Genomic DNA, 288,358 nt, shown 5'->3' with positions numbered 1-288,358 from the left:
ATTAAATGTTATAATACCTCATTATTATGCGAGGTTTTATGTTGTTATTTTTCTTTGCTCACGCGTATAAACTGTGTACTTCAGACGCAACGGTCACACCACAGCCCTCATTAACATATTTATATTCATGTGCCGCATGTAAACATTGGACCTGAACAATAGTGAATAATTCTTTTTACTTTAAAGGAACATATTGGGTGCGAAAAATAATCTACATTGCGGTTTTGACAGAGACAAGGAAATCCCAGTCGCGGGATTATATTATATGTCTCCCCATTCGGGCAAGCCTCGTGGGGAGACAAATAATATAAACCCTTGACTGGGATTTCCTTGTCTCGGTCCAAATCCCAACACAGATTCTATATATCAATTCTGAAGTGTCAAAGGAAACACGTGCTGTATCAGATTAAGTAGATAGTTTTATAAATGTCTCACTATTGAATGCTAACAGACTTACGTTGTTGCTGGTAACATAAATATCTCACTATGGAATGCAAACAGACTCATGTTGTAGTTAGTAATATGAACTATGTAATTAAGTACTAAGTGTCACTTTAACTTTTTATTGACTTTCCAATATGGAGTGTCTATATTTCCTTCCTTGAATAATGAATTCATAGCCATTCCCCCTCTCTAATGATTTTTATGTACATTTTCGGATTGAAAATAGCCGTCATATTTTAAAACAATACTTGATTGTTTTTATTATAACTCATGTAGTAAAATATACTGTTTTAGAGTCTATCATACATTTTGCAGTACACAAGAGTGAATTCTCTTCTTTGCAATGAACATGTTTTTAGAAATGTGCCATCCAGTGCAAAAGTATATTCTCCCCACACTTACCAAACGTACGTGTATGTATATATTTATCTATGACATGTGTGTGATGTGCATGTATGAATGTATATATTTATCTATGACATGTGTGTGTGTGATTTAGATTTTTAACGTAACTTTAACGCTTTTGAGTCATATAGCTACTATGTCTGCAGTGTGGCAGCTTAAAGTGATCGGTGTTGTTGTTGTTGTTATATAGTTTAAGGCCAGGATAGCTATAGATGGCGGTCAGTATAAATGGTGGAGGAAGAAGCAGGGAAAAAGCCGGGAAAACCCTGGAAAGAACCACCGACCCACGAGAAACTACAGGCAAGCTTTCTCACGTACCAACAGTGGCCGAGCCTGAGACTCGAACCCACGCAGACAGAGGTGAGACGGCAGTGATTCGTATCGGTGAGCGCTTTAGACCACTCGGCCACTCGGGGCCCTCAATTTAAAGTGATATCTAGCACTGGGACATCATGCCTCGGACTCGTAGCATGATGTCCCACACGGTCACATTATCCTGACACCAGGCCGACCAGTCCGAACACTAACTTGTTCATGTTGAGCGGCAAGCGAGGCAGCTGTTAATACCATTTTTATAAGTCTTTGGTATGACTAGGCATCACTATAAAGTGCCACACTGCAGACATCGTAGCGATATGACTGAAAAATTGTTAAAGCTTCGTTAAAACTCCTAATCACACACATACGTACGTACGTACGTACGCATTCATGCATGCATGTATGTATGTATGTATGTATGCATGCATGCATGTATGTATGTATGTATGTATGTATGTATGTATGCATGCATGTATAGACAGATGAATCAGTGCCAAGAGACATTCTAGGGTGAATGGGCAGGACATTCTCCTAAATAAATCACATCATACATTGTAATGCAGAAAAAGTTACTTTTATGAAGATGAGAATGTGTTTACCAATCGACATTTTTTCTAAAATTACAGTGCCGTAATTCGAAACGTTTCTGATGTTACGTGCCTTGGTGTTAAATAAAGTTGAATAGCATGCCCAAATCTACATAGTCAGTTCCTAGATTTTGGCATCCTGACCATGAAGGTACATAGCCAAGCCCTACTTTGTCATCCTGACCATGAAGGTACATAGCCAAGCCCTACTTTGTCATCCTGACCATGAAGGTACATAGCCCAAGCCCTTCTTTGTCATCCTGACCATGAAAGTAAATAGTCACTTAGGCTTGTAACTTGTGGCTTAGAGCTGACTATTATATTTCCGAAAATTGGTACCGATAATAGTTTACATGTTTATATTTGTACATCACATATGTTTGACAAGTTATTTAGGATAAAATGTCAGCTGATAACATAGCGTATGGGTCGAATAACATGAACTATTTATTTTACTTTAAACGCATATGCAGTATTAGTTCTTGAAAATAAATTGATACCACTTGCATTCAAACAGAAAACGGTACAATTATAAAATTAGGCTTTCCTCGAAGGTCGCTGAAAAGGGAAACTTTGGAAGTATTTCCTTCTCCAATGCATTTATCTCTACAGTATGAAAGATTTCCAGCATCATCGATTCGTGTCTTAAACATCTGTCGTTTGGCAACCAAATACTCTGATTTCTATCTTTTTATTTTGTAACAATTATAGGTTTTCTCTTTGCTGAGAGCGTTTTCAAAACATCTAGCTTTTAGCTGCAAACATTTGTCTTTTTTCCTGTTCTTGACACTGTTCGTTGTTTTCGGGGGGTGGGGTGGTCTTACTGATTGTATTCCTCATTTGATTTTATGTTTTCTTTTGTAAATATATTGATTCACTTAGTTTTGATTATATTATCACTTATTTCCCCAGTCACCATGTTTTCAATACTGGTTAACCTACTGTTGAAATATGTCACTTTCTCATCTTATTTTAAACTTAGTCGTAAACGATTGTTTCCTTGAAAGCTTCAGCTAAACAAATAAAACAGCAATGTTGCCCAGAGTCGGCTGGGTGCCAGACGGATGATACAAGTTGTAGATATTACTGCGACTCCTAAACTAGCAGCTGCAACTTTCAATCCACCTACAACAGTAACTGTACTAATCTCTATGAGTTCACATTATACACCCCCATCAACCTAAAACTGTAGCCCGGCTTACCTGTATGAGTTCAAAATTCTACACACTCTACCCACCTAAAACTGTAGTCAGGCTCACATCTGTGAGTTCAAACTTCTACACACTCTACCCTTCTTAAACTGAAGTCATGCTAGCCTCTCTCTGAGTTCAAAATTCTACACACTCTACCCACCTAAAACTGTAGTCAAGCTAACCTCATTGAGTTAAAAAATTCTACACACTCTATCCACCTAAATATGCAGTTAGGCTAACATCTATGAATTCAAAATTCTACACACTCCACCCTATGAGTTAATATTCTACACTCTCTACCTACCTAAAACTGTAGTCATTTCACATCTCTGAGTTCACAATTATACACACTCTACCCACATAAAACTGTAGTCAGGCTAACCTCTGAGTTCAAAATTCTACACACTCAACCCACCTAAAACTGTAGCCCGGCTAACCTCTATGAGTTCGAAATTCTACACACTTTATCTACCTAAAACTGTAGTCATTTCACATCTCTGAGCTCACAATTCTACACACTCTGCCCACATAAAACTGTAGTCAGGCTAACCTCTATGAGTTCAAAATTCTACACACTCCACCCACCTCAAATTGTAGTCAGGCTAGCCTCTATGAGTTCGAAATTCTACACACTCTACCCACCTAAAACGATAGCCAGGCTAACCTCTATGAATTCAAACTTCGACACACTCTATCTACCTAAAACTGTTGTCAGGCTAACCTCTATCAGTTCAAAATTCTACATACCTATCCCACCAAAAACGGTAATCAGTTTAACCTCTACTCAATTCAACATTGTATACACCAAGCCCAGCTAAAACGCTAGTCATGTTAAACTCTATCCAATTCAAAATTATGCATGTTACATAACACTTCTGTAATATATGATATCCTTAATCAGGTCATTCTTAACTTTCTTAATCTTATACAACCTGAAATATTAATGCTGTTTTCTCACAATGAAGGATGCCAAGGTGGTTAAAATGGTACTTGCTTTTATCTAAAAGATAAAAAGGCGGCACTGTTCGTACTTTCCTTCCCATTTATACGCATGAAATATGTCACGGAATTGTATAAATTCCTTTGTTATTTATTAAATAAATTTACTCGGGTTTAGGATTTTGTGTTCAACGATACCCGATGGTGATTTAATATATTGTACAATATTTCGAAATTTCGAAACAGTGAGTTCGGTTCATCCTATGCCGCACGTGCGAAGTGCTTTCGATGGGAAAAAGCTACATTTTGTCAAGGGAACAGACGATAAAGGGCTACGTCGTCTGTGTATAAATACCTCAGCGATGGACGAAATCTTTACATTATGGAACGTCTTGTCTACTTAAGGACTTGTAAATCTTCAGCTGTAGAGGTAGGTGACTTATTTATTAATTTCTTGTGTATATTATAGGTTATAACTATTGTACTACCATGTTACTTTTTTATATTTTCTAATTAGCTTTGGCTTTTGTAGTATAATGCAAATAGTTTCTATTCTTGTTTGTGACTTAACAGGAGATCTATATTAGCAATAAAGTTGCTTTTTATTAAGAAACGTTTAGTACCATATGATTCTTATCGGATACAGGTAGGTTCACTTCTGAACCTGTTTATTGCTTTGTAATGTTGTGCCAATAATGTAATTTGTAAAGTTTACCGTATATAACGTCATTACGTGATCTCATATATGCCCGTATCATTCTTAGTGCACGGTGTTATAATTATTTTAGTTGATCAGAGCTGACCATGGTGATCAGAGCTGACCGTGGCAGCAGTGGAGCTGACCATGGTGATCAGGGTTGACGGGTTACAAGCTATAGAGCTGACCACAAAAGTTGACCATGACGGTTGTGGTGCTGGCCATAGCGGCTGTGGAGCTAATGATGGAGCTGGCGAAGGAACTGGTTGAACGGCGGCCGTGCAGCTGATTGAATAGTGTGTTGCTGGTTGAGTAGCACGTGATCGGGCGTTGCTGACCGAATGGTGGGCGCCGATAGCTTGAATGACCAAGGAAATGTATGGTGTTAGGTGACACCCTGTAATACTGACTGCTTGGTTGACCAGTGTGAAATTACTGTGAATCATTAACCTTTGTCCGTGTACTGTGTAGGGTCATCTACTTGTATTCGCATCTATGCCACAATATTAGGTTCGTGCGGATTGTGTTAATTTGTCCAATATTTGGAACTTATACACGCACATATTAACCATAATTCTTTTTTTGGTTTGAGTCATTCATCAATAAATATTGTAATTGTATCGCCATAAAAAGTGTTCGGTTATAAATCCAAAATCCAACCCGGTTATAGTGTTATAAAATATACAGCTGCGATTTCGGATTCTACACCTTATTTGACAGACAATATTGGTTATCTGTGGCTTTGATTAAGCTTTTCAGATTGCTTCAGTTAGCTTTCCAGCGTTGAAAGGTAATAATCCATTGGTCCACATCTACCCATTCTGTACCTTCTTTACGTTCATTTCCTAATTACGTTATAACCTAGGATCAAGCTCTAGTAGCCAATCGTAAACAGACCAAATCATAAGGTTTGTTAATGTCCTTATTAAATTCCAGTGTTCTTTGGTGGAAATCTTGACAGATAAATATAGTTAATTGTAGAAAGCACCAAGTAACCGACTGTAAGAAATGAGTCAAATGTTTCAAAGTAAAAGTGTTAACTATGCTGTTTGTCTTGAAATTTATTACTGTAAGCTTACATTACCACACTTGAGTATTAATTAAAATGAAATAGTAAAATGTTGGATACAAGGATATATATTAATGGCACTTGTGGATGTTGCAAATCCAATATGAAAGTAAACATAAAGCAACTGGAAAACAAATAAGGACTACTTCAAGATCTAGAGAGACAAAAATAATAAAAGGAATGCAAAGAATGCGTCAAAAGGCTCATTCAAGAATGTTACCGCAACGAAGAATCTTTCTGAGATAACTAAAACGATAGCATGAAGAAAAAACTTATTCCAAACTTGATATTTGTTCTCAGCATTACATAGCGGTGGCACATGTTTGTACCAGTGTCATGAAGACCTCAGATTAGCAATTCTGAATGTTGACATCAAATTCGTTCGCTATGAACTCGGCTAAAGCTGTGAATGTATTTTTCATTCCAAGCAATTCAAGGAATAGTAATCCTTATTTATATCAAGCAGTGACTGTTTGTGAAACCGGAATTATTATTTCAGAGATAAAGTGTTTTCTGTTCTTAAAAGTTGTATAATTGTTCAAGTTACCATCAACAACAATAGACTTCCATCCGATTCAAAATTGAAGATGATCTTCTAAAAAAGAATAAAATGTTGCATATGCTTTCATAACTTTGTTTATATTCTAGTTACGTCTTCCATGTGATTACCATAATGCATGCATGTCACCGAAAGCTAGGTCCCTAACAATCCATTCACCCATCCATCCATCCGATTATCGATTTAAGTTGTTGTTGTTGTTGACTTTAACGCCATGTTTCAGCACACGGTTGGCTATGTATGGCGGCCAGTATATATGGTGAAGAACCCAGGAAAACCACGGGAAGAACCACCGACCAACGAGAAGCTACTGGCAAGCTTTCTCACATACCCACATTCGCCGAATCCTAGACTCGAACCCACGCAGACAGATGTGAGATGGCAGTGACCCCATAACGAATTTAAGTACGTAGCAAGCTATTTTTTATACACATGTATACATTCATACATATATATTGTAAAACAAGAAAATAATGTATGCTTCTGATTCCCTTGTATATTTCACAGGTCAATCGAACGTTTAACTGAACAGCAGTCACCGAATGGTCAGCACCTGGAGTAGAGAACGAACCAATAAAGATGACCGTTTACAGAAGGGTTTTAAGGACATGTTTCAGTAAATACAAGTATTTACTTGCGATTTTACTTTTGCTTTGCATTTGTTCAGGAACTATATTGAAAATGTTTCAGTTTCACAATTATGTTTGGACAAGACAGAACGTTTCCTGTGCAACCTGTGGTCAATATAAGCAAAGCCAGAATCAGACGCCGTTCGAAGACTTGGAATTATATCTTCGTATGGGTAACAGATTCATGAAGCAGTATAACGAGTATCTGCTCCCAAGTTTGCGATACTTTTGGCCTCGAAATGTGTCGATTGTAGTCATTCTTGATGAAGAAAGTGCACAGGATAAGGAACTAGCGAAATCATTATCAGAAACATATCCTTACCCAAGAATTGAATATCAAAGTCCAATCGATCCGGGTATTTATCACGGAGTCGGGCATGAAAGGATGCAGAGAGATTACTTCTACCCCGAGAACAACACCAAAAAATCATACGTGGGCTATTTGGATACGGATTCTGTATTCGTGACCAGAGTGATACCGGATCTCTTATTTGAAGAAGGAAAACCTATAGTCATCGGAAACTATGGAAAAAGGGATACCGACTGGTGGAGTCAGGCAGCGATGACCACTGAGGCCATATTTAAATCCAAAGAAGTTATGAAATGCATGGCTTACTTTCCCGTTATAATGAAGGTCTCTCATATCATTGAACTCCGAGGGTATCTAGAAAGACTCCATAATAAGCCTTTTGATGAGATTTACAGACAGTTTTCGGCGAGGCCTATATCCCAGTTCAATCTTATGTGCCAATACATATGGATATTCCATAAAGACGAATACAAGTTTTATTTTCATTTGTGGTCCTATAACAATGGTATCTGGCAGGGAGAGGATAATTCCCCCGGAAGGCAGCCTTATGAATTCTACCTAACCAATGTAACCGAGGAACAGAAGGTGCCAAAGCCAAGGGCGGCCATACACTATCGTTACCATTATAGTGTCAACTGGGAAAAATCCGCAACGTATATAGATGTACTCAAAACAGGAATTTGTTTTTCTGGTGGTTTTGATCTCTGTCCTGATCAATGTAAACACCTGAATCAGACTGCACTACACAAACAACTTTACTTTTTTGAATACAATGACTGGTCATGGGACAAGCGGTGTCTCGATGCACAAAGGAAGCATTATGCAAAGGTGGCCGAGAAACGGAACGCTGAAGTAGATAGTGACCTGAAAATATCTTGTGTTGAAGTTGACAAGCTGTTGTTTACACCTTGAGATAAGTTTCAGGCAGAAATGCTTGTACTTTCATGTTTGAAAATTCCATCATGGGTAGTTGCAGCCCGCATTTTGCTCTTAGAACCTTTATGTGAATGAAACAAAATTTGTTTTATATTCAGTAAATATTTTACATTTGTATGGTGACGTCCTCTTGTCTATAATCAGCAAACCGAACTAAATTGTGATACTCTATGCTCATTATAGATGTAAATGAAAGAATTTAAATGAAATCAAGAAGTTAATTATTTCTCTACAATGCAAAGTGAAACTTCGAAAGACACTGACAATAATATGAATTAAATCATAAAGTTGTCCTAAATGTCATATCACATGTAAGAAATATAGAATGTTTGCATATGAGTTCGAATAGTCTTGAATGCCCACGTGTACCACAATAATGCAATCCAGAATGCCTTTGAATGTGTTCACAATAATTCCAAAATAGTATATTAATCCAACGTCTATGAGAACTTAGCAATTCCAATTAATATATTTAAATAAATAAGATGCTGCAACAAAAACTACGTGGACAATAACTATAATACCGTAGATACTAAATTATCCACGCTGAGAGCCGAGTATGACGTTCACGTAAATTTGTTCTTATATAACAAAAACTTAATAAAATCGCAGATTTCTTTGGCACCCAGTTAACTGTTGACTTGAAACTCTCTGATATTAACAAAAACCTCGATGGTATTAAGACAGCTATGTCAGATATTGAAACGATCAATAAAACTAGATGTCATAAGTGAGATTCTTGATGTCTTTATATAAAAATTCTGATTAAAATTCCCCACAAGCAGATTACCAACAACGCATACACAGTGTCATCAGGATTCTCAACATGGTCACAGCATAATAACACTATCAAACATACCGCAGAAATCAATGGTGTGTATAGTCTGACTGTGTTCAGCCATGCAAAATTTAGTATACACACTACATATCCCTGGCGTCATTCAACCGATTTGCTTTTAGAACCGTGTCTATTGTGTTAAATAGCGGAGACGAAGAAACACTTATACTGGAATCATCAGATGGTGTCTGGAATTTGTCGCTCAAAAACCTCAACTAATTGCTAAATAAAGTATAATAAGCACTTCAATCGACGTACACAAATTTAGGAACGAACAACTGCGTGAATAACAGGCTAAAGTAAAAGATATCGTTGACGACTATACAATTAAAGTAACAAATACAGTAGACGCTCAGTTGTTATTGACAATGTTGTTTATTCAGCGTCTGTTTTATAGCCAGAACTGGCGTAACCTTATCAGCGCTAACGCCATTGTTGGCAGTTGTGACAATTTGTGTTTCAAACACAACAACGATTACTGGTCTTTTTAATATCATCGTGAAAATATATACGTGCACTAATGCAAAATTACGCAATTATGCAGTAAAATTGCATACAGCAACGCTAGTATACTCTAAATTATCCTCGTTGACATCATCAAGCTTTAACGACGGCGCAATGTCAGATCTTGAGTTTGACGCGATGGTTAAAATCTACAAGGAAGTGGATTTAGATAATCGGGAATTAAATAGCAATGAGAGAACTTCCTCAACAGATCTCCACGAATACAACACCGTTGATAACCACGATTGTAACAAGATAACCGGGTGGGATATTTCGGATTAACAACAGAACACGTTTTGACGACACATATATGGTTTAATGTAGCGATTTATGTGAGTAGTGGATTATGAAGATGTGTGCGTATTTATAATCCAAATATTGGATCTGTTTAAAAAAAAAAAAACTCAGTTTCAAAGATGGAAAAAAATATACAAATAAATTTAGGTCAGTAACCCTAAAACACAGGATAAATGATTTCACAAATGATTCAATAATGGAAAGATGAATATAGTTCACTCAAATAGTAAACAATGTAAGTCTTTACATATAGTAAAAAATGTATTCGCTCAGGTAGCGAAATTATGTCACTAAACAAGAACGGATATACAATCTATCCTTCCAGTCCTGAATAATACACTGGGTCTTACTAACCCAAAATTAGCATACAGCTAAAAATACATGTGTGGAGATGCACTCCGTCACCCGTGCACCATATCCGCTCCACAGCTCCTCCGAATCAATTTCACAACCAATATAGACTCCGGACTATGATCACTTGAAATATTAGACCCTCCGGACACTTGAAATATTAGACCCTCCGGACCCCCTGGTCCTTTGACGGCTCTACAGCTGGGTCACCTTAGTCCCTCTGGTCCCTCCGGACGCTAGACATTAGACGCTCCGGCACCTTAAACGCTCCGGACACACGGACGTTTCTACACTCTGACAACACCGGACACCCCGGATATTCCTACCATCAAAACCTCACACTCACTCAGCTGAAAATATACCCGATACAGTGTACTACACTTGATACAGACATAACGTAAGGACGTTATACATGGTAAGTTAAAAAGATTATATTATAATGGCAATTACAAAACAGAGGTTCAATAGTAAACCTAACCCTGCTTGATAAGACAATAGTAAACAATTCTTTTAAAAAATGTAGCTTTACATTACCAATATAAGTTCTGCACTACGTCGCAACAAGAATAAAAAATGCACGCATTATGGTATGTAAAGAAAACTATAACAAACATGCAAAGGCAAATATGGTAATACACTAGTTATCACTTAAAACCCAAAACATTACCTACCCCTACAGCTGGAGTTGTGCGAATCCTTTTAGCAGGCCGCTTGCTGACAAAACCATTAGTATTGTAAAGGTCCTTTACATGTAGTAACGTATTTATACCTTTAGAATTTTCGTTATTCTTTATCAAAGGCACCTTGCACGTGTGGCATAGGACGAATCGTACTCACGATTTCGAAATACATAGACCATATTATAATCACCCTCGGGTATCGTTGTACAGAGAAAAGAAACGAAACCCGAGTACATGTATTTAATTAACAACATTTACACCATTCCGTGACAACGATGATATCAGTAAACTCAACCAACCCTGAATTTAGCGTCAATTTTCCAACCGCAATTCCAGTGAAACAAATAGCTCTTACACAATTGCGAATATAATACAGCTGGCCTAATATTCGACCAAACTCATTTGGCGATTACCAGCAAATAATTATCTTCTGTTTGCTAATAGAAATCTCGAAGATGGAATACCGACAGGCTATTATCCAATGGAACAAATCAATGATGATTTTCAGCGGAGAATATAATATATAACAAAAACTCTGTGTGTGTGTGTGTCTGTGTGTGTGTCTGTGTGTATCTGTGTGTGTGTCTGTGTCTGTGTGTGTTTGTGTGTGTGTTGTGTGTGTGTTTGTGATTTGGATTTTTAACGTAGCTTTAACAATTTTTCATTCGTATCGCTACGATGTATGCAGTGTAACAGTTTCTAGTGATGTCTAGCACTGGGGCATCATGCCGCAGACATGTAGCATGATGTCCCACCCAGTCACATTATCCTGACACCAGGCCGACCACTCCTAACACTAACCTCTTTATGCTGAGTGCCAAGCGATGCAACCGTTAGTATAATTTTTATAAGCCTTTGGTAAGACTCGACCGGGGATCGAACCCACGACCTCCCGCATCCGAGGAGGACGCTCTAACCACTAGACCACAGGAGATGTCTGTAACAACAAGAGAATCAAAAATAGCTATAACGGTTTATGAACCAGCTTTGTCGGCCGCGATAGAGATAAATTCGACGTATTACGCCACTGATATGTATTCGTCGTAAATCAGGTCAGTGTAGGGTTAGCCTGAAGTAGCACCGCCGGCGGCTACACAGATACCTCAGTCTGTGCGATCTGATTTTACTTCGGATAAAAGCTGGTACTGGGGAATGACTACAGAATATGAAATCAATCCGTTGTGGAAAGATATAAAAGCTAACCCAGACGGAGGTGTTTTTCAACCCTTTTATATAACTGAACCATGGTGGATATATGGAATACCAAAAAGGCCATATATCGCCAATGATATCAAGATTACTTCCAGCGATATTAATCATGAACATGAACAACATCGAGAAAACATGCGCCAATTACTTACAGAGTATCTTTTTGATGTGACATCTACAAGCGAGTAATTCATTAAGCAAATATAAAGATTAAATCAAATTGTATTTGATCTTGAATCTGTTTATCGAAGTATTATGCAGACGGTAATTAATACAACAGTCCGAAATAAACAACATTTTTCAAAAATTATTCAATAACAGAAGCAGATCTACTGACATTTAATTTTCCTGGATATAACACAGCCGAACTAAAGAAATCAGTCAGTGATATCATCATGAATGTTTTCCTAAAATACTTGAAGAGAGAAAATAAAAATCCACCAGCAGGTATTCTCCGGTATAACAATAATCAGCACGACAAAGATCGGCATATTTTATCCGGAATCTTGTAATAAATATTAATTATTTATTGTCAATTTCATATAATATCCATATATTAAATGTGATCGTATCTCATTACTATGCGATGTTTTATTTTGGTAATTTTTCTTTGCTCACACGAATAAACTGTATTGCATACATCGGATGCAATGGTCACACCACAGCCTTCATTAACATATTTGTATTAATGAGCAAGTCATGTGGAGAGATAAATAACGTAACCTTGCGACTTGGATTTCCTTGTCTCGGTATAAACCCCAACATAGATTCTATATATCTAACATTCGTATATTAATTTATGAGAGTAATACGTTTCTTCCCAACAGTAAATAACCAATATTATTATCAGTACCAACTTTTTTTTAGTCGACTGCGTCTGATAACACCAACACGAGATGCTTCATAATTATTGATGATAGGATGTCTCACAAACTCTTTATGCTCCATTTATATATAATATTATTTATCTAAACTATTATTTTCAAAATCTGGCTAGATAGTTTTTCACATTTCTTATAACTCTATTATTGTCGGTGATTTTAAAAAATCATCATATCGTTTTAGCACTCTGTATTTTTTACCACAACATTGAACACACAACTGCGTTTCTCCTCTAACTCTAACACCACACCGTAATCACGGTTTTGGTCCTAGACTTCCTCTTCGTACACTTTGTAGGTGAAGTCCACATAATTCGTTTGCACAGGCTTTGTTACAGGAAGTTGTAAAGCCTATAATTAGCAACCTAAATTTGTACTTTGTTTGAATTATTATATATCATCTTTTAATTTAAATACTTGTCTCAATTATATGGAGATATTATCAGCAATTAAGTTCAAACCCTCTGAATACAGATTCGATCTTGACAGAAGAACCTTTGACTTACCGATGCGAGCTCTGGTTGATCCGATAAAAGCTCTGATTAATAGTATTCGAAATATTAAAAGAGTGCATCTCAAGTGTAGACAACATTTAAAATCATACGCAATGACGAAGTCATAGCCGATGGTGTCTACGATGCTACAATAAACGATGATCGAGTGAAAACGATTATTAACTATCTTAACGATCAAAGATATTTTTCAGAATAAAGTTTATTGTAGTAGCAAAAACAGACAATAACACTTGAATTATCTGCGACAAACGTAACCCTGTCTTCTTAATAAAACAATCGAACTATTAAGTAAAAATTACAAGGCACAAATGCTGACTGGTATTAACAAACCGTATTATGAAAGAGCATATCCTGTGACAGCGGTTATTTATGGAATTTATCCGCTAAATGACAATCCAAACATTAATGATCTTGCGCCGATGAAATTATCAAAAAATAAATTTCGTTGCCGAACAAGTAGAGGAACATTTTACTAACGCGATACGTGGAAACGGTTTAACGGACCAGCGACGTGAAGTATCTGTATCAAAGAAAAATTAAGTTTGATCAGTTTGTAAGATCTGTGTCAGGTCCGAACAATTGCTGATTAATTGCTTTACCGTTCCGTCAGTCGCGACTCATTTTACTCAGAAAAAAAGTCCTGGAAACCAACTCGGTTTGATTTTCTTCAAAAAATACAACGTAGTTGTACAGAATATGGACACGGTGAATTGTGGAATAATTGATACGATTATAGAGATATTATCTAGGTTGATATGGTCACATGTTATCCGGGACGTTTGCTTGGTATGGGAGAATGTTCTGTATATTTTAGCAGATTTAGACATCCCACACACGAGATGACCAGAGTATCAATAAATGGACCATTACCTGATTTTGACCTGAGTTTGCTAAAGGTCTTCATCCGATTTATTATATCTGGTTTGGTAAACACTTTTCAGAAAAGATGTGGTCACCAATAGTTTTATTAAGATATATGCTCGATTTTAAAATACTGATATCGCTGATTTTAAGTGAAGCAATTATATCGTATCGTTCTCAGAAACAAGTTTGGTTACCGTCACAAAAGGAGTATTTTGAAGATCCTTATATAACTGATTATGAAAATAAAATAGCAATGGACCTTGGCTGAAAAATATTCACCTATGGAGGATCATATCGTCATAAACGACATTGTACAAGACTAATTATATATGAAGCTGAGTTAGATTTTATAATTGCTGATACAACGAATAAAAATACGTTTATAAGTCGAGAAACAGTTTTCATGCCAAATGGAACTGAATTAGGTACAATTGTGAGTTATATGGATGATGAGTCACAGTTTACTCATTTAAGATCTTCAATGCTCGCGTCCGTTTCGATAAATTTTCTGAGTTTGCTGTCAGAGTCGCTGCGGATTCATTTTATATCTATAAGAATACAAAATTGATAGAACAACTACATATCGGCACTTATGCATTATGGGGTGAATGGAAAATAAACCGAGAGAATATACTTGATTATTCTGAATCCGCTAATGTTTCGATTAAAGATATTTATTACCATAAAATTCAAATATCAAATTTGTCATCAGCACCATCGGTGTATGATCTTGTAGTAGACATAAACAGTTTATCTCAATGGACCGGGAGTTGTGGTAAAACAAATCTTTTGGTCGAATTATTTTGGAATTTTGATATAATTGTATTAACACCTACATACAGACTCGCAAGAGAAATGAGAGAGAGAGAAAAATTCAATCATGCACTTATCATAATTTTTTTTGATGGAAGGGAGATAAATGGACTCATGAACGAACGGTCGAAAAATATATTACATGGATTATTGTTTGGGATGAATTATGTACAGTGTCGCTGTAAACGCTAGCATATTTCTTGATTGGCTTTTATTGAAGAATACTCCTATAATAATGTGTGACCATCATGGTCAACCACCATCTTTTGTTGGATTCTCTCCACATTAATGGTTAAAGAATTGTGTATCTTATTATGAAGAAATAACTGATGATCATAGAGCGCTTGATCCAAATTTTAAGGGAGTTTAATAAATTAATCAGACTACAAACAAAATAAATAATGTGACCTAATGAAATAATTTCAAAAGCTTCTATAAACGATTTTCTACAAGTGTGGAGACCAAATGATTTGATAGTTGCAAGTAGAAAGATAGTTCGTGACACACTTCAACAGCGGTTATTTCAGTTACATAAAGAACAAAAATTCAAATTTACCCGTACCATTGTGTTATATACCGGTTCACGACTGCAGAATATCGAAGTTGATATACCGGGTTATAACGATGGACAACATTATTTGGACACTAGGATAGGCAATGACAATACAGTCATTCAAGGGTTAACTATTTATGATACACGAGTTTGGATCGTCGATGATCGCATCGAATGGTCAAACTTAGTTTACCTCGCAGTGTCTCTAGTCAGAAAAATATCTCATCTGCGGAGAATTGTCATAGACTTCACAGAAACTGCTGGCGTTGTTATTGACAATGATATAGTAAGAAAAAAAATTAATTAGTGATAAACAATGTGACAAAAAAATTTGATATCAATGCTGAATTTATCATGACGTTAAAACAACGACACAATAATCATTGTGCTGATATTGTGTTGTACAGCAACATTCTTAATAATCCAAGACAATTTACCGCAGATAGAAATAATTGTAGTCTTGGTCATACACGAGAAAATACAATGCTGACCTGTATTGGGTGTAGGGGTGCTAGTTTACAAAAGTGATCGCGGTGGCAATTGTGTATCTTCAGGAATTACTTGTAATTGTTCACGTACAAATCCACGTTGACGAGCAGTTTAATCTAGTCGGTAGATTGCAGGTCAGCTCGTGGATCTTACCACGCTAGAAATTGTATGTGTTGTAAAACTCCAAATAGTCGCTCTTTTTTTACCACCTTCAAGTTCACCGGGTTCATATAAGAATCTTACAGTCACATTACCTAATATTGGTTGTTTTGAAAATTCGTGTCATTGTATTGGTATGTTTTTTTTAAATCTCATTAACGGGTTTATGGCGGTTGTTCGAATAATTTCATTATTTAACGCAGCTATCACACTTGGTAATGTTGCAACCCATTCACGAGGTGTCATATCTTTCTGAATTATTTCCTTCGTGTATTGATATCCAAGTAACTGCTCAGCAAGCGTTCGATTAAATCGTTCAACAATTGCCTGATCATGATGAATTACAGTATGCCCTCGTCTAATTATGACCTTGAAATTTCTTGCCAGGATCAACCTGTAATAGTTGTGGCGATTCCAGGGGTCCTCGCCGATAAATTCGTTCAAACGCAGAACTTCAGTTGCTGTTTTGTTAATAACTGTTCTGCTTTCTTACATCTACTTACAATGTCAAAGACAGTCAACGCGTATTTGTATGTTAATTGTATCTTATAGGCCTTGATACAATCAATGGATGAGACTGATTTAATTACAACAGCAGAGGGGGAGCGACCTCAATGAAGCGTCACGGTGGGTAAACACGCGCGCATACTTTTTAAAAAAAAAACACTAACGTCAACAATAAAATAACAAAAAATCTAACCTAATTAGAGAAACTCTCGGTTAGTTAGAAGGTTTGGTTTGGCGTTATTGACCTTGTAATTTCATTTTCGTAGGAAGCTTTTTTCAAAAATGGACCTTACAGCAAGAGGTCTGTTCACCTCCTCCACTATTGTAGCCAAGGAATGGCTATATCGTTTACAATGGTTCTTGAACGAAACGTATCTATCTAATCGTATTTGTGAACATCAGTGTGCATCGTTTGCAGATTAGTCACCTTGGATATTTAAGTATATTTGGTAATCCTGAAGCAAGCGATAAAGTAGTTGGGACTCAATTGAGAGAATTAAACGCAAGAGGATATATGGAAGGAAATGTGGGAATCAAATACAATGAAAAATAGATCAAACAAACGCAGATACTGAAATGTCAAGCATTCAAAAAGGATCTGTATGGTCAAATGAAAGAAAATGGGTGAAGCATGTGTGCATTGTTGGAAAATAGAAATGATTAACAAAAGTCATTTAAGCTATAGCAAATCAAAATAAGTGAAATCTTATAAAAGGGTCTAGAAAGTTTATGAAAGGTCTAGAAAGTTTATAAAAGCTCTAGAAAGTTTATAAAGGAAAAAATCTGCCTTATTGTAAGTCATACAAGGAATTATGCAATACGTCAGATGCATATGTAGCCTATCACTGCATCTTTCTCAGTGTCCCTGTAGAGTTGTAAGCCCATTGTTATTACCGCCAATGTCCATATAGGTTTCGATAATTTGTATTATATGATTCAATGGCAACATACAGCGCGACTTACTGGCGTTTTGCACTGATTCTAATATGTTCGAATAAATGACTCAAGAAAACGAACGCACACACGCACGCATTATTTCGCACACAAAAACGCGCCCAACACTGATTTACAAAGGTGGAACAGACAAATCTTGCGACAATGCGCTCTGTAGCAGCAGAGAGGGTGAAATTGCTTAAAAGTCCATTTTAAAAAAACTTCATACGAAAATAAATGAAAAATATAAGCGTTATAACGTCAAACCGAAGCTTCTAACCAGAACCGAGAGTTTCTCTAATTGGGTTAGTTTAGTTTGTTATTATATCTTTGTCGCTCGTGTTTTTCAAAACTTTGTATATGCTCTGTTTACCCATCGTGACACATATATGTGGTCGCAACCTCTATGCTGCTGTATTGTGTGAATATTAAATCATTATTATATCAACAATGGAATCTCGCACATCTAGATTTGCTCGACAGCGACTAGAGTCAATTAAAAAATATTTCCTTGTTCGTGATGCTGTCAAGCAGCAACTACAAGCTCGTCAAGAGTCTCAAGTGGAATTTGCAGAAGGTGCTGAACAATTATTTAAACCGGTTGCGAAGGCTACCGAAGGAGTTACAGAGGCTACCAAAAGCCTTCTTCCCACATGAGAGCAAACCGTTAAAGCAACTGGAAAAATAGCAGAAAGAACTAAAACAGCAAAAAAAGATTTTAAGAGAGCTTTCAGATGAAATAGCTGCTGCTCAATCCCTTAACAAAGTCAAGGAAGAAATGCTTGAAGGTATTGAACAAGCTCGTGCTGAAATAGGTGATATCGAAGAATTTATACCAGAAACAAAACAAGCAAGAATCAAAATTAAATCAAACATTAACTTTTCCGAGATGAATATTTCCTACATAAAAATACTGAAACTGTAAGGATACCTGCACCTGCCGTGCACAGTTATGGTAATAGAAGAACAATTTTGAAACCTGAGTACGCTTATGATTATGGAAGTCGAGAAACCTGGTACAAATAGATTTATAAAGTACACCGTGGAATCGTTGATGCGGTCAAAAAGATGAACCAAAATATATTGAATTTACTTATGGGATAAATAAACATCGTGAAAGTGTACAGCGACCACAAAAATGACAACAACAAAAAAAATAGTCAAAGCAACCAGTGCAAATGACAAGTGTGGAAGAACGAGAACCTACAGCAGAAGAAATAATTGATGAAGCTCAGGATAAATATTTTGGTCCAAAAACTGGAAGTGGTCTTATTACTTCATGTCCTAATAATATCCTCGCTGATGTTGAACGATTAGAAATTCTGACTGGCGGAAGACGAGCCGGTAATAAGTCTCCAGAAATCATTAATGAAGCAGCTGATATTTGTCAACGATTATTTACAGGCAGTATCATGGACGTTAATGTTTATCGGTCTCTCATTGATGAAATCACCGATGATCATCACAGTGATTGGGGGTATACAATTAGATCAGTGTCAAGAAAATAAGATTATTATACATAATGCTCAACGTAGACCTATAATGGTCAGGGTGATAAATTCGTGATTACCAACATACAAAGCGATCTACGGTGATGGACTCGGCGATGTTGTTCAGGGTCTCTTTAAAAAGATAGCTCCAAAAGCAATACCGATAGCAAAGTAACTGGGAGTGAAAGCTTTTCACGTTGTTTGTGATAAAGGTATTGGTGTTGTTGGGGATGTTGTTAGTAAAGTGTTCTCGGCAATCTGGGATAGAATGGCAAGATTAATACTACAAAAAACAGCCAGTAAAATTACCCAGCACTGAAGTTAAGACTGAAAATGTCAGTAAAAGAATAAATCAAACTGCAATCAAAAATTAGCAGAGTTAGCTGGTGTACCCATGTCAGAAAAAAAGGAAAGAAGAATAGCTGCTAGTATGATAGCAGGAAGTAGTCTTCGTGTTAGACGTTAACAGTTATAATAAAATGTTCAAACGTGTATCTGTTCCAGCATTTGACATAGATGCGAAAGTTCTCAAAGATGAATTGTTGTTGTTGTTGAGTTTAATTATAGTAGCGTTCGCACAATTGTGCATGTGCCACTTTTTCTGACTGCACCGCAGCCTGCAAGTTGTTCCTGGGGAAGGGGATGGTGCCACCTCCCCCCAGGCTTTTATGGATTCAAGGAACCCTGATAGTTTGGCCTCCATCTGTGGGTCCATAAAGGTCCCTACAGTTGAATGGTTGGCTGTCATTAGTGGGAAGGAGAGCTCGGGAACGGTCCTGCTTGCTTTACATCGCTGGTTTCTTGTCGCATTTGCCTGTTGTTTTTTGTGTGTTTTTTTTTTTCCTTCTTCAAAATGTTCTAAAAGGAGGGGGGAATGTTCTATGCTGTTTATAGAGGTTCTTAGTATATATCATGTATGAAGAGAGATTTTCAAGGTTATTATGGGATTACTAGTCGAGGTGTTTAGGGTATGTTTCCTACGTTATGTTATTTATAAGTTTTTAGATATTACCTCTTTAAGTTATTTAGTAATTGATGTTTTTAGAGACTGAATGTTGTTTATACTTTATTTAGCAAGAGACCGGAGTCCTAGCCGATTACACGGTTCGTTAAGGACATCTAGGAGAGGAATCCTAGCTGATTACTCGGTTCGTTAAGGACATCTAGGACATCCGATTTTGCGGTTTCCTTAGTTTTTTATAGGTGCTTCGTAAGTGAATTATTTATTAATATTTTTATAAAATTGAATGATATGTCATGGTTTTTTATGTGGTGGTTTCTAAATTTATTTAGCTAGTTACTGGGTCTTTTGGTTTTGTGTGGATAGTAATTATATTTTGTTCCTAAGTCCTGCTGAGTCTATGTATTGATTTATATTTTTATATGCTGATTGTTTATTTTTATTAGAGTCCATAAGTAACTCTGGGTATGTGTGTTGTGATCCAATCTCTTTTTGGTTTTTGATAAATATTTTCCGAGCGGGTTGATATTTTGGGCATATATTGAATACGTGCTGTAGATCTTCGGTGGTGTGGCAGTTAAAGCAGTTAATGGTTGCTGGTTTGGGTCCTATAAATCTTCCAAAACTGCTTGCTAGTTTAGTTTTTCCAGTTATTATCCTGTTTATGGTTTTCTGTTCTAAATAGGTACCCTTAGGTAGCTGTATGTTCCTATCTACGTTTTTTGGAGTTTCATGGTGCTTTTTACCTTTTGTGGAGGAGTTCCAAAAATCTTGCCATGTTTGGTCTATACATGTTTGTGCGAAGCTTATTGCTTCTGTAGAGCTATAGTTAAGCTTGATAGAGTTTTGATCTCCTAGTTTGGTTTTTGCAACTTTGTCTGCTGTTTCGTTGCCAGATTCCAATGCGCGACGGTATCCACATGAGCTCGACTAATTGATGTGCTGTGGTGATATCGTCGATTAATTGGCATGCTCCGTCGAGGAATTGTTCCCTAGAGTGTGTAATGCGATTTTGGTTCGATTTGATAACGCTTAGGGAATCGCTTATAATGACTGCTTTAGGTATTTGATTGTCTTTGATCCATTGTAGTGATTCAAGTATAGCCCAGAATTCAGTGGTGTAAATGGAGCAATAGTCAGGTAATGTGGATCCCGTTTGTATATTGACTTCGGGGATGACTATTGCTGCTGCTGTTCTTGGTGGGTTGTTTGTTTTTGATCCATCGGTATATATTTTAACATAGTCCGTGTATTTTTGGTTGATTTCGTTTACCAGTACAGGTTTTAGTAAGTTTTCTTGTCCTTCTTTATTGCCTAATTTGGTAGCTTCAATGTTAATCCTTGGTGGTTTTTGTAACCATGGTGATTTGTTCTGGTCTGTATTGTTTGTTACCTGTTTTTTTAGTAGAGGTATCTTTTCTCTTAGTTCAAGGATTACTTTGCCACTTGGTGTGATAGGTATGATTTTGGGTTTGAAGACAACTTTACACTTATTTATAGCTATTTTGGTGGGATGATTGTCTGGGTGGGTATCTAATCGAATGGAGTATCGGAGGAGCAGTTCTTGCCTACGTAATTTTAAGGATAGTTCTCCTGTTAGTATTTGTAGTTCTTCTAATGATGTTGAGGGGAGTGTTCCTGTGCATAATAGCAAGGCTTTTCTCTGGATAGTGTCAAGTTTTTGTAGCACAGGCTGAATCTGTGCGCGGTTATCAATACTATTCTTATGACGCACGAGAACCAAATCAGCGTAGACGAATCGAAATTCAAGTTCAGGATACAAGCAGAAATTTCTTACCCACTGAATCGTTTTTTGAAGCAGACGGCAGACATTTACAAGCAAATGATAGACGAATAGGAATTGGTGTTCGGCCTGGTTTTGTTAACAATGTATTATGGCATTTTGTAAAAGTACCGTATATACGAGTGATGGAACACCCATTGAATTATGGCTGGAAAACATCGATATTGCCACGAAGATACATGGCCTTGAAAATACAGCGATGATTACTCAAGATCAGCTGGTACGACAATGATGTTTGCTAAGGATACATCTGATAATCCAGAAGAAAGAAACGTAACACTAACTGCAGCCGAAGCTGCATCGATAAATGATGATTTCAACTTAGGATTTGCAACACGTAGATCAATGTTAAATGATGAAGAAGAATTTTCATGTGAGATTCCATTATCACACTTATTTGGATTTTGTAGACAAGTCAGAAAGGTTATTTTCGGAACCAAGCATACATTTGTACATGTTAGAAAAGACAACGACACTGATGCATTCTGACGACCCGGCGCAGTTGGTAATGTATAGAAAGACTAATAAAACATTCGTTGTGGATGCCAATAATGACTCAGTCGATCGACGAAAAACAACCGTTACCCTCTTTTATGAGTCAAGGTGGTAAATCAACATTGTCATGGTTGACAGTTTTTCAAGTGATGTTGCTAGTGTATTTACATGACATATAGCATCACACAGCAGGATGTTTCTGCAGCACGAAATATATTTATTGCATTTCTGGAAAATGCACGAGAAAAAACACAAACACGAAATCCAATGGTATTTGACACGTTTGGAGTTAATGAAGTTTCTTTAAAGATAAATGGACATATGGAACCATCTGAAGAAGTATTACTGAGTTTTGATTACAATCATGTAGCACGTGCTTATCATCGGTTGATGACATTCATGGGGCGTGATCAGAATGTTGATTCTGGTTTACAGATATCTCAGCGTGATTTCACAATACAGTGTCCAATTTATTTTCGTTGGAACATTTAAACTTATTCAGACAATCTGTCGTTGATTTACACTTCCGAGCACGTGTAGCACGATCACCACCTAGAATAACTGGTCCACGAGCTATTCCTGGTGGTTATAGAGCAGTCGCTGTTATACTCTCAGATAAAGCAATGTTGCTTGAAGGTGTTGGTGGACGAATGAAAATTATTGATGCCCCAGTAGAAAACATGTAATTAAATGGCTCATGGTATTATTATGGCATATAATCATGATAGTGTCAGTCTGACTCCTGGTCAGATTACAAAACTACAATCAAAATCAGCAAATAACTATGAATAAGATATCGCTAAAAAAGATCAGATCACAGGCGGTTAAAATAAACTATCATTGTCAGAACGTCAACTCGAACATTTCAATGATGCCGAACAATCAAAAACAGGCGTTAAGCTTCATCTTTCTGCGAGCAACATTACAGATTCAATTAAAACATGTGGTATATTTCCACTTCTTACAGCTATACGATCTTTAATACCCGTTGCAGCTCCAGCTGTTGCAAAAGCAGCTGCACATGGTGCTGTTGGAACTGCTCCTGGAATGGCATTAAAGAAAGCAACAGGATAATCAATCAAGACTTCTATAAAAAGAAAGAGGTCTAAGATTGCCAGAAACCCCTAATTGGTACGGAAAATATGCGCCTTCCAGAGACTCTTCACTGATTCTTCCTATGTCACATTTTGATTTACTTAATGCTGCAAAAAAATTAAATAAAAGAAAATTTCAGAGGTATTTTGATTCATGATCAATAACTGAAACAGCCAAACAATATTGAAACAGACATAATTGGTGTCGATGGATGTTCTAGTTCACAAACTGATTTGGTTGCATACGCGATTGATTCACGTGGAATTGTTTATTTTGATTCATATGGACTGGTTCCACCAAAAGAATTGTTAGAATATATAAGCACGATAAACACTCCAGTTTGCTGCTCAACGTTACCAGCACTAACAATAACCGTTCCGCCAATATGCGTCCGTAAAGTATTTTCTGTACTCGACGATGTGTCATCACAATACCACCTCAAAAAAGCTTGCACGAGTATACAAGCTGATGGTCCGTTTGTTTCAACAGACCTTAAAGTATATTGGTTGATATTTATGGAAGATCTTCTAAACAAAAGCAAAACACTGATGGTAGAACCCATGAAAACGTGATTAAACAGATTAATGATCAAATATCTGAATTATTAAATCTTGCAAATGTAGATCCAAACGAAGTGGTTGTATTTCAAGATAAGCAAGGAAAATTAAAACCAAGCAATCTTTCATTGTAAGGTATTATTGTTAAAATTAATGAAGTAACTGAAAATAGCGTGTGTTCGATGGTAATGGGAAATTAAGCCTGGTGTTATTATGTCAACGATAACAGAAAATATTCTTGGTCGAGTACAAAACCCTGGTGATACAATGACAGGTTCTCTCAATATGTCTAATAATAAAATTAATGATCTTGGAGAACCAGAATTAGTCAATAACAACGTAACGAACAAATACATTCACAATAGGAACCTTCCAATGATGAACTCGTTAGTTTCAGTTAATAATGAAAGGACCTTATTTAGAACTGAGTATTCTAATAATGTACCATTGTATATGAGTTTTAGTAGAAGCATAATTAAAAAAATTAATTTAAATTTTTGGACGTCAACCAGCCATCGATATCAAACTCTCCGACATAATAACAATTTACTGACAGAGTAGTATACAGTAGCACCTGGACAAGCATTATGGTGACCACTCAATAAAGCCATTAAACATCGCGCTGAGGTTACCGGTATATACAGGCTGTCAGTACTTCGCGTTACAACATTTACGACATCTACCACAATATCACGGCGTTCTTCGCTGACTCCGTCAAGTGGATCTCCTGGATATATGTTTGAAATGTTGGAGCGAGGAAACATTTCTAGTGGAAACCGAAGAAGAAAAACTCGGCTTGATTTATTATTAGTGTCTTGAAGCAGTCGCTAAATTCCAACATAATTAAAATAAAATAAGCATTCCTATCAATGTTCAACGTTTTAGCTAAAATCAAGTACGCGAGTGTCAAACAGAACTAAAAATTATCGTTGACAATATATACAGTAAAATTAAAAACATATCGCAGACGTATAGTTGTTGTTGACATAATTGTTTATTCAGCGTCTGATTGCTGGAACCGGTGTATTATTATCAACAATAACAATGACATCGCTAGTTATTATAACAATTTGTGTTTCAGCTGCAACAACAATTGCTGGTATTCTTAACACATTAACCCCTGGAGGTTTTTGTTGTTTTCTGAAATTCTAGTAAGAAACACATTTTGAAATCTATTGCTGAATACATCTCAATACATCAAATTCCAGGTGATTTTCCAATAAAATACTGCCTAGTTGTGTTAGAAACATTGTTTTTCATTGGCTATTTCCCTCGCGCATGAGCAGAAGGGCAAAAGTTGGAGTACTTTATTCTTTGCTTAACAAAGCCATAATTTTCGTATCGAGACCACTCTTTATTCCAAATGCCCATCTTATCCACTTTTGCAAAGAATCATCTGTCTATTTGCAGTTCATACCGGTCTGCCTTAGATTTGAGACCAAAAGGTCTAAAATCCGGACACAAAATCGGATTCCGACCACGCGCGAATTTTGGGTGGAAAAAATCGGGTCCAAAAAATGTGGTTTTTCCCTCCGTATTTTGTAGTGCATCTAGAATTTCCAAATTATTTGGTATCTTTGTAGAGCTACATCTGTCTACCTTTATATAATACCAGCAACTTTAGTGTATCTTACTTGACCATGACGCTACAGCGCTCGGTAGTAGGTTACTACCTCCTGCCAAATAACTTCGTCGCCAGGGGTTAATTTGTTAATCTCATCGCAAAAAGTATGTACGTGCATAAATAGAAAATTGCATTAGTATATAATAAAATTACACGCATAGACGCTAACATATTCTATGTTATCTTCGTTAATAACATCGAGTCATGGCGATGGAGTCTTAACAGATGCTGAGTTCACAGAAATGATCAAAATTGGCAAAGGCGTAAGGACTGCGATAGAATCAACGTCTGATTTAAATAATAATAATAATAATAATAGTAATAATAATAATAATAATAATAATAATAACAATAGTAGTAGTAGTAGTAATAATAATAATAATAATAATAATAATAATAATAATAATAATAATAATAATGTCAACGCCGAAGGAATTATTACAATATATTGTCGTTAATCGATCTAAAAAAACTGCAATGATATTCCAGCGAAAGAAATAGCGCTAGCACAATTCCGAGTATATTACAGCTGGACAAACATTAGATCAAATGCATTTGGTGGATTAACAGCGAATAATTCACTGAAATTTGCAAATAAAATAAACAAGATGCATCTCCAGATTGGCAAGTTGTCGGAATTCCCACGGACAATTATTAAATCGTACAAATCAATGATAAAATTCAGCGCAGAATTAAATCTATTAAAATTGCTATCACTGTTCACGAACCAACATTATCAGATGCGATGGAAATATATTCGCAAGATTTCGTTGTAGATATTTATCAATCATCAGTCAGAAGTGTGTTAGGATGGCCAGAAATTCCGCCTGTTCATCAAGGACCACCAGAACCAAAGCTTGCTGATTTTCATACAGATGAGAAAATTTTAATAAACATTCCAAAATATCGAAATATTTATATGTCAAATGGAACTGATTATATACATATATATATATATATATATATATAATATTTACGCTTTTAGTGACGACTTACAATACATAGACGTTAATAAAATGTATTCTGATCCGATTAAAACAATCGTCAAAATACGAAATATGTTTTCGTCGCTATCACAATATTATAATGATAATATAAGATAGCATATCACTGAGTCAATGCAACATCAAAATCAAATAGAATCAGATTACAATTATAAATAAAACTTTCATTGATAGGCTTATGTACGAACAAATATCCAGGAGTTACTTGAGGTGTAAATGTATATAAAATATATCCTTGTTGAGCTTGACTAGATTTTTCAAGATCTTTTTGATAACTGCCGTCAATTGCATCACATACAAGAATAACTGCTATCGTTGACAAAATATGTACAATGCCTTGTGAAATATGACGGCCGCCACCATAAGGATCATTATTATGTTTGAAAATATTTGCTGATGGGGCTATTTTTCTCCATGGCTAGACGATTTTATGAATGTTTTCATTAATAATATTTTGCTTCCTCTTTAGTAAATATTGGTACAACGAATGAAAATTTACCTGGTCCGTTATACTCTTCTTCTGTTATTTTATAATGCTTGAGAAATGATGTTTTCTAGGAGAAGAAATAGCATGGTTTTTGTATGCGTTAGCTAATTCTGATCTAAAGTGAAACGAATTGTTCAACTTCTGTATCTTTGACCGTAGCCAAGGACTGGAACATAGCTTGTTGAATGAGCCAAATGAACCTATAATCTGATGTAGTGTGTATCTATTTAAAATAAAATATATTATATATATATATCATATATTATTACATTTACATCATATTATACACATTCTTAGTTTTAAGGACGGCAACAATTCCCATGTGAATCCCTAGATTACCAAACGATATCCTGGCAAGTTCAGAAGATGCTTATACAATCTTAGTGCTAATTACGGCACAACATACAACCTTATCTGGGGGCCCCGAGTGGCCGAGTGGTCTAAAGCGCTTTTCGTTACGGATCACTGCCATCTCACCTCTGCCTGCGTGGGTTCGAGTCTGGGATTCGGCCAATGTGGGTATGTGAGAAAGCTTGCCAGTAGCTTCTCGTGGGTCGGTGGTTCTTTCCGGGGTTTTCCCGGGTTCTTCCTCCATCATTAATACTGGCCGCCATGTATAGCCTATTGTGTGCTGAAAAATGGCGTTAAACCCTACAACAACAACAACAACAACAACCTTATCTAACTTAATTCTAAGGACGGTACAACCTTAACTTAATTAAAATAATTCTAAGGACGGCACAACCTTAACCTTATTACCTTAATTCTAAGGACGGTACAATATTACCTTAATTCTAAGGACGGTACAATATTATCTTAATTCTAAGGACGATACAATATTACCTTAATTCTAAGGACGGTACAACCTTAACTTAATTAAAATAATTCTAAGGACGGCACAACCTTAACTTAATTACCTTAATTCTAAAGCTCGCACAATCCTTATCTACGTTCAACAGATTTCTGCACACCCTCCCCCATATTCGACCCTGGGATGGTTCAGAATATCACTCACCACGTAGTGAAATATTGGGAAGTTGTATTTGTTCTCTTGAAGTTCCATTTATATAATAATATTATTTGTCTAAATAATTATTTTGAAAATCTGGATAGATAATCTTCATCATTTATTATGACTTTGTCATTATTGTCAGTGTTATCTTATTTTAATCACAATGTCGCTTTAGCTCTCTGTACCTTTCACCACCACATTGCACACACAACTACCTTTCTCCTCTAACCCCAACACCACACCTCATACACGGTTTGTGTCCATAACTCACTCTTCGTACATTTTGTAAGTGAAGTCAGCAGAATTCGTTTCCGCAAGCTTTGTTACAGGGAGTTACATAACTTATTTATTCTTTGTTTGAGTCATTATTATTATAATTATATTTCAATCTAACTTTATTTGCCTTCATTATATTATGGAGTTTGAAAGATTATCTGCAAATGAACCTTCTAAATCTAGATTCAGTCTAGACAAAAGAACCCCTGACCCACGAAGACGAGCTTTAGCTAATCCAGCATATAATAATTTAATTAAAATTATTCGTGATGCCAAGAAAGAATTTAGCAAAGATGGCGCAAATCATGTGTGCTCAACATTTAGAATCATGCGCAATAATAAAGTCATCGATGCTAAAGTGAACGACCAACGAGTAGCGATGATTATTAATTATCTCGACAATCAAAGATTTTTTTCAGAGTAAAATTTATTAAGGAAGTAGAAGATATTTGGATTATCAGTGACAAACGTGACCCTGTTCGATTTCACCACAGCATTTTAGATACTGTAAAATTAAATACAAAAATTAAATACAAATTCCAAACCAGGAATGTTGACTGGTATTGACAAACCGTATTATGAAAGAGCGTATACTGTGACCGCAGTTATTTATGCATGATATCCGTTGAATGATAAACCCAGCGTTAGTGATCTCAAACCAATGAAATTTTTGAAGAAACAAATGTGTAGCCGAATGAGTAATGGAACATTTACAAACGCATTACGTGGAAATAGTTTAACGGATCTAAGATGCAAAATGAAGCAAATGGGCTGAATCAGTCAAGGATAAAGGAGCAAAATAAATGTTGTTTTTGAATTAGGAAAGAAATATTAAAATTCCCGATAACATTAAAAACAATAGCAGTAGAGTTTTGTACAAATCGAAATATAAATCCAAATGAGCTCCGATAAATATTATTTATCATAATGAGCATGAGCGGACTAATGCTATAACAATATTTCCACGAGATCGAACTTTTGAGTTTCATAACAGTGATATATTTAATTTATTGATGAAATAAGTAACATTGATCATGTATCTATATGGTTATTTCAGAGTTCTGAAGAAACTTACAACGAATTAATAAAAACCAAGGAAAGTATCTGCATCGAAGAAAATTAGTTTGATCAGTTTGTAAGACCTAATGGTGATATTTATCGAACGGAGTCTCTTCATGCAAGAAATGAAAGATCTTGCGTCAAAATACACCAACGATCAAGAAAGGTTGCTCAGTAATTGTTTAACGATTCCATCAGTCGCGGATCATTTTTCGAGAGAGAAAAATTGTGGAATCCTACGAGGTTTCATTTCCTCGATGATATAAAATCGAGTTGCGTCCAATATGGACACGGTGGATTATGATATACGAGATGCGATCATAAAGATGTTATCTCACTTTATATGTTTGGATTTATCCCGGACATTTTCTTGGAATGGGAGAGTGTTCTAAATATTTTGAGCGTTTTTGACACATGAGATGACCAGAGTATCAATAAATAGACCCTTATCAGATTTTGACCAGACTGGATTCGCCCGTATCGAGTCATTTAAGTGTGCCGAAGATCTTTTCTAAAGGTCTTTGTTATGCTGGTTTGGCAAACACTTTTCAGAAAAAATGTGGGCACCAACGGTATTATTACGATATATGCTTGATGTAACAATAATATTATAGTTGACAGTAAGGGAAGCAATTATATCATATGAAGCAATTATATCATATCGTCCGCAGAAACAAGTCTGGTTACCACAACAAAAGAAATATTCCGATGACGAAAATCCTGATATAACTGATTTTGAGAGAAAAATAATTGGTAAATTTACCCAAGGAGGATCATATGATCATAAACGACATTGTACAAGATTGATTAGAGATGATGCTGAACTAGATTTTATCATTGCTGATACAACAAAAAGAAATATGTTTATAAGTCGAGAAACAGTTTTCTTGCCAAATGGAACTAAATTAGGTACAATAGTGAGTTATACTGATGGTGATTCACCGCAATTTACTCATTTAAGATCTTCGATGTTAGCGTATGTTTCGTTAAATTTATTATTGATGATAAACAGACTTTCTAAATTTGCATTTAGTGTAGCTACAGATTCATTTTATATTAATAACATACATGAAGGATTGTTAGAACAGTTACATAGGCGCATATGCATCCTGGGGCGAATGGAGAATAAAACAAGAAAAGATGCTTAGTTATTATGAGTCAAAAATATTTATTACAAAAATAATAAAATATCAAAATTATAATCAACACCATCGGTATATGATCATGTAGCCAGACAAAAGACTGTTTATCTTAATGGACCGGGAGTTCTGGTAAAACAACACGTGTAATTGAGTTATTTAGTAAGAGTTCTTCAAACTATGTTGATATGGTTGTTTTAACACCTACACGAAGACTTTCCAGAGAAATGAACGAACGAGGAGTAAAATCTCATACGTATCATAGTTTCCTTCGTTGGAAGGGAGATACATTGACTCCTGATTGAATGGGAGTGAAATACATTCCAAAGATTATTGTCTGGGATGAAATATGTACAGTATCGCTAGAAACATTAAAAATACTTCTTGATTGGCTGCTGACAAAAATATACTTCTGTGCGGCGATCATGGCCAACCGTCACCTTTTGTTGGATTGTCTCCACATAAATGATTGAGGAATTATATTGATTAATATGAAGAAATAAATGATGATCATAGAGCACTTGATCCAGAATTAAGAGAGTTTAAGAAATTGTGAAATAATGCGTGAAATAATTTAAGAAATTCCTATTAACAATTTTTGGAATTTCTGGAGACCAAATGATTTGATAGCTGCAAGTAGAAAGACAGTAAAAAAAACAATTATTTGTGTTACGTAAAGAAAATTTTAAAAATCTATCTGTACCATTATGTTATCGACCAGCAGATACACGACGATACACTACTGAAGTTGATATACCAGGATCGTCAGAGAAAAACATATTGTGTTAAATGATATTGTTTTAGTTCCTGTCAGTGTTGAGAGCGCGTTAACGCCTGACGTAGTCGTGGAAAAAACTCTGTGGGCTCTAGGAAATGCTATAACGATTCATTCATCTCAAGGATTATATATTTCTGATATTAATATTTGGATTGTTGATGATCGTACTGAATGGTCAAATTTAGTGTATCTCGCAGTGTCTCGAGTCAGAAGAATATCTCAGTTGCGGAGGGTTATTATAGACTTTACAGAAACTGTTAGTAATACGACAATGTTATCGATAATGATGTAGACGCATCCTTGTTTCACACCATTCGTAACTGGAATAGTTACCCTGGTCCTGGACTGTCTCATCATTTCAATTAAGACTTATGGACATCAAAATCTGGCCATGATCTTCCAGAGGCCTTCCCGGCTGACAGTGTCGAATGCCTTAGTCAGGTCCATGAAGGTGTTGTATAGCTGGACATTTTGTTCAAGACATTTTTCTTGCAACTGCCTGGCAGCAAAGATCATGTCGATGGTGCCTCTTTCCTTTCGGAAGCCACATTGGCTTTCTGGCAGTAGGCCATGATCAAGGTGTTGTGTGAGTCTGTTCAGCAGTAGCCTGGCGAAGACCTTGCCAGCGATGCAGAGTAGAGAGATTCATCTATGGTTGTTGAGGGATTGGCGATTGCCTTTGCTTTTGTAAAGGTGGATGATGGATGCATCCTTGAATTCCTGGGATATACGTTTCATCTTCCACATCCCACAGAACATCTCTGTTAGTCTTCCCACTAACTTTGACCCACCAGACTTGTAGATCTCAGCTGGGATGGAGTCTACTCATGGAACTTTCCCTCAATTGCCTTATGAGTTTCCAGATGTATTGGAGGGTCAGCCAACCTATCGTTGATCTCCACATGGGCAAGACAGTTGATCGCTTTGTCGTTGATGGAATAGGGTCTGTTGAGGATACCGTCAAAGTGTTCCGCCCAGCGATCCAGTATATTCTCCTTCTCGGTTATGAGAGTGCTGTCATCGGAGCTCAAGGGTGGGGCTGTGCCTGATGTTACTGGGCCATAAACATCACGAAGAGCACTATAGAAATTCTTTATGTCGTGTCTGTCGGTAAAGGACTGGATATCATCAGCCTTTAGGCTCAGACATCTGTCCTGCATCTCGCGTAGTTTCTTCTGCACAGCTTGGCGGACTCTGCTGACGGTATCTTTCTTTGCAGCGGACTTGGGGTCAATGTTGTATGCACGATGGAGACGTAGATGCAGTAGAGCACACTAGATGTTTGAAAGCCATCCAGCATTTCTCTACATCGTTGGTATTAGAATCTGTGGTTTCTAGCTGGCTAGTCAGAGCTTCAGACAGCTTGCCCATTGTTGCAGACTTTCAGCCTGGAGATGTTGAGTCGTTTTGGGACTTTAATTCCCTGTGGGCGTCTGGGAGGTTGAATACTAAGATTCATCTTGGAAATCAGCAGCCTGTGGTCTGTCCTGCAGTCAGCACCACACATGGCCTTGGTCACACGGACATCCTGCATGCCATTCCTACGAACTAAGATGTAGTCGATCTGATGCGAATGCTTAGACCGTGGGTGCATCCAAGTTCTTTTATTACGGTTAGGCAGACGGAAGATGGTGTTTGTGATCAGGAGATCATATGTTGCGCACATTCCCAAGAGCAGATGTCCATTACTGTTGCATTTGAAATTCCATGTCTTTCTTTGTGTTCGGCCGCAAGAATGGGATTCCCTCCAGACGCTTTAAGCTGGTCGGGGTAGATGAAGCAAGCTTATTTAGGGCACCTTTTCTATGCCCCTTCCGCAGGCTATGTAGGTAAGCAGCGCTATCCTGAAGGGGTCTGCTTAGTCGCTCAGACGGCTGCCGACATCCATTTCTGCTTCAGATCAATGGAAGACGACCATATAGCCTGAGCCTCATGCGTGCAGGTCCACCACTACGACTGCCAGTATATCTCGCCCATCGCCGCAGGACTTGGGCACAGGTGATGACATAACTGACTTGCTCGTGAATTGGATTAAAGTGAGGAAGAGTTGCGCTGCGTCAGCCTCACTCTCTCGTCCAGGATCCACTTTGTCCAGTTGCAAGACGTAGTCAAGACGGCTGGAATGGAGACTGGATGCAGTGGATGACCAAGGCATCCTACGTGTCCTGCCGTGCTCTTAGTGTTCCACATCGCTTTGCTGGGTCCGCCTTCCTGCCCGTTGACCAGCTAGTGGTTCCTCAGCGCAGTCCGCCGGGTCCAGTCTTCACGTGCAATGGGAGACAATCCTGACTCACCTTGGGTTTGAGACCCGTCGGTTACTCTCAACCTGGTTTGGCCGGCCAGTCAAAGCTGTTGCCCGTGGTGTGGCCGCTGTGCATGGAGCCACAGGTGAGAGCTGAGCGCCAAATGGAGACCAAAGGTGGACTAGATACCCTCAATTGAGTACGACTGCTACCCCCACCAGAGGTACTACCCCTCCATGAGCACCCCTTAAACAGAGCATATACAAAAAAAATTTATAACACGAACGACAAAGAATAACAAAATAAATTAACTCAATTAGAGACACTCTCGGTTTTTGTTAGAGGCTTTGGCTTGACGTTATTACGCTTATAATTTTCATTTTTTTCGTATGAAGTATTTTTTTTTTCGTTAATGGACTTTAAAGCAAGTGGTCTGTTCAATCGTTTGTTTTTATTGATATATATCAATTTTACTTCAAAACAACTTATAACACGTACTCTAGAACGGTACGGCTATTGGAGATCCTTTAATCCAAGGTGTAAGCGACTGGAGAATCAAAATCCCCTGACCAGTGATGGGAGAAAAGGAAACTTACATTGAACTACTCTGAATACAAGACCGGTGTAAATCTACTCAAGTTTGGATTCTTCCTTAAGAAAAGTCCTTAATCTCAACTCGTCTTCGACACCTCTCTCTCTCTCTCTCTCTCTCTCTCTCTGCTGGTACAGCATACTAGCACTCACCCTGACTGTCATGACATACAGTTAATGGCATTATATATGATTGGTAACAAAATGTGAGGTGGCTACAATCAAAGTCTGAGAACGTGTACAACGTGGATAAATCAGATTTTCCTTCGGACTTATACTATAGGTTGACTAAACGCTATTGACTCATAGGCCGTATGATTTTTTTTCTGACAGGTTAATAATGGAGTTTAAATGGGTCAAGTTTAATTTAAAGAATTGTTTTATGTGCTCGGAAGACGTAAGATCGTTACTGTATAGGCATCTTGGCATGAACAAGAAATGTTGAATAGGAACGCGTGTGTATGGTTCATGCTCCATGAGGGCGACAGCCTGTTTCATTGTCTCAATAACCAGCATCCGTTTTACATATCGTCCTACAATCGAGTTTCCGTATTTTGATTCACGATACCGACTCAAACAGGAAAAGAAAATGAAGCCCTCAAGATTTGGGTCGATGTGACAAGCTGTTTCTCCGTTTAGAGCATGTGGTCATAGACAGCAAGTGTCTCCACAAAAGTTGTTTCTGAATAAGCGTTACATCGGCTAAATGAATTTGAGTTACTCAAAAACATGCAATTGATGGGCTTGTATATTGTTAAGATTACGAGATAATACAGTGCAACAAAGTTCGATTATATTACGATACAATGACACAGTCAAACAAAAAGAGAAGAAAACATTCATAAATAAATCAAACAGTGAAAGTGCAAACTATCATGGTGCATTGCTAATTTAAGTTCGACTCAGTATTTGCTTCTTTGCATTTTTTCTATCGTTGATATGAAATTCCCAGCAGCATAACTGTATCTGTTTCTCCATCTACAAGTTAACCTAGCAATCAATATTTCATCAATATATTTAGATGATGGGCCATAGATTAATATGTTACGTGCTTGCATTATCTGAGTGTGCTAAGTCACTTACAAGTAGTGACTCGGCAAAATATGTCAAAATCGTGCTTAATCTAGCAATTTATCCAAGATTTGATTCAATTGCAAATTCACAGTAAATTTTGTTGAAATTGTTAAACATATAATTGTTTAAATATTCATAATTCGTTGATATATTTTGGGTCGATGATGGGCAACGTCTTTGATTTAAATGATGAAAATTAGCGGATAATTGCAATAATCTGATATCTTATAAATGAACCTTCATAACGTTTTATTATTATAATTAAAAACGGCGCTGCCGGAGTATTTTATTGGTAAGCCCGTTATACGTCGATCATGACCCATTACTTAAAACAGTATGTGAATATCGGAGTTATTTTCAACCGTTTTAAGAAATAATTTAACAGATAATTTGATTAAATTTAAAACAAAAAAGATTAAATCCTAAAACATTTGTAAGTTGTTATGTTGTTAGAAATTCGAGCCGCAAATCTCGAGGAAAAAAAATTAAAATATGCTAATGACCGAATCTACAATTGGCAAAGATGAAATTTGAACTAATATTATGTCAAGCAATAATACAATGACTGATAACACTCAGTTCGAAGGTATATTATTAGACAAATATAGGGCATAACTCGCACAACGTGGTCACAACTTATTGATCATCGAATTCACCTAAATCGTTGATTCACTAAAGCTTCGCATCCATTTGCGTAAAATATAACAATAAAATGTGAACAAGTAGCAAGTATTAACAAGGCATTTGGTTGTTGATTTGCTGTTGATGAATAGCACTTACTGAAGAAAATGAAAATCTAGTGTGCTCTCGATTTATTTCCTTGCGCAGTTACAACATAGAATTTTTAATAAGTAAAACCCAGCAGTATTTGGTTGGACGCTTTTGCGGTTTCAGTTTTTTCATGGACGGACGTATGGACGAATGGGCTTAACAAAGGGCAGAGTAATTTGCTTTAGAAGGGACGAACGGTGTAAAAATTGAAAACAAATCAAACAAATGAAATGCGCTATTATGATGTTCCTTGTCAAAAATAATGGATACAACAGGATAATTCTATAGTAGATAACTCAGGTCGAACATTTTCCTTGTCAAAAATAATGGATACAACAGGATAATTATATAGTAGATAACTCAGGTCGAACATTTTTCTTGTCAAAAATAATGGATACAACAGGATAATTCTATAATAGATAACTTCAGGTAGAACATCGTCCTTGTCAAAAATAATGGATACACCAGGATAGTTCTAAAGTAGATAACTTCAGGTTGATCATTGTCCTTGTCAAAAATAATGGATACACCAGGATAGTTCTAAAGTAGATAACTTCATGTCGATCATTTTCCTTGTCAAAAATAATAGATACAACAGGATAATTCTATAATAGATAACTTCAGGTCGATCATTTTCCTTGTCAAAAATAATGGATACAACAGGATAATTCTATAGTAGATAACTCAGGTCAAACATTTTCCTTGTTAAAAATAATGGATACAACAGGATAGTTCTATAGTAGATAACTCAGATCAAACATTTTCCTTGTCAAAAATAATGGATACAACAGGATAGTTCTAAAGTAGATAACTTCATGTCGATCATTTTCCTTGTCAAAAATAATGGATACAACAGGATAGTTCTATAGTACATAACTTCAGGTCGATCATTTTCCTTGTCAAAAATAATAGATACAACAGGATAATTCTATAATAGATAACTTCAGGTCGATCATTTTCCTTGTCAAAAATAATGGATACAACAGGATAATTCTATAGTAGATAACTCAGGTCAAACATTTTCCTTGTTAAAAATAATGGATACAACAGGATAGTTCTATAGCAGATAACTCAGATCAAACATTTTCCTTGTCAAAAATAATGGATACAGCAGGATAGTTCTAAAGTACATAACTTCAGGTCGATCATTTTCCTTGTCAAAAATAATGGATACAACAGGATAATTATATAGTAGATAACTTCAGGTCGATCATTTTCCTTGTCAAAAATGATGGATACAACAGGATAATTCTATAATAGATAACTTCAGGTCGATCATTTTCCTTGTCAAAAATAATGGATACAACAGGATAATTCTATAATAGATAACTTCAGGTCGATCATTTTCCTTGTCAAAAATAATGGATACAACAGGATAATTCTATAATAGATAACTTCAGGTCGATCATTTTCCTTGTCAAAAATAATAGATACAACAGGATAATTATATAGTAGATAACTTCAGGTCAAACATTTTCCTTGTCAAAAATAATGGATACAACAGGATAATTCTATAATAGATAACTTCAGGTCGATCATTTTCCTTGTCAAAAATAATGGATACAACAGGATAATTCTATAATAGATAACTTCAGGTCGATCATTTTCCTTGTCAAAAATAATGGATACAACAGGATAATTCTATAATAGATAACTTCAGGTCGATCATTTTCCTTGTCAAAAATAATAGATACAACAGGATAATTATATAGTAGATAACTTCAGGTCAAACATTTTCCTTGTCAAAAATAATGGATACAACAGGATAATTCTATAATAGATAACTTCAGGTCGATCATTTTCCTTGTCAAAAATAATGGATACAACAGGATAATTCTATAATAGATAACTTCAGGTCGATCATTTTCCTTGTCAAAAATAATGGATACAACAGGATAATTCTATAATAGATAACTTCAGGTCGATCATTTTCCTTGTCAAAAATAATAGATACAACAGGATAATTATATAGTAGATAACTTCAGGTCAAACATTTTCCTTGTCAAAAATAATGGATACAACAGGATAATTCTATAATAGATAACTTCAGGTCGATCATTTTCCTTGTCAAAAATAATGGATACAACAGGATAATTCTATAATAGATAACTTCAGGTCGATCATTTTCCTTGTCAAAAATAATGGATACAACAGGATAATTCTATAATAGATAACTTCAGGTCGATCATTTTCCTTGTCAAAAATAATAGATACAACAGGATAATTATATAGTAGATAACTTCAGGTCAAACATTTTCCTTGTCAAAAATAATGGATACAACAGGATAATTATATAGTAGATAACTTCAGGTCGATCATTTTCCTTGTCAAAAATGATGGATACAACAGGATAATTCTATAATAGATAACTTCAGGTCGATCATTTTCCTTGTCAAAAATAATGGATACAACAGGATAATTCTATAGTAGATAACTCAGGTCAAACATTTTCCTTGTTAAAAATAATGGATACAACAGGATAGTTCTATAGCAGATAACTCAGATCAAACATTTTCCTTGTCAAAAATAATGGATACAGCAGGATAGTTCTAAAGTACATAACTTCAGGTCGATCATTTTCCTTGTCAAAAATAATGGATACAACAGGATAATTATATAGTAGATAACTTCAGGTCGATCATTTTCCTTGTCAAAAATGATGGATACAACAGGATAATTCTATAATAGATAACTTCAGGTCGATCATTTTCCTTGTCAAAAATAATGGATACAACAGGATAATTCTATAATAGATAACTTCAGGTCGATCATTTTCCTTGTCAAAAATAATGGATACAACAGGATAATTCTATAATAGATAACTTCAGGTCGATCATTTTCCTTGTCAAAAATAATAGATACAACAGGATAATTATATAGTAGATAACTTCAGGTCAAACATTTTCCTTGTCAAAAATAATGGATACAACAGGATAATTCTATAATAGATAACTTCAGGTCGATCATTTTCCTTGTCAAAAATAATGGATACAACAGGATAATTCTATAATAGATAACTTCAGGTCGATCATTTTCCTTGTCAAAAATAATGGATACAACAGGATAATTCTATAATAGATAACTTCAGGTCGATCATTTTCCTTGTCAAAAATAATAGATACAACAGGATAATTATATAGTAGATAACTTCAGGTCAAACATTTTCCTTGTCAAAAATAATGGATACAACAGGATAATTCTATAATAGATAACTTCAGGTCGATCATTTTCCTTGTCAAAAATAATGGATACAACAGGATAATTCTATAATAGATAACTTCAGGTCGATCATTTTCCTTGTCAAAAATAATAGATACAACAGGATAATTATATAGTAGATAACTTCAGGTCAAACATTTTCCTTGTCAAAAATAATGGATACAACAGGATAATTCTATAATAGATAACTTCAGGTCGATCATTTTCCTTGTCAAAAATAATGGATACAACAGGATAATTCTATAATAGATAACTTCAGGTCGATCATTTTCCTTGTCAAAAATAATGGATACAACAGGATAATTCTATAATAGATAACTTCAGGTCGATCATTTTCCTTGTCAAAAATAATAGATACAACAGGATAATTATATAGTAGATAACTTCAGGTCAAACATTTTCCTTGTCAAAAATAATGGATACAACAGGATAATTATATAGTAGATAACTTCAGGTCGATCATTTTCCTTGTCAAAAATGATGGATACAACAGGATAATTCTATAATAGATAACTTCAGGTCGATCATTTTCCTTGTCAAAAATAATGGATACAACAGGATAATTCTATAATAGATAACTTCAGGTCGATCATTTTCCTTGTCAAAAATAATGGATACAACAGGATAATTCTATAATAGATAACTTCAGGTCGATCATTTTCCTTGTCAAAAATAATAGATACAACAGGATAATTATATAGTAGATAACTTCAGGTCAAACATTTTCCTTGTCAAAAATAATGGATACAACAGGATAATTATATAATAGATAACTTCAGGTCGATCATTTTCCTTGTCAAAAATAATGGATACAACAGGATAATTCTATAATAGATAACTTCAGGTCGATCATTTTCCTTGTCAAAAATAATAGATACAACAGGATAATTCTATAATAGATAACTTCAGGTCGATCATTTTCCTTGTCAAAAATAATAGATACAACATGATAGTTCTATAGTAGATAACTTCAGGTCGATCATTGTCCTTGTCAAAAATATTGCATAAAGTATTTAAATGACTTTCATATACTCATTGTTTAAAAACAAATCTTTATTTTTATTCCGTAAAGTTTAATATTCTTTATCGTTCAGGAATTGCGTATCCTTTAAATTATTGAAGTTTATCCGTCTTATATTTTTCATTTTTATACGTCAGCGAGTACTGACAAATACTGTAATCAATTAGAGACTGGCTAAGGTACTGAAACCTATTGTAAATTTAAGGTGTATATAAGGGTATGTGAAATCTGTGTTTGGCTACCTACAGCTGAGGTTGAATCAAACGGTGTGCAGATTAAGGTGTTAACCAATTATAAACATCAGAGTCAACCACTTCCATTGTAGAATATTACATGTACTGGGTATGTAGCCACGACCAAAGTCAGAGAAGTAAATACAGCTGGGCAAATAGGACATAAACAGTGCTGTGTGAATTCATCTGGCACTTCGATAATGGTAACAAACTTCATAAAGATGGAGATTACACACGTGTGGAACACAAACAGGCAGCAGACTTCAGCACGTAATGTCTCGCTTAGGTGACCCACTTTTTCACAAATACGATAAACGAAACATGGTCAGTAGATACATTAAAGAGTACATTCTTGCACCACTCTAAATGAAAGCAACACTCTTCTTCAATAAATATGTCTTAAAATTAGTTTGCTGTTTGAAACATACAGTTGAGAATACGACTTAACTCGCCTCATATATCTAAATATATGAGACAAAATACATTTTGATATTGTAAATTTTAACCTTCATCTGTACAATCATATACACATCGTTCAATCAGTATATCTGTACAGACATATACACATTATACAACAGCATATATGTAAGGCTTACACATTATATAACAGTATAACTGTACAGGCTTACACATAATATAACAGTATAACTGTACAGGCTTACACATAATATAACAGTATATATGTACAGGCTTATGCACGTTACACAAGCAGTATATATGTACAGGCGTATGCACCTTATAGAAGCAGTATATCTGTACAAGAGTATATACGTTTTCCAAGCAGTTTATCTGTACAGGCTTATACACATGATCCAAGCAGAATATATGTACAGGCGTATACATATTATACATGCATTATATCAGTACAGGTTTATACACATGATACAGACAGCATATCTGTACAGGCGTATATACATTTTACAAGCAGTACATCTGTAAAGGGATTATACACATTATACAAGAAATATATATCTACAGGTATGTATGCATGTAGTATATCTGTACAGGCTTATTCACATTATACAACACTGTATCTGTACAGACTTATGCACATGACACATACAGTATATCTGTACAGGCTTATATACATCATACAAGCAGTATATCTGTAACGGCTTTTACACATCGTACAATAGTACATATGTACAGGCTTATACACATTATACAAGCTGTACATATGTACATAATTATACACATTATAGAAGCAGTATACTTGTACAGACGTATGCACATTAAAAGCCAGTTTATCTGTACAGGTTTATACACGCGATACAGCAGTATATATGCACAGGATTCTACACATTATACAACAGTATATCTGCACAGGATTATAAACATTATAAAACAGTATATCTGTACAGAATTATACACATTATACAAGCAGTATATCTGTACAGGCTTATTCGCATCATACGTGCAGTATATCCGTACAGGTGTATATACATTATACAAGCAGTGTATCTGTTAGGCTTATTCAAATCATACATGCAATATATATGTACAGGCCTATACATATCATACGTGCAGTATATCCGTACAGGTGTATACACATTATACAAGCAGTTTATTTGTACAGGCTTATACACATAATACAAGCAATATATATGTACAGGCTTATACACGTTATATAACAGTATATCTGTACAGGTGTATACACATTATACAAGCAGTGTATCTGTTCAGTCTTATTCAAATCATACATGCAGTTTATCTAGGCTTATACACATGATACAGACTGTATATCTGTACAGGCTTATATACATTATACAGTCTGTACAGGCTTCTACACAGCATACAAGCAGTATATCTGAAAACGCTTATACACAGTATATGAACAGCATATCTATACAGTACTATGCACATCATATAGACATAATCTATTTTATTTTGAACAACATTAGTTGTTAGTTATGGTGATCGTAATTTGTAACGAAATTCCCTATGTTTGCAAACTTGTTTAATTGTTCAAAATTAATGTTCACACGAGAAAGACGAATGATCAAAAGAGTAATGATAAATGACATACTTAAGGAAGGAAACAAGTGTGAAAATGGCGCACCAGCAGCAGACATAAGTGTGTGCTGTAATAACTAAGCAAACAATTACTATAGTCACTTCAACCCGGTCTAATAGGTACACCTTTCCGGTTTGTTATTTTTTTCCCTGTCTTTTTTTTTTCTCTCCTTTTGTGTCAATGAATGCACCTAAGATAGGTGACAAAATAATCAAAATCTGGATTGCATACACGAATTAACGGATTAATAATTATAGGTTAACGCATTTGTATGGGAAAATAGGAACAAGTTCTTTACAAGGATACTGCTAAACCTGTGGGAGCAAAGTATCTATCCGAGAAAACGAATTCATATTTTCCCATACAAATGCAATAACCTTTTTATTATATACTCATTTTATTATTCTACCTAAGGCTTACCTATGAAACAATACACTACAAGAAACAAAGTAATTTAATTTATGCTCTATTCCAAAATAGATACGCAACTGTGGATTCATCAAAATCCCAATAACAATATTAATGCGCACATAACACCGCCCGGAGACATTTGAAATAAGTCGCGCACTCGAAATCAGTTTTAAAACCAGTTGTCGATTTGGTCTACTTAAAATTTTAAATTTAGAGTCACATTGTAATGAATGCGCATTGCAACAGCTTTAACAGTTGGTCTGGGATAATTGATTTTTTTGTGGGTGGGTAGGGAGGTTTTCGATTCTTCTCAATTTCATTGATTATGGATTTGGTATGTTAGCTGTGCCAAATCCATACAAAATGCATGTGTCAGTCATTTGAGCAGGGAGGGATTAGTCTTATCTAAGCTGCATGTGTGTTTCTGTTCTGTCAATGAATATTAGGAATAATGATGTGGGGAAAATATGAATTCTTCCAATCGTAAGTATTCAAAGACGCTGTGGAAAATCAGGTTAATTTCATTTTGCGTGCAGTAAGGATAGTGTTATTACAGTTGGAAATGTCGAAATAACAGTACAATTTTTAAATGTGTAATCAAGCTTTAGATACCATTACCTAAGTATGTAATTCGGATTTGCAGAACAAAGAAAGTACCTTTACAGGAACTTCAAGGTGCAAAAACGTAAGTATATTTTTCCCCTACTCTTATTACCATCTAAAGAAGACACGTTTATGCTCGGTCACATGCATGCTCTTTGTAGGGACGCGATATATGTTATGACCTCTATGGTGTCATGCGCTAGCCTAAATCCGACATATTGTAAAAACAAAGTTAAAGCGGAAAATTGCAAATCAGCTGGTGTGTGACAGTAAATTCAGCCAGCGGAAATAAGAATTCTTCGTCGTCTTGGATTATTAGCTCTGTGGCCCTTACTTTTCTACGTGTTCAGTACTTTCGCTTACAATAGTAAGTCTCTGATAGTATGCTTTTCTATACTTTTTTTATATAGCCTAGAGAACACTGGTCATAGTCTGAACCATTCCATTAAGGAAAAAATACGAACATTTCTCCTATAAACTAACCGTTAAAATGATCAGAATGCTATACTGCATCTCTCACTTTTATTGTGGCCATTGCGAATATCACGTTCATTCATTTGCTTGTTGGAAACTTTCATTTGTGACTCCGCAAATTCATCCACATTATTCACTTCATGATCTATGCTTTCAAATAAACTAAACAGCTGTTTTAGTTCTTCCACAAACAAATCCAATAATATAAAATCAAAAGCGTCTAGTTACTACATGAGTGCATATGGTTTGTCAACAAAGTAGTTCCTAATACGCGCCATTAGTGAAGGGGGATACTATACGGACAATGAGAAAATGAATTACAGAACCACCTGTGACACTATACGGGCAAAATTGATACGGCCAAAAGGTTGGGACAACATACGGCAAAAAGGTTGGGACTATATACGAACAAAAGGTTGGGGTTAGGTACGGACCATAGGAATGGAAATGGTAAGGTGATGTCACGGTACTGCAGATTGGTAACGATGTTGCAAGGGAATGGCCTCAATTGGGCCAAAGATCGGTGAAAAAACCTAGAACACTTGGCTGGAACGGGACTGGTGGGACATAGACATATATAACACATACAAAATACAACATACAGACATAAATGGATGAACATTAATCCATTACACACAAAAACTATACAACCGACTAAAAAACAATTAGGCAAGAAAGCAAATATTTTCGAGGCATATGAGCGGCCCTGAAAAGGACCTTTTGGGTTTTTTCTTCTATTTTCTCCAGTTCTTCAACCATCTCCTCACTTTGTAAATGATTCCTTTCTTCTTCTTCTTTTCAGCGTCTGGCATCCAGTCTGGATGTCCCATCAATCTTAATTTGTCCTGCAATTTCATCCAGTTTTGCTTCATTTTTTTCAAAGTCCTCTTTTTTCTTTCTGTTTTTTCTTTGTCCAATCTCTCTTTAGCCGAGTTATCTTTAATCTATTTCACCTCTTCTTCCAGCACTTTTTTCTCATCATTTCTTCTCCTGTTTGTTAATTGATCTAAAAAACCACTCTGTGAAATTCAATGTCTTGTAAAAAGCACTTCACTATCATCGCATTATCAAGGGCCTGCTTCAATGTTCCCACTCTCACATACTGAGGATGAACGAAGCCTCTTAATTTCTCTCCTTCCTCCTCTATCATTCCTTTCACTAGATCCCTGGCTACTTTTAGGCTGGTCACTTGTCTTGTCAGAAAGTATTTGGGAACTGTATACTTCATTAATGTTCAAGCCTTTCCACTACATAGGCGGCATCCACCATCCAGTACCAACTGTCTTTCAAGTTATTAAACAAATTCATTTTCCAAACGTGTTGACTAGTCAACGCTGGTAAGCCATGCACGGACGTGAAGGAAAACATCTCTTACACTCATTTCACATATTATCTACTATCAACACAGGGGAAGAGGAAGAAACAAGCCACAATATATAATAGCCACACAAACGTACGCGAAGGTATATAAACCCAAAAATATACTATCGAAAACCCCAATATCGACTATCCACAAAAACGTATGCGAACGCATACAAACCAAAAGTATACTATCAAAAACCACAATATCTACAATCCACACAAAGTAAGCGCACTCATTCAACCCTAAAATATACTATGCACACACGGGGATGAGCGAAAAACAAACCCAATATCTACTATCAAAAACCCCAATGTCTACTATCCACACACAGGAAGAGGAAAAAACAAACCATAAATCAGCTATCCACACACGGGTAGAAGAAAAAAACAATAATATTCTAACCACACACAGGAAAGAAGAAAACCATTATATAATATCACCACAAAAGGGAACGAAAACAAACCCAAATATCTACTATCCACACAAACGTACGCGAACTCATACAGACACAAAACCATACTATCAAAATTCCTAATATCTACCATCTACTCAAACGTACGTGAACGCATACAAACCCAATATCTACTATCAAAACCCCAATATATACTATCCACACACTGGAAAAGGAAAAAACAAACCCCAAATCTACTACCCACACAAGGGAAGGAGAAAAAACAAAAACATAATATACTAACCACACAGAGGGAAGAAGAAAACCATTATATACTATCAACAAAGAAGGGAGGAAAAACAAACACCAATATCTACTATCCACACAAACGTATGCGAACGCATACAAACCCAAAAATATACTATGCACACACGGGAAGGAAAAAAAAACAAATATACTCTCCACACACGGGAATAAGCAAAAAACAAACCCAATATATACTATCAAAAACACTAATATATACTACCCTGATTTTTACATCATATATTTATCTTTATTAATTCATTCATAAATTTCCATCTTTCTCACACTGTGTTTGTCTTATACTATAGTAAGACTCGTTTTCTACAAAGTTCATCGCGCACTCATATTTCGTGGATGAAATTCTACATCGACTTCAACACGACACAACGAGCCAGAGCCACCACGGCATTCGACAAAGACTTCTTCAAACTCATATACAAGAACGTGTTCGGAAAAACTATGGATAACATTAGAAATCAAAGAAAATCTACGCTGGTGCAGCAGTTTTCGATCTCTCCAAAATGCTCATGCTCGAGTTTCATCAAACACAAATACCGACACAAGGCAATGTTGCTCATGACCGGTACAGACTCGCTCATGTGCGAAATTCGACGACGCTTACACAGTTCTATATCAACACCGAGAACTGTTCGATCTCAGCGTGTATCCACAAGACAACGCCTTCCACTGCGACAATAATAAAAAGGTGTTAAGAACGTTTAAGATGAAACTCACTGCGTATCCATCACTCAATTCATAGGACTTCGATCCTAAACGTATTGCATCACTCTTGACTATGGTACCATACTGATAAAAGCCCAAGGTGTCAAATAACCCGTCATCACCCACATCTCTACCAACCATCATTACACACAAGCACTACACGGACATCTCCAATAATACTCCGTGAGAACTTTCCAATCACAACAGCACAAAACAGCTACAACGCGCATTAACACAAATGGACTATGCCCATTTGATGATAAAAATACTCCACCGATGCCATTCACACACTTGCACACGGATACAACTGAACCACTATATAATGTTCAAGCACCAATGCAACCAATAGTTGTACAGAACCAGCGCTGACGTGACTACCCACTGGCCCAGAACCCCCATTTAGTACCCTTGAGTGCGCCAAAAACACCCATTTTTCTACTTTGGAGTGACTACCACTGGTCCAGAACCCCCATTTATGTATCCAGAACACCCATTTTTTCTGTACGTAAGCCATCTCCATGAACTTGAAACAAAGTGATCCAGAAATCCCTTTTCCTATACTACTGACGGGTTTTCAGAAGATGACAAATCTGTAGTGTACTGGCTACTGAGAGATAGTTCATTGATTGTACTTCGAAACACATTATCTTTGTTATGATTACACTCATTTATTGTATCAGTGCATTACTTCCAGACTTTGCCCCACGTTATCTTTATTATCGGCCGCACAAGTAATGACTTATAGCGGACGTATGCACCAATTGCAATGGAATTACCAAGTGATCTGGTGCGCTATCAACCTGGTATATTACAGGGGTCTGTTTTACGAGAATTTGCAAGTGGTTCGAGACTTACGTACAAACTATGTTGTCGATATGTCCTATACCACAGTGTGTGTTGGGTAAATAAGCGCTGAGAATTGTCACATTAGTGGCTGGATAAGATATCCAACTAACCATCAACGCGTAGGACAAGTGTTCTTTACACTGCAGTTGGGTATTTAAACTATCTGGCATTTCTTCATATCGTCAGTCATATTCAAAGGTTAAGTTGTCTGCTTTATCTTCATATCGTCAGTCATATTAACAAGGTATTTAAATCGTCTGGGTTTGTTTTTTTTTCTTTACATCGTCAATGTAGCAAAGGTAGGTTATTTGCTTTCACATTACATCGTCAGTCATATTAACAAGGGTAAATACGTATTGATAAGATTAGCAAGCAGTACTATCCCGAGGATCCACCACTATTTAACTAATCACGTTATGTTGTGTCTTATTGATGAGGAAGGGTTTCTTTCAAAATGGCGATGTAATCATATTATTTCTTAAGAATAGCGTTGGAATCATATTATAAAAAAATCTGTTTTTCATTGTTCAACCTCAGCATGTAACTTGCTGAAAAATTGCAAAATTCACTAAATGTACCAACTTTAATCCATTTATTCTACACATTCATGCCTCTGCGAGATAATCTGTAAGTATTTTTATTTCATAGATTAACACTTAACCCACCTAGAACGGAGGTCATGACAACTTCTACTAGTTCAAACTTTTACACAACCAACCCAGCTAAAACGCTAGTCATGCTAAACTCTAATTCTTCGTTGCTTATTGTGTATGCTGTTTTCTCTCACTGAAGTATACGAAGTGGTATAATTAGTCTCTCTCTCGCTCAAGGATACGAAGTTGTCCAGTTGGTACATTCTCTCACTGAAGGATACAAAGATTGTACAATTGGTACTTTCACTGAAGGATATGAAGGTGGTAAAATTTGTGTTTTCTCTCACTAAAGGATTCGAAAGTGATACAGTTGGTACTTTCTCTGAAGGATACGAAGGCAGCAAAACTGGCGCCTTTTCTGATTGAAGAATACGAAGGTAGTGCAATTGCTACGTTCTCTCAATGAAGGGTATCAAAGTGGGCAATTGATAACATTTACTCACGTGTATAGGTAAGAAATATAAAGCTTTAGTTTTGGATTCTGAAACCGATTCGGCAGACCAGGATGGTTATGAGCGGAGGGGCGGGATATTAATTTTTGCATATTTCTTCTATTTTCTTTCTATTATTGCAAGTTAATTTTTCATAGTATTACGAATATATGGTCTTAACCTAGTAATAAAAGGATTAAAAACCAGCAAGGTTTGTAAAATTCCAAAAAATAATTTAGTACACTTGGATACAAAGTGAAAATGTAAAAATAACTTATTGTATTGCTAATTAAATTCCAAAAAATCCAAGAATTTATAACATAAGTAAAAATGATTAAAGTTCTGAATAAACTTTAGTGGTATTCCAAAATAAATCCAACGCTGAAAGTGTTGATGTACCTATGGTGGCATGTGTCGTAGTGAAGTGCCGACAGTCTTTTTTTGGATCATAAAAATACAATCCAAGAATATTTAAATTGAACTATAAATCCAGGTCTCTATTTCCAAGGATTTTATTTTTGGCACGCTAGAACAAGAATTAAGTAATTTGAATAAATAAATTCCAGCCCAAATGAAAGTGTGGACGCACAATAATACAATCCATTCTGCTCAGATCTTTCATCAGGAACGAATAATTTCTAGATAAGTAAGATTATATAGTCCTCCTACTGTACCTCAGGTCACAATTAGCATTTTCTATTTAACAAAACCCATCTATTACCTAATGGTACATTTTGTTTTGAAGGGTTACAATACACATTCTTAGTTATTATTAGAAAATCTGTTACTAAAATTATAATATAAAATGTGATAAACAACAGGTACACCGACATTTCATGGGGAATTTCCAATGTTCTAGACTCAGATTAAGATAAACATTTTGTTTAAAAAACCAAAGTCAATCATTCGAGTTAGGTAAACAATGAATTTGATTATGGACAAAGTCAAGTCCAGATATAATTATCCATCATATATAATGAATAAAAAAAGTTAGCAAAGAATGAAAATTTAATATGCAGAACAACTGGTCCACGTGTACTCATTCTGTGTTTTGTCTAATTTAATTACCTAATTACTTTATCACTTAGGATTTCGTGTGCTATCAAAACGCAGTAGTCAATCATTAGCAGGCTAAATTATAATGTTATAATGTCTTCATCAAATTAAATAGCTCCAACTGGACATTTTAACAATGCACGAAAAAACCAACTGTAAGAAATGAGTTAAATGTTTCAAGGTAAACAGTGTTAAGTATGCTGATTGTCTTGAAATTTATTACTGTAAGCTTACAGTAGCACACTTGAGTATTAATTGAAATGAAATAGTAAAATGTTGGGTACAAAGATATATATTAATGTCACTTGTGGATGTTGCAAATCCAATATGAAAAAGAAAAACATGAAAAAACTGGAAAACAAAATAAGGACTACTTCAAAATCTAGGGAGAGAAAAATAATTAAAAGAATGCAAAGAATGCGTCAAAAGGTTCATTCAAGAATGTTACCACAACGAAGAATCTTTCTGAGATAACTAAAACGACAGCAGAAGAAAACAAACGTATTCCAAACTTTATATTTGTTCTCAGCATTTCATAATGGTGGCACATGTTTGTACCAGTGTCATGAAGACCTCAGATTAGCCCTTCTGTATGATTACATCAAATTCGTTCGCTATGAACTCGGCTAAAGCTGTGAATCTATTTTTCATCCCAAGCAATTTAAGGAATATTAATCCTTATTTAAATCAAGCAGCGACTGTTTGTGAAACTAGAATTACTATTTCAGAGATAAAGTGTTTTCTGTTCATAAAAGTTGTATAATTGTTCAAGTTACCTCCAACAACAATAGACTGCCATCCGATTCAAAATTGCAGATCATCTTCTAAAAAAGAACAAAATGTTGCATATGCTTTGATAACTTTGTTTATCTTCCAGTTACGTCTTCTATGTGATAAACATAATGCATGCATGTCAACGAAAGCTATGGTCCCTATCCATCCATTCACCCATCCATCCATCCGATTATCGATTTAAGCATGTATCAAGCTATGTGTTATACACATTTATGCATTCATACAGATATATTGTAAAACAAGAAAACGATGTATGTTTCTGATTCCATTATTTATTTTACAGGTCGATCGAACGCTTAACAGAACAGCAGTCACTGAATGATCAATAAATGGAGTAGAAAACGAACGAAGAGAGATGGCCGTTTACAGAAGGGTTTTAAGGACATGTTTCAGTAAATACAAATATTTACTTGCGATTTTGCTTTTGCTATGCATTTATTCAGGAACTATACTGAAAATGTTTCAGTTTTTCGACTATGTTTGGACAAGACAGAACGTTTCCTGTGCAACCTGCGGTCTATATAAGCACAGACAGAAACAGACGCCATTCGAAGACTTGGAATTATACCTTCGTATGAGCAGCAAATTCATAAAGCAGTATAACGATTATCTGCTACCAAGTTTGCGATTCTTTTGGCCTCGAAATGTGTCGATTGTAGTCATTCTCGATGAAGAAAGTGCTCAGGATAAGGAACTAGCGAAATCTTTGTCAGAGAGATATCCTTACCCAAGAATTGAGTATCAAAGTCCAATTGATCCGGGTATTTATCACGGAGTCGGGCATGAAAGGATGCAGAGAGATTACTTCTACCCCGAGAACAACACCAAGAAATCATACGTGGGGTATTTGGATACGGATTCTGTATTCGTGACCAGAGTGATACCGGATCTCTTATTTGAAGAAGGAAAACCTATAGTCATCGGAAACTATGGGAAAAGGGATACCGACTGGTGGAGAAAAGCAGCGATGACCACTGAGGCCATATTCAAATCCAAAGAAGTCATGAAATGCATGGCTTACTTTCCCGTCATAATGAAGGTCTCTCATATCGTTGAACTCCGAGGGTATCTAGAAAGACTCCATAATAAGCCTTTTGATGAGATTTACAGACAGTTCTCGGAGGGACCTATATCCCAGTTCAATATTATGTGTCAATACATATGGACGTTCCATAAAGACGAATACAAGTTTTATTTTCATTTGTGGTCCTATAACAATGGTATCTGGCAGGGAGAGGATAATTCCCCCGGAAGGCAGCCTTATGAATTCTACCTAACCAACGTAACCGAGGAACAGAAGGTGCCAAAGCCAAGGGCGGCCATACATTATCGTTACCATTATAGTGTCAACTGGGAAAAATCCGCAACGTATATAGATGTACTCAAAACAGGAATTTGTTTTTCTGGTGGTTTTGATCTCTGCCCTGATCAATGTAAACACCTGAATCAGACTGCACTACACAAACAACTTTACTTTTTTGAATACAATGACTGGTCATGGGACAAGCGGTGTCTCGACGAACAAAGTGAACATTATTCAAAGGTGGCCGAGAAACGGAACGCTGAAGTAGATAGTGACCTGAAGATATCATGTGTTGAAGTTGACAAACTGTTGTTTACACCTTGACGTAAGTTTCAGGCAGAAATGCTTGTACTTTCATGTTTGAAAATTGTATCATGAGTAGTTGCAGGCCGCAGTTTGCTCTTATAATCTTTATGTGAATGAAACCAAATTTGTTTATATTCAGTAAATATTTTACATTTTTATGATGACATCGTCTTGTCTATAATCAGCAAACCGAACTAAATTGTGACACTCTATGCTCAATATAGATGTAACTGAAAGAAGTGATAGAAACAATTTAAATGAAGTCAAGAAGTTATTTATTTCTCTACAATGCAAAGTGAAACTTCGAGAGACGCTGACAATGCTATGAATTAAATCATAAAGTAATCCTAAATGTCATATCACAAGTAAGAAATATAGAAAGTTTTTATACGAGTTAAAATAGTCTTGAATACCCTCGTGTACCACAATGAAGCAATACATAATGCATTTGGGTTATTTTTGCTTCTTCCCTCTGTAATTGTAAGGTTGAGCGAAAAACAATATATGTTATTTACATAGGTCCTAACCGCTCCGGTGGCCTAGTGGTTAGAGCGTCCGCCTCGGATGCGTGAGGTCGTGGGTTCGATCTCCGGCCGAGACATACCAAAGACTTACAAAAATGGTACAACATCTGCCTAGCTTGGCGCTCAGCATTAAGAGGTTAATGTTAGGACTGCTCAGCCTGTTGTCAGGAAAATGGGACTGGATGGGACATCATGCTACATGTCTGCGGCATGATGCACCAGTGCAAGACATCACTATAAACTGCCACACTGCAGATATCGTAGCGATATGACTGAAAAATTGTTAAAAACTACGTTTAAAATCTAAATCACACACACTGTGTGGATAGTGTATCATGCTTTTTCTTCTAACATCGGTGTGGATAGTATTTTTTTTTATTGGGGGGGTCCTCTTCCCCTGTGTCGATAGTAGATATGGGGTTTGTTTTTTCTCGTTCCCTCCGTATGGTGTGTGTATATGTGTTTGTGTGTGTGTGTGTGTGTGTGTGTGAGAGAGAGAGAGAGAGAGAGAGAGAGAGAGTTCGCGTACGTTTGTGTGGATAGTAGAGTGTGTGTTTGTAATACTTTGCCTGCGTTCGCGTACGTTTGTGAGGATAGTATAGTTGGGTTTGTTTTTTCCTCTTACCGTGTGTCGATAGTAGATATTGGGGATTTTGATAGTACATAGTGATTTTTTTTTTGCTCCTTCCCGTGTGTGTATAGCATATTTGGGGTTTGTTTTTTCCTCTTTCCGTGTGTGGATAGTACATACTGGGTTTTTGTATAGTAGATATTCCTTTTGATTTATGCTCCTTCCCGTATGTGGATAGTATATTTGAGGTTTGTTTTTTCTTCTTCCTGTGTGTGGATAGTATATTTATGGTTTGATTTTGCTCCTTTCCGTGTGTGGATAGTAGATATGGTTTTTTTTTTCCCTTCACGTGTGTGGATAGTATATTTTGAGGTTTGTACGAGTTTTCGTACGTTGTGTGGATAGTAGGTATTAGGGTTTTTGATAGTATATTTTGGGGTTTGTATGTGTTCGCGTACGTTTGTGTGGGTGGTAGATATTGGGGTTTTTTTATAGCATATTTTTGGGTTTGTATGCGTTCGCGTACGTTTGTGTGGATAGTAGATATTTTATTGGGGGGGGGGGGGGTCTCTTTCCCTGTGTGGATAATAGATAATATGTTAAGTGAGTGTAATGAATGTTTTCCTTCACGTCCGATCTTAGCTACCCAGCGTTGACTAGGCCACACGTTTGGAAAATGAATTTGTTTAATAACTTAAAAAACAGTTGGTAATGTAGTGGAAAGGCTTGAAACTGAACGGAGGTACCCAGGTACCAAATACTTTGTGACAAGACAAGTGACTAGCCTGAAAGTAGCCAGGGATCTAGTGATTTGAATGATATAGGAGGAAGTGGAGAAATTAAGAGGCTTCGTTCATCCTCAGTATGTGAGAGTGGGAACAATGAAGCAGGCCCTTGATAATGTGATGATAGTGAGGTGCTTTTTACAAGACATGTTAAATTTCACAGAGTGGTCTTTTGTCAAGTGCAGGTTAGATCAATTAAAAAAGGAGTCGAAATATTGAGAAATGTGCTGGAAGAAGAGGTGAGAAAGATTAAAGATAACTGGGCTAAAGAGAGATTGGAAAAAGAAAACAGAAAGAAAAAGAGGACTTTTGACAAATGAACCAAAACTGGATGAAGGTGAAGGAAAAACTTAGATTGATGGGACATCCTGAGTGGACACCAGACGATGAAAAGAAGAATCATTGAAAAAATTAGGAGATGGTTGAAGAATTGAAAAAAAAAATAGAAGAAGAATCCCAAAGATCCTTTTCAGGGCCACTCATATGCCTCGAAAAGATTTGCTTTCTTGCCCAAAAAAAGTTTTTAGTCGTTTGTATAGTCGTTTGTGTGATAGATTAATGTTCATCCATCTATGTCTGTATGTGTTATGTGTTATATATGTCTATGCACCGCCAGTCCCGTTCCCGCCAAGTGTTCTCAGTTTCTTTCCCGCTCTTTGGCCCGATTGAGGTTAGTCCCTTGCAACATTGTTACCAGTCTTTTCAGTACCGTAACGTTACCTTACCTATTCCATTCATATTGTCCGTATATAACCCCAACCGTTTGTCCGTATATAGTCCCAACCATTTGTCCGTATATAGTCCGGACCTTTTTGCCGTATTTAGTCCCAACCTTTAGGCCGTATCAATTTTGTCCGTATAGTGTCCCAGGGGGTTTTGTAATGCATTTACCTATTGTCCGTATAGTATCCCCTTCACTACTCGCACCGCTCTGGTGGCATGGTGGTAAGAGCGTATGCCTAGGATGAGGGGAGGTCGCGGATTCGAACCCCGGTCGAGGCATACCAAATACTAATAAAAAAGGTAATAATAACAGTTGACTCGCTTGGCCCTGAACGATAAGAGGTTAGTGTTAGCTCGGCCTGGTGTCAGGATAATGTGACTGGGTGCGACATGATGCCACATGTCTGCGGCATCAGGCCCCAGTGCTCGAGATCGCTATAAACTGTCCCACTGCAAACATCGTAGCGATATGACTGAAATTTTTTAAAAGCTGGATTAAAAATCCAAATCACACACACACACACACACACACACACATACACACAGAGTTCCTATACACTATACTATTTTTAGACACACTAAAGGTGTTCAGTATCATAAAATACTGCACGATTCTGACAATGTAAAGTTAACGGAGAAAGAAAGGGTATATAATAATAATGTGAGACAAAAAATGTGTACTGAGACATTAGTATGAGCACGAAGTGAGTACGGGTAATTTTATACAGCAGCCCAGAAGCTAATAGCACGTTGCATGAAATGTATTAAAAATACATATGAAAATAATTAGCTTTTGAAATTCATAAATTTTCAAAAGCGTTGTTCATCAGACAATATCATATCAAGAATTGCATAAACGTTTGAAAATTGCAATTAAGTCTTAAAAATTATATGATAAGACGTCATAGTCCCGTGCTCGTGACGTCACACTTGGCTATTAAAATAGCCATTTTGTTCTAAAATTGAAGCTATTGTTAAAACAAATTAAGATGCAGGAACCAAATTCATAGGTTTACAGGATATAAAGGTATGTGTGAATAACCTTTTACTAGAATATCGTTTTATTTCTTGCATGTGGACCATGTGAAGAGCGACAAAATTTAAGTACGTCTGCGTTCAATAGTAACTGGCATCTCTACAACGGTCAAGGATCAATTACATCTAAGCTGGCGTTATATACGTATGGCATGGTGAAACATTGAACTAAACATTCAAGTTCGTTTGTATATTCGTCAAACCCCGCAAAAATCGCCATATTTCTGCATATTCAAAAATACCTCACAAACAACCAGCGCAATTTAGAACATGGTTTAAGTTTTGAAAGAATACACTTTTTTAAACCATCTACACATTTGCAAATTCCAAACATATCCTCGTTTGTGCTCTTCCTTGACGAAAAGACAAATAAAACAACCCGCTTTTTTAAATCACATGTTATGTCCCTCGTCATATGGGCCAAACAATTGTTGTACAAAGTATCACAAAATGCCTTTTTTCTCCACACTTTAAAAATATTAAATTATATTCAAATGTCACCATTGGTTTGTAATATGTTCATCCTTTTTACTGTTCGTGTTTTGTGATATGCTGAATACGTGCGCGCGCGTGTGTGTGTGCCTGCGTGCGTGCGTGCGTGCGTGCGTGCGTGTGTGTGTGTGTGTGTGCATATATATATAATAATGATAATAATGATGATGATAATAATAATAATAATAATAATAATAATAATAATAACAATATCACACAAACTTTATGGCAAAATCAATAAGTTCTTGCGAGATTGGTGTGCACTCCAGTGCACGCAAGACTTCAATGACAAGATGACCGTATAAGGGGCCATCCAACAGTTATTCTTCTTGCATAGTCGAATGAAACAACGGCAAGCGACTCTGTCGTCCACATCCACCAAAATCACGGGATGAATAATTAACCATTTCGATGGCAGTGCAAGTCTAGACGAGTCAAAATACAAACTCTGTCGCGGACTCAATGGATGTGTTTATGAATCAAGATTGACAATTCCCGTTTCGCGTATGCGTAGCACCTTCGCTGCAAGTTCGTCTCAAGAAAATGTTTAATCGATTATGCCATCGCGAAAAAATCAAGATTGGTCAATGGGCACTTAGCTTCCATCAACGGTGTGATCTTCTGCGACTGGGCAATCGAAGACGTCTGCCTGGAAGTATTCAACGATTCATACCTGGCAAACGAAGGCCTCTTCCTTATTTGGCGACTGCCAACCGCCTTTTTCAAAGCCATTCCTGATACAGTTCTGACAGCCTCTAACGCTGTGCTAGCTGCGTTTGAAGCTGCCACACTGGGAAATTTCCAGTTCATTTTGCTGCAGACAATATCAACATGACCCCACAATTGTTTTTTATTACCTGATTGATTTTTTCCAGCTGACTCTGAGCAAGGGTGACCTTCACTTCGTGACTGGACATTATTATTCAAATACGAAACATGTTCAATTATGAATTCTTGGAATTTTCCACAGGTGTATCGATCACTTTCATTCGGCCACCATCAAAGCATAGCACTGGTAAATAGCACCACCAGTATCACCGACACGTGAATAAAAATGCATGTCGACAGCGGACTACATGAACAATTCCAGATCCTCCAGTGAGAAGTAATAAATCGGGTAGAACGTAAGAAAGTCTTGCTGAGACACTTGCAGGCTCGTGTTGACATTTTGATGCGGTCCATGTACGACCACATAGTGTGATATGCACTAGCAGTATGATTGGCTTCTGTGCAGTCAAGGGGAATTTTTTCCAAATGGTGCTGATGACCGTTTAACCGCAAAGAGACCTCAGTCCGTTCTATGTCGTTAAATGCCATTCTATTTTTTCCCTGGTCATTATCTCGTGCTGCAAGTTGTAACGCCAGGAACACATGGTTTGGTGCAGTAAGGCCGTGCTGGGTTCTTATTTGCCAGGTACACTGCCCCTCAGTACCAGTGGGTGGATGTGCGTCTGTGGATGTGCGAGAAACAACAGCATTGATGTGGTTACCGACTTCATAAACAAACGTGATTATGTGCTCAGTGAAGGGATAACACAGGAATTAACAAAGTCAGTGCATCTAATACAACTGTACAGGCAGGAGCACCTGCATCACGCCATATGACATAATTGCAGTTGTTTTACGAAACAAGGGTCAGCGTCTGCGAAACCCTTAGAATGAGGCTCCACGAGCGGCGTTCGGAAAATCCGTGATTTAAATTTGGACTGGAAAGCGCTATTTGCGGCTACGTTGCCGGCATTATTTTGAGGCCGCCTGATTATATTTGGTCCTTGATCTGCGTGATCAGCTACATCTTTGAAAAACGGCATGGTTGGAGCAGCGGTTTTCGTGTAATCGTCGCTGTATCGATCGAGTCCGAGAATAGTTGTAGCCACATCAACGTTGTCCAGAATGGATTCAATTTCCTTTCCATCGATGGCGTAACGTGCACTATTGAACAAAGCAATGATACCATTGTTAACAAATCCCATTGGACAATGGCACCGTCATTGCCATTGTATCGCGCACCAGTTTTTCCTCTATTTTCACAAGGTAGGAAAAACCTATGGATTTTAATTTTCGTTTCGCTATTCAATATTCCTTTTCGTTTAAGTTTATGTCCTGATTTTAAATAGTTGGCGGGTTTTGTAGTGCCATCTAATGTCTTCGTTTTGAGTTAGTTCATGCCGTCTTAGTATATATACGGACCAACTGTAGCCGCTACGGTGGTGTGTTAGGAAGCGGTATAGTGTTAAGACGTCCCCTGCAGTGTAGCAGTATAACCACACCATCAGAACAAGCACGTTTGGTTGTATTCCGTTGGACAGGAGAGAGCCACGCCAAGGAATCGGAGAAGAGTAGGGACAAAGTCTTTCGTCAACCAAAAGCTCAGCTCCAATGCTCGTCCAAGAAAACTCAGAGGTCCTGCGGTAATACTCGTTTTTGACAGAGGATAACTCTTCTGTTATCATCTTGCACTGTCGTCTCTCTCTCTCTCTCTCTCTCTCTCTCTCTCTCTCTCTCTCTCTCTCTCTCTCTCTCTCTCTCGATCTCGATCTCAATTGGAGAATGACGCAATTCTGCGACACAGCGACAGCCCTGCGACCAATTCGGCGATCAGGAGAAGACCCAATCAGCGACTCTGCCACAGCTCTGAGACCAAGTCGGCGACCCTGCGACCCAGTCGGCGACAAGTCTGCAACCAGTCGGCGACTGCGACCAAGTCAGCGACCCAGCCGACGACTGCTACCAAGTCTGCGTTACAGTCGGCGACAAGAAGCCAGGAATAAGACGATATCCCGCTGAGGTAGAAATATGTCATGCTCTGAAGTGCCAGTCCTTGGACAGATTCAGCGGGGTATCACTCCAAATACAAGACCTCTCCTATAGAACCCGAGATAGCGAGACTCGGGAAAGTGTAGCTGAGAAAGTATGCCTCTACAACTTGGTGTGAACGGTGGGATAGTTCGAGGAACAGAAGACAAAATCAAGATGGCTTACGAAGGGTCACAATTAGGCGACTGGATGCTTACGAAGGTAAAGACAGTAATTCCTTTCGAATATGAGTTTCGGCGCTTAACGAAGGAATGCGAAGATTTGGAGAAAAGACTAACTGCGAGGAAGGGGACTATAGATGCAAGTGCGGAGACGAACATAAAGGCAGGGAAGTCGTCGAGAGAATCGCCTCCAGACGACAGATTCACTTTAGTGGACAGGCGATGTCGTCACCCTCTGTGTCGCCGAAGATCAAGAAGATAGTCGATACCACAGCGACAAGGGATGCTGTACAGGTAGCTTTCACAGACAGATCGAGGTCTGAGAGCAATCGAGCCGTTTCAGAAGGAAGCAGTGCGGAGACTGATCTGTCGCTGAGAACCTTGAAGAGGCCGGTCTTTACTCCAATGTCGTTCGACGGGACGACACACTTGATGGATTTTATCATTCACTTGGAGAGGTGCTCAACCCTAAATTCTTGGACTGAGGAAGACTATCAACTATATTTATGTGTCGCACTGAGAGGTCAAGCACAGCAATTGTTTTCAGTGCCTGAGAAGAAGTCGTACGCTGAATCAGTTGAGGCTATGAAACAGAGATTCGCACCCCCGAACCAGAACGAGCTATACATAGTCCAGCTAAGGAGTAGGATTCGCAAGAATGGAGAATCCTTACTAGAGTTTACGCAGGCTATACAGCGGCTTGCGAATTTAGCTTACCCAGTGGCGAGTTTTCTTTTGGTCAATACACTCGCTAAAGAACAATTCATTGATGCCGTGGACGATTCTGACATGCGCTTAAAGGTACAACAGGCGAGACCCGCTACAATTAACCATGCGGTACAGATAGCTGTCGAGTTAGAGGCGTTCGCTAGAGCTGCGTTACAACGACAGGGCGGTAAAAGGCGTATCCGTGGTGTATCGGCGCAGGAAGAAGACAAGGGTCAGCGATTAGAGAAATTTTAGAGCAAAGGATCGAGCTGACAAGAAGGTCAGCTTCTTAGGACTATGCTCATATTATCTCAGATTCATAAGGGGATTTACCGATATTGCCGCTATACAAACTGACATAAAAAGGAAGACCTTTTTTCTGGACTGAGAGTGGAAGAGTCGATTTACGACAAGCCCTGTATTAGCGTTCCCAAACCATGTAAAGCCCTTTATTCTTTACACAGACGCTAGAGCCAGTGGACTTTGAGTTGTCCTGTCGCAAGTTCACAACGGATGCGAGAGGGTTGTAGCATATGCTGGTCGATTGAAAGCCGAGAAAAGATATTGCGTAACGAGAAAGGAGGTACTGACGGTCGTATTTTTGTGAAATATTTCAAGCATTACCTTTATGAAAGACGTTTCTTGATTATGATAGACCACAGCTCCCTGACGTGGCTGCTGCATTTCAAGAATCCGGAATTGCAACTTGCAGGATGGATCAAAGTCCTGTCGTGATATCAGTTCGAGATTCAACATCGTCCAGGCAGACTGCATCGTAACGCTGACGCCCTATCCAGAGGCCCATGTAGTCAATGCGATTTTCAAGTAGAGACACAAACCTAAAAAGAAAGAAACGAATGTAAGCAACGATGATCCAGCAACAGACGAGGAATGGGGTGTTACGGCTGATATTTCGGTAGCTGTGATAGAGAAGTATTGTGGTAGCGACCAATTCACTGAGACTCAGAAAGACGACCAGTATGTCGCAGTTGTAATGTGTTGGGTTGAAAGCAAGCACCGACCACCGTGGAAAGAAGTTGCCAGAGATGGCGTAATGGTGAAAATCCTCTGGAGTTAGTGGGACTAGCTAGAGACAAAGAACGCCATACACTGTCGCAGATGGGGGTCCCACGATGGTGGGGAAATTAACAGTCAATCTACTGTTCTACGAGAAAAGAGAAATGATGTTCTACGTATGGTGCACGTTTCGCGAAGCGGAGGACACCTTGCCGTCAGAAAGACTGTAGAGAAGATCAGAAAAGAGTATTAATGAGTCGCACTTTAGAAAGATGCGCGACTGTGGTGCCAGAGATGTTAGGCCTGTACGAAGCGAAATTCAACAGGACAGAAAAGCGAGCTCCAATGCAGCTGATTGCGTCAGAGGTTCAGATGGAACGTATAGGTGTTGACATCTAAGGGCCACCTCAAAAGACCGATAATGGCAACGTTTATATTCTCGTGATGGTCGACTACTTTTCAAAATGAAGTGTGATATTCTCAATGCCTTGTCAAGAAGCTACAGTTGTCGCAAGACTGATAGTAGGGGAAGTCGTCACACGTTTTGATGTGCAACGACAGATTCACACGGATCAAGGCCGACAGTTCGAGAGTGAGCTCTTTTGTGAAATGTGTCGACTCCTTGGAATTGAGAAAACTAGGACCAGTCCGTACCATGCGCAGGTTGACGGCATAGTGAAAAGGATGAACCGAACGCTAGAGAGCATGACATCTGCTTTCGTCGAAGAACGACAAAGAGACTGGAACGAGCACCTCCCATACCTAGCGATGGCATGATTCACGTTGACCGAGTTAGACAGCACAACAGTAATGGAATTCAACACTGCGAAACAAAGCGCACAAAGCGTGCAAATCGAGGTGCCAAGATTTGTGCCAGTCATAGCAGTAATCCCTGCTTCAGCGCTAATAGCCATTAAGGCTCTTGGTAAAAAACAAGCCTCTAACTGGAGCCTGAGAGCTGGGATCAAAGAACGACTTCTTATCTGGGATTCAAACATTGAGGGAGAGGACCTAATCGTTGGAGAGGGTGACTATTGTTTAGCGAGAAGGAAAAGTAGAAACAGGAAACGTAACCAGAGGAGGAAACCCGCCCTTAACTAAGCGGCTAGCCTCTCTGATACCCCGGATACTAGCTCAAGCGGAAAACAAGGACATCAACACCAGAAACATGAGCTCCTAATGATTAGATTTTATACAGCTACCCAAACCTAGCAGTCAGCAGCAAAGAAAACTGAAGGACGCAGAAACGCAGATGGAAAATGCCACCAAGGATGCTACTACTATTACTGAGAATCCGTCAAAAAATGGAAAAAGAGCACCCAGATGAGATAGCAGCGGAAGAAGAAAACACTGGTGAGGATAACAAAGAGGAGACTACGATTGAGCAGCGATCAGAAGAACTAGGCCTGCAGGACACTCTAAGTGAATCCAAAAAGGCCAAGAACTTTATCAGATCCCTAAAGTACATGGCCTGGAGGAAAGAGAAAAAACCTACCCCGCAGCAGTGGTTGTTCGCTCAACGTATACTATTGCCGTATTATCCAAAGTCCTATGAGGAATCCCCGCTCACTTACCTAGTGAACATGGCCCAAGCATTAGGAGAAACGTATGGGTATGAGACAATACCCACAGAGACGTATGAGGAGCAACATATAGCGGCTAAAACCTGGGATTATGACAACCGCTGAAATACCTTCAGACTGCTCAAATAACCGAAATTGCCTCTTAGGGGAGAAATCCAGAAATAGGGCTTTCATTCTGACCCCCGAAAGCCTTTTTAGGCAAAAACTCTGGCCCTGAAAAGATCCTAATTGGCAAGCTGCTGAAAAACTTATGAATCGCGACCCTAATGGAGATCACAAAAATGTCATGGCTACTATGAGCCAAACCGATTGGATTGGGTTTATTTTTGTGTGGAAAATACAAGTCCGCATAGTACATGAAAATTATATTACTGAACAATAGGCAAATTCACAACTCATGAATATTTGACTCGGATGTGACTTTCACATGTTTGGCATTAAATTAAGGACCGCCCGGCAAATTAGAAAACTTGGCATATATTTGAAATAATATGTATTGTAAAGAATACATGGTGGCAGCCTTGGAAGCAGTAGGGGAGCCTTTTGGAACCCTGCCCTCTGTTGCTTGCTTGAGGGGTATTGTACCCATAGCGGTGAATCGCAAAAATCAAATAGTACATACATGTGTACAAAACAACCAGTCGCACATACCGAATGGTGCAAGCGACTTTAATCCAAAATAGTAGTAGTAGCGATGGCATACCGCTCTGCAGTGCATGAAACCTCAGGTTTTACTCCCAATTTCATGATGATGGGAAGGGATGCAGACTTACCGTTAGATGTTGTGTTTGGTAAACCAACTGATCAACTCTACAGCAGTGCGAATGAATGAATTCAATCATTGGAAAAAAGATTAAAATTTCACACCGTTTCGCAGAGACAAAACTTGCAGTGCAACATGCTGAGAGTGAAACGCTGTTATGATAGCAGGACCAGATGGGAGACATTTCAGGCAGGAGATCTTGTCTGGTTGTTTTAGCCGAACAGAAAAAGGGGAATTTCGTAGAAATTACAGACATGGAGCCCTAAGAAGTCTTTGACAGGTTGAGTGACGCCCCTCGTAGTGCACGTGGATTGCTTGAAGAGGTATCACGGACGTAATGAAGTCGCTAAAGGAGCGAGGAAATTGGACTCTGAGGCTTGGAAGGTATTGATAAGAATCAATGGAACGATGACCACGACGATACCAGTCTTGTTGCACCTTACCCCATCGACACCATGACAGAAGTTCTCCCAGTGAACAACAGCGACAATGATAGTCCAAAACAGCTGGTGATGAACGACTAAGTGACAGAGGAAACTGCCCAAGAAATTGGAAGAAATCTATGTGAACGTTGCTGATCTGGAACAGTGAAGCAATGCGTTCAGAACATTCCTATGTGTAATTCCAAAGCCTAGGGTGCTAGATAACAATTGTTTAACGCAACATCCAATCGGATGCAGAGTTACAATTTTGTGCCAGTCGGTACCATGAATTGAAATTGCAGACACTATAAAGTGGCTCATAGATCTATTTATTTTATTTTCTTTCTCAGTTTCTGTATGACAAGGACCAAGAATTACTCCCAGTAAAATGAAGAATTGTCCGTTTTGTGAGGAAAGGCACGATGGTGATGTTGCTCTTTTAGAGCACATTAGGCGAAGACACTCAGTGAAGAAAGTTCCCACAGTACAGACCATCCAAATGTTATATATATAGAAAATCAAGAGATTGCATGATCAAGATAGGTGACCATCAGGGAGAGCGACAGGCAATACAGTAATCAATTGTTGTCAGCTTCGAGTTATGTTGCATATGAGTCGTCAGCGACTAAACCGACGACACTCGAGGAGTCGCCGATTCATACATTTGTGCTGCTAACGCCTATTTTGCCTATTAGAACACCTAAGCGGAGATTAACCATCGCTGGTGAAGCGGAGAGACGTCAAGTAACATCAGCCAGTCGAACGGTAGGCGAGCCACAGATCAAAGCAGTCGGCGACTCGGCGACAGCCCTAAGAATAAGTCGGCGTCCAGAAGAAAACCTAGTTGGCGACGCTGCGACAGCCCTGCGACCAATTTGGAGACCAGAGGTAGCCCAAATCGGCCAGAGGTAGCCCAAATCGGCGACCCTGCGACAAGTCTGCGACCCAGTCTGCAACCAAGACTGAGACACGTCTGCGACCCGTCGGCGACTCTGGGACTCAGTCGGCAACCGCGTCCAAGACTGCAACAAGCCGGCGACCAGTCGGCGACTCTACGACCCAGTTGGCGACTACGTAAATGTCTGCGACCCAGCCGGCGACTGCGACCAATCTGGTGTGCCAGTCCTCAGATACATTCAGCGGGGTGTCACTCCAAATACAAGACCTATCCTAAACAACCCGTGATAGCAAGACTCGAGGCAGTGTAGCCGAGGAAATATTCCGCTACAGTACCAAATCCATTCCCTATGGTCAGAGTTGAAATCTCAGAATCTAACAATCGCTGTATAGTGGCTTCGTAATGAGTTTACTCAATGCAGGTGGCATTGATTCAGTCAATGTCAATATAACTGGAGCCGTATTTGGTTCTCGTGTTACTGATTGCCATATTCAATTTATGAGCTGCCTGCGAGCCCATTTGTGTTAATCGATCCAGAGCGGCACTTTTAACACTATCCACGACATGCGTGGCTACATACTATGCGATAGTTTCAACTATAGCGATAGCTGCAGGTCAGAGCTTTGAGGGCTATTGGTGTGCTCGCAAAAAATCCACGAACGACATCACCGAGCCCAGTTAAGTAATAGGTTATGTACATGGGTTTTCGCTCGTTTACTACACCTCAAACACTGCTATCATTGTTGTTATATATCATGCCCATCTCTAATATACAGCTGTATCGTCAATATTTCACCACGTGCCCGTCTTCATCCACCAGGGAAAAACGAATGTGGGTCAGTCGATTATTATGGCATGGAAGATACACAGGAGATCAAGTCACCTGGTTTCACGGTGGGTGAAAACATAAAAGGTACCCCTGTACAACCAAGCCTGTCGTATCGGACCTGCTTTTGTAACTACCACTGACGGCCAAAGGTTATATTAACTTGCGTCGCAGAAATAATTTTCACAATGTGAGGCCGTACATGATATCGCAAACGCAAAATTCGTATATACTCTGAAATTTGGCCTGGCCAGCCTAACACTGGCATAAGGGATGATCGTGCAATACCCACCGCATACGTTTGAGATTCGATGGCAATGGCAAACTGAATGTGGACAACTTGACTTGGCCACATGCGCGTAGGGTATAGTAAAATAAAGGCCGTGTTTTTGTGCCGGCCTCATAGAAATATGTGTGCGGAATTAACTTGATTCTTTAACATCACATCATGGTACACCACCAAATTGTTTTTGTTAGCATCCAATCGTCAATGGCAGGGGCGTTATCAATGGCGGAAAAGAAATCGATGGAAGTATTGTTGCTGTTTCTTAAAGATCGTTTGGTACTCTACTCTTTTAGACCATCGTTGAGAACATTATAACATGGTTGATCATCAGCCGTCGGTGCAATTACGTACAGCCGATCCCAGATGTATTTTGCCAGTTTCAGCAGGGCCAATGATGAGTGCCCGAACTTAATTTTGGAAACACGGTTCCATCGCCATATTTGGATGGTTTAGAGATTGCTTGTGCAGAAAAATCGATGATATTGAGAGTGGAGCTTTTCAAATATTTTACTTTTTTAAAAGCATCTGCGAATTTTCTTTTGCGTTATGCCATTGAATAATTGACTGTTTTATAACACAATCATGTCTTCATATTGCGTGATATCGTGTCAAAACACGTACCAGAAATCCAACTCGAGTTAAGACAATTAATAGACGAGCAGTGGTTAAGGGGACTTGTGCAAAGAAATTAATGATGTCTCACTTCCAGTTTCATCGCACGAGCAGGGTCCAGTAAATGATGAATGGCGGCGGTGATATCGCGTCTCCATTAACAATGTTACCAGTGACACCGTTGAGTAAATATGCGGGCGAAAAACACCTTCCTGGCTACAATTACTATGGACCTGGTACGCGCCTGGATCTGTTACTCGATTCTCACAATCCAGCGAAGCACCTATCAATCGCATTGATGCGGAATGTTACATGACCTTGCTTTTAAAGCATCCAATGATATCCGTGGACGTCAGCGCGCCGACGTGAATTTCATCCATGACTTAAATGCATCTAGGATAACACTGAGAGAACAAATCGTACGATGGGTTGTCAAAAGAGGCATGAAACACAAGATTGCATTTGGGAAGCGGTGTACAAAAAGTCTACTCATTAAAAGTAAAAAAATTGCCAGTATCAACAATGGACATAAAAAGCCACACTTTATGCAAAAGATACTACAGTCTGCGTAGGTACTGGAGAGGTGGATCCGCTGTGGAACAGTTAGATAGTGCAGCTAAGGTCGCTCATGGGATTCGCCGAGCATGGTTAGCCTAACAAATCCTGTGGAAAATTTATTTGTGCGTACCAAGAAAGATTTCGTTTTGATGTTAAAACATCGAATGATATCCATCTAGCTGATTTGTCGTTTCTTCAACACGACTGTGTCATTGATTAAAAAGGTAAATTACTCACCAACAAATACGCGCTAGATGTGGCTAGCCGATGCAAAGAAGCGTGGTCGGTGACGTTAAAAGATTATGCCTGTGTCGCAGAGGTACTCCCATACAATTATGCACGCATCCCAGTCACCTTGTTACGTTTGTTAAAAGCGGATTCTGGCAAAGGATTTTTCGAATATTTGGTTCGGTTGTTAACCAAACAGCGTGTGAGAATACGTGTCGGGCATGTCAGCGTGCATTATGACTAAGCTATTGTGGAATGATTCGTTTGCGCAGATTTTCCTTGGTTTTCACAACACGGCATTGTTCCTGAGTTTGAAAAAGTCCTCCTCAAGGTCAGTGGTGGCCTTGGCGTGTAGGTCCGTGTTTATCTGAATGTAGGGGGCAATCCAAGTTTGCTGCCGAAATTTGAGCACGCGCTCAGACAAATGAGACGCAGCACGAGCCCGTCTTGCGAAAAAGTAAAAGTCCTGGTTCCAAAGTTCGTGATCGCTTACACGTCACTGGGCACACAGGTTCCGCTGAGGATTTATCCCAACAAATCCAAAATCTATGTGGTGCTTCATAATCTGCGTGGGTACGGTGTCCAATTGATCATGCAAACAATAGCCACGGCATCCTAGTCGCTGATAAACGTGATCGCCAAGAACATGGAATACATGACGTTTCGGCTGCGAAAATTGCAGTTCATCGATGTTTCTCTGTTTTTGTCACAATGCTCAAAGAAGCTAGAGGAGATCTTAACTATACCAATATTTATGTCATTTATCTTAAATTTACCGAAGTGTCTTCATTTGTCTTAAATATACCGAATTCACTGCCATTTGTTTAGTATTGAGGCCTGCCGCTGAATACACGTCATTATTTCGATATTTCTTAAACTTGCAACACATATGTTGCAGGCATATTGTAAGAATCTATAAACTTTAGATTTTTATATTTCAAGCTGGCAAACAATGCCTTTATAGAGTCTCATTGTAAATATCATTAACAGTGCATGGTACAAATATTACGTGGAAGAAGAAAAACATTTTATCATACACTACTCTATTATACTCAAATCATAACCATCAGACAAAGACTCTGGTACATACAAATCATAATATCAGGCAAGGACTCTAATGCTCACAGATCGTAACCATCAGTCATGTGCTCCAGTACATACGAATCGTAACCATCAGGCAAGGACTCAGGTACATACAAATCATAAACATAAGATAAGGACTCTAGTACACAATGATGACCATCAGGCAAGAACTCTAGTGCTGTAGCGGTAACTCCCTCGGCTACACAACCCCTAGTCTCGCTATCTCGAGTTCTTTAGGATAGGTCTTTGTATTTCGAGTGATATCCCGCTAAATCTGTCTAAAGAATGGCGCTCCAGAGTGAGACAGATTTCTACCCCTGCAGTATACCGTCTTATTCCTGGCTTCTGGTCTCCGATTGAGTCGTCTAGTCGCTGGATTGTCGACTGGGTGTTCTGTGGTCGTCGACTGAGTCGCTGGCTCATCGACTTGATCATCGTCTGGGTCGCCGAGTCACCGACTGTGTCGCTGATGCACCGACTGGGTCGCTCAGTCTTTGACTGTGGTCGCATCGTCACCGACTGGGTTGCCGACTGTATTGCAGAGTTGCCGACTGTATTGCAGAGTTGCCGACTGTGTCGCTGACATGGTCACAGAGTCGCTGACTGGATCTTCCTCTAGTCGCCGACTTTGTGAGTCGTGGTTGCGCATCGATACTCGCTGAAGATCGACAGAGAGAGACCAACAGTGCGAAATGTATATTGTCGCAAAATCTCTGTGTTCCTCTGACGAGCCTTGTAGTGCCTGTCTTAGTGTACGAAAGACCTTGTCCCTATACTTTTCAGATTCTCCAGCCTGGCCCTTTTCTGTTCCTCGAAATACGACCAAATATACTTGCTCTGGTGGTGTGGTTATACTGCTTCACTTGCAAAGAGACGTCTTCACACAATACCGCTTCATAACACACCACCGTAGTAAGCACATTTGGCACGTATAGATACCCAGACTAACCAAAGCTAAGAAGCTATATGGCACTACAAAGTCCGCTGACATTTAAAATCAGAACATAAACTTTAACGAAACCAAAATTACATTAACGAAACGAACAGTACTGTCTATGTGTTTTTCTCGTTACAATACACACAAATCATAACCGTCAGGCAAGGACAAATAATAACCATGCGAGTAATGTTTGATGTTACGGAATTAATTTACCGATCTTTTTTTTAATTACACTGCAGTAATTCGAAACGTTTTGAATTCTACTTAACATTTTGTTAACTAAAGTTCAATAACATGCTCGACTTTGGCATTGTTTACCACGAAAGTATATGTTCAATGCGGCTTATAATTTGTGTCTCAGATTTATTATTATCTTCAGAAAATTGATACAGTCAATAGTTGACATGTGTATCATCGCAATTAGTGAGGCGAACAGTTTTGGCAAAGTTATTAGGGTTAAAATATCGATAGATAGCATAGCGTATGGATCGTACAATGCATGACACGAACTATTTGTTTCACTTTACTAGTAATTTTATGCAAATTATTGTTGCTATTTATGTTGTTTCTAGGATGCTTGATTGGGTTGTATTTATTGATGATCACTCTGTGATCGAACGAGCGAGAAATACGGATGTCGTTCTGGCCTCCCGTTGCGGTGGTGTCACTCTGGCGATGTTACATAGTTCGGTTGCGGAGACTTGCTAGGTTATTAACTGTAATAGGGGGTCAGAAGCCTTGAAACCGCAATGCCGCAGTACTTTGTTACCAAGATTAAACAATAATCAAAACAGACAATTAAAGATAAATGCATTAGAATTTTACGTAAACTTATTGTACTTATCCGAAGCTTAGCAACTTAAATGATTCTAAAATCTTTGTCCTTTTGATCCTGACGTAAATAATTACATATAAGATAAAACATACACAGACAGACAAACTATACTTAAAATATAGGAAGATTTTAATATTCCTTACTAATACTTAAATCATTTTGTCGTACGGACAAATGTTGGATAGCAAATGCCGAAATATCATGTTTTGGGAAGTTCAGAGATATTTCATTTCTAAACCAGTTGCTATTAAGCTTGAAGGTGGCACTAAGCCATTGAGCAATAAAGACTACAAATACAATATAGTATTCATATTATAAATTCATAGTAAATTCAAATAATCCATAGGTATAAAACATTAGTATTATAAAATAAAAGAATTTTAAAAAATACAGGAGAATACAGAATGTTAAAAGAGAAAATGAAATTACTTTCCATCACGTCTTTCACATATAATTAAATTAAATGAGGAACTAATAAAGGTTGTTTTAGACCATAATAACATCGATTGTTCTTATCCCCAAATATCCAAGTCTTGAAGCATCAATGACGCAAGACTTAATGAAGCTCTATGTTTTGTGCATTTATCGATTTTTGGAGCGGACATCCGTGTTTCATTAAGGGCACATTTTGTTACATACGCTTCACGTTCCTATAACTGGTTAGCCAGTTACATAAATATCACGCCACCAGACTCCTAACCTTATGACCCCACCTCTCTCTCTCTCTCTCTCTCTCTCTCTCTCGTTTGTATACATTTTCAGCGTATGTATGATCAGAATGCATGTTCAATTATCTCATAATAATATATGTTATTAGCCATGTATAATGTACATATATCTGCTGATTTTGATTCTGACTAAACATGTTCTTGACATAGCTGGAATCCATAATATGTTTATACAATATAGTATTTATGGAGAATGAAAATCAGACTAAATTTATTGAGAATAAAAATTTAAGTTATAGCAATATAAATTTAATTTTTTTAATAATAATAATCCCTTGAAAAATTCAATCGTAACAATACCATTTTGGTTATTTGAGCCAAGTCATCGAGGCTAGACAAAATAAAATACATTTCTATTGATAAGAAAACATTAGACAATTAGGAAATTAAATTACAAGAACTATCTAATCTATACGATAAGCATTAAAATTATTAGTCAGTATAATAATGTGTTAGATGATTGTAACAGACTATTATTGTTTTACATTTCTTCTTTTCCTTTTTCAGCTGTCTCGTTATTTTACTATTGTTTAATCTTTCATTTTTATAATATCAGTGTGACACATTAACGGGTTGCTACCGTTGCTGTTTCGATGCAACGCATTCTGGTAAAATAATTCTCATTCCTATGGATAGTACTAGTAAGCCGATGTTGACTGAGTGTCTCTTCCTACTGCATACATAATATCAATAAACATACATACTTGCGCACATTGAGGTAATAATATTTGCAATGAGAGTGGCGTCAGAATTAATATTCACCAAGAGTAAGAAAAGAAAATATTTTAGTTTTGTATTAGTGCTACTCTAATAACCAAGAAGTCAGTTCACTTACAATCAAAATTTGACATGCGAGTGTTTGAGAGAAAACGCATTTAAACTAACCGAGAGCAATCAAGTGTAAATATCATTATATTCGTAAAACCCGTTCGGTGTGGTTGAGTGCAACCTTGAAATAGAAGTTTATTACTGAAGCTACCTTTGACGCGTGGAAGAGAAAGAATGGCCTTGATCGTTTGAAACAAAATTTGACTCAGAAGTCGGCCGTATGTTGGCCGATAGCTTCTCGTGCCTTATGAAAACTATAACAAGATTCACACAGCTCCGTGTCGTCTGATCATTCCGAAACTGATTTTTTTTATTTTATTTAAGCATACATATTTGACGAACAAGACGAAAACATCAAATAAAGTTGCTAAAGCAGAAAAGGAAGCACCTCTTCTGCCTGGTTTAAAGGCATAACAGCCTTTCTATGGCGTTAACGCCGGATCACGAAACCATAATATATACATGAAAAGAAAACCTCGTTGACATTTTGGAACCCATTGGTCCGATAAAACTAAACAACATTATCTTCAGTGTGTTTGCAACGGCCAGGCCGAAATTACTCTTCTGTCTAACATGGGTAAATAAGGTAACACTGTTATGTGTGTTAGCAGCGAAACATATATAATGTTGCTTAATGTTTAAGCACGAACTGTTTTCGAGTAAAGCGTAGTCTATGGAATTCAAAGTAAGGTCAGTAGGTTCATGTTTTTATCTGATTGTTTTGGTATACAGAGTTTGGTTATTAATTGTAGAAACCGTGACAAGAGTGTCAAACGTTATTGCAATTATCATGTTACCGAATGAACTATTGTTACGAGAATGAAATGCAGTAGAAATGGGATCAGTTATTTTGAAATATGTTGAAATAGACGTACTAACAAATCACGCGAAGGAATAATGACAGAATTTTAAATGGTTGTAATTTATATTTGATGAAACCGAATATGATACAGCAAAACACGTCTCTAGAAGATAATTATCACAGTCAAAACGTACTCTCCCTACGAAAGAAATTGTATATTAAATGAATGGCAAACAATACAAGAATCGTCTGTAATACTGAATGAGTTCAAAGAGTAAAAGTTCAAGTCACTATCATTGGAAAGGAAACTACATGCTGTTACTGTTGACTTGGAGTCTGTCGCTGTCGAACCCATGGAAATCTCAGGACATGGATAGACGTGGGCCGATAAATAAGCCCCACGCCCGTGTTGATACTGATTTTCGGGTTAGGGGCTGATATTACCTATTCATTAAAAGCTGCAATTGTCTGCTGCCACATTTTGCTGCACACATCGGTGTACATTTTATACACTTACCGGTATTTATCGTAGCTGTGGAGCTATCGTTCGCTGAAGGGTTCTTTTGGTGATATGTACATTATATTTCCGAAGCAAATCCTATGTTTGTTGACTTGTAAATCCACGTGGAATAACACAACCATCTGTCCTGTGGCCATTTTGAATTTCGAGCCAGATATGGCTGATACCTATTGTCGGTCTGTGTCTAAAGTGTACGCGAGTTTATTGTGGAATGATCTGCATAGAGCAAAATTGCATAATTTAATGAACAGGTGATATCAGACCCATATATTGCCCATCAGTATCAACACAGAGTTGTGGGTTTGATTTATTGGACTAGGATAGAAGAATCTCAGCATGTGTTGTAGAGGGCTAGAATTCGGGGCTGGGCTAGCCTTTGGTAATTTATACATTCGTAATGTCTACTATTTTATGTGCTAGCGTAGGAAGAATTGTCAATGGCGATGTGTATCCCGAAGATGGACAGGCCAACAAAAGTGATGTGGTTGGAATCAAGGATTTGTCCTGTGAATAAAGTATCGCTGTAACTGGTCGAGGAACGGACTTTGATGCTGATGTTACCGTGGCTTGACTGTGCGAAGTGAAATCTGCTGCTCGCAAAAAGGTTTGGTGCGAGTCTGGTTCTTATGTAGTAATGTGGAATAACACACGGCTTCGTTGTATGTTTTACACCGTACAGTTGATTGATTCAGTTGGTTTGCTTACATGATCGCGTATTACCCAACTCACCATGTCGTCGATATTGGTTAACGTACTGGTGTTATCTTATTCTAAAACTTAGGCGTAAGCTATTGTTTCTTTTGAAAGCTCTGCCAAAATAAACCGAGTCCGCAAAGTGCCAGACGGATGATACAATTTGTAGATATTACTGCAACTCCTAAACCAGCAGATGCCATACTCAACCAACCACAAACGGCAGTCATACTAAACTCTACCCAGTTCAACATTCTACACAGAGGAAGAAAAGAAAAGGTTCACTGCAAACAAAGCCTCAAAAATGTCGTACAAGAATGCTACCACAACGACGAATCTTTTGGGATAACTAAAAGTACAGCAGTTAGATTGTTGCAGGAAATAAAACGTATACCAAACTCGCCACTTGTTCCCAGCATTACATAAACATAATGTTGGCCCAGACATGTTACTCGTGTCATGAAAACCTCACATTAGCGCTTCTGAAAGTTGCATTCAATTCGAACAATGTGAATTTTAAAGAATTTAAATCATTATATAAATCAAGCAACGACAGTTTGTACTCCAGAATTACTGTTTCAGCGATGCTTTCTGTCCTTTAAAATAGTTTTATAATTGTTGACGTTTTCTCCAACGAAACCGACTGCGAGTCGATTGAAAACGGACAGATGATCTTCTGACAGGACTTAACTTTTGAATGTGCTTTGATCACTTTGTTTATTTTCCAGTTACTGCAGGAAAATCTCTTCCACATGCAATTGCTGAGAGTTCTGTTAAACCGCTCTACGACGGACGCTTTGATTTGATTGTATTTGATGTACAAGGTAATATTATTCTTTTGAAGCCAGTCTGAGGCGTTTTTAAATTCTTTTTTATATATAATAAAACTCGCTACCATGATCTGCCCATAATTTATTGGGCTCTCGTGCACCTACAATGGTATCAAACACTTCAACGATATAATTTCCTGTTTAGTTTTTCAGAGGAACTACCAATGCGTATTTGCTGAACACATCGATGATCTTTACGAGACATTTGAAATTATCGTTATACGCATTGTAATCTCTCATGTCGACGAGATCTGCCGACCATATATCATCTGTCGCGACCCCTTTGACTCTGCGTCGTGGAAAATGCTTGAGCGCTGGTTTATGCAGTTCTTCTGCGAGAATTTTCAGTTACGAAAGATCATCTGTTGACTAGATCATTTTACCATGCACGCCTATGCCTAACTTGTGTTTGGTTTCTATGATGCTTCCTAGAAAAGCTTGGTCTACAATCTCTCTGATATCTTTAGGTCTGGATGTTTTTAAGTCCCTCAGCATGACTCGATTGCATCCCGCTTTGTCTTCGGGATGATCTCTGTAACAGGGGTCGCGTTGCATCCAGATGGCATTGACCCCGTTGTAGGACTCTGGACCGGTCAGCGGCTGATCCTTTTCATCCAGTTGCTCTAAGGGATTCCATGGTCCTATATATTTATGTCCTGGCAACATCCATCCAACACGGGATTTTGAAAGTTTTCTGATCAGCGAATGGACGTCCATGGCACCAAAGAGAATGTTTCTCTCGCCGCAGTATTTACAGTCTACCACGCACTGGTCGATGTCACAATGCCTGTTATTATTTTGTATTTGCATATTTTCTGATTTCTCCAACATGAAATTAAATAAAGGTAAATAAAGACTTCATAAATCGTGGACAGGATCGATTTTACCCGGGAGACCAAGCTATAATATAATGTCCAGTACTTAAACAGTGCAAATCGTGCTTTGCGTCTCTTAAATCCTTGTTTATTCCCGAACATAACAGACGCAGATTTTGCTTTATTCATTGTTTTGACCAAATCACATTTTTCCAGATAATATTTCAGGTAGCCATTAATAGCCGTTTCGTTTATGTTGATTCTTGCGCTCATGAGTTACTCTTTTTCAACGATATAAGCAATCCCACAAACTGAGGTAATCTTTATGAAAAGGTAAACACGTTTAATCGTGCAAGGCACGTTACCTACATAACTATTACTGTTCATGAAAGAATGGTAATAATAAAACCTAAAATGCCGAATATCGATCGACCAAGATCATCAATCTATTTTACTTTTGTGTTTTGGCTGAACATAATCATACTTTTATACACAGTGGAAAGCTGGATGTTTCCAGGTCTCCTTTGTTTATAATTTGTCTTTTGTTTCCCCGACAGCAATACAAGCCAATTAATCATTAAAAGCCTTAAACTGGCTAAAGTGGGAATTGTTACTGGCAACTATACCAGTACTTTGATGTGTATTTGGCTTTCACTTCAAAATATTAGCACAATTATCATAGTTGTGTACAATGGGGTGTAAGTCATTTACATCAAAGCAAATGACCATTCAGTTTTTATGGTAATATCATAATTTTCACAGCATTATGTCTGAAACTTCATTACTGTTTCTCATCATCCGATCAAGTTACACACAAATCTGAATTAGGCAGAAACAATAAGAAAGAAAATTCAATAATTTTCTCGACTTTTCAAACAAGTTTATGAACGTATACCATTTCTATGTAATAATCATACATGCCAACCCCTGAGAGATAGGTATAAACAATTTTGGCTAATACAAGTTTGCTTAAATAAATACATTTATAACTTAACACGTACATCTTATGATGTCATTTCAGACTTCTAGGTTAGCTTATACGTGGGTCATGCAGTTTTTAGAGTTAATACCACTTTGGGGAGATGTCAGCTTATATGTGAAAAAGCTTATATGGAAAGTATAACCTGTAAGTGAAGTGAGAAGAACACACAAGACTAGAAGATAATTTATTTATTTACCTGCTAAGTTGAAACATTATGCATTGAATGTATGACAGATATTAGTAGCAATACTGTAGGTTCATTATGTCCTCTTGTTAATGTCATTATAAATAAATTTTGTACATGGTCCACATTCAAAAGACTGACATGTGGTATAATGTGATGTATATGATGCTTATTACGTACAAAATAAAGGTGAGAAATAACTGGTCCCTCACTATAAGGCAGCCCAGTATAACACAGTCCCTTCTATAAGGCAACCCAGTATAACATGGTCTCTTCCATAAGGCAACCAATTCTTCTATAAGGCAACCCAGTAAAATACAGCCACTTCTATAAGGCAACCCAGTATAACATGGTCTCTTCAGGCAACCCAGTATAACAGTCCAGTCTATGAGGCAACCCAGTATAACATGGTCCCTTCTATAAGGCAACCCAGTACATCAGGGTCCCTTCTATCAGGCAGTTTTGGTCATAAATGCCAAGATACAATGTAGTACTAATACCCCATGACCCTCCCCTACAATAAACATTATAGTGAGGGTTATCCTCATCTATAACATAATATACATTTATGACCCTTATAATGAGGGATCAAAGCAAGCATATCTCATTCTCACAACATACAAAAGTAACTTTTGATTATATCATTTATCTGTATTTACTTTAGTGTCTACATCAAAAAAGGATAGTACCTCTTGCAAAAACCAAATTCTTCATCATAAAATAAAGTGACCTGTTCTTCGTTTAAATAGTAGATGGTTTTGTATAGCATATATTTCAAACATATACCTGATACATGGCTTTCAGAAACTGCGACGACAGATTTTATGTTACAATAAATCATTGAACTCCCTGTGATGTCTGTATTATCTAAGTGAATTGTATTGCATGTTTTAGAAATATGATGGTAACTGATGAAACAAGTCTGTATACTAAACATTAATTTTAATGAAAAATTATGAATTTATCAAAATAAAATACCAGTAACATTTATCATGAAACATAAGCAACATGTAGCATCAAAAAGTTACAATCAATACTGGACTAGATAAAGCTATACATCAGAATCACTCTTCACACACCTGAAAGCATAATACAAAATGATAAAAAAACAATCTTCAAAAAATTGACAAAAATGACTGTGTTTAGGTCAAACTGATCCCAATCCATATGACATATTACACATGGGGCTTGTTATTGATGTGTAAAACATTAAATATTTTGGCCTGTCCAGCACGACAATCTTCAACTCTAAATATAAATTCTGATCCCCACTGACCAACACAGACCGAGATCTTTCATATATGGAAAGTCTCATGAAATATCCCAATTTAAAAAAAGATGCTAACAAAAACTACACAATAAAAATATTTTTAATTATCACTGAGTACAGACTAACAACAGAAGTTAGTGCAATATTTATGATTTTTTTACCTAGAGTTGTGAGCAAAAATATATAATTACTCCTTATATCAATTTTCAGAATTAAAATAAAAATGTACCCTATTTCCATAGTGGGTCTCTCAAAACAAAAAAACACGGACAGACGATGCACATGTTGACGCAGATTCCTGACTTGCGTAAAATACATTAAATCCTCCCTGTTAAGACAAGTGATCAGACATGGACTGAGCTTACAGGTGGTATACTGTACAGTACTTATTTGCAGTTTTATTACGATATGTTTGGAATCAATGATTAGTCTTATTTCAAGGTATGACAGGTTGGATTATAATGACGATATGGATTATATTTATATCAAAGTTAAATGAATACAAGAATGTAAGCAATCATTATAAGTATATATGAAAATTTAAAAAGAAAATGAGTACAAAGAAGTAATATAAATTCTTGTGCGTTGGGGGTGGGGTGGAGTATAGTTAATTTAAATTTTTAAAAAACATCAGTGCATCAAAGCATGGAGCAAATTTGTTCATTTCAAAATAGAAAAGGTGGAAAATACTTCAGATAGCAATTAAATCAATGCTTTGGTAACAGTGTTTTAGACATAGATATATGAAGTTCCTGTAGAAAGTCCAAGAATGTCATTTGATATTGCATCATCTGTAATTTTTAACTTTAATCGTGCATTAACAGAGAGGATTTCATTAATAGTGTAATTTCAAATCAGCAGTCTTCATTAGTCACACATAAATGTACAAGAAACTGTGCAAATGAAATAATTTGCCATAATTTGCCAGTTTAAGATATATTAAGTACTGACATACTTGTTAAGTGAATTTTCTTTTAACATACTTAAAACTAAGACACTTAAAATCAAAGTGAGATTCAAACTGAAACCTTTAATTCATGTCAGATTCAAGTGGTTTCTTCAAACCAAGTCATATTCAAAGAGAGTCTTTAAATCTAAGCTAGAACAGATCCTTATTAACAGTGAAAAATGTGACAATAAGGCAACAGAACAAATATAAATAGCAATAGTAGACTATTTCCACAAGAATAGCAATAGTAGACTATTTCCACAAGAATAGCAATAGTAGACTATTTCTTCAAGAACAGCAATAGTAGACTATTTCCACAAGAATAGCAATAGTAGACTATTTCTTCAAGAACAGCAATAGTAGACTATTTCCACAAGAATAGCAATAGTAGACTATTTCTTCAAGAATAGCAATAGTAGACTATTTCCACAAGAAACTAAGTTTAATAAGGATGAGCAAAATAAGCTGAATTGATTTTTCTTTTTATTCTTGGTCAGGCTTTCTTAAAAAAAATTATACTTAATGGAAAGGAGTAAAACTAATTTATGCTCTAAAGTTTCACCTACTGAGAAAAAATAGTCTTTACTAATTATTTTTGTGAAGAAAAAAAAAATACAAGAAAAAGATACTTCAAATGGACAAAAGACACTAATAAGCAAGTGTGTAATATTCTAAAACAAACATTACAGAATAAGTAATAGGTTCTGTTTTACGATTCTAAAATTGACAATTTACAAATTTTATCAGGAATTATTTCTCTTTCAACATTGGAGGCCAAAATGTACCATTGCCTTGATGTTGTATGTAAATTAAATTAAACTCAATTTCACAGATTCATCTGACATAGCATGGTCTGAAGACCATTTACAGTATATCATCAAAGACACAATACTACCGATGCAAATGACAAAATTATTTTTTGATAAATTTGAAGACAAAATCCTAAAAAATCTAAGCCAAATAGCAAATTCTTTTTAGCTGTCTATGAAGTCTTTCTTATTTGCAAAGATAGGTAACTCTTGAAAAAGAAAATTCTCCTAAAGTATATTTCCTGGGAATTCAAGGTAGCAAAAGTGCTCTACAGAATAACATTCTGCATCTGTGTCTTGCCACAAGTTTCCAACTCAGTTAAAAATCTGATGAATAAAACAAACAAAATAGCTTAAAAATGTAGGGCTATCTTAGTTGGAAATTACTCCTTGCTAAAATGGAAATTATGGTCTGGTAAAAATGTAGTCTTGTTTTCATGGTAATTTTTATTTACAGCACCAATGTTTAAATCTGGTTGGCATTCAGCTCTCTGCATTCATCTTTCTGGTTTGGAACAGCTCCTAGAAGTACAAAATAAAAACTAAAAATAAGCAATACTGTTAGCAAATACCCAACATAAAAAAGTCCTCATCAAATGAAAGATTTCACTATAAGTGTTATAACATTAAAATATAAATGTGAATAGTTCAGATTTATAAAACTGCCCTCCCTCTATTGCAATAGAGAAATCAAATTATATAATCTTCTAGGTTTTTAATTTTATGCAATTTTCACTGATCTGATGTCTTTGTATTTTATTGGGTTTTGTCACACAACTAGTTCTGATAATGATATATGCTGTGAGTTGGATTTTTAACATAGCTTGAGAAAAAAATTCATTCATATTGCTATGATGTCTGCAGTGTGGCTGTTTATAGTGATGTCTATCACTAGGGCATCATGCCACAGACATGTAGCATCATGTCTCATCCAGTCACATTATCTTGACACCATTCCGACCAGTCCTAACACTAACCTCTTAATGCTGAGTGCCTAGCGAGGCAGCTCTTAGTGCCATTTTTATAAGTCTTTGGTGTGACTCGGCCAGGGTTCGAACCCATGACCTACCACATCCGAGTTGGATGCTCTGACCACTAGAGTGGTCTGATATATGCTGATTATTTTAATTAGTGTGTACTAAGATAGTAATAAATTTTGATAAAAAAAGCCATGGTCATCATCATACAGACATCAACAGAATTATCTCAACGTCTATGGCAAGACTGTCTCGTATTGCACCATCAGTCTCAATACATGGTTCAGTTTAATATGTGTCAGGACCATCACGGTTCCAAGCCATTCCCATTGCTCAGGCAAATATTGGAATTTGGCAATACATGTACTTCTGTTATTATTTTTTTTTTTTTAAAAAAAACAATTTTGTAATAATATTTTATCTACACTTTTTTTCGAATAAAATGTGGGTGTTGTAGGGTGGTAGTTTACAACCAATGCTAATAATATAATTAGCTGTTGCTATGGTATAGCTGGTACTTTCCAGGTAGAAAATACACTGACCATATGAATGAGAATTCATCCTTCCATTAGGTATACCAGAATTTTCACAACACAGGATTGCCTTTGGGACACCCGATAAGCAGGTTGACCATGCATACTGCCCTTCATTGTTTTTCCCAGGAACAGCCTAACTTAGTAGGAACAAGGTAGTGGCAACAATTAAGTATTACACCATTAACATTTTATTCCCTCTCCCCATGATAACATTTTAAGATCAGTAATACAATACCTGTTGCTATCGCACAGCAAAATCTGCCAGTTTAATGGGAGGCTGATGGTCCCACACTTGAAAATACCCCCTCCCCACAAATTATATTCACCAACATTGAAGAGTGGGAGACAACTGTGGGATTGAATCTGCATGGGCCACTTTCGGAGTGACAATGATTGGGCCCAAGGAGAAAATGCCCTTGCTGTGGTGGGCTAATGAGCAAAGGTAAAAGGAGAAACTCTGAGCATGAAAAACTGCAGCTTTCATCACATACTCTAAAGATATGTGAGTTGGATAGGCCCATGAGGCAGCAACGTTTCAAATCGTATATGGGCTTTAATTTTCATGAAAGACAGGTCCCTTGGTCAATGGAGCACAAAGAGGCAATCAAAATGATCTAAAATGAGTGGGTGACATAGCACCTGTGTGATCATCTTGAAAGGTTGGAAGTTATAAGCAAACAGATGACCCCACTACAGACTGAACAGGTCCACTGCCCAGGCTCTCTTGTCAAGGGCCAGGGAAATACACAACTGGATCTTGTTGTTTAGCTTGGTGGAAAACAGGGGGTTGGCTACTGACTGGTGTGATGCAGCCATTCGATAAGGACTACATACCCTTTCCTTCACAGACTGTCCACCAAAATTTCTTTCTGCCTGGAATGATGTAAACTCGGATTCTTTCCAGCATCATGAACCCTGATAAATCAGTTCTTCCAGCTATAGATGAGTGAAAACCCTGAATTTGACATGCCTGCAAACACACAGGAGTGAGAATTCTGGAGGTGCATGGGACTCCATCAAGAAACCAGTCTAGATCTGTCCAACAAATAAGATGATGAAGGAATCTCTGACCTAGAGAAATCGGAGCAGTGAAACGGTTCCTATGCGGACTCCACACCAACGAAAGGAGAAGCTGGAAAGGATGCTTACAAGAGCCAGATCCACTGTGGAGTTCAAGGTCACCAGCAAGGAGACAAAAAAAATAGCTGACAACTCGGTCTTACTCTTTGTGTCTCCAACAGGGACAGGATCTCATCTATTCTGTCTCAAGGGATAACAGATTAATCCTGTTTGTGAGGAAATTCATCCCCATTAGACAAACTCTCAAGACAGAGTCAGCTCTGATTTTTCAAGGTTTGACAGCATGTCCAGCTTGGTCACTATGGAACTACAGTAAGTCTGAGGGACTCTCGATGTCCAATAAGGATCAACCAGTCTGAGGGACTCTAGATGTCCAATATGGATCAACCAGTCTGAGGGACTCTAGATATCCAATAAGGATCAACCAGTCTGAGAGACTAGATGTCCAATATGGATCAACCAGTCTGAGGGACTCTAGATATCCAATGTGGATCATCAAAATATTGGATTGTTGGGATACCTAATGACCTTAGATGGACTGCAACTACTCCCATGACCATAATGACTAAGGCTGTGGTCTTCATCTTGAATAGACCACTCCGGTGGCTTAGTGGTTCGAGCGTCTGCCTTGGATGCAGGAGGTTGTGGGTTCAATCCCTGGCCAAGTCATACCAAAGACTTAAAAATATGGTACTAACAGCTGCCTTGCTTGGCGCTCAGCATTAAGAGGTTAGTGTTAGGACCGGTTGGCCTGGTGTCAGGATAATGTGTCTGGGTGGGACATCATGCTACATGTCTCTGGCATGATGTCCCAGTGCTAGATGTCACTATAAACTGTCACACTGCAGACATCGTAGCAATATGACTGAAACATTGTTAAAGCTATGTTAAAAATCTAGATCACACATACACGCTCATCTTCAATGGTTCCCCCAGCTGAAATCTGTTAAGGGTAGAAAGATTGATAATTAGTCGTGACTTTGTCCCTGGAAATTGGAAAATCTGTGTGGAGGATGGAAAGTCATTAAATACATTAAAATTCTACTGTACCAATCTGAAGAAGGGAGTAAACATCTTCCTTTAAGTGCCACAGATTTAACAGATGGAAGAAAATGAATACCTTTATAAGAGGGAGATCCTGAAACCAAAGCTGATAGCCACGTATACAATAGAAAGGACCCAGCCATTAACAACAGAGCAAATCTCTGAAAAGGACTTAGTTTAATATCAAAAGGAACCAACAGAGGTGAAATGTTCCATAAAAAATGGATCGAGTCCCTAGGTCTGTCTACCCTTGTCCTTGAGAAATGGACAAGGGCCTGCAAGAATCCTCCCTGGACATTTATGGCACACTTTTAGGGCCCGACTGGTGAGGAGGAGCTCTGAAATGGAGTTCTTGCTTTGACTTTGGCTGCATAGCTTTATCGAATTTAGCAGATGAATCCTAAGGACAGTAAGGATGATTTCACTTCTTGGCTGGTTTTGAAGAGTCAGGCACAGACACAAGGGACCAGTGTTGCTGGTCAATTCAAATCTTGAATAGCCAGAGGAGACAAGCCCTCTGAAGAGAGTGTCTGCCTCTTGGAGACAGCCCTCAGTAGGTTCCTGCTGTGCTGTGATAAGTCCTTGGAAGTGTCCAGTGCAACATCCTTGCTTAGGTGGAGAAGATCTGCTTACAAGGCAATGTACAAGGAAGAGCATGCCTAGAAGTTAATAGCACTGCTTCCAACAAACAATGAAAAGCTATTGGCAACAGATTATTCTTTCAGCAAGCTAAATGAGGCTGCTGAAAATAGGTCATCATGTGAGGCTAGGGGTACTAGCTATCTAGCCTTTTGCTCTAAGGATGCAGGTGTTTCATTAGCAGGAAGTCCATGTTCCCATAGAAATGACCCTTGAACTGCTTCAGCATCCAAATGGATGGTTTAGTGGAGAAAAAACAACATTGGTATGGTTTATATGCACATTTGTTGTTGTTGTTGTAGGGTTTAATGCCATTTTTCAGCACACGATAGGCTATACATGGCGGCCAGTATTAATGGTGGAGGAAGAACCCGGGTTAAAACCCTGGAAAGAACCACCGACCCACGAGAAGCTACTGGCAAGCTTTCCACATACCCACATAGGCCAAATCCAAGAATTGAACCCACACAGACAGTGGTGAGATGGCAGTGATCCATAATGAAAAGCGCTTTAGGCCAGTCAGGGCCCCAAGCACATTTGTAATATGTGAGCTATATAATGACTGAAATAATGACAACTTTTGGTTATATATATTGCAGTTTAGATGAAGGTAAGGTTTTATGGGACTGCCTCCAAATACTTATGACAGAAAGAATGTCTGACAGCAATATGCACATTTTGCAAACCTCCGAGACCCTAACAAGATCTTCTCAATCAAGGAGACTTTATTCTCACAGGTTAGACCAATCTTACTATAGTCAAGATGGAAAACATGCATTTGATTTCATCAGTGACAGCCACTAAACTAAATTGTTGCCATTCCTGTTTTTTTTTTCTCTCTCCAAGAATCTGAATATTGTTTTTTATTCTTCTAAAACAACTTTTAGAGGCTAACTGTTCCATTGATCTTGAACATGCATCTCTTGTCGGATGTCATATTAGAAAACTCTATAGGCAACAGCTGGATCAAGCAGATGTTTGCATGAATAAATATGTGCAATTTAAAGTGTCTGATGTGCTCTTGTAAATTTAGTCTGGTTTCCCAACTAATTCCAATTAAGTTAATATTTTACCCAGATACAAATCAAACATGGACAAGCCAGCATCCAGATTTTACTGCAACAATATTAGTTAAAAATTTTTGCTTTTATTCCATAATTATGTATTTCAAGGGTCATTTCCTTAAAACGTATAATCAAATCATAAGGGCTGTCGGGTCTGAGATGTGTGGATACAGAAATGACGATAAAATTAATCAATGTGTCCATTTGCCAACAAGGTAATCTAAACCCTGACGAGGAAACAGACAACAATCATACATCAAATGCAATTCCCAAGAAGCTGTAACGCTGGAAGATGAGGCTGCCTGAAGGAATGTGGAGGCATTCCTCCAATCTGCTGGAATGGTCTAGTTACTCCTGGTCCCTGACCAGTATCATTATCCTTGCAAAACATCAGAAGGACAGGTTCTAGTAGATGCATTGGCGCAACTGATTACAATCTTGTCGTTATAAAGTTTACATATCTCCAGGCAGCTGCCTTTTGAGCCATGTGACATCCATATGATTTTGTAGCAGACAATACAGTAGAACCTGCCCTGAAAGACCCTATCTTCTGGCAAAATAACGATCCTTCAAGACAGGTCATCTCTCACAACACTATACAATTAATAAAGCCATGCACTGAGAATCTGGTCTCTCACAACAGATCTCTCACAAAGGTGGTCTTTCAAGACAGATTCTACTGTAGTATCAGAAAACAGTTTTGCAGCTGGCAGACTTGCCAACCCTAATGAGTCTGTCACAGTAAGGCAGCTGATTTGTTTCCATAAGACTGACCAGTTTTCAGGAAGGTGTAACAAAATATCAATAACTGCTACTGTAAAGTTGGAAAACGTAATGTTCAACTGAAAAGTTTGTAAAGTACGCGTAGATTTTATTTACCACTAGTACAGTTGCACAAACTCTAGTTCCAAACCCTATGCAGCTCACTGGCTTGTTGCTATCTCTCAACTTGACATAATTCTTTTAAATTCTTTTCCATTTCACATGACGACAGCAATCATATCTCCCGCCACCAGACATACTCAAATTGGCATGCGATATCCAATAAATCTAATTGTGTCCTTTCCAGCTTTCATTCACATGAATCTGAATCCTCCTTTTTATTCTTCTGTGTCAATTACCACTTTTCTAGAAGCTTATTTTCCCTTCTGTGTTAAACATGCATCGCTTTCTGGATGCCATTTTTTAAAATTCTACATTCAACTGTTTGATCATGCAGGCACTTTTCATGAACAAATAGGTGCAGTTTAAAGCGTCTGGGGTGCTGCTGTAAAGTTAGTCTGGTTCCCTGACTAATTTCATTAATTCTAAGATGAAACCCAGATCCAAATAACACATGGATGAACTAATTATCCAGATATTTCGGCATCAATCATTTTTCCATAGTTTTTGCTAGTATGCTCTAAGTCTGTATTTTATGGGTAATTTTCGTAAGACTTATGGCAAAATTGTAAGAGTTGGCAGGTCTGAGCTGGCCTCATGAAATTATCATTTAAAGCCCCAATGCTGCCATTACATGCAGAAAGTTGTATATGCCAAATCATCTGAATAATATTGAATTTTGAAAGATATTGGTCTAAAACATCTCTGGGTGCCACTAAAACTAGATAATATTGAGATTTCTTCACATTAAGAGATATTTAATTTCTCTCTCAAACTGAGAAACCTGGCAATTTTTTTTATGGATACGAATAAATCCGATCTTGATCGGAGACATCTGTGGATCAAACTATTTCAGTTGAAAGCAAACAGAAGATCTGATGATGTCACCGTTGTAAACATGAGAAGCCAACACCACACTATGTTGGATATGCCAGGTGATCTTTATGTCATTTTGCATTTGATATGATGCAGTACTTGGCCTAGCATTTACAAGCATTTTTTCTTTAAGGGCATAACTAATGTACATTGTTTGTTACGGGTCTGAGTCATATGCTTACCAATTAATATGAATTAACAGCTGTTTGTCCTTAGTCCAAGTTTGCCCTTCAAAGTATTCTAGAGCCCCAGCTGATCACCAATATTCACCTGAATCTTAATTTTATCTAATGCATACTTTTTCTTCTCTGATCTGTTTTTAAAAAAAAGAACGGAACTGCCACTCTTTATTCCCTCTTGAATCAATCTGTCCACCATGTGCAAATGATGTTATTAGAATAGTCACTAATGGAATTTGTCCAATGTATTACATCACTACTTTTGGAGTACTCCCAAAAAAGAATGAAATTACAAGCCACTTCAGTGACTGAATTCAGTGGTGGCACATCTTAATTATAAACTGAATATTTTAATGTCATTTAAACCTAACATCTTAATTATTTCAAAGAATGGTTCATGTAAGATACTTTTTTAAAACATATCATCTCCTTCCTTCCAAAATTTAGTAAATCTGGAAGAACAGTGAAATTACTGAAAAAGGTGGCATTGGGGCTTTAATGCAGGCCATGATTTGACCATCTTTAGTGATAACTAAAACCAAAAATAAGTTTACTTTTGAAGCGGGAGTTGGGCAAGAATTGAAGGAAGAGATGCTAAATGACTTAGTATTTTGTTAGAAAAAGCATTTACTATCAAACTAGTCACAAACTTAATCATCTGTCTAGTCTAAGGTCCCAGAACACAGGTTTGCATTCCTCTATCCAAGGTAAGTAACTCTTTCCTCTTATTTCACAATATCTATTTTGCATACCAGGGCCCAGCAACGTGGAATGAATTGCCCATTGAACTTAGACACAAAGACACAGTGATCACATTCAAGAGGGCTCTCAAAACTCACTTATTTCGACTGCAAGAACAAACTTAAAGACCTAATAATGTTTCCCACCTGAAATATTCTCAGCATGTTTTTTATTTTTGAATGTTTTTCTAATTTTGTGTTGATTGTTTTCGTAATAATATGATCATGTTTCTTATCTTATAGGTGTTGTCTGATGTTGTAAAGCGCTTAGAGCTTCTAAAGATTAGGCGCAATACAAAGTCCTCATTATTATTATTATTATTATTAAGCTGTATGATGGAATGCTGTAGAAGTTGTGATGTTTACACTTTTTACAAGGCTGAACACATTTCTGGTGATAAGGATCAAGAACCTAGTACAGGGAGTCCTCTGTAATTTAATAGCCCACCATTGTGAAAGTCACTGGAACATGGGGAAAGTCTGTTGTAGGCTGCATGATGTAGGGAATTTGACATTTTCCATTAAAGTCATTAAAATACAGCATTCCTGTGAGGATACATCTGTGATTACATGGGATATTTTTTAAAATCAAAGTTTGGCAAATAGATGATTTTCATTACTGACTGTTATTTTAAAAAGCCCCTGGAACTTAAAAATTAATTTCCTGAAATTCCATTTCTTAAGTCTTAAATGTATGGCACTGACAAAATAAATGCCAAGAGAGTAATTACTTGACAGATTCTTTTTAGTGTCAATACAAAATACAAAACAATTATAAAATTGGAATCAAAAAAGTTTCACAGATAAACACTATCAATATATTAACAGGTCTTTATTAAAAACAGTTTTGGTATTGAAAAGTGAACCAAGCTAATCCCAGGTGCTGTAAAAATCATTTTTAAAAAAGTTATTTGATTTAAAATGGATTCAATAAATCACAGCTGTGGTGAGGACTTTACAGACGACTGCTTGCTGTAAATGGAAATTCATGTTGCTGACGAAGCCATTGGTATGGCTGATAGTTCAGACTTGTTTCCTATTGATTTATTAATGCAAAAAATTATTGTATAATTATCCATGAAGCAGATGTATGTGCTGTGTCAGCCACATCAAAGGTATAAAGATAATTTGTAATAACTAGTCCTTACATATTGCGAACACCTTTCCTAAAGTTTGGATCATGCTTGTTTCTCTTTTTATCTTGTAAATTTTATAAGGAACTGCACAAACTGACAGAAAAGTGTGTAAGGTATTTTAATGGAAAAGAACAAAGAAAAGATCAAACAAGATATCGAAAACATTTTTAAGAAAATGCAAAATAAAAATAATTACTTTCAATAAAACAAATTCATGTCTGACCCAATTGAATTTTGGTGTACACACCTGAACATCACCTACACATTGTGAGATCTAACTCCACCATTCTGCTGCTGTACTTTTTGAGCATCCATCTCTGCCTGCATCTTTGTCAGCATCTCTTGCATGCGTCGCAACTGTGGAGATAAACAATGAAATAACTGAATAACTAAGTGACATGAAAAACTGTGCTAGCACTAGAAAAGCTTAATTATAAAAGGTCTATTTAGTAGCTATAACATATCAGCGTGTCATGTGAACAGTTTTAAACTTTAACCGGTGTGGCAATTACAAGTCCAACATCACGATCATGGTCTATTTTTTGCAGATCAAACGAAAATGTTGCTGACCTTTGGCATACTCTTAATTTTGATTTGTGCAACAAGCTACTAATGTCAATAATTTCAAACTAAATCATGCATTATTTTTACTGATGCAAAGATAATCACTATATCTGGTGTTAATCCAATAATCCCCAGTAAACCTTTACTTGTTTACACCAGTGTTAAAGTAAAATCAGGGACCATAACTCCATCCATTGACAACATAGAATGCTTGCAATATTTTATTGAAACAAAGATAAGCACTATGCTTGAATGTAATGTGATAAACCCTCTAGACCTGTGTCGAGTAAACCTGTCCTGAACTAAACCAGGAACCGTAACTCAAACAAATAATGATAGAATGCTGGGGATCCGACTCTGGCGAGTATTGATCAATCTGAAGCTAAACACCAAAGTTGAAGTATAATAATGCCAGGAAATGTCATGCTACAAAAAGCAAAGTGCAATGATGGACAGACAAACAAGGTTCCCTCCAGCATTTTCATCCAATTAGCTAAATGCTACATCAGAAGGAATTTTACAAAAACCATATATGTACATTAGCCACAGATGCCCCACCAGTCTCTGAAAACTGACCAATATGGAAAACTTAACCCATGTCTGATGGACAGATAGATATGAACGGACAGACAGACGGACCAAAAAGAGTAACCGTGTATGCACTACTATCATCCAAATGGGGCTTAATACTGTATGTACTATTACTGTCCAAGAGGGGCTTAACACTGTATGTACTATTACTGTCCAAGAGGGGCTTAACACTGTATATACTATTACTGTCCAAGAGGGGCTTAACACTGTATGTACTATTACTGTCAAAGAGGGGCTTAACACTGTATGTACTATTACTGTCCAAGAGGGGCTTAACACTGTATGTACTATTACTGTCCAAGAGAGGCTTAACACTGTATGTACTATTACTGTCCATGAGGGGCTTAACACTGAATGTATTATTACTGTCCAAGAGGGGCTTAACACTGTATGTACTATTACTGTCCAAGAGGGGCTTAACACTGTATATACTATTACTGTCCAAGAGGGGCTTAACACTGAATGTATTATTATTGTCCAAGAGGGGCTTAACACTGTATGTACTATTACTGTCAAAGAGGGGCTTAACACTGTATGTACTATTACTGTCCAAGAGGGGCTTAACACTGTATATACTATTACTGTCCAAGAGGGGCTTAACACTGTATGTACTATTACTGTCCATGAGGGGCTTAACACTGTATGTACTATTACTGTCAAAGAGGGGCTTAACACTGTATGTACTATTACTGTCCAAGAGGGGCTTAACACTGTATATACTATTATTGTCCAAGAGGGGCTTAACACTGTATGTACTATTACTGTCCATGAGGGGCTTAACACTGTATGTACTATTACTGTCCATGAGGGGCTTAACACTGTATGTACTATTACTGTCCAAGAGGGGCTTAACACTATGTACTATTACTGTCCAAGAGGGGCTTAACACTGTATGTACTATTACTGTCCAAGAGGGGCTTAACACTGAATGCACTATTACTGTCCAAGCTGGGCTTAACACTATGTACTACTACTGTCCAAGAGGGGCCTAACACTGTATGTACTATTACTGTCCAAGCTGGGCTTAACACTGTATGCACTATTACTGTCCAAGCTGGGCTTAACACTGTATGCACTATTACTGTCCAAGCTGGGCTTAACAATGTATGCACCATAACTGTCCAAGCTGGGCTTAACACTGTATGTACTATTACTGTCCAAGCTGGGCTTAACACTGTATGCACTATTACTGTCCAAGCTGGGCTTAACACTGTATGTACTATTACTGTCCAAGCTGGGCTTAACACTGTATGCACCATAACTGTCCAAGCTGGGCTTAACACTGTATGTACTATTACTGTCCAAGTGGGGCTTAATACTGTATGAACTATTACTGTTCAAGTGTGGGGCTTAACACTATGCACTATTTATGTCCAACTTGGGCTCAATAAAGATTCTAACCTCTGCTTCCTTCTGTTGCAACTGTTGTTCACGATCATCAGAATCAAGTCTGCGTTGACGACTGAAAACAAAGACAAGCTGTTTTAAGTATATTTGATAATAATTACTTAACATAACTAATGAAAGAAAACTGAAAGAGAACATTTAGTTAATAAAGCATAGAAATAAAGAACAGTGACAGCTGTTTAAGCACATTTATTTATTAAAGCAATTAAAAAGCAAGATAACATAAATTTAAAATTTAAAGCAACCTTAGAGAATAAAAGCAAAAAAGCCTCTTTACTTTGTTTTTGTCCTTTTACAAAAGTAAAACCAGAGTTTATGTACAGATACAATAAATTACTTTAGTTTTGAAATTATAACCAAAAATAAACATTTTCAGTTTAATTTTCAGTGAGGTTGCTTAGCTTGGAGACATTATTATTTCCTTGTATAATGTTAGCATATATACAACAAACTCCCGTAACCATAGATTACAACAAACTCCCGTAACCATAGATTACAACAAACTCCCGTTAATATATATTAGATCCATCACCACTTAATCAAGCTTTAAATGCATTATCTTGCACACAATTTTCTCAAGTATGAATGGCTTCCCATAGTAAACAGTTTGGTTTTGTGTAATATGGATCATAAATACACAAAGGTTATTTAGTATCCATGCAAACAAAAGGCATATTAAGGTAGCCAACTCAAGCTGGTGTAGGTAGGATTTGAAATCCCATTCTTTCAGTTGCAAAGAGTACACCCAGGCCATGTATTCTCAAAACACAGCAAAGAGTGTACACGGCCATGTTGTAATGTATTCTCGAAACAAGACAATGTGTCTGCACCCAGGGCATGTATTCTCTAAACACAGCAAAGAGTGTACACCCAGGCCATATATTTTCTAAACATAGCAAAGAGTGTACACCCAGGCCATGTATTCTCTAAACAAGACAATGTGTCTGCACCCAGGGCATGTATTCTCTAAACACAGCAAAGAGTGTACACCCAGGCCATATATTTTCTTAACACAGCAAAGAGTGTACACCCAGGCCATGTATTCTCTAAACACAGCAAAGAGTGTACACCCATGCCATGTATTCTCTAAACAAGACAATGTGTCTGCACCCAGGCCATGTATTCTCTAAACACAGCAAAGCGTGTACACCCAGGCCATGTATTTTCTTAACACAGCAAAGAGTGTACACCCAGGCCATGTATTCCCTGGACACAGCAAACAGTGTACACCCATGCCATGTATTCTCTAAACATAGCAAGGAGTGTACACCCTGGCCATGTATTCTCTAAGCACAGCAAAAAGTGTACATCCAGGTCATGTATTCTATAAACAGCAAAGAGTGTACGTCCAGGCCAAGTATTCTCTAAACACAGCAAAGACAGTACATCCAGGCCATGTATTTTCTAAAATGTCTGAGCACAAAAGTCGTGACCAAACTGAATGCTAACAGAGAAACCAAGGTTAAGATGATTCTAACAGTTCTGATTCAAACATAATTCTAACTCAAGTTACAAAACTAATTAGCTTTAAACTTTCATTTTATGCTTGAAAAGCTTTGATAATGCATGGCAGATTTCATAATGTACCAACAAATCTGTGTCCACACATCGATACCAGTCAAGACACATGTCCATAATGTTTCTCACTGAACCTTGGCAGATTGAATCAATCAAAAACAGTGCCTCTGCCCCACTAACTGATTGGATGCAACTGAAAGAAACCGATCCAATCAGATTTCTTCTAACATATATTACAAAGAGAGTATAAAATAATCACAGCAATCTTCATACACAAGATGTGTCGCATTAACTTTCTCCGTTTGCCCCTTTTATACTCAATTTTTTTTCTACCAAGAAAAAGCCATGTAGACACCATGAAAGACTGAATACCCATGAGGCCTTTGGAGTTTTCTCAATGTTAAACTGATTTCACTTGCTATGGGCAGTAACTGTTTCATCCAAAGGAGGACACTTCAAAGTAGTATTATGACTGCTACATATACCAAAATCAATGTTTAAAAAAAGTCTTGTCAATGACTCTTGGTAGGCAAAGCACCAACTAGACATCCAAAGAAGCATTTTAGTTAAAACCCCATGCTGATATGACCATCCAGTCATAAGGAGTAATGGTACCAAAAACTTTAAGACAGCCACTGTGACTGCCATACTGGGTGTCTGAGCAGCACCATTTTCACATAGGACCAACTAAACCTTGTTTAGGAGTAACAGTAAGAAACTAATGGCCAGAAGAATGAGAGACTATGTAGAGCTAACAAATTTGGATTTCAATTTATATACATATAGCATTTCTAATAAAAATAATTCCTTATAATGGTGAAGAAAAGAACAGGCAAAGTCCAATTCACTGAATTAATAATAGCTTACTCCACACTATTGGTAATATATGGCATGAATTTGAACAATAGAAGAGTGTATTAAGTTAGCCTCATTTTTTAAAGCCGACTAAATAAATAAAGCAGTGTACAAGTTTCAAGCCATTAAAATTTCACTCATGAAGCTAAAGCAAATCACTAAGAAAATTTTATATTTAGTATCAGAGTCCATGCTAGGGAGTCATTTGGATGAAATAGTTGCCCCTGAGTCTGCCATACTGCCTAAATATATCCACCTAGCATTACTTTGATTTCATGCCATTCTCTTCAATCCATTTTGGTACAATACACTGCATCAATAATCAATGTATAGCTTTTATTTGTGTTACTGTTCCCTTCAAGAAGGAATGTGCAAAGTAATAATAAAAAAAGAGGTATGCTGTGAAATCAATTTTGGTGTTAATATGATAAAGTCTTAAATGCCTGAAATTACATTACTATTTAATTTCTGCTGAACATCGATATGTGGTCCACACAAAACACAAGGAAAAATTTTGAAATTTATGAAGTCAAATCTGACACAAGTTATGACTCAATGGATGTATCCAGGTCCAGCACTAGTCAAAATGAATCGTTTTATACAAAAGTTAAACCTAAAAATTTACGAAAAGATGACTTCTACCATGGAAACAGTTGCCAATTTTCTACTGTTGCCACTGTATATAATAACTATGTTATTCAACTGTTGTAAAGCTCATTACTTATGTTATGCAACAGCCGTAAACCTCAAAATCTATGTTATGCAACAGTGGTAGAGAGATGTTTCAAGCTTTAACAGATTTTAAGATGTGTAATAGTACTGCATTATTATTTTAATCCTTTGACATCAAACTGTGCCAAAACAGAAGCCTACCATGAAACTGACATCACTGCCTTCTTCAACTGATTCTGGCTAGAGGGCAAAGTAATTTCGCCCAAATACTGGAGTCCAGCATGGACCATGAGTATGCAGTATTAGTACTTTCTAAGTATTGGAAAGTGATTGGATTAGTTTTCAAAGCAGTTGTCAATAAAAATTAATCAAATATTGAACTTTTAACCATAAAGAAAAAGAGGCTGCATTGATATTAAGAGATGAGTAGAGACAGCATCAAGCGTTATAAAATTTGGTAATGCAAGAAGAAGAAATATTACTTTTGTTTTTTAGAACAAATAACAGTAAATATTTTATCATATTCAGTATTTTTAAATTAACATATTAAGATATAGACCTACATGTGTAATTTTATTATTTCTTGCATGAACTCTATATATGTTTCCATAAAAGTTTTTAAGAAATTTGTTAGATAAATATTGTTTATACTTTTTGTACTTATTAAGTATAATTTAGTTAATAAAATTTGGATATATTTAATAATGTACTTTGATTAGATTAGAAAACTGTATAATAAAATTGTGAATTACTGTATTAAACACATTTATTATATAATTTTTTAAGTTTTGTAAAATTACTTTAACCAGGAATTTTTTGTTGGTATTTTTGTTTTCAAAACCTTCTTTGCATAAAGGACAGAATATAGCTTTGGTCTTAAATGACTTCTTTTGTCAGAAAATGCATTTTATTTCTTATGGACACTTTGCAATCTGGATAAATAAGAAAAGCAATGATTAAAGCAGAAAACAGCAGTTTCCAGTCTGGTCGGTATCATGGCTATACTCTGGACCAGAAGTCATATACTTTTATGTACACATTTTATTGGACAGGAAGTCATATACTTTTATATACAAACTTGACTGACAGAAAGTCATATACTTTTCTGTGCAAAATTGACTACAGTGCAACCTGTCAAAAAGAACACTCACTGGACTACAGCATGGTTTCATCTTTGCATAGGTGTTCTTTACATACAGATGTTGTTGGTGTTGTGCAGTTTAATGCCATTTTTCAGCACATGATAGGCTATACATAGCGACCAGTATTAATGATGGAGGAAAAACCCAGGAAAACCCCAGAAAGAACCACTGACCTACGAGAATTTACATACAGGTGAAACTGAGATAAAATTAGAAGAATAAATGTCAAACATCTATATGCCTTTATTAAGGAGATGTCACTTGCACAGCTCTCACTGTATGATATGATCCCAAAATTATTACCCTGTATCAATAATCTAATCTGGGGAAAGATATCAATGTTATGAGAAACTAGAAATGTCTTTAGGGAACACAGATGTCATGCCACTTACCAAAGCAAGACAGTCAGACAGAAAATTATGTCACTGTTATGGTGGGCCATACAAAGACATTTATTTTGCTTTTTTAAACATGCACTTAAAATGGATAACTGATAGTGAATTTAAAATATGGAGGGGGGGAGCTTAAAAATGTTCATGAAGTTTGGACTTCCATTTTCCCATTTCCACTACCATAATGCATATGTTAGCCATTTTGTAGGGAGGTGTATAATATATTACAAAGAAAAAGAGTATGTAGTATTCATCAGAATATAAATATATTATAAAGAAAAAGATGGAGTATGTAAAATTTACATAAATGATGTAAGCAATCTCTTGTGAAACAGAAGATACAAGGGAACAAACAAATTAGTAAAATCTCAAAAGAAAATTACCATAGTGTTTGTAATTTTTTGCACTATTTGTATTAATGCATTTTTTTGTAAAATAATCCCAGATTTTAACAAACTAATTATAATTTTATTTTAAGCAGATTTCTAAGTAAATACAATCTGTGAAATCTTAACAATACAAAGTTACCTTTTGAAAAATAAAAGGACCAAAAATGACTTATGGATAGACAAGTGTATTAAAAAAATGTACAGTTGTTGTTGTAAGGTTTAACGCCATTTTTCAGCACAAAATTGGCTATAAATGGCAGCCAGTATAACTGGAGGAGGAAAAATCCTGGAAAACCCTTGAAGGAACCACCGACCCATGAGAAGCTACTGGCAAACTTTCTCACGTACCTACACTAACCGAGCCTGAGACTCGAACCCACACAGAGGTGAGACAAGTGATCCGGAACGGTGAGCGCTTTAGACCACTTGGCCACCCGAAAATGTACAGAAAAGGCGGCAATATATGCAGGTGCAATAACAGACAATGCGGTAAATTACAGACAATGTGGTAATATCTGCAGGTGTAATTACAGACAATGCAGTAAGTTACAGACAATGTGGTAATATCTGCAGATGTAATTACAGACAGTGTGGTAAATTACATCTGCAGATGTAATTACAATGTGGTAAATTACAGTCAATGTGGTAATATCTGCAGATGTAATTACAGACAATGCAGTAATATCTGCAGGTGCAGTTAACTCAAGATACAGATTTAGATTAATCTTCCCATTGAAATCTTCTGTCTCATTATAGAGATATTCTGAAATCTAGTAAATGTTGTCTAGACTGATGTACAACTTAAGTCTGCACATTACACAATGCACAGCAAACTGTACAAGACTTCCAGTGTTTGAAAATAAAATGTGAACTCTGACTAGCTACACTCAAACTGTAACCCATGCTGTGATGTAAAGTTAAATTTTTTTCAAATTCCCATCAAATTCAATGAAACGTTTAAATTGTTACACCAAAATTAGAATGGTTGGCATCTCAAATTATCTTACCACACCTTCACAAGCCCATAATGTGTACTGAGCTAAGAAAGTTATGTGTAGTTACATTAAGTCATTTCTGTGTTTCATTGGGTCAAAGTCATGACTTTAATGGTAAAATGATCAAATCAAGAATGATAGCTAATATTGATCTATTAAAATAGTGTACATGTTCGGAGTTTTCTTGCAGTTATTGTAATTAAAATAAAAACATTCTTACAGCTGATTGTCATAAATTTCAATTGTAAAACAAACAAACAGTTATGAAAATGACCATTCCTAGTGAAACATCCACCAACACATAGTGGAAATATAAGCTGCTTACAGTTGAGTGTAGATTTGTACCCAAGTGAAGGAAAAAACGAAAAAAAGACAATACACAACAGATTGATGACTACATGTAATACATAATAAATGCTTACCAGTTTACAGACATCAGCGACAAACACAAGGAATGAGAAGAAAAAAAGAAAAAAGAATTGTTAAAGTCTAAAATTCTTGCTCAACTTGAGGTAATTATTTTACAATTAACTTGTGCATGATTCTGAGACCAAAAATTTACTAGACACAAAATTTACTGTATCACAGACCACATTTAGTCATGTATAAGATGACTCAACTGCGGACAGTAATGATAGAGATGGGGATTTGGGGTCATTTAACAGCATGGCAACATGTTCAAGGTTATACTTTGCCAAAGTGGAGTAACATCCCTTGCTGAAGGACATAGCATGGCAGCCATTTTGATGGTGTGAACTGAACTCAAGGTCATGAGATGAATGCCCTAACCACCCACATAGACCCAAACCTGTCATTATATAATGTGCTGGTAGCTCATGACCTGATTTCACAAACGAAAGTCTTAAAATTAATCATTTGAGGCTGGAATTTAGTGGTTCATCTGCACATAAAATACTGCATAGTTCCATGTCCTGAGACACACATCAACAGCCAACCTGAGCTGGTTCAGGTGGGGATTTGAATTTGTGACCTTCAGGTTTCGAGTCCAGCAATCTAACATCACATCAATTGTCCAAAGTAAAGTAAGGGTTAATATTTAGGACAAAATCTATGCTAAAGACAAATCAAACCATAAATCTCTCATGAGACATGGATTTAAAAAAGAACCTAAAGTCTCAAGTCTTGAGATTTAATTGACTGAAGTCCAACTTAAAACTAACCAATCAAATGTATTATACAGTGCAGACTTCTGTTCATGAAATCCTGGTCAAGTTTGGTGTTGTTTGATCCAAATTATACATAAACGAAACATCACAGACCAGAGACAATACTGTTTGCAGCTGAGTGCATTTCATACACATAAAAGTATGGTAAAAAAATATATACTACCCAACTACTGACTTGTGTCATTCATTTTCATTGGTACTGACTTGTGTCATTCATTTTCATTGGTCATGATGAGTTACATGAAGACCTGGTATAGGTCATACCAGTCAGTATATTAAACAAGTGTGCCATGAGGTCACACATGATGTCATTTTTTAACTCAACATGTTTTGGTCAGGAACAAATGTGCAGAGATCATTAGCTTCATCAGTGTGTAAATTTATTGTATGGTGTGTTAGAGACCCAGTATGGAATGATACTGAATCAACAGCAAACTTTTCAGGGCAAGTGCCTACTCAGCATGGAATGATACTGAATCAACAGAAAACTTTCCAGGGCAAGTGCCTACTCAGCATGGAATGATACCAAATCAACAGCAAACTTTCCAGGGCAAGTGCCCACTCAGCATGGAATGATACTGAATCAACAGCAAACTTTCCAGGGCAAGTGCTTTCTCAGCATGGAATGATACTGAGTCAACAGAGAACTTTCCAGGCAAGTGCTTACTCAGCATGGAATGATACCGAATCAACAGAAAACTTTCCAGAGCAAGTACTTACTCAGCATGGAATGATACCGAATCAACAGAAAACTTTCCAGGGCAAGTGCCTACTCAGCATGGAATGATACCGAATCAACAGAAAACTTTCCAGGCAAGTGCCTACTCAGCATGGAATGATACCAAATCAACAGAAAACTTTCCAGGGCAAGTGCTTACTCAGCATGGAATGATACCAAATCAACAGAAAACTTTTCCAGGGCAAGTACTTACTCAGCATGGAATGATACCAAATCAACAGAAATCTTTCCAGGGCAAGTGCTTACTCAGCATGGAATGATACCAAATCAACAGAAATCTTTCCAGGGCAAGTACTTACTCAGCATGGAATGATACCAAATCGACAGAAAACTTTCCAGGGCAAGTACTTACTCAGCATGGAATGATACCAAATCAACAGAAATCTTTCCAGGGCAAGTGCTTACTCTGCATGGAATGATACCAACTCAACAGAAAACGTTCCAAAGCAAGTGCCTAATCAGCATGGAATGATACTGAATCAACAGAAAACTTTCCAGGCAAGTGCCTACTCAGCATGGAATGATACTGAATCAACAGAAAACGTTCCAGAGCAAGTGCCTAATCAGCATGGAATGATACTGAATCAACAGAAAACTTTCCAGGCAAGTGCCTACTCAGCATGGAATGATACCGAATCAACAGAAAACTTTCCAGGCAAGTGCCTACTCGGCATGGAATGATACTGAATCAACAGAAAATGTTCCAGAGCAAGCACTTATCCAATAAGCTTCCTACACACTTATCATGCTATACTGGGTCACTAAACTATGGCAAACAATTATGTTTCAACTTAGAAGTCATTGTTCTTAATAATAGCTTTATTTCTTTTACATGAAACTTATTTTGAAAATATTTATAAAAATATAAAAATAGGGATACAAATAGGATAGTGGTTATGCATGATCAACCTGTTTTAGAGAGGTAAGTACTCCATGCAAAACTATTTTAATTTCTATTCTTGTTTATATCTCTAAATAAATATGGTCTTGTAGGTTATGATTATTTTTTCTAAATGCAGACATTATTTAAAAACGATTTCTACTTTACCTGCATCAGTACATTATTTAAAAAACTATTTCTGCTTTACCTGCATGAATACATTATTTAAAAAACTATTTTTGCTTTCTCTGCATGAAAACATTATTTACACAAAAAAGCCCCTAGAATGGACTGACACTCTACTGGGCAAAAAGAACTTTTTGAAATTCAAGATAAGACTTTGTCTTCATTTAAATGCTGAGTGTTGAAATTTATAACTGAACATTAACCATATCTGACTGCAAATCAACAGCATTTTCATTTAGGACCAAGCATAAAAAGTCTTTCAGTAAAAACCTCAGGTCAATATGACATGTTTAGTAGTTGAAAGATTGTCTAGATGCTTGCAGTGGAGGACATAAATGATTTCAGATAGGCACTTTTTCCATTCAATACCAACCATATATCACAAGTCTTTAGTGAAAGTTTCATGTTGAAACAACAATCCATTCAGGAGGAGTAACAAGATTTGAAGATAGTATCTGTGTGGTGGCCATATTGCATGTCAGCTCGACACCATGTTTGTTTTTTTATAGGACCAACTGGAACATCCATAAGAAGTATTTTGTGGACAATTCCATGTTAATATAACTTTTTGTTCAGAAGGAGTTGTGATAAGATTTTCCAGATGGTCCCTGTGACAGCCATACTGTATGTGTGAGCGGCATCATTTTCATAGGACCAACTAGACCATGCAATAAATGTGTGTGCTAAGTTTCATGGCAATCCTGCAAGTAGTTTAGGCAAGGTAGCAACAAGAAGTTTGTACTAAAGGATGGATAGATGTTGGGCAATGGATGACAAACAACGGACAACAGACCATCCCATAAGCTTTTCTGGTCTATGACCAGTATAACTACACCTGCTTTACCTGTGTATATACCTTATTTATTTAAAAAAAATACTTCTGCTTCTCCTGCATAAATAAATTTTCCTTTTAAAACTATTGCTTTTGCCTGTATGAATACATTTAAAAACAATTTCAATTAATCTCCATGATTACATTTAAAAAATCTTCTGCTTTTGTTGGCATGAATACATTTAAAAACTATTTCAATTTATCTCCAGATTACATGATTTAAAAAGCTATTTTGCTTTTGTCTGTACAAATACATTAAAAAACTATTTCAATTTATCTCCATGATAACATTTAAAAAACTATTCTGCTTTTGTCTGCATGAATACATTTTAAAAAAACTATTTCCAATTTACCCGCATGTATATTTTATTTTCATTTTTTTTAAAACTAATCTGCTTTGTCTGCTTGAATAAATTATTTAAAATACCATTTCCGATTTACCTGCATGAATACATTATCCAAAAAAAGAATATTTCTGATTTACCTGCATTAATACATCATTTTAAAAAAAAACTATTTCTGATTTACCTGCATGAATACATTATCCAAAAAAAGAATATTTCTGATTTACCTGCATTAATACATCATTTAAAAAAAAAACAATTTCTGATTTACCTGCATGAATACATCATTTTAAAACAATACTATTCTGATTTACCTGCACGACTATGTTGCTACTTCAAAATATGCCTTTATAAATCCATTCAATTTTCAAAAGTGAAATTGAGAATGCCAAGAAGTCCTACCAATCCTATTAGGTTTTGGTCTAAAACAAAACCTTGCCTCAAAGAAAAGACTTATCTAAGATAAAGATTGTTCTTTATTTTGATTGACATAACTTCACTACTATGCCCCGCCCCCCAATACTACTAGACTCCATGTCTTACTAAAATATATTCAGACAAATCAAAAGACGATATATCAATTTTGAACCAGATGTCCAAGTCAAAAGAGGCATTTCTTACTTGAAATGCTGGTCAAATTTTATGATGAAGAACCCAAGTTTCCTCTCCAAATCATTTAAATGAAACAAGGTCATTCTAATGCAAATCAAACCTCTGTCATCCTCCAAAACACAACCAAAATCTTTGGTCTAATAGTGTCCAGTTTGGGGAATGTTTTGGTCCAAAGTGTCCACTTTAGGAAGGGTTTTGGTCTATGGTAGTTTCATTACAGATGTAAATAACAAATAAAGGGAATAAAATATTTTACATCAAATGGTTTTGAAACACTAATGCTTCATTTTATTGGTTTTAATTTTTAAAAATATACATATCCAACACCAGAATTCTCTAAATAAAATGTTCAAACATATAAACTTTGTTATTATACGGGTTCACAATTTCACTAAATTATCATCAATCAGACCCTAGGATTCATGTAAAACTGTTATTTAGGCATCTCAAAAAGTACATTTCCTTTCAAAGTAGGTCAACTCACTGTTAAGGAAAAATCCTATCAATGTGGGGCAATGCAGGGAACAGGAAAAATCCTATGAAAGTGGGGCAATCCAGGGACAGGCAAAATCATGTCTAAGTTGACCAAATCAGTGAACAGGCAAAATATTGTTGAAGGGAGATAACCTTGGACAATGCAAAATCCTGTAATAGAGGGACAACCCTTGGAAAAAGCAAGATCCTGCCAAAAAAGACTACCCATACAATTTTTAGTTATAAATATAACATATAGTACTAAATGATAATTAAAAAGTTAAATTATCTTTGTTTCCGTGCAACCAATATCATCATGTTCCACACTAATAAGGACCGACGCTGTTACGATTTTAACGGGAAAAAAAAGCTACTGAAAGGTAAGTCTAATGGGGTGCAAGGCAATTCAACATTCTTTATAGAAAAATGAAGTTCTCCAAACCGACATAAAATTCTTCCTCATCTTGGCAACGTCTTGCAATGCTGGGATGAAAATTATTTATTAAGTGAGACAACATGTACACAAATGAAACTAAATAAATTTCTATTATGTTTATTTCATAAATATTGGCTTCAGGGTCATTAAAGCTGATAGACTGGGCTGGTAAGTCAACATGATTATATAACTATACACCCATACCATGTTCCTTCACAGTATGCACAAATTCAAATTACTGTGCACCAAAAAACATTGATTATAGACAGATTGACAGATGGATAGATGGATGGACTGAATTAATACAATAATATGCTCTACCCTAAGAAATATAATGTAGTAAATTCATGTTCCAAATATTAGGTACATGTGGAAGATGATTAAAAAATTATAAAATCATTTATGACCTTTACAATATATAGTAGTTTTAAAATAAGATTTTAAAATTAATTTATAATGCATGACAACTGAGCCACTGGACATCATCTTGCTTATAAAAAAGAACATATAGTTTGTTTGGTGTTTTACAACACAATAATGCAAGCAGGTTGTTTAGTTCTTAAGTAAACTGGAATAATTGCCAAAGAAGAGACCAGGGTTTCCAATCCAGACCAATCCAATTTAAACCTGTACTCTTTTGGTCACAAGTCTGGCATGATATTCACTGCACCACAACAGCTTCTGTTTCCATTTGGCACCAATCAAGAGACAAGGAAGGTACCTTTGGACTCGTTCTATATTTAGAAGCCCACAAGAGAAGAATGGAGAGGAATTCTAGAATTTCAACACCTACATTACCAATTAAGATGGATATAGTGAAGAATTGCCCTGTAATACATTTTAAAAGATACACTGGGACTAATGGGCCCTCTATACATTATACTCATGAATTTATTTTCTTGGGTATCAATTTCTGTGGTTTTTGCAACAAAAAATGAGTTATTATGTCAGTATTTCAATAAGTTAATTTGGGAAGGAATACTATTGCTTCCACACTAGGAAGGGATCCCAATATTTCCCCAGTAAGAATGGATTCTACTGTTTCTTTCTTGTAGGGGATACTAGTGTTTCCACAGCAGAAAGGATCCTATAGTTTCCATGAGAGGCAGAGATCCTATTGTTTCCACAGCAGAAAAGGGATGCTATTCTTTCTACAGCATGAAGTTATGCTATTGTTTCCTCAGTAGGAAGGAATGCTATTGTTTCTACAGTAAAAAGGGATGCCATTGTTTCCTTGATAGGAACGTGGTTCTTTGGGTCTTTAAATTTGTTGATTTGGGAATGGATCTTATTGCTTCCACTGACAGAATGGATTTTATTGCTTCCACTGACGGAAGGAATCTTATTGTTTCCACAGTAGGAAGGGATGCTATTGTTTCTACAGTAAAAAGGGATGCTATTGTTTCCACTCTAGGAACATTGTTCTTTGGGTCCTTAAATTCATGGTTTGAGGTAAACATAAAAACATGAAAACTGGCATCACAAGAAAAACACTGAATTCAGTATTTCCTATGCCTGGAATAATCTGCAAAGACTGCAATATAAAAAAACAACCAATGAGAACTATCATGAAAAGCCAGTGGAATCTTGAAAATCCAGTGGAAAAGAGAAAGAACAATTTTATGAACAAAGGTTTCTCAATCACACAGTGTCTCAACCATACACTATACTGTGATATTCCTCTATTGTACATTATAGTGTTATGTAACTCCACCATATATAATTTGAAAAACAATATATGACAGAAATGAAATGCATAATTTAACAACTACAACTATAATTCCAATACTAGGAAAGCATATACATAGGTCTTATCAGTTGCTGGTGAAACAAACTATTTGTTAAATTCAAAATTTGCAAACATTTTTTTAAAGAATCTGCCTTAAAGAAAGGAATGTTTCTTTCATGAACTACTGTGTAGGATCTGAATGGACTAGAAAGAACACTATCTTGTACAAACCTTGCCTTCCTTACTCCACTACTGCCACCAACTGCAAGTCTTTCTGCACGGAAGTTCTCATAATGAACCTCTTGGGTTACTTCCTGTAAGTCTTGCATATGAGTTCTAAAATGTAAAACAAAACCAGTCTAAACATCCTGGCAACCAGTTGCATTTAACTCACTTGGAAATTATTTTCATTTTCACATTATATGGGGGTGGGAAACACATTTTGGGGGTTACTTCTGAATGGATCCAAATACATGTTTTGGACGGGATTTTTTCATTTAACCAGATGCTTAGGTATATAAAAGATAATTTTTCTGATTGGTTATTTCTGCAGCACATGTGCAGAAGGATGAAAATTGGACCTGTTGCTTTTCTTTTTTTGAGTATATTGAACGCATGAATTTTGTGTCCTGGTCAAATTTTACTCCTAAACTTACAATACTTTTTTTCATGCAAAAGTACATCTGTCCATAAACAGTTCAGACTGAGTTAGATGTAAAGTCAAAAAGGATAAATTCTGGATACAGAAACTCTGGTTCCAAAACTGTGAATAAGTTTTCATTATCCTCCATTCTTAGTTCACTGATTAGAGAAAGGGTCCGATTGTTTCCACAGAAGGATCATTCTCCGGGGGGGTGTGTGTGTGTGTGTTTCAAACTTGTGGATAGTGTGTGTGATTCGGATTTTTAATGTAGCTTTAATAATTTATCAGTTATATCGCTAAGATGTCTGCAGTGTGGCAGTTTATAGTGATGTCTAACACTGGGGTATCATGCTGCAAACATGTACCATCCATCATGTTCCACTCAGTCACATTATTCTGACACCAAGCTGACCAGTTCTAGCACAAACCTCTTAATGCTGAGCACCAAGCAAGATAGCTGCTAGTACCATTTTTATAAGTCTTTGATAGGACTCGGAAGGGGATTGAACCCAAGACCTCTTGCATCTGAGGTATTGTGTTGATCAGCATCCATAAAATCAATGAAAATGCAGGATTAAATTAATTTTAATAATTAAATATTTAACTTTTCTTGTTGTGTCATCTTGTCTGAAGGATTCTAACAAGACACTTAAGACCAATTAGTCACTGAAATTCTGAAGGAATTCCCCAGTGACTTAAGGTGGCCGGCAACAGCTATGCCAAATGGCACATCACATTATTGGTAAACCTCCCAGTCCAGACAAAACCAGTGAACTTCCTGTGAAGAGGGAACATTGGAATATAAAGGTACAAATCCTGAAGGATGAAGTAGACTGCCCAATTACCAGACATAGTGCCATTCCTGACTGATGCTGTAATCTCTCCATCTTGGTTTATTGGATTGTTTGACCTGAAGAAACTTGATTAAGGTGGAAATGTCCTCGATCTTGAAATTTTCTGACATTTTTGGATATGAGGAGTGGAAGGCCACTGGCACAATGGTTACCATGGTGCGGGGTCAACAAACTTCCTCCCTGGGCCTTTCTGCTCACCCCAAATACCAACTGATAGGCAAAAGGAAGGCTTAAACTGGGATTGCTATTTTGGACCAGGCCTAAATCCTTTTAACGAATTTCACTGATGGCCCTGACAAAGCAACCATGATAAATATGCTTCCTGGCAAGTTATAATTGGCCAGAAGTGGATTTGAGGGACAGGTGTTGTCGGTCCATAGTTCTTGAAATGCCACTGAATGAATGAGACTTTTAAAAAGCATCTCTGTCTCCAAGGCAGCAGCTATAAGAAGGTTCTTACCATGCTCCGATAAGATTTTTAAGTGTGTAAGCAAACACTGCTTGTGAGGGCTCTGCTGAAGGTACGATGGACAATACCAAAGCATGCCTTGGGGTTTTGGCAAGTACCTCCAGCAAGCACTGTGGCAAGGCTATAGATAAAAGATTCTTCCTTCAAAACACTGAAGATCAGCATGTGAGACTATTGTGACAAACAACCTAAGTTCAAGCACATCCAGCATCTCAACTGGAAGGTAAGCCATAGTATCCTATGAAACTCCCATTTGCTACGCCCCTCATTTAGAAAGTGGGGTTGGGGTGTAAGGGGCCTGTCAGGGGATTGAAACCTGTAGGTGGCCATAGAGGTCTCTGCATAGAGTGCAGGGAACTTGCCACTCTTCATGTTGCCCATCAAACTCCTGGCCCTTACAAAACCTTTGAGAAAGCTCCATAACTGTAGCCAAATGGGACAGTAAAAGGAGATCTGGGCATGAGGTATCCCCAACACATTTAGAGTCTCCCCAAACAGGATTTTTTTTTGGCTTCTGAGCCCATTGTCTTGGAACACAAACATTGTGGGGGGGGGGGGGAGAGAGAGAGAGAAAGAGAGGAAGCAATAAACTTTGCTAACCACCTTATCAAAAGAACAGGTCTCTTCTCTCTGTGCCATGAGTTGATGGGTGGGAAGTGGCAAGGAAGTCCATGTTTACTGACACTGATATATTTTATTACTGCAAAGGAAAAATTATCTGATGCAAGAAATATCGATAATGATAACGAATGTTGTAAGACCTCTGTTAAAACAACTCAATATCAGTAATGTATTACCTGTCAAATTACTGTACTGATGATAATAACAGGTGAGACTACTGAAAAGCACTATTGATGATAACGATTGGTGTGAGACATCCAAAACAGACTACTTGACGGCATGCAACCCCTTAACCATGATTCACCATATGATATTAGTCACTGTGCCATCAAACAGGATACAGTCAAAATAAATACAAAACAAAAAAGGTTACAAAAGTTCTGAAATACAGGGGGAGGCAATACCTACCCTTGAAGTCTGGAAACATCCCAAATAAGGTTGTGGGTTTAATCCCCAGCCGAGTCATACCAAAGACTTACAAATATGGTACTAACAGCTGCCTCGCTTGGTGCTCAGCATTAAGAGGTTAGTGTTAGGACTGGTCGGCCTGGTGTCAGGATAATGTGACTGTGTGGGACATAATGCTACATGTCTGTGACATGATGCCCTAGCAATAGGAATCACTATAAACTGCCACACTGCAGACATCATAGCGATATGACAGAAACATTGTTAAAGCTACGTTAAAAATCCAAGTAACATGCACATACGTCAAATAGAAAGACACAATTTGCTAATGTGGATAGGGGTAAATTCTATCATGTAAAGGTAAGCAATGGAGTGGGACAGATAATGTATTATTGATATTAAAACTGGTACTCCACAAAATTATTACTCCACAAAATAAATAGTAAATTCATCATATACTACAGCACCTGGAGAAAAAGCAAAGGCAAAATGACCTTTGTACATTTAAAACTAGACAAGTATGAACTCAGTTTCAGAAATTTATTACTGTATATACTTGCATATAAGTCTATTCACATATAAGGGCTGTTCCAGTAAAACATAAAGAAATATAGCAAGTCAAACATTTTTATTTCATTAATTAGATTTTTTAAAAATGGATGAAAGTCAAGGAATCATTTTTCCCAGAGTACTCTTAAAATCAATGTCATTGCAGTTAACTGTATTGTCAACAGCATCATCATCATCACTGATGGCCTAGCAGTAACATTCTGCACTTTCAATCCAGTTGTCACAGGTTCTATCTCCCACTTCTAGTCTTTCATATGAGACTTATACCTATGGCCTGAGGGGCTTTCATGGCAGAGTGGTTTAAGATGCTTGTCTTGTGATACAGATCTGAGGGACCTCCATGGCCGAGTGGTACAAGATGTTTGTCATGTGATTACTTGCCTCCAATGTGTAAATGAGAATGTTGTCAGTTACTTGTGGAAGATCAGTGGTTCTACATAAGTGGTGTTTGCTGTCTCAAAAGGACTTGGATTTTCTTCAGCAGTAAAACTGGCTGCCATATACAGATTCTCTTCATCTGAAAATGGTGTAAAGGCCACAATGATCTACCGAAACCTGAGATCTCATGTCTAAATAACTTCGGCTATTGGAGATAAACATCAAATCAACAGAGGCTCCATGTGCCCAAGTGTACTAAGGTGCTTGCTTTTACATCACTTGCACATCTCACAGAATTAGTTTTTGTCACAGATCAACCAATTTGGGTTGGTGGTCGTTCGGGGTTCTTCCTCCACCTTGTATATTGTTAACCCCCCACCAAAAAAAACCCCAAACTAAATCAGCCAACTAATAAACTGTGGCAACAGCAGCAAAAGTACTAGTCCATCATTTTTGCCACAGCGGTATGAATTTATACATTTTGTAGACCCTTGAATATTGTAAATTATGCCTTTCTGACAGCTACCAAAAAGTCATCATCAGTTGGTACAAATGGAGTTTTCATGGTGAGCATATGAGATGGAGAAGTCTTAAGCAATCCTGCATCACACGCTGCCCAAAAGTTTACATTTTAGCTCACTTAAAGTTTTTTTTAACAATGTTCATTGTTCCAACTAGAACTGTTATAACTTATTCAAGCTAGATTCTCCAATACATGGAAATATGCGTCTGCTAATAAATATTTGTAACAAAGCATGAGAATGCATCAATGTTTTTCAATGATGCATTTGAATTTGAGCAACAGTCAGAGTCAACAAACCAAGAAATAAAATTATTCACATCTCTCAGGCAGAAGTACAGTGTATTCAGTGAACAAAATCACCAGAATGGACAGAAACAGACCAGAACAGATATAACCAGAAGGTTAAAATCGATTTGATACATCTTTTAAATAGCTAAATTCATGCTGGTTTAGTTAACTGTATGCCTTTTATTGTCTTCCCTTTGATGTAATTTCTTAATGAAGCTGAGAAAATAATGTTGCACACATAAAAAAAAAAGAGGTAATCATCGCATCATTATTGTTTTTAATATACTTCTCCATTCCAGCCTGTTCTTATGATCTTGTCCCTCTACATACTGTTTGTCTTGTTTATGATATGTATCTAAATTTGTCACTTACTTTTCCTACTAATATACTAACTGTCTGTGAATGTGCATATCAATGTGAAATGCAACGGGAGACTAAATCCAAGATTGAAAACCTCTGGATGTATTCTGCTTGGATTCCATGTTTCTGCACAAAAACTCACGAATTTAGGACTCACTGTATTAATTCAGTTCCCACTGTAAACCTGTGCAAACACCATGAAATTACAATTCAATTACTTAAAATTTTGAGTGCTCATGATCAAATTTGTCTCAGTGTAGACACATCTATGATGACAGCTTTTGTGAAAAGAAAACCATAACAGCCACACCATTTACTGGACCTACACAAATTTGAAATGTTTGCTTTCAATACTGCACCAAAGAGTCAGCTGCTGATTTCAGTAACGAGTCTTCCAAACTTGGGTCTATAAAGGGATGGAAATTATGTTAATAAAACAATGTTCTTCACTTTTTCAGTTACAATTAGGACAAGCTCTCAAAAGATTCTTTTTACTAAAATCTTACTTTTATTATCAGCCAATCAGGGACAGTCAAGCCCATATATACTCTATTTTATCTTCACTGATTTATAGTATGGTTCTCATTCTTTCATATCTGTAGCAGTGCAAGTCCTTCAACAACTCAATGGTTGTAAGCCTCTTTCGACCATGCTGACTGGATACACTGTAAGATAATGTTCAAGTAACAGAAATACCATGGCATCACCAGAGACCAATACAATAATAAAATAATAATCAAGTTATCTCCCCTGCAGGGATGCTGCCAGGATTTCAGGATTTACTCAAAAGTTTTGTGCATGTGTGATCTCCAATGAGGAAGTGGTGGTTGGGAGGAATAGCTGTTAAATATCTCCCTAACACTTAAATATCTGTCACTCGTTCTTACTGTTATACTCTGGTAGGGCTCTACTGAAATCAAAATACTCGAAGAACTGTCATCTCTAGTTGTATAGCGATTATTACTGTGATGTCATTGGGCATGGTCACATGGTTGTGGTGGGGTCTTGGTTGGGGATGGCAAAAAGACCATAGGCATACTAAATATTTGACAGCTAATGACGATGTTGTCAAAAGAATTAAAAAAAATTCTAAAAATTCAGTTGGACTCGGATTATATACTTGATTCATAGTCAATGAACAGGTTCTAAAAATTGATGTGTTTATTTTGGAGCCATGTTCCTCACATTCAAGATATGAATATACCAAAGGTGAAATTAGTACAGTTGCATCCTAAATTACTATCATGGCTACTTCAAATGTTATTTAATGTGAGACTTTAAAGCCATAACTCACAGCTTCAGTGATTTTTGGGTAAAACAAATGAATTTCTTCTCAAACAACTCAATTTGGAGCAGAATATATTGTTTTTTAATGATACTATGAGAATTCTTGATGTGTAAAAATTGCACGAGAAATGAACATCAGATTAGAAAATTAATACCACTGGGAAAATACTGATAGGAATATGCAGAAATATTGATATTTTTAAAATGGAATATGCGGTGACAATACGAGTGCTGGTTCTACAGCTTTGCAAAATACATCTTGTACAATTATTTTGTTGTTTCTAACAACACTGATATGGCAATAATTTCTGCACACATGAAGTTGACCCATTTTTTACTTTAGTCCCTTGCCAATTAATAGTTTTAGATTTTACAACAAAACTAATACTATACACACGTAATTATGTTGTATGGGGATTCTCTGATGTTCCCTATGAGCATTAATCTGTTAACTGTTTCTGAATTTTATATGAACCTCCTCGTCTGTGTACAAATATCATTAGGTGTTGAGAATTCCTTTTATTGCCTGCTGTCTGAAACGCTGCATAACTAGCTTGAACAAGTTACTGTTCTTTATGGTTGTGCAATTTTCAATATCTCACAGCTATGGCCCCATGGGTGTTCTCTCTTGGATACCTCTGCTCCAAAAAGAAAAGATTTCCAGAGGTCTCGCTAGGATTTTAAAACTAGGAGTCCAGGATTCCCATTTTGGTAACAATAGGAGGCCCACCAGCAAAAGTTGCAGTTCCCTCCCAGAAAACTAAGCAAACTGTAAGAACTACTGGTTGCCATTAAGTTTAATTTACACATTCTTTAAAACACTGACACAGCTCTTGTTTGTCCTTCAGAGTGAGTCTGAATTTTGTCAATACAAGGAAGGTTTTCTTCAAAGCACTAAGCTAGGCATCAGACACTTTCATACACTTGGCTAATGTCCCATCCAAACTATCATCTATAGCAACTTTAGCACTCTCCTGAATCTCATTACAATCTTCGCCAGTTTGCCGTTGAACTCCAAAATACTCATTCAAGTCTAAGTTTCAAAATGTCATGATTCTGAGGTCATGTGCACTGCTTATTCCGCTACACTTGGAAATGAACACAATAATGAAAGCTAAAGTTGTTTATTTGATGTACTGTTATAAATGACATGTACATCTCTGGGCCTTTCTGTCTCTGAATTCAAGCACTGTAAATATCAGTAGATTTTCCCATCCAGCTGCCAGTCAAAGCTTTTGTTCTCGCTGCCCAGCTATTGCAGCATGTTCTTTTGATGTACTCTTATAATGGTGACATGTATGGTGGGGGCTTTCAGCCACTAAATTCTGTCATTGTAAATATCAGCACAGCTATTTGATCAACACAATTTCCCACGAAGCAGGTTGCTGAAGCAGGACTAGCAAGTCTTTGAATTTTGCTGCCCACCTAATACATGCATACAGAGGACTCTCGCCTAAGTGATTTTCTGTGTTCCCAATAAAAAAATTGGCATCCAAATATGCGTGATTAAGCATTTCCGATACCTCTGAGTTTTCACTAACATGAACTCTGTCAAAGATTCACTTCCTTGAATCAGTGCTTTGCCGCCTCTTATGCCAGATTTTTTCTCTTCCATAATGCTGTATTAGGATTTTAAGTCCAACATTCCCATAATCTGCTTGTTCAGACATGGGTATCTTGAATAAATATAACTGGCATATTGTCACTCCAGCACATACATCGGACCTGCACCTAACATAACTTTTGGGCTCAAAATCACACACTGGTATTTCCAGTGACATTTTCGCAATGTCCAACAGACAGATATACATGAAATTCATTGTCATCATAGCTATCACCAGCCAGTATTTGCCGACTGAAAACATCGTGTGAATACAAACCGTGTTGTGATTTAGCCATTTTGGTTTCCTGTGTGGCCCTTATTCAAAACACGCATTTGCAAAACTTCCATGATGAAAATAAGGTTAAAACTACCATAAAATGCTTGTTCCTGGGCCCAATGAACCAATCCAATTTAGTTTAACAGCCATTCATGTCCAACCTAAGTATCCAGCTATCTGGATGTTGCATCAAGTGCTGCGAGACCGCTACTGGCAGTGCGAATTACATCGCAAAATGCACTTTTAAAATTTTGAGTTCAATAAAAATCGCATGCTGTGCAAAGCACGTTTTATATCCGTGACGCTGAAGCAATTTGTGGAACGAGTATCACTGCTTTAAAAGTACATGAATTCATACAAATTACGTGCACTCATGTGTACTGGCATCATTTTCTGATCCAATGTTTTATTCACATTAAACCAATAGGAGTGGTTTAGATGCGATTTTAAATATATATTCATTTTTTTCCTTCTGCAATTTCTCATTTTGTTAACAAAACCCACAACAGAAGTGATTTTCCTAACAAACCTTCCACTGTCAGAATCAAAATAGTTTTAAACAACCTCCTACAGAAGTTTTTTTGAAGTTCCGTCCGGTGGTGGTGGGGGATATATGTTTTACTGGAACAGCCCTAAGCCAACCACGAACAGGTACAACATTTAAAAGTATACTACCCACGCACAAAACAACCGACAAATCCAGCCATATTGAAAATTTTGTTATTACTACTCTGTCTGAAGGGATGATCTTATTCGCATGGGGTTCAGTACAGGAGGTCCTGGGGGTTTCAGTTTAGGCATATGATTTCACCTTTGTCAATCTACAGTAACAATATATGCCAACAGTCAACAAGAGAACTCAAGTTTAGACCTAGTCACGCAGATAAGCCAACCTCTCTTCTTCCAGGCTTTTATTGTTCCTAAATTATCTGGCTATACATGAGTAGAAATGGTAAATATGAATTTATTTAATGAGATCTACATTTTTTCTTTTTAATCTTAGTAACAGAAAACGAAGCTTAAACAAAACTGTGCAAAATAATCCGTCATGAAGATTTTTCTTTTGCTTACATCAGCATTGTCCTCAATTTGATGAAATCACAGTGTTCTGGATTCTCCACCTCCACCACACCCCAGGGGTACATCCGACCTCTGACCTTTTTACCTTTAACCTCTATGATTGTATTGCACCCAACAACTGCAAAAGGAACTGCTTCCTAAAAAAGAAATACATTTATGGTTTCTTTTGAGAAATGCAAATGAAAAAACAATGCCACGCTAACCATTCCTTCTTCTGCTCTACATCTACTCTACAAATGAAAATGTCAAGCATATATCCCAAATACTTAAAACTGATGAAATTTACATAAAATATCTTTATTATGAGTGAGTAACCTCCCCTGGCAATGTTCAAACTTTTGACTGAACATTTGTCTTCTGAACTCTTTCACTACTACTGACATGTATATGCGATGCATACATGTGCCTTGCTTCCACAGTGACTGATAAATCCGCATGTACACAAGTACTGCTATTCACCATAGCAGATATATTTGCTTGCCTGCTATGTGCTTTACACCTCAGTGACATAGATCCGCTCAATATGTTTATGTTACAAATGGTCTAATTTGTCAATGTTGGGTAGTGAAAAGAATATTCCTCCAATCAAAATAGAGTTTACAAATGATGGTTCTTCCTTTGAGAGGCATATACTGAAATCTAGCTAATAAATAGTGATTTTCTGGCATTTTGTAACATGTCATAGTTAATACATGTGGTAATTGACAGTAGAAACAATGGCTTTTGTTAATGATTTGGAATAATAAATTTTCGTTTTTCACACGACAGGCTCAACGGAAGTGTTAGCAGTGACATCTAATTATTATCTTTGTTCGGTCTGTCAGAAATCAAGACAGAATCCGATGATAAAGACAGTGGAGAGTTGATGAGAGTCATATGCTATGCAGGTCATCAAGTTCAATGAAAGCGTTGGACCTACTTTTGTTTTGGGTGAGATTAAAAAATAGATGGATTTCTTTTTTAAATATTTTCCCCTGGTATTAAATCAAAGAACTGTGGCTGAAACTAACAGTTATTGAGCAAAATTCACAAAAGAGAAGCACGGCAACAAAGTTGGATTTTAAAAAAAAGGGATGCAGCATTAAGTGTCCATAATGGGCAAGCAGTGTGAAGTTTATTTTCATGTAAAATAAAACTGCTTTTACAGATATCATCAACAGCAAATTAAAAACTAATAGAACATAATGACCATTTATCAATTGTAGATGATTATGTGTACAGATCTGACAAGTAACTGTATAAAATAATGACAATTTACAGTAAAGTAATTGTATGAAATAATGATAGTGTTACAAATAGTGTGATCTATATTCAATTCATGGAGTTTTTTCATCACTCTTTGTGAAGTCAACAAGATAAAAGAATCACACAGAAAAAAGGTAGTTATAGCATTTATATAGTTATAGCATTTATATAGTTATAAGGTAGTTACATATGCATGGTTTAATATAAAAAACATTCAGTCATGAGGACAATAGCTTGAAACAATTAACCCAAATCCCCAAATCATCAACTAAAAGTTTTCATTTGACTGCAGCAGCATCAGGTTCTGGTAGGTGGCCTCCAAATTAGCTGCAGTAGCGACAGCCCGTCAGAACAGTGAGCCATTCCAGCGGCACTAGTAGATAAAGAATTAAAAAGTAATGGAGAAATACAAGCAGTTTCTTAATGAATTTAAAATTACGGGTATTGTGAATTAAACTGACCAGGCTTTGGATATCTTTATCGGTGTGTACCCTGCTGACTTGGGGGTGCAGAAACGATTTGTGTGTTCTCCTGAGTGTCATGAGTGGATGCAAAACTGTGGATTTAAACCAGTGTTGTTGGTGCAGATCCTGGTAGATGAGTAGAGAAGAGGTTGTCTGTTGCCAGTGTGATGCAACAAACTGCTTTGGTCTTAACTTCAAGGTGGTCACAAGAACCATTCTGATCAATCCACTAGTCATGCCAAGCTTCAGGGGATACGTTACAGACATGTCAAATTTTTTCTGCCCACCATCCTTTTAAAGGTAATATTTGTGATTAAATAAACAGTTTTGTTCTACAAGCCTTAGAAAGAACATAGCCTCTGAGGATGATGGCAGGGGTCAATCAAGCAAGGCTTGAGTATAAAAATATATTGTAGTCCTGACATGATAAATGTAACAAATTGGCATAAATCTATCCCTTGTTGGGCTCTGAGATGGGTGGGTAGCACAGGTGACTAAGCAATACTCTTCCAGTATGGAAAAATGAAACAAAACAAATACCAATAGTATGAGACCTGGTCTCAAATGGACCAGGAATAACTCACAGAGTGACTCAGATGAGAAACTTGTCCAAATCAGGAAACTGACCTGATTTCTCATCAGTGAATCCAGCAATGTAAATCAAATACTAGCAAACCTATCACCTTTCATGACAGCAAAAGCACTTCTTGGCACTGATGGAGACAAATAATGTAAAATAATTTATTTAAAGACAACTGTTAGTAGAGAGTTGCTGCAAAGCTCATTCTGATAATCTACTTTGCTCAAAACAATTTGTGAAGAATAAAGTGTTTTCACATGAATCCCTTAACTAATCTAAAAGTATTATGCAATCAAGAGATCTGGATGGTTGCAGTGATGGATAGAAGTTCCCAAGATCAAAAAGTTTGTAGATATCACAATGCTACTCAACACAGCCAGCAAATAGTATACCACAGTTAAGATGGAGAAAAGACATTCAACTAATTCTATTCCTACCCAGACTGATGTTACCTGACCACATGACAATATGACATCTCGTGCTAGAAAAACAGCGCACATTTCCAGGTTGTTCATTTACAGTAAGATTCTGAGCCCACAAGCTCTGCAGTACCAGCCCCCCATCCCCATTCCAGGTGAGCACCCCAATATAAATCTGATACATTGGTGTGTACAGAATGGAGTAAGGTTCTTAAACATGTATCAAGACTCCAGTAAAAAACCAGTCCTGATTTTGCCACAAACTCAAATGCCAAAGAAATGGAAGCTAAGTGCCTCATTTTAGTGACACACAAAAGCAGCCAACCCAGCCTGGCTTGATCATGTATCAAACCAACAATCCATAGATTACAAGTCCGATGTTCTGCCAACTGAGCTACTGCAGCTTCCACAGCCCATGACAGACACAAGGTCATACCACAAGGTACTGCAGCTTCCACAGCCCATGACAGACACAAGGTCATCCCACAAGCTACTGTAGCTTCCACAGCCCATGACAGACACAAGGTCATCCCACAAGCTACTGTAGCTTCCACAGCCCATGACAGACACAAGGTCATACCACAAGCTACTGCAGCTTCCAAAGCCCATGACAGACACAAAGTCATACATACCACAAGCTCACTTGGCCCTATGGCCCAGTCATTTACAAAATGTTAAGTCAACTTTTGCATTATTAGATTGTGCATGTGTGTGTGTGATTTGGATTTTTAATGTGGCTTTAATAATTTTTCAGTCATATCGCTAAGACGTCTGCAGTGTGGCTGTTAATAGTGATGTCTAGCACTGGGTCATCATGCTGCAGACATGTAGCATGATGTCCCACCCAGTCACATTATCCTGACAACCAGTCCTAACACTAACCTCTTAATGCTGAGCACCAAGTGAGGCAGCTGTTCGTACCATTTTTAGAAGTCTTTGGTATGACCTGGCCGGGTATTGAACCCGCGACCTCCTGCATCCGAGGCGGATACTCTAACCACTAGGCCACTAGAGCAGTCTTGATGGATTGTATTATATTCTAACACAAATTTACAAAATGAAACCAGTTTTTTACCTTAAGCAGCCGACATTGTTCCCGGTAGTCCTCATCCTCATCGGAATCGCACTCAGGTAGTGGGTATATACTGATTCCATACTCATCTATCTGATCCATTATCTAAAATAATTATAAGAGCACAGATGTTATCACAGTGACCTGAACATTAAACTTTTCAGGACAGGCTGACAGACATGGATGACACAGCTTCCCCATTTGTGAAGGGGTGTAAAATAGTATCGTTCACTGTACAACTCATTTTCTCTAAATGTGGTAAATTTTCCTTTATAACCATGCAGACACCACTAGAAGACTTTTGGTGAAAACACCATGTCATTACACCCATTTAATCGGAGAGAGCAGTGACTAAGTTTTCAAGACAGCCATCATGGAGTGATATTACATGTACAATTTGCAACAACTGCATTCAGAACCAACCAAGGCCTGTTCCAGTAAAATATACCATATACACTTGCATATAAGCCAAATAATTTAGGGAAAAATAAGGCCTGGAAGAAGCGGGCTCGGCTTATCAGCGGGCCAATGTCTAAACTTGACAGTTTTTTTTTTTTTTTTTTTTTTTTTTTTTTTACTACTGTAATGGCTTAAATCTTGGGACATGAAACAACAAGACATAGGCATGTAAAAAACATCTGGAGACCTGACAATTATTAAACTGTTACATAGTACTATGATTGATTTTGTTATTATTTTGCATGTGCATATTTTCTGATTTCTCCAAAACAAAGTTAATTAAAGGTAAATACAGACTTCATAATTCGTGGGCCGGTTGAATTTACCAGGGAGACCATGCTGAACTATAATGGACAGTACTTACACATTGCAAAGCATGCATAGTGTCAATTAAATCCTTACTTATTCCCAAACATATTTGATACAGATTTTGCTTTATTCATTGTTTCAACCAAACTGCATTCTTCCAGATAACATTTCAGCTAGCCCTTGATAGCTGTTTCATTTACGATGAATCACGCACTCACAAGTTATTCATTTTCAATGATATAAGTGATCCTACAAAACTGAGGTAATAGATTTAAGAAGGTATGCACGTTTATTTGTACAAGGCACAAAACCATCATAATTTACATGTTCACAAGGGGGCCTCGAGTGGTCAAGTGGTCTAAAGTGCTCTCCATTTCGGATCACTGCCATCTCACCTGTCTGCAAAAGTTCGAGTCTAGGATTCGGCCAATGTGGGTATGTGAGAAAGCTTGCCAGTAGGTTCTCGTGTGTTGGTGGTTCTTCCCGGGGTTTTCCCAGGTTCTTCTTCCACCATTAATACTGTCCGCCATGCATAGCCTATCATGTGCTGAAAAATGGCATTAAACCCCATGACGACAACATGTTAACGAAGAATGGTAATAATAAGGGCTAAAATTCTCATATAGTTCAACTAAGATCATCATCAATCAATTTTAGTTTTGTATTTTAACTGAACAAACATCATATTTTTCCACACAATGGAAAGTTTGATATTTTGACGTCTCCTATGTTGATAGTTGGCAAATTTCTATCGTTTTGCAACAGAAGTTCAGGCCAGTTAACCCTTTACTTCATAGAGCATAGTGACAAAGTGCAGCACGCTATAAATAGAACACCTGTTACCTAGCAGACCGCATCCGCATAGGCATGCCTGTGAATTGTTAAGCAATGTAGTGGTGTTATGTTTAACAGCAGTTTTAACCATTTTACGTTTAAGGTAGACATCTATTATATATGGAAAAATTGAAGAGTAAAGTCCGATTGTTATAGTTGTGTAATTATTTTTCACAGAAGAATATTTAATGTGCTTTAAAATCGAGAGAGAACTCATTCACCGTCATGTCAGTGAGGCCGCGTGACCGACCGTAGCTGCCATTTCCCATACTCGAAATTTACACGTTTTTCGTCTGTGTCTACATCACTAAGTCATCTGAATTTAATAATCAATACAAACTAATTGCTGCTTACATAAATATCATAACCTTTACCAAAGTTATTGAATCTTTCGTGGTTGAGATTCTACTCGTGAAAACTTCCTAAGTACTGAATGAAATCCTGCCTGTGAACTGTTAAGCAATTTAGTGTATGTTACGTTTAACAACAATTTTAACCATTTTACATTTTTGGTACACATATATTATATGTGGAAAAATTTAAGAGTAATGTCCGATTGTTATAGCTGTGTAATTATTTTCCACAGAAGAACTTTTTATGTGCTTCGAAATCTTGAGAGAACTCGTTCACCGTCATGTCAGTGAGGCCGCGTGACCAACCGTAGCTGCCATTTCCGATACTCGAAATTGACAAGGTTTTCGTGTGCATCTATATCACTAAGTCATCTGAATTTGATAAGTTATAAAAACTAATTGCTGCCTACATTAATATCAGAGCCTTTACCTAATTTATTGAATCTTTCGTGGTTGTTATTCTAATCGTGAAAACTTCGTACGTACTGAATGAAATCCGCGGCTGCCATTTTGGCGAGTGGAGATTACGACCCAGTTACTTTAAATAGCAGATATCGACCAGTGCATGAATAGCGACCATGTGATCTGACGTAATTGTCATTCGCAGAAATGAATGTAGTATGTAATAGGGGGATTTTCCCCGAAGGTGGCGCTACGAAAACTCTCAAAATGGCTGATGTTTACAGCAGGCGTCAAAAGGCGCTTCTATGCGAATCTTGCAGAGGCATCAAAAGGCGCTTCCATGCGAATGGAGTAGAGGCATCCAAAGACGCTTGTATGAGATAAAGGGTTAATCCTTAAAACCGTGAAACTGGATTGTGATAAAAGGGAATCTTGACCGGTAGCTAAACAAGTACATTGATGTGTAATTGCCTTTTATTCCTTAATATTACTAAGATTACCACAGTTTTGTAAAACGGGGGCAAAGGCATACCTGTGAACTTTTCAAACACCAAGTCACGAGACTGAATAAAGAAAAAATGGAGATTGGGACCTAAAATCGGGAGGTGTTTTGTGGCATTTTTAAAGCCTTGTTTTCACTCAATATTGATCAATCTTCCTGGTCCAATATGCATGAAATTCGCAAAAAGACTTTTCTGCCAGTGACACTGCCCTATTTCCCCCAACGATGTGCCCTATTTTCATATTCTGGTCAGCTGTGGTCACACTGCACAATAGCTAAAGATTAGTCTTAAATAAACAAGCAAGAAAGCCAGCACGACTAATTAAAAGTTAATCCTTATCAATGCAACTATTTTGAGAAAACAATTGGCCCTCCGCTGTCATTCAAAGATACCATATTCTACACTTGTGTGTTATGCAAGCACCAGCAACTGATTGGAAAATAAAGAATTCCCAATTTTGTTAACTAAAGGTACCAAATAGCCAGCCTCATGGTACCGTACATGTGGCAACTATTTTCCACTCTTTGTATATCCAACCTTATTCCCTTATTGTCAACTCATAAAGCATTTAGTATTGTTTATTATTTAAAACATGTATCATGAATTAGTTTTTGAGGACACATTTGCTTTGTGGTATGTATTTTCATTCCTTCTTTTAATTTAACGATGGTAGTTATCATTGGCATATACAGTATAAAAATGCCAAGTGTTCACTCTTATAAGTTTCTCTTGTGGTAATGGATCTATAGCAGATGGAGTTACAGCATCTGTAGTGATCATTCCTGGGACTGAAATTAATTGGGCATGATTTTATTGTTGTGGTTTACTTTTTTGTTGTGTTTTATTATTTTTTATTGCAGAGGGAAAAAAAATCATTAATTTATGTGAATAATGCTTAAACTTAACATTCTATTTCATGAAGAAGCGAATTCTTTATATTAAAATAATTATTTCATCACAACAATTATTCACATGTGATACAACAGAACATGTAGGGCTTTTCTTGTTTAGAAGAAATGAAAATCGAAGACATAATGTAATAATCAGTAGTTCTCTGCACAAATCGGAAGATATTATGAAATTGGGAGGTAGACGTGGAGCGACCCCAAAAATCGGGAGTTTTTATTTCCTCCTGGTGTGAATGTTGACAGGTATGGTGTAAAGTCGCTAACATCAAAGCAAACTACAACTCAGCTTTTATGGTATTAGTATCGAACAGTACTGCTTTTGTTCATTGTGTTGTCATACTGCTAAAAACGTAATTACCGGTGACCAATGCAATAATGCATAAACAAACAATAATCAAGTCAAAAGGGAGAGGTAGTGTTACAGCATCTCGCAAAAATGCTAAACTCTTGTTATCGTTCAATCAAATTATACACAAATCTAAATTAGGCAGAAACAATAAGAAAACAGAAAATTAAATAAATTACTTTTCAAACAAGTTTATACCATTTCTTCTTAATAATCATGCACGCCAACCTCGAGATAAGTATATATATATATAATTTTTTTAATATAACATTGCCTAAATAAATGCATTTAGAACTTACCCTGTGCATCTTGAGATGTCTCGGAGTTGTAGGTCGGTTTATATGCAGGTCATGCACTTTTCAGTGTTTATACCTGTTCAGTTTGGGGGTCGGAATATACGCAAGTATATATGGTACTTGGTAGAGGGAGGCACTTTTAATGTGAAATAGTCACCCATGAATACATTCAGAACCATCCAAGGCCTGTCCCAGTAAAATATACTTGGTACAGGGAAGGCACTTTTAATGTGAGGTAGTCACCCATTGATGCAATTTAGAATTTCTATTTTCATATGAATTCTCTGAGTAACCAGAATACCATAGCATGTATTTTTTTTTAAAGAGCCTTCCATGGGTACCATGTATGTTCCAATGGAACTGCCCAAAGTATCATAAGAAATATCCTGGTGAAAACTGCATGCTGAAATAGCTATCCTTTCAGAAAGCATAAAAAAGACAACATTTTCAAAGATGGCCATCATGGTGGCTATATTGAGGGTCTCTTAGAATCATTTTCATTTAGGACTAACAAGACACCAACTGAAGACACTTCAGAGGAAACCTCGATGTCAAAATGACTCCTTTTAAAAGCAGTAGCAATATTAAGATTTTCAAGATGTCGGACATCAGGTCAGCATAATTTTAATTCAGGAGCAACAAAACATTATAAAAACACGTCAGCTGAGAACTCCATGCTGATATGACTTTCTGTTTTGGAGGAGTACAGGTAAAACTTTCAAGATGACTGCCATGTTTAATATCTGACTGACACCATATCCATTTAGGACCAGCAAGACATCACAATCATTCTGGTGAAGGCATAATGCTGATACCAGCAGCAATCTAGGAGAAGTAGCAATAACAAGATTTTGAAGATGGCCATTGTGGTGGCCATAATGGAGATCAGATTGGCACCATTTTCGTTTATAACCATCACAAGAAATCTTTCAATCAAAACCCCTTGCTGATAAGACCATTCATTCAGGAGATACAGTAATGAGATTTTGAATATGGTCGCTGTGTTAGTCCCACTGGATGTCAGCAGAACTATTTTCATTTAGGACCAACCTGAGAAGCAATAAGATGATTTTCAGGTGGCAACTTTTGCAGCAACAATGGAATTCAGATCAGCGCCATTTTCATTTAAGACCAAGTAGACATAAGAAGAAGCCTTTCTGTCAAACCTGATAGTGAACTGACCATTCATTCAAGAAAAACAGTGATAGCAAGATTTTCAAGATGGCCACCATGGTGGTATCTTAAACATCAAGTTGGCACCATTTTCAACTGGATATCATAAGAAGTCGTAGTGAAAAACCCCATTTCAATATGACATTCTATTAAGGAGGAGTAGCAAGAGCAGGATGACTGCAGTTGGATATCAAATCAGCACCAATTTCATGAGACCAACCAGACAGTGAAAACCCCCATACTGACATGACTATCTATTCAGTAGGTGTAGTAATAAAATGATTTTTAAGCTGGTAACTATGGCTGTCATACCAGACGTCTGTGAGACACCTTTTCAATTAGGACAATACAGACCTAGGATGATTGTGTGCATAAAGTTTCATAGCAATGTGTGCGCAGAATTTCATGGCAATGTGTGTGTAGAGTTTTATGGCAATCCTCCAAGTAGCTGAAGAGGAACAGCAATAAGAAACAAGTTCTAACAGACAGCGAGAAAATAGAACATCCCATAAACTACTTTGTTTTGGAGTTAAAAAATACTTTTTTCTTTCCTATATCCATTCTAAATACCTCTGCGCTAACACCTACCTTTTTCTTTAAATTCAAGACTTCTTGCTTTGTGAGGGTGTCAGCTTTAGCTATGACTGGCACAATGTTCACTTTGTGGTGTAAGGCTCTCATAAAGGCAATATCCAATGGTCTCATCCTGAAAGTTACACATAGAGATCATTCTGAAAAACACAATGGCAATATCCAATAGTCTAATCCTGAAAGCTACACATGGAGATCTTTCCAAACATAATGGTAATATCCAATGGTCTCATCCTGCAAGTTACACATGGAGATCATTCCAAACGTAATAGCTACATCCAATGGTCTCATCCTGAAAGTTACACATGGAGATCATTCCAAACATAATGGCTACATCCAATGGTCTAATCCTGAAAGTTACACATGGAGATCATTCCAAACATAATGGCAATATCCAATGGTCTCATCCTAAAAGTTACACACGGAGATCATTCCAAACATAATGCCAATATCGAATGGTCTCATCCTGAAAGTTACACACAGAAATCATTCCAAACATAATGGCAATATCCAATGGTCTCATCCTGAAAGTTACAGAAATCATTCCAAACATAATGGCAATATCCAATGGTCTCATCCTGAAAGTTACAGAAATTATTCCAAACATAATGGCAATATCCAACGGTCTCATTCTGAAAGTTACACACAGAAATCATCCCAAACATAATGGCAATATCCAATGGTCTCATTCTGAAAGTTACACATAGAAATCATTCCAAACATAATGGCAATATCTAACGGTCTTATTCTGAAAGTTACACGCAGAAATCATCCCAAACATAATGGCAATATCCAATGGTCTCATCCTGAAAGTTACACACAGAAATCATTCCAAACATAATTGCAATATCCAACAGTCTCATCCAAAAAGTTACACACAGGTCATTCCAAACATAAGGCCAATATCCAATGGTCTCATCCTGAAAGTCACACACAGAAATCATTCCAAACATAATGGCAAGTTCCAATAGTCTCATCCTGAAAGTTACACACAAAAATCATTCCAAACATAATGGCAATATCCAACGGTCTCATTCTGAAGGTTACACATGAAGATCATTCAAAACATAAAGGCAAGATCCAACGGTCTCATCTTGAAAGTTACACACAGAGATCATTCCAAACATAATGCCAATATCCAATGGTCTCATTTTGAAAGTTACACACAGAGATCATTCTGATCCATTCCATTCTCCTAATACTGTACTGTAAGGTGGGTGGCAATTTCAAATGCGAGCAAAAACACAAAGCATGAGTACCGTATTTCAGAGACTGGTATTCATAACTCTATTTGCACCAAAATGCAAAATAACAGAGAAAAATAATCATGACAATCTTGGTGAGGTAGTACTTAATAAAAAAAATACTTAAAACCATTTTTTATGAACTATATAGCTTTTTGATAAAATGACTATCCAGGCATAAACCTGATAAAGTTTATAATAAAAAAGGATTTGTGTTAGATAATTCCTGTATCCTTAAAAATTCTTAAGTTGTATTCATAACAGCAATCACAAAAATGTATTATGAGTTTCTTGTCAAATCTGGACTAAACATTTTGATTTCATGCACAATTTTATAATAATTATGTGTCAGTTTTACACATTTTCTTTTAACCAGTCTCTCAACTTTACTTTTCATTTAATCTCTAACCATTATTCCTTTTTGCATAAACAACCCACTGAAATTCAATTCTTTTTTCAGTCTTCTGTCTTTAACTGTACTATTTTGGGAATCATCAGCTGAAATAAAATTGCTAAGATACCAGTTAATAATTTCATAAACTGGACCCTGTCAAAATTATTTTTTTAAGACTACCAAGTGAATTTTTCAGCCTTTTAAATAAATAAGTTTATAAAACTGTAACCTACATCAAATCTGTGCATCAGAACTGGCACTTGCATCAAATGTGTGCATAAAAACTGTCCCATGCATAAAAAAAGTGCATAAAAACTGTCCCTTGCATCAAAGGTGTGCATAAAATCTGTTTCTTTCATGAAATGTATGCATAAAAAAACTGTCCCTTCTATCAAATCTGTTCATAAAAACTGTCCCTTGCATCACATGTATCCATAAAAACTGCCCCATGCATCAAATATGTGCATTAACTGTCCCATGCATCAAATATATCCATAAAAATTGTCCCTTACATCAAATCTGTGCATAAAAATTGTCCCTTGCATCAAATGTATGTATGAAAACTGTCCCTTACATCAATTCTGCACCTAAAAATTGTCCCTTGCATCAAGTGCATGCATAAAAACTGTCTCTTTCATCAAATGTGTGCATACAAACTGTCTCTTTCAGCAAATGCATCCATAAAAAATGTATCACACGTATCAATAAAAACTGTCCCTTTCATCAAATCTGTCCATAAAAACTGTCCCTTGCATCACATGTATCAATAAAAACTGTCCCTTTCATCAAATCTGTCCATAAAAACTGTCTGTTGCATCACATGTATCAATAAAAAATGTCCCTTGCATCACATGTATCAATAAAAACTGTCCCTTTCATCAAATCTGTCCATAAAAACTTTCCCTTGCATCACATGTATCAATAAAAACTGACACTTTCATCAAATCTGTCATTAAAAAATGCCCTTTGCATGAAATCTGTCCATAAAAACTGGCCCTTGCAAATGTATGCACAAACTGACACTTGCATCAGATCTGTGCATAAAAAAAACTGTCGCCTGCATCAAATGTGTGAATAACAACTGTTGCCTGCATTCTAAGATTACACTGTTCAAAGGCAGATAACATTAATAATGCCTTATCCATTCTAAGATTACACTGTTCAAATTTAGATAACATTAATGCCTTACCCATTCTAAGATTACACTGATAACATTAATAATGCCTTATCCATTCTAAGATTACACTGTTCAAAGGTAGATAACATTAATAATGCTTTACCCATTCTAAGATTACACTGTTCAAAGGTAGATAACATTAAAAAGACCTTACCCATTCTAAGATTACACTGTTCAAAGGAAGATAACATTAATAATGCCTTACCCATTCTAAGATTACACTGTTCAAAGGTGGATAACATTAATAATGCCTTATCCATTCTAAGATTACACTGTTCAAAGGTAGTTAACATTAATAATGCTTTACCCATTCTAAGATTACACTGTTCAAAGGAAGATAACATTAATAATGCCTTATCCATTCTAAGATTACACTGTTCAAAGGTAGATAACATTAATAATGCCTTATCCATTCTAAGATTACACTGTTCAAAGGTAGATAACATTAATAAAGGTAGATAACATTGATGAAGGTAGATAACACTGATAAAGGTAGATAACATTGATAAAGGTAGATAACATTGATAATGTCTTACCCATGTCCTGATGGATTAATGAAATAGAAACAACAATGAACTCGATTGTCCACAATATGTCTTCTGTTAAGTCCACTCTCATCATTAAGATAGCGCTCAAATTGGTCATCAACATACTGGATAATGGGCTTAAAGCTGAAAAGGTGGGAAAAATGTTCCATAACTTCATTACATAAGACACTGAATGGGAGATAGATAAGTTAACAATGTCTTTTAAGCTACGTGTTAAGTTAAAATATGAAACTACTATACTCAGGATACACAAAATTCATCCTCCCATAATAGTTATATCCAATTATTAATAAAACTAAGTATCACCAGTCAAGCATGTAACATAATACGTGCTGCGCCGGTTCAAGTCTCGGATTCAGCCATTGTGGGTATGTGAGAAAGCTTGCCAGTAGCTTCTCGTGGGTCAGTGGTTCTTTCCAGGGTTTTCCCGGGTTTCTTTTCCACCATTAATACTGTCCACCATGTATAGCCATAAACTGCTGAAAAATGGCGTTAAACCCCACAACAAGAACATAACACATGTACATATCAAGGTACCTGTTACAACACGGCAAGATTAATGACTGTAATACTATCATTACCCTGAAAAGTAGGAAAAAGCAATCCAGTTATGGTGTCAACATATCTACATCACAAGATACCTCATAATGGAAGTCTTGGTCTCCAAAGTTGTGGTGAAATTAAACATCAAACTTTGGCGGAAAATAGATACATAGATGTGAGGTCTGAGGTCAAGGTGAGTCCTGTGTAAGTAAAAAGAGTCTCTTGAAGGAACTGATGCTCTAAAGCTGAGGATAAGAACATTTCTTCTCTTTAAGTGTCAAGTATTTAAACAATTTGTGATATTTTTTAATTCAGAACAAAGTAGACATCATTAGAATTTATTTTGTGAAAACCCAAAGTCATAATGATCATCCATTCAGGGAGAGTAGCGAAAACAAGATTTTAAAGACAGTGGTCATTGAAGCCATATTGATATATGACTGGCACCATTTTCATTTAAGGCTTGGTGAAACCCTGTCATATTCCTCATCTGTTCTGGAGGAGTTAAAGGACAGTTAAAGGTTTCTCTATTTTCAGTAAGGGCTGCCGTATCTTATAATTAATCAGTATCACTTGTACAAGCTTGAAAGACCTTCCTGCCAGAATCTGCCAAGTTTGGCTGAATCTTAGTCTAAATAGTAGCTACTTACAGATAACACATGGAAGTAGAACCACTTCATAAGCTTACTTTTCATTAAGACCAAATTAGCTTTAAAAAATATGAGCATGGAAAGTGTAAGTTTTATACCAGTCTACATGGGCAAAGAAAATGAGTTCTATATCAGTCTACATGGGCAAGGAAAATAGGTTCTATACCAGTCTACATAGGCAAGGAAAATATAAGTGTTATACCAGTCTACAGAGTTTAATGAGTCTCCAAATCCTGGTGTATCCACAACAGTTAGCCTTAGTTTGACTCCTCTTTCCTCTATCTCTACTGTTGAGGCATCAATTTTAACTGTCTGTGAGATTTTCTCTGTAAAACAGAAAAGAACTTTAATATTCAAAATATGTTTGTGAATCTTCATCAAGCTGCCAATGCATGGCCCTCTTAAACATTTTCTTGGCAAAGTAATATTTAATCAACAGTGAAAGGAAATTTGGTTGCAAAAATCCAAGAAACGATGACAATGAGGTTTTACCTATTTGTTTCAAAATGCATGTGAAAGAAAACTGAAAGTTCAATAGTTCCTGTACTTACACAAACACGCAGGGTCTAGTCTAGAACTGCAAATTAAGGGGGGAAATCCACCCCCACCCCTCCGAAGAAAAGGGGGATATTTCTAACCATGAATAATTTCATGAAGAAAAAAATGGTTTACTAACATGCAATTTCCATGTGATTTATCAGTGACATTACTGTGATTTTCATGCATTCTGTAGATTTCTCCGTGACTAATGTATGATTTTCATGCCTTCTGTTGAATTATCACTGTTACTTTAATGTGTGATTTTCATGCATTCTGTCGATTTATCAGCAACATCGATGTGATTTTCATGCATTCTGTTGATTTCTCAGAGTGACTTTAATGTGTGATTTTCATCCATTCTGTTGATTTCTCAGAGTGACTTTAATGTGTGATTTTCATCCATTCTGTTGATTTTTCAGAGTGACTTTAATGTGTGATTTTCATCCATTCTGTTGATTTCTCAGAGTGACTTTAATGTATAATTTTCATCCATTCTGTTGATTTCTCAGAGTGACTTTAATGTGTGAATTTCATCCATTCTGTTGATTTCTCAGAGTGACTTTAATGTGTGATTTTCATCCATTCTGTTGATTTCTCAGAGTAACTTTAATGTATGATTTTCATCCATTCTGTTGATTTCTCAGAGTGACTTTAATGTATGATTTTCATCCATTCTGTTGATTTTTCAGAGTGACTTTAATGTGTGATTTTCATCCATTCTGTTGATTTCTCAAAGTGACTTTAATGTATGATTTTCATCCATTCTGTTGATTTCTCAGAGTGACTTTAATGTGTGATTTTCATCCATTCTGTTGATTTCTCAGAGTGACTTTAATCTATGATTTTCATCCATTCTGTTGATTTCTCAGAGTGACTTTAATGTATGATTTTCATCCATTCTGTTGATTTCTCAGAGTGACTTTAATGTGTGATTTTCATCAATTCTGTTGATTTCTCAGTGACTTTAATGTGCGATTTTCATCCATTTTGTTCATTTCTCAGTGACTTTAATGTATGATTTTCATCCATTCTGTCGATTTATCAGTGAATTTAATGTGTGATTTTCATCCATTCTGTCGATTTAACAGCGATGTCAATGTGATTTTCATGCATTCTGTTGACTTGTCAGAGTGACTTAAATGCGTGATTTTCATCATTATGTTGATTTCTCAGAGTGACTTTAATGTGTGATTTTCATCCATTCTGTTGATTTCTCAGAGTGACTTTAATGTATGATTTTCATCCATTCTGTTGATTTCTCAGAGTGACTTTAATGTGTGATTTTCATCCATTCTGTTGATTTCTCAGAGTGACTTTAATGTGTGATTTTCATCCATTCTGTTGATTTCTCAGAGTGACTTTAATGTATGATTTTCATCCATTCCATTGATTTCTCAGAGTGACTTTAATGTGTGATTTTCATCCATTCTGTCGATTTATCAGTGAATTTAATGTGATTTTCATCCATTCTGTCGATTTAACAGCGATGTCAGTGTGATTTTCATGCATTCTGTTGACTTGTCAGAGTGACTTAAATGTGTGATTTTCATCATTATGTTGATTTCTCAGAGTTACTTTAATGTGTGATTTTCATGCATTATGTCGATTTAACACAATGACTTTATGAAATTCACCCAAATCTCAAAACTTAGACTTAACCCCAAACATGTACACCCAGACATCCAACATAAATAAAATGCTAAGGATGCCTGACACTAACACTATACCAGAGACATGTTTGAAGTGGGAAACAGAGTTGGGAAGTGTAGCAGGTGATAGTGATTCTTGGGGAAAGTCCCTTGGTGAATCCTCCTTAGAAGCAGAAATGGTTCTAAATTTTCATCTTGTTGTACATGATATCCTCATAACAGAAGAATTGTGTGACATGTGACAAATCAAAACAAACAATTTAACTTATGGTGATCAAATTCACAGAAATAAATGTTTCCAGAATTAGAAGTCATATTATTTTTATTGTACATTACAGTTGTGGAAAAAGGACAAAAATAAATGTTGGTTCGATATCACAGAGACAGAATATCAAGCTTTCAGGTTTTAATCACCTAGACAAATTTATTAAGAAGAATTTTATCTCTATTAGTCTTGTTCCCACCACATCCAAACTGCTTTGCTATGCTGTAAATAATGTTCTAAAACATCCTGTTAGGTATATTTAATTTGCATTGTTTGTCAGCTAGTTTTTTTAAATTTCATTACATACTATTATAATGTAACACTGCATGTTGGACTTGACCTTGTCCTAATCTGAGTTCATTTCTTCTTAACCTGAATTGACATTTCTCTGTAAACAACTAATACATAGCTAAACTGTAATGTATGGGTTTAAAATCAGAATTATTATTAACAGAAGTCAATATATTTATTTGGCTCCAAGTCTAGGTTATGGAATTTCCTTAGAGTATTTGACATAGTCCAAGTTCTGGTTTCTAATAATAACTAATATTTTTATTTTGTAAATATCAGGATAATACATAAGAGGTTATTTTCCATAGGCAATATTTTCTTTTAAAAAAATGCTAATTGTGACCTGAGGGCAAGTAAAGAACTATAAAATCTCCTGAGAGCATTATTTATTCATGCTTTAAGTTCTAGCATTTTCAAGTTGTATTATACATTGTGTCCAGTATTATTTCAAGCTGGAATCTAATTTTTCTAAATTACTGAATTCAAGTGATTATTTTCTCTGGAAATGCAAAAGTGCTCTAATACAATTCTTGGATAGAGACATTCACTGAAATTTATAGTGTATTCAGGCCAGGAATTACATCAACACTCTAAAAGCTACAACATCCACATCAACAACTTCAGCTTCAGGAGTAAATCTGGACTTCTACTAAATTTTATTCAGGATTGTTAATAATTAGGACTTGTGTCTGTAATTCTAGGACTATTTGGGATTTAATGGTAATACTGTAAGTTCCTTTTTATTATATTCTTACTCTGTATTTGAGGGAAATAAATTATCTGTTAAATTTTACAAAGCTTGTTGCTTTTCACTCTTTTTTATTACTTATTTTAAGAGCACAAGACTTGTAAATATCCCCTGCTGACTTGCGTAGTAACAAAAGTTGACTGGTTTTAAAGTGAAACTTTCTTAACATGACATGCATTTTAATGATTATAAATTGTTGTGCTGTACAAATATTTCTGAATTATGACCCACGGTCATGGAACCACGGTCATGGAAATGCTTTATCACACATATCTGGATGCAGCGTTTTTTATCTGGGACACAGAAAATCACTTATGTGGGAGTCCTCCATATGCACACAATAGCAGGGAGGCTTGCCAGTCTTGCTACAGCTACTTGCTGAGTAGGAAAATATATTGGTCAATTAATCATTTTAGTTGTGCTGATATTTACAATGACAGAATTCAGTGGCTGAAAGACCCCCAGATGTGCATGTTGTCATTAAAAGAGTACATCAATGTAACGAGATTCAGAAGAGTGCTAAAGTTGCCAGAACTCATGGTTTGAATGGAACAGTAGTCAAGTGTAAGAAAATATGCAATAACTGGCTTAGCGTTTGGAATAAGACCTTTCCTTGGATTGACAAAATTCATTCTCACTGTAATGGAAGAAAAAAAAACAAGAGCTATATGTCAGTGGTATAAAGAATATAGAAATTAAACTCAAGGGCAAACAATAGTTCTTCTAATCTGCAATGTTCCACATTTTCTGGGAGTGGACTACAACTTTTGCTGGTGTGACTCCTATTTTTACCAAAATGAAAGTCCTGGATTCCTAGTTTTAAAATCCTAGTGTTGACTACTTACATCCTCTTGCAAGATCCCTATTTTTTTTATTACATTGTCTCAATAGATTTGACTTGCATAGACCTTCCAAAATATGCAATGTTCTCTAAGAAGTGACTTGGAAAATGTACCAAAGATAATGGAATCTTCTTCCAAATATTGTTGTTTGTGTCTTAAAAGCTATTTTTTAGTTGGTGGTGTTTCATTATTTGTCATTTCTCCACATGTTCAAAGTATATACATGTAGAATGGCACTCATTTAACTCTTGTACCTGTTACCGAAAATGAAACTGCAAGATTTTTTCTAACTCTGGAAATATGTTACTGCTTAAAATGTTATTTTATCATGAAGACAAAATGGGGCATAATTTGGAGTGCAGAATTTCAGTACAAAAAAAATGTATCTGCTTAGTTTGCAGCAGAAATGTTGGCCTCTACAGTACTAATGCATGTTACAGGAATCTTTATAGTAATCCAATACTAAGAATCCTACAAAGGATACCAATGTTATTTATACAGTAAACCCCAATTTATGCATATATTGCATTCCTGAGAAACCTTGTGTATGTCACATGACACAGATCCATCCATCAATGGGAAGCCAAATCTTCATCTAAAAAAGTGGCAGCTGCTGCTTAGGAATTCATGCTGTATGTTTGCATATATATGTGAATGATGCACGTCTCGGTGCATTTATCTGTTTATCTGCTTCTAGATTAAAATTAATTTGCATAAACATGAGAAATGGTTAAGTCAAATAAAAACAAATTGAGAGTTAACTATATAGTACATATTTTGTAAAAATGGGGTGATTAAACTTAATTCTCACACATTTCTAACAGTCAGGGACTCTCCCTATAGAATGAAAGAGAAAACATGATGTTGTATCAAACAATGTCCAGCATTGCGTCTCCAAACAATACTATGCCTTTACTATAATGCTAATTTTCAGAATACATGGATGCATGGATTTAGACAATAATATCATAGGTTACTACTCAGCTGCAACAAACAAACAAAAAATCAACGGTGTTACCTTGACCTTTGACTTATTTACCCTAAAACAAAAAGATTATTTCTTACTCAAAGTGCAAGCCATTCACAGAGTTTAGTCCAGGTATGTCATGTTTGCCATTCAGAAACCATTATTTTTCTTTAGGTAACAGTAACTTTGACCTTTGATCTTTTAGTCTCATAACTGATAGGCTTCTTCCATACCCAAGTGCACAAAGCTTGATGCAGGTATGTGACGCTGAGCTAAGGGTATTGTGTCAAAACCGTTTTCTTCTCTCAGTAAAAGTGTCCTTCACCTTTGACCTAAAAATTGATAGGCTTTCCCTTAAAACAAATGCGAGCTATTCATAATGTCTGACAAAGTATGGCTTTGTAGAATAGAAGCTATAGTGTGTAAAAGGATAATTTACCAGACAGACAGACAGACAGGTCAAAGTATAAAATGCTTTGACAACTGGTGGGCAAATAAAAGGTGAAGAGACTATAAGGCAAGTTTATATCTTAACTGGCAACCTTTTTTCTTCTTATAATGAAATTTCAATGGTATGAAGGGGGTTGTAAGAATAAAATACTGGTGTGTTACCTTGTGCTGATGGTATGTGTCGTTCTGGATACAGGTCGGTCAGAAATAGACTGTTTACCAGTGTAGACTTTCCTAAGCCAGATTCACCTGCATACAAGAAAGAAAAATTTTTTAAAATGAAAAGACTGTTTTGTCTTGTTCACTCATTCAGTGCTGAATTCATAAACCTAACCACTATACATCATATTGTAAAATAAAAGTAAAAGGTTACTGTCAACACCTACAGTAAAGATTGTTCATATTTCACATGGGATTGGGATTTTCAGAATGTTACAGCAGAGAAACTCTACATCCAAATGTTTCATTTAAATTGTTTATTTACTTGTACATGTCAATGACATTGGACATGCATATGGTACACAATTTATACTGGCGTGATTAATCCTGTCATAGGCCAAGTGGTCTAAAGCGCTCTCTGTCATGGATCACTGCCATCTCACCTCTGTCTGCATGGGTTCAAGTCTCGGGCTCGACCAATATGGATATGTGAGAAAGCTTGCCAGTAGTTTTTCGTGGGTCAGTGGTTCTTTCCGTGGTTTTCCCAGGTTCTTCCTCCACCATTAATACTGGCTGCCATGTATAGCCTATCTTGTGCTGAAAAATGGTGTTAAACCCTATAACAACAACAATAACTCCTGTCATAACTCGCATGTGATACAATTTTCGTACAAGATAAATTTTTGTATAAACACATTATCATGAAGGAAAAATAATGATAAATTATGAAGTTTTACCCTCCAATGAAACAAACATTTACATGTACCAGTTGGTGAGAAAAAAAAAAGAGAAACCCAACTCTAAGGTGAAAATGTCTTTGTTCCATAACTTAACAACTGGTAAAGTAATCCTTTATTTATTTAGATGCAAAGACATTGTCAGTAGTCAACGTTTATTTTATTAAGCTGTACTCAATTAGTCAACATACAAGCATAGAATGATAGCTAAAGGATATTGTTAAATCATTTTCATCAAAAAGAAATAAAATAAAAATGATTTTTTCATTCTTTAATTGCACTGAAGATGAAACCCATGATTTTGACATAACTGATTATGAATGGTGTCTGATTATCACTCCTTTGTTGCCTGGTACGTGTCTTTGTTATTTATAGATTCTGAGTGATGTGTCATTATTGCAGCTTTGCTGTTATATCTTCGTTATTTAAATGACGGCCTATCCTTATCGAGCTTTATCATGCCAGGTGCTAGAAAAGTCATAATTAAGCACATTTTCTCAGGCAGACTACACAAATCAAATTCTTTAATCAATTTAACATTGTGTAAAATGACCATTTTAACAAGCTAATTAGGAATTTGGCTGGGGAAACTAGCTTTAACAATTTTTCAGTCATATCGCAACGATGTCTGCAGTGTAGCAGTTTATAGTGATGTCTAACTCTGGGACATCATGCCACAGACATGTAGCATGATGTCCCACCTAGTCACATTATCCTGACACCAGGCCGACCAGTCCTAACATTAACCTCTTAATGCTGAGGCAGTTGTCAGTACCATTTCTGTAAGTCTTTGGCATGACTCTGCTGGGGATCAAACCCACGACTTTCCGCATCCGAGGCAGAGGCTCTAACCAGTAGGCCACCGCAGCGGTTAAAAGCAGTATTTTGAAATAGCAAGAGATAATTTATCAGACAAATTTAATATCAACATTTCTTGACTCACATTCAACAGGCTACAAGATATGGCGCATAGTACAAACATTTTAATTACAGTGACATGAAAAACAGGTCAGAGTATTTAGAAGTACTATCAACATGGATGCATCAAGTTTCCCATCATAAAAATGAGATATACTTGATACCTTAACGATGTCAATGACAACATTAGGACCTGCATTAGCAAAATGAAACTTCAGCAGGACTCTGCCTAAAATCTTTCCTGGGTGAATATGAAAATCCAATGATGGCAACAAGCCATTAGCATGAACAATGATTATGAATAAACCTGTCCCATCAGACACAAGTAGGTAATTAACGGTGTGTGAATATTATAAACTCTGTCTTGGATACTTTAGGGATATTCCAAATGCCCATAAAAGTCACTGGAGCATAAAAAATAGGTTAACATGACCATCTTAAGCTTGTGATGAGCAGTACCCTCCATGATGAATCCACCCATCAGTTATTCATCACAATACATGACGGTACCAGAGACACTTAGCCAACATTTGTGCCTTTGCCAAGGACATTAATGTCATGCTGTGCAACTGTGACTCACAAGTAATTATCTCATTCTGTGTAACTGTGACAAATATCACAAGTCGTGATCTCATTCTGTGTAACTGTGACAAATATCACAAGTAAAGACTCATTCCTGCCTACAAATTATGAACCTCAGGCGTGACTGCCAAATTCATGTGGATAAGATGGATTCTATTAGTTTTATCTATACTTTGCAGGTGAGTTTGTTTCACTGTGGATTTTATGGCACACCAACACTGTATGGCTATCCAGCTTCACAAACAAGGTTAAAAACAAAAATGTATACATCAAAAAGGTTTAATTGCAACAAGCAATATGTGAAAATTTTAATGAAGGTTAACAATCAACAGTGTGCATAAAGGTTAATTAGATAATAAAACATACATTAGGTTCATCAACAGTACAAACATTGATAAATAATACTCTAAGGAAACAGGATTACATACAAGCTATATATTTGCATGAACTGGAAAGGAACATGTGGGAGCTGCTGCAATGCACAGACAAATGAGAGAGGAGTGAGGCTCCTGGAATTCGCTAGTTACAACGACCTTATGCTGGCAAACACCTTCAACCAACACAAAAATATCCAGAAGATGGACATGGCACAGCTCAAGCGGAGACCATCATTGTCAGATTGACTAAATAATATATCATACAGTGCTTTATGGTGAAAGGTTCATTACAAAAGAAATACACTCAGGTGGGTCTTTGCACTTAGAAACGTTGTTGTTCTTGTTGTTGTTGTAGGGTTTAACAGCATTTTTCAGTACAAGATAGGCTATACATGGCAGCCAGTATAAATGGTGGAGGCCAGTATAAATGGTGGAGGGAGAACCTGGGAAAACCCCGGAAAGAACCACCAACCCATGAGAAGCTATTGGCATGCTTCGCTGAACCCAAGACTCAAACCCACACTGACAGGTGAGCACTTTAGACCACTTAGAGCCCCCCCATCTCCCCTCAGATACGTAAGAGTGGGTTATACAAACATGACCGATTCTAATTCTTGCAATGACTACATCGTCCCTAAGGATGATTTTTTAGGAAGAAGGCCATTCACCTAAGTTTGGTTTTATCACATGGAGCATGCCATTGACAGCAACACTTCACGATGCCCGCAACCCACTAAACAAGGACCTCTTGACAACAGTTTCGAAATCAGTGTATGGAACCCCCAAAACCAGACAGCTGCACTGATAGGGCCACTCCAGCAACATGGTTGGGCCTTACCACTACCCTCAACATGGAGATGACTGGACAACCTGCAGTAGAGAATGCCCAATGAGACCACTGGTCAGCAATGGGCCTTCCAATGTCCCATTGTGTAGTGACCGACACACTGGTAGTGAATTGGAGAAGATGATAGAGCCCAAAATATATCTGGTTTTGATACATTTCTGGGCAAGGTCTCATACCCTGATTTTGGCTGAAAATACTGTCTGCAGCAACCTCCTTGTCATCACCTGTTCCCCCAAAGTAAACTCTTGAATAGTTCTTAAACCTGGAGAGAAGTTGCCTTTAAGAGTTTTGAAAAATGGAAGGATTTGTCTGATTTTATTTCTTCATGCAGCATAAGAATTACTTTGGGTTGTTTAAGAAACCAAGAAGGTTCCACAGAAGCAAAAGACTTGGATTTTTTGCAAGGTCAATCTCTTCACTGCCACAGACAGGAGAGGTGAGACAAAAAAAATCATTATCTATTCTGAGATAACTTCATATACAATCTCAATATCCATTGCTGTTCATAATTTTAAGACATCCCCTTTTAACCATTAAAATTGTAACTGCATGTGTAAATTATCTTTATAAAAATGTTATTATTAAAACATATGAAACTAGCATACTCACCAACAACCATAAGTGTAAATTCAAAGCCCTTTTTGACTGACTTCCTGTGGACCTGATTGGGGAGGTTTGCAAAGCCCACATACCCAGGCTGCTCTGGATTAACAAACTGAAATGAAATAAGTCCTCACTTTATCTATAGGTCTGCAAACGTGTATGCAAGTCATTATGATCAGTTCCCACAGCAGACCATTAAGTCCTCACTTCATCTATAGGTCTACAAATGTGTGTGCAAGTCATTATGACCAGTGGCCACAGCTGACCATAAGTCCTCTCTTCATCTATAGGTCTACAAATGTGTATGCAAGTCATTATGACCAGTGCCACAGCAGACCAATCTGATTCAAATCAGATCTCCACTGTTATACATGAAGATCTGACAGCAACTGCTTAGGGGTCATGTTCAAGCAACCTATGTTATTACCATAATCGCTAATTGTATCAGCCAATCAGATGAAGTCTTATATCTTTGCATTCGGAGACTGATCAATGTAAATAAAGAGCATGAATGTGTACTGGACAATTTGATTCATGTTCAGATTTTTTAAAGCTGCATTTCCAGTGGCTAATTCAAAGGTTACCTGCAGAACATGACCCATAAGTGGCCACTGTCAGATCTTCAGGAAGGTAGCAGAGATCTGATTTAAATAAGAGCAAAGCAGACAAAAGGTCCTCAGTAGCACAGGAGGTGTAGTGTTGAGAAATCTGAGCCAACATATGGAAGATGGATAACAGACCACACTTCAAGCTCTCTTGGTCTTTGACCAGTAGAACTAATAATAGTAACATTTTACAGTTGCTGGATCTTAATGATAAGGGTTTCAACACTGCTGTTGTTGCTATGTTAATTTTTTGGCAAGTTTCTTGTTCATCCTCCACCTTTTCACCCCCTCCATCTGTAAATAGGGGTTAGGGGGTCAGGGTTGAAGCTGCTCTATGTCTGTCTGTCCATGTATCCATAAACATTTCAATTTCTTTGTAGAATGTAATTATCAAACTGATCCAGACATTTTCACCAAATGAAGATATTGCTCCATTATGTGGTGGTGTTGATGGGGATATTGTTGTTGCTATGTCTGTCTGTTAGTTTACAACATTTGCATTTATGGACTATAACTTGAGAACTGTTCAAGGTATTGCAATCAAACTTGGTATACCAATCAAGTAAGTTGAGCCCCTTTTTGTAAGGAAATGAATTATTGCATAGTTAGAATAAACATTAATTAATTATAATACATGATATACAAATTGAGATTACTGAACCACAGGGTATTTTCTGCATTAGTTTCAAGTCTTGGACTTTGAGCTCCTTATAGACAGGCCAAAAAGCCTTTATTTCAACTCTATTATTTGTGCATTTTGAAGTGTCAAAAGATATTGTTAATAACACAAGAACTTATGGTGATATATCATGCTAAATTTTTCACCAATAGTTTCATCACCACAGAAAAATATTAATCCCTTCCTCACAATTATCTGCATGAGATTAAAATATATTCACAGAAAGTATATGCAATTAAAGTAGATTCCATGAAATGTGAAGCAATTACAGACCAATCAGCCTGGCCCTAATTGATAATTTTGTTTAGGTTACATCTGGTGCAGTATACAAATCTTCAGTATAATGTTATAACATACAACAGCCATGTGTTAGTTACTGCTTACAGTACTAATGATATGGAAAAATGGGAACCAGCCTGGAAATGGGTGAACATAAAATAGACCATATATGGGTTTGGCTGACCAGGATTGGTTAATAATGTAAGTTATTTTTTTAGGAAAAAGAATCTTTTGAGAGCTTATCCTAGTTGTAAGTGAAAAAAAATAGACATTGTTTTATTGATGGAATTTCAGTCCTTTAACAATCTTGAGGTTGGAACACTCATTACTAAAATTAGCACCTGACTGGTGTGGAATTGAAAGCACATGTTTCAAACACATGCAGGTCCAGAAAATGCCACGGCTCATATGATTTCCTCTACACAGAAGCTGACATCCAGATTTCATCAATACTGATAAATATAGGTTTGATCATGAACACTCAAACTTTTTAAGTGCATTGAATTTTTAATATGGTGTTTGCATAGGTTTACTATGGGAACTGAATTAGTACAGTGAGTCATTAAGGTTCATAATAAACCTCAATTACTTGGTAATTACCAGTGTGTTACATCAATTCAGCAGAAACTGAAACTTGCATGGTGTAATGACTTCACTGCTGACAGAACTTGTAATATGGAGTAGAAGAAAAGGATATTTTTTGTAACAATTCTAGATGAAAATAAAGTAAAACATCATTGACTACACAGAACTCATCAGGAGACACTGAAGTTTGATCTGATAAAGGCTAAACTGGACAGCTAATAATTTTATACACACCAGTCCGTACAATCAAAAACTTGTGAAGAAGTGGTATCAACATAAATGTCGTTTCTGAGGGGTATTATGATGACTGTTATTAGGTTTTTTGAGGCGGTATGACTAATTACTAGTCATATTTGCGGCGGTATGATAATGACTGTCTGTAATGATTAATAATTTTTGAGGTGGTATGATAATGACTGTAATGGCTAGTTATTTCCAGACCGCTCTGGTGGCCTAGTGGTTAGAGTGTCCACCTCAGATGCGGGAGGTTGTGGGTTTGATCCCTGGCAGAGTCATACCAAAGACTTACAAAAATGGCACTAACAGCTACCTCGCTTGGTGCTAGACATCACAATAAACTGTCACACTGCAGACATTGTATCGATATGACTGAAAAATTGTTAAAGCTATGTTAAAAATCTAAAACACACACTAGTTATTTCCGAGGTGGTATTATGGTTACAATTATTAGTTACAAGATATGTCCAATAAATAGTAAAATATACTCCCACAGCCGCTGTCACCCATCTTCCTCTGCAGAAATATCGAATATACATACAGTAAAACAATGATTCAGCCCCCTTGTAACCCCTCACCCCTGCAGACATATCCAACACAATGTAAAATATACCAACCATGCCCCTCTACAACCCCTCTAGAAGGCGGATGTTTTGATCATGTTGAAATTCTCAAAACTTCTGACATTGAAAAATACTGAATGTTTGAATTGATCAGAAGAAACAGAATCACTTGTCACAAATAATTTTCTGTCATCTTTCATGTGGAGTCATACCTTTTTTGTTTTAAAAAATATCTGGGTTTAATTTGAGTATGTTTTCTCATACAAAAACTTAGCCCAGTAGAAAATGTCATAGGTGTAAAAAGTTTCATTTGAAATGTTTCATTCAGAGTTCAACCATTATTATTATCATTATTATGAACAGAGAAAACATTTGTTTGTAGCATTCATCCTTTTAGTTCCAGTCAACTTCAGCCTTACTGTTAGATCTAGCTGATCGACATCAGTTTAACTTGCACAGAATCACTATTATCAGCTGGAAACAGCTGCACCACTTCATGGACTCCCCTTCAATTATCTGACTCACTAATGACTAGACCGCCAGATATTTTCCAAATGTAAATACACTGTACAAAGCTCTCTTTCTCATAAATCATAAATGGGTTTTCCTCTATATGCATTCCCTTAGGGGAAAACTTCATTTTTGTAATATTTTCTTCTTAACGACTTAAAATATTATTATTAATTTTCTTCTGGTTCATTCCAAACAATCATTTTTTCTAAATGTTGTAAAAAAAATATTAAATTTAATCACTGGCAACACCATGCTTCAACCTTGAAATCTACACATATATGCTTTGGAAGACTTGGCATGTAAGCTAACCACAGAGAAAAACTTTGCTTGTAATTTCATCAAACTAAACCCGAGAAAGACTTTGTTTAAAAAAACTTTGCTTATAAAGACTTTGTTTATAAAGAATTTGCTTATAAAAACTGCTTATAAAGACTTTGTTTATAAAGACTTTGCTTATAAAAACTTTGCTTAAAAAGACTTTGTTTATAAAGACTTTGCTTATAAAAACTTTGCTTATAAAGACTTTGTTTATAAAGACTTTGCTTATAGAAACTTTGCTTATAAAGACTTTGTTTATAAAGGCTTTGCTTATAAAGACTTTGCTTATAAAGTCATCAAATCAAAACAGGAGCTTAACATGCATTACTAACATGATCAGCTTCACTATGATGTTGACAGGATGAAGGGAATCATAGTTTAAGTTTCAGTGACATGTACCAAAACTCAATCTCATGGCCCTACAACATAATAACACAAAGAGGCACCTGTTTTGGCAGTGACTTTATATGTCATGAAAATGTTTTAAGAAATCTGGGCCATTCACATGCTGTAGCTGTGTGGGGTAGGTGGCAGCTACATTGGGGAATTTGCTGGTAGAGCAAACCCATGTCTAGGCCACATATTTCTTTAATGGTTTCTTTTGTCACTGTACCAAATTTAAAGTTCTCAATAACTCAACTGAACTGATACAAATTTAGGTCGCCTATGCAACTAGTGCTTTCGTGACTGGTTAAGTCCTGAAGGTCAGGATTCTTAGTTGGTTGGGACTGTGGGTATGATACCACCACAGCCCAGTTTTTATGTGCAAATGTCACACTTTTTAATTCTGTGGGTATGATGCCACCACAGCCCAGTTTTTATGTGCAAATGTCACACTTTTTAATTCTGTGGGTATGATGCCACCACAGCCCAGTTTTTATGTGCAAATGTCACACTTTTTAATTCTGTGGGTATGATGCCACCACAGCCCAGTTTTTATGTGCAAATGTCACACTTTTTAATTCTGTGGGTATGATGCCACCACAGCCCAGTTTTTATGTGCAAATGTCACACTTTTTAATTCTGTGGGTATGATGCCGCCACAGCCCAGTTTTTATGTGCAAATGTCACACTTTTTAATTCTGTGGGTGTGATGCCGCCACAGCCCAGTTTTTATGTGCAAATGTCACACTTTTTAATTCTGTGGGTATGATGCCACCACAGCCCAGTTTTTATGTGCAAATGTCACACTTTTTAATTCTGTGGGTATGATGCCACCACAGCCCAGTTTTTATGTGCAAATGTCACACGTTTTAATTCTGTGGGTATGATGCCACCACAGCCCAGTTTTTATGTGCAAATGTCACACGTTTTAATTCTGTGGGTATGATGCCACCACAGCCCAGTTTTTATGTGCAAATGTCACACGTTTTAATTCTGTGGGTATGATGCCACCACAGCCCAGTTTTTATGTGCAAATGTCACACTTTTTAATTCTGTGGGTATGATGCCACCACAGCCCAGTTTTTATGTGCAAATGTCACACTTTTTAATTCTGTGGGTATGATGCCACCACAGCCCAGTTTTTATGTGCAAATGTCACACTTTTTAATTCTGTGGGTTATGATGCCACCACAGCCCAGTTTTTATGTGCAAATGTCACACGTTTTAATTCTGTGGGTATGATGCCACCACAGCCCAGTTTTTATGTGCAAATGTCACACTTTTTAATTCTGTGGGTATGATGCCGCCACAGCCCAGTTTTTATGTGCAAATGTCACACTTTTTAATTCTGTGGGTATGATGCCACCACAGCCCAGTTTTTATGTGCAAATGTCACACTTTTTAATTCTGTGGGTATGATGCCACCACAGCCCAGTTTTTATGTGCAAATGTCACACTTTTTAATTCTGTGGGTATGATGCCACCACAGCCCAGTTTTTATGTGCAAATGTCACACTTTTTAATTCTGTGGGTATGATGCCGCCACAGCCCAGTTTTTATGTGCAAATGTCACACTTTTTAATTCTGTGGGTATGATGCCACCACAGCCCAGTTTTTATGTGCAAATGTCACACTTTTTAATTCTGTGGGTATGATGCCGCCACAGCCCAGTTTTTATGTGCAAATGTCACACTTTTTAATTCTGTGGGTATGATGCCGCCACAGCCCAGTTTTTATGTGCAAATGTCACACTTTTTAATTCTGTGGGTATGATGCCACCACAGCCCAGTTTTTATGTGCAAATGTCACACTTTTTAATTCTGTGGGTATGATGCCACCACAGCCCAGTTTTTATGTGCAAATGTCACACTTTTTAATTCTGTGGGTATGATGCCACCACAGCCCAGTTTTTATGTGCAAATGTCACACTTTTTAATTCTGTGGGTATGATGCCACCACAGCCCAGTTTTTATGTGCAAATGTCACACTTTTTAATTCTGTGGGTATGATGCCACCACAGCCCAGTTTTTATGTGCAAATGTCACACTTTTTAATTCTGTGGGTATGATGCCACCACAGCCCAGTTTTTATGTGCAAATGTCACACTTTTTAATTCTGTGGGTATGATGCCGCCACAGCCCAGTTTTTATGTGCAAATGTCACACTTTTTAATTCTGTGGGTGTGATGCCGCCACAGCCCAGTTTTTATGTGCAAATGTCACACTTTTTAATTCTGTGGGTATGATGCCACCACAGCCCAGTTTTTATGTGCAAATGTCACACTTTTTAATTCTGAACGTGTCTAGGCTAGGCAAGGAGGAAAGGCACCCCCAGGACATGAAACATCACAGGATAGCGGTACACCCTAAAACGGCAAAGCACACGTGATGAAATTTTAGTCCAGTTTTGATAGCTGACAATTACTTTTCCAATAATGAGTGAGCCACCTGTGCAATTTTCTAATTTCAATTCTATAATTTTCTTTACTATTTTCTGTATATATAACAGCCTAGCTGACTTCACAGGAGACATCCTGATATCATATTTCTATAACTGGCTTGATTGTTTCTGGTACACAGATCTGCGTTTCCTACATTTGACTAAACATCTGATATCTCACTAATGAGTTGACTAGAAGCTGATTTGGAAAGATATAAATGATTATAACATATCTGATCAGACTCACACTCACTTTCAACCTCTTCCTCAAAATATAAATGTTAAATAAATGCACTTTATGTGTAAGGGTTGGCAAAGATTGTCAGTGTTCAAGTATAAAATATCTATTTCTTTAACATCTATATATAAGTTACTGTTGCAAATTTGAGAAACTAAATCTACTGTGTTGTCTCTTACATCATTAGCATTTTCAAAATCTAAAACTAACTGTAAGTCCTGTAAATAATCATTTAATTAATTTGCATAAACATAAATGCATGTTGTTCTCACTACACAGGCGTAGTACACAGGCGTAGAGCTAGACCTGTAAAACCAAATGATTAATGCCCATAAGGCCATGCATGGGGTGAGTGTGCTATAAAGATTCTGCTTACATTGTTTTGAACTGCAAAAGCAGAACATTTCTTGACAAGTGGTTTCTAATCAACATGACTAAGTACAAGTCTAGAAAACTGGAAAACAGTTAAATCATATCAAAAGTCCCTACTATACACACATGAAAAGTAGCCATGATAAACAGCTACTGCACCAGTATCCGTGGTGTGCTGAATTCTTTCTGCAAAATACATTTACTGCTTATAATAATATTAAGCACAATTAATTAGTTCAGTGTAAGACTGGCCTGGAACCTTAATGCCCTGCCACAATTTTGCTAGCCAACACACATGCAATGAAGTAGACATCAGAATCTAACATATTGGCTAATGGTAGTAACTGTCGGAGTTGATACCATAAAAGTGTATACTATGTCTCACTTTCAATAACAAACGAGAATTCAAAGCACATGTGTGTATAAATAAAAGGATATAGTTCTAACAACATCTCATATTCATTTTTTTTGTTGTCTTCATCCTCTTGCAAAGGATATTGTAACTAACTGAATTCTTGTCCCATCTCAAGGTCTTCAAAGGCAATGAATGCTTGGCTGAAAGCAGGTATTGGGTAATGGCTGTACATCTAAAACTAAAGGTCATCTGTTAGCAGGCTGTAGTGATACATAATCCTAAGTGCATCACAATTTCATATTTACTTGAGGGGCCCCGAGTGGCTGAGTGGTCTAATGCGCTCTCCATTACGGATCACTGCCATCTCACCTCTGTCTGCGTGGGTTCGAGTCATGGATTCGGCCAATGTGGGTATGTGAGAAAGCTTGCCAGTAGCTTCTCGAGGGTCGGTGGTTCTTTCCGGGGATTTCCCGGGTTCTTCCTCCACCATTAATACTGGCTGCCATGTATAGCCTATCGTGTGCTGAAAAATGGCATTAAACCCTACAACAACAACATATATACTTGCTTATAAGGCGAGTCAAACTGCAAACTGCACAAACCAGATCTGTTGTAGCATCAGGCTGGATCAGTGCAGTAGAACAAACAACACAGACCATGATCTGCAGATGCATTATGCTATGGCAGATAAGAAACTTTGCTGTTTGCAGTTTGACTCGACCTGTAAGTATAAATGATGCTATATAGAACTAAACTATGGTAATAAGAAGAGTATTGGTACTTTAAAAAGACCACGCAGGATGCACAATTTATATGTCTGTATTTTAGGGTTTAAAGGCAAATCAGTAAGCACAACACAGGATCCACAATTTGAAAATGTATGTATTATGATGTTTGACTCATTAAACCCCTGGCACCTCGCTTACACATCGGGGGATAGTAGCCAACTTTCAAGCTCTGTAGCGTCAAGGTCATTTAAGATACACTAAGACGGGTGGTATTATAGAAATGTAGACAGATGTAGCTCTACAATGACACCAAATAATTTGGACGTTCTTGCTGCACTACAAAATATAGAGGAAAAACATAATTTTTTGGACCCGATTATTTCCCCACCAATCTCACAGATGGTCTGAATCTGATTTTGAGTCAGAATTCTGGACTTTTTGACCTCAGATCTAAAGTAGGATAAGATTGGCCTTTGGAATAGAGTAGTCTGGATACAAAAAATGATGGATCTGTTAAGCAAAAAAGAAAAGAAGAAAGAACGAACTCCAACTTTTATCCTTCTGCTATATTGTTTTGCAAAATATACTACACAATATTCCCTCATTATTACAGTCTACAGGAACCATAGCATACAGACAGCACACTGTAATGAAGTAGATGATACAACATTAATCCATCATTATAACACAGTCTACAGGAGCCAGAGCATACTGCCCTACAGAGAGCACACCGTAATTAAGTACATCATGCAAACATTAATCCCTTATTATAATGCTGTTTATGGGAGCCAGAGCATACTGCCCTATAGAGAGCACACTGTAATGAAGTACATGATACAAACATTAATCCCTCATTATAATGCAGTCAATGTGAGCCTGAGCATACTGCCCGACAGAGCACACTGTAATTAAGTACATCATACAAACAGTAATCCCTAATTATAAGTCTACAGAAGCCAGACCAGAGCATAATGCCCTACAGAGAGCACACTGTAATGAAGTACATCATACAAACAGTAGTCCCTCATTATAATGCTATCCATGTGAGCCAGAGCATACTGCCCTATAGAGAGCACACTGTAATGAAGTACATGATACAAACAATAATCCCTCATTATAACAAAGTCTACATGAGCCAGAGCATACTGCCCTATAGACAGCACTTTGAAAAGTACATAATACAAACAGCATTCCCTCTTTATAGTGATGTCCTTGAGTCACAGTATAATGTCCTAACTGATTGATTATAATGAAGTAGATAATATAAAAGTATTTCCTCATTATGTCAATGGAATCCAAAGTGTATACAACCTTAGAGTAAGAACTGCCAGCCTAATGAAGTACATGATACAAACTATTCCCTCATTATAACTGTAAATGTAATTCAAAGTGTATAAAACCTTAGAGTGAGAACAGGCAGTATAATGAAGTACATGAAACAAACTATTCCTCATTATAAATGTCAATGGAATCCAAATTGTATACAACCTTTGAGTGAGAACTGGCAGTATAATAAAGTACATGATACAAACAGTACTCCCTCATTATAATGCTATCCAGGAATTCAACGTGTATACAACCTTAGAGTGAGAACTGCCAGTACAATGAAGTACATGATACAAACTATTCCTCTTTATGTCAATGGAATCCAAAGTGTATATAACCTTAGAGTGAGAACAGGTAGTATAATGAAGTACATAAAGTAAACAGTACTCCCTCATTATAATGCTGATCATAGGATCAAACGAGTACACAGGATTATAAAACCCAGATCTGGATCGGACACATACAAGAAAGTATCTGGTCTAAGGCACTTGCCTTTAAAGATCACTGACATCTCACCTCTGTGAGGAGTTCAAGTCATGGCTCAGTCAATGCAGGTATGTGAGAAAGCTTACATGAAGCTTACTGTGGGTTAGTGGTTATTTCTTCAGGACATGTACCTTGTGCCATATACAGCCTATCATTCACTTAAAATCGGCATTAAACCCACAAACACAACAATGTATTTGATTGTAACAATTGCATTGTCAGTTTTTGCTATTATTCTCTAAGTCCATTAATTTAGGGGTTTTTTTCAGTAAGACTTGCCAACACTAACAAGACCATCTCTGGAAGACTATTTCTGACTGTGAACATTATGTTCAGCTGAAATGTTTGTGAAACACATGTAGACCATTATTTACCTCTGGTGCTGTTTGAACAAACTTCAGTTATAGAACCTATGCAGCTCAATGGCTTGTTGCTATCTCTCAACTTGATGTAATCCTATCTCCTGCCACAAGACATACTCAAATCAATGTGTGATTTCCATTAACTGTAATTGTGTCCCTTCTTGCTTTTACTCATGACAATCTGAATATTCCCTTTTACTGATTATTAACACTTTGTAAGAATAAGATGCTTATTTCCATTTTGTTTTCAACATGTATTGCTCGCTGAATGCCGTTTAAAAAGAATTCTACAATCAACAACTTCATTATACTGCCTGTTCTCACTCTAAGGTTGCATACACTTTGAATTCATGGACAGTTATAAGGAGGGAATAGTTTGAATCATGTACTTCATTATACTGCCTGTTCTCACTCTAAGGTTGTAGACATGCATCTAGATGCCTCGAATGCAACAATATGTGCAGTTTTAAGCATCTGAGGTACTCGCGTAAAATTAGTCTGTTTCCATGACTAACTTTGTTAAATATAATATGAAACAGGGATCACAATCAAACATGGACTAGCCAATTATCTGGATTTTACTGCAACAATAATATTTCCATTGTTTTTGCTTTTATCCAGCAAGTCTGTATTTTTTGGGATCATTTTCACAAGATTTAGCACAAAAAAGTTGTCAGGTCTGAGTCAAATTGTGTGGGTTGGTAGGTCTGTACAAACCCAGAAGAATAAAAAAAAAATGCACAAACCTTTGTCATTTCGCTCATTAACTTTAAATTTCAAACCTGATGGTCCCTAACACTGCTGTCTTTGCACTTCAGATAAAATGAGAGAGAGAGAGAGAGAGACAGAGACAGAGAGAGAGAGAGAGACAGACAGACAGACAGAGACTATGGAACTGATGAAAGTGGACTCGTATGCCCTACCAATGGACATACCACACAAGATGACCCTAGCTGATCTCATTGTAGGAATCAAAACAAACACATATTTGGTCAAGTCTCGCACATTAGTCACTAAGCTTCCATTGTACCAGTCTCCATTAGCCACCTGTTATGACTTGTTGGAGGGTGCAATGGGCTACCATGGTTCCCATCTCCTTTGGCCACCTGTTAAGGCTTCCTGTGGGTGCAGTAGGCTACCACAGTTCCCGTTTTCATTGACCACCTATTCGGGCTTGCTGTGGGTGCACTGGGCACCAAGGGTTGAAGACAGATGGGTAAACAAATACAAAACTACATGGTGAGGGGTGTTGAGGTAGAGCTAAAACAATATCCACCCTATTATGCAGTGCATGGATAATAATAAACAGATGATGGACAGACAGACAGACAGACATATGCATGCCTGGGGACAATGACAATATCACTGCTCTTTAATCAAAGGCAAGGATAATAACAAAATGTATCGTACATGTAAACATATCAGTAATATATGTGCATGATGTACTTTGTAAAAAGAGGAAAACAGGGCAACAATGTCTCAAAAAAGGAAAAAGCTAAACTAAATTTTAACTCATATTTTATGAAAAAGAATATTTTTTTACACAGTACCAAACCCTGATTAAAGCATTAGACTGTAATCTGGAGAAAAATCTGCACAACAATTTGTTCCAATTCGTGCATGATAACTAAAGTGTTTCAATGAATTCTGTCAGGAAGATTATCCATTCAAACTTGAAAATAGTCTAGACACCATCATATTGATTTTAGGATCAAATTTGTGTAACAGAACTAAGTAGAATGGTGAGCCAGCCTGTTGTCAGAAGGACAGAAGACTGGTCATCAAATATTGATTATCAGGAGGACACAGAAGAATGTAATTGTAAGAAAACAAATGACAAAAACTGTTATAAGACCATGTAATTGACAGAATACTGCCTGTTTAGCCAAAGGCAACAAGGAAATCATAAATACGATGATCAGCTTGACAACTCAAAGTGCTTGCAAGCTGTGAAGATTATCGTGTAACAAACTTTTTTGACACATCTATAACAAAAGAATGTTTTAAGAAAAAAAAGAAAAAAAACAAAGCATGAAATACATTACATAACTTTGTGATGGACAGGAAAATATACTGGTCCAAGGTATAATCTTTATTCAGATGATGAAATACCTAAATGATGATCATAGTGGGTTATATTACTCCAACGCATAATGGCCAGTATTGATTCAGTATGACCAGTATTGATTTAGCATGACCAGTATATATAATGACCAGTATTGATTCAGCAAGACCAGTATATATAATGACCAGTATTGATTTAGCATGACCAGTATATATAATGGCCAGTATTGATTTAGCATGACCAGTATATATAATGGCCAGTATTGATTTAGCATGACCAGTATATATAATGGCCAGTACTGATTCAGTATGACCAGTATATATAATGACCAGTATTGATTCAGTATGACCAGTATATATAATGACCAGTATTGATTCAGTATGACTAGTGTATATAATGACCAGTATTGATTTAGCATGACCAGTATATATAATGACCAGTAACGATTCAGTATGACCAGTATACATAATGAACCGCATTATTTCTGCATTACCAGTATATCACTCTTAATTCAACATTAACAGTACACTTAATGACCAGTATTAATTCAGCATGACCAGTATACATAATGACCAGTATTAATTCAGCATGACCAGTATACATAATGACCAGTACTGATTCAGCATGACCAGTATACATAATGACCAGTATTAATTTAGCATGACCAGTATATATAATGACCAGTAACGATTCAGTATGACCAGTATACATAATGAACCGTATTATTTCTGCATTACCAGTATACCACTCTTAATTCAACATTAACAGTACACTTAATGACCAGTATTAATTCAACATGACCAGTATACATAATGACCGGTATTAATTCAGCATGACCAGTATACATAATGACCAGTACTGATTCAGCATGACCAGTATACATAATGACCAGTATTAATTCAGCATGACCAGTATACATAATGACCAGTATTAATTCAGCATGACCAGTATACATATTAGAGTATTTAACTGTTATTAACATGTACTATAAACATTACACATTTTTGTAATATTACATGCAGTTGTAGAGGTTTATTAGAACCATGAGTGGATGCAATGGTGGTTGATGAACTTGCAATTTCAAGTTTTTCAAGGAAGTAAATAGGTACAAGCATATTTGCATTACGTGGGCTACAACCCACAACCATCTGATTGCGAGTAACTACTTCTAAAGTATTCGCACACCCTCACACTTGTTTGTACCCCCCCAAACCGATTTTAAAAACCAAAAGCATCAAGGATATAAAAAATACACGACTTAGTCATTTCATTCACTGATTTACAATTTCTAATCTGACTGTCACCAATGGGTCCCTAACACTGTTGAATCATTTGCGTTTCAATGCAAACAGGTAGTAAGTCTGCTTTCTGTCCATCTCTGATTTTTAAAATAGACTATTTCAGTAACAACTGTGTTGTCTGCATTCAATATTTGCAATGTCCAGTAATAATATTTCTGAAACAAACTGAAGAAATAAGCTCGAACAACTCTTGTGTTTAGGTGTTCAAAGAGATATAAATCCAAAATTTATGGAATTTGTGAGATTTTCTATGATGGTGAACTACATCACCTCTATTGCTTGAAAATGGAGATTGTCCCAGCAAATATGGCGACTGTGTTGCTAAGAAACTCCCGTTATGCATCTAACAAGCTGACAGTGTTAGCGATCCCCTGGCAACACTCGGGCTAGAATGAAATGACAATGCTTTGTTCATTTTTTTTTATATCCTTAATGCCTTCAGTTTTTAAAATTGTTGGGGAGAGTTGTTACAAACTAACAGGATGCTGTGAGAATACTACTGACCTCATATGGCACTCATACCTTTCGCTGCAAACAAAAATTATGTATGGTTCTATCAACTGTTTCATGTAAGTAGCTACAGCTGCAACACAGTGTGTCCGTTTATATTAATGGCTCTTAAAGGATGTGAAATTCTTAAGGTGCAACAGAGTATGTCTACGTTATACTAACGACTTTTAAAGGATGGGAAATTCTTGTTGGGAAATGTTAAAGTGAACCAGCACTTGCATGGATGTTGTGGAGGCTGAAAGCACACTTCAAAAGCATTTACAATTAATCTGAGTCACTACCTGCCTATAATGAGAATAGTGAATCAATTACTCGACAACAGGCTGCATTATGGCACACTCAATGAGACCATTTAGTACACATTCCTTGTAAAATAGCATATAAATATTTGAATGCTGCATATATATATAACTTAAAATGACACCTTCAAATAAAATCAAAGTGAATTCAGTATCATATTACTGACTTTTGAAAAATAAAGACGTGCAAATTAGGATGAAAATAAAAGAAAAGCATGGATAGGGTTAATAGGTCCTGCAATACGACATCCATCATTTACAGAAAAGCACATAAATGGTACACATCTCACTCCAAGCATGTTTATCAATAACAAGAGAAAATAAGCATCTCATTTCCACCAATGTGCAAATATTAAACTTACTTTTTCATGCGATTCTTTCACAGTCTGGATTGCCTCCATGACCAACTAAGAAATGCAGCCTACACGTAAATAAATTTCTGGGAGTCAAGAAAGGATTGCTGATATAAAAATGACCTCCGTCTACACAGATGTAAACGCTTAATAATTCTGTGTAATCAAAACTTACATTTTCATCTGCTGCAGTTGGAAACATTTTTCTGGAACCCAACACCACAAAATCTTGAAAACCTTATCTTAGATACCACTCCCAGTCAAAATGTGGAGCAAAAACTGAATCAAAACATGGCATCCACAACTACAAGGGAGCTTGACTGAAAACTCCAAGATCCTTATCAGCTTTTAGCTGTTTACCACAGCATTATACTGAGAAATGTTGTCTCAGGAATGCAGGGTCCAAACTCCATGTAGGTTATTCTAATTCCTGTGAAGCTCCTAAACCTCTCTACTCCAAATCCTTGCTCACTATAACAAACCTGACACCAGTGTTGAGTTAGTTCCAGTGCACCAGTGTGTCTTAATGATTCGAGAAGGGAAGAGGTGTGAGCTATTTAAGTGCACCCACAGCCTTGTGTATGGAATGAATTCCTCACTTAATTTAATCAATGACTGCTGGGCACCCACAGCCCTGTGTATGGAATGAATTCCTTAGTCAAGTAATCAATGGCTACTGGGATTCATCACCCTGCAAATGCAGCTGCATGTGACATGACCTCACTTGATGCCAGTAATGCACTGGAAATAATATGAAGGTTACCTAAGAGAGACAATTTCATTCTTTCCTTTCTTCTTTCTTTCTTTCTTTCTTTTTTTTCCAATCAGAAATAAAATGGATGCATTAGTATGGAAAATCTGAAAACTGATTCCACTATGTCATGGTAGAAAGCAAAGCAAAATGGATTACCAAATGTTACTGTGGCTACACACCATGGAGACAACTTATGAGACAGAAACTTCAATCGTAAACATCCTAATTTCAAAATCCTTATATATATATATATATATATATATATATATATATATATATATATATATATATATATATATATATTACTCTAGTTCCAGACACGACCACTCTGGTGGACTGGTGGTTACAGCATCAGCCCTGGATGGAGGAGGTCATGGGTTCAAACCCAGCTGAGTCATACCAAAGATTTATAAAAATTGAACTAACAGCTGCCTCTCTAGGTGCAGCATTAAGAGGTTAGTGTTAGGACTGGTCAGCCTGGTGTCAGGATAATGTGACTGGGTGGGACATCATGCTACATGTCTGCGGCATGATGCCCCAGTGCTAGACATCACTTTAACCTGCCACAACGCAGACATCATAGCCATATGACTGGAAAATTGTTAAAGCTATGTTAAAAATCTAAATCACACACACACACACACACACAAAGAGTTCAGATTTTGATTCCCTCCAAAAACATTACCTTACATTTTACGGTGAACTTTGTACTTATAAATTGTGTTCATTTGACCACATAATGCTGAATCCAGTCTGGTAGTCAAACTGTTCAGATAGCTGGCCAAGCACTTTACAATGTTCCCCGACTGGAATTGTAATTTACCTTTTTTATTACCATACCACTGCTTTTAAAGTGTATTTAAGGCATAATATGTATTTCTTCTATATGTGTGAATCACTGAAGATCTGATAAGCTAAGCAGACAGATCCTCCATTTTCATAGTAATGGATATATGCTCCTTTTCTAATTTAAATGTCTTTTTTCATTTGCTGTTACACCCCTTGGGTTCACAACTGTTTAAACAGACACACAAATTTTAATACAAATTACAGGTGTGATGAACAATAGGAGGTTCGAGTCCCAGAAGCATGTCCTATATACTTGCTTACAAGTCAACCCTTTTTACTGAAAAATCGATTCATGCAGAGTAGGGGTTATCTTACAAGTGTAAAAATTGACAAAATATGGAATAATGTTGGAAACCTGATGTTTTGCAGTAAATAAAAATACTGTTAATTCAAGTATTTGTACATTTTCATATCACTGTACCCATTCACAAATGCATATGTGGTATGCACTGTGTTTAGCTGTTTTGTGAGGATATTAGAAGCAAGATCCTATACTTGTTTCTTTCCTTATTTAGATTTTAATAATTTAAAGATATCACCAGTAAATTAAATAATATCCACTGCACAGTGAGTGAGGTGTCTGTCAATGTTGTTTACTGTGGGTGTTTTTATTAGCAAGTAAATGGCTTTTATTTTTGTGCAAGTGCCTAATGACCTGTATTGTATTTATTATTACGACTTGATGGTCCTTAACTAAGTAACAGAAAAGAGTGAAAACCAACAAGTTGTGTAAAATTCAATAAATAATTTATTTCCCTCAAATAAAAGTGAAAATTTAAAAAGGAACTTGCAGTATTGTGAAATAAATCCCAAAAATTCCAAAATGTTCTATCACCAACCCTAATGAATAAAGTTGTAATTAAAATATAGTGGTGTTCAAATTAAGATCCAGTGCTGAAGGCATCAGTGAGCCTGTCATTTTGAATGTACATATGTTCCTATGCCCTGAAGTGTGATGATGTGCTAAGTCTTCCAATTAATCATAATAATATAATCCAAATTCACTACAATTCCAAATTAATATTTTTCTCAAAGAATATTATTTACAAGCACTTTGTATTTTCAATGAATAAATGATTTGAACAAATAAATTCCACCCCAATGAAATACTGATCACAACAAGAAGACTGGTTACTGCTTCAGATGTCATCACAGGAATGATAAATTTTTCAAATAAACAAGATCATATAAAAAGCGAAGACAAAAATGAAGAATCTGGATGCAGGACAAAAGTTCATTAATAGAACAATCTGTTACTAAAATTAAAACAAGGAATTTAGTAAACATCAGATAGGTTGGTATATTTATGGGCGAATTCCAATGTCCTAAACAAAGACCTCACCAAATGTTTGCCACTATTCATAATGATCTAACATTTAACCCACACTCCTAGGGAAATATTAAATATGTATTATTTGTTTACACAATAAAATCAACATCAGTGTCTCTGTCAGGAATAACAGAAACTTATTGTGGGCAAGATCAAATTCAAAATACAATAAAATAATCACAGAGAAAAACTAACAAATCAAATATGGATAACTTACATTCATATTTTGCTGTATAAACACTGTTTGATGCAACAGAAGTTTTGATTCAAATTGTACAATCCTTTTCCATACGTTTTATTTAATTTCAAAGTGATACTTCTCAACTTTTTCTGCAAGTGCACATGGCCCAATAAGCCCTTCACTTGCAAAGGCAGCCCACACTTTGTTCTAAAGTTTACAATCCATCTGATTGCTCCATGGATTTAATACTTGTTCAGTGACAAGTACAACTACAACTTTCTGTGCGTTTTCCCAAGCAACAACCCTTTCATCAAGCTGCAAGTTAAATTTGATACCTGCTCAATGCCAAGTAACATAAGGTAGTTATTTTTTTAACTCCCTGTGATCATGAAACATACATAACACATTTTCAGATGCTTCCTTTAATAGATTTCACAGAAGGTATGATCAAAGTGTTACTTACAGAGCCAGGCCAAGTCTGTATATAAGCAGCCAGATATGACAGTTAAGCTGAGGAAACAGTCTGACAACATTTACAATGACTAGATGACAATTTTCAAAGACCAGACAATGACGGAGGATTGCAGAAATTTTAGGACTTAATACTAGATGATATATTGCCATTTACTGGATACCATGAATCACAAAAATGTAGATTTCACATTCATTGTACATTTTGCTGTTGTTGTCGGGTAAACCCCATTTTTCAGCACAAGATAGGCTATACATGGCGGCCAGTATAAGTGGTGGAGGAAGAACCCTGGAAAACCCCAGGAAGAACCACCAACCCACAAGAAGCTACTGGCAAGCTTTCTCACGTACCTACATTAACTGAGCCTGAGACTCCAACCCACACAGACAGAGGTGAGGCAGAATGGTGGGCACTTTAGACCACCAGGCTAATTGGGGCTCTGAGATAAAAGGTCTATCAGAAATTAAAATGTCTATTAGTGTGAAGCTGTAATGTCTATCAGAGATTAGAGTCTAAAATATCTATCAGAGATTAGAGTCTAAAATGTTTATTAGAGACTAGAGTCTCAAATGTCTATCAGAGACTCGAGCCTAAAATGCCTATCAGAGATTCAAGCCCAAAATGTCTATCAAAGATTAGAGTCTCAAATGTCTATCAGAGATTAGTCTCAAATGTCTATCAGAGATTTGAGCCTAAAATGTCTATCAGAGATTCGAGTCTAAAATGTCCATCAGAGATTAAAATCTCTTTCAAAGCAAGACTAAAGTCTATCAGAGATTAAAATCTTTTTCCAAGTGAGATAAAATACCAGAGATCAAAATTTCTCGAGTGAAACTAAAATGTTTATGTAGGCTATAAATGTCTATCAGATTAAAATCTATTTCCAAGTCAGATAAAATGTCAATCTGAGATCAAAATTTCTCTATCAGAGTGAAACTAAAATGTTTATCAATGTTAGACTAAATGACTATCAGAGATTAAAATCTCTATCAAAATGCGATTAAACTGTATATCAGATTAAAATCTCTTGAGTGAGACTACATAATGTCCATCAGAGATTAAAATTATCAGTTAAACTAAAATGTTCATCAGAATGAAACTAAAATGCCTATTACACAGAGAAAAAAAAGTCTAATTACATATCAGTATTCTTACTGTTATGGGTTTGTGTGTGTGTGTGTGTGTGTATGCATGTGATTTGGATTTTTAACATAGCATTAAAAAAAAAAAATGAGTCAAATTGCCACGATGTCTGCAGTGTGGCAATTTATGGTGATGACTAGTACTGGGACATCATGCAGCAGATATGTACATGATATCCCACCCCGTCACATTATCCTGATACCAGGTCAACCAGTCCTAACACTAACCTTTTAATGCTGAGTGCCCAGCAAGGCAGCTCTTAGTTCTATTTTATAAGTCTTTGGTATGACTCAGCCAAGAATCGAACCCAAAACCTCCTGCATCCAAGGCGGACGCTCTAGCCACTAGGCCACTTTCTGTTATGGGTTTAATACCATTTCTCAGTGCAAGATAGGTTATACATGGAAACCAGTATAACTTGTAGAGAAAGAAACCAGAAAGAATCAGCAATCCCTGGGAAGCTACTGGAAAGCTTTCTCATATACATGTATCAACATTAGCTGAGTCCAAGCCTTGAACCCAAACTGACAGGTGAGATGCCAGTGATTGGTCAAGGGGAATATTTTAAACCATTTAACCATTTTGGGCCCCTCAATCGGCAAAATCATTGAATTAGAGGTGTTGACATGAAATATTCTTTAAGTTTGAAAATGCTGGTTTTATTTTTGAAAATTCCTCGAACCTGTTGAAAAAATAAAATTTGTTACCTAAATTTAATTTTGTGTCTGATAGAACACAAGCATAAAACTAAATAAAACAGATCACTTTTTAAGTTCAGATTGTTTCTAGCTTTTCTCCACCACCCTTAATATATACAATGAGATAAAAATTGGGAATCTAACGACACGTGACAGTAATTTACACAGTCATGTCCCTTTGCTACAGTGGTGTGCTATCTAGTACGAAAAAATTTCCCTTGAAAAACCACCCTCTGCAGCTGTATGAACTACAGTGTAGTGAGACTAAAATTTCTGACACAGTGCAACTTGTTTAAAAGGAGATAAAGAACCAACAAAATATTGTCATTATTGATAGGTGTCCTTGAAATAGTTGTGAGATATGCAGATAAACTCGAGGGGTTTAAAAATACACATTTATCCCTATTTTAACAGTCTCCTAAGGCATGCAATTTCATTGTATACTGTAAGTGATTCTAACTGGGGATCTCAAACTCCTCCAACTTTCATAAGCATACACTAAACATGTCCTTTTTGTTAAGGTCTCACTGGTTAGTTTCGTATTTTGACACCCCCGTAATCTGTAAGGTAGAAGGCATGAACCTAATTATCACAAGCCTAGCATTTACAAATTCACACAGAACCTAATCTGTAATGTGGTCGAGATTTACTTTGAGTTTGGCTTCAAAATGGGTTGGCTTGTTGGTGACAACCTGTCACAGATGAGCATTGGAGAGCAAATGCGTAAATTGGGCTGTAAATGAGCAGCCAACTTGGCTTATGTATTTACGGGTGTCTGGTACAGAGGTAAATATCTAAAAATCTAGATGGTTGAGGGGTGATGAAAAGTATGCTAATTTGTTATAGTACTAGTGAACTTGATTCTTGCAAAAGGCAAATACTGATTCTTTTAGCTGCCTTGTCACAGGATAATATTAAAAATAGCTATTTCCTGTCAGCATTGGTTCAGTATAAAAACCAAAAGTTGCATCAGGAATTAACCTGATTGCTGCAATCAAAATCTCACATGTATGCTTTCTATAAAAATCATTAGTTTTTTTTTTTTGTATCTTCAGTGTAATATTATTCTCATTTTTCTGCAATAGGTCATTGTTTGATGAAAATTCACCAGATAAACTGTCCAGTGAGACCTAAATTTATGGAAAATGTATCCAGTCATACTGATAATGCAGAGTTTTAGCAAATTAATTTCACAAAATCTTGACTCCCATTTTTTCGGCAACTGATGTTCAAAGTTACACAAAATGGTCAGGTGTCTAAGGCTATCTCTATTTCTTAATTTTTTTCCTAAATGTCTGGTATGTAGATGTTCTTGAATATTCTTGAATGTATGCATTCTAAGTTGCCCAAACAATTTTCTTGATCTGAGAATAATATGGCCTGTCACACATAGCATGTTCCACCATCTTTGCTCTTGTCCACTCTCGATTCTGAGGTGCAAGTTCTCAGACGGAAGACAACTGCAATTTTCTTCACACTAAGGGAAGAAGAACCATGAGAAAAAATTTCTTTGTCAAGAACTTCTTCATCCCAAAACAACCTAGATAAGTCAATACTTTTGTGCTTGCTCAGTTCGTAGCTGTAGTTGAGTTTGGTCAAGTGGCAGTGAGACTTTTTTACATGCATGTAAATTAGCACTGTAAGTGATACGAGTCGATGTACTTTTTAGTTTTCATCAAAGATATCGGTGCCTAGATGTCAACATCTCAGACAGGAGGATTTTCCTTTCAAAATGAGAGGTATCTACTGTCCCTTTTGTCTCTCACTGAAATCTCCCATGTACTCAAAATTATTATTTGAAAGAAATTAAAATAGACCTTTTACCATCTTTCTTCATACATTACTTCCATTGTATTATATTTACAGTAAAGACTTCCTGTAATCACAAGGCTGTGAAATGGCATAAGCCCTCCAGTGTAACACTTTAATTGCTAATATGACATAAAATAACCTAAAAGTAGCCAATGGGTTATTCTGTGTGAGAAGAGTAGTAAAATATTACGGATGTTAACTGACTTTGGTTGGATTACTTCAGCAGTGTAAAAAATACATATTTCTTGGATTCTTTCAGCAGGGTCAGCTTGCCTTTTTTTTTGTTTTTTGTTTACATGGATTATGCTGGTGTTGTCAGAAACCATTTAAAAGGATTTAAAACCCTAACAGATTATGGTCGGATTAGCCATTTTAAAAAGAGCTCAAGTGGCAGAAAACAGGTCAGTAAGGTTTTGGTATTTAAAATTTATAGAGATATTTAAGCATGCATTATCTCCCAAATAATAAAATGCAAAAATGTAAACAACCTAAATGCAAGAACAGCATGTTATAGTAATTTGCGCACATTTTATGACACGGAAGGTTGCTAAAAATACAAGAACAGAATGAAAACAAAAGAAATGATCAGGACAAAGTTTACTATCTATAAACTATGTCAACTCACCCATGGATTCGTGACCTTGCCTGAAGGATAGTTCTCTTTTTCTGGAGTTTTTTCATCCAATACCTCTCTTGGTGTTGGTGAAGGGGAGGTAATTTCTGAGGAAACTGAGGATGATGAAGGTGAAGATGGAAAATTATTTTCTGCAGGTATATCCTTTGGCATGGTAGACACAGCATCTAATAATTCTGGTTCTTTCTTTGATCCAAATGCACTAGATGCATGCACAAAATATGGGGTTGGACTCGAAGGAGATTTTAGAGTTCCTTTAAGGCCTAGTTTAGGTATGTTCGATGCCGGAGTAGCACCTTGATTAGAAAAGGATTCTCGAGTTTCCCTAAATTTTGACTGGACACCCTGAGTGGATGTGGGTTCTCGAGCTTCCTTTAATTTTGTTACAGTGGAGGTTGGCACTGAATGAGGTGAAGCCGGATCTTTCAATTCTCTGGTCCTTTGAGACCCTGACACACTCGACCCATGAGTCAATGGCTCACGATATTTGTTAGAAGCTCCAGTTGACGAGACTGAAGATCCCGAACTTGAGGACAATTTTCGTCTCCCCTGCATACTGATTTGCCCTCTCCTTCAATGTTAAGCTCAAAGAAGTATTTCCTAGCTGACTAGGGTATACAAGTGTTTCATGAGGACATTAACTACAAATAAAAACCAAACTTCAAACCTGCTTTTCCTTATAATCCATATGATTCTTGCAAAATCTTTTGAAAACACTTCACCACAAAAGCATTCACATCTGGGAAGTAATGAATTCAAGATGAAAAAATCTTCACAGGATGTTAACCTTTAGTCCCATTATCCAACTGCTGTGAGTAACTATAGGTGTCTTGTGGTCAGGGACTGCATATATTCATCCCGTATAATTATTTATCTTGATGTACACATATCCAACAAAAAATACCAAGTGTCCCCTATCAAACAACTAACTGCAAATGCTCTCCAATTTACATTGAATTCTAAACAAATTTTGAAGTTTTATTCCACCAAAGGTCTTCAAGGATTGAATTTACAAAATGCAATTAAAATGTAAAAAAACCTCTTACAATTGCATAATTTTTCACCTGGCCCTGTTTATACATTTCTTAAATTGAAATAGCATGATTTATTTTACCTGGCCCTGTTCATTCATTACTTAAATTGAAATTGCACTCAGTGGATCACTTTCCTTCAAGCATGTAACATACACCTAGAAGTACAAGTAAATTAGTTACAAAGTCATCCTTTTCAAGTTGCTGGCAATTGATGTGAATCTCCGTTTTCCATAACAGCCTATACTCTTTAAAGGGTGTTCTTTAAGTGCGGATCTTTACACCTTGACAAAGAGGAATTATATCCTCTCTTACCTTTAATGTCTTTTTAACCCCTCTCTTGTAACTTCTATGGCCCAATGTTAAGAACAATTTGACAGTGATTAAATCTTGTATGGCTGACTCACACAATATTCACACCTTGCTTTTCAGGTGAATGTACTCTTTGTATTTGACCCACCTTCACCACCAATTTCATCTATACCATTTACTTCCAAGAACAGATCATATATTTAAATTAATAATCTATTCAATTCCCTAGAACAGTAATCTCTGATGATTTGGAATGATAATGATATATTACTAATTTTGGTCAAATGAAACACTGGGTAGGTCAAAGTTTTCAATAATTAAAAGCTGACCAATATTACTGTGATAAAAAAGGTAAATGACAGACAAATCACTTAAAGAAGTAAACTTGGCAACTGCTCTCCTTCTAATATGTATCAGATTTTGTATACTGGCTGCACGACTCTGAATGCATATGTGATACATGCATGCCCTTGTGTTTGTACAAGATGCTGTAAACACTAGTAACATTCAGTCAATGTCTTCTTCCAACAAAGTACCAGTATCTATGCCTTACACTGACCAATCACACCTGTAACATAAATATTCTTGTATGATTATACACTGTAGACCTCCAACCATAAGCAAAGGACTACCGGTATTTTCCTATATACTTATGATATCCTTCACAAGAGAGAAAAAGACTGCAAATGATGGTTCTCACATCAAAACTTTCAAGCAATGTCTGTCAAGACAATTTTCACTTCTTGCATGAATTAGGAGCCTAATACATGTGGACTATCCTTGCAAGAATTACAGTACTGGCCCCATTACATGTCTTTAAAACTGCATCAGCCATGATTATACACAGTCACAAAGTACGGGCTACTTTTCCATTTGAATAATCTTCCTTAGTTTTATACATGGCAATTAATTTACATGAAACTTTAGTGAAAGGTAACGTTTTCTAGGCACAGATCAACTTCTTCATAACACAGATCATCTCCTTGTTTACACCATCTGATATAAATGTTCAACTAATCTCCAGAAATGCTTCTTTGTTTCCAAAATGAAATACATCCTTTCCTAAAATAAAGCTGTTACCTAATGGTCTCACATAGCAATCCCTGGTGAAAATTACACTAAATGAAACTGAAGTAGAGTATTTAAAGGTCATGAAATGTCACACTGTACATAAATCAACTTTTACTAAGTGTATTATGATAATATATCAACTACCTGACCCGTAACAATGCCTTGCATATAAGGCTAACATAACACTTTCATTATTATACAGCAAAATTTAGACTGGTACTCCATTTTTCCACTTAAAAGTGCCAACAGATCTGTTAACCCTGACCACCACAATGGCTAGACGATTACCTCCATAATGGCTCCAGTTGGGAATTTGTTTAATTGGAAATTCAACACATGACTTTCTACATAAAATGTACTACCTTTCTGCTGAAGAATACATGACTCCTGGAGGCATACAGTACTTCTGGTTGAATGTTAATTGTAAACAGCAAAAGATAGACTGGTACTCGTTTTTTCCACTTAAAAGTGTCTACAGATTTGTTAACCCTGACCACCACAACAGCTAGACGATTGCCTCCAGAATGGCTCCAGTTGGGAATTTGTTTAATTGTAAATTCAACACAAGACTTTCTGCATAAAATGTACTACCTTTCTGCCGAAGAATACATGACTCCTGGAGGCATACAGTACTTCTGGTTGAATGTTAATTGCAAACATGTGCGGGGAAGCATGTCTTCCTGGATGAGTAATTCATTACTGAATGAATGAGTCTGATCATTCATGTAGATTACAATAACAATTCATTCTTGTTTATTTATAAAACAAACAACAGCAGCAAATATCTTACCTACTTTTATAACCCAATAACCTAAAAATACATGGAACAGAAGATGATATTTCAAACCACCTAATCTCATTTTCTCTTTAGCTTAATTTTGAAACAGATTTCCAAACAATGGCTTTATGCCTGCTAAACCCTCGTTTCAAAATGGACACAGAGCAAACAATATATCAAGATTAATGGAGCAATCTTTTTGTCACAAGCAAATGACTTGTAAATCATTAAGACAAAGAACTGACGTTTGACAATAACATTGTTTGAAACTTACTGGAAGCAAATGAATCCTTCACGCAAACAAAAGAATGGTGACCTAGTGTGGTGTGATTTACAATCTGATAATGGCCACCAAACAAGAAAATGCCCTGGACACTATGTGCAAAGAAAATCTGAGTTTCTTCCCGTTTTCAAAAAATACTAGCTGCACATAAATCAAGAGTTACCTTCTCCTGTTTCAAGGTCAAAGCTTCAGCTCCCAAGCCTACTTCATGGCACATATTTTTTTGTGCTAAGAATAACATAAAACATTTTTTAAGAGTAAAGAGTGTTTCCACTCAAATTAGACACTGTTTTTCATTTCAAGTTTGTATTTAGGAGTTATTTCCCTTGCCCATCACCAAGAACAAAGTAGACTAGAAGAGAATATCAGACATGTAACCCTGATAAATTACATAGAAATTGACAACATTTCTGACAATGAAGGGGTTTAAAATGCAAAAGTACTCACAGCATGGTAATTGCAATGCACATCTTAAACAATAATAAATTGGACACACCAGAACCAATAAAACACTATTATTTTGTATAATCGCCAAGAATAAAACTATGGAAGGCTTAGTCTCTTAACCAAGATCAAAACTTGAAAATGTTCTTCTCAGAGAAAAATCAAAATACAGTTTAATAGTAATCCTTGGAAAAACTGCAATAATGAGAAAAAAAATGTCATAAAAACATCCATAAAATTCCATCCACATACTACCTTTTTTCAACAATGTTTAGAATTCTGAACCTGTAGGATGATGGATTATTAAATTCTATTCAAAGCACACTTAACACAAAGCAAGATGGTTGTCATTTCATCCAAAGGTTTATAAACTCTCTCCTGGCGATGTTGGCAATAAATGTCCTCTGGATAGCAATAATAATAACAACAGCAATGAATTGCTCATTAATCAGAAGCTACCTATCAAGCCCTGTGTATACAATGTATTCCATTCGAGAGGTATGATCCCATTAGATGACCACACCTGAATTACCTGCTATCTATTAAAGTCTTACCGTATTAATCCGTAAAAGTGCACAAACCCCCCAATTGTCTGGTTTGGTAACTTCAAGGCACATCAATACAAGACTGAAGTGAACTAGAATACCATTCTTATTATTGCATACTACTGCACTTGGCTTACTTTAAAATGTATTCTAAACACTCAGTTTCAATTTACAGTATATTAATATAATATGTGTGGTACATTAGACTGGTAAGTAAATGCAAAAAAACAACCTTATGTTCAAATGTGCTCTGAATGAATATACCAAGTGAATAGAAATGCATACCAAGCTTTATTAACATACACCAAGTAGTTTCAAAGATATGACCAACTGAATTTGAGCCTGTGTGCTGATTGCCGGTTTTACAGTCGTCACCCTGATGGATACATAGTGGTGATATTGTTACACCATATCAGATCTTTTCCTGTGCACTAGCCTACAGATTCCTCCTTGCAATTGCAATAAATGTTATTCTGGAAGCATTTCAGACAATCACAGAGAAAACCCATGCTGAACTACAAAGTCAATGATGACAATAGATTTAGTCCTTAGAGATATGCAAGGAACCAATTTATAAGCTGTCCATTTGTGGAACCTCTTCCAGGAATGCCCTTGTCACTATAGCATGAAAGCTGCTGCTGATTTATTTTAAAAATATAAAAATGTTGTGTTAAGTTCCAAGCCAATGCAAAGAATGAATATCCCCATCTGTATTCTTGGGTGTCTAAATGTCTAAATCTTCAACTAGTTTTGAGGAAATGAGAAGAATGCAATGACCTTGAAAGTAAGAAGGAATATTTCCAATAAATTTCTAATGCAGCGCATGGATCATTATATTTGGTGTATTTAACGGTTAAGGTTGGGTTGGGGGAGGTCCGTGTCGAGACATGTTAAGTGCATTGCCGTAGGACACACTTGACTTAAATAACAAATCTGAGATGATCCAATGATGGGAATCAAACTCGCAGCCCTCTTATCAAGAATCCAACATCTTAACCACTGAGTTGTTTTGGCTCTGCAGGTTATGTTGTGGAAATCATGGGGGAAGAAACATAACCCTACAAAAAGCTGAAAGGGCAATAATTCCTCCTATTATTGTTTCGTTTAATCTCCAGATTTGTCATGATTATTATCTTATTAACATTATCATGCATCACATAAAATAACTGCTTAGAACTATGATAATTGGGTGTCACTAATTTCATTAACAGGAGAGAACTAGACCAGAGGTTGACTCAGAGCATCAAGAGCTCTCAATGAATTATCTGGAATGAGAGACCAAAGTAACTGGGTAATTTATCTGGGATGAGAGACCAAAGTAGTTGGGTAATTTATCTGGGATGAGAGACCAAAGTAGCTGGGTAATTTATCTGGGATGAGAGACCAAAGTAGCTGCGTAATTTATCTGGGATGAGGGATCAAAGTAGCTGGGTAATTTATCTGGGGTGAGAGAACAAAGTAGCTGGGTACTTTATCTGGGATGAGGGACCAAAGTAGCTAGGTAATTTATCTGTGATGAGAGACCAAAGTAGCTGGGTAACTTTTATGGCATGAGAGACCAAAGTAGATGGGTAATTTATCTGGAATGAGAGACCAAAGTAGTTGGGTAATTTATCTGGGATGAGTGACCAAAGTAGCTGGGTAATTTATCTGGGATGAGGAACCAAATTAGCTGGGTAATTTATCTGGGATGAGGGACCAAATCAGCTGGGTAATTTATCTGGGATGAGAGACTAAAGTAGCTGCATAATCTATCTGAGATGAGAAACAAAAGTAGCTGGGTAATTTATCTGGGATGAGAGACCAAAGTAGCCAAGTTATTTTTTAAAACAACAGCAACTTTTAATGACACACCTGACTAATGTTTTATAAAATAGTATTTACAATAAAAACTGTTCTCAGTAAATCTTTGGATTTAATTTAAAAAGTATAAAAGAAAATTAAATATATAAAAAATCTTATACGTATCATCAAAGACATTTGAAGAAGAAAATGAAGGCAAATTAGAATGCGAAGACTGAATTGTTTCCATTCTTGCTTAATATGAGAAAGAGTGATACAGCATGTTAATCCTTGCATTTGTAAACAAAAATTCTCTTTACTCACAGTGTCATCTGTTCTGGAGTCAATGATAACTATCAAACACAAATTAAGACAAACGTTAAACGATCAAACTTTAAAAAGAACAGAACCAAAACCCCTACCTCTACCCTCTGGTCATTATGAATGAATCAGAGTTCCTGTACCCAGTATCAAAGAAAATGTCACCTTTTGTAAAACTTGGCTCATGATAGATCCCCAACAAAATAAATACATCAAAATAAATAAATAAAATTCTTCCAGAAATTGCCACTGCCAAGAAAACTAAGAAAAATCTAAAACAAAATGCTTCCACATGATTCTACAACCAAATACACTGAAACGAATCAATAATGAAATGTTTCCACAAAATGCTATTACCAAAGACACTGAAAAGAATCTATAATGAAATGCTTCCACAGAATTCTACAACCAAAGACACTGAAAAAATCTATAATTAAATGCTTCCACAGAATGCAACTGCCATGCTATTGACAAGCATCTATGTTACAAGAAAAATAAAGATACCAACTAAATTTGCAACCAGAACTTGTGCCTGAATGGTTTTCTTTGGGTCAAAAAAGGGTCATAAGAGAAATCAATGGGTAAAAGTTGTCTTCACCACAGGTATATATATTAAAATGGGGGGGGGGGGGGGGGGAGGATAGAAGAACTGTGACAGGCCTTGTCAACAGCACAGATGAATAACAATGGTGACAGGCTGAGGGCAGCCAAACAAAACTGGTCTTATCTTACATTATGTGTCTATTTCATGCTGAACATCTCTGATAACTCAAGAATACCAATGTCAACAAAATATTTCCAGAGGGCTACTTAAAGATGTACAGAGCTCAAATGACTTGTAATGGTCATGACCTCAAATTAGTACAACTCCATTCTGTATATGAACACATTTCTGTAAAACCAGGTGCTTATTTTCTGGCACTGATTCCTTTTCAGCGAGATCAGATGTTCAGCATTTAGCCACATTACTATGGGTATTACCTACTTAGTACTAGCATGTCTGGTTCGAGTCTCAGATTCGGCCAATGTGGGTATCTGAGAAAGCTTGCCAGTAGCTTCTCGTGGGTCGGTGGTTCTTTCTGGGGGTTTTCCTGGGTTCTTCCTCCACCATTAATACTGGCAGCCATGTATAGCCTATCGTGTGCTGAAAAATGGTGTTAAACCCTACAACAACAACAACTAGCACGTCTAGTGGACCCCAACACGGCTATTATATTTTCAAGGGACATCATTAGCTTTCTACCAAATAAATGTATTTTATTTCCCAAATGAAAAATATTTTTCAAGATTTTAACCCGGTTTAAGAAAAATCTGTCACAAAATCTCTACTGAAGACTCTGTGCTACTTGTATTTATTTTGTTATGGATGGCCGATTTTTGTTATTTGTGTCATATATTATGCTGATCACAATTTGAAAATAAAAAGGTTTATGTTCCTAATAGAAATTTTGCTAAAACTGCAAGTCAGTGCAATGATTTATTATCTTCTTTGTTTCTTATAGACTTTCCTGCTCAAATGATACAAACTTGAACATGTATAATCAAACTTCAACTATATACATACAAAATAATTCAGCGCCACCTGTGGCATTTTATGAAAAATACTTAATTTTCATTCAAAAACTTCTCAAATATGGTAAAGTTATTACATAGGTAGAATGACAGGATTTTAAAAAATGGTGGAGAATAAGATTTGCAAGTTTATTTTTTCTCCCGCATATGAAATGCAAGTATAGCCAAAAAGGTTAAATTCTGTCTTTAGCCTTCTAGTAATTTATCAGTGCTTAAGCAGCAAGTCGATCGAAACAAAAATCAAACCATGAAAGAAGCAGGACTATTACTATCAAAGTTTTCTACTTGGTTCTATTGCAATGATTACAGCACAAAATGTTGTGTCTGGCCCAGTTAATGTAACTGTCTGCATCTCATCATTAATGTCATGGCAGGCTGATTCATACCAAAGGTGAGCTGTTCTAGTGCTGCTCTGACAATATGAAAGCCTGAATAGGAAACAATCCCATTTATGTGGAGACATAAGCATATAACCTTAGAGCTCCTGGCAATATTTTAATTACACTGAATTTGCCTGATGTGAACCATGAGTTTGTTCTATGAGGACAGGTGACTTTGCCTGACAGGTTAAATGACTTAAAATTAACAAAATACAGATATAAATATCATCCTAATGAACATTTATTTTTAATATTAAGACATGTTTTACTGTAGTGATTCAAAAGTACACCTAACTGAATTGTAACTGTACAGTTCTTTCTCAATTAAACCAGCATCAACTCAACAATGCCAGATAATTTTGATTTTCACCTGACAATGGCAGTAGATGGTTTTTTCATGCCTGCTACTGAATCCAAGTACATCTGATACATAGTCTTTTTATCACCAGTTTCTTTGATACGTTCAAGTTGTCTTGCATTGGCTATTTTGACTGTGCATGAGCAACTGGGTGACAAATGGACATTACTGGAGCCATGATTTTCACCTCCAGGTCACATTTTTCCCCAACCAACCAACTCATCCTTATTTTTGCAAACATTCTTTCGTCTGTGTGACATCTGGAGTGGCCTGCTTTTAATGTAGCCAGAGAAAGCCTTAAACCTGAAGACTTTATGGAACCAATCTTTTGCAGATATGAAACCCAAAATCTCTGCTTTAATGGCTCTATTCTTTAACATGAATAGAATGTTAGCATCATTCTAAAGCTAAGTCTTCCCTAATTTCCTCTTGGGTCTAGCACAAAGTGCGCTGACGTAAAAGTCCCTAAATGGAATAAACATGCGACCTCATGGCACAAATATGCATTAACAGGCCTGGCTCCATGCAGAAAATTTATGTATCATAACGGGCCTTGCCCCATGCAATAAACTTCATTTATGAACAGACATTAAAAGGCCTGGCCCAATACAGAAAATTTATGACCATACATTAACAGGCCTTACCTAATGAAAAAACCTCATGTATAACCATGCATTAACAGGTATGGACCCGTACCAAAAATTCATGTATGACCATGCATTATCAGGCCTGGCCAATACAAAAAATTCATGTATGACCAACTTACCCCATGCAAAAGCCTTCATTTATGACCACCCATTAACAGGCATGGCCAATGCAGAAAATTCATGTATGACATGTATTGACAAGCCTGGCCCAATGCACAAAAATCATGTATGACCATCCATTAACAGGTTTGGAATCATTTTTTATGAGGATTTCATGCTCACAACTGAAACCCCCAAAGTCAATCAAGACATGCAGTGTGTGTGCCATCATGATTTTAACAAAGTAATATATAACGTTACTAAATGCCCTTGTTATCATGACTGACCTGGAGTTACTTGCTTATAAAGAAGGTGTGTGATTAGTGTCCAAGCTATTGCAAAAAAATTTACTTTTGTAACAACATTTTTGATTGGATGATAAACAAACTCTAACTCTGCTATAATAAGACTTCCAAGTGTATCCTTATAAAGTTGATATAAAATGAAAATGATATAAATAAACACTGCCATTAGTAAAATAAAATTCATGCATGTCTGGATGTAATGGTTTTTTTTCAGCACCTAAGCACATAGTGGCTATAAGGTTTCAATCAAAGGTGAAGTTAAATAAATGCAAATATGAATTGCACAAGGTGAGGATGAAATTTTTTTATGATTCATGGCTAAAGTACAGAAAGACAGAAAACTGCCAGTACTGCTTTGATCCCACTACATCCTACTGCAATCAATTTTCACATTTTCATATCACATTGTAGACAGAATCTAAATGTCATAGAGATTTATTCTTGTTCAACCACCGTTTTATAAGTAATGTAAAAATGCGAATGCACGTTCATTTGAGAGATAACCTAATAGATTTGTGATTTCACTGCAATCCACGGTAGCAAAAGAATTTCTAGGAATTCAAGATAAGACCATTTCTTTTTTAACTTTTGAGTGTTAAAAACATCCCACTGCTGTGGTACACACTGGATTTCAGCTTGGCACCCATTTACCAAAAATTAGAAAACTTTTGGTGAAAACCAAATCTCAAAATGATCAACCATTAAAGGGAAATAGTGAAAAGATTTTTAAGATATCCGTCATTGGAGTAATATTGGATGTACAACTGGCGCCATTTTAATATAAGATCATCTGGGTATCATAAGATGTTCACTAATGACAAGCCCATGCTGACATGGCCAGCCATCTGGACACAGAGAAAACAATATTTTCAACATACAACTTTCATTCTGTTGTAGCAATAACATGATTTTCAAGAGGGCTGTTGGGCTGGCCATAGTGGATGTCAGATCGGCTCAATTTTCATTTACGGCCAACTGGCATCATAAGAAGTCTACCACCAAAAATACATGTCAATATGTCTTTCTGTCCAAGCACAGTCATGAGAAAAACAATTTTAAGCTGGCTGTCATGCCCACCATACTGGATGTCAGGTATGCATCATCTGTAATTAGGACAAGCGAGACACCATTAATTATTATAATTAATTATATTGTAATTAGGACCAGCTAGACACCATTAATCTTTTAGTGAACACCCAATGCTGATACAACCATCCATTCAGGAGAAGCAGTGAAAACATTTTCAAGATGGTCACTGTGGTGACCATACTGGATGTTTGATCAGCACCATTTTCATTCAGGACCAACTAAACATCATAAATGCTATGTTGAAATTGACATCCATTTAGGAGGACTTTGCTGTTGTTGTTGTGAGGTTTAATGCCATTTTTCAGCCTATGATAAGCTAGCTATACATGGTGGCCAATATAAATTGTGGAGGAAGAACCCAGGAAAAATCTGGGAAGAAGCACCAACCCACAGAAAGCTAGTGTCAAGCATTCTCATGCACCGACACTGGCCAAGCCAGACTTTAGCCGATGCAGGCAGAGGTGAGATGGCAGCAACACTGCAGACATCGTAGCAATACGACTAAAATTGTTCACGTCAAAAACTGCCAAGAATTACATGCATGAGTAAGTTGTCTATAGGAGAACAGGTCAAAACATACCCAAACCGAAACCTACCCAAGTCAAAATGTACCCACACCGAAATGTACCCAAACAGAAACCTACCCATGTCAAAACGTACCCAGACTGAAACGTACCCAAATCAAAAGGTACTTGTGTCAAAACATACCAAAGTCAAAATATACCCAAATTAAAACATGAGCTACACTCACTTTAAATAATGACATAAATTTAGTGTGTTGTGTTTCATATGACAGTGACAGGCCTGATAAGCAATGGAAATCGGCAGACGCAATGGAAGTATCCAACTTTTGATCTAGCTACTAAAGTGAGTGTGGGTAATGTTTTAATTTGGGTATGTTTTGACTTTGGTACGTTTTGACTTGAGTATGTTTTGACTTGGGTACATTTCGGTCTGGGTACATTTTGACTTGGATATGTTTCAGTTTAGGTACTTTTTGACTGTAAACCAGATATAGCACATGTAGTAACAAGATTTTCAAGATGGCTGCCATAGTGGCCATTCTGGGTGTCAGGTCAGCGCCATTTTTATTTAGGACCAGCTAAACATCATAAAGTCTTTTAGTAAACATCCCATCCTGATATGAAAATCCAACCAGAAGGAGTAGCCAGCAACAAGATTTTAAAGTTGGCTGCTGTGGCAGTCATAATGATGTCCAAGCAATACCATTCTCATTTAGGACTAACAAGAACATTGGACAATTATATGTGTACAGTTTCATGGCAATCCTCCAAGTAGTCTATGAGGAGTAACAATAACAATATTGGCCTAATGGGAATGACTGAGGACAGATGTAAAACTATACCATAAGCACTCCTGGTCTATGACCAGTTGAGCTAAAGACAAAAGCAAACTCTGAAGGAAAAAAGGGCTCGACAAAAGGGGTGAAAGCAAACTAAGCTAAATCCATGAACATTTCAACAGCAATGTGTGGCTGAATTTAATGTCTGACTCGGATTCTGAAAATGTGTTTGATGATGATGATGATGATATTGACTTTTCTGATACTGCATCACCAGTGAAATGGGTATTTTCCACAAAACTCTGAACTGCCACACCTGTGAAATAGACATAATCCACCACAATAAAATGCAGCACCTGTGAAATAGATACAACTTGCTACACTATGAACTGCAACACCTATGAAATAGATATAATCCACTACACTATGAACTGCAACACCTGTAAAGGAGATATAATCCATTAGCTATGAACTGCAACACCTGTGAACTAGACAGAATCACTTAATTTTTTTTTTAAAACCCAGTGAATCCTTATAATTAAATTCAAGAAAACAAATAGTTATTAAGGTCATACTTTAACAACATTCTTTTATTTAATCATATTTTAAACTCAATCAATAAGGTGCAATCATACAGAATAGTGAATCTCATGATATATAGAGCTAATCAGAGAACCGTTATCTGGCTTACATTAATACACAACTCTGATCAGCTAAAAGATGTGCAATGCTAAGAAGTGTTTTGATTAAGTATAATTTGTTTCATAATAAAAAAAAGTCATCCTTTAAATGACAGCGTATACATAAATTCCATCAACAGTCTACTGGTTTTTATACATTATCAAATACCACATCAGTGTTAAGTGATTGCATTGCTCATTTGGTTAGAGAATTTTGATAATAATACAAAGATGTAGGCTCAATACCACATGTGGCAACATTTTGTTTTCTCCTTTTAGTTTGTTTTATTTTATTCCACAAATATCAAATTTCCATGTTGTGCCAGTAAACAGATTTAATATCCTACATTAAAAATACACACACTAATGGCAGCTATTTTACTTGTAGCATTAATAATGGTAACTCATTTTAAAAAACATCCAGTATTTAGTTAACAATTTAAATCTTAATAAATAGTCTGAGTTTGAGCTATCCTATATTAAACATACCAGTAATCCTCGTTCATTGAGTATATTTACATTCTACATACAGGTAATCCTCGTTCACTGAGTATATTTACATTCTTCATGCCGGTAATCCTCGTTCATTGAGTATATTTACATTCTACATACTGGTAATCCTCGTTCATTGAGTATATTTACATTCTACATACCGGTAATCCTTGTTCATTGAGTATATTTACATTCTTCATACTGGTAATCCTCATTCATTGAGCATATTTACATTCTACATACCAGCAATCCTCGTTCATTGAGTATATTTATATTCTACATACCGGTAATCCTCATTCATTGAGTATATTTACAGAAAAATACCACAGGTGAGCATGGCTTTTTAAAAAAAATTGGGTTCATGTAGGTAAGAACCAAAAAAATTCAAAAAGGGCCTGGTCAATTAGACTGCTGTAAATCAGGATGAAAAAAAAAGAAAAGTTTTATTATTACACTGTGAACTATCATTCTTTTAAGTCGGATACTTGTAAGAAATTGGAGAAAATGCACTTTATTCCTATGACATTAATCACACTGTAGATTGCATGATATTTCTGAATTTTGTCTTCACTTACATCATAAGGGTATAGACATTCCATTTTGACTGTTCTTTAAAATATAAGTTACTGATTTTTATTAGCTCACCCAAGTCAACCATAAAAATGAAAGTATCAAATTTTAGATATTTTCTTTTATAACAAGTAATGCTGGAACCATATTTGAGATCGAATGTACACAAACCAGAAAGGAATCCAAAGCCTGAAAATCAGTAGTATGCTGTGCATTCAGCAATGATCAACATCACACTTTCTATCAACACATTCCTAAGAATTATCTAACAGTAAATAGCTATCAAATCCACGCAGCATGCAAATTATGGAAGCAATTCAAAACCAAGAGACCAAAGTATGCCCTACACTGCTCACATGGCTAGCATAAAGGTTAAATGTTCCACTAAGAAGGCTTGTGTAGCTCTGAAGGAACATATTCCTATATAATCTATCCCCCAACCTTTATACCTCAATATTTTGCCTATTTTACTTGTCAAAGATATAAACCACCATGAACTCTCCCTCCAAGACACAGGAGTGAAAGGGTCCAAAAACATCAAGCATGGCATAAATGAGACCATGAGATAGCAAGGGAAATTCATTTTTGGCCAATAGTACAAATGGAGTGTTTTGCTGGCAAACTTCACTCATACATTAGAATTATAATTTCCACTGTCCTAAACAAATATTTTTCCAAACGATTTTAATATTAATGGACATCAGAACTCTGAAAATGAATTAAGTCAAACATTAATAACTGATTTGAAATATTAATAAAGGTGATATGCAGTGCTCAAAATAGCAGTAGTCACAACCTAGAGGTCAGAGATTTTTATCTCAAACTAGTAGTTTTCATGATCTGAATAGTCCAATGGCTAGTTTCAACTGTGGGGCCCCGAGTGGCCGTGTGGTCTAAAGCGCTCTCCGTTACGGATCACTGCCATTTCACCTCTGTCTGCTCCGGTTCGAGTCTCGGATTCAGCCAATGTGGGTATGTGAGAAAGCTTGCCAGTAGCTTCTCGTGGGTCGGTGGTTCTTTTCGGGTCTTCCCAGGTTCTTCCTCCACCAATAATACTGGCCGCCATGTATAGCCTATTGTGTGCTGAAAAATGGCGTTAAACCCTACAACAACAACAACAACAAGTTTCAACTGTCACCAACATTTTATGGAAAAGACTAGTGAAGATGAGTTTACTCAAACTTTTCCGACCCCATTTTTAAATATTTAGAAACTTATGTTGGGGTGTATTGCCTGCTAAAATGCTGTAAGTCACTGTTGACAATGTGCAGTATCGGCATAAGTTAGATGCTTACTATTCAGCCTAGTAAACTTGTTGGCTTTTTTGGTTGAATATTTTCTGGGGGATTCTCTATAATCTAGTCATGCCTTGTTCACAGCCTTGCCAAGGATCTCTGCAACAGCTTCTTCTAAATTTCTCCCTCAGGTCCCTGAGTCTTCCTTAAAAGTGACTGGACACATTTTCAGGGATGCACATTAAGTCAATGGAGACCACTATGTATGAGCGTTTGTGTGATTTGGATTTTTAACCAAGCTTAAACAAGTTTTCAGTCATATCACTACGATGTCTGCAGTGTGGCAGTTTATAGTGATGTCTATCACTTGGGCATCATGATCCAAGACAGGCAGGTGCTCTAACCACCAGGATATCAGAGCCGTCCTTATGTAATGACCTAATAGGTATCTACTGGAGATGTGAGAAGGTGTTGCAGCTACATATAGGCAACTGTCAGGTAGAGTAAACAGACATGAACTTTAAGACTACATTTTAATGGTTGCTTTCACTACACCATATTCAAATTCAAAACACTCTATGATAAGCACCTCTATATATATCACGCCAGCAGACTTCACTGAAGACATCCTGAAATCACATTTCTCTAACTGGCTTGACTGTTTGATACCATGGTTCCCACGCTTTTCTAAATATAAATTTCCAGGTTTTCTCCAGGATGAAATTAATTTTTTCAAGGTTAACATATAACTATGTATTTCTGAATGGAATTAAAGAACATTTTGGATTCAGAACATGCATTTTCCAAATCTGAAGATGTTTGTCTTTCAAGACTCTCCAAAACATATATGTCAGAAAAGACAATCATGTACAAAACCACAAAATGTGTCACACGAAACAAATCTGACTACATTCCTATAAATTGGCATTTAAAGCCATTTCAATGTACAGAATACAAATTCTAGCTTTACTTTGCTGACCTGCATTATATTGCTATGTGGAAACAATATAATGAGCAAAAATTATTTTGTTTCCTTTCAAACCTTTAATTCGAAAGAATTCTAGAGCAATACATGTGCATGTTATACAAAGTAAACATTTCCTATCATAGTATGAAAAACCCCAATAAATGCAAAGTATTATAATCTTATCTTGTAACAAAAAATGTTTAACTCTGAATTTATGTGTGCCAATAAAATCATAAACAAGATTTTTCAACCAACCTAAACTCCTTAAGACAATTTGGTTAAAAATTCCATCATTTGAAGACATTTACAAAAGGATTGATTTAAATTTTGACAAAAGACCTTCAAAATTGTATACTGTTGTATACACAAGGACTGAATTTTCTGTAAAATCAACTTGTCTTCTTGTAGGTCAATAAACCAGTACCCAAACCATTTGGCTATATTGATTCTTAATATATTATAAAAAGGACAACAATTTCTCATTTCTCCTGTGTTCCATTTAAGATCTGAAACCAATGCTTCAAGCGACATGTCACTGTGTAATAGTTCCGCACCAAATTTCAGCTCAGAGATTCAACATTTTTCTAATCCAGGTTTTCTCCAAATATTCCAACCCCATTTTTCACATTTGGACATTTAGGATGGAGTGTGGGTTCAGAGCAATTACATATTAAAAAAATTGAAATCTGCCACCACCGTAAGGTAGAGTACCAGTGGGCCTAGCAAATTTAAACTATGTTATATCGATAGGAAAATTATTTATTTTCTCAAAAATGGCAAGTATTATAATCGCTATGTCTTTATTCCGCTGACAGACTTGACGAAACTCAGCGTAGATGAAACCTAACCCAGTAGTAACCATTTGCGTTAATAGTCACATGACTTCTCAAAGAATGACATCGTAAGTCCAATAGTCACGTGATATCAACAACAAACTCCTTTTTAATGTTGTTATAGAAAGTTTCAATTATATTAAATGAAAGTCTGATACCTTTTGTAAAAACCATAAAGAACATATTCTCAAAATATTTATTTTGTGAACAACTACAAGAAACTTGGTTAGCCTGATTCATCAAGCAGAGTAGTTTGATTCCCTGCTTCGTATGCTCCCTGCATGGGAGAGCACATGTCAGCGTGGTAGTCACATGATACAAAAAAACTCTGGAAGCTGGTCTCGGAATATAGAGAATGTTGTGCTCTTTCGTTTTTGTATTTGTATACGCATTGCATTTCATTTCTTTTCTACAATATTTGAAAATGACGGTTGTGAGATGCTGTGTTCTCGTGTGACTAGCAATCGATATCGCTAATACCAGCACAGATTTCATCAACGCATTAGTTTTAGTCTTTCAGCAGATTAAGGACATAACGATTTTAATACCCGCAATTTCTGAGAAAATAATTTTCATATCGATTTCATGCAGGTATAACTCAATTTAACATCATTTAAGTTTGCTAGCCCATCCACTAAGCTGCTATGCTTGAACGCCACCATGTTGGCCTCCTGTGATGTTAGACTGGGTTTCATACCTTCCATATAAAAAAAAAAATATGGATATTGAGTTGTCCTTGAAACAAGAAATCTATTACATGAATCTAATCCACTGAGCATTTGGATTCTCGTTTACAAGATGAGGTGTCTTTAATAGGGATGGAAACAGCCTACTCCCCAAAAACTGAAAATTATGCATGCGTCTCCAGGGCACATGTAAAGTGCGGAACTTCGTAAGTATCTGAAAACATCCACAATACCTTCAAAATAAAAACAAAAACATGTAAGAAATGATTAACTGTTACAATTTATTTACTTGAATACTCTTTCATTGTTTTGACAAGTTACTTGTGAAGAACTGTTGATAACTCATCTTTCAGCTTGTGTTGAACTATTTTCCAAACATCCTGTGGCACGTACTGTGAGGTTAAAAAAAAATGTATTTCCTATTGCACTGGCTTTAAAATTAGGGAAAGTAAGTTGTTTTTGTTTAAACTATATATATATATATATATATATATATATATATATATATAATGATTACTGCTATCTATCTATCTATATATATATATATATATATATATATAATGATTACTGCTGATCAATGTAGGCACTTCAAGTACTGGGCTAAACCAGCTCAATTAGATGCACACATCAGTTTTGGGATTTTTGTTTTCTTAAACTTTTTTATTTATTTTTTTGTACCAGGGGGTGAAAAGGTGCTACGGTTGGCACACAAAAAAACCTGGATGGTCACCTCACCGGAAACATTTTCTTTTGGCCTGGGGCTATCACTGTCATTTCAAAGATGAAAGTGACTGAAAAACCATTGGAAGCTGCTGCATATTTAAACCAAATCATCCCTGTCGATGCTTTTTTCGTTTCAGCATGGTTAGGGAGCACTTTTTCGCCAGATGATCCTGAATGGCAGCTCATGGTCAAGGCATGTCCAGGTTCCTCCACTTTCCAAAAACTTCTTGATCTTTTTCTTCAAGCCAACACCATCTGAACAATTATTTACTGACTGGTCAAGGTTAGCTATATCCATACATTTTTATCTTTCAACAAATTTCAAATCAGTAGAAGCCATGAAAAGATATTACTAGAAACTGCATAATGAATGACTGAAACAATGAACAAATCCCTCCTGCACAATTAACTTCCGGTATACAGTGTCTTGGTGTTGTTACCATCTTTCCTACTCTAATTACATCCAGGAACAAATATTCAGAATTTTTTTTATAAAAAAAAAAAACAAAAAAAAGTCTCCTGGAAATTTTACCCCAGAACAGGAAAAATTAGTCTGCATTAGAAAAAAAATTCCAACTTAACCCAGATAACAAATGCTGTTAAAAACTCGACAACTGATCTGCTACAATACAGGACTTTAAAGATGAGTTCATACAGGATTCATACAAATAGTAGTAGCGAACATGTGTATAGCATTATAGGTAAGAATATGATAACAATGTTGAAAAAAGTAGCAGTACTGATATACATAAAATCATACAAATGATTGTTTCTCTACATGTTGACAAATCCTACCATCAGATTAGCTCAGATCATGTAACATGGTGGCAAGGCACATTACTCCAATTGCTTGGGCACTCAATGGCCTACTTGTGTTGATGTGCTGTAACAAACCAACAGCTCTTTCCAGACGTATCCAGAGTGGAGCACATGTGACAGACCATATAATTTTTTATGTCTTGGGCTGACAAATGGTGAAGAGCAGATACTGAGGCCAGGCAGTGGTCATGGTTGATGGTTTGCAATCATGAAGTAGCAACCAACCCTTCAAAGAGTAACAAGTCTGTACCCTAAACAGCACCACAGAATCAAACACAAAACTTAGCTGAAGTTAAAGGGATCCTTGACCGACATAAAGAGTCATGTTTATCTCGATTCACACGGACTTAACCATACGAATTTAAATGGAATTTATCTTAACTAGAAATGTGATCAAAGATCAGTAATGCCCTAGCAAAATGTCTGAAAACTGACTAAACAGTAAACTTTTATTCAAGTGTGGTGGACGGAAAGATGACAAACGTGAGCAACATAAAACTTCCTGGCATGGATGTGGAAGGTTATAAACATATTGAGATCAAATAGTTGTCCAACTAGAAAATATTCATATAAACAGGTTGTTGTTGCTGTTGCTGTGGGGTTTAACGCCATTTTTCAGCACACGATAGGCTATGTATGGCGGCCAGTATTAATGGTGGAGGAAGAACCCGGGTTAAGTCCAGAAAGAACCACTGACCCTAGAGAAGCTACTGGCAAGCTTTCTCACATATCCACATTGGCCGAATCCGAGACTCGAACCTACGCAGACAGAGGTGAGATGGCAGTGATCCATAATGGAGAGCAATTTAGGCCACTCGGCCACTCGGGGCCCTGCCATATAAACAGGCAAACAAACAGGCAAGCAAATATGGAACAGTATCAATCAACTGATCAGAAATTTTGGTTCTGTACAATGATCTTCAATTTAAAGTAATAATTTGACAAGAGATTTTTATAAGAGTAACTATGGCATGGTGTGTGAAAATGAAATCAAGAAAAGACAAGATACACAAAGAACCATTCTGTAAAAAGGTTCTCATCTTACAAAACAGTATCTTCAGACAGTGATTTTCCTTGTGAGGGCTGATATGGGATAGGCATGATGGAAGACCATTACAAACTACACCTGACCTCAGCCCTTGTTACCTGGTTCAGGCATGCCCTGGTGAAACTGGAGACACCTGCATTATGTTTCTCTACAGCCAGAGCCACAGATACTTTGTACTGCTTGACTGTGCTATAACCATTAGTACTCACATATAAGTCAATTTTAACTGCAAACTGCACAGACCCAGATCTGCCATCGCATAAGGCGCTGGAAGATCTGGGTCAGAGCAGTTTGTTTGAAGTAATCAGTAGAACAAACAACATTTACCCTGATCTGCAGGCACATTATGCCATGGTTGATGAAGATCTTTGTTGTTAGCAGTTTGACTCGACTTAAAAGTGAGTATTAATGGTACTTGTTTATAATAAGCACAAAACTGCAAATTATTTATCATTCTATAATGTAGCTGCAGATCTGATTCTACCCCATTTGCCTGAAATCATACTTGAAAACTGAACAGTATTATTTGGTGCAACATGTGATAGCAGATTTTAACAAAAAAAATTTGTTTTATGGCACAACAACACAAGTTATTTTGAGAGAAGACAAGTGGAGTAAAGTACCTTCCCCAAGAACTCAACATGGTAGTCAACCTGGATTGATTCTATGGCAAGATTTCAAGCCCACACATTTCAGCAATCATGTTTGGTACAGTGAACGCTGCCACTGTGGTTCCTACCTCATTTGGTTGCCACTTATGAACAGCAGAAGGTTGCATCAAGCCTATTCCACATTCCTATACCTAGGCATCAAGCATATTCCACAATCCCATGCCTAGGCATCAAGCCTATTCCACATCCCTATGCCTAGGCATCAAGCCTATTCCACATCCCTATGCCTAGACATCAAGCCTATTCCACATTCCCAAACAGGACTTGGAAGGCATCAAGCCTATTCCACATCCCAAACCAGGACTTAGAGGATATCAAGCCTGTTCCACATCCCCAAGCCTGGACTTACAATACATCAAGTCTATTCCACATCCCCAAGCCTGGACTTACAAGACATAAAGTCTATTCCACATCCCCAAGCCTGGACTTACAAGACATAAAGTCTATTCCACATCCCCAAACCAGGACTTGCAGATCAAGTCTATTCCACAACCCCAAACCTGGACTTGCAGGACAACAAACCATGATAAAGTTTTGGTGACCAATCATAAGAAGGGATGGGGGGGGGGGGAGCAAGATATGAAATGACTATAATTTAAATAGCTGGCTCTTTACACCAGTAAACATACAAGATAACATAATTTATTGTCTTTCATCCAAAATATGGATATGACAATGGCAACAAAATTACTAAATATGTAAAGATGTAAACATGAAAAATGTGCATGCTGTCTCTCACCCACTGTACCACCCATTCATTACAATGCAAACATATACAAATATTTAAAATAAACTTTACTTATTATTATGCATATCTAAATTATAGATTTTAAGGGTAATTTTTAAACTCATTACATAGCTTCAAGACAGCGGGACGTACTTTTAATCTGAGTAAACATGTTAATGTGGCATTTGACCTTAGAAACCAAAGAAGAATCTTAATGATGAACTTGACTGGTGTTGAGATTAGGAAAATTATGTAACTAAATTTCTGACTGGTTAGCTGATAATGGACCTGACCTTGTTGACAAGTAGAATATTCTAAAAATGATTATTTGACCCTCGTTCTGGTTCTGAAATGGTTTCCAGTTTTTAAAAAATAAGTGATGTTCACATGAGAATTAGTTGCTCCCATTTTAAACATCAGTATTGGTGGAGTTATTCTGTTGTGTTCAGTTGAAAGGATTTATTTATGGATTTACATATTTCAATTATTTATTGGAATTACAAACTACTGGATTATGTAACTATTTTGGAATTAGTGTGAATTCATTTAAAGATATTTTTGATTATATCACTCTCATACATAATGACTGTTTGCACATCAAACTATTCCAGACTATTGGCAGATCAGCACAACAGATTGGGCTCAATCTGGAAAACCACTGGAACTTGTCTGAAATACTCGATACTTTTGGATGCCTGAAAAAAACTTTTAGGACTATTTAGGATTTCATTCACCATATAGGAAGTCATTTTTAACATTTCAGTTTGTATAATTTATTTGTTGAATTTTATAAAACTTGTCAATTTTCACTCTTTTCATTTAATTAGTTTAAAACCATAGAGTTGTAACATTATAAAAGTAACTTAACCAATTAATTTATAATTATGGATGAAATTATCCTGGAGAGATGCTACCAGGTTTACTTATTGACTATCAACACATATCTACTATGCCCACATTAAACTTTGCCTTGTTTTCTTCAGAAATTTCAGATACATAATTAATAATTAGGGGAATCATATCTTAATCAAACATGCTTATTACATGTCAAAATAGATTATTTTCCTGTCTTCATACTGTACTTAGAACTTTGGCCCAAAAAACCCAGTTTTTCATCCTCGACTCAGATCTGCCAACCCTGATGAGTTGATTTTTTTCCAAAAGATTGACCAGTTTAGAGTAAGCTGTAAAAAAATATCAATAACTACTATTGTAAAGCTAGAAAACATATTAAAAGTTTGACACATCGATGATAAACATTATGTTCAACTTAAAAGTAAAGCTGTACCGCTGTCATTTTTTGCCAATTATGCTGATACCCCGTATAGCTGATTATTAAAATTGTTTTACAGTTAGTGAAAGCATTAGCATTTGATTGCCAAGTAAACCATGCCCTATTTTTGTTATAACTAATAATACCTAAAATTGGTGCAGATTTATGTTAACAGTTCAAATGTGGTCTCAAGCCACCATATATGTGATAATTATTTCCCACATTTATATCCCACCTTATATCTTATTGTTAACTCGTATATGCAAATAAAACTCTTTACTAAATAACATATTTATTCTGAATTAGTTTTTGGGGGGCACATATGCTCTGTGATATGTTTCTTCATTCCTTCTTTTAATTTAATGATGATAATCAATGCTTTTATATATATATATATATATATATATATATATATATATATATATATAGTAATGCCAGGTCAAGTTGACTCATCTAAGTTTCATTGGTGGGGATGGAGATCATAATTTGCTTGTCAAGAAAAAATCTACAGCATTCAGTGATCATTCCTGGGATTTAGAAAACAGTTCACTAACAAGCAAAGCAAGTAAAATGCTACAAAAATAAATTTCTGAACTCCTGGTTGACGGTGATGTACTTTGTTAAGCTAGCCATAAGGGGGAGGGGATTTAATTCCTGAATGAGTGAAATCGACGGTTGAAATATATATAACTTAACTTATAGTGCAAAGTACGATCATAGCGTTTTAGTATTAAAATGTCATTATCTAAATAAAATTTCTTACCAAACTATTATTTGGAAAATAATATACATAATATAGATTTGCTTAATACCTGATGTTTCTATTAATAAAAGAGAGACTGTAGGAAAGGAGATATTTTCCATTTGATAATGTATTTATTTAAGGTGAGAACAGTTAGACCTATGCACTAACGGTGATGTGCAATGTAAAGACCACAGAAGTAGTGCAAAACAGTCATGTAATGATTTATTTTGTAATATTTTGGCTGTATTGCTTGTTGTCAATAAAGTAATAACTATCCCATCTTTTTCAATCTGCATTGCCTATTACATTAATAGTCTTGGAAAAATATTCACTACTTATTCTGGCGCCATTTTTTGAAAATTGGCAAGAAATTATTGAGACTAGCAATTTTTGGGGGCAACAAATTTTTAAAAGCCAGGACCATTCCTGTAATGTGTATGCTGGAAGTTGGTTGGCTGCTGTGATTGGGATGAGTGCATGCATGGTATTGATAATTTGTTGTGAGCAGACAATCAGTGGTAGTTTACAGCAAATGGGTTAAAAAGTTTTTACTTTTAAGAATATACTGTCTTTCAATTAACCCCTAAATCAAATGTTTATTCCTTAATTTCCACTATTTAATTCTGATTTAAAATTCAAGCCATGTCAAGATGAATGGTATGATCAAAATTTATATTTTGGAAATTTGTTTACATCGGCACCGATTTTTTCTGCCGATACCAATTATACAGATTGTTCCAATAACTGACCCAATTATGAGTATGGCCTATTAATCAGTACAGCTTTACTGAAAAGTCTGTAAAGTATGCGTACACTTTATTTACCACTAGTAAAGTTGCACAAACTCTAGTTCCAAACCCTATGCAGCTCAATGGCTTTTTGCTATCTCTCAACTTGACTTAATTCTTGTAAATTCTTTTCCATTTCACATGACAACGGTAATCATATCTCCTGCCATGAGACATACTCAAATTGGCAAGTGATGTCCAGTAGACGTAATTGTATCCTTTTCAGCTTTTATTCACAAGAATCTGAATACATGTACTCCTTTTTAGTCTTCTGTGTTGATTATTAACACTTTTCTAGAAGCTTATTTTCCCTTTTGTCTTAAACATGCATCACTTTCTAGATGCCATTTAAAAAATTCTATAATCAACAGTTTTGATCATGCAGACACTTCGCATGAACAAACAGGTGCAGTTTAAAGCATCTGGGGTGCTGCTGTATAAAGTAAGTCTGATTCTCTGACAAATGTCACCAATTCTAATATGAAACCCGGATCCATATAAAACCTGGATGAACCAATTATCTGGATTCTTCTGCAACAATCATTTTCCATAGTTTTTGTAGTATGCTGTAAGTCTGTATTTTAAGGGTAATTTTCGTAACACTTACGGCAAAACTGTAAGAGTTGGCAGGTCTGCTCTACTTCATATGCACAAATGGGTCAGTATTTAGGACCCCTTGCTATAACAGACTTTAGGTAACACGCTGTTCAATTTCCTGAGAATGAATACTGACCTAAACTCAACACATTTTTGTAGATATCTCTAGAATTCAAAACTGTTCTTGATTTTGCAACAGACAGATAATTTGGGACTTTTATTCACATGTATCTTTGTCAAGTTTTTGTGTCATGGCATGCATCAGTTGCTCGGTTTTTTTCTGTTCAGAATGTGATCTAATTTCCAAAATATGTCCAAATCCTAACAATTTTAATAATATAATTAGGATATATATATTAAAATATACATTTGGTAGTTTACAGCATACATACTGAAAATAATGCAACACATGGCCACTTCAAAAAGTCTGAAACTTCCACCATGAATGGGACTGGAGTGTTGATACATAAATGCTACTTGACTCTATGTCCAACAAACTATCTTACAGTTTGAAGTGTTTGGTTCCCCACTTAATCCTCTGTAGGTGTGGACCATCATAAATGAGTAAAATATCTTGTTACATGCAAATAAACCCTAGTGGTATCCCTGCAATAAACAAGTCTGAACTTTTGTTATAAAGTAGGACTAATGAAACTTCTTGCTCAGTATATGTGCACTTTGGCTGATGTATTTTCATAGATCATCTAGGTGTGTCAGCATGCCTGCCTATCTATCCATCAATGTTATCCTTGCAAATCCAGCAACACACAAGGAGGAAAAGTAATCACACTGAGGAGAAGTAAACAATATAATGGGGGAACATGTTGGGATTCATGTTGCAGGAGGATGAATCTATGAACAGATGAGCAGATATGTACAAAGGATTGGACTGCAGATTGGGCAGGGGGAATGTAAAAGGTTACATTTTGATGGCTAATATGGACTCACTAAGCTCCATCTAAAGCAACTCTCTGTGTGTGTGTGTGTGTGTGTGTATGCAATTTCTGATGACTTAATTTCAATTTATTATCAATAAACACACCCAACTCAACAACCTGATTAAAATCAGATCTCCACTGTCCTAGGTGTAGATCTGACAACGACCACTTAGGGGCCATGTACTGGTGACCTATGTTATTATTATAATCGTTAATTTTATCAGCCAATCAGTTTAAAACTTACATCTTTGCTTTTGGGAGACTAAGCTATGTGGCTGAAGCACATAGATATGCTCCGTACGATTTCATTCACTTTCCGATTTTTTAAAGCTACATTTTCATTGACCAATTCAAAGGTTGCCAGAACATGCCCCTTAAGCAGTCGCTGTCAGATCTTCACCAAGGGCAGTGGAGATCTGATTAAATCAGATTGCCCTACTAAAGGAACAAGAAACATGTTCATACCTGTAGAATAACAAAGCCAGTCAATCAAATTTTCTTGCTTAATTAAAGACTTAAGCAAGGTCAATGAAACATGAAATCTTCAAAACAATGACTATCTTTTGATAAGAGAGATATATCAGTGCAGGGCATATATGGAAAAATTAACTTCCCCTTAGGAGATCTGAGCTTACCCTTATATGACACAAAATGTCACAATGAAACTTTTAAAAAATTATGTCAGCTAGGATGTTTCATTGGCCAGAACAATAGTTATAGATTTGCAGTCTCACCCAACAAAGGAGGTGTTGTTGAGACTTGGTCACTTTCAATCAGGTTTCTCCATAGTGCTACTCTGTCACATGGGCAGACAAGCCACTTAGCATGAATTGGCTTAAGGGTAGCTGTTTTCAGGTCAACCAAGACCTAATCTCAATGTCTATATACACTGTCCATATCCCTGATGTTTACATTCGTCTTACTTTGTAATGTCTTCAACACAAGCTATCGTAGTATATGCATTAATAATGCCGGAATTCTTCAGAACTTTATGGATCCAATTTTGGATCACAAGGTCGTGGTCATTCAGCAACAAGGGGTTCAAATGGGGTAATTAGGGCAAGGTTAATCAACTTAATAAACTGCATTACAGATCAGTCACAAATGTTTTGAAATGAATATCAAACCACAAAATTTAAACCAATGAAAATAAAGTATTTTCAAATATGTGTCGTGTGTGTGTGTGTGTGTGTGTGTGTGTGTGTGTGATGCACACACACATACACACACACAATGTTAATTCGTGCTTCAAATAATGTGTTCACATTATCACATGTACACAAGAAAATGCAGGACTGATCTTGACAATGACTACAAAATAGAAGTGACAGATTCTGACAGTGTATCACATAAAGAAAAAGATTAATAAATGAATGAAACTGAGGGTATCTGTCAAACAGATGCATGCGGTAGTTATAAACACAAAACAATGGTTCCATCTATTGTGGTTAAATCACAAAGTAAAAAACTTGCAAACACATAAAGCCTTACATAGTGAACACAACTCTCTCAATATTTTAGGTAAGGTGGGCAAGTACCTTGCGAATTTGAGCTTGCCAAATTTAGCTCTTTCCAGGTGTGGAAAAGTGATCTGTGCAGTCAACACAATGATCCACACAACAACCAGAAAGTATTCTGAACAAAGTCAATGAAGCAAAAAATAGAGCTCACAGTGACCAACTTTTGAGAGATATATGTATTCATGACACATTATGACATCAACACACAAAACTGAATGACCCTATAGCCAATTAACTGAATGCATATCTGCCTCGTGTCACTGTTGGTAAATACAATCAAACTGAAAGAAGTTATCTGCTGATGTTGATGTTGTTGTTGTTGTTGTAGGGTTTAACGCCATTTTCCAGCACAAGATAGACTATACATGGCGGCCAGTATAACTGGTGGAGGAAGAACCCTGGAAAACCCAGGTAAGAACCACCGACCCACGAGAAGCTACTGGCAGGCTTTCCCACATACCCACGCTAGCCGAGCCTTGGATTCAAACCCACGCAGACAGAGGTGAGATGGCAGTGATCCAGAACGGTGAGCGCTTTAGACCACTCGGGGCCCCCCCTGCTGATGTTGAAGTATACAAATTAAAATGTTGCATTTAATAAGAGCACAAGACACCCAAGTGGGAGTGAAGCTTTTATTTCACAGTAATTCAGTTAAAACAAAGAGTTTATGGTACAGAAATACATTAGAACCTTCGATTAATACCACTCATCAGACTGGGGAGGTGATCCCATTTGAGGAGTGGTTTGACTTCAGAGGATTCATTTTTCTCTTGGACTAAAGTTAGTTTCTTTTAGGAAGTGGTCTTAATTTAGGCTTGGTTGTAATAGGAGGTTTAATTCCATATGATAGTGTTTATTTCCTAACTGAAAAAGTGGAACCCAGTGGTCCGTACCATGTCAAAAAGTAGGAACAATTAGAAAAACAAGAGTCTGCAAGTCTCCTTACGTGTTTCTTGTTTATTCCTGAAAATCCAAACACACATAATTATCACCATCCCCTGCCATAAGCTTTCTGTACCTTTAATTAAATTCCTCAAGCCTGAGTATCACATTGGTTTAGAATTTATTCTTGATATGTGATCATCACATTTTTTTCCTCTCTATACGTGAATTTGGACATAAATACCTAAATAAAGTCCAGACATGGTGAGCGAATTTATTGCATCATTTCTGTTGAAGATTTTAGCTTTTCTTCTTTGCATTTTCTCTGCAAGATCATCAACCATGTGTTATTAACTGGTGTCCAAGCTAATCAAACTCAGCCTTTCTGTCAGCCAGTGAAATTGGTTCTCTTATGCATCCTTGGTCAAAAGGTCAGCCTTTTCAGTAAACCAGAATGGGGTGTACTTGATTCAGTCAGTGTAAATCAACAATAACAAACTTATAGCTTTAATTTCCTTGCAGACTAAATGGTGATCTGAAGTAACAACTAGTCAACTAATCCATATGTCAAAACAACATCACAGGCTTGATATACTGATTTCAGCTCATAGTAAAGGTCTGCAACAATGCAGCCTTCCCTACATGTTCAATTACCACATGTACTCACAAGATGAGTTAAACTGCAAACAACAAAGATCCTCAGCTGCAATAGCAAACTGCACCTGCAGATCAGGGTCTATGTTGTTCTACTGATAACTCCTAACAAGCTGCCCAGATCCAGATCCACCAGTGCATTATGCAATAGCAAATCTGGGTTTGTGCAGTTTGCACTTGACTCAACTTATAAGCAAGTATATACAGTACTCTCTCCAATTCAAAGGAATTGCATATACATTTTGGAACTGCTGTGCTAAACAACTAGAAAACCACTGGACACACAACAGTACATGACAATTTGCTATCACTCATGCAACACCTCAAGCTGTAAATAAAATGGTTGCATTTACAAATGAAAGTTCAAAGATGGAGAGAGAAAAAATGTTACCACCTGGTGACATAAGAATCACATTATGGCAACTTTGAAAATTACATCAACACTTTTTAATTACACAAAACAGTTGGAATATGCAATTTAATACACAGAATAATCTTTTTGGACTGTACCATTACTGGTTTCCATATTACGTGAGGACTAGCCTAGATATCTATCAGTAACTATGCTCACATGCCAGCAAACAAAAACAAAAACTGATTAAAAAAATAATAACACTGGTCAACATTTTGTCCACAGACTTTATGAGAAGACACAAGAATTTATCCTTCAAATTTTCACAATGTAGGTCATCCACTGGCTACTTCAGTTCAATATACATGTAGGTACCTGAAGTGCTGTCATGTCCTGTAACAGCAGATGAACAGGACTGTCAAGTCCTCATCTCTTCTTGATGAAAGATGGAGGGAAAACAGTAATAAATGTTGTACATAAAAAAATTCTGATACAAATTTATTTTTAAACATATTTCCAATCAAAAAGTGTGAAAATTAAATGCCATTTTCAGCAACAAAACGAAGAACATGCAACACATTGTAACAACACAAAAATCAATGTATACTTACAGGTATACTTGTAGCTGATTCTTCCTAAAATTAGTATGGAATTTTCTATTTTGTATTCATATATGAACAAGTGTGTACTTATTAATCCCTTGAAAATATCTCTAAAACTGACCCCTGTAACAATCAAGGTAACAAGTTTATGATCAATTTAATGTCAATATACTCAGATACAGTTGTGTTCATTTCTACTTGCCCGATTTACAAGTATGCCTACCTTACTCAAGGGCATATGATTCTCTAATCTAATTACTATGTATTGGAGATTATCAACAGATTATCCAACAGATTACCCTGATCTGCAGATTAACTCAACAGATTATCATTATCATCAATTGTATATTGTCTCTATAAACCTATTTCGGATTTTAAAATCATTAATGGGTTTCATTTAATGCTATATAACTGAGGAAGAATTACCACCTGCCAAAATGTCCACATCTCCAACCATGTGTAAAATTTCCACTTCTCCAACCATTTTCAGTGTGGAAAACCATACATATTGATCGTATCTGGGAGCTATTCCTTTCCATGACCAAAACCTTGACACAGATGAATGCCTATGGTAGACGCCCCATGAACTTGTCAAGATCTATTATACACCAGAAAATGTTAATAAAAATCTCTGTTTATGAAGTTACAAACAGGGACAAGCAAATTTTAACAGATGGGCAAATGGCAGATGAATAATGCTGTAACATAATATGGCAGACTTAAGTGATACCCTAAAAAAAAGCAGAACATATTTTCTAACATTACTGTCCTCCTTTCAGGAGAAGCCCACAAATGTCCTCTGCCAATCCAACAGAGGGACCAGTCGAAACTGAAATACAATCCACTTATTTAATACAGTAAAACCTCACTTGAAACATCCAATTTTTTGGGAGACCACCCATCACTTAGGGCCAGAGACCTAACATGTGGATCAATGTTTGTTATATAATATAACCTCTACTGGGATGCCACATGTTTTGAGGCATCATTTGTGTTGGCAAAATGTTTGATCTCGAATAGACAGGATTTACTGTTTAACCTGCAAATTTAACTTTAAAAAAATTATTTTAAATATGCAAATGTATATAATTATTTCAGAAAACAGAATTTAGGTGTACCATTTTTTGGTATACATCAGCACTTTCAAATAATAATAATAATAATAATAATAATAAAGACTTTATTTAGAGAAGGTAACTCAATTAGTCACAGAACTAATCTACCTTGAGGCCTTCTGTTATGTACAGTATATAAAACATAATGGGAAGACTTGATGTTTAACACATTAACCCCTGGAGATTTTTACAGTTATCATCTGAAATTTGAGTAGGAAACACATTTTGAAAGCTATTTCTAAATACATTCATTCTAATACATCAATTTCCAGGTGATTTTCCAATAACCTAATGCCTAGTTGTGTTAGAAACAATGTTTTTCATTGGCTATTTCATTCGCGCATGAGCAGAAGGGTAAAAGTTGGAGTTCTTTTTTTTTTTTTTTTTTCCTTTTTGCTTTACAGACCCATTATTTTCATATCGAGACCACTCTTTATTCCAAATGCCCATCTTATCCTACTTTTTGCAAACGTTCATCTGTCTGTTTGCACTTCATACCAGTCTGCCTTAGATTTGAGACCAAAAAGTTTAAAGTCTGGACACAAAATCGGATTCCGACCATGGGCAAATTTTGGGTGGGGAAAAAAATCGGGTCCAAAAAATGAGGTTTTTTATCTGTATTTTGTAGTGCAACTAGAACTTCCAGATTATTTGGAATCATCATAGAGGTACATCTGTCTACCTTTCTATAATACCACCCACTTCAGTGTATCGTACATGACCTTGACACTACATAGCATGGCAGTAGGCTACTACCTCCTGCCACGTAAACTCATCACCGGGGATTAATGTGTTAATCGAGCTGACAGCCTCAGCCATGATACAGTACCTCAGCTGGTACGGTATAGCACTCATAATAAGGGTTGCAGGATTAAAAATACCCACCTAGCCCATCATGGGTGTGCCCTAGATAAAGGCGTCTAGATCACAATTCCTCAGAATGATGAAGCCAATAATGTGTTAAAAGTACCATTAAACTAACTAACCAACCAACCAATTAAGCAACCAATACACCAAGCTACAAATGTCCAGGTACGGAGGTATAACAGCTCAAGATAAGACTTTAAAACGGGTACTTTACTCTTCGTTTTGGATCCAATTGCATATTTGGATTTTTTAAATTAGATGGGGTATTTTGTGAACACAGCAAATCTAAAAAGTTACAATACCTCACTGCTTTTTTAATTAAAATGGTACAATCATGCCTTTAAGAATTTGTTAAATGGATTTAGTGACAAACTATTTTACAGCCCATTCAGTTATGTGGGTTCATCTGAATATAAGTCTCAAAGTAATCAAATCCATTCATTTCAGCCATAATGTTTCCCTATAGCACAGTTTACAATGCTAAAACCTATAGCACAGTTTACAATGCTAAAATCTATAGCAGTTTACAATGCTAAACCCTATAGCACAGATTACAATGCTAAAATCTATAGCACAGTTTACAATGCTAAAATGCATCTTCATTAGTATAGACTGTACTTATAGCAGGAGACACAAGCAAATGGTTTGTGTCCAAATTCTTAAAATCATGTTTTGTATATCACTTGAATGATTTCATAATTCATATTTTTACTAACTTTTTCTTCGCATTGAAAAAAGGCAAATGCATTCCTAATTGTAGAGCTCTGTATCAAATGCAAAACACTTGTAACTTGCTGCTTGATATTTATCTAATTACCAAGGAATTGTCAAATATGCCTCAAGTCTTTCACACCCTTCCTATGGAAGAGCACTTCTATCAAATTAAGGAGGATAAACAAATTAATGCCAGTGTTTATTTCCTTTGGGTTGCAATCAAGAGCTTTGAAGCATCATCACCCTTTCTCCAAACATGATGTACATGTCAATTTTTGAAGCCCATATTGTAATGATGGGGAATAAAGAAAAAAAAAGTAGCACAGCATTGAAAACAAGAGTACCCTTGAAGGGTCTTCACTGTCTGAAAACAATTTCCTGGAATCAAGGATAAGACCATTTATTCTTTTAAACTGCTGCAACAGAAGCCATCTATGATATGCTTAAGAAATTCCAAAGATACCAAATATGGTAACAAAAATATTTTTCTTACATGTCTAACTTAAGACACATACAAGGTAGTTGTAAGTGCAGGACTAGATTCTTTGCCACGCCCAGTGACCGTAAACCTGATATCACAAAAAGAGAAAGCCATCCCAACCTGTCTCAATGACAAGACAGTGGCACCCACAATGGATGCAAAATTTGACACCATTTGTATTTAAGATCAACTACACATCATAAAAAGTCATTTGGTAAAAAACCAAATGTCAATACATGTATGACAATCCATCTATGACGAAAACTGATAACACAATCATTTTAGATTTGTACCATTTTCATTTAGTTTCAACTAGACATCATTTGAAGTCATCTAGTAAAAACACAATTTCAAATGACCACCCATCCAGTAGGTATAGTGAATAAATTTTAATATGGCCATCATAGCAGGAATTCTTAATTACAGAATGGCATCATTTTCTTTGGAACCAACAAGACATTATAAGAAGTCATCTGGAGAAAGCTTCATGTCCACGTGACCTTCCATTCATGAGAAACGATAAGATTTTAAAAATGGCTTCTGCAGTGGCCATACTGGCACCATTTTTATTTTGGACCAACTAGTTACCACAAGAAGTATTTTAATGAAAGCTGTTAATTATAAATGCTTCTTTTATAAGAAGCAGCAGTAATATGATTTTCAAGATGGCTTCTGTGATGGCCACACTAAATGGCCATGTGACACCATCTTCATTTAGGATATCAAAGTGGAATGATCTTCATTTAGGACCAACTGAAACTTGGGATGGCTGTGTGTATAAAGTTGTCATGGTAGCCCTTGAAGTGGTTTAACAGCAGTAGTGCTGACGAACTTTTGCTGATGGACAGATGTATGATGAATTGATGAGCAAAGAATAAGAGGCCATCCCATAAGCTCTTTTGGTCAATGACTAGAAGAGCAAAGGACAATAGGCCGTCCCATAAGCTATTTTGGTCTATGACTAGTAGAGCAAAGGACAAGAGACCATCCTATAAGCTATTTTGGTCTATGACTAGTAGAGCAAAATACAAGAGGCTGTCCCATAAGCTCTTTTGGTCTACGACTAGTAGAGCAAAATACAAGAGGCTGTCCCATAAGCTATTTTGGTCTACAACTAGTAGAGCAAAGAACAAGAGGCCATCCCATAGGCTCTTTTGGTCTATGACTAGTAGAGCCAAGGACATCCCATAAGCTATTTTGGTCTATGACTAGTAGAGCAAAGGACAAGCGGCCATCCCATAAGCTAATTTTGGTCTATGACTAAGAGAGCTAAAAAGAGGTGACTGTTCTGAATACACAAGAAATGTAAGGAATAAAGTTAAGGCCTCAAAAATGATGCATGATTTTCACACATTCAGTTGATTTTTTATTTCGATTTTGTTAAATTAGCGCAATTTCCACAATCACACATCCTAGAATGGACTGTGTATATTGTGAACTTGCAAAATAAAAAAAACATTAAAGATGGTCTTTTTCAACAATATATTATTCTGTTTTATGTCAATCACAATAAAAAGGTTCTAATTTCTATTATATGAAAGAAATGGTTAAATACCTGTATTTTACTATTAAAGGGTTAAGAAGTGTGAAAGCACCTACAACCGATACTAAGGAAATTTAATTAAATATAGGTAAATCTGAACTTGTGCAAACTGCATGAGAATAAACTCATTGATTAAAGCATAGAAATCTTTGGTATATTACAAATGTATATTTTTATGAAAGTGTGCATTTTTCTTGGCCTTAAGCATAGATTTCATGATTCTGAAAAACTGTGAATAAAAGATCAAGTACGAGACATTTCAATATTCGTTTTGAACAATCAAATTCTACAAGTGTCAGTTAAGTATAAGTACACATGCAAATTCTGAATTTTTTTTTTTTATGTGTATATTACTAAGAAATTTGTGTGTGTGTGTGTGTGTGTGTGTATGTTTGTGATTTTGATTTTCAACATAGCTTTAATTATTTATTTTTTAGGCATGACTGCAGTGTGGCAGTTTATGTCTAGCGCTGGGGCATCATGCTGCAGACTTGCAGCATCATTTCCCACCTTGTCATATTATCCTTACACTAGGCTGACCAGTCCTAACCCTAACCTCTTAATGCTGAGTGCCAAGCAAGGTAGCTGGTAGTTATAAGTTATGATTCACCGTGGTTCAAACCAGCCACCTCCTCATCCAAGGTGGATGCTCTAATCACTTAGGTCAATGGAGCATTCTAGTGAGAAATCCTTTAAAAAAAAAACTGAAGCCAAGGTTGTATGGTTATAAATAATGCTTTTTTTGTGTTATTAAATGGGGGAAAACACATGCATGTAGATGCAATTAAGTTTAGAGAAGGCAACAATCAATTCTGGTATGAATAAAGAATGTTTTAGCGACAAGACATGAACACAAACTTGGTGCAAGATAACAAGAATCTCCATTAATTTGCTTAAGTAGATCACAGGGACCTGTTTCTGAACACCACAAAAAGTATATATATATATATATATATATATATATATATATATATATATATATATATATATATATATATATACAAACCTACACATCAAGGTTGATGAAGGCAGCATTCAGACTGATGAAATATCTGAGAATTTTTTCCATGTTCAAGTAGGACACATGATCTACTGTTGAATTTGAAAAAAATACATCCACAGTATATATCTTTTTAACTGTAGGAATATATAATATTAAATATGATAAATATCTGAACACACGTTTAGTTTGAATGTTTTCACCTGTCAAATGAATTTGGAGCTAACATATTCGTGAAATTTAATATAAAAACATTGAAAAGGGATAAAACTTGTGACAAAACAGGAAAACATTGCCAACACAATTATTAAATGAACAGGAAAATGTGTCATTCCATGATTCACTTTCTTCCTGTAAAACTAATTATTCATAAAACTCATTTTTCATTTGAAACAAACACTAGAGTATTCCATTCAACAGCAGTAATTTATTCATTATTAACTGACAAGGAAACTTGCAATAATAATAATAATAATAATAATAATTAATAATAATAATAACAATAATATTAATTATTATTATTATTATTATTATTATTATTATTTATGCAGGATGGCATAATTTGCTAATATACTATCTGGTTTACATGATGGCCCTGCAGTTAAAACAAATACATGTATACAAGAATTATATGTCCAATCAGTTGTTCTTGGATTAATGCCATTTTCAGCACACGATAGGCTATACATGGTGGCCAGTATTATTGGTGGAGGAAGAACTCTGGAAAGAACCACCGACTCATGAGAAGCTACTGGCATGCTTTCTCACATACCCTACATTAGCTGAATCCGAGACTCGAACCCACGCAGACAGAGGTAAGAGGGCAGTGATCCGTAACAGAGTGCGCTTTAGACCACTCTGGGCCCCTGTCTAATTAGCAAGAGTGACAACAAGGTTAATATTTACTACACAAAGAAAAATATAAAAGAAACCAAATTGTATAAGGTCATCAGAGATCCCCTTATCTTTAATTTGAACAACAGTTTTAATGATAAGGTTTGCTTTTTACTCAAACTTACCTCTAGTTCTGACACCATGGGGATTTATTTTATTCTTACATGTAATCTTACATGCCTAGGAGAAACAATGCAGTGAGATAAAAAGAAAAGATCAACTCAAAAGTGACTGCAGCAGAAAGACTTGAATAAGTAGTTCGATTTTCGGCAAATGGAATTTGAGTCACAGCTTGTAGTATTCAAGTCAGGGAATAAGATTTTTTTAAAGAACTGCAGCCCTGAGCCTGTGTCCGAGAAAAAAAATTCTTTGTGCATCGATGATGTAGGTGTTAAAATATCCTTTTTATTTAAAATTGCCCTTACATGTCTCTGCATGTAGAGGAACTTCAGGGTTCTCACACACGATGCAGCTGTAGATAAGATGGTAGCAGAATTTTAGGGTTCTCCCACCTGATGCAGCTGTAGATAAGATGTGCATTTAAAATCATCTAACCCTTTCTGAAATTAGAATTTTCTTACAAAATTTTTTATAAAGAGTGTTTCAAAGTTGTCGCACCAGGCAAATTCTTTTTATTAATAATGGTACCCAAACGTTTGGCACACTGAACAGTTTAAATAATTGCACCATTTACTTCTAAATACAATTCTCTACATTTGGCTGTTCATCATACCATTTCCTTCTAAATACAATTTGCTACATTTGGCTGTTCATCGTACCATTTACTTCTAAATACAATTTTCTACATTTGGCTGTTCATTGTACCATTTACTTCTAAATGCAATTCTCTACATTTGGCTGTTCATCATACCATTTACTTCTAAATACAATTCTCTACGTTTGGCTGTTCATCGTACCATTTACTTCTAAATACAGTAATACCTCGTGCATTCGCATTTCTGGATTCACAAATTCACGGATTCGAGAAATTTTCATTGGTACCCTCTACATACATGTTTTCTTTATTTTATTGAATTGTACCTTCGTTATATGACTTCTGTGACATAAGAAGTTTACCTAGTTTACCTTCCTGACAATGACAAAGAAAACGTTCAGTCATTAAGTTTACAGTCCCATTCGTTACTTGGTTTTACCTTACTGTAAGTGCAAAAGAAAACGGCAGCCAATGAATTAGTATAGGGGTAATATTAGTATACATGTACCGTAATGTAAATGCGGTAGTGTGGCAAATACCCATTAGGCGATACTGTACTCTATTTTTATGTCAACCATTTATTTCTCTTTTTAAGAGTAATGTAATAAGCTAACTTTTAAATGAAATTAAAGTGCTTTGGGAGCATGATTTGGGTCATATTTAGGGTTTAAACCCTAGAAATAAGCATTTATTAGAATTTTTAGTGACTCGTACCAAACATTCGCGATTCCTCCTGATCTGCGACTGGTTCTGGAACCTAACCTCGCGAATGTTCGAGGTATTACTGTACAATTTTTTACATTTGGCTGTTCATCATACCATTTACTTCTAAATATAAATTCTCTACATTTGGCTGTTCATCGTACCATTTACTTCTAAATACAATTCTCTACATTTGGCTGCTCATCATACCATTTACTTCTAAATACAATTCTCTACATTTGGCTGTTCATCATACCATTTACTTCTAAATACAATTCTCTACATTTGGGTGTTCATCGTACCATTTACTTCTAAATACAATTCTCTACATTTGACTGTTCATCATACCATTTACTTCTAAATACAATTCTCTACATTTGGGTGTTCATCGTACCATTTACTTCTAAATACAATTCTCTACGTTTGGCTGTTCATCATACCATTTACTTCTAAATACAATTCTCTACATTTGGCTGTTCATCATACCATTTACTTCTAAATACAATTCTCTACATTTGGCTGTTCATCATACCATTTACTTCTAAATACAATTCTCTACATTTGACTGTTCATCATACCATTTACTTCTAAATACAATCCTTTACGTTTGGCTGTTCATCGTACCATTTACTTCTAAATACAATTCTCTACATTTGGGTGTTCATCATACCATTTACTTCTAAACACAATTCTCTACGTTTGACTGTTCATCATACCATTTACTTCTAAATACAATTCTCTACATTTGGCTGTTCATCATACCATTTACTTCTAAATACAATTCTCTACATTTGGGTGTTCATCATACCATTTACTTCTAAACACAATTCTCTACGTTTGACTGTTCATCATACCATTTACTTCTAAATACAATTCTCTACATTTGGCTGTTCATCGTACCATTTACTTCTAAATACAATTCTCTACATTTGGGTGTTCATCGTACCATTTACTTCTAAATACAATTCTCTACATTTGGGTGTTCATCGTACCATTTACTTCTAAATACAATTCTCTACGTTTGACTGTTCATCATACCATTTACTTCTAAATACAATTCTCTACATTTGGCTGTTCATCATACATTTACTTCTCAATACAATTCTCTACGTTTGACTGTTGATCATACCATTTACTTCTAAATACAATTCTCTACATTTGGCTGTTCATCATACATTTACTTCTCAATACAATTCTCTACGTTTGACTGTTCATCATACCATTTACTTCTAAATACAATTCTCTACATTTGGCTGTTCATCATACCATTTACTTCTCAATACAATTCTCTACGTTTGACTGTTCATCATACCATTTACTTCTAAATACAATTTTCTAAATTTCATTGTGCTAAGCAGATAAGCATTAACTGTATTTTCTGTAAATTCAAAATTTTGCCAGACACAGCAAATTGTAAATCTTCCTTTAGTTTTCCTGGTAAACATCTTTATCACTAATATATCGTGATGCATCATCTGTATACATAGATACTAAAGTCTTGCAACTCTCTGGTCTTAAACTAAGTAACAGAAAAGAGCAAAATCCAACAAGTCTTGTAAAAGTCAACAATTAATTTATTTCCCTAGAATAAAAAGTGAAAATTTATATTAAAAAAACTAAGAGTTCTGCAAATTAAATCCCAAATATTCCACCAATCCTAATGAATAGAGTTCTAATTAAACTCCAGTGGTGTCTGAATTAAGATGAAGTGATATAGGCAACCATGTACCTGTAGTCTTGAATGTACTAATGTCTCAGTGCCCTGAAGTGTTTTGATGTACTATCTGTCTTCCAGTTGAACACAACAGTAGTCCAAAAAGTCACCGTCTCAATTCAATGATTCTAAGTTGGTTTAACTGTCTAAGAATATTATTTACAAGCACTTTGTAATTCCAATGAATAAATAAATTGAATAAATAAATTCCAGCCCAAATCGATTACCGAACACAACAATACAAATGATTCTGCATCAAGCTCTTTCAGCAAGAATTAATAATTTCTCAAGTTAACAAGATTATATATATATATATATATATATATATATATATATATATATATATATATAACTAAGACACAAAAGAAGAACCAGGATGTAGGAAAAAAATCCATTTACAGAACAATCCAAGCAATAATTAGACAATGTCTATTACTAAAATGTAATAAAAAACACGGTAAACATAATGACCATGACTCAAACCAATACAGCGGTCCTATTATTTAACCCTCACTCTTATACAAATATTAACTGTGTATTATTTAATTACCAAAATAAAAACATCAGTGTCTCTAGTCAGGAACAACAGGAAATTGATTTTGGACAAGTCCATAATACAATTATCCATAGCATATAATGAATTACAAAATCTAACGAACAATGCAAATTATATACAGTAGTCCCCCTCTTATAAGGCCACCCCTAATGCAGCAGGGAAGTGGCCTTATAATGCGGGTGGCCTTTCTAGAGGGGGATGACAAATGCGAATAGTAAATACATATGAAAAAAGTCACTAGTACATTTAATTTTAAATATTTAATATTTTAATTAAAAAATCACATGCATGATGTGAAATAAATGTAAAACAAACTTTGTCATCATTTGCAAAAGAATGCTATGAATAACCATTGATACAGTTTTAAAACTGTCTTTATAATTATGTTACAGTTCACATCACATCACTTTGTTGGTAACAGTCTAAAAAAACAAACCAGTCTCATCACATTAAAAATATCCTTGCTGCCATATCCCCTGCATATATCGTTTAGTCTTTTGTTCCAATCTTCGACAATTTCATTATTAACTTCAGCTGATTCGCCGCTAACGACAGAACACTTGATATTGTGTCGCACTTGAAATCTGTGCAACCATCTGTTACTTGCAGTAAAGTCGTCATATCCAGTTCAACTGACAAAATTTTTCCTTTTTCTTGTCTTTCAAATCAGGATACAAACGTCTCCTGGCTCAAACAATCTTCCTTTCTCCGTCCATTTCACTTTTCCACTTCTGCAGAATTGTTTCATTATCTTTCACGATATTGTTTATCTGAGTCTTCCCTACGTTAGTTTTCTGCAAGGATCCTCGACGACCCCCCCCCCCGTCAGTTGAATTACTTTCACGTTCTCCTCTAAAACTGAGAATTTTTATTTTCCTCGATGACATGTTGATCTTTTTGCACTAAGTTATTCATGTTGCCAACTAAAATACTGATAAAACAATTTTGTATGCATCTAAACAAATTGCCGTGTGTTTTTAAAGGAAGTGATCTTGTCACATGATTCGTTAGTCGCAGTCTGGTACCCTATTGTTTTTAAACATTTCTTGAAACTAGGTGAGAGGCCAAAACGGCTTCGATATGTACCATTAACATCACGCAGGTTTGACCTCGTGGCCGGTACGATTCATAATTTTGACAATTATTGTCAGTAGTAATAGCCACTGATTACCAAAGTGAACAAGCTCAACATCTTACTAAAGGAAGCCATAAAGGCTATTAAACCATTTTCCTGCTGACTTGGGTATTGTACATCGATACTGCCACTTCTCAGCTGTTACTACTGTTCGATAATTGTATTCTTAACAATTATCAGAGTGACTAAACCAGACATCTTATGATAACACAGCAATAAGGCTAATTGGATTAAATGTACGTACCCTTTTGTATGGATTAAAATTTGAGTCTTTCTCTCGGTTTTTATGGAATAAATTTGGCTTCTCGTGAGGCGTAAATGATATAATATTAACCTTAGTGGTAAATGTACTTTACTCAACACTTCTTTCAGTAACGAAATCCTGACATCAGGAAACAGAAATCGGATTACTTAACACACGTTATGAATACAATACTGGTTCTGGATACATATTCAAATAAAATGCGGCCGCTTGTGAGGGGTAAATTTTATGATTTTGCACTAATATGCTGACCGCTGGTCGCGTTAGCCGGGTGGCCTTTCGTGAGGGGTACTTTTGAACACAAACTCGTCAGTGCCAACGGATTCTGGCCGTAAGGAACGGGTGGCCGCTGGTCAGGGGGGCCATTCAAGAGGGGGACTACTGTATACATAACAAAAGAATGTTTTCAGCACTTTGCAAAGTCATATATATATATGAAAAAGAGAGGACCTTGAATTTGTGGTACTCCAATGTCTAACTGATGGGCATTTCCAGTCAAGTCTGATGAAGTTTTATTTGACCAGGTCAAATCTTTGAGGATGATAATGAAATTACTAGTTGTTGCTTGTATATTTCCCAATTTGGGCATAAACTTCACATCTTTTCATTGAAAGATATAATGTGCTGACACACTACAATACATTCTAGTTGCAAAGCATTTGGCGCGAGGGACTGATGTAGTCCATAGCGCCAACAATTGAACCATTTTTAAGTATTGGTGTAAGAGACTAATGTAGTCCATTGTGCAGTCAACTGTGCCATCATTAACAATCGGTGTGAGGGACTGATGTAGTTCATAGTGCAAACTCTGGGGCCATCATTCAATTATACCTCAATGAAGAGGGTATTAAGATATAATGCTGTAATTCACTACTACAAAATATTGTCCTTAAGGAGACCACACACACTGCAATACAAATTCCCCATAATACTTCATTTTGGTATTATCAACATTTAAAGATATTGCAAAATAGGATATCAGTGCACCTGTCTATACCTCATTAAAATATTAGGTATTTTTAAATATTAAATGGCAAAGAAAGGTAAATGAATGTTTAAAGCTATGAAAGTCCTATTAGGTGGTAGTCAAATCTTAAAAAGTCAACCACGAGACCATCATGACTATCAATTTTCAACTAAATGAACCAGATATCCAGTGCAATAACCAAATCATATGTGAGATGGGTTTTTTTAATTTATAGGTTATCTGCAATAATTTATTCACATGAGTCATCTCAAGCACAAGTTATCAATACAAATATCAACTGTAATTTGTTAACCAAAGCATTGAACTCAAATTCAAAATTATTCTGTTTAATTTATATTAACATTTTTCATTAATGTCACCATTACATTATCTAATTCTATACATTTTCTAATTCATTATGTCATTACATTATCTAATTCATTATTGTCATCATTATCTAATCCATTGTCATCATTACATTATCTAGTTCATTATGTCACCATTACATTGTGTAATTCATTATGTTCATCATTACATTATAAAATTCATTATGTCATCATTATATTAACTTATTCATGTCATCATTACATTGTCTAATTCATTGTTATCATTACATTATCTAATTCATTATGTTTATACAGTATCTAATTCATTATGTCATTGCATCATCTAATTCACTGTCATCATTTTACATCACCATTACAATATCAAATTATGTTCATCATGACATTATTTAATCCATTATGTCATCATTACATTATTTAATCCATTATGTCATCATTATATTATTTAATCCATTATGTTATCATTACATTATGTAATTCATTATGTTATTATTACATTAGCTAATCCATTATGTCATCATTACATTAGCTAATCCATTATGTCATCATTATATTATTTAATCCATTATGTTATCATTACATTATGTAATTCATTATGTTATCATTACATTATCTAATTCATTATGTTATCATTACATTAGCTAATCCATTATGTCATCATTACATTAGCTAATCCATTATGTCATCATTATATTATTTAATCCATTATGTTATCATTACATTATGTAATTCATTATGTTATTATTACATTAGCTAATCCATTATGTCATCATTACATTATCTAATTCATTATGTTATCATTACATTAGCTAATCCATTATGTCATCATTACATTATCTAATCCATTATGTCATCGTTACATTATCTAATCCATTATGTCATCATTGTTATTTAATTTATGATGTCATTATTACATTGTCTAATTCACTGTCATCATTACATTATCTAATTCGTTTTGTCATAATTACATTATCTAATTCATTATGTCATCATTACATAATCTAATTCATTATGTCATCATTACATTATATATTTTGTCATCATTATATAATCTAAATCATTATGTTATCATTGTTATATATTTTATTGTCATCATTACATTATTAATTCATTATGTCATCATTAAATAATCTAATTCATTATGTCATCATTACGTTATATATTTTATTGTCATCATTACATTATTAATTCATTATGTCATCATTACATAATCTAATTCATTATGTCATCATTACGTTATATATTTTGTCATCATTATATAATCTAAATCATTATGTCATCATTACGTTATATATTTTATTTTCATCATTACATTATTAATTCATTATGTCATCATTACATAATCTAATTCATTATGTCATCATTACGTTATATATTTTGTCATCATTATATAATCTAAATCATTATGTCATCATTACGTTATATATTTTATTGTCATCATTACATCATTAATTCATTATGTCATCAACCTCATAAGACCTTCAGGCTTAGAATGTTTTGCATTCGTATGACATCATAAACTTTCAGGTGACATCAAGACATTACTTTTTGTGATGTCATGTACCTGAAACATCATTTTCACTTATCTAAAGGCATTAAATTTACAACGATTACATGTGAAATATTAGACTGTTTAACATTCTGACAAATTTATTTTTTTACACAGTTTAAGGTCTAAACTATGTGTATGCAGAAACTCTTAAAAAAGTATAGGTTGGTGTCATATTTCCACTACACAACTCTAGATATGAGGTGTATGCAAGTATTGATTACAAAAAGAATTACTAACAAGAGTCCCTTGAAGGGACTTGTGCTCTACTGCGTTAAAAAGAATTTCCAGGAATTTAAGAAAAGACCTTTTCTTCCTTTCAACTTCCAAGTGTGGAGACCATTTCTAATATTCTTAACTGATAACAAGCTTTTCAAGTTAGTTGTTGTGATGGATATATTGGACATCAGATTAGCACCATTTTCAAGTACAACAAAGGAGACATCATTCCAAGTCTTATGCTGAAAACCCAGGTCATAATGATAACCCATTCAGGGGGTTTAATGACAACAAGATTTTCACAAAAGCCATAAAAAATAATACAAGAGGTGGAGAATCAATACAAAGCAATACTTACCCTGTACAAGTTACTTTAATATTCAGCAGTCATGAATCATTTTTAGTCATTTACTGTATTATTGTTTAATCTGAGAATTCATCCGAGAGGTATGTCGCAGGCACAGGCACTCATTTTTATCATTTGTAACGAATACCCTATTGACAATACCCACTCGCCTTCTACAACACAACATGATCTGGTCTGTAATGTCCACACTCCACCTTGCTGATTTCATGCTAATTATCTCATCCCAACAGAATGTTCAGCATAGAGGAAGTATTCCAGCTCAGTTCCCCATGTGTAAAGGTAGTTTACTCAATAACCACTTTTACATGAAGTTACTACGTCGATTTGTATCTTGTCTACTTGAGTCTAATTTGATGGCTATACTTCCAGTGTGTCACACGGTGAAGAAAGCTGTACTGGATTCTGATTCGTGGTTATTATCTGTTCCTGTCTGTGGGTAAACAACAACCACCAATCAGAGTTAATATAGCTTATTTCCCTGCATTACACAGAGGAATTGTTGGCAAAGCAACAGAGAAACTTCGCTCAAAGGTGTTTATTACATGATCATTAATGTATTTAAATCATACATGGGAAGCAAATTTGGAGTGTCTCTATTTTGAGTTATAGTAGGAAAACAATAAGCACAGAATCAGCAAGTGTGCTAATTTTAAACTGCACTTGTTTGTCACTGTGCATACACTTATAATGAACATACATCAATTTAGCTTAGTATACAGCATGTGGCCCACGTGTCCAATGCCAGCCAATTTCACAGAGGAATGGGGCAAAAAATAAATATCCAGCCCATCTGGCCAGTTAGAAGTTTAGGCATCGCAAATAAATTTTATGTACCAATTTTGTCTTTTTATGATATTAAAAGAAATAGTAAAAACCAAGTAAGAAATACATAACAGGGAATTGTTTCTAATGATCTATCATGACCTGGGTGATGTCAGGAGATAAATAAATCTCAGTTAACCTATGCTCACTAGTACAGGTGAAATGATACATCTGTGCAGTGTATCGATATGATTAAGCCTGTGATACAATACATACTGAAACACATATGAACTTGATGGTGTTTCCATCTTGGAAAGGTAGGTTGTGCCCTTTCATGTATATTGACATTCTTTGTTATATTTCCAGTAGACAGACTACAAACAGACATACGGTGATCATATATTTATGTGCAATTCTTACTGATGAGAAGATACCAACAATACTTTCAAACAGACTACCTGTTGGTGGCAGTTTTATCCAATGTTTCAGGCCATTTAATGGTGGATCCATTTAATTCCCATGGTTTTGTACAACATCAATGATTTGAAAACGTAATTACCAATTTCATGTCTCAGTTACACTTGGAAGACATTACAAACTAGAAACAAATCCAGGCATGGGAATAAGGTTGAATACCAACACAATTTATCACATTTTATTTCCTGCAGATGCTAAAGACTTCTTCAGCCATAGGTACTTGAATTTGTTAGTGAAAAAGGAGAACTACTGACTATACCCAGTTCTATTATACAATTTTCTTTTAACTTACACAAGGTGACAAACTTGAGCACTTTGAAATCTGCCCGACACTCATTCTACGCTAAATTCGTTTATCCCACCAGCACCTTCATTCACTGGTTAAATATCTCTGCATAAAAAAGAGAAATTCAAAATTTGTTTCCCATGTAAAATTTAAGGAGAGATGATGACAGGATTTTATCTTAAGGGAGACTTCTCCCTTTAAAAAAGAAAAAAGGAGGGGACGAAGAAATGTTCATAGGTCAATATTTATCTAAACTTCAACATCTGTCTCTCTTTCTTCCTATTCCACTTTCTTTTAGCTCAACTGAAATCAATATCTTGGAGAGATGTCACCTCTAGTTATATAAACATTAATCTGTTAACACACTAATCCTGGAGGTTTTTGTCGTTTTCACCTGAAATTCGAGTAGGAAACGCATTTTGAAAGCTATTTCTGAATACATCCTAATACATCAACTTCCAGGTGATTTTCCAATTACATCATGCCTAGTTGTGTTAGATTAATTGTTTTTCATTGGCTATTTGGCTCGCGCATGAGCAGAAGGGTAAAAGCTGGAGTTCTTTTTGTTTTTTTGCTTAATGGACCCATTATTTTCATATTGAGACCACTCTTTATTCCCAATGCCCATCTTATCCTACTTTTTGCAAAGGATCATCTGTTTGTTTGCAGTTCATACCAGTCTGCCTTAGATCTGAGACCAAAACGTCTAAAATCCGGACACAAAATCAGATCCAAAGAATGGCTTTTCCCTCTGTATTTTGTAGTGCAACTAGAACTTCCAGATTATTTGGTACCATTGTAGAGCTACATCTGTCTTCCTTTCTATAATACCACCCACTTTAGTGTATCATACATGATCTTGATGATACTGAGCTTGGCATAGGCTACTACCTCCTGCCACGTTAACTAATCGCCAGGGGTTAATGTGTTAAATAATTCTGAGCATATACGTTATGTACAATTTTGTAGGGATCACAGATATTATCTTTTGATACATCTGCTCCAAAATCAGATCGTTCACAAATACAAACTTCCTTTGTTAAATCGATAGTTACTGACTACTATGACAAATTTCTTATCTGTTCCATAATGCTGTATTAAAGCGTATTTAGTCCATCAATGCTTGTCTTTAAATTGTATTTTAACTGAACTAAGTATTCTGCCTTTTGTACATTTAATTTTGAAATACCACTGAAAGGGTCATCCCATCTAGTTTTTGTCCATCCAGCATGTACATCTGACTCGTATTTAACATCATTTCGGGTTTAAATCACTTACTGGCATCTACATACTTCAGCTATATGCATGATAATCCATCTGCATTCCCATGTTGTTTTCCGCTCCTGTGCTTTATAATGAAGTTGTAAGGCTGGAGTGCCATACACCATCTAAGTAGATGCCGATTCATGCTTTGCATTCATTTAACCATGTCAATGGGTTATGGTCAGTCATGATTTCAAATGTTGTCTTTTTCATTTTTATCAATAAACATGAGTTACTGTGACTGCAAATGTTGTTTCAGATGGATTATAATTTTACAGAATAGCAAGGCAACTAACAATAATTATTCATGACTGCTGAAACATGCATATGGGAAGTATCATTTTGTATCGATTCTCAGTCTCTTATATAGAAATCTGTATCATTTCAGCAAAAGTATCGATGCATTGATGTACCGATGAATTGTTTCCCCCAAACTCACTAGATGCATCAACTCCAAATAAATACTATGTGACGCATATGGACAATACCAGTTGAAAAAAAAAAGAGCACAGCAAATGAAAAAAGAACTATTCAAAAGGAACACCATCAAACAAAAATGACAGCAGAGTACAGAATCTGCTTGGAATATGAAACATAATGCATTCTTATTAATGATATTCAAGACTAGCTCAGTGAATTTTCACATGAGCTAATGTAGCTAAAGTTACAGAATTCGTTTTGCATGCATGATTTCCATACCATTTGTATCAACATACAGAATAATACTACCTGTTTGATATATCCTGAAAAATAGTGGTCTCTGTACGTGTAATCAGCTGTGTTGGATGGAGGAGATCATTTTTGGTACACCACTAAGCCGTTATTGCAGTGGTCACGTGTCGCAGGAAAACAAACATGGTCTACTAATTATGCAAATTAAATCATAAACATACATAAGTATTTTTTAAAAATTAAATGATACAGATTATGCTTAAACGAGACCTTAAATCACTAGCAGATCTACACTGGATACCACAGTACACTGGATACCACAGTATACTGGATACTACATCATCATCTTTGTAGGTTGTTTCTAGTTCTGATACTATTGTTGATGACAAGACAGTTGGTGAGGATTCTAATCAGATTTTTATATGCACTACAATTCAGACTGGTCATTAATGTTTAGAGTATGATGCCAGCCTCAACACAAGTTATGTATGGATCAGCATCCACAGCACAGTAACCATCATTGACAGTGGTCAATAAAAAGTGACCATGCTACACTGCATTAAAAAACAAAACAAACTGACACAATATAAATATCTATTTTGCTTTCCATCATGTTTTTTGTTTCATTATATAAATAACCTTACTAGGGCTGATATTCATGTCCACCTGAAATGACACTGAATAACTGATTACATTTTGTCTTTTTGTATGACGAAATGTAGGACCAGTTGGATATCGACAAGACCAGTAGTATTTTGAGGTTATTGGTCCAATGGGCTTGCAGGATATTTTGCCGAGTTTCACACATTTGTTAGTACACTAAAACATGTTATGAGAGACTGCCCCTTCTGCCAACAGAAAGCGGTCTCTCAAGACAGGTGGTCTCTCACAGCAGGTCTGTACAAAAAAGACCAATTTCAATGGTCCAGTTTCAGAACAATTTAAAGACAAAAAACCACAATCAGTGTACATATATTCTACTCCTTATTAATATTTCTTGCTAAAATATTGTATGCATTCATCTAAAAACAAAATTATATAGCAATAAAGATATACTTCTATCATTAAACATGAAATCACATTTACATTTGAAGATAACATATTTTAGCATATGAAATCATATCTGATTTATCCATTTTCCTTTATAACAACCTAAATTTGTTTTACGACGTTTAAACCTCTTTTTTGAGAGTGGTCTGCTCTTTTTCACTTCTTTCAGTTATAATAATTATTTTCTCCAGCTTTAAAATTGGTCTCTTTTTAGCTGGAGGTTCATCCATTGTTATTAAGGTTCTAGATGTTTTCATTATTAATGCTCAGTTGTAATATCGATTGTAATGCTTTTTACTGAGCTTTGGCAAAATATTAAAAATCTATACATGTGCATTGCATATCTAACAATGAATGAAATAAAAAGAAACAATTATCTCATCCAGAAACAGAACCATTTACTTTGAGCCAAACATCAATGCCTTATTCAAAGAAAACATACATACTCTATAAACAAAGTGTGTAATCCGGTTGCACCAACTTGAATAGACGACGGTCTTGTGATTGGGATGTAATCACTTAACATCGGGGGAAAAACAACAAAGATCACAAGTCTTGAACACTATCAAACAAATCCTGCAATAGATTCTCTCTTGCTGGTTTAATAGACAATGACCTTATTCACCCTCAGGCAATACGGATAACTCTGAAGACAAACAATTTATGCGACCACTATGTCAATTCTGGCACTACAATGGCAATTCGTGACATTCACGTTAGCCATGTACATTAGCCTGGTTTACGGACTGTAACATCAATGGCACCCACAATCCTTTTTTTTCATTATTCCTTTTTTGTTTGTTTTTGAACAGAACAATAGTTAGTAATTAAGCGGCCACTGTAACAATTGATTACATATAGGTCAGAGGTGTCTTTCTATGTTCTCGCAATATGGTTCTTCATAGGGATGCTGGGTACTACTCAGACATATGATAAGGACGAGATGCTGGCTAAGTGTGGCAATCATTAGTCTGGTTCCCTGCTTCGTATGCTAGCTGCATTGCTCTCCCCAATATGAATAGCTTAGAACACCTCAGGGAGCATATGAGTCAAGGAACCAGACAAGGGAATAATCTACATGTACTTTAGTCTGGTTTACAATAGAAATAAAAAAAATACCATATTATGGTAGCCAGCCTATTTTTAATTTCTTTTTAAGAACAGCATGATCGGTTGTTGTTTCAGGTATTACATAACGGTTGGTGGAGTTTATCCTCATTTTTGCGATGCAGTTGTTCATAGCAGTGTCGAAATGCATATTTTGCTAAGAGATTACGTTCACTGGTCGCGTTCAGCAGATGGTCACTCACGACAGTGTTTATATAATAAAATCGACCCATGCATTGTGACTGTGGTCAGAAAGGACATGTGGTCGCTCATAACAGTTTTTACTGTTTACACGATTTTTTTATATATAAAATTTTTGAATAAAGTTGTGTATTAATGTTTGCTTTTATCAGGGTAGGGGCTCATTAGAAAAATTGGAGCCATGTGCACCTCCCTATACTGTGTCTGCAAGTGTGTGCTATGACAATACGCATACAACATAGGGCCTTAACCCTTTACCTCATTGAGCACAGTTACAAAGTGCAGCGCGCTATAAATAGAACACCTGTTACCTATACGACCCCATACGCATAGGCCTGCCTATGAACTGTTAAGCAATGCAGTGTATGTTACGTTTAACAACAATTTTAACCATTTTACATTTTTGGTTCACATGTATTATATGTGGAATAATTTAAGAGTAAAGTCCGATTGTTATAGCTGTGTAAATATTTTTCACAGAAGAATTTTTTATGTGCTTTAAAATCTTGAGAGAACTCGTTCACTGTCATGTCAGTGAGGTCGCATGACCAACCGTAGCTGCCATTTCCCATACTTGAAATTTACAAGTTTTTCGTCTGCGTCTACATCACTAAGTCATCTGAATTTGATAATTTATAAAAACTAATTGCTGCCTACATCAATATCAGAGCCTTTACCTAAGTTACTGAATCTTTCATGGTTGTGATTCTAATCGTGAAAACTTTGTACATACTGAATGAAATCCGCGACCGCCATTTTGGAGAGTAGAGATTACAAACCCAGTTACTTTAAACAGCAGATATCGACCAGTGCATAAACAGTGACCACGTGATCTGACGTAATTGTCATTTGCAGAAATGAATGTAGTATCGCAGGGGGGGGTCCCCGAAGGTGGCGCTACGAAAACTAGCTCAAAATGGCTGATGTTTACAGCAACCGTCAAAAGGCACTTCCATACGAATAGTGTAGAGGCATCCAAAGATACTTGCATAAGGTAAAGGGTTAATAGTCATTTCACAATAAACATGATTTTTATAAAAGACATCCTTATATGGTTTTCTCTGTGCAGATGTCTCAAATAAAAAAAGCAAAAACCTAACTATTAAGGATGGCTGCTTTTAAAATACAACATTCAAGAACCTCTGCATTAACTTTACATATCTTACCTCTACTCTAATGCATCTCTGCATAAAGGACATCTGCTCTTAAAGGCAACCTTTTTTAAAAAAAATCCTTCATTTCCTTTGCAAATTGAATCTCAAACAAAAACAAATCCTGTCAAGGTCACATTTTTCAGTTGTTTTGTGCATCCTTCATGGACAGTTTTTTCAATGTATTAAAAAATTAATGAAACAGTTTTCTATGACAAAGACACCAAAGAAACAACTTTACAGAAAATGTTGGAATTTCGGTTCTGCAGTTGATTTAAAATAGGTAGATTAAAAATTATTGTGGAGATAATTCCGTTCTCATGATATATAAAAATATACTTCTTATAAAAAGGTTTGCCTTAGATCGATGTGTGGTCAATAAAAAAACTACATTTATCCAGAAGATGGGATCCATGACCTGTGATACACCTTGAGACAATAACTTGTACTGCTATGACACTGTAATTGTAAATGATTTGGAAAACTTACCTTCAGATAATGAGACAGTAAAATCTCCCCACAATTTCTCCTCAGCCTGAGATCTTTGAAGGGATCAGTAGGAGACAAATGCAGTGAATGACTGATGTCATTTTCCAGGCTTGTGTCCATCATTGTATGGAATGTATATATTGAAATATCAAATGGGCATGCAGCATAGGAAATAAATGTTAACGGTTCTTCCTCATTTCATGCTTGTGACAGTCATTTTCACACTGCTATCCAACACCAATAATGGAAAGTATTGCTGAATCTCGACACATTTCATCAAATCACTGGGAAAAAGGCATTTAAGAATATTAAAACAGATTAAGTGGATGAAGACTTAACCTGACCGTCATTCACTCCAGGCCTACATGTAAGTATTTACTGTGCAAATAATCAAAGCTGGAGAGACTGTCCTATGGAAGAATGAATTCCTTAACTTTCATCCATGTGAATTAAAATATCCAGTTTCTCAACTACCTCAAGTGTTTTACAGTGTCAGTCAAAAATGTGTCTGTTATCTTCAAGTCAACATTTTTATCCACTTCCTTCAACATATCCAGCTTAATTAGCAGCAGTTTTATACTGCACTGTACCTATATTTACATGTACAGTCATTTCCCCAAACATTCCAGAGGCAGGTAAAAACCTGATAAAACATACAATTATTAACTCGTATATCCAGCTGAAGCAAAATATTTTTTTAGATCAGATCATGAAGTTTAAGACAAGAAAACTCTACATTTAATCCTGAATGGAGACATCACTATTCATTTCCTGAACATGCAGCCTAATTTGTTGATTACAACTCCAATGCTACTCCATCCATTGTATGTCAATTACAATTTAATAGGAACTTGTTACTGTGACATTGATAACAGCCATCATGGATCAAAGATGCAATCCCATTGCCCTCAACCAAATTACAGTATACAAAAACCTTACACACTCTCATATGAGTCCTACTTCAATAACTGTACAAGAGACAATACACAAGTCTTACAAAAATAGGGATGTTCTTAAACTGCATATCAATCCAAATTTTCTTTCCTACAATGTACTTGCCCAAATTTCAATGAATTTCTACCGAAATTTTACATTATTATGCAAATGCCATTTTGGACATTTCTATATTTGGTTGAGGTAGAGATGGAAGCCAGGACGAAGAATACATTCTTACGTTCAACTTTGACACACGTGAATGCTTTTATTCTTGAATGAATAGACATCCAGGAATTCCCCAAGGTTTTGAAATCCTCATTTTTTGCTTGGACATAAAGAGACCATTTTCACGTGATTTCAAGATATCTTGATTGATCTTTACTCTCTGATGCCTGCTTAATATCCAATGAAAAATTCGCTATCTGCAACAACAAAAAATGACAACGATATCACAAAAATCTCGATCTGAGAGAGAAAACAACAAGGCCTTGAGTCCACAGAAGGAATTCGTGGATGACAATGTCTTGCCTGTATTTCCTTGCCATGATCCCCCTTCAGGCTTGTGGGCAGAGAATGGCCTATTTAGCCTCTCTTGCATGCAATAAAGGGTGAATAAAGAAGGCATGGTCTATGACAGCATAGTGGTCAGTGTGCAGGACTCATGACCTGTAAAAGGGTATAGGTATGAATCCTATCATTAGATCAGCTGGATTGGCTACTTTGATGTTTTTAGCAAGGCACTTTATAAATTAAACTTTGGTACTGAATAACGTGCTTGTGTTGTTGTGCCATAAAACACCAAAGTAAATATTTGCTATAATGTTCCAACACTTTGATGCCATATATATATATGTAACCATGTAATAAGCAAGATCCACTTACAACGTATCAGGTTCAGTCTCATTAACTATATAATACCAAAGCTGTGAATAATGACGATCAACATTAATTCCAAAAATGCAATTCATGACAATAGATGTTGCATGTGGAACAGTGAGATGTTTAAGGTAGGAAGATATATATATATATATATATATATATATATATATATATATATATATATATATATATATATATATATATGTCTCTGCACTCTTAAGTTACTACCTGAAGTCAACTTCCATTGTCTTCAAAATCACTTTCTATTAATTTGCCATTTGTTGTCAATTTCCAAGACTGAATGAAATATACAAAAAATGCATGGGGAAGTACAAACTTATCCAGCATTTTTATTGCAGAATGTACCAAGTCATATACATCATTACCACAGTTGAATAAGACAGAGATCTAAATTTATACTGCTAAATAAAACAAAAATTGAACTTTAGTCTAAGTGACACAAACATCAGGAACTTCCTAATCATATTAATGTACTACAATCTAACATAGACAAAATAGTTTTTTTTGAGAAAAATAGTTTCTTTACTTTTTCTGTTTCTTTGACTGAACAGATGTCATTCTGATCAACAAAGTCCTCTTCAAGCAATTTGTTCTTTGTTTCACTGTAAAAAAGTACAGTCATCATTTTTCACACTAACTCTAAGAGTTTTCTCTAGGGCATACAAGATTGTTCGTCTTTCTAGCAAAGAATGACAATCCTCAAAAACCAATAAATGGCCTGGGTTAAATTCATGAGGACTAAAGACTGTAATGTAAAGTTAGTATTTCCATTTCAAAAGAACAAAATAATTGCATAGTAAGCGGTATGCATGTACTCGTATAAATTATAATGACACATCAACACAATCATGGCTATACATACTACCCAGTAAAGGTTAAGTAACAAAAGTGGTGAATTAGAAACCACGGCATAATACATCATGCAAGATAAATCCTTCCAATCAAATGTAATAGTGTAAATATGTAAATGGTAGAGACATTGTCAAACGTCTTTTCTTATGGAACGGGTATCAGGCATTTGTTTCACTAACCCACAGGATCACCATAATAAATTTGTTACTGATCCTGCAAAAATTCAACATGTCAGTTCTGTTTCAAATTCAACATTTAATATTCATCAAAAAGAACAATTGTATTTCATAAACAAGACTAAGTGAAATTTCAAAGTTCATATTTGTTTTTAGTGTCTGATTCATCATTTTTACTAAAACCACAAGGCCAAATTTCTGACCTCTTTCTTGGTCCAGCAGCATGCCACAGGTTTTGATGGCATGTACTGGTTAAATTCTATGATATCTGAAGATTTAAGGAGCACCATCATTAGCGTGATTTCAAGGACCATTTATGACATCCATCATGAAATCATAATGAAGTACCCTGCCCATTTTTGTATTCATATTTATGACATCCATCACGAAATCATAGTTAAGTACCCTGCCCACTTTTGAATTCGTATTTATGACATCCATCACGAGATCATAATGAAGTACCCTGCCCACTTTTGTATTCATATTTATGACTTCCACCATGAAATCATAATGAAGTACCCTGCCCACTTTTGTATTCGTATTTATGACTTCCATCATGAAATCATAATGAAGTACCCTGCCCAATTTTGTACTTATGTTTATAATATTCATCATGAAATCATAATGAAGTACCCTGCCCACTTTTGTACTCATGTTTATGACATTCATCATGAAATCATAATGAAGTACCATGCCCAGTTTTGTATTCATATTTACGACTTCCATCATGAAATCATAATGAAGTACCATGCCCAGTTTTGTATTCCTCTAAATACTCTGCATAAAGTACACAAGATGACATTCTTTCCAAGGACACACTTCAGCCATTCATTTTCATTTTCTGAGAATTTCTAGCATTTTCTTGCTCTTTTCCTTGGATCATACTGATCATCAAGCTTCTATTATGATAGAATTTCTCATATTTCAGATGCTGTTGTGCCAAAAACTTCACCTGTTGTAACAACCATGTAGTAGCCAGTAGTGTAGTGAAGTGCCAGAGAAAGCTACCATAACCATAATACTTTCTAGTCGTCACTGTACACTGCATTATTGTTTATCAACAACAATATGAATATTAAAAGACATTATACAGTACAATTCTGGATTATTTATCAAGTTGACCAATGCAACCTTTCACAACTGACCAATATGAGTTAGATACCCTTCATCTGCTTTTATCATCAGTATTGAAATCAATGTTTGGGTTAAGTACACAAGGCTAGTTTTATGTACATTAAGACTTTTTTTGACAATAACCACCCTAATTTACTTGCTGTGCAGAATAACACCTCTCCATTTCCACTGAAGGACCTGCTGTACCTTGTCGAGTGCAGAAGTTTGTTGGTATTGAATGAACACAATACACAGATCAACTACCCACAAATGAGAATGGCATCTCACGTTTTATTTTATACTTCTCACACAAACCACTCATTAACCGCTATGATATCAAACAATGAGAATTTATTAATGCACCAACAGATTATTGATGGCTGAGGTTTTAGTGATCCATTGGCGAAATCACTGATCTCAAGTTAGCCAATTAGTATTGTTGTTGTTGTTGTTATAGGTTTTAACGCCATTTTTGAACACAAGATAGGCTATACATGGCGGCCAGTATTAATGGTGGAGGAAGAACCCGTGAAAACCCAGAAAGAACCACCGACCCACGAGAAGCTACCGGCAAGCTTTCTCACATACCCACATTGGCTGAGCCTGAGACTCGAACCCACACAGACAACGGTGAAATCACAGTGATCCGTAATAGTGATCACTTTAGACCACTCGGCCACTCGGGGCCCCAGCCAATTAGTATTAATTTTAAACCATGTGATATGAATAATGGTGCCATTTTCTACTTCATCTAAGGTGCAATGTCCTGGTTTAACATCCACTGTCGGTCCGTGGACATACATGAAGTTATTTAGTCAATGGCTTTTTTTAAAGAAGCTCATTTGGACAACAAAGCAATCTTCTGAGGCCATAACACATACATATGGTGTACATAATGAATACATAGATAAAAAATTTAAAAAACAAGTATATTTTGCAAAAAGTGTTTGCTGATCTTTATTATGATTGAGATAAAGTTCACCTAGAGTGGCCAAATGGATGCCAAACCAAAACTTACAGTATGTACTCAAGGCACTTGACCCATCCACACAAGAAACAATATCAACACCAAAACTGCCTTATCACAAAACAACATGCATGTTTAAGTACACATAGTTCTCCATTTATGCATGAAAAGTTTCATAAATCTCATTATTGATGCATAATATTTCATATAAATTTTAAACCACCCGAGTGCCAGCAGTTTATGTCACACACATAGAGACATATTTTATGACATTCAAGGGAAGTTTGAATTAACAGGGTTTTGTGAGTGTACATGTGTGTTTGTGCGATTTGGACTTTAAATGTAGCTTTAACAGTGTTTCAGTCATATCGCTATGGTGTCTGCAGTGTGGCAGTTCATAATGATGTTTAGTACTTGGGCATCATGCTGCAGATGCCTACCCCTAGTATTTGCTGACATGATATAAATATTACTGTTCATAAACCAGTATGGTATACAGTGATCACTAAATATCCCAAACTCTCTTTCATAATTGGGAATTTTATCATATCCTGTTGTTTTTTGGGTTTTTTTTGTTACTCCTTGAAATAATAAAATTTGCCAGTAGTAATTAGCAGTCAATGAGATTAAATGAACCTGCCTGACATCCTGAATTCTTCTTCAAAGTGCTTTGTTTACTTTCTTAGTCAATATTTTGGGTTTCCCAGTTCTGATTGCTTGACCATGCTTCATACTGACTTTATTTTGTCATGGAGTGTTAAAGGAGTACATGTATTGGTTTCTAATGGAAACTGAACTTTATATGTTGCTTTGCTTCTCCAAGCATAAACTGATGCAAGAGTAATTGAAAACACATAAATAAGCCAATACAGCAGATACTACTCTATATGGTAGCTACCAGTCCCGTGTCTTTTCATCTTCCCAATTTTTCATCCAATTTGCTTCATTCATTCAATTCAGTTTGGTGTCTGATGGCACAGCAACACACATAGGTTATTTGATGCCAATTTCACTGTTGAAATGTGCCTTACCCAATGACAAACCATGCCAGCCAACACAGGCTGATTAGATGGCAAGATTAAAGTCTGCACCAGTTTTGGTCACATCTCCAACAGGCTAACCAGTGTTGTTGCAGCTATTATGTCTCTATTAGCCCCCTGTTATGAAGTTCAGTAGAGCTCAATGGTCCTTTTCTACATCCCCATTATCATGTCCAAAAGAGCACATTAGGCCTTTTCTACATCTCTATTATCATGTGCAGAACAGCTCATTAGGCCTTTTCTACATCCCCATCATCATGTCCAGAACAGTTTATTAGGCATTTTCTAAATCGCCATTATCATGTCCAGAAGAGCTCATTGTGCCTTTTCTACATCTCCATTATCGTGTGCAGAACAGCTCATTAGGCCCTTTCTACACCCCCATTATCATGTCCACAAGAGCACACTGGGATTTTTCTACATCCCAGTTATGATGTGCAGGACAGCTCATTGGGCCTTTTCTACATCCTCATTACCGTTATCATGTGCATGAGAACTCATTCGGCCTTTTCTACATCCTTATTATCATGTGCAGGAGAGCTCATTGAGCCTTTTCTACATCCTCATTATCATGTGTGTGAGAACTCACTGGGCCTTTTCTACATCCTCATTATCATGTGCAGGAGAGCTCATTGGGCCTTTTCTACATCCTCATTATCATGTGCAGGAGAGCTCATTGGGCCTTTTCTACATCCTCATTATCATGTGCAGGAGAGCTTATTGGCCTTTTTCTACATCTTCATTATCATGTGCGTGAGAACGCATTGGGCCTTTTCTACATCCTCATTATCATGTGCGTGAGAACTCATTGGGCCTTTTCTACATCCTCATTATCATGTGCAGGAGAGCTCATTGGGCCTTTTCTAAATCCCTAATCCTAATGGGGTCTAATTTGGAAAAATAAATAAACAAAAAAAATTCTGGATTTAAAAAGTGATTTTTATTCAGTTTAATCATTTTGTAACCTTTCATATAAGACTAAGGAGTTTTTTTTTAAAATTAAAGGGCTTTTTAAGAAAATAACTACTTTGTTAGGAATTCAATAAGACATGAAGGTAACCCCATATAATTCAAGGATCTTTGTCAGGTTGTAGAAACCATGTCTACTTTTCTCATGGACAAAAAGATTTTTAAAAGTGCAATTTACAAATCAATATAGTTCATTTCCATCCTTCTTTATCAATGTTACAATGCCAAACCATCTTACAGACGAATGGGAAACACACTGACTGCATTGTGAAAAAAAGAAAATAAACTCCTTGTGACAAACTAAAATTTTGACAAGACACATTTTATGTGATGGACAGTTCACAAAAAGGAAGCCAGAAATGAAATGGCTGTTGCCTAATGCAGGTTACAAAGGATGAACTGATGAAGATAAAGACAGGCTGACATAAAGAAAAGGCGATTACAGTATGGCTTCCTCATCTGATGATGCAAGCAGCGATGCAAGATACATCTAATCATTAATTTCTCATTAAATTGCAATTTTCATAAACAATTATCAGAGCCATCGCTAGAAGCAGGCAGCAAAACCAAATTCCCTTAAATATGTTACTCCATGTAAAGGCGCAAAGTATATTAATTTCAGAAGGTACTAGACATTTTTATGCCATGTGAGCCCCGAATCTGTAAGAGAGGATACCTGATTAGGCGATTTTGACACACTGAATACACCAGTGAAGAACTACCGGTAAATTAATTTTTCAAGTCAATGTAAGTGGGGCATGTGTTTTTTCTTACAGCAGTTTCAACTGGTTAAGAGTGTGTCAGTCACATACTAGTACAGCATCAAACTATAGCATGCATTAAGTGTGTACATGCCAATAAATCTGGCATGTTTATTTATGAGACCATATGTCAACTAACAGTGAATTTGGAATCTCAGAAAGTAATTTGTATTTTAATTATTAATGCAATTAAAACTACAGGATCTGCCTCAGGGAATTTTATCTTTAACTAATTACAAGCCATTAAGTATGTAACATTTTTGCAGTCATATTTTTGTAGTCATTTAATGGATGCAACTTGCAATCACATTAACCTGTCCAATTAAGAGTTCCATTAAGACTATTGATTTCTATCTAAATTTTAGTCTATGTCATCATTATTTCACAATTAAAAAATTTGGTGAAATAAATTTATACAGTTCTTCAGTCTGCACAATACTGAAGTTATAGCCCCCTGGAGTAGTTGACTGTCAAAAATGTATGGGAGTACACTATGGTATTAAAAGTAGCTTTTTTACAGTCCTCATCATTGCATGTCTGGTACCAATGCCACAGTAAAGCAGTATATTTGTTGTTGTTGTTGTTCTAGGATTTAACGCCATTTTTCAGCACAAGATAGGCTATACACGGCAGCCAGTATAACTGGTGGAGGAAGAACCCTGGAAAACCCAGGTTAGAACCACCAACCCACGAGAAGCTACTGGCAGGCTCTCCCACGTACCCACGCTAGCCGAGCCTTGGACTAGAACCCATGCAGACAGAGGTGAGATGTCAGTGATCCGGAACGGTGAGCGCTTTAGACAACTCGGCCACTCGGGGCCCCTTAAAGCAGTATAAATATCCACCAATGAATTTTAAAGCACAATGGCTTTGTGTTACAATGAAATTAATGAAAACAAGGCATTATTTTTGGCTAGCCATTGTTTTCAGGATCACAAGAAAACCCATCTTACTGGTACATTAGTTAAGTCCAACCAAAAGCACACATTTGTGGTTAGAGTTGGGCTATATGTAAATGGTTCAATAAAGCTGATATTTAATTAGGCAATTCAATCACTTTTCAAAGACTTTTCAAGTACAAAAATTTCATTTTCAAGCTCTATGTTTACTGTGTATACAAATTTCATTTTCAAGCTCTATGATTACTGTGTATACAAATTTCATTTTCAAGCTCTATTATTACTGTACATACAAAAGAAAAATAATGATCAAAAAAACTGTATACTTCGACACTTCAGAGTTTAACTTCATGACAATTACTGTTTTCACCGACAGTAACCAATTATTTTATTTTCACGCACATGCAAATATCTCAATGTCTTAAAGGAAATGACACACATAGGGTCAAATGAACAAATAGGGAAAGAATTCACTAACTGCATAAAGGAATGAGTAAGCAACCAGTTAACCACAGAAATGAAACCACACACAGACAACAATAACCTTTTATCTGATCTATAGTGAATTATTTTCTAAAACCATGACTAACTGTTCACTAACAAGCACATTGGTCCTTTGCTCTGGTGTAGTAGGAGTTGCAATCATGACAGATACTGTTGACATGAAAAAGGGTCAACTTCTGACTCTAAACAGTATTAGTAATATTTATGTATGGAAACTATACAATTCTGTGAAAAGAAACAGATAAACGACACTCAAAGTCCTTTCAAGACAGGTGAATTTTATATGGCGGCAAACTATGTACCGTGAATTAGTCATGGTGTACAGTATAACGACTACAGTCATGGCATTCAGAATTTTTACAAACCATAAACTAAACTACCCAGGGTAAAATATCTTTGCCGTAATCATTTCTGCCACAGGTATTTCCACCAATTTAACTACATCTGTAATATAAATTAACATATACATACCTCATTCAATGAGAAACCACAACAAAAACTGAATTTACATTAAAAAGACACAAGGGGTTCATCAATCTTGTTCTCTATAACAGGGTTCGACATTAATGCTGGTCCGCTGGCACGAGACCACCTGATTTTCAGAAGGACCACCACTTTCCTTAAAGCTGGATGGTTTATTGGGCCTGCTATTTTAAATTGTGAATATTATGTTATAGGAACGTATAAATCTTGTTTTAATTATAAACATGTCAAACACAGCAAAAATCGAAAGTGAAGTAAAGTTAAAACAAAATAAAGAGACTGCCTATGCCACTTAAACCAAAATCATCATTGTTGTTTGGTCGTCTACTGTAAAATGTCATTTGGGTGCTTACTTCATTAATGACAAAGAGCATCAAGCATTTAGGCTATAGACTTTTTTGTTATGTGCTTTTGCGTGTTTGAAAAATGAGATTTCTTGATAATGTCTCTCCGCTGCCCCCCACCCCAAAAAAATACACACACACACACACAAAAATAACAAAAGATGAAAAACTTAAAGTACAACATGTGTATGATAAAACCAAAAGAGAATGATAATTCCATGATACCTGGAAGCAGGAATTTCCATGGCTAAACTAGAACAAGGAGAAGAATTATATTACATGTTCAGTTTGTTCCGTGTATGACACATCAGGAACATTTGTTGTTGGCTGCAGAAATTTTAAAATGTATACCTTCGGAACCCATCCATGTCAGAGACCCCAAAAAGGAATAACTTAAGAAAGAAAACTGAGAAGGCAGCCCCGAGCTCTTCTGAAGGGGCAAAATCCATTATGTTGCTGAAAAAGGGAACCTCTGAAAAACTATGGGTCATGTTTCAAAATGCTCATTTTGTTGCGAAACATGGACACCCATATACTGTACTATGTAAAATTATGGGAGCTGGACTAAGCAAAAGGTTTGGAAATAAGCAGTACCTACCTGACAGACAAATCTTATTGGTATAACAAATGTACTCAAGGCAGACAGTAACACCAACAGTTATGCTATAGCAGGTCTTATATCAGCGAGATATGGGGATGAATAGATGAAAAAGAGTTTTGCAATGGGAACAGATGTTGCATCAGTGATGTTGATGCTGCTGAAGATGATGATTATGATGATGATAAATACCACACACAAGATTTAACAGCATCAACAAAACAAAGAATATAAAATGTTGATGAATTTAATGTAAACTCAAATAAGATAACAACCTTGTAAATGTTTTATTTTATGGTATAGATTAGACATTTTTTTTCAATATGTGCAATTAAATGAGAAGGACCTTCTATCACTCTGAAGGACCACCAGTTTTTAAAAGCAGGAAATCCTGCGGGCTTCCTACTTGAAGAAGTGAGTGTCAAACCATGTACAAGTATCTATCTCTTGTACAATCTAGTCACATTCTCTATCAGTAGATGTCATTTATACAGCCAAGTTAGTCTTGGTCAGTAGATGTCATTTATACAGCCATGTCACATTCTCTATCAGTAGATGTCATTTATACAGCCATGTCACATTTTCTATCAGTAGATGTCATTTATACAGCCATGTCACACAGCCATGTCACATTCTCTATCAGTAGATGTCATTTATACAGCCATGTCACATTCTCTATCAGTAGATGTCATTTATACAGCCATGTCACATTCTCTATCAGTAGATGTCATTTATACACCCATGTCACATTCTCTATCAGTAGATGTCATTTATACAGCCATGTCACATTCTCTATCAATAAATTTCATTTATACAGCCATGTCACACAGCCATGTCACATTCTCTATCAGTAGATGTCATTTATACAGCCATGTCACATTCTCTATCAGTAGATGTCATTTATACAGCCATGTCACATTTTCTGTCAGTAGATGTCATTTATACAGCCAAGTCACATTCTCTATCAGTACAGTATACAGCTAAGTCAGATGACAGGAACGACTATATTTATATTTATGGTTTGCAAATGGTATTTCATCTTGTAAGATTGCAATTTTGCCAAGATTTTAAATAAGCAGCAAAATGCTTCAAAACAAAACAAGCTTATTTTTAAACATTAAATACATGAGAAAATATTAAGAAAATAAAATGTAAGAAAATACAACACTAAACAGCCTCATGATTAAATCTACACCTTAATAAAACATAAATGAAGATACATGTAGCATTGCAAATGACATTTATACTTTTGGTTGAGAGAGAAAGAGAGAGAGAGAGACTGAAAGAAAAAAACATTAGATGATGTCGGAATAAAAAGTGGGTGCAAAATTAAAGTGACAATGAAGTACATACATGTAGAGTCAAGTAAGATCATGAATTAAAAAAGGTTATTACAGATGCAAGTAACTGAATATGTCTACTCTTGGCTATGGCTTCCTTATGTAGCACTATTACTTTGAAAGGTAAAGGGAAATAATGCTGCAGATACAAGCTATTCTTATTAGAGTTAATTCCCATTTTAAAAAATTATCCTCAGTTAACATTAAATTCATATTATCTTCCCTTGAAAACTGACGTATAAATTCATTCATTTTCTCCAAATGCACTTGTCAAAATGATTAGATTGAATAGGTCCCTTGAAAAACATAGGTCCCTTGAAAATAAACATATACAAATTCATTCATTTCTTCCAAATGTAGTTGTCAAACGGAATATATCAAATAGGTCCCCTGAAAATAAACAGGCATATAAATTCATACATTTCTTCCGAACGCATTGGTCAAACTGAATAGATCGAATAGGTCCCCTGTTTCAGGCTGGTTGAATGTCCCCGTTCTTCACTGCTAACACTAGCATCCCCCCCCACACACACACACAAAAAAATCCTGAAATTGATTCATGCATCAAATTGAGCTGGTTTAGTCCAGTTCTTTATGTTAAAACAAGTGTAATAGGAAACATTTTTTGTGGCCAATAAACAAACATACAAATTAATTCATTTCTTCCAAATACACCTGTCAAATTGAATATATCAATCATTATATTATATATATGTAATAATGTTTTTTTTTAAAAATTCAAAAACAAAATTACTTAAATTGATTTGTGCATCAGACAGCTGGTTAAAAGACCATTACTTGAATGGCTTATTATGTTACATATAGTAATCATTTTATGTTTTGTTTATATATCAAAACACTAACTAATTACCTACCTTAATTTTAAAACAAGTGTAATAGGAAACATTTTTTGGGGCCAATAAACAAACATACAAATTAATTCATTTCTTCCAAATACACCTGTCAAATTGAATAGATCAAATACTCTTTTCAAACTGAGCTGATCAAATATACTTGTCAAATTGAATAGATGGAAAAGACTTGTCAAATTAAATAGATCAAATACACTTGTCCAATTTAATAGATCGAATACACTTGTCCAATTTAATAGATCAAATAGACTTGTCCAATTGAATAGACTTGTCAAATTGAATAGATCAAATAGACTTGTCCATTTTAATAAATCAAATAGACTTGTCAAATTGAATAGATAAAAGAGGCAATCATCTTCAAATGGCTGCAATGATTCATCTTATAAATGTTCAATACATGTACAGTATTTCTCCAATGCACATGCTCAATATTTCTCCAGTGCTCATTTACAGTATTTCTCCTTTGCACATATACAGTATTTCCCCTATGCACATTTATAGTATTTATCCTATGTACATGTACAATATTTATCCTATTATAATTTATGGTATTTTACATTATTTCTCCTATGCACATTTAGAGTATTTCAGTTTTTATCCTATGCACATGTACAGTATTTATCTTTATTATAATTTATGGTATATACAGTATTTCTCCTATGCACCGTTAGAGTATTTCAGTTTTTATCCTATGCACATGTACAGTATTCATCCTTATTATAATTTATGGCATATACAGTATTTCTCCTATGCACCATTAGAGTATTTCAATTTTTATCCTATGCACATGTAAAGTATTTATCCTTATTATAATTTATGGTATTTACAGTATTTCTCCTATGCACATATACAGCACTTCCCCTATGCACATTTACAGCATTTCTCCTATGCACATACACAGTATTTATCCTATGCACATGTACAGTATGTCTCTTATACACATGTACAGTATGTCTCCTATGCTCATTTGCAGTATTTCTCCTATGCACATGTACAACACTTCTACTATGCTCACATAGAGCATTTCTCCCTTTAATCCCAGATTAATAGCCATAAAGGCTTTCTTATATAAATGTTTGCCTAATTTGTCAAAATAAGGTTTGTGCTTATTGTCAGTTAAATATATAAAATAAGGAAATACGCTTGTGAGATAAATATATAAAATTAGGGAATGGGCTTGTTTTCAGATAAATATATAAAATTAGGTAATGGACTTGTAATACAAATGTATAAAATTAGAGAATGGGCTTGTCAGATATTTATACAAAATTAGGGGATGGGCTTGTCAGATAAATGTATATTCACTGCAGAATCAGACAAAGTTTTCTATCTACCCTTAGGGCAGTTATTTTGGTGGACATGAAAAGTGTAGCAAACCATGGTAAAGTCCACAATGGTCAATCTCATTTATTCTAGATGGCATGCTGCTTATTGTCCATACAGGTAAAATGAGACAGCAATGTGCTGAATCTAAGCGGGTCAAAAAGACTTTTCTTCCTAAAGAGTTTTGGACAGGTTTTGATCAATGGCAGATAATAAAGAGTTTCTGAGAGGTTTTGATACCCAACAGACAAGAGAGAGTTTCTGAGAGGTTTTGATAGCTAACAAATAAAGAGTTTGACAGGTTTTGATACCCAACAGACAACAGAGAGTTTCTGAGAGGTTTTGATAGCTAACAAATAACTGAGTTTCTGAGAGGTTTTGATAGCTAACAAAAATAATGAGGAGTTTCTGAGAGGTTCTGATAGCTAACAGAGAAGAAATAATTTCTGAGAGGTTTTGATAGCTAACATAAAAACGAGTTTCTGAGGGGCTTTATTGCTTCATCAGACTGAATTCAACATCACTGCTTATGTCATTTAATATGTTTGTCAGTTACTAGTCAACCAAAATAAATGTTTCTGGTTGGCTTATCATCCATGTTTCTCAGTGGCAATACTGTACACACACACACACACACACACACACAAATCAAAACAAAAATTACATTCAATGTATATAATATTTACCACCAAAAAAAGGGTTTACCCTCATTTTAAAACTGGTGCAACAATGAAACACCTTTTTTTTCTTTTTGACCTTACTGCTGAAATTTTACCTGTCTGTTGTTGTAGGGTTTAATGCCATTTTTCAGCGCACGATAGGCAATACATGGCGGCCAGTATTAATGGTGGAGGAAGAACCCGGGAAATCCCCGGAAAGAACCACCAACCCTCGAGAAGCTACTGGCAAGCTTTCTCACATACCCACATTGGCCGAATCCGAGACTTATTACTGCAATTAATCTTGCATTAGATTTCCTTTTAAAGCATTTATTAACTGTGTCTTTTGAAAAGCAAATGCTAAAGAAGAAAAAAAACAGAAAGAAGATATCAAAAAAAGAAAATCAATATATAGAGAAAGAATGTATGAAGAATTTTACTCTCATAACTTTATGGGGTTTTCTACAAATGACTACTGGAAATGTACAAGACTATTCTTTAAGATTCCCAATTCAACACCAGCACAATACTAATAATACTAATACTAATAATAATAATAAATATTATAACACAAGGTACCCCTCTGACACAAGATACCCAACAAAAGTGCCAATTTTGGAGGACAATTATCACGCCCTTTAAAGAGCTCATGTTAAAAACATACTCATACACATTCCTAACACTACATCTCCAAATCTTTCTTCCATCAATCTATCTGCACTCTTTTATTTCTTTCATTCCTTCTTAATTTAGAGATCAAAACCTATAGATCACCCAAATTTCATGATTATGTGGACTTCCTGCTACAAACCATTGCAAAATTTAAACAAAGGAGGAAATCACTCACATCTGTCTAAAAACTAATGGAAGCGTTGTTTGCTAGAGTACCATTAAGCTCCTCCCCACTGCTACCTTCCCCTTCATTCCTTCTACCATTAACTATGACCCTTCCCCTTCAATTCCTTCTAACATTAACTATGACTGTTGACTTCCCCTTCAATTCCTTCTAACATTAACTATGACCCTTCCCCTTCAATTCCTTCTAACATTAACTATGACACTTCCCCTTCAATTCCTTCTAACATTAACTATGACCCTTCCCCTTCTATTCCTACTACCATTCACTAAAACCCCTTCCCCTTCAATACCTACAAACATTAACTATGACCCTTCCCCTTCAATTCCTACCATTAACTATGACCTTTCCCCTTCAATACCTACAAACATTAACTATTACCCTTCCCCTTCAATTCCAACAATCCCCTTCAATACCTACAAACATTAACTACTACCCTTCCCCTTCAACTCCTACAACCATTAAATATAACCCTTCCCTTTCAATTCTTACAATCATTAACTATGACCCTTCACTTAAATTCCTTCTATCATTAACTATAACCCTTCCCCTTCAATTCCTACTACCAATTACTATGACCCTTCTCTTTCGATTCCTACAACCATTAACTAAAACCCTTCTCCTTCAATTCTTTCTACCATTAACTATGACCCTACTCATTCAATTCCTACTACCATTAACTATGAACGACCTGGTATCCAAATCTAATTTTTGTTTAGATTCTATGTGTCTTCCATCTGTCATTGATTTTCCAAAATATATTTCCAAATATCACTTAATTACAGCTTATAGTGCATTTTACAATGAACATACCACCCACCCACCCCAACTCTAACAGAAGCTGCCATATTGATGAAGATTATACGAACTACAATGCATACTTAATATCCACCCAGCTGTGCAGACTTTAATATTACAATGATGCAAATGGACAGACCGATAACATAACATCTTCAACACATTTAACAAAAAAATTATAAAGTTGTAAGACTAATAAAATACATTTTCTACATAATAAGTGTCTTGCTATATAAATAAAAATAAAAAGACCATGCTTGATGACAGGCCCACCCACCATCCATTTTAAAGAAATTTTTAAAAATATTTATAAGATATGTTTGATAATAAGTTCACTATTACCCCACCCACATCCACCCATCTGCTGCATAATGGGGGGGGGGGGGGCAAGGTTGTATTTATGGCCATGCAATCGCACAATTAAATCAGTGTAAAGATACATCTACCCTCAGAATCCACTTGATATATCATATTTTCAGCAAACTGTCCAATAACTAAAACATGTCTACAATGATAATAAACATGTCAGGAATTCCGAAAATCTATTTTTCTTTAGGATCCAACATTACAACTGGCAGGAAAAAGATCAACAGCAGTAAAGGTGGAGTCTAGTGCTGGGCATAGAAAATATCACCAGTAGTCTGCAGACAATGGTATTAGAGATGAAAGCTACTAAGGGCCTGGAAAATATCACCAGTAGTCTGCAGACAATGGTGTTAGAGATCAAAGCCATTAAGGGCCTGGAAAATATCACCAGTAGTCTGCAGACGATGGTGTTAGAGATCAAAGCCATTAAGGTCTATTTTCTTGGATATTAAGTGTTCAGCCACTGAAAACCACCTGTCCAGTACCTCATTTAAAATGGTTCAGCTAGTGTTCACTGCAGATTGTCAGTTATTTTCCTTATTACTATCTATAGTCCAAGAAAACAATTTTGTACCATGTCCTGATTTCCAACAATGAATGATCCCTTTCTCTGAACAGGTGTGATATAAACTGCAGTCGTACCATTCTTGATACCCATGTAATTAAATACTATAGTTTTGTAGAATTCAAAAATAATAAATAATTTATTTCCTTAGAATACAAAGTAAATTTTATATTTAAAAAAATACAGCAATGCAAATTCAATCCCACATGGTCCAAAAAGTTATATCACCGGTCCTAATGAATAAAGTTAAAATTAAATTCCAGTGGTGCTTGAATTAAGATGAAATGCTCAATGCATCAATGTACCAATGCCCTGATGTGTGATAATGTGCACAGTGTCTTTCAATCAATCACAATAAAATAAGGCAAGATGCTCTCGTCTAATTCATTCTAATTCCAAATTAAAGTTTTTGTCAAAGAATATTATTTAATGGCACTTTGTATTTCCAATGAACAAGTAATCTGAATAAACATGATTTCACCCAAATCAAAATATGAACACAACAATAAGACTGGTTCTGCCTAAAGATGCTGCAGGAATGAGAAACATCTCAAGTAAACAAAATTATATATTTAAAAAAAAGCCAAGACGCAACAGAAGAGCAAGGATGTAGGACAAAAGCCAATTTTTTGAACAATCTAAGTTGTAAGAAGACAAGGTCTGTTGCCAAAATTATAATGAAAAACATGGTAAACATAACATCCTTGACTCTGGCCATGATAATTATCTAAATATTTAACCCATGCTCATAGGGAAATATGAGCAATAAATTATTTGTTTGCCAAAATCAAAACAATAGTGTCTCAAGTGACCAATAACATGAACTTTATTTAGACATGGTCAAGTCCAAAATACAATTATCCATTTTATATAATGAATTAGAAAAAATAGCAAACAATGCAAATTAAATATGCATAACACTTCAATCATGCCACAAACATAATACCCATTTAATTTCAAAAATGATCTATCATACCACATGCTTAATACTCAAATAATTTCAAATAGGAACTATGATACCATATGCTTAATTCTATATAATTCAAATGGTAACTGCCATGATACCATAGACTAAATACCCATATAATTTCAAATGGGAACTGCTAACATGACAAAGACTTAATACCCACATCATTTCAAATGGTATCTACTATCATGACACAGACTTAATACCCGCATCATTTCAAATGGGATCTACTATCACGACACAGACTTAATACCCACATCATTTCAAATGGGACCTACTATCATGACAGACTTAATACCCACATCATTTTAAATGGGACCTACTATCATGACACAGACATAATACCCACATCATTTCAAATGGATCTACTATCACGACACAGACTTAATACCCACATCATTTCAAATGGGATCTACTATCATGACAGACTTAATACCCACATCATTTTAAGTGAGACCTACTATCACGACACAGACTTAATACCCACGTCATTTCAAATGGGATCTACTATCATGACACAGACTTAATACCCGCATTATTTCAAATGAGACCTACTATCATGACACAGACATAATATCCACATCATTTTAAATGGGACCTACTATCATGACACAGACGTAATACGCACATCATTTCAAATGGGACCTGCTATCACAACAGAGACTTAATACCCACATCATTTCAAATGGGACCTACTATCATGTCACAGACTTAATACCCACATCATTTTAAATGGGACCTACTATCATGACACAGACATAATACCCACATCATTTCAAATGGGACCTACTATCATGACACTGACTTAATACCCACATCATTTCAAATGGGACCTATGTCACAGACTTAATACCCACATCTTTTCAAATGGAACCTACTATCATGACACAGACTTAATACCCACATCATTTTAAATGGGACCTACTATCATGACACTGACTTAATACCCACATCATTTCAAATGGGATCTACTATCACGACACAGACTTAATACCCACATCATTTCAAATGGAACCTACTGCCATGACACAGACTTAATACCGGTACCCATGACATTTTTAAAAAATGATCTGCTACGATACCACATGCTTAATATCCATATCATTTCAAAAGTAAACTATGATGCCACTTGCTTAAACCCATATCATTTCAAATGTGAACTGATATGATACCATGGACTTAACTACATTGTTTCAAATGGGAACTGCTATGACACCACAGATTTAATACCCATATCATCTCAAAAGTGGATTGCTATCATGCCATGGACTTAATACCTAAATTATTTCAAACGTCAACTAATGTCATACTTTATAGCCATGTTCTTTCAAAAGCAAACTGTCATCATAGCACAGACTTCATACCCAAGTTATTTTAAAAGTCAACTAATGTCATACTTTACAGCCATGTTCTTTCAAAAGCAAACTGTCATCATAGCACAGACTTCATACCCAAGTTATTTTAAAAGCAAGTAGTTTATGTCCCTATTTTCATCATGAAATAAATCAGTTTAATTTCATAGCAGTTCATAATTTCCAGTCTTTAAATGTTTCTTATCATCATTCGTTTAATTTTATGCATTTCCTAGTGCACTGGTTCGCTCTGAAGAAAGCAAACAGCAGGGTTCAAACAAATCTTTTTCACAGAACAAAGAGTAACTGAATTTTGGGTCAGAGTTACCAAATAGTATAATTGTCTGGTAACCAATTAATTGATGAAATGTTTTAAAAACATACTTTGTTGTTGTTGTTCTAGGGTTTTGTAGAGGTCTGTACTAGGAAGGCCAGTGGCAAATGTAGAGGTCTGTACTAGGAAGGCCAGTGGCAAATGTAGAGGTCTGTACTAGGAAGGCCAGTGATAAATGTAGAGGTCTGTACTAGGAAGGCCAGTGGTAAATGTAGACGTATGCAGCTGCCAGGCCAGTGGTAAATGTTTAGGCCTGTACCAGGAAGGCCAGTGATAAATGTAGACGTATGCAGCTGCCAGGCCAGTGGTAAATGTTTAGGCCTGTACCAGGAAGGCCAGTGATAAATGTAGACGTATGCAGCTGCCAGGCCAGTGGTAAATGTTTAGGCCTGTACCAGAAGGCCAGTGGTAAATGTAGACGTATGCAGCTGCCAGGCCAGTGGTAAATGTTTAGGCCTGTACCAGGAAGGCCAGTGATAAATGTAGAGGTCTGTACTAGAAAGGCCAGTAGAAAATGTAAATGTCTGTACTGGGAAGTCCAGTGATAAATGTAGAGGTCTATATTAGGCAGCCCAGTGGTAAATGTAGAGGTCTGTACAAGGCAGGTCAGTGATAAATGCAGAGGTCTGTACTAGAAAGGCCAGTAGAAAATGTAAATGTCTGTACTGGGAAGTCCAGTGATAAATGTAGAGGTCTATATTAGGCAGCCCAGTGGTAAATGTAGAGGTCTGTACAAGGCAGGTCAGTGATAAATGCAGAGGTCTTTACTAAGCAGGCCACTGGCAAATGTAGAGGTTTATACAAGGCAGGCCACTGGCAAATGTAGAGGTCTGTGCTAGGAAGGCCAGTGGCAAATGCTGAGGTCTGTACTAGGCAGGCCAGTGGCAAATGTGGAGGTCTGTACGAGGCAGGCCAGTGGCAAAAGAAACAGGTTGATTCAGCAGGGAATCGTTTCAGACCCAAGTCATTTCCAAATATTCGGCATACTATTCTTACATGGCTAATTCAGCCCCTAAGTCATTTCTACCAGGGGTCAATTCATGTTCAGAATTTAATAAACTATAAAGGAAGAAATGACGTGCAAATATTTTATGTTGGTAATTTCTTTAAGCACACAAACAACAGTCGATACATGTATGTGAACAAGTTCAAAGCAGCTGATGGAAAGAGAAAAGCAAATTACACAATGGAAAATTCAATGTTATTGCTGCTGGTTATAAGGTCCTATGCAACGTATGGTTGACCTATTTTTGTGCAACTGCTAATTTTGATAATGGTGGTTTATCTAAAACAAGGACCCAAACGTCAATAACTATATACAGAGTTTCTTGGATTTAAATGCCAAAGAGGTAAGTTCCATTTTTATTTCATGCCCTCATTTACCATACATATTAGAACACTGCATTTTGTTGGGGCACCAGAAATTAATTTTGAAAGTAATTTTGTTGTGCACTGTATATTCTGGGACACATTGTTTTTGAGTCATAAGTTATGGGACACCTTTTAAATCATTCGAAAATTACATGTCAGAAAATGCATTCCAACTGAAATTTTATTTAAAAAATATAAAACTGTATTTGAGACAAAACTCAATACTCTGCAGCAGCATATCGGCAACACAAACCTTCTCATGCACACACATCTGATCCATTCTTTTAGTGCATCAGTATTTTTTAGCTTTCTCATGCCATCACAAATTAATCATTAGAGACGGTATATCAATCACCTCAAGCAGAAGCTGCAAGGACTAAAGTCAGACATTTTTAATCTGTACCAGTCGTGCTAATTCTCTCACTTTTAATCCCCATCTTATCATCAGTCCATCCAGGAATGAGATCAAAGTACACTAGAATTTCATCCATGTTAAAGATCATATTGTCTGCAAAATCATCTTCTCTTCTGGCCTTCATGAACTCATCAAATGATTTTATTTTCTCCAAATCTTTTGGGCGACACTGGGTCATCAATGTCCATGCATGAAACACTATATTGTATCACTTAAAAATTGTTCCAAAGTTTCAATTTATTTTCAAAATTCCTGTGAATACCAGTGGAAAGGAACCACAGTTAGCTTTCATATCTCTTCTGTCTTTGTAAATTCAAAAAATAAAAAAAATAATAAATTGGCACATTTAAAAGAATCCAAAGTCAGCTTTCAAGGTCAGCTTGCCTTGTAATACCACAACTTTTATACTGATATCCTTTCAACAACAAAAAACCAAACCTGGTTTCAAAGTATCCCAAGTCAGCTTGCTTTGCAATAAAAATAACCTTTGTCTTTGATGTCCTCTCAACTTACAGCTCGCTGACAGTTGTGTTTATTCACCACCAGGGCTTCTATTTTCATGGCATCTGTAGTTAAAATTAATACAAAGGGGCACTGATGTCTGCATGGAAATAGTATACACAAGAATAAGTTGCTTTAATGAATATTTTTGTAATCCACGCTGGCAAAAATAATGCCACTTGCACTCAAGTGAATGTATTTTCAAATAATGATTTTTATTTGCAAGATATTGTCATATAGTAGACCTGGATATAAATCTTGGTTATTTTTCACCTAACATCATGTCATGCGCGAATGGCGGTAGTCTTCAAGCAATTGGTTGATTAATTCCCATCTCTTTCATGATTTTGTTGGATCCAGTTTTCAGCTGGACAATATTCAAACCTTCGAGTACAATCAAACATGGTTTGTTTTTCAATGTTCATGTCAATGAACAATGTGTCACGCGTTATCAGACACAAGCAAGACTCACTAGAGTACTGGAAGCCTACACCACATATATATATATATATATATATATATATATATACGGAGTTTACGGACATATTTTATTCTTTAATGATCATAATGGAAACAAAAGGTATAAATGATACCAAAAAAACAAGGTTAGTGGTAGGGGCATAATTTCTTTCGTTTCTTAAGTCTTGGGACATATGAACTAGCTGATATAAAGTTTCAGCGTTAAGTTCTGTGACAGGAGAAAAAAAATTATTTTATTGTGTCCCAATATATATGGTAAATACAGTATCTAGTAATGGGGGGGTGATCTTGGTTTTAAAGTGTTAAGGTTACCAAAACTGGCAATTAAATTCCATTTTCTGATAACTTTTAAATTACTGAATAATAAAAAGGCAAGCTTTCAATTAATTGTTATTATTAAGAGTGAAACAATTAAATGATACATCTATGCATCAATACTTTTGCTGTAATGATACACATATTAGTCTGCCTTGTTATTATTTAATAAAGAATTCATCTGAGACAGCATTTACAGTCCTAGGCATTCATTTTTATTAGTAAAAATGCAAAAGACTATTAAGAATAATTGCTTGCCATCTGCAAATTCAAACAAACGGACATGGTTCATATTCAGCCTCTCCTATTCGAAGTTAATTATCTTGACCCAGCAGCATGTTCAGCATATAGGATACTTTCTAAATGTGTTCCACGTGTATAATGAAGTACTTTACTCATCATTTAATAACCATTTTATGCCAAGTTTTTAAGTTGAATTTTATCTTGCCTACTTTAGTCAATTTGAAATCTACACTACCAATGTCACACAGTGAAATATGTTACACTGAAATCTCATTAGTGGTTACTGCTTGTTCTAGTCCAGGTTAAATAATTAGTAGCAATTGGGAATTAGTGTGGCTTATTCATTGCAGGACAAACAGGAAGTACTTACAAAGCAAGATAGAAACTTCACACGAAAGTCGTTGATATGAAGTACCTAAACAGAAATGCTGTCAGGGTTGCAATTGTGTGAATCATACAAAATTTGTATGAATTCGCACACCTGGAGAACAGCAATACAAGAGAACTCACAAATTAGCTGAAAGTTCCCATATGCAAATGTGCTTGATGACATATACAACTTTTATTTAACCGTTCTTTTTGTGACATGTTTTTTCGGTTAGGCAACTGTTTACACATCTGATTTCTTCAAGCATGACATGAACGGTTGTTAAGCTAAATTTGATTGGCACACTGTGCCCTGGAATAAGCATTATGGTGTAGTTTGAACCTCTCACGAACAACGTTTTACAAATGCATGTTTAAAATACGTGCTACCCAGACAACCCAAAATGTCTGATTCCCGGTGTGGTTCATTACGTTTTTGTTCAGTAAATGCTGGTTGGTGATGACAATTTTTAAAGTTATGAAGTATATTGGATTATTGGAGCTGGGAAATTGTTAATGGAGACACCAATGAGTACAATTTGTTGGAACGACAGAAAGTTGGTCAATATACATTTCTGCAGTATTTCAAAATTAAATGTAGAATGGGCAGAATACTAAGCATATTTAAAATACAAACAATTTAAAAGTATAATGTAGGTTTCATTTTTTTTGTATCAATCAAACTAACCCTGCTACAAAACCATATATCCGTATCAGGTTTATGATGAACTGAATAAATAAGGATGAAAAACCGAAATAAAGAAGTAAAGATATTTATTTGAATACCTCTGTCTGCACAAACAGGCTATGGCAGTGATGGACTAAAAACCCAAATACAGCATTATGAAACAGACAACAAATCTGGCATTGTAGTCAGTAAAATACTGATTCAAGTAAGTTCATGGGAGTGAAAAATCCTTTTTTTTGGAACAGATATATCCAAAAGATAATACATGTGAGCTCTGGACAATTGTAAATAACAGCCACAAAGATCAGTTCCCCAACACCTTCAAGCTGACAAAGTTAGCTATGTATATGTCCCTTTATAAGGAAGTATAGAAAAAATACTCATACATAGATTAGGAACAGAGTAGGCTCAGAAATAATTGACAGGTGTCACCATGTAGCAATTATTGCATTTGGATGCCATTGCAAGCTAATACATACATACAATTAAAACACATTTGTTGGTAGAAGAATATGCAGAAAAGTATGTCCCATCGATAGCTTAAAGAAGAACAAAAAAATAGAAATTGAAAAATATATGTAACAGTATACTTTTTTAGAACATGGGTGGAAAAACCCCTAACTTTCTGACTTTGATGTATATTATTTTTTCTTATATAGGAAGCACTGAGCCCCAATCTGCATTATTTTAAAATCTGACAATTTACACTTTAACGTTGCCCTGTTACTTTACTTTCTGACTGTGACAAAGTAGGGGTGGGGATACAAAAATATAATTAATAATAAAGAAATACAGAAAATAATGGTTTTAGATAATTATCTTCCGATATATATTAAACATGCATTTACATCAACTGAAACAACTGATTAAAATTGCGTCTGATGAACATAGCAGAACTTTAAAATTATTTTGTAAAGCAGTATACTTCTAAACAGTAATTATTTATGATTTTGTTATTATTTTGTAACAATGCTTACAAGTAATTTACTTCCAAGGCAGCATAAACATATGCCAGATAAAATTAACGAGGATAAGATTATATACTAAATACATTTGCATCTTTTAGAGAGAATTTAATTTTACATGAATAAGTTCTCATTCAGCATTAAAATTGATTTTTTTTATTTACTGAAATAAAACACTGAAGTTATCACTAGACGAACTTGAACTACGAACATACTGCAGTGTAAATTATGCAAGTTTGTAATTTTACAATTTTAAGAATAATACAAATCAACTTCAATAAACTTATCACTTAAAAATGAAATATATTTCTTTGCTAAATACTGCTTGCTTGTCGGAGGTTAACGGGTCATGTTATGTGATTTGGAAGGCGGAACGATCTATCAGCTGAGGAAGGTCAATCTGACTACAATGTATGACAGGTGTGGCGTCCATTATTCCAGCAATGATAATGGTCAGAAACCATGCCCCGGGATATGGAGTGCTTTTAGACACAGTAACAAGACACCTTGTGATCAACGTGCCTTGTAAAGCAGAAAACCTTGAAACATACTTATCACAACAGTATAATGCAATTATATCAAGTTTTTGCTTAATTTCTTTCTAATAGCGGGAAAACAAGATCTTGTTCTAATTTACAGCAAAATAACATTATATTTTATCAATGGTATTATTTGGAGAAAAAAAACATTAACTTTTGTTTGAAAGAAAATATTTCGTCTTAACAGAAAATCACTGCCCCACCGACCCCAATTAAATTGAAAGCACATTATGCCCAATGTATTTTATATGCGCGTGTTAATTGTTCTGTACTCTGTAACATAAACGTAGTAACTAAGTGGAATGACTAAGCTTGCACTATAGCTGATACTGTGACAGATATCGTGCTGATATTAGAAAGCCTCATGGATAAAAAAAAAAAGCAAGTGTTGATACTAACGCCTACAATTTTCTAGTTACATTACTGCTATAGGCCAATAGCTGCGGTCTCGTTAGGATTTTAAAATTAAGAGTCCTGGGCTCATATTTTGTTATAAATTGTGGTCCTGTCAGGAAAAATTGTAGTCCCCTCCCAGAAGCATGATACTGGATGTACATGAAGTAGCTAAATGTCCAGATGAAAAGAACCAGTGATTATCATCGTTTAATTTTCCAAATTCTCTACACCACTGATATATATCTCTTGTCTGACCATCTGAGTGAGACTGAATTTTGAGGATCCAAGGAAACGTCTTATTTCAAACACAAAACCAAGCATCATGCACTTACTTACACTTGGATACTGTTCCATTCGAACTATCAGTTCTAGGAACTTTAGCACTCTGCTGAATCTCATTACAATCTTTGTCAATTTGCCGTTTAACCCCAAAATATTCATCCAAACCCGCAAACGGCATTTTGTCTAACTTTCGACATGTCTTGATTTCAAGGTCGCATGCACTACTTATTAATCTACGCTCGGAAACGAACACAATAATTAAAGCTGAATTTGGGTATCTGATATACTCTTATCATGACCACGTGTACATCTCTGGGTCTTTCTGCCTCAGAGTGGTCTGAGTTCAGTCGTTGTAAATTACAGCACATTTTCCCACCACATAACAGCAAGTGAAGTCTTTGAACTTGCCGCCCAGTTTTTGTTTGATGTTTTTCTTACAAACTCTTTTAATGACAACATGCACATCTGGGCGCATTTCTGCCACTGAATTCTGTCCATTAAACATCAGCATATCTAAAACTAAACACATTTTCCCACTCCGCAGGACTGGCCAGCTTTAGTATTTACCGTCCAGCGTGCGTACGGAGGACACCTGGCCTAAACGATTTTCTGCGTCCCAGATTAAACAAATTAAAAAATTTAAAAAACGGCGTCTGAATACACACAATTAAGCGTTTCTGAAACATCGAAATAGGCTGGTAAACCTTTAGTGGGATCATAACGCCCATGCAAGTTATTTTTCAGAGTAATACGTGTAATCAACTTATTAAAAGTCGATACCAATGTGGACAAAGCAAATCATTAAAACATGGCATGATGGAGGGTTTTGGGGTCCGAATTTTTTCCCCCTAAAGTTGGACTTGGCCCAAATATATTTCAAAATAATCCATTTGGGCCAACACATGTAAAAAAAGGATCATAAATATAATCGTATTTGTAATATTCATCATTAATTTTATGACAAACAGAACACACAAAAATGATACGTAAAAACAAAAAAAAACGTTTTGTCACGAATAATGACAAAATGTTGTTAATATCATCGAGGTCTTAACAAGATACTTCGACAATTCTCGTACATTCCTTACTGACAAAAACTACCGATGTACACTGAAAAAGTACCATGGTATGTACCACCAGACAAACTAACATACTTTAAACCGGTCCAACGGTAGTAATGCTCATCTCGTGCAGCAAACCATTGATTCACTATCTCCCTTTATCACTGTTATGTATGTTTAATTTGCTTTATTAGTCTCTTTTATTTTTGTTTGTTTCATTAATTGCTAAGGGTTATGTAAAGTTGTATTTTAGACTTCACCTTGTCAAAATTCAAGTTCATTTTTTATCTGACCTGAATCACTTATCTTTTTTTAAAATTCTGTAAACTAACACATATCAAATATGTTCTCTGTGAGTATGGGGTTTAATATTAGAATCATTATTAATAAGAGTAACCATATTTATCTGGGTCTAGGTTATTGGAACTTCCCTAAATATATATGGCTTACCTGATATATTCCCCATTCTAAAAAATAATTTTAGTAACAGACCTTCTAATTAAAACTAAGACTTTATTTTTTTTAAATTGGGAACCTTTTAGAAAGTTATTTTCCATTATGTAATACTTTGGGGGGTATATAGAAAATTCTAATTGTGACCTGAGGTCAAGTAAAGGACTAAATAATCTTGTTTTTCTTGAAATTATTTATTCATGCTTTAAGATCTGAACAGACTCAACTGTATTATTGCAGTGCCCAGTAATTCATTTAGGTTGGATTTTTTAAATTCAAATTATTTATTCACAGGAAATACAAAGTGTTCATCAAAAATAACATTATGGGAAACAGAGACTTAAATTTATAGTGAAATTTCATATAAGGATATATTCATGGATTGTATTATTGTGATCCAACAATAGTGTTGGCACATCACCACTACATGGGCAACCACAGGCATATCAACACTCCCAGGAATGGATTTAATTTGCATTTCCACTAAAGTTTATTCAAAACCATAATCATAAAGACTTGCTCTATAATTCTTGGATTATTTGGGATTTAATTTGCAATACCTTAAGTTCCTTTTTTTAAACATAGTTTCATTTTGTATTCCTGGGAAATAAATTATTTGTTGAATTTTACAAAGCTTGTTGCTTCTCACTCTTTTCTATTACTAGTTTAAAGACCAAGAGTTTGTAATATCACCCATGATCACCTATGCAGAAATCTCATTTCTCATGAATAAATTGTCTTGACTTTGTGACCGAACAGGAGCTTTCACACTTTCAATGAACCAATTAAGTTTCTCCTCATTAAAGTGGGCACTTTCACTGATATCTAGGAGACTGTTATATTGTGTTGTTGAAGTCACACTGCTTATGGAACTCATGAAAAAAATCAGGAAATCTCAGCATTGGCAGCCACAGATAATAAAGGTACAATGGATTATTATACGAGGCCTGTGAAAGTGTGTGCCTTGTGAACAAATAAACTAGCTATGGGGACACTCACCAGTTATTATGTACTGTGGAGAGAGTGATGTGTTTATGGTGAAGTTGTCTGCATTTGAAACATTCAGTGGAGAGAATGTTGGCATAGCCCTATGCTACTTTCAGTCGTACCTCTTGTTATGTATATTTGACTTGTTTGATAGTTTTTAAAAAATTATTACATTACATGCATATTGCCATGTAACTTTATTTACTGGATTTGACATTGTCCAGAAATTCAGTTCAGTTCTATCTGACCTGACTGTTTTTGATAAACAATTAATAATAGAAACACTGCATCAATTTCTGACCTCGATATAGAACCAGTGATAGTTTTAGTAAGCAACTTTTTAAAATTCTTTTTATTCTTTCTTAGAGTTAGAATTATTATGTTAAGACAAGGTCATGCCTGGACCACGTGATATGCATCATGTAACAAACTTCCATTTCTAGAAGGCTGACCCCATCCGGGAATTGGTTTTGCGTCTTAGACTTATTACTGATGTACTGAGAAAGAATTGCCAGTCGTGTCTGAACACTTGAGACGTTAAGTTGTTTTTGTTGTGTCTAGTTTGGGCTAATTATTTTAATTTCTTCAAATTATTTTGGATTTCAAGTGATTATTTTCCCAGGAAATATTAAATGCTCTAAATTAGTTCTTGGACAAGGACATTTTGAAATTCATACAAATTAAAAAACTGGAATATTTTCTGTGATTCAACAAGAGACTGCTGACTGTAGCATCTTGCAGATTACAACATACTTCATTGTCTTCCATTTTGGAATCCACAGGGATTCAAACTCGGTTTCATTCAGGACTTTTTATTACATGGACTTCTACCTTTTAGCTCTTGGATTATTTTTGCATCTGATTCGCAAAACTATAAGTTCTTTTTTCTCATTTTTCACTTGATTCTAGGGAAATAAATTATTTGTTATATGTTACAAAGCTTGTTGTCTTCACTTTTTCCTGTTACTTTTTATAAGAGCCTAGACTCATAACAAGAAAATTGGGGTGCTCTCCTTGGAATATATGAATTTTGGCTAAATTATTTCAGTAAACTTTGTTTTTTAAAATTTAAATTCCCCAAGGTTTTGATTTTTTTTAAAATCCCAAGTATTATTTCACATTTTAGAAATCTTTAGTGAAATCAGCAAGCTTTTATATAATGTCATCAAAAGTGTAGATCTTTCATTCAAATCCTACCTATGCATTTATTTACTTTCGTTTGCTGTTAGGGAATCTGCTCAATAATCTTTAGGATTCAGTCCCTTTGAACTAGTTTTTGGACATACTGTGTGTTGACCATTGAAGGTGTTAAAAGAGAAACTTCTTTGTAATAAAGATACTGAAATCACTCTTCTAGATTATGTTTCCAATTTTAAATATAAGATGTCAAAGGCTCGTGAGGTTGCAGGAACTAATCTGCACTCTACTCAGTCAAAAATGAAATTAAGGTACGATAAAAATGCAAAGGAAATGAATTTTCAGCCTGGTGATAGACTTCTGGCTCTTTTGCCCATACCACAAAATCCTCTTCAGGCCAAGTATTATGGTCCCTACACAGTTGAAAGGAAAGTAAATGATTTAAATTATATCATAAATACTCCTGGGAGGCAAAAACAAACACAACTTTGCCAAATAAACATGTTAAAAGTGTATATTGAGAGACAGCCAGGTTAATCATGCAATTACATGTATTGTAATTTAGTTGTACCTGTCCCACTCAGTGAAGATTTAAGCAAAGGAAGCAATCGGACTTTATTGATTTTGGAGTAATAAATCTTTGGAATTCAGAACATATGAATAATCTGAACCAGAAACTTTCACATTTGCAACAACAAGAAAGGAATGAACTTAAACAGTTATTAGTTGAATATGAGCACTTATTTTGAGATGTTCCTTCAAGAACAAATACAAATTTTCATGACGTTGAAATTGTAAATTCCAAACCTGTCAAACAACACCCATACATAATGAACCCTCTCAAACAGAAATACTTGAGAAAAGAAATTCAATACTTGTTGGAGAATGATTTCATAGAGCCCAGTAAAAGTGACTGGAGTTCACCATGCATACTTATTCCGAAAACATAAAACTTTCTTTATGTGCACTGATTATAGAAAGGTAAACAGTGTGACTAAAACAGATTCATTTCCATTACCATGAATCGATGACAGCAAATTTGACCTTCTGAAAGATTTTGGCAAATTTCACTGACAGAAAGAGCAGAGGAAATTTTTGCATTCACGACTACAGATGGACTTTATCAATATAAAGTGATGCCGTTTGGGATGAAAGTTTCACAAAGTACTTTTCAACATCTAATGAATATGATTACCTCTGGTCTAGATAATTGTGATGCTTACATCAATGATGTCATCATCTACAATGACACCTTTAAAGAACATTTAGCAACAATTCAGAAAATTTTTGACAGACTGATGCAAGTTTGACAATTTATCCAAAAGTGAGCTTTGCCATGCTTGTGTAACATTTCTAGGACATTTCGTGGGACATGGACAAGTTAAACCTATAGATGCTAAGGTCAATGCTATCTCTGAATTCCCTGTGCCTGTTAGTTAAAAGCAACTGATGCAATTTTTAGGTATGGCTGCAATTTTGTTCCAATTTTTCTATAATTGCTGAACCCCTGACAAATTTATTGAACAGGAAAACCAAGTTTCATTGGGCTGAAAAATGTCAGGAGGCTTTTGATAAGCTGAAGTCCATACTTTAAAGGTGCACCAGTTCTTACAGCTCCAAATTTCAGTCAATCATTTAAATTGTCTGTTGATGCAAGTGATGTTGGGGTTGGAGCAGTACTGACTCAAGAAGATAAAAATGGTGTTGATCATCCAGTGTGCTATTTTTCTAAGAAATTAAATAAGCACCAGAGAAATTATTCTGTAGTTGGGAAGGAATGTTTGGCATTGATATTGACATTACAACATTTTGAAGTTTATACTAGTTCAGCTCCTTCTCTGATTATTGTGTTTAGTGATCACAACCCCCTTACTTTCATCAGCAAGATAAAAAAAAGATTATTACGGTCGAGTTCGTCGTTACAGGAATATAATATTGACATCAGGAACATGAAGGAAAAACACAATTTTATAGCAGATGCACTTTCACGTGTATAGAAGAATACTATTTCATGTATACTTTGTATCATTTATAAGATTTCTTCTTATGTTATTTTTATAAACTATATGCATAACTGACCTATGATACATTTAAAAAGAAAGCTCTATTATATAAATTTTATCTTTCTCGTTTATTGGGGAAAGTGTTATGTATATTTAATTTTCTGTGTATGTGTGTGATTTGGATTTTTAACTAGCTTTAACAATTTTTCACTTATATCACTACAATATCTGCAGTGTGACAGTTTATAGTGATGTCTAGCAATGGGGCATCATGCTGCAGATATATAGCATGATGCCCCACCCAGTCACATTATCCTGACATCAGGAAGACCAGTCCTAACACTAACCTCTTAATGCTGATCACCAAGTAAGGCAGCTGTTAGTACTATTTTTTTAAGCCTTTTGCATGACTCGGCTGTGGATTGAACTCACGACCTCCCATATCCGAGGTGGACACTCTAACCAGGCCACCGGAGCGGTTGTTATTCATTCTTGCTTTTCATATACTATACACTGAAGATGTATATATCAGTATTGTTATATTTATTAATAATTATTCTTGTGCTTTGAAATGTAATAAAAACATGTAAAAAATGTTTTATTGTTATGTTTATATACACTAAAAATAGGGTCAATATAATATTACACATTTATTTAAGTCCCTGCATCATTGCATAAAATGGCTCATATTAACTGGTTTCTTGTAGTATATAACATAAATTATAATTATCTTTTCATTTTCCGGATCAGACTATTTAAATTAAAAATTAGCAGCCCTGATGCACATTTAAAATTTATTCCTTTTTATTTACAAATCATAGGTGTATTTTTTCAAGCTATATCCATTCCCCTCCTCTCTCTCCCTGTCCCCATAGTGAAATAAGTCCACAGCATAGAATTCTTAATTTACTTATATTATATGAGGGTCTTAAGCAGCTATCATTGTTGTCCTTTAATGTTTAAAAGAAAAATCAGTTGTCACAAAACTTTACACTATGAGATCAATAAGAACAAAAATTTGACAAATTAATTTTGAGCTTCCCATATGCACTGAAAAATTCAACGACTTCAATGTGTGATATTTTTTGTAAAATTGGTTTCCAGCGATATATAAAGTGAACTACATAAAAATGTAATTTCCAATGTAATGTATTGACAAAGTGCATAGAACTGAAATCCATCGCAAGCAGCACATAGCTCTGACATCTTTCAATATACTAAAAACCTTTCTTTTTCATAATGCAGAAATGAAAGAGCTTTCCATCAATGTACACATACGTTTCCTAATTGAAAATGACAGTTATCATTGGAGAGTATGCATTTTTTTCTAAAATGCTCTCTTTACATTCCTTTTAGAATTTGTCTACTGACAAATGAAGACATAATAATGTCAGCAAATGCAATTTGATAGCTTCGTTTCATTAAAGAGACCTAACTCATCTTTAACCAACTTCTGCATTCCTTGCTTGTGATCACCTTTCAACCTTATGAAATGTTTGTCAGCAGAACCTGAAAACTAACCCACTTGCTTGTTTCAGAATTTGATTTCTTCAGGAAAAATATATCAGATTAAGCACAGTCTAAATAATGCAACTAGACTTTAATTTGTGGGAAAATGTCGACATGGGCAGCAAAGTGTATGAGATAATACTGACAATTTTGCCTCCAGTACATCCGTAAGACAACAGGGGAATATGTTACAAAACGCTGTTTTTGTGGTAAGACCTCAACCCCAAAAAATTAAATATCAGGGAAGAAGCTTACATTGAAGGACTAAAATACAATGGACTTGTTGCTATAATTTGTAATAAATAAGAAAGCAAAATAAAAGCAAATCACTCCCATGTAAATATATCGCTAACTTCCTGGTATCTAGTCCTACAATGTAAGACGTATCACATGCTGTATATGGTTTATTGCTACGTCTTACTACCCAAATAACGGCCTTGTATAGTGTGTTCCGATGATAGTTGACATCAGAACGAGAAGTCAAAGTTTCAGGAATATCTCACACACTTGGCAGCCCATAAGGACACCCTTTCACAATTTAGTATGTAATTAATATACTTACTGTGATGTTATTATCCTGGTGGAATCAAAATCTGACACTAGCAAATGGACACATTTTCATGTTTCATTGACATACATTTGAATTTGTTGAAATGCAATGGTAATCGAGGTATGCTGATACATGTTCAAGTAGGTTCATGTGGGGGATATGTTTCTTGAACAAAATGAAATGTTGCTTACAGTTACAATAGACACAATATATTTTTATTTGTTTCGTTAAAGAATAATATTTCAACTTAGCCCGATTTCCCGGCTTTCACTTTCTAGCCTACTGAAATGTAGGCCAACAAAACTTTATAACGGGTCCATTTCTTTTGTGAGAATCTGAATTTATTAGAGAAAAGACATCAGAGTAAGTAAAGTCTGACTAAAACATTATGACTTTACTTTGTTGTTGTTGTTGTTGTAGGGTTTAACGCCATTTTTCAGCACATGATAGGCTATACATGGCAGCCAGTATTAATAGTGGAGGAAGAACCACCGACCCATGAAACACGCAATACCTATTTGTTCATTTTAATGCAATAATCTACATGTGTAAGAAAATGAGAGAAGTGTATAAGGAAAGTCTTCATTCACTGAATACATGATCAGTATTTATACCAGATCCTTCAACTGATCCGGAAACGATGCGAGCAAAAAGAATATCAAAATAAGCTGAAGAAACAATAGCAAAAGATCGGTTACTCACTTGTCTTGCATCTGTGAAAAGGCGTCAGAATTTGAAAAGAGAAAAGAAACAGTTCTTAAGACCATGTCATTTACAATGATGTTTGTATGATTGGGATTTATTATCATACAGATTTCACTCACCTGCCGCCATTTTTGATAGCCGACCGCCAAATTACGTCACTAAGAGTATTCAAGGGGAATAACTTTTACCTGGCTGAAAGTGAGATTTGAGCAGTGATAATATACCCTTGAGCAGAAAACAGAAAAAAGCTAACCGAGATAATATACATCTGTATACAAAGAAAGAAAATGAAAAAGGAAAATAAGTAACGAAAAAGACCGAAATTAGGAAATAATACATTAAAGAATTTTTTTAAATAAAAATTACTACTTAAATACTGTCCGATCTATTTAACCTTTAATTTTACATAATATTATTTCTTAATCATTCATTAATGTTTTTGTTTTTTAATCACTTGACATCAGAGAAAGCTGGGATTTCAATGAGCCGCGAGGTGTTTTGGACAGTTTAAACTCTATTTTTTAACATACAGTTCTAGGGATGTATTTTGGACTGTTATGACTACTTTCCACTATACAATTCTAGAGAGGTATTTTGGACCGTTATGACTAATTTTCAATATACAATTCTAGAGAGGAATTTTGTACCGTTTTGACTACTTTTCAGTATACAGTTCTAGAGAGGTATTTTGGACCGTTTTGACTACTTTTCAATATACAGTTCTAGAGAGCTATTTTGGACTGTTTTGACTCTTTCTTTCAGCATGCAATTCTTGAGTAAATATCCAATGATACGATTCCAAAGTGTCCGACCCATTTTTTCATCAGGACCAGCAGATATTCAGATATGTAGTTATGTTGCTATTTATGCTACTATAATTCTTGGAGTTTACCTTTTTACCTCCTCCTCCTCCTCCTCCATCATCATCATCATCATCATCATCATCATCATCATCATCATCACCATCATCATGAGGTTACATATACTGTGCACTCTGTTATTGATCATCATCATCATCATTATTTTCTTCTTCTTCTTCTTCTTCTTCTACACATCTCTGTAAACTGCCTCGCTGCAGATATCTTGCGATATGACTGGAATTTGTTTTAAAGCTACGTTAAAAATCCAAATCTCTCTCTCTCTCTCTCTCTCTCCATGATGAATTTGTTCTTCTTGAGGTTACATATACTGTGCACTTTGTTATAGTCTGCTTAATTACAGATGAGCATCCAAGGACGATAACATGTACGATTATGTTCCACAATAAAATTAGAAAACAATAGGATTAGGTGGACAAGGTAAAGGAGAACGACAGATGTACAATATCAGTATTAAGTAAAACTGACTTTCATCAGCAGTTAAAAGGGATACTTTAGCGACAGTGGAAATCTCAGTCGAAAAGGTCGAGGGAACGTTCAGCGGCAAGGGGAATTTAACATGCGGAAATTTAACATGGGTGGACTATTGAGCGACAAAAAGTATTGGGACAGTATAAGGGTATGGGACTGTTTAGCAACAATTGGAATTGACGTCATGGTACTGGCCACTGGAACAATGTTGCAAGAGGCTAACCTCAATCGGACCAAACAAAGGGGGAAAAAAGCTAGAAAGCTTGGCAGGACGGGACATAGAACTTGATAGACATAGACAAATAAAGACACACATATGTATGGCAAAGAGAATACATATATTATTTCGAGGCAATGGAGTGGCCGTGAAAAGGGCCTTTGGGTTTCCTCTTCTTCGTCTTGTTCTTCTAGTTTCTTCTTTTCCTCCACCATCTTCTTAGTTCTGTTATCGCTGTTGTCTTTTTGTTCTTTCTTTTTTTCCTTTTCATGTTTTTCCTTCTCATCTTCCTCCTTCTTCCTTTCATTTTCTTCTTCCTTTTCTATTTTATTATTCCAATTTCTCATGCTGTTTTTGTCCTCTTCATCCTCCGTCTCCTTTTCTTCTTTTATCATCTCTCTCAGCGTTTCCTTACACTTCCTCAAGTTGATGATCTCCATCTTAACTCGATGGGGACTGTAATAATCATCATCGTTAAGTTTTGTTAACATTTCCTCTATCATCCCCAAACTGTCTAGAACGTATTGTAACTTCTGTGTTTTTTCAACGTGGTTAGTTGCCATTTTGGTTTATTCAGTGTTGAATGGCGCGAATGAATAACACTCGACTTTATGTGTCAAGCACGGACGTGAACGAAAAAGTCTCTTACAGTGACTTCACATATTATCTACTATCCACACAGAAGGGAAGGGGAAAAAACCTACAATATCTACTATCCACACAAACGTACGCGAACGCATAAAACCCCCAAAATCTACAATCGAAACAAACGTACGCGCACACATACAAACCCAGAATCTACTTTCCACACAAACGTACGCGCACGCATACAAACCACAATTTCTACTATACACACAAACGTACGCAAACGCATACAAACCCCAAAATATACTATCCACACAATTTACTTGCACGCATACAACCCACAAAATACACTATCCACACACTGGAAGGAGAAAATAAAAACATTATATAATATCCATATAAACGTACGCGAATGCGTACAAACCAATGCGTCAGACTTTTTAAAAATGAAGGAAAGAAAGAAGATGATGAATTGGGGTGCACCGGCCGTGAAGACAAGAAGCGATGGTATATCAGCGGCTACCAAAGTCAACACAGTTCTACTTCCAGAAGAGACCGAATTTAATTGGGATGTAGTGGATTTTCTCTCTTCTTCGCAAGAATTTGTTCCGGCACCAGCACATTTGCCACCTTCTCCTTCCTTATCACACGTCGAGGATTTTAAAAAGAGTCAGAAAGAAGAATCGGAGAAATTTTTTCAGCAGCAGTAAGAATTAAAGCAAGCTTTTCTCCTTCAACAGCAACAGCGAGAAGAAGAGGCAAAAAGAAGGAAACGACAGTAAGAAGAAGAAGAAGCAGTGAATAAGAAAGGTCTAGGAGAGAAGGAGGACAGTGAAAGTCAAACGGTCACGGTACTATTAGACATTTTATCAGAGTTAAGGAGTCTGAAACAAATGTATCAGACTTCTTTATTACGACCCATGAGGAAAAGACCTTCCCGAGCCAAACAGCCCAAACCTGTTACTACGCCAGTAGTAAAGTGGGCCACCCTAGGGACAATGGGAATTAGCATTACAGACCCCCCCCCCGGGCCACTCTAGGGACAATGGAAATTTAACATGGAGAAAAACGCTGGGCCACTCTAGGGACAATGGGAATTTAACATAGAGTTTGGGCTTGTCTAGGGACAAGGGAAATTAACATGAGGAATAGAGTTTGGGCTTGTCTAGGGACAAGGGGAATTGAACATGGGATTTTTTTTTTTTTTTTTTAAAAATTTGAAAATTTGAAAAAAGGGTAGGCAATTGAAAAGTCATTCTCTTTTCGAGAAATATGGCTGACCCTGAAAAGGGCCTTTGGGTTTATGTTAATGTATTCATTCACATAAAGGGCACCGCATTGGTCTTCTTCTTGTTCTTAGGCTGCGTCTCACTGTTGGTCCGTAAATCAGCACTCTTTTCAGGCATCCTTGTCTTTCAACGTAGATCCTACGTATCCACAGACTGGTGTTTGTCCTGTGGACAACGGTCCACTTGGATCGGACATACATGAGCATGTCCGTCCTAAACATCATGGAAGACACAAGGGTGGATGACTCAACTGTGGTCCACATCTTGAAGCGACGAGAACAGGTGAATCAATGCAGTGAACTGCGCTTATTTATAGGTAGAGGTAGGATTGAAACGGATTGAGTTCATTCACCAATCCGAACACGCGTTACAAAATTCAGTCAGCTCGCATCCAATCCGAAGAGAACAGTTTGTGACGTCACGTGGTCTATATAGATTCGTTAGCGCTTGTGTGCAGTCAATCTATGCGACAGTGATTCAACATGACGGAAACTCAGAAAACGATCCATTGGGGTGCACTAGCAGGGGAGACTGCCCAAGGGAACCTGGACTTACATTCAGAAGAGGTGAATTGGGATTTTGTGGATTTTCTCTCCTCGCAAGAATTTGTTCCGGAACCTGCGTTACCTTCTTCATTACCGCAAGTGGAGAATTTTAGACAGAGACAGAAAGAAGAATTGGAGAAATTTATACAACGACAAAAGGAAGCGGAACAAGCTTTTCTCCTACAGCAACAGCAGCAAGAAGAAGAGGTAAGAAAAAAACAACAGCAGCAACAGCAAGAAGAAGTTGCAGCAAAGAAACAAGAGGGTGAAAATCAAATGGTCACGGTACTGTTGGACATTTTAGCGGAGTTCAGAAGTCTGAAACAAATGTATCAGACTTCTTTATTACGACCGAAGAGAACACGACCTTCCCGAGCTAAACACGTTAACCCTGTGACTAAGCCTACCGTACCACCCTTAGTGATTTCAACCCAATCATCATCATCATCAACATTACGCAGTCCAGAAGTAGGCCTTGGCCGTGGCAAAGGCTTAAGGCAGTTAAAGTTGATTGCTTAAACTCACCCCTTACACCAAAATAAAAAAGGCCCTTTTCAGGGCCACCCACATTTCTCGAAAAGAAATACAATTTCAATTTGCCAATAACTCAAAAAAAAACAAAAAAAACATTTTACCCCTATAGTACGTGTCTGTGTATGAGTGCGTGAGTGTAGCTTCTTATTTTAAAATCAAAACTCAAAGACATTTACCTTGTATCATTAATTTATTCTTTTATCCATTGTTACAATCCAATTCACAATTCACAACAGAACACTTTAAAAAAGTTCACTGACTTCTTTTTTCTCCTTGTTTAGTCTCTCTGTTTTTTAAATTTCTTCACCGTCTTTTCCTCATCTTCTTCCCTTCTTCTTTTCTTCTCCTGTTTCTTTGCCTCTTGTAAATAGAACTGTCTTCTTTCTTCCTCTTCTTCCTCTGAAGAATCCCTCTCTTCTTCCGAAGAATCCCTCTCTTCTTCTGAAGAATCCTTCTTTTCTTCTGACTCCACTTGTTTCTTTTTTGGGCAATCTGGAGACCAATGTCCTTTTTCTTTACAATAATAACAGGTATCTTGACTTTTGTCTTTTTTAGCCCCTGTTTTTTTTTTTTTTTGACGGTCTGGACACTCTGAAGACCAATGCCCTTTCTTCTGACAGATATAGCAAGTATCCTGACTTTTATCTCGAAAGGAAGGAGAGTAGTCCGTGGGCTGGTCTGAAGAGAATTTTCTAATGACCCCTCGCAAAGCTCTGACGAAACGTTCGATTTGGTTAGTCTCTTCCATCGTTGTGCTCGGCTTGAGAGTGAAATGAATAGTGAAAGGACAAGACACACACTCTTTTATGTACGCTGGTCTGCCATGACTATAAATTAGTCTATGGTGTTTAAACTTGAGTCATTTGACGTTTTGCACTCAAGATGAAACGATCCTATTCATTCGAGAAGAAAGAAGAAGAAGAAGAAAGTAAGAGGCAGAAACGTGATCTATCGCCTAGTACCAGGGCTGAAATCTTGGCACAAATTCATGCCAGTGATTTTGAAGAGGACATGAGTGAACCAGAATTTGAAACCTCTAAACCAAGTTCACCACCCTTAGTCAACCCTGAAAAATACTATTCCATTCGAGAGACGGAAAAGCGCTCCTCTAGAAAATTTAGAACCACGGCTTACACCTACACGGTGAAGTTTAAAGATTTCAAGGCCGACGTACCATTGGAGAAAGCAGAAGGGTTTATCACCGAGATGGGGGATTCTTTGCTCACCGCACTCAAGCGACAATGTCAACCCAAAGAAGACGATCGCTTGACACTATCCATAGATCACGACGGTTTGAAATCCCCTGTTTGGATCGAGTTTAGCAGACCCGCAGAACTAACCCCTTCCAAAGTCATGGACAAGATTCAACACGTACAACAATCTAATGACCAGTTTGACATCACCGATGGTAAAGCCACACTGAAAATGGCCCACGTCTCTCCTCCTCAAGGGACTGGACGCAAAAAGATGTTATTGGTGGACGACCTTCGCAACACCAAAACAAGTCTCGTCCGAATTAACAACCCTCAAGACCAGATGTGTTTAGCCCGTGCCATCGTGGTGGGACGAACCTATGCCAACAAGAACGACACGGTAGAATGGAAAAGAACCTGGGAGAACATTCGAAGATCGAACCGAACCAAACAACGAAACGAAGCAGAACTCCTGTTGCAACAAGCTGGCCTGTCCAAAGACACACCCTGTGGAATTCCTGAGATGCAAAAATTGCAAGATGCCCTAGCTCCACGCTACACCTTGAAAGTTCACCCTCAAGAAGTGCGTGGGCCTCTGTTGTTTCGAGGCCAAGATTTTAAGGATGGAAAATAAATTCATGTCTATTATCACGATGACCATTTCGATACCATTACCAGTATCACTGGATTCCTGGGATACAGATATTACTGTGAGAAATGTGACCGTGGTTATAATAATCGAGAGCAACACAAGCATTGTGGAATGAAATGCCCAGGATGTTTGGCCTCTCCACCCTGTCTGAGCGAAGGCCCAGTGCCTTGTTCAACTTGTCTGCGCACGTTTGTCAGTCCTACCTGTTACCAACAGCATTTGAAAACACAAGGTTCACAGAAGAAATGTGCTTGTCAACTCCTGAGATTGTGCCCTACGTGTGGACAAGGCATACGTACCAATAATGCCAAGGCACACGTATGTCGAGGAAAGAAAAAATGTCACATTTGTCACCACATCGTGGACTTGGAACACGAATGCTACGTGCAAAAAAAGACAACCCCCACCAGAGAAAGAGGACGGTCACAAGAAGAAAGGCAATTTCATCTTTTTCGATTTCGAATGCATGCAAGAGACCGGCATTCACATTCCTAATTTTTGCGTGGCTCATCGAGCGTGCGAGAAGTGCATTCGAGAACCTATCTTCAGTCATTGCCCTCACTGCAGCAAGATTCCTGGAGGGCGTAAAAAAGTCTTTCGGGGACCGAAAACGTTAGCCGATTTTGCCCAATGGGTCTTAGACCCCATCGACAAGACGTGGAGCCAAGAGGACATCGAACTTTACGGAGATTGTCATCGTCATGCCACGGTGATGGCTCACAATTTCTCCGGATACGATGGACAGTTTCTTCTCAGATACTATACGGAACAAGGCACCGAGCGTCCTAAAGTGACTTTCATGCAAGTGGGACAAGTGCAGTTTAAAGATTCGATGAGCTATTTGGCCATGCCTTTGAGTCGAATGCCTAAAACGTTTGGAATGACAGAAATGGCTAAAGGGTACTTTCCACACTTTTTCAGTACGGAAGCCAATCAACATGCCGTCCTACCCCATTTGCCTGAGGCTCACTATTACGACCCCGACAACATGTGTACCGAACAACGAGAAGCTTTCTACGCTTGGTACCAGGCTCACGCCTCGGACACTTTCGACTTTCAGGAAGAAATGCTAAAGTATTGTCGTTCCGACATGGACATTTTACGACGTTGCTGTGGAAAATTTCGAGAACTGTTCATGGAACACGGAGGGGTCGATCCTTTGAAAGAAGCTTGCACCATTGCCAAAGCGTGTTCCTTAGTGTACCGACAACGATTCATGCCTGAAAACACCGTAGCTGTCATCAGCCCTCAAACGACCCACTATGTCAAGCGTCAATACTCGGTCAAAGCCCTACGCTGGTTACATTACTTGTGCGACAAGGAAGACAAATGGATTCAGCATGCCCGCAACGGAGGGGGTGAAAAGACCATGGGAACGTATTCGGTTGATAGCTGGGACTTAGAAAACCACAAGATCGTGTACGAGTTTAACGGCTGCTTATTTCACGGATGTCCCGTCTGTTACCCTGACCGTAGCACTAAAAATCAGTTTTTACAACGAACCATGGAAGACTTGTACCAGGACACTTGTCAGCGGCGCCTAAAGTTAGAACAGCAAGGATACCAAGTGGTGGAAATGTGGGAACACGAGTACGATCACCGTATGAAAACCGATCCCGAATTTAAACGCCTCGTGGAAAGTTACCAGTTCATGGACCCGCTGAACTCGAGGGATAGTTTGTACGGAGGAAGGACCAATGCCACCTGTTTGCTGTACCAAGCCGACGAAGAGAAAGGAGAAGAAATCAAATACTTGGACGTGTGTTCGCTGTATCCCTACGTGTGCAAATATTGTCGCTTTCCTGTAGGGCACCCGCAATTGCTGACGGAACACATCGACCTGGTCAACATTCGACAATACGAAGGCTTGATCAAGTGCAAAGTTTTGCCTCCCACGAACCTATACCATCCCGTCTTACTTCACCATTGTCAAGGCAAACTGATGTTTCCCTTGTGCCGTACTTGTGCCGAAACGTGCAACCAAGATCAGCCTTGTCAGCACACCCAGGAAGAACGGGCCTTGACGGGAACCTGGGTCAGCGTAGAATTGTTCAAAGCTATGGACATGGGATACCAACTGTTAGAAGTGTACGAAATTTGCCACTTTCCCAAGACACAACAATACCACAAGGGTGACCCTACTCAGAAAGGCATTTTCGCCGACTACGTGGATGCCTTTTTGAAACTGAAGCAAGAAGCCAGCGGCTCTCCTTCCTGGTGTCACACTCCCGAAGACCAAATAAAATTCAAAGAGAAATACCGGGAACAAGAAGGCATCACTTTAGACCACATCGAGAAAAACGAAGGCAGGCGATCGTTTGCCAAAGTGATGTTAAATTGCTTGTGGGGTAAAATGGCACAACGACCATGTTTACCCAAGACGGAATATTTGACAGAACCTTCCCGCTACTTTCAGATGATTCACGACAAAAACAAATACATGAAACACGTGGACGTCGTTCGAGAGGATTTGATCTTGGTCAATTACGAAGAAGATCTGGACTTTGTGCATGACGACCCCTTTTGGAAATGTCATCATTGCGGCTTACGTGACAGCCCATGCTCGCTTAAAATTGTACGAAGCTTTAGAACTGTTAGAAGAACGCGTCCTGTACTTTGACACGGACAGTTGCATTTACATCTATCACCCGATTCAACATCACCCTAACATCGAAGGAGACCATTTAGGAGCCTGGACAGACGAGCATCCCGACGACAAGATTCTAAGTTTCGTCAGTGGCGGTCCCAAAAATTACGGCTACGAATACCGGGACAAACAAGGAGAAGTGCACACAACGTGCAAAGTGAAAGGACTGACTCTGAATCATCGTACCAGTCGAGTGGTGAACTCTGGGGTATTGAAAGAAGCCTTACAATCGGGAGAGGATGGAAACTTTAAAGTGACCACTCACCAACCGAACAAGATTGTACGTTTACCCACTCACCACATCGTCAGTCGACCCTTGGAAAAAGTCTATCAAATCGTGTACCAGAAGCGAGTGCGACTTCCCAATCATTTCACCTTACCGTATGGACACGTCGGTATTGGTCTGTATATAAAAAGGAACCCTAGGCAAGATCGATAGTTCATTGTGACTACCAAGACCGAGCGAACAAGATGAATACTTTCAGAGAAACACAGAACAAGTTGTTTAGAAAGACACAATTCAAGTGTGAGGCTTCGGAAGTGGAATGCGATTGTGAGCCTTGCGATGGGTACGATGCTGTACTTTGTGACCTTAGTGATGCCGTAAAGCATCATGGGAACTTTAGTGTCACTACCCCTATCATGGAAAGGGATGCTGTGCGTGCCAAACCTGAGGGATGCGAAAGTGATGCCGCTCGTCCTCTTGGACATTTTACTGAGTTTCGTTTTAAAGGGGAATGTTCACCTTCACGTCTACCTGCCTACGGATGTCATCCAGCCCTGAGCAAACTCCTACCCATGTCACTCAACCCTCATCGAAACGAACCTGTGAAAGACGAATATTCGTTCCCTGTGCGTTTGTCGGAATACTGCGACTTTGAAAATCGTCTTCAATCGTTCAAAGGAAAATGGCCTAAGTATCTGGGAGGACCAACCCCCGAAGAATTAGCCAGAGCCGGATTTTTCTACTTGGGCGAAGGAGATAAAGTCAAGTGCTTCAGTTGCGGTGTGTCACTTCACCACTGGGAACCGCAAGATTCGGCCTACGTTGAACATGCTCGATGGTCACCGAATTGTCATTACTTACCCTTAGTGGGACCGAGACATTGAAGTAACTTACCATAATCTGTTCATGGATACTTTGCTAGAGAACATTCGTGCTTTGCCTGTGGAGTTGAGAGAACACATTTACCGAGAGCTGGTCAAAATACAAGTGAAACGTAAAGAACAATTGCATCCGTTACGTCACCGGTGTTTGAACCACTGGTACCTGAAGGCTATACAAGGATTGATTCAATTGAAAGTGTTCCATCGGACAGACATTGATGAACGATCCTCTAGTTTTAAAAAGGATTGGTTTGGTATGGACGATTCTACCTACATCATTGTAAACTTACTGCATCGAATTCCAGAGGAAGAGTTAACGAATTACCAACATCTTTTACACAATGTCAACTTAGTGAAAGAGGAAACTTCTGGACGAATTGTAATGTGCAAATTAGTAACTAAAGGATTTAAATTCGACACTGAAGTAAAACCATGTTTGTGCAAACAGTACATGTCTTGTGTCAGACCAAAGAGGATTTAGTATGACCTATTCATGGATACTTTGCTAGAGAACATTCGTGCTTTGCCTGTGGAGTTGAGAGAACGCATTTACCGAGAACTGATCAAAATACAAGTGAAACGCAAACTCAAAGTGATTCGTCCGTTTTTAAATTATGCTCTGTTCCAAAGTACAAGAAGACTGATTATGAGTGGATATTACATTAGGCACAAAGTTAAACGAGGCTATTGGTCACCACCCAACGATTCCAAAAACAGTATATATACTTATGGATACTTTACAAGAGAACATTTTGGGCTTGCCTGAGGAGTTGAGAGAAAGGATTTACCGAGAGCTGGTGAAAATACAAGTGAAACGTAAAGAACAATTGCATCCGTTACGTCACCAGATCTTTAACCACTGGTACCTGAATGGTATAAGAGGACTGATTCGTCAGAAATTTTTTCAGTGGTCAGACCTTGTTGAACACTTTCAGTTTGGGGATGATGATGGACCAGACGTTCGTAATTTTGGTTACTTCGAGATTCATTTACTGCAACGTATTGAGGAAGACGAGTTAAAGGATTACCAACATTTGTTACATGGAATCTGCTTAGAAAAAGACGAAACATCTAGACAAACTCTGACGTTTCAGTTACAGTATGTAACATTTAAATTCCCTACTGGAGAACGAACATGTTTGGTTAGAAATTACCTTTATTGCTTCCGAAACAAAGACACTATAAAATCAAGTTGCCATGCCACGGATTATGTCACATATCATTGAACAGATTCCGTGGAAGGTACTCAATGACCATATTCAAACCGTGGATCATTACCATCAATTATTACAAGAACTGTATCCATTAAATTTGGGACGACAAGTGGTGTGTGTCTTAGTGACTTGTTTTCTGGGATTTCGTTTACCAGCCGATTCTTTGTGGACTCTTTACGATCAGTACTTACCACCTCAATGGCCTTAAATGGTCACGAAAAACTCCTTTTGCTCAAAGCCTTGCGTTTTCATCTGGATACTTCTCGACCTCAACAGGAAAAAAATATTCGTCAACTTTTACCTACCCAAGACGTGTATGACGATGTGTGTGTAGCTTGTGACTTACATCCCCATTGGACAGATGTCCGTGCCTGGAAAGAATGGGGTTTTGAGGCTTGGACCCAAGAAGTGGCCCAGTATGCACGAGAGTTGTTCAAGGAAAAAAGTTACTTTTCAACCCGTGTTAGTGACGGTACCAGAAGAACCCGTCACCCAGGACGGGACTGTCGTGGACAGGCCTGAAAGACCCTTTCGGGAGGACACTTGTGTGACCTTACCCCCTACTATAGAACTGGTTAGAACATTACCCAAAACATGTTGTTGTACAGACACTTGTTTTTATTCCACGTTAATGGTTATCATGTGCCTTTTATTCTTGTACTTAAGCCTTTGGCTTTTATGTATTTTTGTCTTTCGTATTCATGTTTGAAAAAAAAAACATTCAATAAACGTGTTCTGAAAAAGTATATAAACTCTTGTCTTGTTTGTTTTTCGTGTCACAAGTGACATTTCTCACACAATGGCTACCTCTGCTGTCTCTGCTCCCTCTTCCTCTACTGTCAAAGTCATCGACGAACACTTAGATCGTGCCAGTCGGGAGGCTTTGTATCTTCGCCATCCCTTTAACATGCTCATTGCTGGACCTAGCGGTTCAGGCAAAACCGAATTCGTCAAACGTTTGATCGAACATAAACATCATTTGATCGATCGGCCACCTCAACGGATCGTGTGGTGTTACAAAGAGTGGCAATCGGCGTACAGTCTCTTGCGAGAAAGTCAAGGCGATTCCATCGTATTTGTGGAAGGCATTCCTAAAGAAGACGACGGCATCGTCTCTGACTCTCGTCAAACCCATTTGGTCATTTTCGACGACATGTTAGGAGAAGACGAAGAAGAAATTAAACTGTGGTTCACGCGCAAAGGGCATCACCGTAATGGCAGTGTCGTTTACATCACCCAAAATTTGTTTCAACAAAGTAAAGCCCATCGCACCATCAGTCTCAATGCGCATTACGTGGTCTTGTTTAAAAGCCCTCGAGATAAATCGCAAGTGCAAGTCTTAGCCAAACAGTTAGGAACGCCTTGGCTGACTCAGGCGTACGACGATGCCACTCAAACTCCACACGCCTATTTACTCGTCGATTTGAAACCTACGACCCCCGAGGATTTGCGATTTCGTACCCACTTGTTTCACCACTGGTGCCAAGACGGAGGGCCTGTCCTGTGCACGTCTCCGTCCTCGACTTCATTTCACTCCACATAAAAAAATCTATAAAAACCTCAGACCCTTTTTCGTCTGTCTCACACAGTGTGAACATGACGTCCCTTCAGTTGCATCTTCCCGTCAAATCGATTCGTGCCTTGTATGGCATCAGTCGAGAAAAAAATCCACAAACACGAGCTCGTGTCTTAGAAGCTAGTCTCAAAGAAGTCTTACGATGGTTTACGGTGACGGCACCTCAAATACTCCAAGGAATCATTCAGATTCCTCATCAAACCAAACGCTTTTTCGATCGAAACAAAGTCGCTTTGGTCCAACTCGCCGATCCCCGCATCGACACTCAAACCAAAAAACAAATCATTTTGAAACCTGGAGGGAGCGGTACTCTAGGAGGGGTCATCATTCGCTCTCTCTTAAGATGGGATCCTAATGCCCCCAAAGTTATCCCCAAGAAAAAAGTCCAACGAAGCCCCAAGAAGAAAAAGAAAAAGACCAGGTCCCCAAGGAGAACTTCTCCAGTGGCAGGACCATCCTCTGACCAGACACCACCCCGGAAAAAGAAAAGAAGCCCCCAGAAAAAGAAACAGAGAAAAAGTCCCCAGAAAAAGAAAAGTCCACAGAAGAAAACTAATCGCAAGAGAGGCACTTCGGCCAGGACGCAACCTTACACTCGCAAACCACGATCTGTCACGGCAGTGACTGCGTCTCCGGCATCCTCACGTTTGTCCACTTCTCCGTTGATGACACCAGGAACTGAAGAGTACTTGGAGACGTTGATCACACCAAGAACTTCTCCGTTGATGACCCCCAAAAGAACTTCCCCAGTGGCAGAACCCTAAAATTTAGTGGCAGTGGCTGCTGCTCACAAAGTACCTTCTCCCAAAAATCAAAGTCCATGAAAGATCGGCCATGTTACAAAGTTTACTAGATTTGTCCAAGCAAGAACTGGCTCGATTTAGTCCGTTGCGTACCCCTGCACGACGTGTCATGCCTGTCCTCAAACTGATACGACGTAAAGACAATCAGTGGCGACGCGTTCCAGTATAAAAAAGACCTGTGACCAAGTAGGGTATCAGTGTTTTTTGGTGCTCCTGAAGACTCAAAGATGTCACCCTCCAGATAACCCCAAGGAAAGAAAAGGAAAGGACTACCACCACGTTTAGTCAAACATGGGGACATGTTATCTGTCCTGTCCAAAGCTTCTCCACCCCTACGAAAAAAACTCATTCAAACGGCCTCCAAAGAGGTCATCGATACCGTGTGCGAATGTTGTTTGAACATTTTGAAAGGCACGATCCCTTTGTCCAAACACCAGAAACAATGCTTAGGCAAACATCGTCACGTTCTTCGCCAAATGGTTCAAAAGAAAATTCCCATTCGTCAAAAAAAGAAGATGTTGGTCCAACGTGGAGGCATTTTACCCCTCTTGTTAGGTCCCATACTGAAAGGAGTCTTGGGAACCATGTTGGGAGGACTGGTGGGAGCAAGATAAAAAGGCCCTCGGAAGTCCCAAGATCTCAGAATCGACCGCTGACAACCCTATGGAAGGACGAAAACTAGCTTTAGTGCCTTACAAACGATGGATGGAATACCATCGGTGGCAAGAACAACGCACCCCGCATTTACCTCCCAATCCCAATTTGAGCGAGATGTCCCAGTTACAACACGAACTGCAGTCCTTGATGGATCGCCAAGATTTGTCCGAAACAGAAAAATAACAAAAGTACGGTCAACTCTTGCAACGACTGCAACTCTTTCACCAGAAAGCTTTAGACGAAACAGCTCTACCCACTCTGAAAGATTTTAAGACCTTGATGAAAAGTCCAGCACCATCACCAGTACCAGTACCAGTACCAGTACCACCACTACCAGTGACCAAGACAGAAAAAGGAGAAGAAGAAGAAGGGTTTCAAACTCCACCAGAAAAAGTACGCAAGTTAACAACACCACCTACCTCCAGAATTGGATGGATTAAAAAGATGATGGCCACCCCTTCTTCATCACAAGAGAAAAAGAAAGTGAAGACAGAAGTGAAACAAGAACCGATATCCCCCGCTCAGACATCCTCCTCTTCAACACCTATTGCCGGTCGCACACGCAAAGCATTGCAATCCAAGAAAATACCCCAAGAGAAAAAGAGTAGCATCCTCCAAGAGTGGGTGCCTTATTAACACACCAACACAAAAAAAATGGAAAAAGTCTTAGCCAGCATTTACTAAGATCCCTCGCATCCTGCAGGTTACGCAGGAGTTCAAAAATTGTATCGTGCTGCCAAAACGCGACTGAAAAGTCTCCGTTTACTTCAAGAGCAACGATGGTTACAAGAACAAGCTACCTACACTTTACACAAACCCATTCGACGCAAGTTTGCCAGAAGTCGCACCCGAGTGGAAGGCATCGATCATCAATGGCAAGCCGATTTAGCCGATGTCTCTCATTTGGCCAGCTACAATCGTGGCTACAAATATTTGTTTTGTGTCATCGACGTCTTTTCCAAATTTGCCTGGGTCGTGCCCTTGACTTCCAAATCGAGCAGCGAGTTAGTGCGAGCCCTGCAACGAGTGTTGAAACAAAGCGGTCGTCACCCTCTTCGATGGCAAACGGACAAAGGTACCGAATTTCTGAACCAAGCTTTCCAAAAAGAATTAAAGAAACGTGACATTCATTTTTTTACCACCGAGAATCCCGAAACCAAAGCCAGCATCGTGGAACGTTTTCAACGCACTTTGAAAGAACGCATGTGGAAATATTTTACGCATCACCACACTCTGAAGTACATCGACATCTTACCGCACCTGGTGCAAGCGTACAACCAATCTTACCATCGAAGCATCGGACGTGCCCCGCAAGACGTGACTCCCGACAACGAAGTGTTGGTGTTTGAGCGTCTGTTTGGTACGTCACCGACGAGGGCTGTCCCCAAGAAAAGTGGAATGTTGGCCGTAGGAGATTGGGTGCGCATTGGCAAAACCAAACGCACTTTCGACAAAGGTTACTTACCTAACTGGACGACCGAATTGTTTCGCGTCACTGGACGAGTGCATGGCCGTCATCCTGCCGTCTATAAATTGGAAGACATGAACGGAGAAGTACTCAAAGGAACGTTTTATTTGCCCGAGTTACAACGTGTCACCAAAAAAAGAAGACGACGTGTACGACATCGAAAGCATTCTCGAACGCAGAACCCGTAAAGTGGGCAAACGACGTGTCAAAGAAGTCAAAGTACGTTGGAAAGGATATCCGCCCAGTTTCGATTCTTGGATCGACGCTTCGCAAGTCATCGACTATAAAAAGAAGTGACCATCATGCCCTTTCACACAGCAGACGCAGCTACGTCGACCACTCCTTCTTCACCCAGTTCTTCTGTGCAAGATTTACAAAAACAACCCTTGTGGGTGTGGTGTGGAGAACGTGTGCCTAAAACGCAAATCGTCTTTTTCTGCCAAATCTTCGTGGTGTATTGTGTCATCGGTGCAGCCATTGCCAATCTGAGTTTGCAACAAGGAGACAAACAATTGTGGACCATTTTATTGAGCAGTTGCATCGGTTACCTGCTTCCCAATCCCTCCCTGAAATTCTCTTCCAACGGGAACCTTGTGTCCAGTGCCAGTGCCAGTCACCACTCCAACCACAATCAGAACCCCATTTTGGGCGGAGACACGCCTCTGACATCCACTAACCCCTCGGAGAGCCACAGAACTCTGGAATTATGAGTCACCAAAACCAATTTTACTTAACCTTACCCAGTGACAGTTCCATGGAGGTGTTTCCCCACAACACGTTGTGCTGTTACACGGCCAAATTACCTCAGGCGATCCCCTTAGATCACGAAGCCCATTGGGAAGTGGCTTTAGTAGAAATCATTCACCCGACCCAAGTCCTCAATATCCTTCCCAATCAAAATTTTTTTGATGTGGAAGTTCATGACGAGCAAATGCAACAGTGGATGGATAGCAATGTCAAATATGACAAGAAAACCCGTACACAAAAGTACACCACCTATCACTTGTTTATTCCCCCAGGCTATTATTTTAGTGGTCAACATTTGGTCAGCACCATAGCCACCAGGTTTAATGGCGTGTTTCTGAAAGCTTTGGAGCATGTCAACAAAAGTGTCACCATGGAGTACCACAAAGCAGCTCGTCGCTTCTCGATGAAATTTGAACGGAGTAAAATCATGTCCATTTTATTTTGTCCTGAATTGTTTGACATGTTGGGCGGAGACATGAACATGAGAATGGCCATGCTCAAGAAAAACGAATTACCCATCGTTTACGACAACGAGTCGTTTAGCAAGTTAATTTGTACCCCGGTAGAACTGAATCAAGGACTGAATTTGATGTTCGTGTATTCCGATGTGGTGGAGTACAACGTGGTGGGACACACCTCCGTACCGGTAGTACGTGTCATTCCTTTCAAAGTGGATTCTGCCACGAACACTGACGAGGAAGGTGGAAACACTTACCACGTCCACCGCGAATTTGTACATCCTCATTATTTGCCTGTCAGCAAGTCGTATTTGCACATTGTCAACATTGCTATAAAAGGAGATTTGGGACAAAATATTCCATTCACCAAAGGGAAAGTCACGGTGAAACTCTATTTTCGAAAACGGTTTTCTCACGACTCTTAAGTCATGTATCCAGTGTACCGAGGGGTTGCTCGACAGCGAGGACACGGTTTAGGAGATATGTTAAAATCGGCTTTTCGTTCGGTGGCCCCGGTGTTGAAACCAATGGTGACACGCGGATTGCACGCCTTGAAAGATGCGGCACTGACGCAAGGCAAAGAATTTCTCCAAAATGTCATCATCGACAAACAAAACCCTAAAGAAGCCTTCATGAGGGCAGGCAAAAATGTCTTGCTGCAAACGGGCAAAGACATTTTGGGTCGCCGAGAAACACCTATAAATGCTCTGCACGCTACCGAGTCAGGCATTCAGCAAGGACAAGGCAGAAAGAGACGACGAAGAAAACACCCTTTCACCAGACTTCAAGCGAGAAAGGCCAAGAAAAGAAGAACAGTTCGAGACTTAGACGTTTTCGATTATTGAGACACAGAGAAAAAATGATGCACCGAGAATCTTGCGCTTGTTCCAAGACGGAACTGGACCTGTTTGCCATGCCCCCCACCATGATGACGATGCAAGAATCCCAATGGGTGGAATTTCACCCCGTCTCCTCACTGACCGATTCCGCTCCCATCGAGTTTGAAATCAAGGGACAGCCCGAAGATTACATCGATCTGAATAGCAGTTACTTGTACCTGAAAGTCAAAATTCTAGATAAGACTGGAGGTCCTATAGACGATGAAGCAGTAGCTCCCGTCAACAATTTCATGCATTCCTTGTTCAGTGGAGTGGACTTGTACTTGAATAACAAACTGGTCAGTAGCAGCATGGATACTTACCCTTATCGTGCCTACCTGGAAAATCCCTTGACGTACGGAATAGATGCCAAGAACACTCATCTCAATGCCTGTGTGGTATGGGAAGCTGACGAACCTACCAAGTTTGAAATATTGGAAACTGATGAAAAGAAAGACAACAATGATGGATTTGTAGAACGAAGAAAGAGAATCACGGGAGTCGACACAAATTTAGAACTGATGGATCGTTTGCATTTGGACATGTGGTTGCAAGAAAAGTATTTGCTGAACGGGGTGGATGTCCGCCTGAGACTGAATCGTAGCAGTACCGCTTTCCATTTATTGGCTGATAGTGACGGTTACAAAACCAAAATCCAAGAAGCCAGACTCTACGTACGCCGTGTGGAAGTGTTACCTAAAGTGGGAAACGACATCAGTCAGACGTTGAGCAGAACGACCGCCAAGTATCCCATACGACGCGTGGAAGTGAAAACCTTCACCATTCCCAAGGGACAGCGATCCATGATCGAAGATCATCTGTTTCAAGGACAGTTACCCAAACGTTTGATCGTTGGTATCGTCGAGAATACAGCCTTCAACGGAGCTGCCGAAAAAAATCCTTTCTACTTTCAACACTTTGGCGTGTCCCAAATCGAAGTCAGTCGCGATGGCAAGACCTTGTGTACCCGACCTTTTGAACCTGACTTTACCAAGAAGAATTACTTGAGATCGTACTTGTCCTTGTACGAAGCCACCGGACAGTTAGGAACCAATACCAGTCACGGTATTACGTACGAGGATTATGCAGGAGGCTACGCTTTGTGGGCTTTTGATTTCACTCCAGACCAAGGCAGCGACGAGGGACATTTCCACCCTATAAAATCCGGCCAGATTCGTGTGGAAATTCAGTTTAAAGACCGAAACCCTGATGAAACGGTGAACGTCATCCTGTATGCAGAATTCGATAATACCATAGAAATCAACAGTTTGAGAGAAGTTATTCTAGATTACTAGAAGCCATGGAAGACTGTTATCCCTCTTTACCTAGTGGAGAAACTTTGGACATGAAATGTGAGGAGACCGTGGAAAAAGAAGAAGTGTTCATGATGAAGTCAAGATGGCCAGAACAAGAAGCCCATTTAGTCTCCTGTTTTGCCAAACACTTGGTGGAAAAAATGACGGAATTGATCAAGAAAAATTGTTATGGATGTCAAAACGATCATCCCAGTCAAATTCAACACGATAAATGCCTGATGCTGAGTCAAGAAGAAAAATTGGACGAGTATCTGGACGAAGCTTGGAGTCTCATCTCGGACAAAGACGTGTTGCACCAGTGGTATAAAGACTTGCGTGAACATTCTTGTCCACCATTAACCACTCAAGAGATCCATCGTATCGAAGCTCTCCTGAATCAGAGTGAGGAAACAGAACGAATAACCGTTTATTCGTCAGACATTTTCAAGCAAAAAGTCAGGATCGAATTGACGACTTATTATTACCTGTGAAGAAGAAAAAAACACAAAACAATGGATACCTGGGAACTTTATTACCTTTTGAACCACAGTTCGTATACGGCTTCTTGGAATCCTGTCGTCTGTGCTAAAGATGAACTCCCTCGTCGCAAACCTAAAGACCATCAAGCTTACGTGATCAACACGGACGACAGTCATCTTCCAGGAACCCACTGGGTAACCGTCTACTTTCCTCAAGAAGGATGTGTGGAATATTTCGATTCGTACGGATTGCCCCCTTTGGAAGACGATATCATTGACTTTATGAGAAGAAATGCTCAAACCACCCGATTCAATAACGTGAAATTACAAGGCACAGATTCCTTGGTGTGTGGACAGTACTGTGTGTATTTTCTGCATCATCGCAGCCTGGGCTATTCCTTAGAACATTTAGTGACTCATTTTGATCCTCGTTCTTCTGCTAGAAACGATGTGAAAGTAGATCGATGGTTTTGTGACCATTATGCTTATCTTTTGTCTCAAGCTAGGAAACGTAGTGTCCATCAATGGCCTAATGATTTCCAACAGTGGAAATCACAATTTCATTCACAACGTTGTCAGCCCTGTTTAAAGTAGATTGTCAATTGAGAAAAAAAATGTTTGTGATTTGAAACAATTGTTTGATGTTATATTGTTGGATTATTGTTAAAAATGTTAGAGTTGTTGTTTAGTGTTAAGTGATTTTTGAATAAAAATTGTTGTGTTTTGAAAAAATGCCTTTGTCTTTTGTTTAGCTAGAAGAATGTTGGATTGATGCTCTATGACTTCTCTCTATCCCTCCCATAACACTATTTGAACATTGCGGGTCGAAAACCGTGTGGGGATGTTTTCCTTCACGTCCGCACTTTGACTTTAAGAACCGGGGTTGTTTCCAGTCTAACCATCCATTGTCGACTCATCCTCCTAAGAAGATGTGTTCCAAACTAGCTAAGCTCAACGAAGCCTACGTGAATTTGCATAGGGTCAGACACAGTCTGATACCGAAGCCAGAAGAAATAGAGAATGTGAGAATGTTAAAAGTCACTGAAGACCTGATAGAAGAGCTCTTCAGAGAAGAAATGAACAGGGAAAAAGAAGAATGGACAGAGAAGTACAGACTTCAGAGACAGCAGCAACAACAACAACAACAACAACAACAACAGCAGCAGCAACCTGAAGCTGACAGAGGCTTTGTCGATTGTCGTATCGACACCAAAGAGTTCTTCTTCTCTTTCCGAAGAAGCAGACCTATCGCCAGAAAGTCTATCCTCAGAGGACATCGCATTCTTAGAAACTAAAATAGAATGCCATAGCAAACAAAAAAAACAGCCCTTTTCAGGGCTACCCAATACTCTAGAAAAGAAATAACGATCGATTTGCCAATGTGTGTAGGTAGAGTAGTGTGAAAATAAACACTAACTCTTTTTTAAAAAATGTGAGGGTATGTGTTTGTGTGTTTGTGTTTGTAAGTGGTTAAGTAAGTTGGTATGGATAGTAGATTAAAATGATGTCTTTTTTGGTGTTTGAGGTGTATATTTGGAGTTAGATTGGATTGCTTTGCGTATGTGGATAGTCTATTGAAGTGATTTATAAAAAATTTTAAAATAGTGATGGGTAGCATAAAAAAGTGAGTGAGTGTTTCTTTTAGGTCCGCGCGTTGTTTTTTTTGGTCATGATCTAGGTAAGATCAATTTTATGTTTTTTTAGGGGATGTTTTCCTTCACGTCCGCGCTTTCACTATAAATTGAAACTCGTTCGGCAGTCTAGCTACCCTTGTTGATTGATCAACACAAAAAATGAACACGAGACTGTCTAAACTGTTGGAACTTCATGTGCATCTGGAATATGCCAGGCGCATATTAAATGAACTGGCCGAGGAAGCCATTGTGGAAGAGGGAAGGATAAAAGAGGAGGAGGAAAGAAGAAACAAAAAGAAGAGGAAAGAAGATACAAAGAGGAGGAGAGAAGATACAAAGAAGAGGAGGAGGAAAAGGAGAGAAGAAGAAAAAATTTCAGAATCCCAGAAACCGAAAATTGGGATTCTGAAACCACATATCCTGCCTCTGCTCTCTCCCCCCAAAAGGTAAAAAGTAACTGGGGGACAAGATGTGTATGTGGCGCCAGGCCTGGAAGGTGTCAACATTAACCAGGTGTCCATGAAGTTCCAAAAAAACAGCCCTTTTCAGGGCTACCCAATACTCTAGAAAAGAAATAACGATCCATTTGCCAATGTGTGTAGGTAGAGTAGTGTGAATATAAACACTAGCTCTTTTTTCATTGTGTGAGGGTATGTGTTTGTGTGTTTGTGTTTGTAAGAGCTCAGGTATGTTTGTGTGAATAGTAGATTATGGGTTTATTTATTGTTTCTTAGCGTATGTGGAGAGTATAGTTTTGGTTTTGTTATATGAAATGAGAAAGTAGGGGATGTTTTCCTTCACGTCCGCGCGTTGTTGGGTCATGATCTAGGTAAGATCAATTTTATGTTTTAGGGGGATGTTTTCCTTCACGTACGCGCTTTCACTATAAGAACCCACAGTATTCGTCGTTCAAACCATTCTACAAAGAAGATGGCTTCTAACCAAATTGACAAAATGCAAACATTGCAAGACGTTTTGGACAATTTAGGAATGATGGAGCAGATGTTAATAAGACTCGTTGAAGACCACTATTCCTATAGTCCCCATCGTGTAAAGATGGAAATTAATAACTTAAGAAAGGTAAAGGATATGATAAGTGGTGTCATGAAAGAGATAAAGGAGGAGAAGGAGGATGAAGAGGAAAGGATAAGAATACGCAAATGGAACGAAAAAAATTGAAAAAGAAGAAGAAAATGAAAGAAGAAGAAAGAAGAGGAGGAAGAGAAGAAGAAAGAAGAGGAGGAAGAGAAGAAAGAAGAGGAGAAAAAAGAAGAGAAAGAGTGTAGGAGAGAAAATAAGAAGTTGGTTGAGAAAAAGAAGAAATTAGAAGCAGAAGAAGAAGAAGAAGAAAAAACCAAAGGCCCTTTTCAGGGCCAGCCATATTTCTCGAAAAGAGAATGACTTTTCAATTGCCTACCCTTTTTCAATTTTTTTTTTTAAAAACAAATAAACCCATGTTCAATTCCCCTTGTCCCTAGACAAGCCCAAACTCTATTCCTCATGTTAATTTCCCTTGTCCCTAGACAAGCCCAAACTCTATGTTAAATTCCCATTGTCCCTAGAGTGGCCCAGCGTTTTTCTCCATGTTAAATTTCCATTGTCCCTAGAGTGGCCGGGGGGGGGGGTCTGTAATGCTAATTCCCATTGTCCCTAGGGTGGCCCACTTTACTACTTACGCCTGACATACCCACCCTAGTGATTTCTATCAAATCAACATCAGGAACAAGTCCAGAAGTAGGCCTTGGCCGTGGCATAGGCTTAAGGCAGTTAAAACTGATTAAGTCCCGTTCCTGACTTTGTTTATTTTATTTAAAAAAAGAACATACAACGGTCATTTTCAGGTCCACCAATCCCTCTCGAAAAGAGATAGTATTCCTTTTGCCAAAATCAATTAAAACTCTAAATCCATTTCTTTTGCCCCATGATCTACGTGTGTGAATGCGTGAGTGTAGGTCCTTATTCTAAAAATCAAAACCAAGAGACACTTATGTTTTGTGTCGGGTCTATTCTGGTACAAATTTTACAATCCAATTCACAACACAACACTTTAAGAAAACTCATATAAGTAGTGAATAGGGACGATATAGCCTCAATGGGAATTAGCATTAAAAACCACCCTGGGACGATATAGCCTCAATGGGAAATTTAACATTACGGAAACCCTCGGGACGATATAGCCTCAAGGGGAATTTAACATGGGAATTTGGGACTGTTGAGCGCCAAATGGAACAGGGTCGGGACCCTATTATAATAAGGTCCCGACCTGTTGGACCTATGGAAATGGAACAGGGGAAAATTGAAACAGGGATGGGGTCTCTATTTATTTTTTTAAAAAAAATACAAAGGGGTAGGCAATGAAAGTCAAGGTCTATTCGAGATATATGAGTGGCCCTGAAAAGGGCCTTTGGTTTTCTTCTTCTTCTTCTAATTTCTTCTATTCTTCCACCAGCTTCTTATTTTCTCTCCTACACTTTTCTCTTCTTTTCTTTTTTCTTCCTCCTTTTTCTTCTTTTTCTCCTCTTTCTGCTTCTCCTCCTCTTCTTTCTTCCTCTTCTCATTTTCTTCTTCCTTTTTAATTTTTTCATTCCAAGCTCTCATCCTTATCCTTTCCTCTTCATCCTCCTTCTCCTCCTTTATTTCTTTCAACAGATCACTGATGATTTCCTTTAGTTTTCTTAAATTGTTGATCTCCATCTTTATTCTATGTGGACTGTAAGAATAGCGATCCTCGTGCAGTCTTACTAACATCTGTTCCATTATCCCCAAATTGTCCAGAACGTCTTGCAATTTTTTCATTTTATCAAGGTGGTTCGAAGCCATCTTCTTTTTTATTCTTTGCAGAATGGTGCGAACGACGAACGTTGTGGGTTCTTATACGAAAAGCGCGGAGGTGAAGGAAAACATCCCCTAAAACCTAAAACTTATATTACCTAGATCATGACCAAACAATGCGCGGACGTGAAGGAAAACATCCCCTACTTTTCTCATCTCATATTATCTACTATCCACATACGCTAAGCAGCAATAAACAATCCCAAAATCTACCATTCATACACTTAAAGCATTAAAATCAAACCCAAAATCTACCATTCACACACGCAAAGCATTAAAATCAAATCCAAATCTACTATCCACACAAACCTACGTGAGCGCTTACAAGCACAAACACATACACTCACACTAGGAAAAAAGTGTCAGTGTTTATATTCACACTACTCTACATACACACATTGGCAAATCGATTACTATTTCTTTTCTAAAGGTTTGGGTAGCCCTGAAAAGGGCTGTTTGTTTTGAACTCCAGGGCACCTGGTTAATGGTTGAACCTCCCCGGCCAGGCACCGCAAACGCATCTTCTACTCCAATCTCCTTTCACTCTTTTGACTGGGAGCGCAGAGGGAAGATGATTGGCTTCAGCACCCCAATCCTCTGTCTCTGGTATATTGTAAGTCATCCTCTCTCCTATTTTCTTTTCCTCCTCTTCCCTTTGTCTTCTCTCCTCCTCTTCCTACTTTATCCTTCCCTCTTCTACTATGGCCTCTGCAGCCAGTTCATTCACTATACGCCTGGCATATTCCAGGTGCATCTGGAGTTCTAGAAGTTTTACAATCCATTGTCTTGTTGTTAACGAGTCAACGATGGGTAGCCCAACTGACGAGTAGTTTTAAATTTATACTAAAAGCGCGGACGTGAAGGAAAACATCCCTAAAACCCAAAACTTATATTACCTAGATCATGACCAAACAACGCGCGGACGTGAAGGAAAACGTCCCCAAGGCAAAAGTTATATTACCTAGATCATGACCAAACAACGCGCGGACCTAAAAGAAACACTCACTCACTTTTTTATACTACCCATCACTATTCTAAAATTTTTCATTAATCACTTAAATATACTATCCACATACGCAAAGCAATCAAATCAAAGCCAAAATCTACTCTCCACACACGTCAAACAGCAAAAAAACATTATCATTATCTACTATCCACACAAACGTACTTGATCGCTTACAATCACAAACACATACAATCACACCAGAAAAGAGTGAGTGTTTATATTCACACTACTCTACATACACACACTGGCAAATCTATTGTTATTTCTTTTCTAGAGGTATGGGTAGCCCTGAAAAGGGCTGTTTTTTATTGTTTGCTGTGGCGATCTTTTATGTTCCACGAATGCGGCGTCCTCTGACGATAGGCTTTCTCCCAGGATAAGGTCTGCTTCTTCGGAAAGAGAAGAAGAACTCTTTGATATCGATACGACAGTCGACAAAGCCTCTGTCAGGTTCAAGTTGCTGCTGCTGCTGCTGTTGTTGCTGTTGCTGCTCTCTCTGCTGTTTCTGAAGTCTGTACTTCTCTGTCCATTCTTCTTTCTCCCTGTTAATTTCTTCTCTGAAGAGCTCTTCTATCAGGTCTTCAGTGACTTTTGACATTCTCACATTCTCTATCTCTTCTGGCTTCGGCATCAGACTGTGTCTGACCCTATGCAAATTCACGTAGGCTTCGTTTAGCTTAGCTAGTCTGGAGCACATCTTCGTAGGAGGATGAGTCGACGATGGATGGTTAGACTGTTGTTGTTGTTGTTGAATTGAATTATAGTGGTGTTCGCCACATAATGTGCATGTACCACTGGTTTATGTGCACACGGTGCACTAATTAATTACTCCTTGAGGGGAGGAATGGTGCCGCACCCCTCAGGCATTTATGTACTCACAGAGTACTAATTGATTGGGCCGTTAGTTCGTAGACGGTAGTTGCGTGCCCAACCGAATTAGTAAGGCCTAAGATATGAGTAAGAGTAGTGCAAACCCACACTCATAAATTCAGTTTGCTATTGAGTGCCCCAGGTGTCAACCCAAGCAGTATGTAACGTCAGCTGCCATTGGCCAGCTTTTGACGTCACACTAGGACACCTGAGCTTGTGGCAAGTGGAAATCGTTCCACATCTTGCCACTTTTGTACGAAATCCGAGCGTGGTAAAGGAGGTAAGGTGCTCAGCAAGCCAGCCCTGGATGTTGTGTACTTCCCGAAACGCCAGCCCGTACTTATTTCAAATTAAGTCCAGTTGTACTAATGGACAATGATAATACGAATAATGTGTGAGCCACCTCTGTAATTAATCGAATTTTAAGAGTTGTCAATTTTGAATAACTTTTGATCGAACAAGTTTGAATTTTGTGTACGTAGTGTACATAATTTGTAAAAAATAGAATAAAATACCAATCGGTAAGTCTATGTGACTTATTGTATAAGTTTTTTCACGAATAGGTAAACTTTTAGTCTTGAGTTTTGACGGCGGTACCAATGTAATCAATTTGTTTGTTTAAAGAGTTAACCAAAAAAGGACCCTAGTTAAAATGGGTCCCTATGTGTTAATTATAGGCAATCTTTAGAGCCCTTAGAAGGGCTTTTTTACTCCCGGAATGTGCCACTTCGCTCTTCCCATCGTACGATTTGTTCCGCTGTTCTCTTTCGTGTTTGATGATATCCGGAAACAGGTATCCGTGGTGGGTGGCGATGTATGCAGCGGCTTCAGTCAGTTGGCCGAGTGGGTATCCGGTAAAGGCTCGTCTGTAGTGCTGAGGGAGTACTCTGATTCCGAAGCCCCACTGTGATGGTCTGGGTTGAAAAGAGTTCAGGGATCGAAACGCTACATATTGGACTGCTCTGACAAACTGTCCAGCAATTTTCGTACTATGTAGCGGTAGATCAAGCCCCATTTCAGTATACTTTTCAACTAGGGGTTCGATATCGTCTTCCTTTGTTTCTGCTACCTCCACTGCCCATTCTTCGATCGGTGAGCTTTGTTCATCTTCGGTCGATGTTGATACCTCTAGGTCGGTTGCAATGTCGTCGGCCTTTGTAGTGGTTTCTTCAGGTAGTGTTGCCTGGGGGGGTCGGGGTTGCTGAGCCTAACAATTTGTTAAGCCTTTCCAACATATCCGACAAGGTTATAGTTGAGTTTGCAGCTGGGTCAGAGTCCTGGGCCCTATTAATGTTGACCGTAGGTTGTACATTCAGGACTGTCGCCTGCTGTCTTGTGTTGGTTGTGGTACCCGTTGTGGTAGGACTGCTAGTAGTGAAAGGGGTGAAATTAGCGTCAATGGGAATTAGCATTACAAACACCCCCTGGGCGAGATTAGCGTCAATGGAAATTTAACATTAACCACCCTGGGCGAGATTAGCGTCAATGGAAATTTAACATGGGCAAAAAACCCTGGGTAAGATTAGCGTCAATGGAATTTAACATTGGAGAAAGGAAAAAAAGGAAATATTGAGATTAGCGTCAAAGGCATTCGAACAATGGAAAAAAAATATCGATTCTAGGGACAAAGGCAATTGAACATGGGGAAAAGAGTTTGGGTCTGTCTAGGGACAAGGGGAATTGAACATGGGAATAGAGTTTGGGTTTGTCTAGGGACAAAGGGGAATTGAACATGTTAGAAAAAAAAACTACTTTAGGGACAAGGGGAATTGAACGAGGGATTTGTTTTTTCTTTAAAATTTTTTTATAAAGGGGTAGGCAATTGAAAAGTCATTCTCTTTTCGAGAAATATGGCTAGCCCTGAAAAGGGCCTTTGGTTTCTTCTTCTTCTTCTTCTGCTTCTAATTTCTTCTTTTTCTCCACCAACTTCTTATTTTCTCACCTACACTCTTTTTCTTCTTTTTTTTCTCCTCCTCTTCTTTCTTCTCTTCCTCCTCCTCTTCTTTCTCCCTCTTCTCATTTTCTTCTTCTTTTTCAATTTTTTCATTCCATTTTCGTATTCTTATCCTTTCCTCTTCATCCTCCTTCTCCTCCTTTATTTCCTTCATCACACCACTTATCATGTCCTTTGCTTTTCTTAAGTTGTTAATCTCCATTTTTACTCTATGCGGACTATAAGAATAGTGGTCTTCATTGAGTCGTACTAGCATTTCTTCTATCATGCCCAAATTGTCAAGGACGTCTTGCAATGTTTGAAATTTATCGAGGTGGTTCGAAGCCATCTTCTCTGTAGAATGGTTTGAACGACGAATACTGTGGGTTCTTATACGAAAAGCGTGGACGTGAAGGAAAACATCCCCCTAAAACATAAAATTGATATTACCTAGATCATGACCTAACATCGTGCGGACGTGAAAGAAAACATCCCCTACTTTTCTCATTTCATATAATATACTATCCACATAAGTGAAGCAACAATAAACAAACCCCAAATCTACTATTTACACACGCAAATCATTAAAACAAAATCCATAATCTACTATCCACACAATCGTACGTGAGCGGTTACAAAACCCAAACTATACTCTCCACATACGCTAAGAAACAATAAACAAAATCCATAATCTACTATCCACACAATCGTACGTGAGCGGTTACAAAACCCAAACTATACTCTCCACATACGCTAAGAAACAATAAACAAAATCCATAATCTACTATCCACACAATCATACGTGAGCGGTTACAAAACCCAAACTATACTCTCCACATACGCTAAGAAACAATAAACAAAATCCATAATCTACTATCCACACAATCGTACGTGAGCGGTTACAAAACCCAAACTATACTCTTCACATACGCTAAGAAACAATAAAGAAACCCATAATCTACCATTCACACAAACTTACGTGAGCAGTTACAAACACAAACACACAAACACATACCCTCGCACTATGAAAAAAGAGTTAGTGTTTATATTCACACTACTCTACCTACACACACACACACACACACACACACGCACACACACACACACACACATTGGCAAATTGATGGTTATTTCTTTTCTAGAGTATTGGGTAGCCCTGAAAAGGGCTGTTTTTTTTTGGAACTTTATGGACACCTGGTTAATGGTGGCACCTTCCAGGCCTGGCGCCACATGCACATCTTGTTCCCCAGTTGCTTTTTACTTTTTTGGGGGAGAGAGCAGAGACAGGATATGTGGCTTCAGAATCCCAATTTTCGGTTTCTGGGATTCTGAAATTTCTTCTTCTTTTCTCCTTTTCCTCCTCCTCTTCTTTGTATCTTCTCTCCTCCTCTTCTTTGTATCTTCTCTCCTCTTCTTTGTATCTTCTTTCCTCCTCTTCTTTGTATCTTCTCTCCTCCTCTTCTTTATTTCTTCTTTCCTCCTCCTCTCTCATCCTTCCTTCTTCCACAATGGCCTCCGCGGCCAGTTCGTTCAACAGGCGCCTGGCATATTCCAGATGAATATGAAGTTCCAACAGTTTCGCCAGTCTCGTGTTCATTCTGGTGTTGATCAATCAACAAGGGTAGCTGGACTGCCGAACGAGTTTCAATTTATACTAAAACTGCGGACGTGAAGGAAAACATCCCCCTAAAAAACATAAAATTGATCTTACCTAGATCATGACCAAAAAACAACGCGCGGACCTAAAAGAAACACTCACTCACTTTTTTATACTACCCATTCCTATTCTAAAATATTTTTTCATTAATCACTCCAATTCACATACGCAAAGCAATTCAATCAAACCCCCCCAAATCTACTCTCCCCACACCTCAAACAGCCAAAAAAAAAACATGATCTTAATCTACTATCCACACCAACGTACGTGAGATGTTACAAACACAAACACACAAACACATACCCTCACACTATAAAAAAGAGTTAGTGTTTATATTCACACTACTCTACCTACACACATTGGCAAATTGATTGTTATTTCTTTTCTAGAGTATTGTGGTAGCCCTGAAAAGGGCTGTTTTTTTTTTTGTTTGCTATGGCAATCTTTTAGTTTCTAAGAATGCGATGTCCTCTGAGGATAGACTTTCTGGCGATAGGTCTGCTTCTTTGGAAAGAGAAGAAGAACTCTTTGGTGTCGATACGACAATCGACAAAGCCTCTCTCAGGTTCAGGTTCCTGCTGCTGTTGCTGCTGTTGTTGTTGTTGTTGCTGCTGTCTCTGAAGTCTGTACTTCTCTGTCCATTCTTTTTTCTCCCTGTTCACTTCTTCTCTGAAGAGTTCTTCTATCAAGTCTTCAGTGACTTTTAGCATTCTCACATTCTCTATCTCTTCTGGCTTCGGTATCAGACTGTGTCTGACCCTATGCAAATTCACGTAGGCTTCGTTTAGCTTAGATAGTTTGGAGCACATCTTCGTAGGAGGATGAGTCGACAATGGATGGTTAGACTGGAAACAACCCGGTTCTTAAAGTCAAAGCGCGGACGTGAAGGAAAACATCCCTCCACGGTTTTCGAGCCGCAATGTTCAATGAGTGTCATGAGAGGGATAGTAAGAAGTCAAAGAGCATGAATCAAACATTCTTATAGCCAAACAAATCACAAAGGCATTTTTTTCAAAACACATCATTTTTTATTCAAAAATCACTTAACACTAACCAACAACTCTAACATTTTTTAACAATAATCCAACAATATAACATCAAACATTTTTTTCAATTTACACTCTACTTTAAACAGGGTTGGCAAAGTTGTGAATGAAATTGTGATTTCCACTGTTGCAAGTCATTGAGTCATGGATGGACACTACGTTTCTTAGCTTAAGACAACAAAATAAGCATACTAGTCAAAAAATCAACGATTTACTTTCTCATCGTTTCTTGAAAAATCACGATCAAAATAAGTCACTAAATGTTCTTTTGCTGATAATAAGTGATCAGTTTCGATCTCGACTTTCTCTTTGAATTTGTCAAAGAGGGTTTTGATGTAATGGATGTCTCGAGTCGTTAATGGAGGACAGAAATGTTCACGCAAGTCTTTATACCACCAACGTAACACGTCTTTTTTAAACAGACTCCAAGCTTCGTCCAGATATTCGTTGAATTTTTCTTCTTGACTGATGTTTTGACATCCATAGTAATCATGCTTCATCCATGTCGTAATTGTGTCTGCCAGGTATGTATCACAGTAGGAGACCAATTGTTGTTCTTGTTCTGGCCATCTCGACTTGATCACGATGTCCTTTTCGTCTTTGTGTTGGGATTCTCCTTCCACGGTCTCCTCACATTCCATCTTCAAAGCTTCTCCACTAGGTAAAGAGGGATAACAGTCTTCCATGGCTTCTAGTAATCTAGAATGACTTCTCTCAAACTGTTGATTTCTATGGTATTATCGAATTCTGCATACAGGATGACGTTCAACGTTACATCATCATCACCGATTATGTTTCCGAACTGAATTTCCACACGAATCTGGCCGGATTTTATAGGGTGGAAATGTCCCTCGTCACTGCCTTGGTCTGGAGTGAAATCAAAAGCCCACAAAGCATAGCCTCCGTCATAATCGTCGTACGTAATGCCGTGACTGGTGTTGGTTCCTAACTGTCCCGTGGCTTCGTACAAGGACAAGTACGATCTCAAGTAATTCTTCTTCTCAAAGTCAGGTTCGAAAGGTCGGGTACACAAGGTCTTGCCATCGCGACTGACTTCAATCGTGGACACGTTGAAGTGATGAAAGTTGAAAGGATTTTTAATGATAGCTCCGCTGAAGGCTTCATTCGAGACCATACCAAGGATCAAACGTTTGGGTAGCTGTCCTTGGAACAGATGATCTTCGATCATGGATCGCTGTCCCCTGGGAATGGTGAAAGTTTTCACTTCTACGCGTCGGATCGGATACTTGGCGGTCGTTCTGCTCAACGTCTGACTGATGTCGTTACCTACTTTAGGTAACACTTCCACACGACGTACGTAGAGTCTGGCTTCTTGGATTTTGGTTTTGTACTCGCCAGCATCAGCCAATAAATGGAAAGCGGTACTGCTCCGATTCAGTCTCAGGCGGACATCCACCCCGTTCAGCAAATATTTTTCTTGCATCCACATGTCCAAATGCAAACGATCCATCAGTTCTAAACTTTGGTTGGGTCCTATGATTCTCTTTCTTGAATGCTTGACTCGGTAGCGTGCAGGGCATTTATAGGTGTGTCTTGTCGGCCCAAAAGGTCTTTACCCGTTTGCAGCAAGACATTTTTGCCTGCCCTCATGAAGGCTTCTTTAGGGTTTTGTTTGTCGATGATGACATTTTGGAGAAATTCTTTGCCTTGTGTCAGTGCCGCATCTTTCAAGGCGTGCAATCCGCGTGTCACCATCGGTTTCAACACGGGGGCCACCGAACGAAAGGCCGATTTTAACATATCTCCTAAACCGTGTCCTCGCTGTCGTGCAAACCCCTCGATACACTGGATACATGACTTACGAGTCGTGAGAGAACCGTTTTCGAAAATGGAGTTTCACCGTGACTTTTCCTTTGGTGAATGGAATATTTTGTCCCAAATCTCCTTTTATAGCAATGTTGACCGTGTCCAAATACGACTTGCTGACAGGCAAATAATGAGGATGCACAAATTCCCGGTGGACGTGATAGGTGTTTCCACCCTCCTGGTCACTGGTCGTGGTACTAACCACTTTGAAAGGAATGACACGCAGTAACGGTACAGAGGTGTGTCCCACCACGTTATACTCCACCACATCGGAGTACACGAACATCAAATTCAGTCCTTGGTTCAGTTCTACAGGGAATCGAAAAAACTTGTAAAATTCCGTATTGCTGTTGATCTTCGGTTTAAAATTTGGAGCCATTTTTGTGTCTCCACCTAAAATATCAAACAAGTCACGATTAAAACTGATGGACAACGTTTGGGTATCCTGAAATTTCATCAGTAAGCGACGAGCCACTTTATGGTACTCCAGGGTGACACTTTTTTGACTCTGTTCAGGGCTTTGCCAAAGGCGAACTCGAACCTGGAAGTAATGGTGTCCACCAAATGTTGGCCACTAAAATAAAACCCTGCCGGAATTTTCAAGGTGTAGATTATTGAAGGGTGAATTGTTGGATGGTCTTGTGTCCCTTGAAAACCCGATGACATTCATGGCTTCTTGTAATTGTTGGTTCATGATTTCGACCTCAAAAGTGTTTTGCTTTTCGGTAATGTTTTGGATTTGTGTAGGGTGAATCATTTCTACTAAAGCCACTTCCCAATGGGCTTCGTGATCTAACTGGATGGCTTGAGGTAATTTAGCCGTGTAACAGCACAACGTGTTGTGGGGAAACACCTCCATGGAACTGTCACTGGGTAAGGTTAAGTAAAATTGGTTTTGGTGACTCATAATTCCAGAGTTCTGTGGCTGTCCGAGGGGTTAGTGGATGTCAGAGGCGTGTCTCCGCCCAAAATGGGGTTCTGGTTGTGGTTGTTGTTGGAGTGGTGACTGGCACTGGCACTGGATACAAGGTTCCCGTGGTTCCCGTTCGAGGAGAATTTCAGGGAGGGATTGGGAAGCAGGTAACCGATGCAACTGCTCAATAAAATGGTCCACAATTGTTTGTCTCCTTGTTGCAAATTCAAATTGGCAATGGCTGCCCCGATGACACAATACACCACGAAGATTTGGCAGAAAAAGACGATTTGCGTTTTAGGTACACGTTCTCCACACCACACCCACAAGGGTTGTTTTTGTAAATCTTGCACAGAAGAACTAAGTGAAGGAGGAGTGGTCGACGTAGCTGCGTCTGTGTGAAAGGGCATGATGGTCACTTCTTTTTATAGTCGATGACTTGCGAAGCGTCGATCCAAGAATCAAAACTGGGCGGATATCCTTTCCAACGTACTTTGACTTCTTTGACACGTCGTTTGCCCACTTTACGGGTTCTGCGTTCGAGAATGCTTTCGATGTCGTACACGTCGTCTTCTTTTTTGGTGACACGTTGTAACTCGGGCAAATAAAACGTTCCTTTGAGCACTTCTCCGTTCATGTCTTCCAATTTATAGACGGCAGGATGACGGCCATGCACTCGTCCAGTGACGCGAAACAATTCGGTCGTCCAGTTAGGTAAGTAACCTTTGTCGAAAGTGCGTTTGGTTTTGCCAATGCGCACCCAATCTCCTACGACCAACTCTCCACTTTTCTTGGGGACAGCCCTCGTCGGTGACGTACCGAACAGACGCTCAAACACAAACACTTTGTTGTCGGGAGTCACGTCTTGCGGGGCACGTCCGATGCTTCGATGGTAAGATTGGTTGTACGCTTGCACCAGATGCGGTAAGATGTCGATGTACTTCAGAGTGTGGTGATGCGTAAAATATTTCCACATGCGTTCTTTCAAAGTGCGTTGAAAACGTTCCACGATGCTGGCTTTGGTTTCGGGATTCTCTGTGGTAAAAAAATGAATGTCACGTTTCTTTAATTCTTTTTGGAAAGCTTGGTTCAGAAATTCGGTGCCTTTGTCCGTTTGCCATCGAAGAGGGTGACGACCGCTTTGTTTCAACACCCTTTGCAGGGCTCGCACTAACTCGCTGCTCGATTTGGAAGTCAAGGGCACGACCCAGGCAAATTTGGAAAAGACGTCGATGACACAAAACAAATATTTGTAGCCACGATTGTAGCTGGCCAAATAAGAGACATCGGCTAAATCGGCTTGCCATTGATGATCGATGCCTTCCACTCGGGTGCGACTTCTGGCAAACTTGCGTCGAATGGGTTTGTGTAAAGTGTAGGTAGCTTGTTCTTGTAACCATCGTTGCACTTGAGGTAAACGGAGACTTTTCAGTCGCGTTTTGGCAGCACGATACAATTTTTGAACTCCTGCGTAACCTGCAGGATGCGAGGGATCGTAGTAAATGCTGGCTAAGACTTTTTCCATTTTTTGTGTTGGTTGGTGTGTTAATAAGGCACCTACTCTTGGAAGATGCTACTCTTTTTCTCTTGGGGTACTTTCTTGGATTGCAATCCTTTGCGTGTGCGACCAGCAATAGGTGTTGAAGAGGAGGATATCTGAGCGGGGGATATTTTTTCTTGTTTCACTTCTGTCTTCACTTTCTTTTTCTCTTGTGATGAAGAAGCGGTGGCCATCATCTTTTTAATCCATCCAATTCTGGAGGTAGGTGGTGTTGTTAACTTGCGTACTTTTTCTGGTGGAGTTTGAAACCCTTCTTCTTCTTCTTCTCTTTTTTCTGTCTTGGTTACTGGTAGTGGTGGTACTGGTACTGGTACTGGTGATGGTGCTGGACTTTTCATCAAGGTCTTAAAATCTTTCAGAGTGGGTGGAGCTGTTTCGTCTCAAGCTTTCTGGTGAAAGAGTTGCAGTCGTTGCAAGAGTTGACCGTACTTTTGCGATTTTTCTGTTTCGGACAAATCTTGGCGATCCATTAAGGACTGCAATTCGTGTTGTAACTGGGACATCTCGCTCAAATGGGGATTGGGAGGTAAATGCGGGGTGCGTTGTTCTTACCACCGATGGTATTCCATCCATCGTTTGTAAGGCACTAAAGCTAGTTTTCGTCCTTCCATAGGGTTGTCAGGGGTCAATTCTGAGATCTTTGGACTTCCGAGGGCCTTTTTATCTTGCTCCCACCAGTCCTCCCAACATGGTTACCAAGACTCCTTTCAGTATGGGGTCTGACAAGAGAGGCAAAATGCCTCCACGTTGGACCAACATCTTCTTCTTTTGACGAATGGGAATTTTCTTTCGAACCATTTGGCGAAGAACGTGACGATGTTTGCTTAAGCATTGTTTCTGGTATTTGGACAAAGGGATCGTGCCTTTCAAAATGTTCAAACAACATTCGCACACGGTATCGATAACCTCTTTGGAGGCCGATTGAATGAGTTTTTTTCGTAGAGGTGAAGAAGCTTTGGACAGGACAGATAACATGTCCCCATGTTTGACTAAACGTGGTGGTAGTCCTTTTCTTTTCTTTCCTTGGGGTTTTCTGGAGGGTGACATCTTTGAGTCTTCAGGAGCACCAAAAAAACACTGATACCCCCGACTTGGTCACAGTTCTTTTTTATACTGGAACACGTCTCCACTGATTGTCTTTACGGCGTATCAGTTTGAGGACAGGCATGACACGTCGTGGACGGGTACGCAACGGACTAAATCGAGCCAGTTCTTGCTTGGACAAATCCAGTAAACTTTGTAACACACCCGATCTTTCATGGACTTTGATTTTGGAAGAAGGTACTTTGTGAGCAGCAGCCACTGCCACTAAATTGGAGGGTCTTGCCACTGGGGAAGTTCTTTTTGGGGTCATCAACGGAGAAGTTCTTGGTGTGATCAACGTCTCCAAGTACTCTTCAGTTCTTGGTGTCATCAACGGAGAAGTGGATGAACGTGAGGCTGCCGGAGATGCGGTCACCGCCGTGGCAGGTCGTGGTTTGCGGGTGTAAGGCTGCGTCCTGGCCGAAGTGCCTCTCTTGCGACTAGTTTTCTTCTGTGGACTTTTCTTTTTCTGGGGGCTTCTTTTCTTTTCCCGGGGTGGTGTCTGGTAAGAGGAGGGTCCCGCCACTGGAGAATTTCTTCTTGGGCACCTGGTCTTTTTCTTTTTCTTCTTGGGGCTTCGTTGGACTTTTTTCTTTTGGATAACTTTGGGGGCATTAGGATCCCATCTTAAGAGAGAGCGAATGATGACCCCTCCTAGAGTACCACTCCCTCCAGGTTTCAAAATGATTTGTTTTTTGGTTTGAGTGTCGATGCGGGGATCGGCGAGTTGGACCAAAGCGACTTTGTTTCGATCGAAAAAGCGTTTGGTTTGATGAGGAATCTGAACGATTCCTTGGAGTATTTGAGGTGCCGTCACCGTGAACCATCGTAAGACTTCTTTGAGACTAGCTTCTAAGACACGAGCTCGTATTTGTGGATTTTTTTCTCGACTGATGCCATACAAGGCACGAATCAATTTGACAGGAAGATGCGACTGAAGGGACGTCATGTTTGCACTGTGAGTGAGACAGACGAAAAAGAGTCTGAGGTTTTTATAGATTTTTTATGTGGAGTGAAATGAAGTCGAGGACGGAGACGTGTACAGGACAGACCCTCCGTCTTGGCACCAGTGGGTACGAAATCGCAAATCCTCGGGGTCGTAGGTTTCAAATCGACGAGTAAATAGGCGTGTGGAGTTTGAGTGGCATCGTCGTACGCCTGAGTCAGCCAAGGCGTTCCTAACTGTTTGGCTAAGACTTGCACTTGCGATTTATCTCGAGGGCTTTTAAACAAGACCACGTAATGCGCATTGAGACTGATGGTGCGATGGGCTTTACTTTGTTGATACAAATTTTGGGTGATGTAAACGACACTGCCATTACGGTGATGCCCTTTGCGCGTGAACCACAGTTTAATTTCTTCTTCGTCTTCTCCTAACATGTCGTCGAAAATGACCAAATGGGTTTGACGGGAGTCAGAGACGATGCCGTCGTCTTCTTTAGGATTGCCTTCCACAAACACGATGGAATCGCCTTGACTTTCTCGCAAGAGGCTGTACGCCGATTGCCACTCTTTGTAACACCACACGATCCGCTGAGGTGGTCGATCGATCAAATGATGTTTATGTTCGATCAAACGTTTGACGAATTCGGTTTTGCCTGAACCGCTAGGTCCAGCAATGAGCATGTTAAAGGGATGGCGAAGATACAAAGCCTCCCAACTGGCACGATCTAAGTGTTAGTCGATGACTTTGACAGTGGAGGAAGAGGGAGCAGAGACAGCAGAGGTAGCCATAGTGTGAGAAATGTCACTTGTGACACGAAAACAAACAAGACAAGAGTTTATATACTTTTTATCAGAGCACGTTTATTGAATGTTTCAAACATGAATACGAAAGACAAAAGTACATAAAAGTCAAAGGCTTAAGTATAAGGATAAAAGGCACATGATAACCATCAACGTGGAATAAACACAAGTGTCTGTACAACATGTTTTGGGTAATGTCATACCAGTTCTATAGTAGGGGGTAAGGTCACACAAGTGTCCTCCCGAAAGGGTCTTTCAGGCCTGTCCACGACAGTCCCGTCCTGGGTGACGGGTTCTTCTGGAACCGTCACTAACACAGGTTGAAAAGTCGCAAGGCTCACAATCGCATTCCACTTCCGAAGCCCCACACTTGAATTGTGCCTGTCTAAACGTGTTTTGTGTCTCTCTGAAAGTATTCATCTTGTTCGCTCGGTCTTGGTAGTCACAATGAACTATCGATCTTGCCTAGGGTTCCTTTTTATATACAGACCAATACCGACGCGTCCATACGGTAAGGTGAAATGATTGGGAAGTCGCACTCGCTTCTGGTACACGATTTGATAGACTTTTTCCAAGGGTCGACTGACGATGTGGTGAGTGGGTAAACGTACAATTTTGTTCGGTTGATAGGTGGTCACTTTAAAGTTTGCATCCTCTCCCGATTGCAAGGCTTCTTTCAATACCCCAAAGATCATCACACGACTGGTACGATAATTCAGAGTCAATCCTTTCACTTTACACGTCGTGTGCAATTCTCCTTGTTTGTCCCGGTATTCGTAGCCGTAATTTTTGGGACCACCACTGACGAAACTTAGAATCTTGTCGTCGGGATGTTCGTCTGTCCAGGCTCCTAAACGGTTTCCTTCGATGTCAGGGTGCTGTTGACTCGGGTGATGGATGTAAATGCAAATGTCCGTGTCAAAGTACAGGACACGTTCCCCTAACAGTTCTAAAGCTTCGTACAATTTTAAGGGAGCATGAGCTGTCACGAAAGCCGCAACGATGACATTTCCAAAGGAGTCGTCTTGTACAATGTCCAGATCTTCTTTGTAATTGATCAAGATCAAATCCTCGCGAACGACGTCCACGTGTTTCATGTATTTGGTTTTGTCGTGAATCATCTGAAAGTAGCGGGAAGGTTCTGTCAAATATTCCGTCTTGGGTAAACACGGTCGTTGTGCCATTTTACCCCACAAGCAATTTAACATCACTTTGGCAAACGACCGCCTGCCTTCGTTTTTCTCGATGTGGTCTAAAGAGATGCCTTCGTGTTCATAGTATTTCTCTTTGAATGTCTTTTCGTCTTCGGAAGTGTGACACCAGGAAGGATAGCCGCTGGCTTCTTGCTTCAGTTTCAAAAAGGCATCCACGTAGTCGGCGAAAATGCCTTTCTGACTGGGGTCACCCTTGTGGTATTGTTGTGTCTTGGGAAAGTGGCAAATTTCGTACACTTCTAACAGTTGGTATCCCATGTCCAGAGCTTTGAACAATTCTACGCTGACCCAGGTTCCCGTCAAGG

The 288,358-nt window shown here is 36.9% G+C and overlaps 3 protein-coding genes and 1 long non-coding RNA gene across 22 annotated transcripts in view; 3 read left to right on the top strand and 1 right to left on the bottom strand.

Annotated features, from left to right (window-relative positions):
• The window catches only part of LOC149775534 (uncharacterized), a 133,415-nt gene extending 125,212 nt beyond the window's left edge, over positions 1-8,203 (top strand). For 3 of the 6 annotated variants that reach the window (XM_089943297.1, XM_089943293.1, XM_089943296.1), the window contains one exon: positions 6,719-8,203. In XM_089943297.1, coding sequence (XP_089799423.1) covers positions 6,791-8,062 — 1,272 coding nt within the window. In that variant the 5' untranslated portion in view covers positions 6,719-6,790 and the 3' untranslated portion in view covers positions 8,063-8,203. The other 3 variants (XM_089943294.1, XM_089943295.1, XR_016416489.1) reach the window with 2 other exon arrangements.
• A 35,381-nt stretch (positions 8,204-43,584) lies between these two features.
• On the top strand, positions 43,585-52,546 carry LOC149775533 (uncharacterized). Of its 9 annotated transcripts, none has more exons than XM_089943300.1 (3): positions 47,647-47,890; positions 48,686-48,844; positions 50,959-52,546. In XM_089943300.1, exon 3 carries the CDS (start codon positions 51,031-51,033, stop codon positions 52,300-52,302), a length of 1,272 nt encoding a protein of 423 aa, XP_089799426.1. In that variant the 5' UTR covers positions 47,647-47,890; positions 48,686-48,844; positions 50,959-51,030; the 3' UTR covers positions 52,303-52,546. The 9 variants fall into 9 exon arrangements, with proteins under 9 accessions (XP_089799433.1, XP_089799432.1, XP_089799426.1 ...); XM_089943299.1 differs by having other exon boundaries at positions 47,647-47,938; XM_089943307.1 differs by lacking the exons at positions 47,647-47,890; positions 48,686-48,844 and adding an exon at positions 43,585-43,722.
• Positions 52,547-76,522: 23,976 nt separating this feature from the next.
• Positions 76,523-249,068, bottom strand: LOC149775531 (septin-2B-like). Of its 6 annotated transcripts, none has more exons than XM_089944119.1 (12): positions 249,036-249,068; positions 138,511-138,616; positions 134,444-134,530; positions 128,732-128,855; positions 127,325-127,459; positions 123,971-124,088; positions 117,803-117,904; positions 114,011-114,156; positions 104,890-104,994; positions 91,271-91,331; positions 88,962-89,071; positions 76,523-80,083 (listed from the first exon to the last, which is right to left on the bottom strand). In XM_089944119.1, exons 2-11 carry the CDS (start codon positions 138,518-138,520, stop codon positions 88,973-88,975), a joined length of 987 nt encoding a protein of 328 aa, XP_089800245.1. In that variant the 5' UTR covers positions 138,521-138,616; positions 249,036-249,068; the 3' UTR covers positions 76,523-80,083; positions 88,962-88,972. The 6 variants fall into 6 exon arrangements, with proteins under 6 accessions (XP_089800245.1, XP_089800241.1, XP_089800240.1 ...); XM_089944115.1 differs by lacking the exon at positions 249,036-249,068 and adding an exon at positions 214,099-214,897; XM_089944114.1 differs by lacking the exon at positions 249,036-249,068 and adding an exon at positions 161,366-162,698 and having other exon boundaries at positions 91,271-91,319.
• On the top strand, positions 154,120-218,092 carry LOC149775532 (uncharacterized). Its single transcript, XR_016416585.1, has 3 exons — positions 154,120-154,259; positions 180,018-180,163; positions 217,891-218,092. It is a non-coding gene; the product is annotated as an uncharacterized LOC149775532 (long non-coding RNA).
• Positions 249,069-288,358: the final 39,290 nt, after the last annotated feature.

The sequence above is a fragment of the Sinohyriopsis cumingii genome, chromosome 19, assembly GCF_028554795.1.
Source record: "Sinohyriopsis cumingii isolate HCF-2022 chromosome 19, ASM2855479v2, whole genome shotgun sequence".
Lineage (NCBI taxonomy): Eukaryota > Metazoa > Mollusca > Bivalvia > Unionida > Unionidae > Sinohyriopsis > Sinohyriopsis cumingii.
This window is presented reverse-complemented; position numbering and strand designations above follow the sequence as displayed.

Bases quoted from the DNA above. Each gene is read 5' to 3' on its own strand.
- LOC149775533 (XM_089943307.1), top strand. From the start codon at position 51,031: ATGGCCGTTTACAGAAGGGTTTTAAGGACATGTTTCAGTAAATACAAA.
- LOC149775531 (XM_089944113.1), bottom strand. From the start codon at position 161,929: ATGCAGGGGAGACGAAAATTGTCCTCAAGTTCGGGATCTTCAGTCTCG. The intron at 117,905-123,970 runs GTAGGTGTTAGC...TAATTATTTTAG, and splicing joins TCTTGAATTTAAAGAAAAAG to ATAATGGATCAGATAGATGA. The intron at 89,072-91,270 runs GTTAGAATCTTT...TTATCTCCACAG, and splicing joins TGCAACAGAAGGAAGCAGAG to TTGCGACGCATGCAAGAGAT.